The sequence below is a fragment of the Epinephelus lanceolatus genome, chromosome 14 (assembly GCF_041903045.1).
Source record: "Epinephelus lanceolatus isolate andai-2023 chromosome 14, ASM4190304v1, whole genome shotgun sequence".
Taxonomy (NCBI): Eukaryota; Metazoa; Chordata; class Actinopteri; order Perciformes; family Serranidae; genus Epinephelus; species Epinephelus lanceolatus.
The window spans coordinates 36,695,810-36,984,167 of NC_135747.1; the positions used below are offsets into that span (position 1 = coordinate 36,695,810).

Here is a 288,358-nt window from a genome sequence, read left to right on the forward strand (position 1 = left end):
GGGCTTCAGTCCTCTTTCTGTTCACACTAAAGCCTAATATATATTGATCTAGTTTTGTTTTTACTTTGACGTGCCACTGCAGTGCGGTTGTGAAGCTCCTCACTTTCTCTCAGATCACCTTGGGAGGTGTTCAGTTCACTTAGGGGGAGGCTGAGTTCGCTTGGAGTGTTCACATGTGCGCAGAAATTGCTGAGTCACTGCTTTGAGTCTGTTTAGAGGGCTGAAAAGGGGCCAAGTGTAAAACCACTCTCACTCAGGCCCACGCCTCCCACCTCTACAGCTCCACCCTTTTGATCTAATATGGTCACTTCTGGCAAAAAAAACAAACAAAAAAAAAAACAACCCATGGCTTGTTCTGCTGGCTACATCCACTTCTTTTATAGCCTATTATTGAAAAACTAAGCAATTTGTTATGGTTATTCTCTAATTGACGAAGTTTCTAATTTTAGAAGGGCAGAAATATTCTAGTCACCTCCATTATCATGTTAGCAGCCCAAGTTTACAACCTCAAAACCTCTGAAGTCAATCTTTACCGCTTAAAACCACCAGGAGCAGGTAAAACAAATACAGTTTAATTATAATGTGGTGAGCTGGTCCTTTAATGCCCACGTTATTGTGAAAGTAAAACAGCATGGTTGAGGAGTCTGGTTAGAAAATGAACTCATTTATTTAACATGACCGTATCAGCAGATCAGCCCACACACATAGCATCAGACTCAAGTCACAATCACTCACTTTCAGTATATACAGATAGGCACATTCACATTAGGCGTTACAGCCAGCCACAGCATCTACTGTAGGTCCAAACCATGTGGCAGGTTTGGTCTCTGCCTCTGAGTCCAGCAGGGAAATATCAGCCAGGTTAACTAACAACAAGGGTCATCTGATCCAGGGTCAGTTGAGTTAACTTCCATAAGTCGAGTTTAAAGGTCCTGGGGCTGGTGACGCTGGTCTGGGGTCAGAAACTCAGACCAGCGTTCTTCCTCTAAGTCCACAAAACCTTTATTCCTGAAATGTTACACTGCAGTTTAGACTGTTAAATGCACAGAGGAGTGGACAAAATGACAGAAACGCCTGCTGTCTGGATCAAATAAAACCTAGTTCACTAATTTAATCCACCTTCGTCAGGAGGACAGTGGATCAAACGCAACATCTGGGGCCAGATGCATAAACCATGCGAACGCATTTTCCCACAGCATTCTGTTAAATGTCAAAGGTGCGTTTATAAAGTACATTTTAAATGATGAGTCATTTCTATCATTATTTTTATTTATATCTGAGCATCATCTCCTTTTCAGTGATCGTTTAATTTCATCCTAAATTGCAACAACTTTAAATTTTAACATGAGAGCCAAGAATAAATCATTGATCATCCTTCTGACGTTTAATAATACTGCTGATTGAGATTCTACCGTGATGATGGTTTGCAGAAATGTGATGAATCAGTGGTACGGACGCTACATATTTCCACATTGTACGTAATGACAGCTGCTCTGGCATCGTTGGAGAACCTCGCAATTAGGGCTGCTACTAACCGCCAATGTCAATTACTTTCTCAATTAATTTGTAAGTTGTTTATTCAATATTAAAATGTCAGGAAATTGTTAAAAATGTCAATCAGGGTTTCCCAAAGCCCAAGATGACGTCCTTGAATGTCTCATTTTGTCCACAGCACAAAGATATTCAGTTTACTGTCATAAATATTCACATTAAGCCAGCTGGAATCAGTGAAATTGGACTTTTTGATTTAAAAAAAAAATATTCAAATTGATTAATCGATTATCAAATTAGCTGAAGATTAATTTAATGGTTGATGACTAACTGATTAATCGCCACAGCTCTCCTTGCACTCTGGTGTAATGAGAGGTGGAGGGGCACAAGTATCAATATGCACACAGATGTTTTAAGGCCTTTCTACATCCATTTATATCGAATTGTGGTGTGAAAATAAAGCCCATGCACCCAGCTCCACAAAAATAGAGAATTATAAATCACTACCAGGCATACGCGCAACTTTATAAATCTCAGGAAACAATTGCGTAAGCACATTTCTGCTTTTCTAGTCGTGAATCTACAGAGTTTGATGCATCTGGCCCCAGGAGGGTATTCCTTATATTCTAAGCACAAGCTGTGGAAACACACATTTTGTTTGGGTGTAAAATTTTATCTCAGAGTATTCTCCCAATTTAAATCAAAGTTAATATAAGTACAAAAAGAAAAAGAAAATCCTCAAATAACCGTCACTTGATTTTAAATTTGATGACACTTTTTCCAATTTATTGAAACATTCAGAACGAAAATTCAAATAAAACTCAAAAAATGAAAAGTAAAAAAGGGGGACTGTAACCACATAAATAAAATAAAATAAAAATCAAAGAAATAAACAATGGATAATCCAACCAATGTGTTGTTACAATATAAGCTTCTGTCTCGCGGTGCTGGCACTCTTAAACAGCCTGGAAGGAGGAGGAGAGGGCACTCGTGAACAAGCGCTCAGGTTTTAAACTAAACCAAGATTAAGTTTAAAAGGAGACTTAGAGTAACGCCAGGAAAGTCCAAACACAGGGACAAAAGCAGAAAGGAAACAAAGACAGTCTTTTGAGCTGTGAGCAATCCGTGTCCTTCATGTTTAGCAGGTTCCTGCACAAAGACCCTTTTTAAATGGACGAGAGAGAGGCGAGGGACTGCAGCAGGTTTTCAATGAATGAGGGTGGAGACGGAGATGGCACCCATAAAAGTCCTATCCCAACGTAAAGAGGAAACAGTCAAACTAATAAAAAGATAAATAAATAATCAGTCTTTCTAAAAAGGCTTCTCGGGAGGCAGGTGTTTTTCAAGCTGAAGGTTTCAGTGGGTGTTTACGACACAGTGTCCCTCTCTGTGGAGACTCGAACCACCGCCTTGTTTCAGAGATATTTACACTTCAAAGCAACCCAATCTGGGCTTAGTACGCACATAATGCTACATCGCATGAATGAAGGTTCCCCTAATGTCCTATAAAGAAACGCAGCATGTCGGCAGGTCGCCGTTAACCCGCACCACACAGCGAGAGTCAGGTGTGTGTGTGACGAGATATAACACGAGGTTTGTAAAGTCTGTCCTGGGATCAGTCCTGACTCCTCCAGTCCTCTGTGGTGCACATGGGTTTCGCCTGAGAGCAGTACTGACAGAGGAAGAGCAGTGAGCGGGATGATGGCGAGGAATGAAAGCAGCCCAGTTATAATGGAGATGTGTGACACTGGAAACCAGTAGGTCGCCCTGACTGAGAGGAAGAGGCTTTGTGCTGCGTTCAAGACAGGCTGGATAATCAGAAATTCCATCTTTGTGCAGTGAAAATGCAACAGAGACCTGATATAGGAAAACTTGTGCTGATGAAACTGTCACACTGTCAGCACCACATAGCATCACTTATACAGTACTGGCAATCATCAAGATACACTCAAGCCTGATTAATTTCGCAATGTTAAAGGCCCTACACACCCACACAGGTGGTTTCACTGATTTACCTGATTAGATCCCTTTACTGGACTCCTGTAGTCGTGTTTCCAAACAGACGTGGTGCAAATTTCAACCAAATTTTTTAGAAACTCAAAAGAAAAATGTATCTGCTTTTCCATCAATTATGCAAATACTGGGAGTTAGTTTGTCGAAATAAGCAGTAGGTGGTGCTAATGCTCCAGTCAGGTGCCATTAGAAGAAGAGGGCGCAACGAGATGATGTAATTAAGAGTCTGGATCAGAATTCAAACACTGGAAAACAGTGCATGTCTAAGAACAGAGAGCACACTGGACGAAGGGAACACAGCGCTCTGTGGTCTTGGAAGAGTTGCAGTAACGGCCCTGTGTGCAGACGACAAAGTTTACTGTAGCCTATAAAATGGTGGAACGTCATGATTGTACATTTATTAGCTGCTTCCATTTCCATTGCACATAATCTCATTTACTTTGTATTGATTGATCGAAGCGTAAAAACTATTTGCAATACTTTGAGATTTTTTTTAAAAAAGTTTCCACACAGGTTTTATTCATGTCTAAATTCAAATGTGCATAAAAACAGGTGGATGGAAATGCACCTAATGTGTCACCTGTTTAAAGCAGCATGATTTACAGCTTTTTGGTTCTCATTTACAGAAGACAAGAACAGACTTGCTTGCATTTTTTAATGCTGTTATCAAGATCAAGAGTTCATTATTTTGTTAATGATATCACGATAAAAAGGTTGTTTCCTGTTATTACTTCAGAGATCAGGAGCACCATGCCAGCATGCATGAAATCAGGTGTGAAATGATCCAGACGTTCAGTTTTAAGTTCTCCATACTTATCTCATGATCTGGAGAGAACAAGTTGATTTCTTGTGATAATCTCTGGAAATCAGCACTCTGTTTTCTCAAGAATCTACAGAAATCAACCCACTAATACAAGAAAACAAGCCTTGTAATCGTGAGATAACAGCATTAAGCACAGTTGTTTTAGGAGTTTGGTGACCTCATAATAATCCCTGCATAAAATATAAGGTCACATAACATTCCTGTCCTACTCAGCCCTGAAAAGGCAGTGATGTCATGTTTCTGATTAATATTGATTAGAGCAATCATACAATAAATCATGTTTGAGGGCAACACTGCAGTTTGTAGTCTGGTCGTGATGAAACAAATATATGAAATAATAACTAACTTTGACCTGTGAATCCACCAAAAACTGGCCTGGCATTGAAACAGCCTCACTCATACGATTTCCTGTCCTCACCTCATGAATGAACTCCACCAGCCAACATCCAGTCTGACGGCAGCTCAACACCGCTGAATGTTAACCTGAGCCAAAGTATGACAAAGTGACAGTTGTGTGGGTGTGCAGGAGCTTTAAATCCTAAATGTACCGAACAAAATATTTGTCAAAACACAGAATATTACACTGCTGCGTTCGTCCAGCGGTCGAAAATTTAAAATCCTACAAGTGAAGTGGACAAAAGTCCTTTGTTACATCACTGATGGGTCAAACCTGGATCTTTCCACCTGTCAGTCAGTGCAACAATATTTTTCGGCTGTATAATATTTCATGTCTAATAATCCTTTCAAATACAAAGCAGCACTTCCTGTTGCATGACCATCAGCTAAACTGAGCTGTAAATATTGACGCAAACATTTTTTATCTGTCATGTTTCGATTTTACAAGCTGAACCGCATCAAAGATGGAATTTCGATCTTCCAGCCTCCACCTCTGTTGACACTCTAGACTCATCCTACTCTCCTCTTGTTGTTCTGGTTTCACTCAGACCTTTTTATCTGCCTTCGCCTTCACTTATCAATCCGTTATTGAAAACTCTCTTGAAGCCCAAAGCACTCCACTTCCTCTTTTCCATCCACAGAGCGATGACAAAGGAGGACATGAAGTTTAGACAGAAGAAAATAACTTCATCTCCTTGTAGCCTCCTGGTTTGTTAAAGCATGATACTATAAAGTTAAGCTGCCTGTCTGAGCACTATAAGCACGCTACGCACTTCCTGTATCAAAATATGGTGATAACTGTCAATACACTTCTACAGAATTTTGCTTAGTTCGACTTTAATTACAGCTTTGCCTCGTTTCTCATCTGTGCCTCCTCCTGTGGTTTATGACTGAGGGGACAATGAACCTATCCGTCCTCTAGCTTCATCACCACCTCCTCCTCCTCTGTTTGTGAATCTATCTGCAGAAGTAAACGTTTGGGCTGCTCTTCACCTCCACATCCATCATCCTCTATGAGTTCCCAGTTGTGGACGCTCCTCACCAGGAGGAAACAGGAAGTCAGCGAGGAGGGTAAGACAGGAGAGGAGCACACACACTACTAGCTCTATCCTCCTCTTCCTCCTCCTCTGCTGACTGTTCAGGCTCTACTACAAAAAAAAAAAAAAAGTCAAAACAACTGCTACTCTCCCCCGACTACTTCACCCCCATCCTCCTCCTCCTCCTCCTCCTCCTCCTCCTCGTCTTCCTCTAGGTGTTGTTTGTCTGTGTAAACGTCCCTGACCAGGAGGACTCTGGTGAGGAGGCTCTCCAGGATCTGTCGCTCCAGTGGCGTGGAGCTGAACCACAGCGGGTCGTCGGGGCTGCGGGCCAGATCCGGCTGAACGTAGAAGACATCTAGACGCTCCCGCAACAATGCCGGGCTGGAGGGAGGAGAGGAGCAGGGAAGGTAAAGAAAAAAAAAAGGGAAAGAAGTTAAGAAGGGAGGAGGAGAAAATGTGAGAGAAGAGAGGGAAATAAGGTGACAGCACAGAGAGGTGAAAAACATATTGAAGAGAAGGAAAAGAGATAAGAGGAAAGAAGGAGGAGAGCAAGAGGGGAGGTGGGAGAGAAAGAGAAAGATGTGTTAATCTCTCGTTCTGGATTTCTTGTTCAACAATTGCGAAAGTTTTAAGTCCTCATCTTTCAATAGTCAACACTGTGGTTCAGGATGTGAACAGCAAAGAGTTATAATCACAGGACTCAGAAACAGACATCCAACTGGTTCAATGGATTAGGGATGCAAAATGGAGCAAAAGCGTTCCTTTAACTTTCTATAGATACAAACTGATGAAAGATTTAAGGTTTATGCAGTGCAAGAAGTGAAGCTTGACTCCATATAATGTGATCAGGTTTTGTATCTTGTCCACTTTAGTGTTGGGATCGGCTGCAGACTGACTTTAGGCAGAGATGGCTGCCATTTTGTTTTCATGTGGATTAGTGTGTTGTGCTTTTGTTGCCACTAGATGGCAGAAAAATGTGTCCATGAACGAGGACAGATGTAAATTAATCAGAATGAAGTATAAGGTGCAGCAAACCAAGGTCTCAGGAGGATATTGATATTTTCAAAGCTACTGTAGCTTCATATTTCATGGAGACGGACCTTCAGTGGCTGGACCGCCCTTTAACTGCCCCCCGGATCAGCAAAATTTCCTGGGGGAGCTTAAAGTGGGTTGGTAAAACGATAGACGCCTCCTGGAAATGCCTCGAGCATGAGGTTAATGATGGTAACATTGTGTGTATCCGAGTATCTCGAAAGGGGGTTCTTTTCTTTTCCAACTTCTGCACAGTTTTCTCCTCTGGATAAGATCTGTAAAGTAACTAAACTCACCACTTGGATCTGTAGAGGTCGTAGAGGTGACACTCGTGCTTCTTGACCGGGCAGCGTACAGTGGAGCCTCCCGAGTCGTCGTCTGGTTCATAGTCCTGATCGCCGTCCTCCAACGTACGCTTCCTCTTCCTCGACTCTGTTTGCACTGAAGTTACAAAAGATAATAAAACATTTTCAGGATTATGTGTCTGAGATTGTGAGCTAAAGGCTGCAGATAAGAGGAGAAAATGTCAGTTCACTGGATTTAAGTTCTGATAAAAAGAAAAGGGTTGGTTTTTCATTGTTATGTCTCTCAACTCAACTCAACTCTAACATATCACATCTGAAATGAAACAATGACGATTGGGCTATGCATCAAAAACTGTCCCAACATGCACATGTTCCTGAACTCACCGTGGTGATCCTGAGAGATGGAAGGCACGCGGATGCAGACGGTGGTCTCCTTGGTGACAGGATGGATGGTGTCTGGGCCGTAGACGTTGGCGAAGGACAGGCGGAGGTGCTGCTCCACGGTGCGCAGGCCGAAGTATTTGGTGTTTAGGTAAACCAGAGAGCGCAGCAGAGCCGCCGGACTCTGCTGCCCGAGCTGCCGGCTGCTCCACAGACTCTGCTCCTCCACTCGACCCCACAGCGAGCCTGCAGGACATGAAGGTCAATGTTCAGTATCCAACATGGAGATTAAGTGGAGGGTGTAGTTCTGATTATAATGCCTAAAACGTTATTTTTATTTGGTCAGGACATCTTTCTGCAGACTGACATATCTATTTTAAATTATTGTCTTTAGTGTCTTAAAAAATCTCACATTTCCTCCCTCCCCCCTACCCATGATGACTTCAGAGGGTTTTCAATTTAATCTATGCAAGGAAAATATATAAATAAGCATAATGTAAAAAAAATAAAAAAGTAATTAAAAAATAGTAAATAATAATAATAAATACGCATAAATATAGGAATTCGAAATAATTATAGTTACAGAAAAAAATAAACAAAATAAAAAACAAAATAAATTAATAAGGGTTAATATACAAAGATGTAAAAGAATCAGTTAAAGAAAAATATAAAGAATAAACAAAAAATAAATGAGCATAAACAAATTATGTAAAATAATCATTTAAAGAAAAAAGCTAAATAAAAAATTAAATACATAAATTTGCATAAATGAAAAAAATATGTAAAATAATCAGTTAAAAAATAAACAAAAATAATAAGAAAATAAATAAATAGGTGGAAATAAACAAACTACATTAAATAATCACAGTATAAGAAAAAAAATTAAAATAGAAACAAAATAAAAATAAAATAAATAAATGAGAAGCTTTTAGTGGTCTGGAGCAGCACACCATGTTATCTAGGCCACTGACATAAATAGAAACAAGCACAAGATGGAAGTAGAAAAATGTGGACACAGTCATATCTGGGATCTTTCCAGTCAAACACATTTTTGGACCGAAAAAACCTAAATACTCACTGGAACTTTGGATATCTGTTATTAAAAATAAACTGAGTACCGGTACATAAATGTAAATTAATTTTCTATTTTATTTTGCAGCATAACATGAATTATTTACATCTCACAAATGCATTTAATTCCTATTTGTTGTGTACACAAGTGTCCTCATATAACATTAAAGTGCAATCACAACAAATCAGGATGTGAACAGCAGAAGAGTTATAATCACTGGACACCGACACTGGAGATTAACAGCTCTACACCACCAGGTGGTGCTAACGAGCCATACACTCACTGTATTTAACTTCCTCCAGCAGCTATGAAAGCTACTGTTTAAATTGATCTAATTTGACCTGAATTTTATTTAGTTGCTATATATGCATGTATTGCGGGTTTCAGATATTACTAACTGATTATTTGGTGATTTAAAATGCAGTTCTTCACTTCTCCAGTAATAAATCTGACCATATTTCCCTTGAACAGTCATTTGGTGCCGAGCAGATGGTCCCATCAGACTCACCATCAGGAAGCACGCTGGGCTGCCAGTCCTTCAGGACCTTGTTGAGCTCCTCTCCAAACTGCTGGTAGCACGGGTCGCTGAAAAGGTCATCCTTCCGGCCTTTGGCGTGGAGATGCTTCAAACACATGAAAAAAACTCACATTTAAAAAAACAGTCAAACAAATACAAGCTGCAGTCTGTGGAGATGAAAACACGAGTGTCCTCATATTTAAAAATGATCATCACTGTTTTTCAGAATGTGAACAGCAAAGAGTTTTAATCAGTGGACACAAGTCTGGAACAAAAAAGTTATTCACTGGCGTTCTGTTCAATTAATCTGAACGTCAGAAGTCGTCTGCTCTGCAAAAACCCACAGATGAGCTCAGTGAAAGGACATTTTTGAAAGAGATAGAAAAAGAGCAACACATTTAAGCAGGCCCAGAAAAAGTACAAGTCAGTTTTGAGTGTTTCAAACTCATAATTTCCTGATTAAACTTCACATAAAACAATTAAATCTTTAAAACTTTGTTTTCTCAAACAGACAAAACAATCTTACATTTTCCTGTCAGAAAAATCTCCCTCCAGACGACTCTGAATGATCCTGAGCTCCTCTCTGCAGCCATGCTGTGCCGACATGTGAGAACAGGAGGGAAGACTGTGCACCACTTATATCTGTCCTCCAGGAAACACTCCCTCTGACTTTAGTTCCTACCTCTAAAATGACTCCAGATAGAAGTGCAAACAAAATGGATGCTTATTCTCATTTATTTTATTTACTTCATAACACATATATATTGTTTTAATATAATCTAATATTAATAGCTATTTTAATTTAAAATATTTTGTTGTATTTTATAAACAATGATATTTATGGTGGTAGTGGGGAAAACGTCATCAAATTAGCACTACTTTTTTCATGACTGTTTTTAAAAGTTTTTTATGGCATATTTGACTTTACTTTAAACCAACAGTAGTGAGGCAGCAGGAAATGAGAGGAGAAACAAAAGGAGGGAAATGCAACAAAGGTGTGATCACATGGTCAGTGTCTTTAACCCCTTTGTCCAGCAGGACGCCTCATTCTTTTGTTATTTAAGAGACCGAATCACTGTGACGTCGCAGCAACAACAGTCACTTCTGGAGATACGTGAAAATGGCAAACTTGTTTATTTCTGTTGTGATTCTGATGTTTCTGCTGTGCTTTCTTTATGTGCTGTTGCTTTTCTAGTGTCTTTGATCGTCTCGTCAGATGATCAGAGACTTAACATTGGGTAACATCAACATACATATTACCCAGCAATCATCAATGCATATCTGTATATGACAAAAACTACCAAAGAAAATAAGAAATGATCAATTTAATTTCACAATTCCAGTAGTTGATTTATAGAATGGTTGATAGAAGCCTGATTTATGGTCCTGCGTTGACTCAACGACGTTGCTACGTTGTTGCCGTGACGACGTCGTGAACCCTTCGAACTTCTCCGTCACTCCGTTTCGTCGCGGTGCAATTCACCGCCAGAGCGGTAGGAGGCTGCGTTCCTTTCCTGAGTGGTTATCGTCGTTTCTAGTTGATTCTTTGTTTAGCTTCCGGCTTTTCCGGTCACGGAGAAATGAACGCGGAGCACGGACAGACGGCTCCGGCCGTATCCGTATCCGTATTGAATGTTGAGCAAAATGGCATATATATAATGAGCCTTAATACTGCAACATCTACATCACAACAGAAGATGTTTAAAGATGGCGGGGATGGCGCAATCTGGAAATACGGAACCAGAAATGCGTTGCTACCAAGCAAACCAATCACAGCCCTGCCGGTCTGCGCTGGGTCTGCGTCGCCTCGATGTGTAGTTACATTTTTGGGGAGGTGCACGTCAGGCTACGCCGGGGGCTACGGCGAGCCTTCTGTGTAGCCCCGTACCCTACGACGTAGCGACGTCGTTGATTCAACGCAGGACCATAAATCAGACTTTAGAGTTACAGAAGAAGCATATAATTTTGATTCCCCTTTGAAGGATGGAGGACCTCTCTCAAAGACACGAGTGAAGCTGAGGACACGCAAAAGCTTTCCTTCCACTCCTCATGGAAAAAAAGTGTCACACCATCTGCCGGCCTGATCCTGTTTCTGTCAGATCTTATACTGTGAACGCTGAGTGGACCGAACGTAACTGGGCACCGCAGATGCGTTCGTAACATGGTGCAGCGACACTAAGTTTAAGCGTAAAGTAATCATCAGACCAAGCAGTGCTAACAAACATGAGCAAACTGGCAGTCTGCCATTGTTGTTGATGTTTCTGGCTCATATCAGTTTACATAATTATCTGTATACTTGTAGACGTGGCCTCAGACTAAGGTAGACTAACATGGTTATTGACGTGAAAATAATTTGCATTCACCCTCCTGTTTTCATTTCAAGACACAACTTAAAAAATGGCACCAACCTGCTGGATCCCCAGACAGAGGTAGAGGATGCTGTCTGGAGAGTAGCGCTCCCCGCTGGGCCGGCAGACCTCCCTGACAAACCGGGACAGAGCTGCGTTCAGCTCCTTTGAACTCAGCGACAACAGGTTACTTTTAGAGCGGGCTGCGGAGAGAAGAGGAAGAGACACCGACTGCTGTTAGCGAAGGTTGAGGATGAGGTGGTGACTGCAACTCTGATCCTAAAGAGTTCTGATATTTCAGACAAGAACAACTTAAACTCTGCATCTTTTTCATGACCCTTGAATAGAGGAGCAAACTGAGACTCAAGGAGTTTGGTCCTAATCAACTACTGCTGTGCCAGGTCAGTAAGTTTACGATCCAGTTTATCTCACCTGGTTTGGAGTCGCCTTTTTCTTTGGTGTCATCTGATTGGTCAGAAGCAGACAGCGCCCAGCGTTTCCAAGCATTGATACCATATCGAGCTTTGAGAGGCAGCGACCGTCCTTCTGAGCGTCTGCCAGCTGGATTGGAAGACGAAGACGAGACCAGATCTGAGCTCTCCTCCACCGCCTGCCTCTTGTTCCCCTGCAACACAAACACACACAGTTACCACACAGTCAACTTATGATGGTTGGTACAATTTTTCTAACTGTTACATGTTGCGTACTTGTCTCCTGGGCTGCGGTCGAGGCGCTGACTCCTCCAGCTCCTCCTTCTCCTCAGCCAGGACCGGAGGTAGAGAGAAGCCCATGTCCTCGTCCATCCCTTCGAGGACTGGAGCAGGGTCTGAGGCTGGACAGGAAACAACAACTGTTTAATTATGAGCTTAATTGATAAAAATGAAAGTGTAAATCCAGCTCAGGATGGAAAAAAGTGACTCTCCTGCAGATTAAGGGGTTTACGTCAATGATTTCTTGTTACTGATATTCAGTGTCTCCGCATTTAGGAGTTCAGAGCTTCAGGTGACACAGTTGGAACATTAAAATGCACTCAACAGACTCAGTTTGGGACAGACCACGATGATCTGATTTCTTCCCTACCCCCTAACTTTATTTTGGCAGCTTTAGTTTCTTCAAATTGCACAAGAGGCTGAGTCTGTCGTCTTTTGTTCTACAGTGCAATAAGCAGACAGATAAGAAAACAAACACAACAGGAATGTTTAGAAACCAGCTTATTTACAGTTCTAGACAGTCCCTCAAGGATTTTGCCGTTTTTTGGGATTGTTGTGGCCTAAAATTCCAGATTTCACAGCAGATTTTAAAAACATTGCGACGCATATTCAAAGCTTTTAGACCTTTTTTAGCGATGAAACTGCAGGAGTAAATGAAACTTGCAAAAAATGTTGCTTTTTTGGGGGGATAATTCGTTAGGAATCGAAGGCAACTTGTTCCAGTGAGAAGAAAAAACAGCACTGTTGAGTTTGTGTCTTATACTACACTAATGTTACCACCAATCGTCCATATTTAATCTAACTCACCTTAATTATTTCAGCACATGCAACAGCCTCTGTCATGGTGATTTGTCTTGTCTGTTGTTTCATTCTTTGGGTGTGTTTTGTGGTAGAAGAGTGTTTGTCAATTGATGACTTTTACTTGTACTCAACCACAACGTTGCTTTAATGCAGAATATCAGGGAACTACCTTGAATTTTTAGCAGTAATTGGTGAATGTGAGACACTTACATTGCACGTCTGCATCTTTTCAACCAGAATCATCATCTGAAATGATAGGTGAAACTCACAGGAAATTACAATGATTGGTCAAATTTGTAGAAAAGTTCCAGGTTTGCGCAGACTTCTTCAAGGGATAGTGCACCCAAAAATGAAAATTCAGCCATTATCTACTCACCCATATGCCGAGGGAGGCTCAGGTGAAGTTTTAGAGTCCTCACATCCCTTGTGGAGATCCCAGGGGAGAGTGGGTAGTGGCACAACTCCACTTAATGCAGGCTGACGGCGCCCCAGATTCAAACATCCAAAAAACACATAATTGAAACCACAAAATATCTCCATACTGCTCGTCCGTAGTGATCCAAGTGTCCTGAAGCCCCGACATAAAAAGTTGTTTTGTTGAACTCTGTTTTTAGCCTCATTGTAGCTTGCAGCTCTAACTGCCTCTCTGTGCACCGCGCTCACGTGTGCGCTTGCGTGAGACCGTGAGACATGGGCACCGCCTTCATGTGTGTTCACATGCTTTTGCTGGTCTTGCACGCAAGTGCGCACACGTGAGCTCGGTGTACACAGAAACAGTTAGAGCTACAGGCTACAATGAGGCTAAAAACAGAGTTCAGATGACATTTTTCAAAACACCTTCAGGAGACTTGGATCACTACGGATGAGCAGTATGGAGATATTTTGTGGATTCAATTATGTGTTTTTGGACGTATGAATCTGGGGTGCTGTCAGCCTGCATTAGGTGGAGTTGAGGTGGAGTTGTGCTGCTACCCACTCTTCCCTTGGATCTCCGTACAACCAATCAGAGCGACGAACCATGACATGAGCTATGGACAAATATAATCATACGTGCAGAGATGAGCTGTGATGGTGTCTGTGGATGAGTGTTGCTGTTTTTCGCCATCATAATTTAAAGATAATACTTCAAGAGAAAGTTCCACATCAGCTGCAGCCGTCATGGATGTTTTTGAACCCAAAAATTGACATCAGTGTTTTTATATTAAACTCAAAAGCTCCTCATAGGTTAGTCATCGTCTGAAACACACAAACCCATTTAACATAAATGTTTGTGATTGGCTTGATTCATCTGAGGCTGGCTGGAAATCTGTGTGAACGGGAGGGGAACCAGATGTATCTCTAAAACATGAGCTTGTAGATTTATTTGGCTGCAGGTTAATCCTACTGTTCAGCTGCCACAGCGATACTTTTATTATCCGACGTCTCTGTCGTGCTGCAAAAGCACTAGTGAAGAAACGATTACACCTAAACATGGCCTAGAAATCTGGACATTTGCAATAGGAGGATCCTTGTATCTGCTTACATACACTTTAGTGTTATACACCATTCATTACATGTGTTATATTGTTCAGAGATGCTAAATAGGGGTTTGAAATTCAAGTGTTACTGTATGAATTCATAATGTAAAGACTGCTCTTTCTGATGGTATTAATCCAGTTTATTAAACACACAACACAGACATTTACCAAACACATTTAAGGTATTCAGTTACACTCTTTATATATAACCTTATCATTTTTCGACCCTGCATTATTTCTGCTACATACAGCAGGGCAAACATGGAACAAAAATTCAAACCACAGACACAAGATAAAAACAAAAGCACTGAAAGCACAGTGAGAGATTTTAAAATGTGGCTTTCTTAGTTTGAGATGAGGACCACCACCACATTTTGGCTCTGCTTCCAAGAAAGGCCATAATATCATGAGTCAACCTACAGTTTAAGTATGTATGAGTGTGGCTCAGCTGAAGCGTTTTATACCAGGTCAGTGAGAGTAAATAAAGATAAAAATAAAAGCATGTCTTAGTCCTGGCCTGGTTAAGGACTCAGTACAACAACCTTCAACCCTCTGCCCTGACAGTAGAAGTGACAGCAGGTCCAGAAATATCCAGAGGGAGGAATTTTAATCTCAATTACTGTACTGATCCATTAACACCTCAGGGGGGGTCACATGTTGTTACATAAGAGCTGCCTTACGCAACACAATGAATGAATGAATAAAAGGAAACATAAACACAGACTGAGAGACAAACTGCCTGGAATTAAAGGTGCAGTGTGTAGGATTTAGTGACATCTAGTGGTGAGGCTGCACACTGCAACCAACTGAAAACCCCTTCATTCACCCCTCCTAAAATTTTAAATTAACATGATTTAAAAAGTCCTGAAACAAAATGCCTTAACTGATATTGCAACATCATTTATCCTTTAATGTGACACCTTTCAGGAGGGTCATTCTTCTCAAAACTGATGATGTAACAATGTGAAAAAGTATGTTTTTTTTTGTCTTGAATGTGCAGCAGGGATACTCAACTTGCTTTTCCCAGGGGCCATTTTGCAAAAAGATGCGAGGCCAGGTGCTAGTCAATAAATTCATATTTCTAATAATGGTCAAATGTGATGAATAAATTAGGCAAATCCAATCGCAGCACCCCCAAAAATTGTTAATCAACTTATTTTCATTGTGAATGGAAAAAAATGGTCCAAGGGTCACCCAGCACGCTGTTGCAGGTAAAATCTGTCCCACAGGCCATAAGTTGAGTATCACTGATGTGAAGTGTGCAAGTATACAACATTTGTAATTCTTAGTGTCATGATAGCTTTCTGAAAACATGAACATATGAGACTGATTTCACGTTTGTAAATGTGTCACCAGGCTTTATGTAGAACATGAAATCAACAACAGATGGTAAAAATGCATTAGAGACTCCAGAATGTGAATGGTATGCATTTGTAATTTCTCCTGACTATCTGGGATGAGTAGAACCTGATAAGTATAACAAACTAAGCATTGTCTTTGTAAAGGAAGTAGTTTATGAAAAACAAAAGTCGTCCTCATATGTGGACGTTGGGTTTATTTCACTGTATAACACAATATATTCACCTGTGTAGTATTAAGACTAAGACTGTTTATTTCAATGCCTAACCACTGCTGTGCAAAACCAAAATTGCAAATAATGCTGCAAATTTTTCTTGCTCCATACTCCAAACTAGGAGCAGCCTGTCACACCTATGGGTCTATGTGAAATGGTGCAAAACTGTTGCGTTCAGTTTGCAAGCATGGGAACACATTACATGTCAAAGTCACCAGTATAAAACTGTTCAAGAGTAAAACCATTCAAAACTGTTCATGTTATTGACTGAGTATAGCTGTGCAAAAACAAAATTACAAAGTGCAACATAAGGCCTTGTGATTTATTTGTTTTGTCTCTGTATGGTTATTTTCCTCACTCCACACTAGGGCTGCACAGTTTATCAAATATTATCAAAATTGCAACACAGACAAGTGCAATATCTCCGGCTTCACCCGACTCAGAGTTATGTCAGTTGAATCAGATTTGGCTGTTCAATACAAATACTTCACAATTCATTTCTCCCCATGTGGAGTTTTAAAATTTGAACAGGCTCAGTGGGACCTTCAGTTTGACAGCAGCGTTTCTGTAATTTAGTAAACAAGCTAACTGCACTAATGACAGATCGGAAATGTGCAACATTTTTTGCCGACACTAAAATTCAAATAAAAGCCAAAGACTGTATCATTAGTTACGGTAAGCTTTAAATTCACCATTTCTAAGCAAAAGAGAGAACATAATGTCTCAGAGCTTTTCGTCCTCCATGCCACTGCATCATGTCCGCGGCTGTCTGCAGAGAGTAGTGTGAAAGTCAGGAGTGCTCACTCCGCAGCAAAAACTGGGGACCAAAACGTCTGCAGAGGCAATCTCTCTGACTTCAAGGGGCAGCCCTAGCAATATCTAACAGAAGCTACCATTATAAATTACGCATTGTGGTGCTACAGAGATGCTCTGGCCTACAAATCATAATCCAGGCATAAAGGAACATGTTTGTTTGGTACAGACCCTAACAAAAATCACATCATCATCATTTTTATATACTTTTTTCTGTGAAAATAAAATGCAAAAATTACCATTCCCACAGAAACGCCAATCATATTGCGATATCTGATTTTCATGATTTTTAAAAAATAATTTAACATCATTTTTTGGGGCAAATCCTGTGGCTCCACTTGATACTCCAAGCTAGGAATGTCCTTTTTGTTTGCAGCAAGAGTCTGTCACAACTATCGGCCAGTGTGAAATACTGCATAACAGTTGTGTTGAGTTTGCAATCACAGGAACACATTACATGTTAGAGTCACCAGTGTGTTACAAAGTATTAAACTGTTCATCTTCACTGTTGTCCATTGTCACTATTCAGATACAAAACTGTTCAGAACTGTTCGTTTCGATGCCTGAACGTGGCTGTGCAAAACAAAATTGCAAACAATGCAACATAAAGCCTTGTGATTTTTTCGTTGTGAATCTCTGTGTGAATTTTCCTTGCTCCATACTCCAGACTGGGAATGTCCTTTCTGTATCACACATACTGGCTTGTGTGAAACGCTGCAAAACAGTTGCGTTCATGTTGCAAGCACAGAAACACATTACATGTCACACACCGCACACGAGACTTCCCAGAGCAGCCTTTCTCTCTGCAGCGCATCGAGTTCTTCATGTTGACCACCTCTGGGAGATGTGCAGCAGAGGTTGTGCGAACTGAGACGTGAGGTACTGGAGCGACCTGATGTCTTTTGCCTTGTTGTTGGAAAAGGTGTACGTTCTCTTCGAATACATGTTGGACATCAGAGTTACACTTGGTCAGGTATGCCTGAGCCACTGCCATGCGAAACTCAAGGAACTGCATTATTCCCTCTCTTGGCGTGCCACGTTCAGTGTTGTCTCGCCGATACAAGAGCCAGCTGTTGGCTAAAGCGAGATCAGTGAAGTGCATCAGCATCCGAATCGTCCACTTCTTGGTTCGGACGCTCATTTGGTAGTAATTCATCATCCTGTCTACCAAGTTAACCCCAGCCATCTTGGAGTTGTACTCGCACACAATACTTGGTCGTGTGACAGTCACGTGTCGTTTGTCCTTCTTGGACCATTGCTGCCGGGTGTCTCCTGGCTGTTCACCATGAACAGCAGAGAGCATCAACATCGGCTTGTTGTCAAACCACTTCACTACACATACTCTCCCATCTTCCCTGGTAACTGACGCTGAGGTTCCTGTTCCTTGCTGTTTCATGGTTTGGTCACTCGGTAGCTTCTGCAGCGCTTTGGTGATCCGGTTTTTCTTTACCGTACCTGTCAGGTACACATGCCTCTCCAGCATTTGATCCACTACTCTCATGTTTGTGAAGAAGCGATCGCAGTATACCTTTGTACCAGGACGCAGAGTTTTAGCCAAATGTTCAATAACCAGGGCTCCCAAACCCAGACCCCCCGCTTCCTGAACCTGTGAACTTAGTGCGTCTGCACCTTGAAAGACTTCAAAGTCCAGCACAATGCCATCGGACGAAGCCAGCACAAAGTTCTTCATGCCAACTGAATTGGGCTTTTGTGGTACATACTGTCGAAATGGACAGGCTCCTGTAAACGGGATCATCTGCTCATGGACGGACACACATTCTGGTCGAGCCTGAAGCAAGCAGCCTCTGAGAATGCGATCCATAAAAGGCCTTGTCCTCCAAAATCTGTCAGTTTGTCTCATGTCTTCTGATATTTCATCATCAATGACGACTTTTAGATGTTGCCTCAGTTTGAAAAATCTGTCGCGCCTCATTTTGTCGCTAATGGCAGGGATTCGTAAGGCATTGGACCAGAACATCCTCATCTGTGGGTAAGGCACGCATGACATCAAAATGGTTGCTCCAAAAAAATGATATATCTCATCAACTGAGGTGTTGAGGTAGCCACCACTGGTAGACAGTGACATAGCATTTGTACAGATAGCAATGTGTTTCATCAAGTCTGTGTCGATGTACTGCTCCACATAGTCCAGAGGCTGCCAGTCATGTCGCTCATATAGCCTTTCATCATAAAACTCAAACTTAACTAAGTTCGGAGTAAAAGCACCAGACTGCCAGCGCTCTCCATGTCCATCTTCACTAGGTCCTGGCTCGTTATCAATGTCAACACTTATACACGCAGGTCCTCTGGATCTCTGCACATGTTCAGACGGACGGACTTGTGGCTCACAGTCACTATCGTCACTGCTCTGCTGATCAGATTCTGGTGAATAAGGTGGCATACAATCTTCGTAGCTTAGTTGTTCCACACCAGGATCATCACAATCAGACAAGTCCTCCACGTCTGAGTTGTCTCCTACCATTGCATTCAGCAATATTTCTGCTCTTGACAGAGAATTATGTCCTGCAAATGTATCACATGGGGATAAAAAATAAAAATCATTGTAGATTTATTTGTGCAACAAGCAAGAACCAGTGTTTCCCCTAGGAGTTTTCCAGCAGCGGTGCTGAAGTGCACAAGATTTTTTTTCCGCAGCCAGAAGATGTTTAGCGCGTCCGCTGGCATGAGAGGGTCTTTAGACACGTATGTACACAGGTGTGGATGTCGCATTACGTTTTTTAAAATGCTTCCCATACCCCATGTGCTGTTACAGTCGCTCCAACATGTGGGAGCAGATGTGACATTTGCCATCTTGTGTTTTAACCAGTATAGTGACTCTGGCATTGCTTGTAAAAACAACTGATGACTGGTTACAAGCAGAACGCAGAACACAGATACAAGTTACCCACATAAAAATGGTATCTGGACAATTCAAGAGGTTTTTGAGAAATTGTTACAATTGGTTTCCCCTGATCAGCCCTGTGTTTCCAGTCGCAGACACAAAACGACTCAAATCCTGGAGAAATGCCAATGAAAAAGAGCCGGTACACATAAAGATGCCATGTTGGTCGTGTGGGCACATACAGGACAAAACAAAGCTAAATGTAAACACTGACGGAGAGCAGTGGAGTGTATCGCAGCCTCTAAAGAAGCCTTCAGTGTGGTGTGTGTCCAGGTGAGGACGTCAGGTTAGCAGTAAACCATGAATGTAAAAGTCAATGTTCAGTGTGAGCCACAGTTTGTCAGAATGGCGGCACAGCGCCGCTGCTAAATACTTTAGGGGAAACACTGAACAGTTATCAATAATCTTGTAAGCTATTGCTTTCATTCTAAATCTTCACAAGCTATGTTTCCTAACTTTAACACCTTCATTTTGCCCAAACTATAATAAAGTCCTAATGTCCTTGAATGAGTACTTCGTAAATAGCAGCTTCCTAGCTTGTCACCATTGCTAAAAATTTGTCAAATTTGGATGCCATATTTAAGTACAAATGTTATTATGCTTAAAGGAGAACTACAGCCATTTTAAAAATTCATACATGGTATTTCTATGGTCTAGCCCAGTCCAAAAATAGAAGTAAAATAGAAGTAAACATGAACAACTCTCCCAAATTCAAAAACTAGAGTGCTAAAACTCAAATTTGTGATGTCATCAAGTATAAAGTTTGGAGCTACTTCATGGACAATGAGTTGGGAAAGATAAGAGCACCCAGGGGAGTGTTCTGAGTATAAGGGCATGTTTCCTGTTTCAGAAGTGAGAACACACAATAGAATAAAGAACATTTGAGTAAAAAAATGAATTGAATCCACACAATCAGGGTCGTTGTCTATGGAGCAGCTCCAGACTTTATACCCAATGACATCAGAAGTTTGAGACTGACCATCTTTGAGCGAGACAGTAGCTCACGTTAAAAAATATTGATGATACATTTCTAGGCTATGGAAATAACATATTGGAATTCTTAATTTAGGTGGTGTTCCCCTATAAATTTAAAAAAGTTTCAACCATAAAATTTGAAAAAGTCCACTTTAGTGTCGAAATGGGCTGAAGAATAACTTAGTAGAGATGGCCGCCATCTTCTTTTAACACTGATTAGTTTATTGTGCCTTTGCTAGCAGTAGATGACATAAAAACGTGTCCATATACGAGGACAACACGTCAAAGTTAAGAAGAATAAATTTTAACGTGTAGCCAAAATGCAGTGTCAACAAATGAGGACACAAGGTTGCAGGAGGTTGAAATAAAATCCAAATCAATGGTAAATCAACCCGCCCATACCCAAACTGATCCATCACTGTGCAAAGATTGCTGATTAGATTAGAGTGGATTTTAGATTAGAAGGTGCTAATGTTACACAAGTGAGCGCTAAAAGGCAAAACTGTCGATTAAATATTCATAAGAGATTCTTTTTTTTTTACCTGACTCAACACTGATTCTTATTAAATCAAGTGTCTCCTTTGGCTCGCCTAATTTTATGAAATTTCTGCATTCAAAATGGGCTTTAAATCGATATTCAGAAAAAGTTGACATTAATATTTAAGTAAATTTAAAGCAGAAACTTTTGGAGGAGGATCCAATCGTGGATTTTCTAGTTTTAAAGGGGACCCATCTGATCATATAATAAATTCCCAATAATGTAATTAAGTGTTATATTATTGAGTTATCATAAGAATTTCAGTCAGTACATTTTATATATATTATTCAGATTTTTACTTTGTTCAGTTTTATTACATTTTCTATCAAGTTAAGTGAAAATCTTATTACATTTTCTGGAAATTATTCCATTATTGGGTGCGACAGGACCTGCTCCCTATGAAGATATAATTGGCTTATCCGGGGGTAAGGGGAAAAAACAAAAAACTATTTCTAGTTTCAAGTGATTATGGACTAATGAAAACATTACTATGAATTTTATATTCCACGTCTGCCAATACATCATCCTAAATCCTACACACTGCACCTTTAAGAGCACTGACTTGGCATCAAACTTGGGTGGGACCAAATAAAGTGAAAGTGGTTTACTGGCCCAAAATAAAACTGTCCCCCTCACGACTGAAAAGGCTTGCACTACAAATTAATGCTAGGAATGTTTATATCGGTTATTACCTTGAGGGAAGTCTGCCTCCAGGTCCAGGTCGGGCTCGTACACATCTTCGTCCTCCTCCTTCACCTTCACCTCTTCCTCCATCCTCTCCTCCTCCATCTTCTCCTCTTCCTCAGAGCTGCTGCTAGAGGGTTCCTTCCCTCCATGCTCACTCTTCACCATCACTGGCTTCACATCTGAAACACACAGACAAGCAGGTCTTCTCCGTCATCGCTCGCTGCAGCTTTCTTCAAATCAAACTGACCCCTGTGTTAAAACTGAGAAGTCTGTACCCAGAACATCATTTTTTAAGAGAGACATCACTGTAGTGTTTTATGGTTTGTTGATATTCACACACATACTGAATTTAATTAACCTCCTTTGGATCAGGGTGGTGGCAGAAGTCCCAGTCACAGATATCTCAGAACCTCGGCCAATAAAACCAAATGTTATTTGGATGGCTACATAATGAAGTAGGAAAGATATGATTTAAGGAACCTTTCACTTTCCAGGAAAGGGGTGTGAGGCCAGATTTGGCAAAAAAATAACAACTAATAGACTGGACAACATAGTAATTATTTTATTAAGCTGATTAAGCTGGAAAAAAAAATACCCCAGAGCCCACCTGTCCCGGTTTGGGTCGATTTAATTGAACTCAAGTTTGTTTGCCCCCTCAGAGCGGTTGGTTTATGGTGAGAACGTGTTCCGACCTGGATCTGAACCAACTGCAGTCACATGACACATTGTTTGGGTTAAACATGAGCATGTTACAGTCCTGGAGGATTATTAATGTGCACCTCCTCCTGTACTGCCTTAATATGCCGCGCCTCGTTTTCAAACTGTATGGTTTGACTAAAATGAACAATGACAGCAATATAGTCCACGATGAGCAGCGCTAAAATCAACCTGCGTATCAAGATAATCTCACCAATTCCTACCACCATTTTATCACCACATCTCTGATCTCTCATGTTTTACTGCAGACATCCAACCCTGTGATGAGCGTACCTGGCTTCTGGTCCTCTGCGATCATCTCAGCCATGGAGATCAGGTCGGCCTCCAGGGGGTCAGAGGGCACCTTGTTTTTCAGCTCGTTGATGGTCTGGACAATCTGCTCCGCCCCCTGCAGGGTGGTGGGCAGGAACACAGGCACAGGAACCTGGACGGGACAGGATATACAAGCTTTTTGGTTACAGACAGCTTTGACTCGTACATGTCTGTTCATACAAGAACCATTTTAAGTAACATTTATCATGCAGGCTTTTATTGATGTTAACACCTTCACAAGACAAGTTTCCCTTTTAGAATGAATACGCTGTATGAGTTCATCATGTCTTACCGGTACAGGCAGAGAGACTGGCGTGGGAGTGACCTGGGAATACATGTTCATGGGAATGGGGATGAAGACAGGTACAGGTATGGGTACAGGAATATACTCCCTCTTCACGCCATCGTCTACATCTGTGGACACAGGTATGCCAAAACAGAACATTATATGCAAATCTGCATATGTATTAATGGGTCATCAAGTCATGATTTTTAAGGGTGAGCAGCAGTAATCTCCTCCATAAACCTCCATATATATATTGTGAGGTTGGACTGAAGTGAAGACTTATGTGTGTATGTAACTTTCAGAAAAGCCTTGTTGTTATGACAATGTTAGCTGTTAAGTGAACTGCAGTTAGTACCCTGTTGCTTGTGCTCACACATAAAGTTACAAACAGAACCTTTAATCTCAAAAATAAATCAAAAAGTGTCTAAATATGTTTGTAATTTCATGGTATTAAGATAAATGCTGTGTTTACCTGTCTGTAAGAGTTTGCTCTGCATGTGTGGCTTGCAGTATGTCGCCTTCGTCAGTGTGAGCGGCTTACAGAGCACTGCCTTGTTCTTGACATCTCTTATCAAACCTCCACCAGCGTACGCCACAGTACCCTGGTTCACCAGCTGCAACATGGCACAGAAAGGAGGAAAATAATTATAACGTACAGGTGTAATTACAAACATAAATGTGGCTTTTGTTCTTACAAAACAATCATTTATTTACATATAAACTAACAAATCATGGGATTGTTTTTAAAAGGCAGTAAGTGACAAAATGGAAAATATAAATAATTGGTTTCACATTTTCATTTTAGGGTGACGCATGACATTTAAAAACTATCAGGTCTTGACATTATCTGCAGTAAGTGCACCAAAAATACTTCAAAGCAACAACTAATGTTTCATAAAAATATAAACTGTGGGACATCTTTTTCCAAATGTTTACTCACCCCAAGTTTGGCCCCCTGCATTTCATACCCTGTAAAGAGGAAAATAAAATACGTCACTTCTTTGCTTCATTGAGAAATCCGAGTGACACACAGTGACATAAGAAGACATGTGTAGAAAGACCTTAGTTTCTCAAAAGGAAACACACACACACACAGAGTTCGTACCCAGTGTGGTGTTCTCAGGGCCTTTCTGTGTCACCATGATGGGCTCGTTCTGTTGGCAGTAGAACTTCAACAGACACTCCTGGTCACAGAAATGCTTCATCTCTGCTCTCCACATCACAGACTCCGTCAGGTTACCCTGCACCTTACAGCAGTCGCACCTCGCCGCCTGGTGGCCACAACAGGAAAAGGTTCAGAAAATTCACAAACACTTATTCCTGAGTATGTTCATGGTAGTTATTGACGGACACACTGAGTATGAGCGGACCTTGTAGTACCAGTCGTGGAACTTCTTGGCACAGGCCTCGCTACAGAAGTCCCGGGTCATGCCGCCAAGCTGCCGGGTCAAACCTCTCTTGCAGAGCTGGTTGCAGTGGTTACAGCTGACACACTTCAGACCCAGTCGTCTGATGAAATCCTGCTTAAATAACAGCTTACAGCCTGGAAGGAAAAACAGTAATGAAATTGCAAAAGATCAATAAACTGGAAAGCAGTCTCATTTGGAAGCAACAAATCAAAACCATGGATAGCAAACAGATGAAATGCATACAATTATTATATTTAAAAATGGCAAGCAAACAATTGAAGGCACAACTAAAATGAAAGCCACCAGGGGTTACAACTAGACTCTCTGACTAAAGTGTCCTGCAGAGGAGAGGAAGAGGAGGGGATAAGTACCTTCGCTGCAGAAGGGTCTCTTGACTCCTGAGAACTTAACCATCTCATGTAGCGTCTTCTCCTCTTGGCAGTACTCACAGAATGTCACAATGCAGTGGAGCTTCTTGTAGTCCTCGCAGCACGTCTTACTACAGAACTGGTAAACCTTATCCTGAAGACACACAGATACATGACTTGTACCTGTTCTGGCGTTAAAGTCCAGTTCAGACCAAAGATTTGTGACGAGACGAGTTGAAACAAGCAACTACTTGCAATGCGCCGTTCTAAAAACCTGCCGGTTCACACCAATGCAACTACATGAGACGGTGTATCATCTCTACGCAACAACTCTCTGTACTTCTGTTCTGATTTGCAGCTTCTCAAGGTTATTTTGTGGCTGAATATAATTTGTATGAAAGAGGATAGTGATAGTGAGATACTGGCTACAGGTGCATTGTAGTAGTGATGATACAGTGAGCAGCGGCAGCAACCCAGCAGCTGACACTGGCACACCGTAAGGACGGAAAAAGAGGGCTCGGCAGGGACAGAGAACCTGGCGCAGCAAGCGAACACACTGTCTGCAGCCATTTTGACTTGACCAGCAGACTTCACTACAAGCTGATTGGCTGTAGAAACAGGTGACGTGCTTTACGTTCTAAAACCAGCCACTGGTGATTTGACCAGCTGAAGTGCAGGTGACACCATCAGCTGGCTTGAGTCGAGCTCAGACCGGCCAGTTCACACTGCTGCAACCTTTCTCTGCAACATTCTAAAATGGTTTCATATCGTCGCAAATCTATTAGCCACGTCATGCTAACAGTTAGCCATGTCACTGTGTATGAACGGCTGGGCGGACTGTCGGAACTGTCCCCAACATGGAGCTCACGCTCCTGCAGCAGTCGGTGATTAATTCAAGTATGATGTATGTAATAGAGGTGGCAGTTCAGCTCCCTGAGACAGCACCAAAAAGTTTGAGAGTATGGCTCTACTACACACCAGTCACTTCACTGTCTGCCTGTGATGTCTGTATAAACCACTCCTCGGGATGGTCTCACCTCCCACTCCAAGATTTCGGGCTTCAAGCTGAAAGCTCCTCGACAGTAGTTACATTTCAGCTGGACGGTGTTGTTTGTGGTGGAGAGGGGCGTCTGTCCGTTAGTCGCCGTCTGAAGAGTCGCATTCTGTTAAAAAAGACATCACACAACTTTTGATAACGAGCAGCTGGTGCGTAACAACAACTTGTCTGATGTCCCTCCATGAGCATCTTGTACTTGATATATCAAAACACACCACCTGGTTGTACTTACAGAGGTAATTGATGAAGCTAATTAACGCTTTGACTTGCAAATATTTCTACGCCCACAAACTTCTCTGTACATGTGGGTGGTATTATACGAGATGAACTCTGTCACACACACGGATAGTTTCAAGAAAGTCTGTTTTCACATTACCATGCAAATTAATGCTAAAACACTAATCAGGTCATCGACTCCTCTGAGGGAACCTGTGGAGTTTAATGTTTGTGTTTTTGAACCGCTGTTTTCATGAGGATGTGTCAAATTAGTAGACGATATCGGTTAACCCGGGTTTTGTTCTTACTTATCTGTAGGGAAAAAGTCAAGAGACAAATAGAAAGGTTTACAGAATAAATAAATAAATAAATAAATAAATAAAAATAAAATGCTATGGATAAAACACCTTTCATATTTTTATTTTTTTTCTGTTCTATTTTTTTATATTTCTTGACTTCTTAGTGTTTGATCCTGTTTTTTTTCTTACACACATGAAAAAAATAATAAAATAAACAGAATAAAAATAAAAATCCAATGCTGCAAAACAAATACAAAATATAAAAAAAAATATAAAAATGATGGGGAAAAAACAATTAATAAAATAGATATATTATTTATTTACAGTTTGTTTGTTTTTTTAAGATTCTCAATATAAATGCTTTTTATATTTATGTCCCTTGCAGTGCTTGATTTTTATTTTTTTTTATTATAGTTATTTAGCCACAAAAAGATAAAAATCAAGTACTATTAAGTCAAGAAACAAATGTAGAGTGGAAAAAGATATAAAATATGTAAAAATACTATAAAGGAAACAGATATATTGTGCATTATTCACAATATTTTTGTCATATTTCTATTATTATTTTTTCTGTGCTATATTCATGTTTCTTGCAGTATTTTATTTTTATTTTATTTTATATTATTTATTATTATTTTTCCAGGCACGCACAAAATATAAATCAATTACAAGAAACAAATGTAGAATGAAAACAGTTATAATAAATCATATGAAAAAAAGTACACAATGAATAAAACAGATATATTGTCCATTTTTCATGGTATTTTTTGTTAAGTATCTAATTTTTATTTTTTCTCTTGGACAAAAACACTCAGGCAAATTTGCTGTATGTGAAAACCTAGTAGGCAATAAACTCGATTCACACTCGAGCACAGAAGGCGACAGAAACACCAACAATCAGTACGTCTAGTTTGCTCCAATTATCTATTAAGTATACTATCTGTATAATGTATGAGATAAATATGCAGGTATGGTTATTTTCAGAAGCGTCTTGCTTCATTCTCACTGCAGCTGCATGAAACAATATGATGATTTCATTCAACTACATCAAAGAACGATTGTTTCAAATAATCCTTGGCCCCTCAGATGGAAAATATCCACCAGTGTGGCCACTGTTTCCACTGTAAAATGTAGCTTTTATGTGTTTTCTGGTTTTGAAATGACAAACGAGAAAAGAGTCCTCACCTGGAACTTGGTGACACACTGCGAGCTGCAGAAGTTGAGGATGTTTCCCTCTGGCAGGGTGGCCTGGTACTGCGGTAATGAATTCCTCTTACAGAAGTGACATGTGGGCTCTGTGTCTGCACACAAACATAATAAATGAAGATTGAAACTCACACAGAAATGCATTTATTACACATGTTCGTGACTTTGAAGGTCTTTGAACGCAAGCAACCATTTCTCCTACTTGTGTGTTCAATATGCGGGGATGAATAATAACGATCAAACAGGAGCTTTTCCTTCACTTTTCCATCATCACTCTACAGAATTCGATCTGAAGACCCAAACATTTGTCTCGTCTAAAACATTTTCAACATGGTAAAAGGTTTAAAGTGAAAGGTACATTATATCCTTGATGCTGGAAAGATTGTGCTCTGTTTCTGTATTATGTGTTTCTGGTGACTCACTGATGAAGGAGGTCGTCGCCAGCTTGCCCTTGTTCATACAGTTGACGGAGCAGTAGGAGCCCATGGTGCCGCCCGCTCCGAGGCTGTGCAGCACCTCGCCCGTCTTGATCAGCGTTTTGCAGGTCAGGCAGCTCGCAAGTTTACTGTGGGCCTGGGACAGAGAGGAAAAACAAAAGGCAACTTAATGCTCTGTAGTGACAATGAGAGCATATTTAACCCTTTGAAACCTGAACTAATTGGCTTGATTTCTTTCAAGAACATGGAAGAAATGAGCAACGATGCAGCATGGTGGAGGAACATCAAGGTGCACCAAAAAGAACCATATAGATTATTATGATATGTGAGAAGTCTGGATGGATCCTCTTCTTTGGAGGTTTTAATGTGTTTATTAGAAATCCAGAACATTTCCTGAACATTGTTGAGTAAGCCTTGATGACATATGAGCACTAGAGAAGCAAACAGCACAAATCTCTCATGCGTGGTAGCCAATAGTCTCCATGTTTGCTCTCTGAACCCTCAGCTCCGCCACATAAGCACATCGATTACACTCCTTGTCCTGTTATTGATAAAATATATCTCCAATATGTGTGGGAGACCTGGCACCACTTTCACTTTTATCTGTTTATTTCTACAAAGTACAACAAAAAAGGTTGAATGACACCAGAGTGAAGAATAAAGTAATTCTCCTCAGTCTGCACAACTGTCATTACCGAATCGATTTCAGTTCTTCAAAAATTGCTTTAAAACTCAGAGGCGTTACAGAGTTAAGATTTTGTCTCCTGCTGGCACGAGTTATGATTTTTCTATTTAGAGGAACTGGTAGTTTGCCAGTCTTGAGGATTTTTGTACCCTTTCACAGGACAGAGCCAGTCAGATATAGAGAAGACATTTAGAGAAGACCAAATGGGGAAAGGCAAATTTTGTATACAATTGTAAACACCAATTAGCCAACACATTAAAAACACTGACAGATGAAGTGATTAACATTGATCATCTCATTACGATGCAACGTTCTGCTGGGGAACCTTGGGTCCTGACATTCATGTGGAGCCACCTGATGCCTCAGCCCAGCTCCACTGTGGGTTGGGCTTACCAGCACGTCTCACAGATTCTTGATCAGTTGGGATCTGGGGAATTTGGAGGCCAGGTCTACGCCTTGAGTTCTTGGCTCATGTTCCTCGGGTGATTCCTGTGCAGTTTTTGTGGTGTGGCATTGTGCATTGTGCTGCTCGGGGTGCCACTGCCATTGGGGAGTGCCGTTGCAATGACCGGGTGTACTTGCTCTGCAGAGGTGTTTGGGTGTGTGGCATGACATTCACATTAGTGCCGGGACCAAAGGTTTCCCAGCAGAACATTGCAGTGTAATTCATAACAGCGGAATCAGCCTGTCGTTTCAATTTTTACACCTCCGAAATAGACTCCATAGTTTCTTTCTTTCTTTCATGTACTGATGGAATTTCTGATAAGCTGGAGTTGCCAAGCAAAGACTACAACTCCAGCATCTAATCTTTGGTTAATATTGCATAGCAACACACTTTAGTAGTAACATATTTAGTAATTCTGTGATCTGGTTTGTACTGGAGGTCTAAAAGAGATCCAGAGCTGTGCTGGGCACTGATCTGTTCTGTATGCTGCAGTCACACTCTGCATTACAGGTGGGAATTATGTCCCATTAAACCCTGCCAATCATCATTTGGAGATTCCTGGTCACATAACCTGACACGTTAAACTGTGACACAGGCTGGTGACTTTCCATCCATCAGCCTTCATGATCAGGAAAGCACCTTTACTCTAAAATAACAATTATAGTGGATCCCAACATGGAAATAAACTGAATTTCCACCACATGAGAGGAGCAGACAGCTACATATTTTCTTTGTAATTCTCTAATTAAAGGGCCAGTGTGTGAAATGGGTTGAAAACAGTGACATCAGTGGTCAAATTCTAGATTGCAGGGCTCACTTGCTCACTCCTCCCGTCAGGTAAATGACGGTGGCCTCGTAGGGACAAAAAGCCTTGCGCACGAGTTTTTCAGGAGTAGGTCTATCTAGCGACGAGGTGAATGTTTATTTAGAAATCTAAACCATGTTACGATATTGTAATGAATCCCTCACGAGCAGGAGACCAGAGGAGCATTCGGGAAAAAGGCCAGTTTATTTGAGCACTCCAGAAACTCCGGTAACACTCCAGGGGGGTAAAAGACTCCGTCCCAAACTCTGACTCTTCTGGCGTAACACACACACTTCGTAACTTTACACACATACTCGTTTACCATACTAAGTGGGGACTCCCCTCCCCTCTCTGCTCCACCAATCTCCAGCCCGCACACTGACTGACAGCGTAGCCGGTAAACAGAGCTCAGCTGTTTATTTAGCCTAGCAATATCTCCGGACTATAGTAGCTGCAATGGACGACTTTGAACGCGATTTTGAAGAGTTTCTTGTAGCGGACACAGACCCAGAGCCATACCTGTTTGAGCCGGAGCATACAGATGAGGAACTCCATGTGTTTGATGCTGAGCGGGTGAGAAGAGAGGCTGAATGCACAGAATGGGATTCGGTGCTACTGCTGCCATTGTTGGGGAGATATATCATCAGGAGGAAAAGCGCCGCAGAGAGTGCATCACAAGGAGTGAAGTTGCGTCTCCTTTTTCTCGCAGATGGCGGTTCGGGTTCATTCTCTCCTGTTGCGTGGTAAGTGTGGTCCATTCGCAAACTTTATAACTAAAAAAACTTTTCACTACTCTCCATCGACGAACTACTAACACTCTCTGCTGTTTCCTCCTCCTTCTTCCTTCCTTCTGCTGTCTTCGTTGGTTTATTTATACACGTGAAACGCGTTCTCTGGCTGGCTGGATTGTCCGCTCAGTCTGCCGTACATACATGGCGGCGCAAGATGGCGACCTCTCTAAAGCAAGGCCCTTGCTATATACATATATAAAAGCATAATTATAAGGCTACGAAAACCAAACGAATTTTATTTTATAGCGATTATACACTTGTATAAACATATTAATAGGTAGAAGATTCAGATTCAGATTGACAATAAACCATGCCAAATATTACACACTGGCCCTTTAAGTGATGTTCAAATGTTTCTTATGTCTGCATCCTTCTTGTTCCATTCCACTAGGATGCCAGCAGCCTTGGCTGACACTACTGTCTTTAAGAGGCTGTAGCTGGATGATAGTGATGATACTGGTGTCATACAAAACTAGATGACCAACGGAATCATTAGGTTCCATCCATCCATTTTTATCTGCTTATCCGGGCCGGGTCGTGGGGGCAGCAGACTGAGCGAAGCACCCCAGACACCCCTTTCCCCAGCAACACTTTCCAGCTCCTCCTGGGGGACCCCAAGGTGTTCCCAGGCCAGATAAGATATGTAATCCCTCCAGCGTGCCCATTCTTGAGAGGTAGAAAAATGCTTAAATTTAGCACCAAATCTGTGTAACAAATGGTATCAACCCAAAAACTGCTGCAACAACTTATGAGACATAATTGAGCATGGTAATGGTCGTCATATACTTCCATCATTACGCTCTACACCCCTATACGCTCTAAAATGTTAAAGTTTGAATAGTTGCTGGACTAAAACACAGTGTTGATTGTATGTGGCATAGTGGCAGTGGCTGATGGGGGACAGGTTAATCCCTCATGCAGACCACTTTTTTCTTTCTTTAACAGAAGTTATCTGAGCAGCACTATTCTGTGCAGATGTTGTGGACAGACAGAACTTCACTTTCATGTCCATTCAAGGACCAGACTGTGGCTTCAATATTAAATTCCTTTTATTCGCTTGTGTTACTGCAACTGTAATGTTTTAAATATATCTTAATATTTTAGGAGGGTGACTAACAAGGCCATTTTACTGTATTTACATGTCAGTGGCTGTGGGGGCAGGGTCGTGGCTGTGAGGAGGAGGAGGGGTCACCACAGCTACATTACTCTGACAGAGCAGGGGCCTCATTTATAAAAGAGTGCTTAGGATTCATACTAAAAGTTGACATGTGCCCAAAAGCTGAAAATGGCGTGCACCAAAACATAATCTGATTTATAAAACCGTGTGCACGCACACTTGCACGCAATGTTCTCTTTATAAATCACAGACCTCCTGGAGTTGTGTGCACCCAGATCCGCCTCATATGCCGCCCTCTACACGCCCTAGTTCAACCATAAATGGTCATGCAAATCACCTCATGAATGCGATCTGCATATAAATAAGCCGGCATGCGAGTGTTCTCTCGTTGTGCGAGTCACAGCGACAGGTGTGAGAAATGAACCAAAAAAATGGAATTTCTCTGAGACTGAGCTCGAGACCCTTTAACGGGAGGTGGAGAAAGATTTTATTTGGTGGCCACAGCAGCGGGATCACTAATAAAGCAAAAAAAGTGGCAACACATCAGCGCTGCTGATGCTGTCAGCTGTGTCTGTGGGACTGCACGGACAGTGACAGAGAAAAAAAAGTGGTCTGATCTAAAAGTAGACCAAATATTTCTACTCCTTTACCAACATGTAGTTAATGTGTTGCTTTTAAATTTGAAGATGTTTGACATTCATGTGCGACATGAAGAATCACATTTATTAAAGGTGGAGGCAAAAAGGAGTATGTGCCAGTGCCATTTTGCGCAATTACGCGCGAGGGTCACCGCAGTATTTATATGTTTATGGCAATCAGTCTGATCAGACACCCGGCCTGAATTACAGCATGAACCATTGGTATCCCTGTCCCAAAATACAACGTGTAATTTGAAATACAATTCAAAGATGAAAGTGTAATAGGCGAACATGTTTCTTCATGCCGGTTTTGTCATGAACAGCATGTCTAAGTAGGGCTGTTGAAATGAGTGTAACGGTTGTGCTTAATGGCTGTATTTCGAGACATGATAAATGCACTGGAAATATTTAGCTAAATAAATAAATATATTCCATGCAGTCGCGCCGCCCTCTCCCCCCTCCTGCGCTCACAGAGTGGACAATGAGACGTTAGAGGCAGTGCGGATTAAGTACGTATTTAGAAAGAATTTCAATTCAGGATTTGAGTTGGATTTTACAGCGTTTTTATGAAACAATTATCACTCACTCCAAGTGCAAAATAAGGCTGCTGGATTTAATTTCAATGATAACGTGGATCTAAGGTGGATATAGCGTGACATTAAATTTGTGTGAGACATCAATAAAAATCTGACTCCACTTCTCCACCTCGCCGTCTGCGTCGCCACTTCCCAGTGTCTTCCAAAATGTACGCACACATGACTCAGAGTTTGCTTACAGGCGTACGCCACTTTCAAGCCCCGTTTTGTGCGTAAGCAAGCTTTATAAATGAGGCCCCAGAGCTGTAGTTTAAATGGATACGGCTGAGTGAAATAACTGAATCAATCACACAGGCTCCAATCAGGCACGTCACACACCTGCAGCCTGTGGTTGGGCCTACAGTACCTGCTTGTAGTCCCTGATGCAGTTCTGGCAGCAGAAGCGTTTCTGTTGGCCGTCGACCAGCAGGAAGTGGTTTGCTGACGCTCGGCTGGGAAGGTAGTCGCCGCATTGCTCGCAGCAGTTCATGATCAACCCGTTGGCCCTGCGGTAGACGTTGAAACACGTGTCGCTGCAGATCTTGTGGGTCACAGTCTTAAAGCTAACCTCGTGTCGGATCTGTGAAGAGAGAGAGAAATGGAGAAGATGAAGCAAGAGCCTGATTGACTACAACTTCATTTACCTTTCTTTAAAATTTCTCCAGGTAACTGTTCTTTTAGTCCTCTAAATTTATCGGGGCTGAGGAGGCAGGTGTGGCTGGTGAGAGGAGAGCCAGGAACTGCAGAGCATGTTGAACCCTGCAGACCTCCTGCCCTCCTTCAGGTTCTCAAACCCTGGCTCTCTTGACAACCTCTCCAGCCCTCATAAAGCCTCCAGCATGATCTGTTGGGCCTGGCTTGACTCTCAGTTGCCTGGATCTGCCTCACAGGCCCTAAGCAGCCTCCAGCAAGCCCCACTGACCCAGACTGTGCTCTGTTCCTTCGCCAGAGAACCAGAGGGAGGGCCTGAGCCAAGCTTTCCTCAAGTGTCCACATACTCCTGGATGTGGAGATGTGGAACTGTGGAGTCTTTTTTTTCCAGGGGATTTCTCCAAACGTTTGCCCACTATGATTGGACAAAGAACAGGGTTGGAATTTAACTTTTTGTCCACCTGCCACTGTGGCTGGTGGAATTCAAAATCTACCAGGCAGCCAGTAGGTTACAATTGTTTTTTGGCTGGTGGTTGAAGCAAATCTAGCATCCATTTGCATATTTAACCCGCATTTTACAGGTAGCTGGTGCTAATTTCCAACCCTGGCGATTAAAGTTTTGCGCTGCAGCCAATCACAGCACAGTAAGGCGGGACTTAACGCCCTGTAGGACTTGTCCAACTTGCCATTTCAATTCCAAGGACGGCCCATGAACAACTCATGACAAGCTGCAATATGCTGCAATTAGAATAATTAAAAACTAAAGCTACTGGGAAAGACAGGAAAGAAAAATAATGTTTTTAAATTCATTTTTTCATAGGCATTCTGTTCACGTTTTATACTTAACAAATCCTTTTTAGCGTAGTACGACAGGAGCATTGTTGGTGCTTTTACATACAAAAGAAATCAAGAGGAAGAAATAAATAATGCAAATTATTTTAGGATGTCACAAAGCAGATAGTTGTGGTTGCTAGGTGACAGAAGTACTGGTTAGCCAAGGCACACAGCAATGCAAGTAAACAGAATGACCCCACAGACTAATACTGAATATAAGAGACGGCCATGGAGACTGAGCTGAAGGCCTGCTGCAAACAGGCCCTGAGACGCCATGCTGACAAGGATGGAAGGAGAGAAGAGAGAAGCAAAGAAAGGAGAGTGAACGAGAGAACAGTGATGAAGGACGAGGAACAAGAAAGAGATAAATATTGAATGAAAGTGGCCTGAAGAGGAAAACAATAAAGGAGCGACAGAGGCGATGAAACGGTGGTTTGAGATTGTTCATTAAAGCCTCACTCCTGTGTGTTTTGGCATTTTTATCACATTCAACATTTTTCTGAGTCATTTCTTGACAATGTTGTTGAGCCACACTGTTCCTGAAATACTTTTTGGTAAATAACTTAGTTTTGTGCTGAAACAAGAAGATGATGTAAGACTATAGTAGAAGCTGCAGGTCAGAGGTTATCCTCCAAGCTTGTGCAGGTGCACTGTCATACCTCTTTGCATCCAAAAGGGAAAAACTGATGAACATCAATAGTGAGCTAGTCAGTCAACTTATCTTGTATTTTCTCTGAATAGGTTGTTGGCAATCACATGACTATTACGAGCGGCAAAATTCAGTGAAGTGATAAATCTATATACTGCTTGAATTAGACATAGAGGAAACTGACTACATGAAAGAGTTGCATGAGCCTGCAGGCAGCCGGTATGTCACAAAATTGAAACTCATATTGGATGTGATCGAGACAAAACACAGAAGAGTGATCCATCACACCTCCCAGTGTTACTAACGTTACATGGCAAGCAGATGAAAGTGCACAAGAGTCTAGTGGACTTTAACTATTCTTCAACAACTGCCATCTTGCTTTTTCTCAGGTGAGTAAAAGTGCTGAGTATAGCTGTCTTTTATGTTTCAACTCTGTACATGGATGCACCACTGTCAGGCTAATCTTATGAGCTAACGTTAGCTAACTTTAGCTACTGTCTTCTACCTACTAGGTCAACAGTTTCCAGGGGTCTGGAATGCTGTTAAAAATCTGCGTCGTGGCTAAAAACATGGAGAAGCTGTTACAGTACATTGTAATTGCTTTTTACGTTTGACATTAGTTGACTCTGCTCCTCCAGACTGAAGATGGAGGTTTTGGATCAACACCTGTCGCTGTTTCTCAGTTAGCTCTTTGTTGTTGTTTTTTTTACTTCTCCCCTTTACGTCCTACTTTTTTCTGAACTTAAAGTGGCCTTAGTTTTTTCCCCGTTTCATTGACTAGAACAGCCATAAACAGCACAAGTTATAGGCATTTGTGCAATCCATCTGGACAACACACTGACGACACCATATGCAAAGAAGCTACTGAAGACATAACGGATGCAGACCGTTCGCACAGCTAACCCTCCTTTTGATGGCTACACCTGCAGCGCACATTCACTGTAGGATTGTGAGAGTCACAAGCAAAACAAGATGGCGAGCTTTCGTTTTGGAAATGTTTCTTTGGTTTTTGAACAAAGGCAGAGCACTGTGAAACTTAAAACATTTTCGCTGAATTTGTGCAATATGGGTAAGTTAACATCTACAGCCTAATGTAGGCAGTGTAAGGGATTAAGTTACTAAGCAACTACCAGCTGGTACTGGTAACATAATTACAGACAGAGGGATCAAGACCTTTGAGTGGAAGCCCTGTTTGGTATAAAGTAGCTGACATACAGTATGGCTAACTTATTTATAAAAGTTAACTGTTAACTGTAAACTGACAGGAAATATTGATTAAAATTAGGGTATTTCATTAACTTGTTGGTGTTACAGAAACTTTCTGACAAACATGTTGCCCAGTTATTTAGTTACATTAAGCAGTCGTCATCAGAACAAACTGAATTTCAGGAAATATCGATTCAAATTCATTCATATTTCTCTCAGATGATGGAGGTGGAGGAAAATCCTTGACCTCATGACTCATGAGCTATCCATGCTAATATCTATTGCTCTGACACGTACACTGTAAAAGCAATCTGGTTGCCATAGTAATGGATTACATCCGGCTGTTAACCACAACCCCATTCTCCATTTGAGAAAGATCTTTAACTGAAAAACAGGAAGTAACGCTGGCTGGAGTGGATCTTTAATGAATAAGAATCAAAGACAAAAAGGAGAAGAGGTGTGGAAATGTAAATAAAATAAATAAAATGCGACAGGACTTGACTTTTTAAAAAACAAACATCCAAGCCAAGAATGTGAAAAACGAAGAGAAGGTGAAGCTGAACAAGACTAAGAGTCAGCCATGCTCACTGCTTTGAGGCTGTGTGTGTTGGACTAGTACACTGAAGGATGTTTGTGATGTTTCATGCACCCTGAGGGAGTCACATTATTAGACACCCCTCTGGATCGCACTAAGCCTGATCATACTTCAGTAAAGCTGCACACAGACTCGCTTCTATACGTTCTACAGTTTGGTTGTTTCACTCCGCTCGTACTTTTTCACCAACTGCTTCTCAATTATTCATCCCATTGTCAGGACTATAGAGACACGTGTTGCTCTGGTGGAGAACCGAGGACAAGAGAGGAGTGTGTGTTGCTAAGTGTGTCGGACAGACTGACCTCTGTGAGCTTGCCGCAGACAGTACATTTGGTTTTGAGGCCTGATTTGGGCGGGTTTTGCTTGTTCTCGTATGCGCCGAGGCAGCCCGTGCTGCAGAACTCCTGGAAAGACTCGCTGGAGTCGACCTGCGCCACGATGGTACCCTTCATGTTTGTGATGTCCCTGAAAAACACACACACATCACAGAACACAAGTAAATTAACACCTGCAAAAAAATGTGTATCAGTTAGAAAACAGAATATCAGCTGTCCTTCTCTTTTATGTTGGGCCCTATCTTAACTATCTTGTACGAAGTGGCACACAGCTCTGTGCAAGTTTTTATTTTTACGGCCAGCATAGACATTGTGCAAGTAGCAAATGTACTTGCACCCATCTGTGCACCCATGGGCGTGTAGGTTTTAAAATGAGGTGTGGTCAGGTGCATTGTTGGCGTATTGATATCTTGAGGCAGCAGAAAGCGATTGCGCCATTGACCAACAAAAACCTGGTCTAAAGTCAGAATAGTGCAGTATTTTTTGTGCTATTTAAAGGGCTCATAACTCAGATAGGAATATGCATTAACATAGACAGGTTCACAACGCCTGTACACTCTGCTCGCTTGTTACACACACAGGGACGTGTAAATGGGTTATGGGTGGGAAAAATGATACATCATTAATGAGGAAAATATAAATGACACTCTCTAAAATGTGAACATAGCAGAGATCAGAGCAGAGCTGTCGTCTGACTGTAATTTATGATTTTTTCTCCCTTCTCATTTTTTTCTATTTATTTATTTCCCTGAATCTTTATTCATTTATTTTATTTTATTTTTTTTAATTCAATCAATCAATCAATCAATCAAACTTTATTTGTATAGCACTTTTCATACATTAAAAATGTAGCACAAAGTGCTTCACAGAATAAAAACAAACAAAAATAATACATACATATTGAAAACCCGCCCCTCCCACCCCCAAATATAAACACACACACACACACACACACACACACACACACACAGTCAATATATTCAATAACATGGCTGGGCACTGAGGAACCAGTGCCCAGCCCAGCTTCTGGTGTCCTTTTCTTTTTGTGTGTTTGTGGATATGTGTGTGTATGTGTATGTCTTTGTTTACTGTTGTTAAAATCAGTAGATACTGTTGGAAAAAAGGCTGGACATTCATTTTAAAAAAAGAACCACTTATTTTTCCTTAATTTGAACTCGCACTGAACCACAGATTTAGTTTACTGTTACCACCACACTACTTTTGAATGTACTTCATATGCTACCGGCACAATCCTAAATTCAAACCATGATATGTTTCTCATTCAGTGGGTTTCCTGCACCTGCAGGATTGAGACTCACTTTTTGCACATGGTGCAGCTCTTCTTGGGGGCGGGTTTGTGTGAGAAGGCAGAGAGACAGGTGGTGGAGCAGAACAGGTGTGTGGAGCCTTTGCGCTGGTAGGCCGTTTGGCCTTTCTTCAGAGGCTTTTTACAGTTGGCACACGTCACCTGGGATCAACAAACAGAACAATGACTTAGGTGCAGGGCAGGTTTACAGCGGCAATAAGTAATCTATGACTTTACACCTTTAGCTGCCAAATGAAATAGCATCCTGCTGTGCAACCACTGGAGATACATTTTGGTCATGTAAAACTTTGGTTCTAGATATTTTGGACACCTTTCTCCTAGCAACAGCTGGCTTCAATGTAACTGAAATTAAACACAGCAGAAAAGACAAAAATGGGGCATTGACGAATTATAATCCTGAATTTTCTACTGCACAAATGTCACGACGCAGGAAATACTATTAACCAAAGAATAAAAAAGGTACTGAATGCAGAGACTTAGGCGTTAAATTCCATGATATTTCAAATTAAAATATATCAAATAACACAACTCTGAATTAGCTTCAGTGGCATTTTGTTGCAATGTGCTTGAGATAATATTTTAAACGTATGCTATGCAGGAATTGTCGGACACTGCTTGTTATCAGAAAAGTGAGAAGAAACCCCAAATTCACTCTGCCAAATTTGCATTTTTTCCGACACTGTGTCTTTGAGTTTCCTAGCGTCATCTTGGATGCCTGCTGCTTACAGTCTGGTCCATGGTTGCTTCCTTTTTATAAAGTCCGGACCTCACTTTGGTGCAGGAACGTCTTGACACAGCAACAGTAAGAAAATACAGGCAGAGGGCAGAGGCTCTGCAGATAAATACACCGCCACACACTTCTAGTGATGACTGAGAGGGCTAACTTTTGTCTGTACATAGTTTTTTATAAAGAAATCCTGCACAGTATACCTTTAACACACACCTTTTTGAGTCGAGCATATGAAGTTGTTGTGCGCCATGTTACAGTTTTCCTATACATAATGACCTCAATGAACAAAGTGGATCACCTTGACTGTCCTGGGCTGTGGCTGGGAGCCTGAGGAGGAAGTAGATGAGGAAGACTGGCCTGGAGGTTTGGGCAGGGAGGTGGCCGGTGACGGAGAGTCAACCCCTGTCTGTTTTTGGTTGCGGGGGACCGACGCTGACTGAGAGATCCACGAGTCTGAGGGAAAGAGAGAAAGAAAGTTGTCTCCATTAGACATCTTTATTTTTCCTGAGCTAACAACAAAAACAGTGAGTGTAGGTTTATCAGGGAAACACAGAGAATACTGACAATGTGTGTGCATGGCCATGTTTTTTTTAAATTTTCTGTACCATTACTGATTGACGTTTGAATGCCATTACTGTAGAAGCAACTTAGCACTGACTAAGTTATGTAGCTAACGTTAGCTACAGCCTTGAATCACAGTGTTAGAACACAAGTTAGACCCGGCGCTGTCACTGGTCAACAGCCTGCTGTGACACCCCGCACTGAGGGGTTTGCCCTGTGTGAATTCAAACTGCTACAGTCGCCAACAGAAAGTCCATCTCCCAAGCTGCTGACTGCTCTCCTTCTAGGAAAGCAGGCCACAGCGGCGAGGGGCAAGGTGGAGGGATCGTGGGGTGGCTAGCAGCTCATTCTTGTCTCATTTGTGGTCTGATGAACAGAAAGAGCGGCATGAGGAGGGACTGAGTGAGTGAGATGCTGGTACCTGTACAATGAAATAAGATTACATAAATCAGTGTATGGGAAAATTACATAAATCAGTGTATGGGAAACACTGGGTTACTGTATGAAGGGTGTGCATATGCCTGTGGTCGTCTGGTGGGAGGGGCTTAGGACAGAGAGGGGTGTATTTTCAAATTCTTTTCCAGATTTCTGTCTTCCCCTGCTTTAATGATTTAATCAATTATATTAAATGCTGGTCGCACTGTTACAAATATACACGATACGTCAAAAGTATGTGGACAAGCCTGTGCATATACTGCAGCTTTGTGTACTTAAGGTTTGAGGCTGTTGTGCATAGTTTGGCTTTGTCTCTCAGCTTTCCCTGAACTGAAACACCTACTTAGAGTCGGGCCTCATCGCCCAACATGAGAGGCCACTGTGGCTGAATGGCAGCAAATCCCTGCAGCCAGGTGTCAAAATCTTGTGAAAGGCTTCCCAGAGGAGAAGAGGAATTGGTTGTTCAAAAATATGGATGTCAACTATGAGTGTTGACATACTTCTGTTCATATAGTGTGTTTCTAACATGAGTCTCTGCATCTTTTTATATATATATTAATCATGAAACAACCATGTCATTCATTACTTCAGAAGTCTGGAAATGTCTACCTTTGCTGCATTCCTTTCATAATAACAATTTTCAAGATTATTTATTCAGCATTTTTTGGACATTGGCCATTATTGGACATTCGATGGCAGAGAGGCAGACAGGAAACTAAGGGAGAGAGTATGTGGTATGTGTTTAACCCTCTAGAGCGGCCCATACCAGAGCACCTTGACCAATCAGATCATAAAATACTCCATTTTACAGCGTTCTCACAATCCAGCTAACACTGACAAACAGCAAAGAGCATCACACTTGTTAACATCTAACCTACAGCAGCTCAGCTTCACATCTGTTACTTGTTGTGTTGTGGTTGCAGAGCTAGATAAGATGCTGCGCAGCAGGAAGCGGCTGCTCAGAATGTGATTCTGATGTGAGGGCTTAAAACTGCAGACATGAAACTATGATGCATCCAAAAAAAAAAAAAAAAATCCTCCAGTAGCCAGTTCTGGAAAAGAGGCACCTCTGCAGACAACAGCACCATCTGGAGTCTGAGTCGAGCTCCACAGGAACATAAAACTCTCAGGCCCAGTCCTCATATCCCACCTTATCATTTCAAAGACTTAAATGCCAATAAGTCTGTGAGGGCTCAGACTGTCCCACCGTGAAATCACAAAGTGTCTGATGGCCCCCTGGGGAACTATTTAAGCCCCATACGCACAATCTCCGTAGCTCTGCAGCTGTGCTGCAGATTTTGTTTGAGCGAATTACCCACAATTCACAGTGCTCTTATGGTGGAGTCTACTGTGCCTGGTTCTTTTTGTCTTATAAAGCCATGATGTCACAAAGATGCTGTGCTCATCTTCATAATTTATTTAAGTGGTTCACTTAGTGAGTGTCAGGGCGAACACTGGGATTCTTTAACCTCAAGGTTCTGAAACTTTTTCAGGCCTCAGCTGAAAGAGAGATGGAGCAGGGACCCCTAACACATTTATAGTATAAAAGTGCATTACATATTAAACTGGGCAGATGGAGATTTTCAGGCAGAGGGCCAGATCAGCCTCAGGCTGCAGTCTTGACCTGTATTTGCTTTTCAGGTAGGTGAGGGGGGAAACTCCACTTTCACAAAGATAAGTTGGTGCACAAAGCAAAACATCTTGGATTCACGTTAATGTATATTTTCAGACACAGGAGTTCCGACCCCCTGTTGAAGACCCAGGTTCACATGAATAACATTACTTGGTTACTCTACTAACTTTGCATGCCACTTTTCAGTAATCTGATTGTTCTCCTCCTCTCCACCTTCCTTTTTGTTTTTCTCTGGTTGTGAACGTCATCTCTGCTTGGTGCTTTGAGCCCACTGCAGAGTGAGGCTGCAGTGACAGAAAACACCATTTTCCCTACTTTAAGGTGCCCTGTAGCCTGGGAGCCAGACGGATCTGCGAGCTCATGTTTCATTTGCTCTGACAGATGCGTCTGGTCCCCCTTCTGTTCAGACAGATTTCCAGACGGCCTGGGCCGGGCCAATGACAACTGTATCCTAATGTGGGGCAGGTTTGATGCAATGATTGACAGATACGCGTCACCAGTCCAGATTTGGAAGTCACACGTCACACATTTTGCTGCTCTGATTGGTCTCATGCGTTGTGCATCCAGTCCAAATCAAACTGTCAAACTAGCACTAATCAAATATGACTCAAGATTCTATTACTGTTTTGCCTATTTCTTTCCTCTAATGTTTTCAGAAACTCATTTTAGTGTGCTGTTTCACTATAATTTCAGAAAGTTTGAGACCAGGCTGCCATTTTTTCCTGCTTGAAAATGGACCAAACACCACCCCAACTTGCACATGTCGCTGAGGTTGCTTGGTGTAAGATTAGTTGTAAGTCTATCCTGTTGCGCCCAGAGGCAGTTTGGTCTGCGTCAGTTCATTTTTGATTTCCAGGAGGTGTTATCAACCAAGAGGTTGACTAGACTAATTCACATTACTCACAATAATCTGGTGATGCCAGAACATCAACAAAAGTGATGAAGGCACTTTCTTTCTATAAAAATAATTGCAAAGCAGATTTTTCTTTCAAAATATGAAACTGCTTTGTTTACATCCATTCTGACTAGTTTGCCGTCTTCTTCACTTCTGCCTTTTCTGGCATGGCTGAGTGCTTAACTTCAGGTATGAGACAAAACCATCCAGAAAAGCCAGTAGGACTGATAGAACAAAGAGTCTGAGGGCTTATCGACGACAACAAAATAACTGCACAGCATCTTTTAATACTATGAGGATGGATTCTAAAAATGTGGAAAATTATCACACCAGCAATTATTTATCCTTTCTTGATGATTGCAGGGTGAACAGTAGAAATGCAGCGCTCACATTACAAAGTAATCCATCAGGAATGTGTGCTTGTATCATGTTGAAGCAAAAGTAAAACCAGACTGTTTTCAGGATGATCCTCCTTTTGAATGGATGAGACAGCTGTGTTTCTTCTCAAATTTCTGTCTCAACACCTTAAGAGTATATCTGTTAATCCCCCAACCCCAATCAATTAAAGGTGGTTTCAGAGGTGGTTTTGACTGAGGGCTGGTTCACCAAGAAATCAAAAAACATATTTTCCTCTTAGCTGTAGGGCTATTTATCAGTCTAAATTGTTTTTGTGTGAATTGCAGAGTGTTGGAGATATCAGCTGTAGAGATGTCTGCCTTCTTTTCAATATAATGGAACTAGATGGCACTCCGCTTGTGGTGATCAAAGGGTCCAAAAAATACATTTGAAAACTCAACAGCAATGTCTCTGTCTAGAAATCGTGACCCGGTTACTCAAGATAATCCACAGACCTTGTTTGAGCAGTTTCATCTTCTCTCTCCCCAACTACACACGCCAACTGTATCGCCGTGCAGAAGGAAGTGTGCATCTACTCATGGTTGAGAGGCTCGTGCTCAAGACAGCGCAAGATGTAAACAGCAGTGTCCTCCTTGGCTGAGGTATAACGTTAGCTAGCTCAGAGGTGCTTTATGAGCTAGCAGTAGATACTCACCTCCTTCTGCGCAGTGATACAGTCGCTGGGTGTAATGTGGTAGAAAGAAAATAGTTCCTAAATGAAACTGCTCACAACAAGGTCTGTGGATTATCTTGAGTAACTGGGTCATGACATCTGGAAAGAGGCACTGATGTTGAGTTTGTCAAATGTGGTTTTTGGCGCTTTAAGCACCACAAGCTGAGTGCCATCTAGTTCTATTATACTGGAGAGGAGGCAGACATCTCTATGGCTGATATCTCCAACACTTGACAACTCAAACCAAAACAAACAAGGCTGATAAACAGTACTACAGGTCAGAGGAAAAATATGGACGTTTGATCTAGTAATGTATATATATGCACATACTGATTGGCATATTTAATCCAGGGCCATGTGCCACCCTCCATCGGACTTAGCAAGGTTAGCCCCGAACTCCCAATGAGTCATGAATTAAGAGCAGAGCTTCTAACAGCAATTTCACAGAGCAAAGTTCTAAAACAGGACACCACCTGTTTCACATGGACACAATCAGGAGTAGGAGTGAGGGCCAAAGAGCCTAAAACAAAAATATAAATAAAAAAAGTAAACAGAAACGTGTGGCCTGCTACCACTCACATGATATTGTTTACTGGTTTCAGGTGACAGTGTTATGGGGCTCAAGTTTTTTACAAGTTCTGCAACCCTGCAAGCCCTGCAGTGACTGAAGCCAAATGTGTTGCTTCTGTTTGGTCATAACATTTAACCTGTGTGAACATGCCTAAGTTCTTCTCACTGCATGATAAATTCATTACCTGCTCTGTTGTGCGTTCCTGTGTCTCCATTCTGCACCAGCTGGCCCATGGGGCCTGAGCCCCTCCCGGGGTTGAAGGAGGATGTTGGTCGACCAGATGGGGTGTCGGGATTCAGGCTGAATGCACTGCTAATCTGCAGACCATTTTCCTCTGCCTGGCCTTCACCTGCCTAGACAGACAAGGTGCTTAAGGTAAGTGTTTCTCCTTAGTGACAAAGGATCATAAGGAACCCAGAAAAACAAAGGTGCCATATATGCTGTGCAGTCTCTGGAACCTGCAGTGTGTCCAGCCTCATCTAACTAGGGGCTGCCAGTGCAACTTGGATGGATAAATATTGGAGTAAAATATCAGCCTACAGCAGTGTCATTACAAAGATACTTTTCCAGGAATAAACCTGCTCCGCCAAAGAGAACACCTGCTTTCTCTAATGTTTACCAGCAGACAACATCACAAGAACCAGCTTTTCCTGAAACTAATTAGAAGGCAAAAAATATTTAATCAATATCTTAAAAAGAACAGAGAGAACAGAGGTGAATGTGAACTCGACAAAAGCAAGTACAAATATAAAGTTTTGGTGATTCTCACCGCTGTGACAGCCGCTGCCCCACCCTGCAGTGATGTCACTGAGGTTATCATCAGGTTCATGTCTTCCTGTGTGTCCGCTGGATGTGGCGGTGTGTTTACTGCAGAAGCTGTGGCGCTTCCTTTCTGGCTACTGGAGCCCAGTGTGGTGACACTGGCGATCCTGATCTCTGAATCTGGCTCAGTGCTGCTGAGTACACCTGGCGAGTGGGATTCTGAGGAGCCTCCAGGGTGCGCTGGTGAGGAGGAGGAAGTGTCTTTCTGCTCAGAGTCCTCCTCGTCGTCAATGACAATGGGCTCTGCTTCTGTGGCTGGAGGTTTCGGAGGTGCTGCCGCTGCTGTGGATGTGCTGGAAGACGCAGGAGAACTGGGGGTCACGGAGGGCATCTCTGCCGTGGACATGTCTACAGTTGCCACGGCAGCAGCCTGCTCTAGGCAGTCTGTGCTGGGCGTGTCCTGGGAGAGGGCTGTAGCAGAAGGCTGGGGATCCTCCTCCCCTACCAGAACCACATCATCATCATCATTGTCCTCTGTGCTGCCCTCCTTTGTGGCTCCATCTTCTTCTGTTACCATGGAAACTGCCTCCTCGGCCTCCTCCGAGGGGGGTGTGGTCTGTTGCTCTTGGGAGGGAGTGGCATCCATGGGCTCCACCCGCTCCCCTGCCTCTTCTGCTACGGCAGGGTTTGGTTCTGAGTCCCCGTCCATCGCTAAGGCAACCACCTGGCAATGCAAACAAAAGGCAGTTAGACATCATAAAACCAATCACTGGTGCAGGCCTCACCTAATTATCTCCTAACAGCTGCACAGGTAGAGCAGGTGTCCCCAGAGACGAGCTTCCCCCCCACCCCACCACAACCCCCTCATGCCTGGTGCAGACTGACTGCCTTTGTTAGCTACCACCTGCTCTGCTTTTACATCATTTGTTGATTTTAGGTGGTCATATTTAGCAGTCAGCTCACCAAAAATCCTACCTGTAGCTTATATTACCATGCAAATAGTTTGGGTTTTAACTGCCCACAGCTTTAGATATATGTCTCTGAGATATTTGATGCCGCCCTAGTACAATGGAGGGTGAAGGAAATTTTGTTTGCGGAGCTCACAGATTTTAAAAGAAACATTTGGAAAGCTAGATACCACCTACTGCTAGATTATTCTGCAATTTTGTCAAACATCAATCTAATTTTCAACCACACTTCTCCCACACGTACAACTATGACACATTCCCTCCAAGATGGAGCTTAAACTGGACACTCTGCTAACAGCTGGAGCCAAAATGGATGCCGTGGTGATGCTCGGGCAGTGATGTCACCACTCCTGCTGTGTGAGTTCACTCAGGTCATTGAGGTCAATTCTAGTTTTTCCTTTTTTAAAGGGATAGTTAAGATCTTTTGAAGTGGGGTTATATGAGTAACTGTTACATAGCTCTCTTCAAAGCCTGACGCCATTGAGAAAAACAATGATTTAACGTCGCTGAAGACAGGAGGTGCCTGTGTACTGCTGCCTCAGATGGTTTGTTTGCGTTATTCTGTGACTTTGGCATTGAAAAGGATCAACTTGGATTCAACAAAGACACACAATAACACAAACTAACTTACTAATTGAGGCAGCAATAGACCAGCAGCTCCTGTGTTCAGCAAACTTAAATTACTGTTTTTGTCAATGGAGTCTGGTGGCGTCTGTATGGATGAACGGATGGAGAACTGAGGCCGTTAATGGCTTCCCCAGTGGAATGAGCTGTCTGACGGAAAGGTAAAGCAGTGAAAATATTCTCAATATGGCATACACTTAACCTGTTAAAAAAATTTTAGGTGGCTAAAATAAGTTTTGCTGCTTTCTGTCCACAGTGGTACATTGCTTAGCTTTCATGTCGGCACTCCTGCAAGCTTTTCCAATCTGGGGGCGTGCTGACAGACATCTACTGTAGGTAAATACACTGACTATGCAAAAGTAACACCATGTAACCCTACTTCAAAATATCCTAACTATCTCTTTAATGTGACTTAAAATGAGCTACACTGAGAGGCTGTGCACAAAAAACAGAAGGAAGAGAAGGACAGCCACAAGGAACCCTCAATATTTCCCCATCCTTGGGTGAGAACTCCTCAAATGTGACTCACACCGCTGCTGAAAGAGCAGGACATAGTCGTAAATTTCAGACTTCATGATTAGGCTCAAACATTATACTTCTTCTGTCAAGTTAATGAGGACGAATAACAGCAGCGGTTTAGCCCTTTCTGAGACGTAAAACCTGATAACACCCATGACTTCCTTCCACTCTCTCCGTACTCTTACTATTAATCATAATGGTGGAACCTGAAATTGAATTACCGGTACACGTTCGTGCCTTTATATTGCAACCTCTGTACAGAGTCCTCAAAGCTCCTCAAAGAACGTACGTCTCTGCAGAAATCTCGAGTTATTGCATAATGAGCGCAGAAACCTTCTGTCTCATCAAAATACTTTTGCTGAGACAATTTTCTCAAGTGATTCCAATATTGCATCAGACGTGTATTATACACTGATAGGGTTAAAGGATGGTGGAGGGCTTTGTGCTGCAGAGTCAGAGCGTTTCTGGCTGCATTTAACACTGTGAAAGGGGGCAGCTAAAACTCAACAACAGTGGAGGCGATGTCTTCAACGTAGACTCAAAGGAACTGCTACGTGCCTGCCCAGCAACGGAGGCAACTTTGCTCCTCCTCCTCCTCCTCTTCCCCATCATGTCTCTTCTTCCTCTCATCCTCCTTTTTTTCCTCTCTTCCTGCTCTCTGCACCTCCTAACTACCCAGCGCTCCACTCCTCCTCCTCCTCCTCTTCCTCCTCCTCTCACCTGCTGCCTTTCACATCCCTCCCTCCCTCCCTGCTCCCTACCCCTGTGTGTCGCTATACACAGCTTCTCTCTTGTTGCCCCCGGCAACTGGTGAAGCTACACCTTGGTTGCCGTGGTGACGGTAAAGCCCACCACCACCACCGCCACCACCAGCACCAACCACCACAGGGACTTGTTCTCTGTGCTCTACATCAGGGTGCTGTGGAGTTGGCCAGCATGATATTCAATGGTTTCGAGATCAATGTAAAAATGCATCTAACAGCCGAGTGTTACTAAACATGACCCTCAGAAGTATTTCTTTTAAAATATGAAAGAGAAGAAATACAATAAAATATGGTTGTGTAGGCCGGTTTTTGTGCCACACTCGGGATCAGACACTATTTAAAGCACTTTTGGGGATGTGTGCACTCTATGTTGATCTGTTTCTGTCAGAATCTCCCTTTCATGTTACACAGCAGTGAGAGTGGCTCTAAGCCACACATCACATCACCGCTGACAGCTGCAGCACAGGAACACACAAACACAGACACACACACAGAGACACACACACACACTTCTGTGCAGACAATGATCTTTGCAGCTCTATGTTCTTCACCCAACAGTCACCCCGAACAGAGAGCACCTGAACGCAGCCTTTACAGCTACAACAGAGCACAGTCTACCTCACAGAGGAAGACACGTCACTGCCTTGACGTCATTGCAGCGGCCATTTTGGCTCCAGCAGTGCAGGTGAATCCAGTAAATATCACAGTGCTACAGCTAATAGGGATGTAACAATAGTTCAACCTGGTTTGCTATGTTAAATCAATGATTAATGGGGTTACCAATACCAGTACCAACACCAGTGCCCTTAAAGTGACACTGATAACGACAGGGTACTTGGTTTGATACCCATAATGTAAATGGTGTGTAGTATGGCCATACTATCAACTGTTTTTAAGGCAGTTCGGCACTTTGAACTGCCAGCCCTGTCAATAGCTGCTGCTGCAGGAGTGTGATTTCCACTCTGGGGACAGTTCTGAGGGTGTACCTGGTTGCACACGCACAGTGACAGGGCTAACTGTTAGCATCACACAGCTAGCATTACCAAACAGTTAACGGGTTTTTCGTCAGAGTCAAGACATTTGTGGGACAGTGAGAGTTTTTTGGGACAATTAAACTGCTTGGTGTTGCATGCTAGCCACTTTTGTTGAGTTATTTTGTGCTAACAGGGCAAATGTTGAACTAACTGTTCGCCGGAGAGAGCAGCTCCAGAGATGGCAGCAACAGAAAGTTTGCTGATCCAGAGCGGAGTCAGGACTGTCGGGGATCAGACACCCAGCACAAAAAGAATCGAATGCAGTTATCGTTTGACCTAAGAAGTTAAGATTCTATCGAATAATCGATTCTTCGATGGGTCACGATGTGGACTTGGACGATTTGGCATCAATCCATATGTTTATTGATAACATGACGTTGACGGAACGAAAGAGGTGGAACTCAAACACAAGGGCAGTGCAGCATATGGACAGCGTGGACACACTAGATAAATTTGTAATTCATCTTCACAAATCTCAGCAGTCGCAAGCTTGTTTAAATTTAATGTCTAAATAATTACATTTGTGAGTCGAACGTGAATTATATTAAAACTTAATTACATTTCCACAAATTGGCTTCAAGTGTAAAAAGCAGAATTCCTGTGATATCTTTGTTTATTGAGGTCAAACTCCAGCATAAACCTACTGTCAAGATGCATGGAGAAGGTAAAGAAGGTTAAAGGAGTTTAAACACCTGCAGCACTGCTAGTATAAAGAACAACAGATGTGTTTTGGCTTGTAAAGGCCATGAGCCAAAACGCGTTGGTCTTGCAATAAAGTTGCCCTACATACTACAAGTGTTGCTGGTGTTTCAGCCACTTTAGCCTTCTTTCCCTTTTCCATGCATCTTGACAATAGGTGAAGTTGTGCCAGAAGCCCCCACCCTCTTCTACACCTTTATTTACTGCCTACTATCAGAAAACAGGGCGTTGATTTGCCACTGGCCATTGGCATTTTGACTGTAATTAATCTGACACTTATGTCATGACAGCTACTTGGCAAGAAAAATAGAGTGGACAGAATAACAAATACCTCAAATCCAATGCAACAGTCCTGCATTAGGGCTGGGTATAATCTAAAATATTTCAATTGTTGTACAACTTAAATTTAAAGAATTGGCAAACATTATGAATATGACCAGAAGATTTAATGCCAGCTTTAAGTCCATGACAGTTTCCTATACTCAGTGGACCAGGGCCAAATATTTAAAATCCAAATTTAAGATTATTTTACACATATACACGGAAGGATTTAATTACTGAGAATATAACGCTGTATAGACAGTGTTAAAACCAACCCATAGTATACAGTCCGTGTTCTCCTACTGTGACATCATTATTACTAACTATTGGAAAAGTAAGGCTACAACACAACTTCCAAAAAACCTTCTAAACAACAGTTAAAGGGGCACCTTACAAAATTCAGAGCGTTTGAGCTGTCTGGACACAGTTCTCAAAATGGAGGTAGCTGAGGCAGCAGCTAGCAGCTAATGGTGCTAACTCCATAAACAGCGCTAAACAATGGCAACAGTGCTGACAAAGGTAACAGTATCAACCAGGGGGGAACTGGAGGATGGGCGCTACATGTCCGTGACGCCGCTGTCACAAAATCAGGGGTTATCACTGTATAAGCGCATTGCCAAGCGGTGGTGGTGAGCTACGGTGCATTTTCACCAAATCCAGCAATGGAGGGCATCTCAGCACTTTCATTCCGGTGCATTCACCAATCTGTATTTGCATTAAATAGATTAGATTCAACTCTGTGCAAATGAGTCCGTCCAGCGAAATGCGCCTGGCTCACGAAACGTGGACCAAGCTGTCAAGCTAGGCGATTAACTTCTAAAATAAGACAAGATTTTGACAACAGCAATGCAAATTTCTTGCCTCAAATGTTTTCAGAGGTACATTTTCAGTTTATCCGCAGGCGGCCATTTAGTTTCCTGTTTGAAACTATAAGCAGACAACCAGGGGCCGCCCAACTAGCAGCGCGTTTATCCAGTCAAGAGCATTACATGATAGGGCATGCCACTGGGGGGAAGCCCATCAAGTGCCCAGTTGAGTGGAGCAGCCGGTCACCTAGCATTTTCACCGGATATGGTGGAAATGTAGCACAAGCCAGTGGCTATGTTCAGATTACGACACAAAGAGGGTAGCGTGACTTCATTCTCTGTTCAGGACAATAGACTTTAAAAATAATGGACATAGCTAGTGTGACGTCACCCACTGTTTGTGGACTCCAGTTTTGAAGCCTTGAGTTCTGCATTTCGGCCGACGCCATCTTGTTTTTTGGAGCCAGACGGACTATATTTGGGCAAGAGGCTGTCGCTGTGGAGTAGTGAGGGTCGGATCTGACTGAGAAGCTGAAGCCACTATCGACAGACAGCCTGTCAGTCAAAGCTGGCCGCCCTTAATTATGCGTAACTTGAAGCCTTAATAAAATATAAATGGGTGAATTATATAAAACTTCACCCCTTGTGCAGTTGTCATACATGTTGAAGTTAGCTTATAGAGACTAAAACTGTTTTTGTACCAGGCTGTAAACATGTTTGTTTCGGCAGTAATGCTGATCACTTTAACACGAGAGTCTACCGGGATTGACAAGCTAGCTAGCATAAAGCTGTTATTAGAGGAACTATAGTTTTTGTCACTTCCATGTTGGCTTCATTTTTTAGCCCTGGATGTTGCCGCTTGCTCAGGACGCCATTGCCCCACTATATTTTTACATAACTAATAGTGGTTTGCTTCTATAACAATGCTCTGAGTGTCACATATTGAACCTTTAAAAAATATGGGCTACCTACAGTGTGGTTTACTGATAAATACTACAAATACTAGCTTAGACTGGAGTGCAGTTCTACCACTTCCTGTTTTTGTTCCAGCTCTAAAGTATTTGATATTTTAATGCAATTAAGAGCAAAAGATGCTAAAAGAAAAATGTTTGAAAGATGTTAAAAAATGAACATGTTTTGTATATTTGCCTTTTTTCTTTCAAGATAAAAACACGTTTTTCACGAATGCAAGTGATGTTCAGAAATGTCAACTGTTTGTGTGAAAGTTCACCCAAGTTTGAACTTTTAAATAAAAACCCTGCATACATTATCACACAGCTTCATCTAGTATGTCTGATGTGTGTTAAGATCTACTTCACTGTGAGACACTGAAGCTGGAAGAGGAAGCTCATGGTGACCATGTGACAGGAAGCACAAGCCAAAGCAGCATGACATTCAAGATCAATATGGTGTTCTCTAGTGTTCAAAAACAGGATGGAATTCCAAATAGTGACTGTAATTCAACACGACTTCTAGGAGATACAACCCAGTCCTATGTCTGGGAACTGCGTAACCACCTGTCTGTGACCGCGGGGTTAACTGGCGTCAAAATATTGAGAGTGGACCCAAAGGCACCCCCCTCCATGTGCAACACCTTCCCCAAAGCCAAGCTGAGCTGAGCTGCAAAATAAATGCATCACAGCTCTGATATTACACCAACAGAGGGAATCTATGTGCAAAGCAACTCAGTGGTGCTCTGAGGGGGAAAAAATAGCCTGGTCTAGACTCAGTTCAGACTGCAATGCAGAGCTATGAGCCAGCCTGCATTCACGTGGATGAGAGGGAAACGAGGGTCCAGCATTAATGAGCTCTGACATGCAACCTTGCTCCTAACGTCAACACCAGGTGGATGGAGGGAGAGGTGGGCCGGGCTGGGGGACGATGAGACTGCCTCTGTGCAACACATAACACTCAGCAGACGAGCAGTTAAAAATCTGCGCCAGAACAAACCCCCAGCCACATCATCACCTTGCATAGGTGCTCATCTACCTTTCCAGCTTGCGCAAACTGACATCATTTCTCCTGCGGGTTTACAAGGTGGAGACGTGCAGCTGTTTGCGCCAGTTGCACAGGCTAATAACATATTCAAATCAAACGAGTGAGATTATTATATAAGGCTTATGTCACTGAGAAGTGATGCGTAATGCGCAGCCACCACAACATCCCCCAAGCCAGCTGATGGGCTCCAATACAGTCCATTCCGGTTACCTGGCAGCTGAATGCAAAAACTAAACCCTGACTATTCTGAGCTGCACACAGCTGAGGAGCTCTGAACGGAAATGTTAGGAAATCAGCACTGAAGGACGGGTTGTAACAAGCTTCCCGGGCCGGTGAAGTCCCCCTGGCCGTGCCCTTGGTTATTAACACTGGCTAGGAGCCGACGAGGAGCACCAAGCGACCTGGTTCCCTTCTCCTTGTCTCCTTTATTTCACAAACTATGGAGAGCTGGTGCAAAAGTTTAATCAAGAACAAGAAACAGAACTACCTGAGCGGCGCAACTCTTCCATAAATAACCCAGGTAAATGAGGGGGGGAAGGTTGGCTTCCAAGTTGGGATCCAGGAGAAACGTGGTTCAGGCTGTTCCGTTCCGTTCCCACCCCTGCCCTCCCTGGCGCAAACAGCCATTGGATTAGCGGCGGATCGAGGGGAGGAGAGCAGGCACAGACTGCGCCATTGTTGAAACACCACTGAAAATCACTATAACTTCGCATCAAATGCGTTAAAAAAAACAGCGCTAAATGTTGCGCAGGACACGCACAGTGTGACACCAAATCTCTAACGACTGGAAGCGTGTGGTTTCACTACACACACCCCCACCCCCCCTTTCTCCTCCAGTTTATTTTTCCAGTCGTACACATGCTTGTAGCACCAAAGCAAACCGGAAACCCCGAAAAAAGCCCGATTTTTATGATACCTGTGACGGTGGGGTTTTAATTGGAAAGTTACCCTGCACGGAGTCCACCCTGGCGCAATCAGTGGCAAATATACCCGGTCGCCACCAGGGGCGCCCTCGCGTTATATATATCACATGAACTGCCTCATTTGTGTCATGCGGTGGTAAACAACGAAACGCAAAGACACTCCCGCATCGTGTTTACGGGAGTCCCCCGGGAGTTACGGTGCCCCAAAGCCCGGTACAAACCCGATTATACACAACCAGATAGCAGTTAACCCCCCTCCTCCTCCCCCAGCGGAAAACAGCACTGCCGCCGTCCGCCATTAGGGAGCCAACTGAACAATACTGGAGACTAGAGGCGGCAGCAGCCACAGCACACTCTCAGCTCAGGAGTAAAATCTGTTCAATTTAACTGTTTATTGTTCCCTGAATGTGTCTCCGGTCCCCGGTGTGACTCCCGGGGGCAGACCGGGGACACCCGCCGGACCGCCCGGGCCACTTCCCGAAACTTTGACTTAATTAGGCGTAAAGCTGGAATATTTAAAAAAACGTCCGTGAAATTCGCTTACCGGAGTAGAGCTCGAAACGGTGTAGCGCCACTTTTGTGCCTTGACATTAATCCCGGGAGCGCGTGCGCAGAACGTAGAACTTTCCACTTTCCGTGCAAAGATCGTCTATTGGCCAGATGGCTCACTACGTCACGCGTGGCGGTGGCGTCTCACGTGACGTAACACGTTGACTCGGGGACGTTATGAGAGCATTTACCTCTTGATTTGCACAGGATGTGGCTTTTACCTGATAAAATCTGTATCAACTATAAGATTAATGTTTTACACTATATATATCCAACAAATGTATATTTCCCCAAATATTTAGATATAGATAATGATCATAATAACTTTATTTAAATGCACAATTCAGTCATAAAATGCAACACAAAGTGCTGGAAAAAAAACAGTCAAAACATTTGTGATAGAGAAAATAAAAGATGATAAAACATATGATTAAAATGAATAAATAAATAAGACTAAAATGCAAAGTAAAATTCAGTTAAAACTACAGACAAGACAAAACAACCATCAGTTAATAATACATTTCAGGAGAAAGCAATGGTAATGAAATAAAATAAAATTAAATGAATTATAAAATAAAATGCTTAGATAATGAAATAAAATAAAAAATAATAAATAATTTAAAATAATAATAAAAAATATTAAATTAAATTAAATAATAATACTGAAATCAAATGTTTTTGAAATGATTAACCAAAATCTTTAACACATTTATTTTGCCATTTATTAATTGCTGCAACCCTAATTGACACTATCAAATTTATGGAAACTAAAAACAAACAAAACAATTTTTGTACCAAGTTTAGTCTTTCAATCAATTTATTCAATGGATTTTAAAGTAGTTATGGCACTAATTACTTAGGAAAAAAAAAAGAAAGAAAAGAAAACCAAACACTCCAATTCCTATGCTTATGACAAACAAAAAAGTGAACACATTCTGTTATATTTTAAAGAATTTTAAAGTCCCTTATTAAGGTGTACTGACTGTATTAAATTTTATTTACTTAGTATTTCTTCAATACTTTTTTATATTTAACTTAATCTTTTAATTTTTCATGTTTCATTTGATTAATAACTATAATTTCACACACTGAAATCTTTAATTGTACAAAATGTGTCCACAACCCGCTGAATGTCTGACTGTCCACAACTATAAATAAAGAGCATTCACCCTTCAGAATCAGAATCAGCTTTGATAATCCAGTATGTCTACACATACAAGGAATTTGACTCTGTTTTTTCCCACTGATCTCAATGTAGGTTACTTATGCAGAAATAAGCATGACAGCTGAACAGCTACCAGAAAGCTGGACAAATAATGGATAAATAAAACTGTGCTGTCCTATTAATGGTTTTGGAAGATTGGATGTACATATTAGAAAATGGGGAAATACTTACATTTTTTGGAGAGCTCCTGACATGTGTCACTCTCTGTGGGGAGGTGCACTTTTGTGTTATGTGTCTTCATACATGCATCAACAAATATGTATTTGTTTGTACTTGTTTTGCAATGAGTTATTTGTTTACTTCTGTTTTAAATATATGTGCATCCACTGCATATAGCAGAGTGAGTTTATGTTAACAACCAAGGCCAGTTGCATGTGTAGTGATAATGAAGTGGATGGTTTAAGATGTTGGGCTTTGTAGGTTTATTTTGTGATATATTTTGTGATGTATTTTGATGGATTTTTTTTAAATCCAGCAGGAAGTTTGTTATGTAGATGTCTAGACTATTTATTAGGATAAACAGCACACACACATATCTATTAATGCTGTGATGTCTAGATGATACTGAGGGGGAGAGAGATGATTAGAAGGGAAAAACAAATTCTGCTACCCAAAATAAAGCTTATTTTTCAGACTGATCCTTGTTTTTTCTTGTGGACTATTTATTTATCCAGGACTCTAAAAATAGTTCAAACACAGCAAGAAAAACAACTCTGTGGTTGTGCTGGTCACAGCCAGTAAATATAGCCAGTACAACCAGAGATGAGGGGGTGCAAGGAGATAATCATTTGTTTCAAACCAAAAACAGAACAAACAACAACAAAAAACCTACTAGAAGTATGTAGGCGTTATGTATGCAAAATTCCTTCCCAATTATACCTATTTTAACATTTGTTTTTTATTTTTAAATTATTATTCTTTGCATTTCTGTGAACACAGGAGTGCTAATGACCAGTACATTACTACAACTTTTCACCACTGTTAATGCATGGAGCAGCCATATTGGATTTTCAGGTTGGGGTTGGTGAGTTTTTGAGTCTGAACTCTGACTTCTGAGTGTCCTAGTGAAAATTTCTGACTTCCCAGTGCAAATGGAAAGCACCATCAAGCTAGCCGTGCGTGCATGCTAGCACACGGCTGTATCCCACTGGCCTAACCTGTTTTCACTCCAAAGTCATCGAAATTCGGTATGGCATTGTAGTTTAATGGCACTCGGCGGCATCAGGGGGATTCCTGGCAGGACAAGAACTAAAGTTGAGGCAGAGAAAGTCCAAATAGAGCAGGTGCCATGCTAATGTTATTAGCACAAGCCCATGGCATTTTGCGCTGTATAAATTAGCCTTGTGACGAACGTTGATTTCCTCTGCTCATATGAAGCCAGGATAAATCACACACAGGACTTAAAATGCTATTTTTGTGGAGGATTTATTGTCTTCACAATTTATTGTTTCTTATCCGTGAAATTAAAGTAAATAAAAGCTTCGTTTCCACTGAGGGAAATGGTTTCAGCTTACAGAAACAGACAGGAAGTCTGCGTCACTGCTCTATGTCAACACAGAGTCCACGCCGTATGTACAGCATCAGTTCAACACAGATGTATAAATCCTGCATTAGCTGGCTGTGACCTCCATGTTGAGAACGTGTGCAGACAACTCATATGCTCTGAATTTCGCTAAGAGCCCCTTTAAAGTCTGCATAATGTGTACTTTTACTTTTAGTACTTTAATTACATTTTGATGCTAGTACTTTTGTATTTCTATTAAACTAAGGCATACTCCTTCCACTGCTGCAGTAACACACAATTAACCTACAAAAACACTGATATGGCCCTTTAAGCCATATCCTCACGTTCCTTGTAACCGGAAGTTGAGGCAGAGTGAGACCTCTTTCCTTTCCTATCCTCTCTGACGGCATCCATTCGTATTTCTTAAGGTTTTTTTTCGCTGCGCAGACGCAGAAGGAGCAATCAGGGGGGTTGCATGGTTGGCAATTAAATAGCTCCATTAAGCTGATTTAACCTTATCGATACACGTCATGTCTGCCGTGTAAACTGAGCCCAGAGCCGCTGCTACTTGACAGTCTGACTATGAGAGGCTTTTACAACCAGCTGCACTTAAGTGCTCAGCTCGGGTCCAATCAGGAACCAGGATCCGGGTTGAGAGAGTTCATGTGCTCGGTTCTGCCGGTGCAACATCGGGTTCCCTCACGTAATTTCATCCAGACGTGCACGAGAGACCAGAAAACAACCAACAGTCCCCCAAACACTGACACAAAACATCATTACACACCTCCCTACAGGATAAACTGGATGTTAGAGGAGCTGAAACACATTTAACAGCGACACAATCAATGTAAAGTGAGCCCCACGTGCACATTATGAGTCATAATAAAACTATGATGTATTAATGTGGTGATTTGTTGCAGCAGGGAGGCAAAAAGTAGAGCGGAGTGATGGCCACGTTTTTAATATGGCGGATCAGGTGCGTTCAAGGTAGTGACCAACATCACTGCACCGTGCAGATCGGACTCACCTCAGGGGTTATTTACACCTCTACAGCCAAACACACGTCAGTAAACTCACCAGATTATGGATGAGGAGGACAGGACGGACTTGTTTCTCAACCAATCGGATAAAGTGAACAGCTGGGTTGCCAGATCTGCTGCAAAATGTCGGAAATTTCAGTGTTCAGATGTTCAGACACTCAAACTCATCTAAAATATACTCAAAACTGCGACCCTGGATCCAGATTTAAGAAGAAACACAAGCCTGTGTGTGTGTGTGTGTGTGTGTGTGTGTGTGACGTTCACTGGCTTCACTTAATTTCCTTTTTTGGCACTGATGTGTGCAAAACTAAACTGGAACTAAACAAATTGTTTAGTTCCAGTATTACTATGCACTGTGTGGTTTAACTATGCACTGTGTGGTTTGTGCCAGTGGTGTTGCTGTGCCCCAGCAGAACACGACTCACGGGCTGACCTTATTGTGGTAGGCTACATTTGTCAAAAAGCTCACGTAAAGGCTAAGTGATGTGCTGCATGTGTGTTTTATTTAGGCATTAGCAGCTTCTATTTATCCTCCTGAGACCTGAACTTTTGTTTGGTATGCTTTTGTAATTTCTTCTGGCTATTTGGGATCAGCAGGACCTGATAAGTATAAAAACCTAAACATTGTCAATGATAACAAAGTCCTGATGTCTTCAAACGAGTACTTCCTAATTAACAGTGTCTTAGTTTGTTAGTGTCTGAAATTGGTCAAATTTGTTGCCATATCAAACTACAAACATTATTAATCATAAACAAACAAGTTTCAACCATAAAATGTGATCAGGTTTTGGACCTTGTCCACTTTTGTGTCGGGGTCGGCTGCACACTGACTTGGCAGAGATGGCTGCCATCTTGTTTTTACATGGATTATTGTAGTGTGCTCTTACTACCACTAGATGGCACAAACAGTGTCCACGAACGAGGACAACAGGTCTAAGTTAAGTAGAATGAAGTATAAGGTCAAGTAAACCCAAAATGTGATGTCCTCATATGAGGACACAGGGTCTCTGTATATCATTACACATTTGTTACACATTATACTGTATAATTGTACATGCTTGTGATAAATAGCCTGATATAGCAGGCCGTAGTCGAGAATGAGATTTCAAATTTTGAATTTTTTTCTTAGGGGGTGGACCGTCAGATCACCGGTTGGAATTTTTTTACTAGGGATGCACCGAATATTCAGTAACCGAATATATTTGGCCAAATATTGCAAAAAACACACTTTCGGAATTCGGTGGAATAAGTTAAAAGCAAGCCCGAATAATAGCGGCCTGTTTTGATAACACAGTCAAACAGTGTGCGGTGACGGACGGAGTAAAATGTCGGCAGTGTGGCGATATTTTACTCCGTCCATCACTGCACTCGCATTTGCGACTAAAAATAGTTTAGAGCGGGCAAAATAAATCATTCAGCACGCTGTGCGAGTACAGATTTCAACCAGCAGCAGAAATGAAACGGCGAATCCTGTCGGTTGTGGGTTGAACGGGGGTCACAGACACAGACAGGAATGTATTCCTGTCAAACACGGCAGCCATAGGCTTACCGGCGACAGAGAAGTCCAGCTCCAGGTGAATAACTTGTTGTCATGACTGCCCAAAAGTACCTGGACAGCCGAGCCATGGCGGTACACAGTATGTGGCGTATCAGAGGAGAAACAAGCCGTTCACATTTCTCTCTTTGTGGCAGGTAACAGTCCACAAACCTCACCGCACTTTAGGGACTGTTCTTTACTTATGAAGAGACTTGTCAGGGGAGGAGGGTGGCTGGTTGTTTTTTATTTTATTTATTTATTTTATTTTGATCCCCCCTATGTTAATCACTAATTGATGCTGTTTTTGAAGTATGAATAAGTCACTAAGTAATTTATTCCATTGAAATATCAGTGATGTATTATAGAAAAGTGATTTATCTTTTTATAAATGACAAAAGGCACATCTGTCTCATTTTCGCTGTGGTATCGTGATACTACTCAGAACCGTGATACTTTCACTGGTATCATACTGTGGGTCCCAATTTTGGTACCGTGACCAAAGATACTGTATTATAACAAGATGGCCCACCTACAATATACCCCCATTGTATGAAATGGTATACATTTCCGGTCTCCTAACGGCGTTGTCCCCCGTTGCCCAATCAAAGACGAGTATCCCCAACCTCACTTGGTTATCGTAGATTAGCTGGGCTAACCGTTAGTCGTTAGCGGTGTCTGTAATAACTCAGTAACTCAATAAACGGTCCGTGAAAAAAATTTTTTTTCCAGCGGATATCTTAGTTACAACATGATTGAGCTAGCAAAGCAGTTTTGTGTTGCTATGTGTGGTATTTATTCAGTTTTGGGAAATCAGTGGCTGCAGCTGACAGGGACAGCTAACAGCAGCAGCAAAGCTAACATCAGGACGTCATCTGTTAAAAGCCTCCTGTTGTCGGATACGACATGAAACTACTCCAGTTAGCTCAATCATGTTGTAACTAAGACATCCACTGGAAAAAATATTTTTTTAATCCAGTATCTTTGGTGAAACTGCACTGATTTCAGCACCAGAGAGGAGCTATCTGTTGCCCCGGATCTCGCGGGAGTGTGTTGTTGAGACAGAGACAGGTCTTGAACAAAGTAAATTTTCTCCTGATTTGTCCGTCTGGAATTTGCCATTTTGGTGTCGGAATGTTCCGAAGATATGTGGCTTGTGATAAATGAGTCCAATATCTGCTTCCGTGACTATGGGGCGAAAGAATCGGCCATAATCTGTAATCACATTCATTTCTCCCACTGAAGTCAATGGACTCAGGACCTGCTGTTGGTCTCCTAAAGGGGCGTGGTGGTTGTGAACCCCACGTGACACTGATACAGGAAACTGACTCACAGTGGACCGTCTTGGTTTATCCACCGTCTCTGCCGTGACAACACTAATCTGGAGGGGGCTCATCTGCTAAAAATTAATGAAAAACTAAAAACGGCATTTGGTATTCGGTACTCGGTATTCGGCCAAGCGTTTAATATTATTCGACTTCGGCTTCGGCTTCGGCCACAAATTTTCATTTCGGTGCATCCCTATTTTTTACCCCAAACAGTTGGGGGTACCTTGCTCATGAGGCACCTTGGCAGTGTCCAGGAGGCGAACTCGTACCTCTGCAGCTACCAGTCAATGCTGCATACTTGGTCCATATGGGGACTTGAGCCGGCGAGTCTAAGTTTTCATCAGTGTATAGTCAACTGGAAATAAGAATTGGGTGACATACAGAGGGTCCTCCACGAGTCTGCCATGTTGTTCTACAGTAGCCCAGAACAGACACTGGCTCTGCATAAGGCCATTTGCCTTTTTGCGTCAGCCACCATAGTTCTCCTACAATCTGCAACCTCACTGCCAGATGCCACTTGTCACAAAATGGCTCAGAGAATATAACAAGTAAGGAGTCCACACAAAAGACTGAGTTAAAACAAGCATAATTTATTAAACTAAGATCAACGTAAAGAACCAATGGAGTGTGTAGGTCAGCAAAGTCAGCAATGAAAGCCATGCTTGGGTGTGTCAGGTGTGCTGTGGAGGTGTTGAAGGTGCAAATCAAAAAGCAATGATGCCAGGTGGATGTCTGCAGCAGGAAGGGAGAGAGCAGGTGAAAACATGAGGCAGCTTTTACAGCCTGGAAGCCCAGGTGAGATTAATCAAAGTAATGAACTGCCCATGTCAACAGGCTGCCTGATGAGGTTGGCCAGAACATCATCAAAGACAGTGGGAGGGGCGTAACACACTAAATCCTACATTTAAAGGGCATTTATAGGGTATTTCATCATTTTAGTGTTGCACTCCCATACAGTTTGGAAGCTAATTCACAGTACAACATTGCAAACTGGTGTTTTTTTTCTTCTTCAGTAACAAACACATGTGATTAGGTTTAAGACAAAAGAACAGGGTTTGGCTTTATAATCTTACAGGACACAAACACCGCTCTCCTGGGTGAAAGTTGGTGTTTGTTGGACCCATCCACCACCATAAACTACAAGTGTTTATTAACAACTGTCTCAGATACATACTGAGGATTTGGTGGCCCAACAAGATATCAAATGTAGAACTGTGGAGACGCATGAATCAGGAGCAAATCCACAACGAAATCAAATCCAGAAAGTGGGGATGGATTGGCCATACACTTAGGAAGGATCCGAGAAATATAGCAAAACAAGCTCTGGACTATAATCCTCAAGGCAAGAGGAAGCTGGGGAGACCAAAATCCAACTGGAGGCGGTCCACGCTTGATGAACTGACCAAGACGGGGACTTCCTGGCAAGAAGCGAAGACCATCGCACAGAAGAGAGTGAGGTGGAGATCCATGGTGGACGGCCTATGCTCCCAAGGGGGCCAAGAGGATTAAGTCAAGTAAATCATCCCCCACCCATCCCATCTGCCATACTTGGACTTTCGGCACCTAAACTTTCGTTCTTGTCCCGCTGTGTTTCCCCCTGACATCAGTGTCTAACACAACAAGTCACTGCCCAAGTGCTGAAGTGAGATCAAGTTGGGCGAGGAGGTCTGTAGTGGCGGGAAGTGAGGCGGAGGACACACTGTGATTCGAGGCTGTAGCTAACGTAAACGCTACATAAACGTGAACTACATTTTCTCTGCATCTCAAAAAGACTTTGCTGCTGTTGAGCAGTCCATCTTCAGTTTTTTGGTTGCTTTGTACTGTAAGCAGTTGATGCCAATTCTGGAATAGCAACTTTCTCTGCAGGATTCTCCGCCATTGAATTATACTTTCAGCGAAGGGACGTGCACATGCATCAGCACTCGTAGAACAGCCAACAGGAATGCCCTCTGTCTGAGATGATTGGTCAAAGTCTCCTGTCATGGGTTAGACTTTCTAAAGCTTGAACACAGTCGAGAGGAGGACTTCAATTACAATATGTTCAGTTTTAAGTTTAATATGGGATTTTTGCCCAGTGACACAAAATTAAAACTGCCTACCCCAGCTTTATGGAAACCAAACATCGCAATAAAACACATTAAATAAGAACATCAGCCTGAGATAAAACCACCAAGCAAAGACCATTCACCCTGTTAAAAGTATCAAGAATTCAACAGCATACATCTGAAAACACACACACACCTTAGAGAACAGAAATTACACACGATCAATGAAAACCTGCAGTTATCTGAGAGCCTCCTGACCCTTGTGTCCGTCCTCCAGGAGGTGGACATTGATCAGTTTAACTGACCGAGGACGTGATTGGGATTATTCCAAGACTGATCAATACAAAAAACTAAATGGGTCAATATTTAGTAGAGACACGGTCAGCTGATATATCTCAGAGTCTGACGACATCTGGCTGCTGCAGTTGGCACGTCCTGTCTCAGACTGGAAAAAAGAAACAATTACATAGAGAACACAGAGCCTGGATGAGAAACACAGGTCAGGGGAGCTTTAGACATTCACAGGGGCACCCAGAGGATGCCAGTCTATAGTGCCATGTCCCCTGCATACTCGTCTGCTGTGCTATTTGGAAGGTAGTTTAGGAAAGGGGCCCACGTCTTATCGAAAGCTCTCTCTTTCCCCTTTAAAACTGAGCTCAAGCGCTCCATCTGCAAACTGTCTCAGATTCTGGATTGGACCGACGTCTGGACTCTTCAGCTCTGTGAGGTTGTTTGTTTCCTGTGCAGATTTGGCTTTTTGTTCTCTTAAGCTGCGGTTCATTTGCAGACTGCTGCAGGATTTCCTCCAGGATTTCTCCGTTTCACTGAATCTGACCCTCAACCTTCACCATGCTTCATAAGGCCTGCTGCAGAGAAACATCACCACAGTGGGGCTTCATGACGGAGGAACATTTACTCAAGTACTGTACTTAAGTACAAGTTTGAGATACATGGGTATTTTCCTTTTCGGTAACACTTTACTTGAAGGTATCTACATAAGAGTGACATCACACTGTCATAAACATTATGTACATGTCATAAACGTTTATGACTGTTGTCATTAAGTGTCAATTGGTTTTTGTAATGACAAGTTGACATTGTTTGGGTTGTCTTGATTATGACAACTTGACATTAATCAAAGTGACATTACCAGAAGTTGTCTTTGTCATGACAAGTTGACATTAAATTTGTTTGGGATGTCCTTATAATGACAAATTGACATTAAGCAGGATGACATTACCAGTCTTTGTCCTAACAACTTGATATGACAAGAAATGCACCTCTTTTTGTGTTTTTGACAAGTTGACATAATGATTATTATTGTCATGACAAAGACATCTTCTGGTAATGTCGTCCTGCTTAATGTCAACTTGTCATTATAAGGACATCCCAGACAAATGTAATGTCAACTTGTCATGACAAAGACAACTTCTGGTAATGTCACTTTAATTAATGTCAAGTTGTCATAATCAAGACAACCCAAACAATGTCAACTTGTCATTACAAAAACCGAATGACACTTAATGACAGCAGTCAGCAGTCAAGTTTATGACAGTGTCATGTCACTCTTATGTAGATACCTTCAAGTAAAGTGTTTCCTCAATTTTCTGCTAGTTTATTCCATTATATGTTAGAAAAACTATACTGACTATACAGGTCAGGGTGTCTACAGGTCCTTTAAAAGTCCTTAAATGTCTTAAATTTAATTTCACAATAAGGCCTTAAAGGGATAGTGCACCCAAAAATGAAAATTCAGCCATTATCTACTCACCCATATGCCAAGGGAGGCTCAGGTGAAGTTTTAGAGTCCTCACATCACTTGCGGAGATCCAAGGGGAGAGGGGGTAGCAACACAACTCCACCTAATGCAGGCTGACGGCGCCCCAGATTCAAACGTCCAAAAACACATAATTGAAACCACAAAATATCTCCATAGTGCTTGTCCGTAGTGATCCAAGTGTCCTGAAGCCCCGACATTTATTTGAGAGATATTTTGTTTTTAATTTCTTTTAGTGACAGTAAGTGCAGCCTTTCTATGTAAAAGTCACATATCTACTGTTACACATCTTTAAAAAACTATAATACTGTCATTTTACTTCATACTTGCACTTTCCTGTTTGCAAAATGTAGATTGGCTTATCACTCTCTAATAACTATATTCCTACATAACACTTACCTCTGCATAAAACCACATATACACTTACTTGCAATGCTTCAATAAGTTAAACATGATTTGTACAAAACTCTGTCCTACAGTTGGTTAAAGGGCATCTTTACAGGTCTTAAGAAGCATTAAACTTGACATGTCCAAATGGTGATTGCATACGAGTGAGGATATTACATAGAAAGAAAGGAAGCATGTGCTGATTGACGATTGTTATTTTGACTCCCTTTGAGGGTGAGATGAATTAAGACTGGTGTGGACTTGAAAGGACTCTTGCTTGACACTCTGCTGATGTTGTTGTTGTAGACCTGTCCTCCCTCCATTGACGAATGGGAATGTGACCCTCAACTGCTGATAACATATGAACTGTGTTGTGCTGCCTCTGGCGACCTGTCTGTTCAGGAATTTGTCTGTTTTTTTTCCCTCTTCTTTTATAGTTTTGTGTTTTACCAAAACAAAACTATAAAAATAAAGTTAAATTATATGAAGTCATGATCTCCATCTTTACCACTGCAACATTAAAGTAATGAACATATTATTGCATCAATAAATATAATCCAATAACCTGCTTTTGTTGGTACAATCCAGGCTGGAAACGCAGCAGTGACTCGCTTAAAAAACGACTGGTTTTGTTGTTTGTTGGTCAAACAAAAAAAACAGTTGTTAAAATCCAAGTGGACATTTTTTTTTTTTTTTTTTTTTTCACCAAATTTGAGGAAATTCCCTCAAGGCCTTTTTGAGATATCGTGTTCACGAGAATGAGATGGATGCAAGGTCATAGTGTCCTTGACCTTTGACCCCCAAAGTCTAATGAGTCCATTGCTGAGTCCAAGTGGAATTTTGAAAGAATTCCCTCGTGGTGTTCTTGAGCTATCAGGTTAGCCGTAAAATGTAACATGTTATGGATTTTAACAGTGATTAAAAGACACGTGATGAACGAAACAGGCAGAGAGACCAGTGTGGAAATATATGTACACATTTTTATTCAGGACAGAGACACAGCCTCGGGGTGAAGCAGTGACTGGCTGCAGCCGTTTATACAAACAACACTGACATCACTCTTTAGCACACGTACAGAACATGTCGACCTGCAGGAACATTCAGAGCCAAATATCTGTGGAAGTAAAAGGTATACAGGAGATTCTAGAGGCGAGACAGAAGAAGTGTATCTTCAGAGAGACCACGAGGGTTAAAACTATCAGCGATATAAAACAGCCTCTTCACGGTGCTCTTAAAGGGCCATACCACCGTTTTTACGACTTCTAGTTAAACTACGAATCCTACATAGTGTTACAGTTACTACTAATTTTTTTAAACGCATGCTTCAGAGTCTCACATTTCTTAATTGATTTTTCCTTCTGTTTCTGCAGCCATTGACTTCTACTCATTTCCTTGCTCTGTGAAAATCAATTCGCAGTCTTGAGACTTGCTACACACGTCTGACCCATCATGTCAAACATGGCATGTTTAATGTTCACTGTGATTGTGAGCAAGTTTTGAAAGTCTGCTGTTGATTTCTGGTGATAAATGGGAACCGATCACTGCCTGGACAGAAGGAAAAACACATTATCAACTGTGAAACACAGCAGAGTTTTGCAAAACTGGTTAGTTATCATTGTAAATTATGTAATAAATGGGCTTAAACATGCAACATCACTTTGGTTTTTCTGATTATCCACAAACAGACAAGGCTAGTGATCTCTGAACAGCCCTTAGAAGTTGGTTAAACACCACCATCGCTAACATTCCCATCTTTATCAATCACACTGATTCGTTGCGACTTCAAGGGAAACTTAAATATTTTTTAACCTGGACCTTATTTTCCCATGTTTGTGTGTCTAAGTGACAAATGGAGACAAGTTTTGAAACTGGTCCAGTATTGAGTGAGAAACTGCAGCATCTTCCATTTATATCCTCTAAAAATGCTTGTCTTTGGCTTTTGACAGACTCAGATTGTTCTTACGAGGGTCTGACAACACTGTGGACAGAGGAATGATCTGTTTTTCTTTACCTTTCGATGATCTGATCTGTTGACGTGTGTAACTAAGTCTCCCAAAAGAAGAAGCCTCCTTTTAAATCATACAGACTTTTTCACGATGTTGAAATCAGCTAAATATTCAGCTATGACCATGGCTGGATTACGAGACAATGGGCCCCTGGACATTGATATGAAACAGGCCCCACCCCCTCTCCTACAGAGGAGCAACACACATGGACGTGGTGTTGCTTTTGCCTCTTTTTATCGTCGTCATTATGGATATTTGTGTTGTTTTGTGTCTCTTTGAAGTAACTGTGTGTCTTTTTTTGGGAGTTTGGTGTCTCTTGGTAGTTATTTTATGTCTCTTTGCAGTGCCTTTGCATCTCTTTTTGGTCTTTTTGTGTCTCTCCGTGCTAATGTTGGTCTCTTCCTGGTCGGTAATTTGAGTGACGTTTATCAGATGTTGGCCTGGTCCTGTGCCTGGTAGGACCGTTCAGTAATCCATCCATTGTCATTTAAAATGTTTTAGATCAGTGGTTCCCAACTGGTGGGTCATGGTCCAAAAGTGGGTCGCCAGTCCATTCTGAATGGACCACAAAGTACTCACAAATTAAGTTTGTAAAAAAAACACACTTTATTTTGAAGTTTAGTGAATTTCCGGCACAAAGCTTTTATATTGAAATGTCGTTTCCTGCTGTAGAGTGAGAGACTAACAGACAGTTAGTTAACAGAGACTGCAAAATAGCTTGATGACATGGCCAAACACAAGTATGACACTGAATGTATTACACTATGATACAGGGTCCAGAGAAATCTGGACCCCGTGGCTGGACCAAGGGGTCACTGACGTCTCCACTGTTTTCTCTCTGCAACAAGTCACATCATGTGAGATTTCAGAACAAGACTTCTCTTTGATTGAGAGTTGGTCACATTAAAAACCAGACTAAGCAAAAGGTGCGGAAAAATGTTTAATTTCCCTGTGGGGTCCTTTCCTTAATGTTGTCAGACACTTCTAGTCACTATCTGAGCCTGTCAGTGGCAAAACAAGCACTTTATGGGAGTAAACTGACGGAGCACAGTTACCCATACTGATTACACTGCAGCCTGTTCAACGCAGCTCTCTCAGTACTGGACTGGTTTAAACATTGTTGTCTCCAGTCGTCACCAGGACACAGAAACATGGGAAAATAGGGTCCAGGTTGAAAAATACCAGTTTCCCTTTAACATCAGAGCTACCCATATCTTGCTCATCTCCAACAAACAACCTCTTCCACACACTGACTCTTCACTCTGTCACGGGACATGTAGGGTAAAAGATGAAAATGAAAAGTCAGTTGTGATGTTGCTTTGGTTGCATTTTCTTTACAGTTCCCCCATCACTTAACGCAGTAAGTGTCAGCATGATGGAAGATGTTGCATTCGATTTCTTAAGCCTCTTTACGCCTGTTACAACTGAACTGAATCCAAGGGCTGTGACATCAGGTGAGCAAGAGGTGAGCAGCTCCACAGTGAAAATATATCAGCGTGATGCAGTAAGAAAAAGTCAAGTCTTCTTAAAGGGAGAGTCAGATTTTAGCAGCTGGACGAGGCGCTGAATGTGAACATGCTGCTGTTCCTTCAGAGGATATTCTCAATAGGCTTTTGTGAACGTAAACAAAAAGCCTTATTGTATTTATCCGCATGACATTTTTATACAACAACAGTAGTCTGGCTCTTTTTTTAAAGATTTTTTATGTTGTCACTGCAACAAAATCACCAAACAAGGGTCAAGATCTACACGTGTGCCGTCGAGCTGAAGGCTATAAAGTTTCCTTAACAGTCATAATGATGACAGCTGGGTATATTCCTTCTTCACTTTTTAATTTTGACAAGAATGAGATAAAAATTAAGTGAGAACTGGATCAATTTAGAGTTTCTGACAACAACAGCGCTTCATCTTACAATGCAAACAGACAAAAAAGGCAGGAACACTTCAGCAGCATTGTTAAAGACATATTGCTGCCTGAGCTGAGCTGATAGGCGACATCACACAGCTGTAACCAAGGCGAGTTCCCGCAACATTTGGGTTCAAGTCATGACATTAAAGGACTGTCAGAGGACAGTGAAGGGGAGCGATGAGTGAGTTTCGATTGGCAGCTCTGCATCGACAGGCTGTCTGTGTAAAAACTGAATGCTGCAGCGATCAGTAGGCAACAAGAGAAACCCTTCATTTTTAAAAACCCCGAAACTTTACGAGCAGGGTGGTCGATTTTAGCCCTTAAAACATCAGAGCTTTTTACTGTACACACTAAATAACTTAACCCACTCTGACAGTGGCACAAACAAAAAAAAAAGCAACAAAACATCGGCAGTCATCAGATGACACTTTGTAACTGTATATATGTATGTATATATTTATATCTGTGAATATGTACAGACCAGAAAATATAAACAGAAACTCTGTGCATGGAAGGCAAAAGGCAGTTTTTCTTCATTCATTAAAAACGATTGACGTCTTACTTTGCAATCGTCTCATTCTGGTGTATTAGCTCGTGTTAGTAAAGGGGATGACACCCAATTTAAGGACACATAATTTAAATGTTAAATTACTAACTGTTGACAAAAAAAATCTGATTTTGAGAGACAAAAAGATCCAGGTTGGCAAGCAAATGACACAAAACTGAAATCTCTTTTGGATGCAGAAATATACACAAAAAAAAAACAAAAAACAAAACCTTTGTTGTCAATGTCAGTGCCGCCGGATTTGACATCCAAAACAAATCACCCACAAGTTTTGACTGACTTTCACTGTAACAGGGTGAAACACCGATACACAGGCTAAAGGGATAGTTCAAACTTTTTTAAGTGGGGTTGTATGAGGTGCTTATCCATCGTCAGTGTGTTATATACAGTAGATGTCAGCTGGCACACCCCCAGTTTGGAGAAGCAGACAGGAGTACCGCAACAGAAGCTTAGCAATGTACTGCTGTGGTATTTTAGGCCACCAAAAACACTGATATCAGTTTAAATGTACGCTATATTTATAATATTTTCACCACTTTATTTTGCAGCCAGAGAGTGATTTCCAACTGGGGAGCTGAGACCGTTATATCACTCTCCTCTAAGCCAGACTCCATTGAGAAAAACAGTAATTTTACCTCGCTGAACACAGGAGCTGCTCATCTACCACTGCCTCGATTGGTTAGTTTGTTTGTGTTATTGTGCGACTTTGGTGAATCTGAAGGAATCCTTTTAAACGCCAAAGTCACACAGTAACACAGACAAACTAACTGATTGAGGCAGCAGTAGAGGAGCAGCTCCTGTGTTCAGTGAGGTTAAATTAGAGTTTTTCCTCAATGGAGTCTTGCTTACAGGAGAGTAAAGCCCAGTTCAGACCAATGATTCACAACGAGCCAAAACCATTTTAGAATGCTGCAGAGAAAAGTATTGATTCTTTTAAGGTAGCTAAAGCTAACATTTTGCTGCTGCCCCCATCCACAGCAGTACATTGCTTCAACCTTGGTAGCAGTACTCCTTTCTGCTTCTCCAAACTGGGGGCATGCCAACTCGCATCTACTGTCTGTAACACAGTGAGGATGGATAAGCACCTCATACAACACCACTTCAAAAAAATCTAAACTGCCCTACAACACACTGAAATGAGTCCATTATAAAGTAACGTGTTACCAAAAACAACACGAGTGGGAAAGCATCAGCTTGGTCCAAGAAAATAACGTTAAAAACAGAGAGGGAAAAAAAAGTGATGGAAAAGCCCGTTCTCATGTTCTCAAAATGCACCCAAAAAACTTGGGTGTCAATCTACACACACGTACACACAAGCTAGGTTTACCAAAAACACACACATCTATCATATCCACGCTGACAGAAGGTGGGACTCGGGGAGAAAGGCACGACCCAGGAGGGTTTCAGTTTTCAAAGTTACTCCAACGAGAGAGGGAGGAGGGAGTTTCTGACTGCCTCCGTATACCTGGAAGCTGCGAAGGGGCGATGGTTTCACCAATGGATGGACGGGCTGCTCGAAGGTTAGTCGGAGGTTTAATCAACCTCTCAAGATCCTTGGATTTGCACTGCAGGTGTAAACCAGCAGTTTGAGAATCTGCACTGACGTCAGAGGAGGCCAGCGTTTGATTTCACTTCACGGTGACGAGGACCCAACAGGCCTGGCAGAACATTTCAGCTGCTGCTCAGTATATATATGTGTGTGTGTGTGTGTGTGTGTGTGTGTGTGTGTGTGTGTGTGTGTTATTTGTGTGTTTTGCTGTGTGGGCCAGGCTTGGTGTGACCTTTGACGTGATCATTGCAGCTGGACTCTGTACGCACAGATGAGGAGCTTGACCTGAGGAAAGAAGAACATCAGAGATTGAGTTTTTCCACAAGCAGGAAGAAACATGTCGAATAATGGTAGCTTCATCTACTAAAGGTCCAGTGTGTAGGATTTAGGAGGATTCACTGGCAGCATTGGAATATAATATAATAAAATTAGTATGTTTTCTTTAGTGTATAATCACCAGACTATCACAGGGCTGACAAATAGAGACAGACAACCATTCACACTCACATTCACACCTACAGACCAATTAACCTGCATGTCTTTGGACTTTACACAGAAGGGCTTCCCCCACCCCGTGTTCGAACCAGGAGCCCTCCCTGATTTGTAATGTGAAACTGCTTTATTCAGTGTTTTCACTGGTTTAAATCACTGGGTCCATTTGTTTTGGAGAAAAGGAGACCTCTGTGAATAATTCGGATCATGGTTAAAACCGTCCTGAACAATGACCACTGAGGAAATCCTGTGCGGGAGTTCATGACTGGGACAGTCATGAACTCAAGTTTCAGCCAGTTGCAACCTGCAGTCATCACAGTTAGATGTCACTAAATCCTACACACTGCTTCTGTAACATGACATCACAGCCATGCTCACTGAACAGGAGAAAGATGAAACTGGTGTCAAACCTCAGATGCCGCATACAAACTCCCCCTTCAATGACTGATTGACTGATATATTAACTGTATAGATAGGGTGAGAATAAAACCACTGATTTACGATAACCTTATAGTGACGCTCCAGCTAGAATACTAAGGAAATGTTTTGAGTTTGAGACTCAGCCCCTCCAGCTGTGAAAAATTGCAGGGTGCTGTGTTGGTGTTCTGCTACTCGTACAGGTAAAGAAGATAAAATACAATCCAGAGTGTCTTCTTGGTGTAATCCACCATTTATAATACTGTGACACAGGATTTTACACTTCTGTAAAGTTATCACTGTGGATTAAAATGTTTCCTGTCTCACAAACGGCATAAGAACAGTAACAGTACATCAGCTCTTTTCTTACTGCTCTTTTCATTGACCTCTCAAAAGCATTCAATACCGTTTATCATAAAATTCTACTTCATAAATTACAGTCCATAGGCTTAGATATTTCTTCATTTAACTGGTTCCACTCTTACCTCACTGACAGAACTCAGACTGTTGTCTCTGACGGTGCTCAATCAAGTCCACTCACTATCAGAAACGGGGTGCCGCAGGGGTCTATCCTTGGACCATTGCTATTTACATTATACATTAATAACATAACTCTCCCGAATCAATATTTTAACGTCCACTTTTTTGCTGATGATTGTATCACATATGCCCCCGGTTCTACCCCATCCCAAGCCCTGACTCATCTACAGACTGCCTTTGATGCCCTACAGTTATCCCTCCATAACCACAGACTAGTTTTAAATGTAGAAAAAACAAAATACTTGGTTTTCTCCACTTCCACCACTAGTGACTCCAACTATCCTGCCACCAAGACCTTAAATGGCACCCACATTACTCTCACTGACTCATAGAATAGAATAGAATAGAATAGAATAGAATAGAATAGAACAGAATAAATCTTTATTGTTCACCAGGGTGGGAAATTGAAATACTTAAGAATTTGGCTTGACAGCAATTTATCATTCAAGATTCACATTCAACAGTTAACTCAAAAACTAAAAATCAAATTAGGCTTCTTGTACAGAATCAAAGGCTGTCTTTCTGCTATTTCCTTTTATATCTTTGTTTGTTTGTTGTGTTGTGTTGTGTGTTGTTTTGTCTGCTGATTGTGAATGTTCCTTGTTCTCAGGTCTCTCTTGTAAAAGAGATCTGATCTCAATGAGACTGCCTGATAAAATAAAGATTTCATTTTTTCCTTATTTTCAGGTTAAGTTCTTGTTTGTTCGTGTTTTTTCTTTCTTCTGTCTTTTTTGGCTTGTTCATTTTTTTATTTCTTAGTTACTAAACTTACTTCTTATAATGTATGAATATCTGATTTTATTGGGCCATTTCTTACTTCTTCTTCTTTCTTACTTATTTCTCATTGCCTTCTTCCCATGTATTGAAAAAACGGAAACATAAAAACCTCCAAGCCAATCCACTCAGGTTTCAAGGGGTTAAAAGGACAAAAAAGGGAACAGATACCTTTATGTGGAAGTTTAAAACTGTGTCTGTGTTTGTTGTGTTGCTGTTTGTGTGTCACCTTTGCTGTCGGTGCTTCTGCCAGACGGATGAAGAGTCTGTTGATGCCAGGAACCGGACTGAAGGAGTAGATGAAGTGACTATCCTGAGGGTTTGAAGATTAAAAAAAAAAAAAAAAAAGAAGATAAAATATAAGCATATCAGCCACTTCATATATAATATATTGCAAAATAAAATAAATTAACAGCAACGCTCAAGAACATGCATGTACAGTTTCTCGTGAATCTCCTGTGCAGGTGTAATTTGAATGGTGAACTCCTTCAGTAACAATGAAAGCTATAAAGAGAGGTAATTACTGAATGTAAATACATTGAATAGCTACTGCAGGAAAAAAAGACACTCAGAGTACTATCAATAATGAAAATCTTATTGATTGTAATAACTTTTTTTATGTTGCCCACTTGTTTTTGTATGTTTCCAAATTTTTATTTTACCTATTTACCCTAATGTGAATGAAAAAATCGTGAAAGTCATTACAGTCAGAAAATATCTTTAACAATGACTTAGTATCTCAAAATAATAACAAGCTTTCTCAAAATAAAGACTCGGTATCTCTAAGTAATGTCTTATCTCAAGTTGTTATAACTCAAAACGACAATATCTCAAAATTAATGACAAACTTTCTCAAAATATTGAATTGGTATCTTAAAATAATGACAACATATCTCAAGATATTTAGAAGCTAATGACTTATCTTTAAACAATGACTTAATATCTCAAAAACAATAGCTTTCTTGACTCTCATCTCAAAAATAGTAACTAATCTCAAAATAACTAAGTATCTCCGAATAATGACCTAGTATCTAAAAAAAAACAAGTTAGTATCTCAAAATAATGACTTAGTATCTTAAAATAATGACTCAATGTCTTAAAATGACTTAGCATCTCAAAATAATGACTTAATATCTTAAAATAATGACATAGTATCTCAAAATAATGACTTATTATCTCAAAATAATGACATAGAATCTTAAAATAATGACTTAATCTTAAAATAATGACTTAGTATCTCAAAAATAATGACTTAGTATCTTAAATAATGACTTATTATCTCAAAATAATGACGTATGACTTAGTATCTTAAAATGACCTAGTATCTCAAAAAAATGACTTAGTACCTCAAAATAATGACTTACCATCTTAAAATGACTTATTATCTTAAATGACTTTGTATCTTAAAATGACTTAGTATCTCAAAATAATGACATAAGACTTAGTATCTTAAAATAATGACTTAGTATCTCAAAATAATGACACAGAATCTTGAAATAATAACTTAGTATCTCAAAATAATGACAGAATCGTGAAATAATGACTTAGTATCTTACAATAATGACTTAGTATCTTAAAATGACTTAGTATCTTAAATAATGACGTATCTCAAAATACTGACTTAGTATCTCAAAATAATGACTTAGTATTTCAAAAATAATGACTTAGTTTCTCAAAATAATGACTTAGTATCTCAAAATAATGACTTACAATCTTAAAATGACTTTGAATCTCAAAAATAATGACTTAGTATCTTAAAATAATGACTTAATATCTTAAATAACGACTTAGTATCTTAAAATAATGACTTAGTATCTTTAAATGACTTCTCAAAAATAATGTCTCAGTACCTCAAAATAATGACTTTGTATCTTAAAATAATGACTTAGTACCTCAAAATACCCACAAGTAGTATCTTAAAAGATATTTTTTTGGGCATGTTTTGCCTTTAATCGACAGGACAGTGAAGCGTGAAGGGGGGAGAGAGAGAGAGGGAGAGGCGTGCAGCAAAGGGCCACAGGCTGGACTCGAACCAGGGCCGCTGCGGCAACAGCCTTGTACATGGGGTGTCTGCTCTACCACTAAGCCACCGACGCCCCATGACTTAGTATCTTGAAATAATGACTTATTATCTCAAAATGATGAGAAGCTTTCTCTAATAAAGACCTCATTTCTCAAAATAGGCCTTATTCAAAATCCTACCAAAATTACTCATTATTTTCATTTAGAGACTGCATCATGATTAGAAAATAATTCTCATTATAATAAATTAGGGGCCGTGTCCACCAAAGCATTTTGTTCTGAGGCCAGCCTATTTTTTTAATGTTTTGCAATGAGAGCACTCCAGCCGTTCAGTCACAGTGGAGGAAAAACAAACCATCACATCTTACATGTACAAGTGCAGAATAAATACAACAATTGAGACGAAATCTGTTAATATACTGTATATACATATATTATGTTCCCTCTCATAAACCCACACAGACTGGCAGGTCTGCTCTCTCTCTCCCTGCACGCTTCAATCTGCCCCTCATCCAGAGCAAATACTCTACCTTGTGTCGACATGTTTACTTCCGCGTATATTCTGTATCATAGCAACCAGAGGCAACCTAAGCGTCTCAGCTGATAAAAAGCTGGGCCTCCAAAGTGCTTTCAAATGCTCCCAGCTGAGTGTTTCCTGAGGAACGCCTGTTGCTTATAGCTGGGAAAAAAACCCTGCAGTGGACACAGGGCCTTACAAGATGTTTTTTTTTCTATCACACTGGCAGAAATGGGTTTCCATACTCATTTGTATTTTACCAACCTTGTGTATAATTCCTTCTGACAAACAACTTGGTATATTTTGCCTTTAGCTAAGTGCTGTGTAATTGAGCTGCTGTTTTTGTTGAGAACCAACCAGGAAGATGGGCAGCTGGAACTTGTCGTTGAGCACCACGGCGTGAACGCTGCAGGGTCCGCAGAGCCTGGCTGTGATTCCATTCAGGAAATTAGCGTGGAAGATAAAGAGGATGATCCCCGAACCTGGAGTGGGAGGGAAAGAAGAGAGGAAAGGATAGACAGGGCAGAGAGAGCTTAAGATAATTGAGTTGTGTGTTTAGAGATGCAACCAGCTGTTATGGATCTGTGTTTTACCCTCTGGTTGTGGCTGTGACTTGTAGCCAAACTCGAGCGAGAAATCGGGTCCCTCACACAACCTGTGGCAGGCGAGAGGGAAGACTGGCTCCAGCAGCACCAGGCGAGACTCAAAGTATGCTCGGATAGTGTCCTCTGCCACACTGGACAGCCTGAGAGCAAAGACAAAGACAGTCTGAGTGACTTTATAGGTAGAATGCATGAGAATACAGGATGGATTAAAAGTGTATTTTAAACTGTGGCTTAACCAAATGTACCTGGAGCTGATTGGACAGCATTTGTAATATAGTGCTGTGTGACGAGGGTTTCAAATAGGGATGCACCGAAATGAAAATTTGTGGCCGAAGCAAATTAAACTAGTGCTGCACGATTAATCTAATCGCAATCGCAATCGCGATGTCAGGCTGTGCGATTACGTAACCGCATAAAAGGCTGCGATTTGCGATTTAATGTAGGCTAAATAAATGTTAATGCGTGTGCCTGTGAACGTGACTGCTTCTGGTGTGTGCAGCAGTGACCAACACAGACGCTGAAGAAGAGCATGAGCTCGACCATGAACAGGCTGAGTTGGTGGTGAAAAAAACATCTGTTACATGGTGATACTTTGGATTCAGGTATGGTGACGTTGAACAGAAAGACGTGCTGTTTAAGTGTAAAAGTTAAAAGTCGCCACGTCCCGCGGCAACACGCCCAATCTATATCAGCACTTGAGAAGGGACGTGGCGACTTCAATTTTTAAACTTTTACACAGCACGTCTTTCTGTCCAACGTCGCCGTACCTGAAAGACGTGCTGTGTAAAAGTTTAAAAGTTAAAGTCGCCACGGCCCGCGGCAACACGACCAATCTATAACACTTGAGACAGCACAGGGAAAAGTAGGAAGAGTGCATGTGAGAGAAAACCGAGCCGTGTAACGTTAAAGACAAAGAGACAACTGAAAGCCGCCAGAGCCTCATAAAACAACATCCAAGTACTGTTAAGCAAACATTTGTAAGTGTCACAGGGAAATCATGGACTCCATAACAAATGAAAAATTGAGCAATTTTGCTCTGTTTCGGCCCACTTTTACGTGACAACGCCTGAACGCAACACAGGCTCGCTCCGCTGTGTGTACAGTTCCGTGCTGCGCTGCTGTGTGAGCAGCGTGTTTGACTGTGCTCAGTCTGCTGATGGTCATTGACACACTGTCTATCCATAACAATAACTGTCAGGTCAGTGCCCCCCTAATGTAATGTAGGGGAAACACTGAATCAAGCAAAAAGACTCATGATACCATTTATTTATTACATTTTATTGTAATTATATTGTAATCGCAATCGCAAATCGCGATATTGTCCACCATAATTGCAATCGCACATTTTTCCCAAATCGTGCAGCACTAAATTAAACGTTTGGCCGAATACTGAGTACCGAATGCCGCTGTTTAGTTTTTCATTAGTTTTTGCAGATGAACCCCCTCCAGATTAGTGTTGTCACTGTACCAAAACTGGGACCCACTGTACGATACCAGTGAAAGTATCACGGTTCTGAGTAGTATCACGGTACCACAGCGAAAATGAGGCAGATGTGCCTTTTGTCATTTATAAAAAGATAAACCACTTTTCTATAATACATCAATGATATTTCAATGGAATAAATTACTTATTGACTTATTCATACTTCAAAAACAGCATAAATAAGTGATTAACATAGGGGGGACCAAAATAAAATAAATAAATAAAAATCAACCAGCCACCCTCCTCCCCTGACAAGTAAAGAACAGTCCCTTCACAAGTAAAGAACAGTCCCTAAAGTGCGGTGAGGTTTGTGGACCGTTACCTGCCACAAAGAGAGAAATGTGAACGGCTCGTTTCTCCTCTAACACGTCACATACTGTGTGCCGCCACGGCTCGGTTGTCCAGGTACTTTTGGGCAGTCATGACAACAAGAAGAGGACATTATTGGAGCCGGACTTCTCTGTCACCGGTAAGCCTATGGCTGCCGTGTTTGACAGGAATACATTCCTGTCTGTGTCTGTGACCCCTGTTCAACCCACAACTGGCGGGATTCGCCTTTCGTTTCTGCTGCTGGTTGAAATCTGTACTGGCACAGCGTGCTGAATGATTTATTTTGCTCGAACAAAACAATTTTTAGTTGCAAATGCGAGTGCAGTGATGGACGGAGTAAAATGTCGCCACACTGTCAACATTTTACTCCGTCCATCACCGCACGCTGTTTGATTGCGTTATCAAAACACACCGCTATTATTCGGCCTTGCTTTTCACTTATTCCACCGAATACCGAATGTGTGTTTTTTTGCAATATTTGGCCGAATATATTCAGTTACCGAATATTCGGTGCATCCCTAGTTTCAAATTTTAAGAAATTTTCTAAAGAAAGTTAAACTCAGAAATTTGGAGACTTTTGGGGTAACATGTATCATGTTTTGCTTAAAATTACTTGACTGACTCTCAATCATCCCGCTAACAGTTACCTGAGTTATGAATGTGTTTTGTCTATCCCTCAGGTCCTGTTAAAAACAACTAACGTTAATGCTGTTAGGGCCAGACATCACATAAAAGTAAAAATATTTATTAGTTTTTTTTATTTGCTTAATTTTATTTGTTTTCTGATGTGTGATGTGTTATTTCATCAATATATTTATAAATTAACTCTTTCATGACCTGTTTTAATGATGGACCGCTAATAATGTCATAAAAAATGTTGATAAATTGCAATAAATAAAAAATTAAAACAATAGTATAATTTCCTCCTACTATTATTGGAACAGTCATATGTCTGCCTCTGAACAGTGCCCACACTGATTTGTTTGCTTATAGCTTGTTGGAGGATTTTTTTTCCTTTTATATGGGCATGCACCGTAAATTTTAAGTGACATGTCAGCTAAATGGCCTGATCACGTGACTTTCTGTGTAAAGCCAAGCCATCATAGGTCACACATAGCTAGAGCAGATTTCAAAGATCATTATACTTTTTATTTGTCCAAGGGAAAGTGGTATATTTTATATTTTAGATCAGAGTTTTGGGGGAAAAAAAAAAAAAAAAAAAAAGTCAAATCTTGCAGCGGTCTCCCTCCTGCATCTTACCGGGGAAGTGACGCAGCATTCTCGGGGAGCGCTCTGGGAGGATGCGCTGACAGAACCGGGCTGGATCTCCAGGTCTGGAGCTACTGTGACTAGTTCTAGATTTACAGCTGCTGCTTGCAAATGAAGATAATATTTCAACTCCCTTCAAGTCACACATGCAGGGTTTTCCCTGCCTATCTAAGACAAAGGCGGGCAGCCTGGGTGATTTTGGCCGCCGTCTTGGTTAAAGCGTGTGTGTGCGCATGGGGGCGTTCAGATGTAGTGTCTTTTGCGTGCACAAACCCATTAGTTTCAATGTAGATGCGTGTCATGCACGCTCACAACTCAAACGCCGTAGCGGTGCGCATTTGGTGCGACGCGCTTGTTTTTTCATCCGGCGCACAGCTCCACGGACCAGCTCCCGGTTCCCCCTCGGGCTGTGTCTCTCGTACTGTTTCCCACGGAGCTTTGCCCCATTTGAAAGGCGAAGGAAGCCCGTATGTGGAAAGATGTCGCCTCCGAGATGTAGAATGTGTATTATAGAAGAGAAACATACATTTCAGGACCGCTGACTTGTATCATCAGAACAGACATGTCCTGTGATTTTCAGCCGTGTGATTTGGGCCGTATCTAAAAGTACAGCTGTCAAGATGCCCCCCGCCACAGGCCTTTCCCACCTTGGTCACAAAAAACCCCAGGGAAAACCCTGCACATGCATATGTCGCATTCACGTACCTACATATTATAATTTTCAAAAGAACATTCAACTGCAACAATGAACAATACAAAATATGAACAGCGAGCATGAACTATATACAATAAAGAAAAAAATGAACAATAAAACAAACTGGGTTTTTGAACAATAAGCCAAAATGTCCAGAACCTTAGGAACTGCAGTCCTTGCAAACTAAGAAAGAATGATCTTTGCAGACGGGTTTACCACAGCTGCAGCATCTGGTTGCCACCCGTTTCTGCCTTTTGCCAGTGGCCGCTCGAGAGGGACACAAGTTGCACTGCAGGCGGCTGCCCCTCTCTCTCTCTCCCTGGTATGGCTCCATATATGACCCCACTGCTGCTGCTGCTGCTGCTGGTGCTGCCCGCCCCCTGACAGCCTCCACAAAGGCCCTGGCGAAGGGAGCTCGCGGCAACCTAGCTCTCGACTGAATAAACGACGTGACCAGAGCTTTCCCCAGCTCCTCAATGAAGAGGCGGCGCCGATACGAGCATCCCCGTTTCCAATCAGGGTTGATGTGGCTCCACAGGACGAAGGCATTGTAGCAGGAGATGTCCAACAGGTTATAGAAGAGGCAGAGTGGCCAGCGCCGGGTCTTCCGTTTGCAGGAATACAGGGAAACTTGCTGGAGAGAGAGAGAGAGAAAAAAAGGAAAATGAATAAATGATTACACAGACATTGTCGTTACGCCTAAGCTAATAAAAGTAAAAAATATATTTATTCATATTTGAATAATTACCTGGTCCAAATGATCCACTCCTCCTTTCGTCCTGTTGTAGTCCAGGATCATGACTGGTTTGCGGTGGGGGTCATCAGAGACCTCAGCCTGCCTGTGCCGAGTGGAGAGTAGCAGGACCAGCTTCTTCCTCCTGCCCTTGGCCATGTAGCTGACAGCGGTGCATGTGGGGGTGTGAGCGAACACAGAGGAGAGGACCTCCCGCTGACATTCCTCCAGGAGGGCTGGTGGCAATTCCGGCTTGTTTCGTCGAATTGTCCCGAGCATAGCCAGCTTCCTCCGGGCCAGCTCTTCTCCCAGGGCATGGCTTGTGAAAAAACTGTCCATGGTAATGGTGTGGCCAGGGGGAAGTCCCTCTGTCAGCTCATGCACCACCCGCTGTCCGAGGCTGATGTCCTTTTCTCCCCTCAGCCGTGTGGGGCCATCCTTCCCAGTGTAGGGCAGGACTTTGACAGCGTAGCTTGTCCGGGCGTCCGCTAAGACCCAAAGCTGAAAGACAGAAAGAACAAATAAATTATTATTTTAATAAAACTTATTGGTCTGTTTGTGGTATTCATTATATTATTTAAAGAAAATAAAAAAATTACCTTTATTCCATATTTTTGTGGCTTGGACTTCATGTACTGCCTGAACGAACATCTGCCTTTAAATCCCACCATTTGTTCATCCACCGTCACATATTCTGAACAACAGAACAGCATGGGCAGTCTCTCGTTCCACTTCTGCCACAGGTCAGAGATGGGTGCCAGCTTGCCTTGACGGCGGCGGCGGTGGCGTGTTTCCCGGTCATCAAATCTGAGGCAGGCGGACAACTCCTCAAAGCGGTACCGGGACATTGTTGCTGCAAAAATGGGTCGGCTTAGGCCTTCTCCCGACCAGAGGGTCTTTGGGGCCTCACCCCGTGAGTGGTATAGCCCAGACAGCAGCAGCAGCCCAAAAAAAGCCCGCAGCTCGGTCACCTCCAGCACGGACCAGCCGCTGCGGTGGGTCTCCTGCAGGTTGGTGTTCTGCAGCACGATGTCAACTATCTCGTCAGTGAGAAACAAATCAAAGCAGGCAGGAATATCTTTTCCCCTGGAGCAGGCATATCGGGTGGGACCAGCTGTAGGAGTTTTAGGTGGGTTGTATCGGTGAGTCTGGTCGTCTTCCCGAGACCACTGAATCTTGCCCGACTTTGACCACCAGAGCTTGGCAGCAGTAGACGCATCCTCGCTCTCACTGCTGCTGCTGCTGCCACTGCTGCTGCTGCTGGATGACACAGCTAGACTTAGCTTGGAGGCCCAGTTGAAACCTGGTCCAGGCCATTCCTCTGCGGATGAACAGGACCCGGACGAATCCTCGGCGGACCGAGTGGAGTAAGAGCACCCAGAGTGGTTATCCTCAGTGTGGGATTCACTGTCGGAGGTGGCCGCTCTAAGATGGCTGCTGGGCGCAGCAGAGGTGCTGGGTGTGTCGGGGGATGCTGACTTTGACGGGAGCAGCTTGGTTTTCTTCTGACTCATGACGACTGCAGCTTTTTTGCGAAGTTTCCCGCTGTGCAGTTTTATTCACGGAAAGATAAAAGCGGCCTAAACGTCATGTTTTGGAAATGTTGTCAGGGTAATTCTTTGAATCGTGCACCTGTAAAAACACCTATGGGGGTTGATTTGGTTTATCTCTCACTGTCTGTTTGATCACGGAAAGATCAAAATGCATGCACAGAGATACAGAAAAAACATTTATTCATTCATTTTGAGGTCATAAGTTCAGGATGAAACCATCAAAGCCTTTACTTCAATACAATGCGTGAGAAATGTCAGAGGAGGAGAGTTTTGGCCAAAATCACTGGCTGTCTTTTTGCAAAGGTGCTACAATGGTATTCTGTATGATTTTTCAAAAATTGCTCAGAAACCTATATTTTGACTTTCGTTGTTGTCAATTTAGCCATGAAAATAGAGAAATTATCTTTCTGGGAAAAAAAATAATTAACAGGTAAAAATGTGTTTTTCATTTCACAGTGGGTTCCAATGGGGCCAATTTTGGCCATATCAGCAGAAAAAGTCCCAATGCTATATACGGTGCATTTTACGGTGTAGACAGGAGTTCTTCCACGAGCATGATGTACCCTGGAAAAGTGACCTCTGTGCAACCTAGGAATTTTATAGCATGATCACAGCCAAAATGAATCAAATGAAACTCTGCATAAAATGGCCCAACAGGACCTGGGGGGTATACTTTGCTTGTTCTGCTTTGTCATGGTGATTTGACAATGCCTGAAGAAGATCTCTGTCTGAGTGAAAAGTTTCACAATCAAAACTGCTGGGAGCTTTTAATACAGTGTGTGTAGTCTGATTCTTGGTTTGTTTCCATCTGCGTATGACATAGTCAATACAGCCTGAGTAAATTACTCCTATATTTCTATTTTATTCCTTCTCACCTTGAATAGTCCTAGAATTTGTAACCCTGTGCGTGACACATTTCACTGCCCGTCTCTCCTCCAACACTCTCTTAAATCCAGCTGTAGTAACTCTATCCCTTCCCCCAGTAGCAGTAACCAGAAGCTGTGGTTGCACTCACACGCTGATGTGGTCCTTGATGAGGTCGCACACCATCAGGTTGTTGCTGAGCTTTGCGAAGTACATGGCCGTGTTCTTGTGTTTGGACAGGATGTTGCAGTCAGCTCCGTACTCCAGCAGGAGGCGCACTACGTCAGCATTCCCTCTTTTGCAAGCCTGATGTGAAGGACAGGAAATATCAAACTCAACCTGAGTCGCATGAACAGATCCAACCACTGTAAATCACTCAGGACACAAAGTCTTACGGTGAATTACATCTTGTTTTACTGCCTCTCTCTTTACCCTTTTTAACCCCCCCAACATGTCAAACATTTTGAAAAGTGTCAAACTTGAGTTGATATGTGGCATTACCTTCATCAGTGCTGTCTCACCGCCTAACGTCTGAGCGTTGACGTAGGAGCCCGCCTCCAACAGGATGGCAACGGTCGTCAAGAAATTCTGATAGGACAGAAAAAAAAAAAAATGGAGAAAATACATAAATGTGATGACTGAGTGTGATGTAAAGTGTGTTACTAGGACAAAATGTGCGGAAACAACATGAAAATGAAATATACACCATTTTTTTATACTTTAAATCCACATTAAGTGATTTTTGGCCACAACACTGACCTATTACCACCTTCTAAATATTTTATAATTAATATGTGAGCAAACCACCGCCTCTACTATTTGGAGTCATGTTTCTGGCCACCTCATGTAAAGATATCCAATATTTCCTCTCCCCTTGGCCGCTCTTGTCTTCTCCGTTTCCTGAAGGAAATGTCTTGAGACAAAATTCAATTGACCTATGGCTAAGTCCCGCCCTAAAACGCGATGAGCCAATCACAGTGCGTATAGCCATTCCCATACACTCAGACATTCTCTGCTTGGACGTCCATTGAAATGCATTACAGAAAGACAGTTTTGTTCGGTTTTATGACTTTTTTCAGAGATTTGAAGTTTAAAAATGGTCAAACGGTGTGCATGGGGTGCATGCAACTCTGACACAAGGTATCCTGAGAGACTGGGCGACGAGGTGTATTTTTTTACACAGATCTCAACCGAGAAAAGTGTCTCCTTTGGATAAAGTTGTGTGGTAACGTTAGACCACAACATCAACTCAACGTGAATAAGATTAACAATGATGTCTACATCTGTTCTAAGGTAAGTCAACATTGTGTTTGAGGCAACATATTGTCACTTTGCTGGAAAGAAATATAAAGTTATCTTTAACATCTCTAGCTAACGTTAGCTAAAGTTAGCCTAACGTTAGCTCCTAGCTGCGTTGTTCATCATGTCACCTTGTTTGCTGGGAGTTCATTAGCATATTTTGTTCTAGTTTTGTACTTTGGTGATCGTACATCATTGTTAGCTGTTGTCCAAAGGGCTCTAGTTAAGCTAACGTTAACTTCTGGAGCTTAGCTTCATTAACTTATCTGTAATGGCAGAGATAACAAAGGTTGGCAAACGTTATGCTGAATGATTCAGTGTAAATACTGTAGCACCAAACTAACGGAGAGACACTCTTGGTAAAGATGGTAAAAAGGCCGTTATCCTTTCCTCATATTCTGAGCCAAAAACCTTAACTTCAGTGGCACTTTAACTTGTTGTCTTTGATGGCGACGGCAACAAGATGCGGTTCACAAGCATACACTGTGACCTGTAAATTCTGACTTGTAATTTAAGCTTTTCATCGACCTTCTCAACAATAAAATGATGAATATATCCCTCCAGTGAGTACTAGTTTAGGCATCTGATCGTTATGTCCCCCAAAATCACGATTTGCCTCCTGTGAAATGCCGTGTACTGTGACACCTGCCATAGTGCCAGTCACTGAATGTTGATAGTTTGTCCAAGTGAGTGGAGGGGGGGCGTGGCTTAGCCATAGGTCAATTCAAAATGTTCAGAATGCCTGATGAAGATCTCTGTTAGATCAAAAAATTGCGCAATTACAACTACTGATAGCTTTTAACAAAGTGTGCAGATCTTCTGTCTGGTTCTTGCTTTAGTTTTATCTTTCAACCCAGCACCTATAAAAGTTTTTTTGACCGTAAATGTCTTAAGACATCTAATTAAATAAAACTGTGTACAACATTTAAGTAAAATTCTTAATTCGGAGTGAGAGGTGTTACCTTTTCGGCAGCATGCATCAGTGCCGTGGTGCCATTCTTCTGTCGTCCGTTCACCCTCACCCCCTTCTTTATCAGCAACCTGAGGATGTCGTCCTGCCCCCCTGCTGCTGCCAGCATGCTCAGAGACATACCACTGACATCCTGCGGACAGACAGACAGATAGAAAGCTACAACGTCACAGAGGAAGGGGGAAAAATATATGAGCAGCTTCTCATTGAGCCATGGTGGGTAATTAATTTGAAGTTTGTACTGAATTACTGCTGAAGAGGGAGAATCACTAAAACCTGAACTGTACATTTCTCCAAGTGGTTTTCTGAATTCTTGTGATGAGACATTTCTTGTACAATGCTACAATGGCACAATGGACTACAAGCTAATTATTATTTTGTATATATCAAGTAGAGCAGTGTTCGTTATTGGAGAGGCGGATGCCCCTTGGGTTACTTTGGAGTACTGCTGGGGGTACCTGAGATTTTTTTTAAATGTTAATTTAAAAAAAAGCTATGCAAAATAAGTATACTCTAGTAAGTTAGAAAATGTAAAAAATGTTTTGTGCTAATTATCTGAAAGGATATTAGAAAAAATATAACATATTTAAGGTTCATTACAACAAAATATAAACAATATATGTCGTGTCTGTGTAACTGTAGGGATAAAAATGTCAGTCTACTGGTTCCACCACTTTGGTCCAGACGGAAATCTTTCAACAACTACAGGATGGATTGCAATTTAATACATTAATACATACATACATTTAATAAGACATTCATGGTGTCAAGAGGGTTAATCCTACTGACTATGGCGATTCCTTAAGTTTTTCTCCAGTGTCACTATGAGGTTGGCATTTGTGGTTAAGAGTGAAATATCAGTGAAATTTGTGACAGATATTCATGATTGCTTGAGGATAAATTCTAGTATCACCATCAGGTCAAAATATTTGTTTAATCAGTGAAATGTCTCAACAACTACTAGATGGACTGGTACCAAGTTTTTACAGACATTTATACTGCCCATAGGATGAATTCTTGAGACTTTGGTGATTCAGAGTTTTCCTTTGGCACCAACATGAGGTTGAGCTGTTCTTAAAACTATTGGATCCAATTCCATGAAAACAGAGATATTTAAAGGTCCCTTGAAAGTTTGTAATACTAGTGCCATCTACACTTTGGACCAAATACCTGCAAACTGCTGGCATTCCTTTCAGCCCAGCTTTACATTTAGGCTGCTTTCAGACCTAGAGTTGTCTCCTTTGGTCTGAATCAGGGACTAATGTTGTTCCAAAGTTGTGTAATTGCCTAGAGTTGGTTCGTGTTCTCACGGCAGCATTTACAAGAGGACCAGATCAAATGCCTTGTGTGAGAAAGCTGCTCTTGATTGGTCAGAATTTCCATGTGGGAAAAATCCAGGAAGTAAACCAAACATTTGCAAGATACTTGCAAGATAAATGTGACACTTTCTAATGTCACAATGGAGGGACAACTACGCAGGTTGATTTTAGCGCTGCTCATTGTGGACTATATTGCTGTCATTGTTCATTTTAGTCAAACCATACAGTTTGAAAACGAGGCGCGGCTCCAACTAGAAAACAATGTTTTGATGCATTGGATGTGCTGAATGTGCACATTAAGGCAGTACAGGAGGAGGTGCACATTAATAATCCTCCAGGACTGTAACATGCTCATGTTTAACCCAAACAATGTGTCAAGTGACTGCAGTTGGTTCAGATCCAGGTCGGAACTTGTTCTCACCAGAGTTCGTTTGTAACCGGACTGAGACCACCTCTTCAACAAAGTCCGGTTGTTTTGGTGCGCACCTGAATGTGGTGCTGTGTTCCCACCGCCCAAATGAACTGCACTTAGGGGGCAAACAAACTTGAGTTTGATTAAACCGAACCAAACAGGACAGGTGTGAAAGCACCCTTACTGCTTCTGTATTTAGCAAATGCAAACATGCCAGATGATGAACATGGCTCACATTATACCTGTGTAACACTTGCATTTTAGCATGCTGCCACTGGTATTATGATCAAAGAACGAGTGTGCAATGGTACAGCAGAACAAATCTGCTAGCATGACTGTAGACTTTTTAGTCTTGTTCAAAAATCACTACAATTGCAAATTGAAGTTTACAAAGCGCATCTTTTGGCTATTTGTATGACAAAGATAAAAACAATCAAAGAATAAAGGAATCAGATAAAAAGCAAAAAACATTGTCTTTTTCATAACACCAACATCTTCAAATTTTAAGCCAAGAAGCATTTTATTGTACAAGCTGAAGTTATAAGTTCCTTACAGTACTTGATAAGAAGCATTAACTGAAGGCAACATAATTACAAGGATGAAGAGTAACACGCTGTGTGCTTATACAAGAGCAATGAAAGAAAGCTACAGTATCTACTATACAGGGAAAATAAATGTTGCTTTGCAACACAAAACAGTAATGGTAGTGTCTGAACGAACAGAAACCATCATGGACCATGAACAGATTAATTTTCCAAACACTACTGTATCTGGGGTTTCACCCTAACTACTGTATATACTGCAACACAGATATACCTCTTTCACAAGGAAGCAACAACACAGGATTAACCCGTTTTCCATTGGTGTGAATGAGTTAACATGGGTTATCACAGTCAGAGTTTTCTGCAAGTCTGACACTGAATGGCTTTGGTATGAAAGGGTGAACACTGGTTACTCTAAACACATTCACTACAGCTGCTACTAAGGATAACACAAAATATTTTGTCCGTGACAAACAGCAGTAGTGTCATCTGGAACTCTAAACCACAACTTCAGCTCATTTGGATCAGATAGGAAATTGTGAGAACTACTGAAGGCTGAACGTTCTTGGTGAAGACATCGACAGAGCCGACTGACCTGAACAAACAACAGATCTGAACACCTTATTGAACATCCAGGATAGAATAAACACTGCAGTGACCAAGTTCTGAAACTGAAATGTGATGGACCCTGTATGGCAAGACTACAGTCACAAAGCCTGTGACCTATGGAATGTCGTTTTAGTCAATAAAATCAATATGCCTAAGAAATACATATGAGTGTGTGTGTCTATATATATATATATATATATATATATATATATATATATATATATATGGGTATGAAAAATATCCTAAAATGAATGTGCAACAAAATCATAAAGAAATGTAAATATGACTAAATAAAAAGCTTTTAAAATGAATAAATAAAACATTAAAAAGTATCAAACACAGCAGATTTTTCAAACAACCTATTTATTTCTGGGGACTTTTATTTCAAAATGCCAAAGTCAAAATTTCCCAGCTCTTTTTATTTTAATTTCTTATATTCAGATAAAACAGGCGTGGTAACGCACAAATTCAGTCTCATTCAGGTCTGACCTAACAGCTTGGAAAAGAGCAATATGGGGCACTGAATTTGATAGACTTACTTTTCCACAAATGAGGCAAGAATTTACATTTACTTAAATAGTTATTACCTAATTTATTTATTTATTTCAGGATTCATTTCAAAGCCTTATTTCAAAGGCATATCTAATTTATTTAGTATTGCCTAAAACGATATTCCAATGTGACCAGCAGTCTGCTAATGGTAAATGCAGGTTGAAACCATGTTCAGTATCTTGTTTCTAACTTTCAACAAGGTTTGAACATGACAGAAATAAACCAAACAGAGGTTCGGCTTACATTGAAATGAGCATTTTTTTTGTACAATGCAAAAGGAAAGAAACAGATTCTTTCAATGTCTAATGTCTGGTACACTCAAAATTTCACCAATCTATACTACAGACTGTATATAAAGATGAACGAGATGATTGCTCCTCAAAAGTGAAGCTAAAAATCCCATTCGCCCCCTGGTGGCTGGCTCGGTGTAAATAAAAAAAAACCCGCGCCCTCCATGTTACTGGATGGGATGTGGGCCAAGCTAAAAACTTTAAGTGCACGTCAAATAAATTAAATTTTTCCCGAACATTTTTGACATCCTAATATATATTCAAGTGCTTGTTTCGCTAATAAGTTTAGTTGTAATTTGTTATTCAGTGCTATAAAATGAGGATGAGATATCATGGACAGCTGTGCGTGCCCGTGATCAATGTTGTTGCTTGCAATTAGATGGACGGGTGTATGCGCAGGAACTCTATACCATGGAGATCTCTACTTTGCAGACTGGCGCCATCAGCGAAAGATGGTAGCGGCCGCATCCAGAATATTTTAGCTAACTTTTGTACAATAGGAGGAAACCTGACGCCCATCTTTACATACAGTCTAAAAATGTAAAGAAATGTCATCTTCATTTTTGATTATCACTTTTGTGATATTGCTTAAACAAAAAACTGCAGTTGCTATGCTGTGTGTTACATGTAATCAACATGAATAAGGAAAAAATGTGATCAAGCAACATAATAAGGCAATCTGATCTTGGCAACCGGACATCAATGCCACAAACATCCAGATAATACAAGCTTAAAAATAAGGAATACAAATGAGACAAATGTAGTGTATTTACCTCAAATTAGAGTATATCAAATACAATTAAGTCCTAAAATGTTCTACACAGTTGCTGTATAGTGATACAAAAACACAACCAAACCTTTCGGCAGCTTGTTAATACACATGGAAAAAAATAAAAACATATAAATGAAGGATGGACATTTATCGACATGATCCTTGAAGAAAACAAATGTTTTTCATATTTAAGTGAGAGGTATACACATGGAGCTCCTAAGTCTCTAACATCAGCATGGAAGGTATACCATAACTGCTGCAGGCTATCAGGGGCCATCTACAATATAGGCTACTGGCTAAAGCAAGAATACAGTACAACTGGGCCAGGCATTTGGGAATCATGTAAAGCAAGTCTACGCACATTTATCATGTTGGAGGGACTGGATGCAAAGATTTGCTGGTAGGTTTTCTTTTCTTTTTTTTTTAATCATCAAAATTGATAAAAATGCTACCGAAAACAGTACAGGCAGAAAGATAGATGTCTACGCAAGTTTTGAAGTTAAGAAGAGTAGAAATTCCTCTGGAAATGTACAGTCACTGAGGCTAGCAATGCCCTGGTCACGGTGGCTGGGGAGTCCCAAACAATTCAGCCATTGCTTTCAACAGTTTCATGAACATTGTGTGTTTGAAATTGTGAAAGCGTGTTTGGGTGCCACAGTGGCTACTTGCCACAGCCGATGACTGATGGCAGGTTGCAAATCCTGGCAAAATGAGGTTTACATTTACTAAATGATCACACATCTAAATTGGAGCACTTTCTAGAGAAAACCTGTGATGAACTGACAAAGTGACAGTGTTACGTACGTTTATATGCAATCTAACCATATTAAAACATCAATATCAGCCATTTTGTGAGCCAAAGCTACAGTACAAACATCCTCAGTTCCACTCATTTAGTGTTTATTCATGCAACAGTACACCAACAGCTTGGTCCAGTGGACTTGATTCTTAATACTTCAGGAACTTTTCAAAAAGTGTGACAAAAAGAATGGCAGGGCAAGTCTGTACCGCTGTCAAGATCCAAGGTTCACTGACAGTACATTTTACAACAACTCACATCTGCTGAATTCTTAAGCCCCATTTAATTTGAGGTTTAAGGCATAGCCCACGCACACCTCTAATATCGCACTGATCACTTATTGTTTTTTTTGGAAGTCGATTACAAATATTTACAGTGACAAATACACAGGACCATCCCACTCTGTGTTCGGATTATTTTGATTCTCTGGTTCCTGTCCTCCACTGTGTTTGGAGGCGACAACATGCCCTCTTCTTTTCATCGACTGAATTGAGTTGTGTACAAAATATTTGACTTCCCTCCATGTTCTGCTGTTCAAGGCAGGCTCAGCAGCTAAACATGCATCACAATCCTTTTTGCCTGGCACTTTGACCAGTTTGCAGAAGTCTCCAAGCTGACGCCTCACTGCTGCCTGCTCCTCCTCACTCCACAGCCTCTTGACTCTCTTTTGAGGCTTGGCCGCTGGAGTGACTCGTTTCCCTGCAGCCGGCATACTTTCCTGTGCCGCTGGCGTTCTGTCAGGAACATTTGGTCTATGGATTGTGGGGACAACCTGTGCACTTGTCGGAGCCCTAGGGGGCAGGCCTGTGGGGTAAGCTGGTGTACTTGGATGGTTCAGAGGTGTGAATGAAGAAACAATAGGCCTACTTGTGTTGTTTAGTGGTGAGAATGGAGGGACCATTGGTGTACTTGTATTCAATGGTGTAAATGTAGGAACCATTGAGGTGCTCGGAGCAGTAAGGGTGCTAAAGTTGGGAATCATTGGTGAACCAGTAGTGTCCTGGGGTGTATACACAGAAGATGGCGGCATACCAGTGGCATTCTGTGTATAAGATGGAGACAATGGCATAAGTATGTTGTTCTCTGATGTGTATGCAGGAGGCATGAGTGCGTTCGTAGTGTTGTGTGGAGTAAATGTAGGAACCACTTGTGTATCAGTAGCATTCAATGGTGTGAAAGTAGACATCAACGTTTGAGTTGTATGGATCATGTTTGTACTAGTAGAACATAAGGATGCATAAGTTGGAGTTATCTCTTGGGGGAAGTTGGTTGGAGCCATTGTCATGCAACAATTTGAACTTTCTGTCAGGTGATCCGGATGCACTGTCGTCATACTACAGACAGTGCTCGAGTCTTCCAAATCTTTCTTTGCGGTTCGGGCTCCAGCTTTGGAACTCTTTGGACTCTCGTTTACATTCCCTTCAGATTTGTGCTGATTATTTCTCCTCCTTATCGTCTGTAGTGTGTTGTGTACGTAGTTTTTGACATCTGTCCAAGATCTTCCACCGAGATCTGGTTCAGCAGCTATGCAAGCATTGCACTCCTTTTTGCCTGGAACCTTCATCCCTGTGATGAATTCACTCAAGCAGCGCCTCACTGCAGCCTGCTCCATCTCACTCCAAGGTCTTCTCTTTAATGCCGACTTCTGGGCAGCTCCTTCAAAGATAAAAGAGTGTAAAGAATTATGGTTATACAAGAGAAATGAAGAATTCAGTACTTTCCCAATTAAAATGATAAATCAATGTTAAGTCTAGAGCTTGGCAGTTCTTTCCGGATTTTGGAAAAAGAAAGATTAAGAATGTCCGTGGTTAACCATTAATTTGTTAACCACTGAGAATTTCTTTGACTGGTTATGTCAATGGCGTGTCAATCTATAGTTTAATTTAGCTACTCTTTAGTTTAGTAGTAGTGCTAGCACTGTGCTGTATCACAACAAAGCTACTAAGGTATTCATGCCACACTGGATAGCTCACTGCTCTGCTCTGCACACCTGGGTTGGGTGGGAGGTAGGTAGCGTTGCTGCTCATTCCGCGAATTACCGCTGGTAACACTGTCCCTACCTATTGTGGCATTGCTGCGAAAACATTGTGCCCACCCTCCGGTTTCCCCCAAGTTTGCCAAGGTGAATAAGTGGCTTCATTTTGAGTCATAAAACCCCTTTAGCATTGGAAACTATCATTGTTAGCTCTGTTAGCACTATTAGCAGCATCAACATGGCTGTGGTGCTAACATAGTTAACAATGCTGAAGGGGTTTTGCTGCTCAAAATGAAGGTGCTTACTCACTGGGGCTACCTTGGGGGAGATTGGAGGGTGGGCCTGTTTTTGAAGCAGCGTTACCAGTGGGAATCGCCGAAAGGGTTGCACTACTAGCTAGCTCCTGCCCAGCCGGTGCGCAGTCAAGAGCAGCTTGCTAAGCAGTGGAGAGCAGAGTATGGGCAGTAGGCGCAATGGTTCCACATGTTAACGCTGCTCGACAGCTGTCTGTCAGTAAAGCCAACAGAAATCAAAATAAAAAGCAAAACACTTACAATGGAAAACATTAAATTTTCACCACCTTTAAATGGATAGTGCTTCAAAAAGTGGCACAAGAGCTTATTGAGTCAATGGTGTGTGAGACTAAAAGGAAGGTGCCTCTTGTATTTCATGTTAATTTTTTTCTCTTTCTCAAGGTTATCTGACTAGATACCAGTCAATGAGTGTCGGGCTATCAAGATCAAAATGAACTGACACTGACATCCCTAGCAAATACCAAGCCTGATATTGCCAATGGCTCCAGAACAAACAACTGAGTAGACCTTTGATTGAGACTATTTTTTTCAACTGCTGTTTCAAAGGTTAAGAATAAATTGTCATTTCCTGAAAGGTACCAGAAAAATTTGAGGAGTGGGCATCTACTGTTCCATGACAGCTGAGAAAACTACATCTTCTGATGAAGACTCTGTGATACAGTCGAAAGTTTCAGAACAACCAAGTAAGTGAACTTTGAGCGGAGATTGTTTTGTAATCAAAGAACACATGGATGCAGAATGTACTCACCATCTTTTGCAGTGCTGCTGGGTGGACTTGTTGGCAGCGTTCGATCCATCTTGAGAAGCTGTTTGCTCACTTCCTCCAGCTGTGATGCACTTTTTGTGAGCCTGTAACATTCCTGGCTGCTCTTTCCCAGCAGCTTGGCCACTTGTTCCATTTCGTATTCATTGAGGCTCATTAGCTGCCAGCAGCTGGCAATTTGCTCTCTTAACGATGAGGACAGAAGTGCTTCTGGGTTTTTAACGCCACACTCCATTGCTGACCTTCGGAAACAATCCAATCCTCTGATGAAGGAGGGACCTTCAGTCCGTGCAAACAGGTATGGGTTAGTCTTTGACACACCTGCGTGTTCTCGATTTTCAATGAGTAGATTGATTGACAAAACCATCCTGTCTGTTAGCAGAACCAGCATGTTCCTCCCATACTGACCCTCTAGTTCTAACCTGGTGAGACTAGCACCGAGGTCCAGCTCTAGTTTTGTGCATTTCTTTATTTGATCTGCAGAGGGCACAAATGTTCCCATTCTCTTTTTGCAAGTGTAAGTTTGCAAGAGCATCCTACCAATATTTCCCACCCTTCCTCTGTTGAACAGACACACGTCTGCCAGAGTGGCCTCACTGAGCTTTTTCCATGTTGACAGATTAGGACTTTCTTTCAGCTCCCTCCTGGCTTCCTCCTCTTCTCCTGTGATGAACCTATGCAGTTTTATTAAATCTTCTGTCACAGTTGATTTGTCCACTTCGACCTTCTTGACTTCTTGCTTGACAGATAATGCAAGAGCTTTGCGAGAAAAGCAGGCACTCCATTTTGTGTCGAGAAGTTGTATGAACTTCTTCACTTCGCTTTCAGTTTCACTGTCCTCCGTCATGCGACTTTCCCCGAAAGCGATTTCTGCAGCTCGTTTCAATGAATAGCCGATCTTTGACACAAGGGAAACGGTTTTAAACTTACTGGAACTGGGATCAAAACCACTAACTTTTTTGGCCCCCTCAACTGCTAATTCAAATCTGGATGGCTGACATATTTCATGCAAGTACTTCACACTCTTGTCAAGCTCACTTACAGCGAGCACAAATCTGCCCAGTTCCCTCATCTTTTGTGCAATGTAAGCAAACTGAGACTTGTCATGGTCATATTTAGCAGACAACGCATTCCCATATTTACAGATAAGTGGGTCATTTCTGATATGCCTCGAGATGTCATCTTGATGCATGATGTGGATGATTTCCTCACAGCCTCCCGTTAAGAACTCTGACATTGGAAGTAGCCGAGAGGCAGCACTGTGGACTCTGCTTCCTTTTGTCCTTTCGGAGGATTTCTGATCTCCCTTTCTGGCCTTACATGACCGCTCATGTCTCCATAAATCAGTTTTGCGATAAAAGGCAAAGCAATGCTGACAAGGCAGGAAGTCTCGAACAGATATGCTGGGATTTTTCACCTGTTTCTTGGTCACAATTTCCCCCTCGCCACTTTTAAGAACTTGGCAATTATGTTCATAATCTCCTTTATTGCGAATCTGGTCAAGCAAACTCTGTCTGACTTTGGAACCTTTGGGAAAGTGTATTGCATGCGCAACATCTGTTTCCTCCGCATGTTTCCTTTCCAAATGCTTTGCAAGTTGGGTGAAAGCCATTTTGCAATACAAACAAAAGTGTTTTTTGCATGTCTCTTTTTTCTCATCTTCTGCTTTGCTAGGTGTCATCTCAATCACTTTCTTACAGGTCCTTAAACTGGATCGTGTTGGTTGTTTATTCTCCATAGTGTTCCTGCGGCGCCGTGATCGCCGTTTAGGAATCTCCTTTGTGCCTGACTCAGACTGAACTTGATCTGTACCATCTGATTGACCTGCCACCACATCCTCTGCCTCATCACTTGAGTCATTTGCTTCCTCAGGGGACCTTTGTTCTTCATCTAAGCTCTTCTGTTCTGTTTTATCATCGTCCCTTGTCAGTATCTCTTCTGCATTTCTGGATGGATCTGAATGATCAAAGTTCAAACTCAATTCACTTGATAAACCACCATTTGTATCGTCTGACATCTCGTCTTCCTGTGATTGCCTCTGGTCTTCATTTCCTTGACTTTCCTGCTCTGCAGCTGAATCACAAGTAGTGTTTTGGGATTCAGTTATATCCTCATCACGATTTTGGATCTTTTCATGTTCCCTCTCTGTCATTTGATCAGTGTTTATACTGGCAGGGCTGCTTGGCGTTTTTTCGCCATCTTTTGGACCATCCAAATCTTGTGGGATATTTTCGTTTACTCTTGGAGTACCCTCGTCATTTGTGGCACTGTCAAGGTTAGGGGTCAACCTAAGAGCATCGCTTGAACTTCTCTCTTCAATCAAGCTCCTTTCTCCTTCAAATGACCTTGTCTCACCAATAGTACAGGCCTGTAAAAGAACAAGTATATGTAAGACTCATTGCCAAATCAGACCCCATGAATAAATTGAAGAATTAACTTAAAACACAGACCTTTTAAGAAATAAATATGGGGGGAAAACAAAAAAAAAGCTGAATTTTGGTTTGAATATTGGTTGTTAAGTGGTGGTGACAACTCAGGTGACTTTTTTTTGGTACTGCCTTTTCAAAATTCTTAGCACATTTTTGATTGCTGTTTAACGCGTCAGCACCTTGGCAATGCCCCACCAAGATCCAGGCTCATTCAAACAGAAGTCAATGTGATGGCCACACATCATTTTTTAGCCCAACATCGGTTTCAAAAAACCCCTGACACCTCTGAAGTCTCCAGTAGGAAAAACCACATGTGACCCATTCGAGAACAGTTAATGGCTTTATTGGATCAAGCAGCGTTTTGACATCGTAAATGTCTAACCAGGTATATGTAGTCATGGGGTGTTGGATGAAATGCTACATGGAAAGAACAGAATATGCACTGACACTAGACCTACATTTATGGCCTGAAATGTAAACAAATATCGTTGTTCTTGATGTAATATACAAAAGTTTTGGCTTAGCATAGCGGTATTTTTCAAGTAAATTCTCTAAAACTGGTGACTAGGTACAGATTCAAAAGATGGGAATACTTTAATGGTGTTCGGCCATTCACATGTCAACATTACGTTTTTTACCTAGATATCATTTAAGCTTTTAATTTTTTGATGTTAAGACAAAGAAATAAAGATCCTGAATACATGATGGCTACTGGTGCATGCTGTATGCACATTTTATGCTATGGTCATGATGATGATACATGTTCAGAAAGCATATACAGTATCTACCTGCTTCAAAGGGTTCATCTTGTTCCGTTACTGTGTTGTGTTCAGTGTCTTCCTCCAATCGATGTGTTCACTGCAAAGAAAAATAACAACAGTCTCTAATGTGCACACACTATGATGAATATTTAATGAGTAAATAAACAACATTAGGTCCCAGATAACGATGTACAATGACGCATACTTTCAACAGCCATTATAATGCAATAAATTAGCTTAAAATAAATTGCTACTGCTAACAGCCACAAACAATTAGAGCATTTAATGTTTAAGAAGCTCTTCAGTTGCTTTTCACATATTCATGCAATCATTTTCCGATTTTAAGCAAGCAACATGAACTTTTACCTCTCAATACATTTTCTGTATAATTAACTTTAAAACCATCAAATTACCATACAGTTGTTCCTGATTTATAAAATAAAAAAAGTTGCAACCACACTAAATGACTTAAAAAGATATAAACATGCTTAACACAGCAATTTTTTGTTCCATACAAAAATTAAAGTATCTGAGGTCACACTCTTACCTTGATTTGCTGCAAAAGCAAAGGTGCTTTGGAGTTGCGGAAAACATCTTGAGGCGTTGAAATATTAGACTTTACTGCAGACACAACACAGTAAAGTCTGTGGATGTAGATCTCGGAAAGACGAATTTCTTAATGCACAGTTTTGAAAAAGCTTTTTAAAAAATCTAGAAGCGCTGGACAGATTAGTAAGAATCCTTTGAAAGTGAAGGAATCATCTCTAGTCTAGTGCTTCTAGTCAGGCATGTTCCCTGTTCAATGCTTTCCATTCCTGCTAATATTGTATAACTTGCAAATGCGACCCTGTTATGCATCTGTTATGTGTCATACTGAATACCACTTTGAGGAAGAGGACCTAGCCTGGGCAAGCAGGGTTTCAGACTAACTACTTCACTGGTAGCACTGGTGCTACCAACCTTCTCAGTTGGTTGCACCTTTTTTCCATTATTACAAATATTTAAATTTATTTATCCAACTTACTTAAGTCGTAAAAAAAATTAATTGAAAAATGTGTTACTTTGGCTCTGATGCCAACATATCTCTGTCTGCAGTCATCACTCAGTGCCCCACCCACAGAGCTTTCTGACTGGTTACATATCACAAGTAATAGCCTGCCAGCACTGAGGACTGCCCTGCCACAGACCGGCAAATAAACTGGAGCTGCTCTCTGATCAGTGAGTAGTGCTGGGTGTAGAATACAGGACTGAAGTTGCAAAAACACCCAGAATTTGCGGTGTGCTCTGCAGTTAGTAATAATAGCTAGTGCTTAATGGATGTCAACTTCAGTTGGATGAATATGAGAACTGCAAAGACAGGAAGGAATGAGACAACACCTGGAGGCAGTGAGATATGTGACCAAATTATCAAAGTTGGTGAAAATGCAGCACATTAAGGATGCACACTTTTCAAATAACAGACGTAAATAATTATAATAAATGAGCCTGCTGTCACTCTGTTTGCCACTGTTCGTAGAGACTTCTAACCTGAATTGTGCACTTGCATGACTGTGACCACGTGAAATTTTAACTCGCAAATGCAACCATTTCGATTTAAGTCTAGAGCCATGACAAGTATTCAACCTTATGCGCTATATGTGACAGACACAGCACTTTTTCATACGTCATCTGCAAAATTCACTTTTTTTGTTTTTGTAATATCGAACTGCACAATCACTTCCACACATTCATACACTCGGGGCAACCAAGGTGCAATATAAAATTTGTAAAATGTGCTTTTGTTTTGGAATTGAAAGCTCAAGAAGCCTTGAGATGAAATGCAAATCAAGCATAAATGTTTAACAAAAAAAATAAGGGTACAAGGTAGTCTGCAGATACAAATAAGATGGTTTGGGTGAATGAAAGAATGAGTTTATAAAATAATCCACTAAAAAATAATGAAGGGGTTACAACATACCTCTTGGTCCAGATTGTAGTCCTCTTTGGAATTTAGTGCCAGTTTTACAGCCATGTAGTCTCCACTTTTCACAGCATCCCGCAACTCGCCTAACAGAGACAAGGTAGAGTGAAGGTTACAGAAACCATACATTGTAGATCTCACAATCAAACATACTTTGCAACATATTTTTAAAGAACACTTAGCACTTCACTCAAGGTATAGTCTGCCTTTAAAAATTAAAAACTACAAATGAAACAAAATATTTGGAAGTATGGACCTATTGTAGATGAGTCTAGGACCCACAGAAAAGTTAAAAAGTTAATTGTAAACTGGATGGCAGCCTAACAGTGACTGTATGTATTGTTTACTTAACATGACACTGTAGCGCTGATACAGCCGTTAGCACAGTAACATATTAGCAGCAATGGTGCGATTACTATTTGGTGACACCCACAGCAAAATACCAGACAAATCACACATTTTTACATATAAATCATTCTTTTTCTCATTCAGTGTTTTCCAAAGAAGTAGATTATGTGACATGCTGGATCAGCGAACTTTCTGTTGCTGCCTGTACACAGGACAGACTCATTGCTGGCGCTGGCAGAGGGACCTCAAGATGTGCCAATTCTTGTCTCATTTGTGGTCAAATAAACGGTGAACTCATAAAATACAGTGCCCTATACAGCTATTTTCCTAGCTACTGTAGCCCTCATATGTCACAAGACCTCTTTAACTTTTCAGGGGAATGCAGCTATTGTCATCTAAAGTATGATGTGTGGCAGACAGAAGAATGTTTTTATATTTATTTTAGACAGAATAAAGTAAAGAAGTGTAAGCTCAACTGTAAATAATAATTAATAATAAAAGCTTTGTGTTATCAAATAGCAGGATTCTGTTCACAGAAACACAACAGGTCTTTTAATTTGAATCAAGACACAGGAAGGGTTGAGTTAAAAGAAATATATTTTTTCCATGTCTGTGACTGGTACAGATACAGACATTGAAACTATAGTGAAAGGTCTCATGTTGCTGGTATGATGTCAATATGACTATCAACAGATCATTTTCACTGTCTATTTTTACTGAGCATTTGCACGCCACATAGAAATACAGGTTACATCTCTACATGAACCGCAGCCTAGCCACTCTGCTCACGCAGGCTGTGTGGCTGCTCTAACCTTTGAACATAGGCGGCAAAATAAAAAGCATGAGAATCATTATGCATTTCATCGATCTTGTGTCTTGAAAACAATCACATTTTCTAAAGAGCTGTCAATGGCCTGGATGCATATGTAGGCTTGTTTTTATTAAAGAAATGCAGCCAACAATAATTCAGTGATAAACACATTTCACTTCATATAATTCTTCAATACATCACAATAAAAGTCCTCACTTATTTTGTTATTTAAAAACTTTTATTTATGAAGCAGCAAAATAAGGAAGTGTTGAGTTTCATCAGCAGTATCACAATCCCTATACAGGTGAAGGCAAACACGAAAGTAAAATAAAGCAGATTTCTTCAGTTCAAATAGGAGGCAGGACAGAAACTTAACTCTTAACCAAATACATGCAGTTATAAAATTTAAAATTAGTGAGAGCTGAGCACACATAGATTTAAAATCATCTCTCTTTTTGGTCTTTTGCATAGACATCAGTTAAGTCTCACAAATATACACTTGTTTGATGGGGCCGTCAGGGGGTTGGCTGTGGTCAGTGCAGTGTTAATGTCAAAAATATGACAACAAGTACTTCTCATGTCAACAACATTTTTTTCTATGATGAAGATGAAATGATGAGCTAAAAAGATCTTGCTGCCGAATGGATTTTCATGATTTAATGCTGTTGCTGTTTGACTTTCAGGTAGGAGTGTCAGTTATCAGGGTATCAGGGTACAATTCCTAGTTGTCTCAAATTAGTTTTGTGGTGTCAAAGTTGTTGAGACCATAAGAGATTTTGAACTTTTAAAATTGTGATAAGCAAGTGATCCCATAAATCATGCTAAAATTTCAACACCTGATAAAATGTTTTAGCATTATTTCTATATCTAATACCTTTATTAGCCCATTTGAATTAGTTTAAAGACCAAAACACATTTTGTCTAAAAGGGTGCCTGTAATGTGATGTGTTTTCATCAACTGAAACTAGACTAAAACTAAAAGGTGAAAAATGACTAAAATATGTCTGAAACTACTAAGCATTTTGATCTTAAAACAAAGACTAAATCTGAAACAGCTGCCAAAATCAACAGTGAGCCAGCAAGATGTCCCCACTACTTGACTGAAGGCGATCGAGCATGCTTTTGGCCGGGCTTTGGCTTGGCATGTTTAAAGTGATAATGGAAACGAAAATTGGCCCAGCATGGTTTGACATGGCGCGTCATAAAGTGCCACTGGAAAAGCCCTACTGGGTACCATTTGTGCCATTTAAATGTCTCTGGTACCAAACGGTAAAACCCATTTAACTTTAATTAAGGTATCCATTTAATCTAAATTTAACAGTTCGTGGATTTGTTCAGAAAACAAGCAAAACAAACAAAAAAAACCCCCATACAAAGGCAATGATGTTTGACTCAAAATGAGGTAGATTTATATCACATACTGTAGGACACGTTTGAAAAGATGAAATACAATGATGTTACAGATACAAAAATTAATATAAAACATATCAGCACAGCTTAAGATATGGCTGTCGGGTCAGTGGGTGGGGTTTTAGGCGGAAAAAAAAAGAGATCAACAGATATATTAGGGTTTTCATTGTGCCATTCCTTGAAGCAGTTCCTTTCAGCAGTGAGGCACAGAGGGACATCGCACTTCATGCAGTACACAGGTGTCTTCACATGGCATCTTTTGCAGTGCTTTCCGTCGTTGTCTCCAAAGTAGGCAGGCATGCAGACAGTTGGTTTTGGTGGTGGAGGTGGGGGTACTGATACTTCGGCAAACTCCAGCATGTCTACAGTTAGCTTTTCCCTGAAGTAGGTCTTGTTGTACGGCCTTTTCATGGTGGGACTGTTCTTCTCTTTGAGTAGTTCCTTGTGGAGAAGGAAACTGTTGACCACAGCAACGTCTATAAAATGGTAAAAGAAGGTCCTGTACCATTTCTTAGTTTTGTGGTGCACACTGTACTCGTTAATCAAAGTGCCCCAAAGATCCATTGCACCCATGTTGCGATTGTGCGCCACAACAGGATCAGGAACTGTGACGTCCTTCATTTTCCATACACCAGCCTCTCTCGCTCTCCTCTTCACTGTCTGTCCGCTGAATGCTTCATGCACTGTAGAGCAAATGGTTACCTCATGTGTGTCCATCCACTTTACAAAGAGAAGGTTGTTTTTTCGTATCCACCGCATATCCCCCCTTTCTGCCTTTTGAGGTAGGTCATTCTGTACGGTCTTTGGAAAGTCAAATTGGGTTTTTGTTATTGTTCCACATGCCCCAGTTTTTCGTCTGGACAATTCTTCAAAGAGGGCAGGGCTGGAACTGTCGACGAAAAGTGTGTAACCCTGACCGAGGAGAGGGAATTCCATAAGGTTCATTACTGAGGTGTAGCTCAAACGTTGGCCTGGAATGCGTGCGCTCTTCCCCTCATAGACAAAAAAATTCCATGTGTAGGCTGTTAAGGAATCTGCAAGCACAAATATTTTGTACGCCCTCTTTCTGGGCTTTGCCTTCTTGTACCACTTCTTGTTTCTGCAAGCCTGAGATGCCACCATCCTTTCATCTATGGTTATGTTCTGGTAAGGCTGAAAGTGTAGTTTGCAGGCATTCACAATCTCTGTGTAAAGAGGTTTGATCTTGAACAGTCTGTCATACTCTGCAGTTTTCTTCTTACGTTCATTGACTTTATCTTCTTCTGGGTTGCTCATGTGCAGGGACCACATGATGGATTTAAAGCGATCCCGCGTCATTGTATCACCAGGGAATCGGAAGTTGTACGGCCATTCCTCTCTCCAGTAGTCCAGGCTGTCATGCACTTTTACGAGCCCAGAATAGATGATAATGGCCAGAAAAATGTAGAACTCTCTCACTGTCAAAGGTTTCCAAACAAACTTCAATCCAGCCTTCAGTCTCTTGGCAGCATTTGCGTTTGTGTTTGCAACGATGGTGGAGACAACAGAGTGGCTAAAGAACAGCTGGAATAGTGAAAGGGGAGTCCATGCGACGGTGGGGTTGAGGGTGGGGCCAGGTCTCCTGACGGGCTTGAACTCGAGTGGCTCTGGTCTTTTATCTCTCTCCTCTTTGTTATGCCACCCATCTTCTATCCCCTCTTCCTTCTCACTCGAAGGGGCAGTCCTGCTACAAGGGCACTTAATCAGACCCGCTGACTTTTTTGATGGCTCTGGTGTATAATCTTCATCATCATCATCATCATCATCATCATCATCCTCGGCTTCACTTTGGAAACAAGATAGAGGAGAAGAAAGTCAGGAGTGGACCACAAATGCACTCATTCACTGGCAAATAGTTTTGAAAATGTGACTCAAAACATAAGTGATTTTATAGACTACAGTTATGTATAATTAGAGGCAGTAGTGACCAGAACTTGTAAAATATTATGACAGCATGTGTTATTGTCTTAATTTAGTCTATTAACTTTTGTTGTTATACATTAAACTTATATAAGTATAACATAAAGATGACATACCCTTCCATCGGTGAATCTTCACTAAGGCAATCTGCTCTTGCTCCGTCCTTGTCGAGGCCAGGCTCGAGTTCAGTCAGGTCCTCATCGTCTGACTCTGAATCTATGGGAATTTTGGCAGTCCCGTTTGTCAAAGTTAGTATTCCCAGTAGGGGTGCAGTTCAGTATCTGACCAAATGTACTGTCTTCTGTTCCTGAGTTATGGTGTTAAATAATGGCCGGAAAATTGTTTTTGCAGAATATTATGGTGTCACAGTGAAGCTAATCTCTCAAGACAGATTCTGCAATTTACATTGTAGAATCTGTCGACAGCCCTGTGTGAAAGACGACTACGTTTTCAGTGTTTAATTAAGGTGGGAGAGGCGGAGGGTGGCGGGAGGTCGGATGCTTCCAGAGAGGGAGAGAGAGAAATATATCAAAATAAGATAAAAATGGGAAAAACTGTCTTCCTCTTTTATTTTATTTTCAGTGTTTAATCAAGGCGGGATCGGGCGGTGGGAGGTCCGACGCTTCCCAACGAGGGGAGAGGGAGAAATATAACAAATAATATAAAAATATATAAAAAAACATGATTACTTAAAATGTTGAGCTGGCTTGAAGAGCTGACTTCTCGCTTTTGTTTACACCCGCGTTCCAAAGCTGGCGCTGACGCCCCACAATGCAAAGCGGTGTGATGTATTTTCACATTCTCTATTAGTACTGCTAACAGATTAATAATTAAATCAACAAATTTAAACTGGTTTAATTATAGGAAATCAGAGTAATATTTAGCAACCATAACTTTAAGTAACCCATTGTTATCTGCGGCGAACGCAAGCAGGTCTATGGGAGGCAATTCATCATCATGTTGTGTCGAATGGAGAAACCACCGCAGGTCTCCAGGAGAGGACACTGCTGAGTCTTGTTTATTCTATATCTAGCGATTTATACTAAAGAGTAAAGACACTATTTTGTGTAATATTTACAGGCTGTTAAGAGCTAAATAAACCCTAAATAGTTTGCCTACAGCTGTCTCCTGCTTCCTGTCATAGCTACAATTTGCACACTTCTGGTATGCTTTTCATTTATTTGCGTTGGAACTTGACAGAAGCCACTGTGCATTTTAATCTACAAAAATAACCAAGCTCTAACTACAATTTTTTCCATGGTCCCCAATCATTTTAAAAATGCCCCCATTTATATATATATATATATATATATATATATATATATATATATATATATATATATATATGTAGAGGCCCCTGCACTTCAGTTAGTTGAAAAACTACAGGCAGTGCCTCCAGAGGTAAAGGAAGGGAAAAACAACAAAAAACAAAACAAAAAAAAAAAAACAACACGATGGATTTCCAGATTGCAGTAAAGCTGACCGTTGACCTTTTGGATATAAAATGTTATTGCTTCATTTTTCATCCTATTGGTGTGTCAAATTTTGTCATAACTAGCATATGATTCTCGAAAAACATTCAAAAATCTAATCAGTTAGTCTAAGGGACCGTACATGTGCTGCATTTTTTGTGCCCTCAAATCCATTGTTTTCTAACTAGACACAAAACAGATGTGTGCAAATGCCAGAGGGACACCATCACGATGTGCAAGCGTTTCTGAGTGCCTCTTTTTCAGGGCATGAGGCATAGTTAGACATTGATTTTGGTGCAATGTCAGATTAAGAAAAAGTCCTTTAATTTCCTCCTATGACCAAAAAATGTCACACCACCTTTCCCCTGGTAAAATTATGAATATTTGATCAATTCCTGTAGGGTTATTCATTTCATTATTTTTATTCAAATGTTTTTAAGACATTTTTTCACTTTTAATAAGACTGTCCTCTGTCAGGCACTGTCCTCCTCCAACGCATAATGCACAGCATTTCCATGTGTGGTTCTTGCACAGGAATATGCCACACTTGGCACAGACATTGCGAACCCTGCACTGCTTGAGGGTCTTCGGGCACATTTCGCAAGGTTGTCGTCCTTGCCCCTTTGCTTGGGCCTCTTCTACTGGAGGAATAAGTCCTGTGGTGTCCTCATCATCATCCTCATCGCGTGGCTCCTCCTTCACTGCGACTGCCTGGGCTGCTTGGACTAAAGCAGCGGCACTTGGTGTCCGGGGAATCCGCTCACGCTGGAGGATGCAGGGGGTCACCAGCTCCTTTCCTAACTGCTCCAGGAAGATGCGGTGGCGTTTTTTTTTGGTGATTTCCCACTTTGGACGCAGGCATGTCCACAGGACGTAAGAGTTGTAAGCAGAAACATCAAGTAGGTTGTAAAACAGCGCCATCGGCCATCTGGAGGTCTTCCGACGGCAGCTGTAAGTGGTCACATACTGGGGGGCACAGACAATAGAATAAACTATTGCTCATCAAACTCAAATGTATTCCTTATTTAACTGCAACAAATACTGAATAATGAAAGCACTAAATATATAGTTCAGGCATGCCAGCATATAAATTTCAGTAATAATAAAAATAAACACATTAATGTGTAATCTAGCACACACCTTTTCCAGGTTGTCCACGCCACCCTTGCACCTGTTGTAATCGAGAATGATTGTCGGCTTCTGGTGGGCTTCCCGGCTGATGGAGGCATCTCTGTGCTTTGTGGACATCAGCACAACACCTTTGCCTTTCTTGGGTTTGTATGACACCGCAGTGTGGGTCTCTGTGTGAGCGAAGATGCTGGAGGGCTCCTCTCTGCCTGTCATGGTGAGGAGTTGGGGAGGGAGCTCAGATTTTGATCTGCGGACCATGCCGACCATGGCCATTTTCCTTTGCAGTAGCTCTGCGCCAAGCTCATAGCTCGTGAAAACATTATCAGTGGTGACTGTGCGTCCCTTCAGCCCCTGTGTCATCTGCAGCACCACTCTCTCTCTCTGGCCAACCTCTCTTGATGCCCCCTCCTTGCCGCTGTAGATGGCCATGTTCCAGGTGTAGGATGTTGACACGTCCACCAGGGTCCAGACTTTTATGCCATTCCTGGCTGGTTTGCTTGGCATGTATTGTTTGAAGCTGCAGCACCCCTTGAAGGCGACCAGCTGCTCATCTACACAAACATCCACCCCCGGGTTGAAAACAAGAGGAAGCCGCTGAACCCATGGCTCCCATACCGGCAAAATGGCAGCCAGCTTGTTGTCACTGAGCCGGTTTCGCTGGGACAGTTTATCATCAAACCGGAGTTTCATGGCAAGTTCCTCAAATCTTTTGTAGGACATTGTACCACGAAACACCGGGCGGCCCATCTCCTCCCCCCACAAGCTGCGGGTGCTTTCTCCCCGGGAACGATACAGCCCCGCCAGCAGCAGCAGGCCGAAGAAACCCCTCAGCTCCGTCTCGGTGATTTCTTTCCAATGACCTCTGGTTCGCTGTCCTTCCAGGTTGGTCATTCTGAGGATAAGCTGGATCATGTCATTCGTTAGAAATAAATCCAAGCAGGATGTCAGCCGGTCTGTTACGTTTCTCTTGGCATACGCTGTTGGCCCTGGGACTGGTGTTGTGGGAGGCTGCACATAATGATGCATTTGCTCAGCAGAGGGTGACCACTTGATGTTCTTATTCCCGGAGACCCATTTTGTTTCCTCCTTTTCCATCGCGTTATCATCCTCATCCCTCATCTCATTTTCTCCGGGAAAACAGGAATATTCATCCTCAGAGCTCTCTTGTATCTCCGATGGCACCCAGTCCTCACCAGATGAGGAGACTGAATCGGAATCCTCCAGTGGGATAGAGGAGGCTACAGAGCCCGGGCTTGAATTGAGGTGGTCGCTGACTGGAGACATGTGGCGGGCTCTCTCTGGTTGGAGCAGGGGTTCAACGGCGGACGTGGCAGGGCCTGGAGCTGCTGAGTCGGGTCGGTCGCTGGAGGAGGCCGAAGGAGGAGCTGCCGAACCGGATCGGGGAATGCGAAAGTGAACTGATTGGCCTGCATGATTGGTCGCACAGTTAAATGAACAGTTGTGGAGCTGGTTACATTTATAAGTTTACAGCTGCTGCACCTGCAAACACACACTCCTGCTTTAGGCAGCATTATTTAGATTTTTGCACTTTGCAATTCAGTGCACTGAAAATTGTTATGGTAAAGCTAATAATGTTGTTGGGCAAGAGGGCATGAGTTCATGTTGATATCTGAATTTAAATGGAGAACATTGTACTTCTCTTTGATTTGTTTACTTGAAAGACACATGAATCAGAGGGAATTAAAAAATGCTATGAGAATCACAAACTCCCCGTTTCCCCAGCTGTGCATGCACATACATGCATATACGTACATGTATGAATCAGAGCAATGAAAAAGTGCCATGGGAATCACAGGCTCCCTGTTTACTTGGCTTGTGCATACGCTTGCATGAACGTGCACCACTATAACGACATGGGGGATAGAACTGAGAATGACCTACATTCATCTTTGTTTCAATGGAGATAAAAAATGTGGTTTTAATGGAAGTCAACCTTCCAAATTTTAGTTAAAGGGGATTCAACTGTGTTTTTTTTTAAATAACAGTGTACAAAAGGTGTTATAATTACAAGTCATTTGTAATCCAAACTTGAATAAAAACTACCCATCTCTATTTAATATAAAGGCTGAGGAATGATCAACCAAAATGAACGCAGAAAATACAACTCGAGTGAGCAAAAACTGGTCAAAGAGGGCATCCCGTTCACATATTCCTTTACACGTGGAAATTCACCACATTAAATATGCTAAAGATGCTATACCTGCTCTATCATTGGGATTTTAAGAGGAGGGGATAAAGTTGAGTAACAGTGAGGTTGTGTTTTAAAAAACGGTCTTGTTGCTGTGGGGTCACTTTAAAATCCATAATTGGAAGTTAAAAAAAACAACAACATTGTGTTGATTAATGTGTGTCTTTTTAAGCATCCTTAACTACATCAGAAAATCACCAACCAACTCCTTCACAACTTCTAGCCAGTCAGTAGACATGAGTCAGCTAACTGTCTGAGATGTAGATGGAAATACTCACTTGGTGATAACGGTGCACCCGACAGGATCTCATCTTCGCCGTTCAGATGTTTCTGGAAGTCGTCCAGAGTCATCCAGTCCAGGTTGAGGTCCATTCCTAAACTCAGAGTGGCTTGGCCCTTGTCTGTAAAGCACACAACGCACAGAGAGATGCTTCACTAACTGGTAGGTTGAAACCTTGCACACTGCAACTCATATTAACCTCAGAAAATCTTGCTTTAACATGTTTTAAACCTCAGTAAGTGTAGGTTACTAGGTTTAACATATTGTGCCGAGGGAAATGTGAAATCTGAAGTGAAACAACAATCTGATATTTGAAAGCAAAGATCAATATGTGCTCAGTGGCCAGTTAGAAACACACCAGATTTGTCAGCGCACTCTGGAGGGTCCTGGGTGTCCTGATTGTCATCACATGCCATGAAGAGTCTGGGCTCACTGTCCTCTCTCCTTTTCCTCCTTTCCTCTCCCGGGGTCTTCCTCTCCCAGCCGGGCCGCTGCGATTCCTCTGGCCTCTCTTTCCGCTCCCGGGAATCCTCTCCAGGTTTCGGCTTCGCCGCGGGCTCCTCTGCTTCCCTCTCGTCGCTGTCCAGGCTGAAGCCGTAACTCTGGCCAGGTCTGGAGACTAAAGGGAGAGCAGAGAAGGCGTCATATTTCAGTCATAAAGAGCCTGGGTGGCCTTTTATCTTCAATCCCAACTGTCAATCAAACCTACTTAAAATAGCTGTTTTTAAATATTTGGTTTGTTTGACCTGGTGGTAGGTTGCTCTTTTACTGAAGTCAGTTTGGGTTGATGTGACTATACATCTTCTGAAATTATGAAAACTGATTACTCAATGTAATTTTCTGTTTCTGTGCGTCATTCATACCATCTGATTGCTTGGTCTTCTCCGTCTTCTCAGGCTCTGGTTTCTGAGCTGGAGACTCTTTGGTTGTCTTGGGGATCTTCTCAATCTTTCCTAAAAGCTGAGGTTGGGAAAAAAAGGTAAATGTTAACAGCAGGGTCCATGAACACATTAAAAAGGTGGCTGCAGTAAATAAGAAATGAGTTCACCATTTGACATAAGTCTTGCTTATACTGCAAAAATTATGTCATAAATGTGGTTTGTTTATCGAATTCCTACGAAATAATAGTCAGGCTCACAATGTCCTTATTTCAAACTTCGTTCAAAATCTTTTTTTTCTATACATTTTTGTAAACCTTAGAGCCCGACAAACCCCGAAACCAATCTCTGTAACGGCCATCTTATACACATAACCTGTTTTTGCTAAATGCGTCATGATAAATCAAATTGGTTCTGTGTTTAGGAGTTAACTGCATATTTTTTGAGCCAGAAAAACAAATGGGACCATTTCCAAAACATTAAAAATAGAATCTGATGCTGCATCTGCCTATAATGTGTTATGTGTTTTATGCGGTCACAGAGACTTTGACCTTTGGCCCTTCACAACCAAATTCAATTAATTCATATCCAAGTGATTGTTCTCAGTTTATGTGAATATCTGAACAAATAAAATGTATGTTTAGCCACCAGAAGTAAACAGCTGCATAGCTTGGAACCTGACATAAAAAAGAGGTGTTCTCAACATTAGCCATTTTTAAAATCCAAAATGCCCACCATAGACTTTTTTTCCTGCTGGAAACATTGGTTTTCATATTCCTCATGTTCTAACAATTCTAAAAATGTATAGTTTATCAACTCCCCAAGAATTTTGAACGAAAATGCACAAGGAACTGGACTATATGTTAAAATGGGAATAAATGGAAGAAAGGAAACAGATGAAAACCAATTTAAGATGAATACTTGACAACCAAAGGCAGCATGGATTTTGTGGTTACCTAACATTACCGATGACTTAGGCATTTTCTGCACTTTCTGTCAGGAGGTCTGTTCAACTTTGCATTGGCTGAATACCAATTATTCCATGTTTAACACAGCTTGATCAAAGATAAAAGTCTCGGAGGTGAGGACTGATGTCTTATTAGCAACAAACTTTTAGCAGAAAAGCTACATTGTTTAGCAGGTTGGTTTTAGTCTGGGCAAAAACATGGAGTACAGATGAGACTTTTTAAAGTAGCTGATAGCAGTTAGCAGCTAACTCAAAGAAGAACAGCGGCCGAAAATGTCCACAAACTGGGGAGACAATGAGGTCTGGGAGCTCCTCACCTCTGAGCAAAGGACGAGATCAAGCAATATATAACAGGGATGCTAAATGACTGCTATTGCCTTGTTGTGCCATGTTATTATTTAGAAAGCATTGCCAGACATGCATGTTATATGTCACACTAGACACTGACGTTGTGTTATATGTCGCGCCTCTTTTGCTTTCAGAACGCTGGCAATCAATCTAAAATCACACACTGGGGTGGCATGATGCTGCTGTTGTTTGATTCTATATTAAAAAAAGCAAAGCTGGTGTAATGAAGGGTGTTTGTTGCAGCAGCTCAGCACTGTTCGTAAGTTCTGTATCTGCATACAACACCAGTAATCCTGACAACTGTGCTACAGACATTAGACAAGAACATAAAGGTGTCTGTCATTATGAGGTTGTTGCACAGTAATTTTTAATATATATTCTAAACAATGGAAATTAGTGTCATTAACCTAAAAAAAATCTGAACTGAATGTCCACCTATAGTTAAAAAGTGAAAAATGTTAACGCAACACAATAAAAATATAATTAAAGCTCTAATACTGTACCTTTGAAGGTTTGCTGCTGATCTTATCTGCAGGGGGCTGATGCACTGGCTGCCTGCGGGGGGCGCGGTCCTTAGCCTCACAGTTTAACAAGAACTTCTCAAACAAATTAGTGGAGCCCGTGGCGTCCTTCTGTCCTAGCACCTCCTCTTTAGCCACCTCATCCTCCTTCACCTTGGTGCTGCTGGCCGCTGTGACAGAAGACGTGGAGGACGATGAGGACGTGGAGGAAGACGGGACCTTGGGTGGTGCCGACGTGCTGTCCTGCCCTTTGCTCTTAGCCTTCTTATGTAAGATGGAGCTATCGCTGGAGTCTGAGTGTGGGGCGGCATCCTCTTTGACTTTAGTGGTGAGGCTCTTTAGTTTTTGGAGGCTGCTTTCTTTCTGGGTGGCTTCTGGTTTTTTGCTCTTCTTGTCACTGATGAGGTCCTTAATGCCCTGCAGCTTCACCTCCCACTTCCCCTTCTTCTGCTTGGACTTGTCGTCCAATCGTGCTTTTTCGGCTGACTTTGCTGCAGCGTCTGTTGATGCACTATCGTCCATTTGGGACTCTGACGGGCCGTCACTCGGCTCGTCCTCCAGAGGTGCATTGGCCTCGTCTTCAGAGGTTTCAATCTTCCTGTCCCTCTTCCCTTTCTTTTTCTTCCCCTCCTCTCCCTTCTCTCTCTTGTGCTTTCCTCCCTCTTTTCCCTTTTCCTTCTTGTGTTTTTTGGAGGGAACAGGCTCATCGTCGTCCTCCTCAGAGTCGACAAGCCGCTTTTTTGAATCAGTCTTTTTCTCTTTCGGAGGAGAGGGTGGAGTCGGGGCTCTCTCCTCTTCCTCATCTGTCTCTGGTGCCGGCAGAGGCCTGAAATCCTCCTTCCGTTTATCTTTCTTCTTTTTCTTTTTCTCCTTTGGAGGTGGCTCATCTTCTTCCTCTTCCCGGACCTTTGTCTTTTTTTTCTTCTTCTTCTTGACGGGCACCTCTGTCGGACGTTCTTTGTCACTGTCACTTTCAGAGTCTGCATCAAACACATCGCTTTTTGTGGGCAGCAGCTTCTGACGGGAAAGCAAGAGAAACAGTGTCACATTTTAAAATTATATAGTGTCTTGTTTTCTGGCTCAAGGTTCTCTGTGGAGTTTTAGACCTCTAGTAGCCCTGGGGAGTTGTTTATGAGTGGGTCCCAATTTTGTTTATCACCACACACTTGCACATGAGTTACAATATGTCCTACTAATGATGTCACACTATTCCTCTGTTCTAGAGGTGGCAGTAACACACCAAAATATGCAACAAGACTGCAAGCTGAGGCCTGTACTACGAAGCCAGTTCAACTCAACCAGGATATATTTTCTTTATCTGGTTTGATAAACCCTAACATGGGCCGACTGGATAACCGGTACTGCAAAGCTGGTTATCAACTAGTTCAGTCAACTCTGGGTTTTCCTAACCAGCCACGAGTGCGTTAATGTGTACTGAATACAGTACAGTTCCTATTCTGTACGCCCAACTGTCACTGAGACTTACCACAGTCTTCTTGGCTTCAGCCTCTTTCTTGGCCTTGATTTCAGCCATGGACTTCTTAAAGGATAAAAGGACCTCGCGACAGTCCTCCAAATGGGCCTCTGGCTCCCAAGTGTCATCGTCAGAGCAGTAGTTCTTCCAACGGACTCTGTAGAGCACTTCACCCTGAGGACAGACAGAGAGGAGATGTGAAGCTCAGGTGTGACGCTGTGTCTGGTAATGGCCAGGATAACAGCTGACTATTTCACCAGCAAACAGAATCTAATGAAGGCTGCCTGCAGGCAAACATGGCTGACACAATAGATAAAAAGAGTAATTACAGTATTTTGAATGGAGTCTTTTTTTCTTTTCTTCAGTCACTGGTTGTTTTCATGACAGATTACATATTGTACAAGTCAGCAAGAGTTCATTGGACAGGAAAAGCAAAACAATTTATGTTTTTTAAAGCCTTGAAAGCAAAGTTTAGAAGATTTAAACTCAGCCATTAAGAGAACAAAGCAATGCTAAAAATAATGTGAAATAATAGTTTTCATTGTAAAACGACAGAGAAGTCCCGAGTGAGTCACTGGGTGTGACTTCTTGTAAACAAAAATAGTTGGTCTAAACCTATATTTAAAAAAATGTTATGCTTTTTGTTGTCAGGGTGTTATTGTGACACAGGGGAGACGGTTCGCTGAAGAACTGTAAATGATTCCTAAAGCTTAGACTTAGATTAAATGAGCTAAAGAATGTTTTACACTTTCTGCTCACTGTTTTTGACCTGATAATAAAAAGAGTCAGAGTTAATTATTAGTAAGTTTGTTACTTAAAATCAGTTGTGTTTGGGACAAGCAGGACATTGAATATTACTTAAAAGGTGCTATTGATAACACCAACCACTAGATGTCACACTGCTGCTGCTTATTACAAGTGGTTGCAAGGCTCCATAGTTCATGGATGAGTGGACAGACAGACTCTGTCTTGTCAAGTGATGAATTATTTGTGGTGGAGCAATAAATTCATTTTGCAACATGCAGCTAAATGAACTACAGATATGGGTTGCTTTGTGTGGTGGTGTTTCAGGATTCATGTAATGTAATCTGTGGTAATCTTACGATATGGCTAGCTAGTTTGAGGTGACCTCGTATTTTGAACGGAGAAAGGCTGCTGCTTTAAATCACAGGTAAGGAAAGAAAATGCTGTTTTATATCAATAGGCTGCATCTTTTCCCCCCTTTTCTCCCCCGATTTCTGGCAACAGCCTACATGAATGTTATTCTCATGGCTTGCTTCACTCTCGAGCTGTCTGTTTATCATGAGACTACTGCTGCTGTAGCGGCGTGAGCTCCACCCGCCCTGCATACACACAACAACAGGGCTGTTAGTATCAACATGGCAATTGTTACCTGATGGTCATTTAACTGGTTTAATGACAGAGCCGATCCATTTTCAGTGACCCCTCCACTTACTACTTACGACATGATACCAACAGTGTGATACTATTGGCTCACAGGCCTTCTAAAAATGTCAAAATTTTTAAACTTTGGAAAGTGATATGGATGAAAAATTATACTTTTATTAAACACTTTTCTAAAATCTCTGTGGATGTATTTTTTTTTTTTTTAAATTATACCTCAACATTAAAATGTCATGCCCCTGAGAAGGTTACTAGTTGTGGAGTGTAACAAAGTACATTTACTCAAGTACAATTTTACTTTCTACTTGTAATCTACATTTCGGAGGCAAATATTTAACTTTTTCTCCACTACAGTTATGTGAAAACTAATCAACTCCAAAATGATGGAGTACCTTTATATGTGAAGCTACTCAGCGGTTAGTTCAATCTTAACCAGCTGCAAAAATAAAATCAATGCATCATTAATCATGATCCAATAAAATAATATAGACAGGGTTCAACGCTGAGGTTTTTTTTTCACTTGCCCGTTCGGGCAAGTTGGTCAGAGATCTACTTGCCCAAAGTCAGTTTTTACTTGCCCTATAAAAATTGTTTAATTTAAGCGGCTATCAAATAACAAAGACTGCAGTTATTTTTATGTTATGTAATCTTTATTTACACTGTATTTATTAATTAAAACAACATATGTCATGTATTGTAGCTTAATTCCTACACAAAAATGACAGTGTCAGGGCTTAAAGTGAAAAATTTGTTAATCGTTCTCCGTCTATAATTTTGCACCCTACTTGAGCCATGCCCACCTCTATTTATTTTTCACCCCTCTCTCCAGTTCTGCTGTATTAACACCGGGTTTAATATATTTTGCTTCCATCTCTCTGTCCTTGTCTACTCTACTTAGCTCTCTCTCTACTCTACCAGTAGACTACCACATCCACCTGTTGCACAAAACGCACACAGCAGTGTTTCCCCTAGGATGGAGTTGTAGCAGCGGGGGTGAAGCACACACATGAAAAATAATTTTCACATGCGTGAAACTTTTTTGTATGCTTGCAAAGCACAGCCTGCTGGGATGTTTCTATGTATCTACTGGCACCAGAAGGGCTCTTTAGGACTAAGTACATACAGTACATGTGTGCACAGTAATGAGCAGGTAAAATATCTGTCTAGCTTACATATGAGGTGTCTCAAGATTTAGGAACATACAATTTTATTGAAAATACTAAAGTAAAAAGTCACTTGACATGCTGCTGTTTTGTGCTATGACCTATTTAAGTGTTGGAAGTTGTTATTTACGTGACAACGCCTGAACGCAACACAAGCTCAGCATGAGTGCCGTGCTGAGCTGCTGTGCGAGCAGCGTGTTTGTCTGTGCGTAACAGCAGTCTGTTGATGGTTATTTACACAGTGTCCATTTCAATAACTTTGTCAGCTGACAAACTGCACCGGGCTCGGGGTCAGGTTTGGTCAGGAAAATGCGGCCCGAGCCTCTCTAGTGTGCTCACCTGTGTGTGTGGCGGAACTCCGCCGTGCGTGATACAGAGAGCAGAGGAGAATTGTTAATGCGTGACCATGTAGAGACAGAAATGACACGATGGCATAACACCATAAATAGTATATTGTTATGTTATTATATGAAGCGTCCGTCGCGCAAAATAATATCAATGGGGGCTGTGGGCAGGACATTGTTACACAGCTGTGCCTGTGACTTCAGGCAGAGAGACCGCTGCATCAGAGCAGAAGAGCACGTTTTAAAATACATTTATTTTATCAATTAGTTATTAACTTTTACTATTTTTAGCAACTTGCCCAATCGGGCAAGTGAGTTGTTAGTTTACATGCCCGACCTTGAGTTTTACTTGCCCCGGGCAATCGGGCAATCCTTATTGTTGAGCCCTGATAGATTTTCTACTTCTTTTCTTTTTACGTTTGGTACTTTGAGTATATTTTGAAGCCAATACTTTTGTGCTTCCACTTGATAACTTTTACTTGCAAGAGCATTTTTTTTTTGACTGTAGTATTGCTATTTTTTTAAAAGCAAAATATCTGAATACTTCTTCCACCACTGGTTACTGGATTTTAAGAGTGCTGCATTTGAAACACTGACAGACAACAGCACACAAACACATAGGTAAACCTTCATTATCTCACAGTGTAACGTCTCTTTGGAGGAAGGAATATAAACAGGAATAATGACAACAATGACACAACACATATCTACAGAGCAGTCTTCTATGATAGCACATTATTGTGGTCATCATAATGACTACATGCATCTTAGGTTTGATTATAGATATTCTTTTCTGCTTATTATTTTAACAGGCATTTCTATAGGTTGCCTTGTACTTCACAAGCAGATTTCTGCTTCAGTGAACCTTCAGCTTTCCTGCATCCCGACTGGCAGGTCCACTGTGATTACACAGCCTTTTACTCATGTTGTGTCTCAGTGCAACAACATATAAACAGTCTGTCTTAATGGCTGCATCTTCCCACAGGGCTGCCGGCAGGCCAGGCTTACTTCCTAACTGTTTTTGTTTTCACTCTCCTCCGTGCTCCTCTGGCTTCCTACACAGGTGGCGCAAACCCCGGGAGCCTCTCGAGAGACTCCTTATAATCCGAGGCCAGCAGCAAGCCAAGTGTGTTCATAACTCACTGGGGCTCGTATTAGCTCGGCTTCCTCCTTGACCATGTGACCCTCATCTTGCACCTCATCGTGGCCCCTCAAGTCTCTCTACAAAGCACTTGCCTTTTAATCCATTACTGATTTAATTTGCCTAAACTGTGGAGGTGCAAATCATAGCACGCTTAATGAACTTTTAAGTAATCTTTCCGGCACTTTCTAGTTGAGGAGTCCCGCTGGTCCAGAATACAATATTGATTCAACAATTTTGGCATTACACGTATGTGAAATGTGTTACGATCGAAACTATAAGTGATGCTGCTTTAAAAAGGATTTTTCTTTTTTGGACAAACTACACAGTGAGGATAGCTCTGCAGCTGGAGATCTTTTTTTCTGACCACAGTGGATGTGTTTCAGTCTTAAAAATGGCTTAGTGTTCAGCTGTGGGAATTAAATCATTTCACAGTTCTCCTTAACACAGAGAGATCAATGCAATTTTGTTGAGCCGGATGCAATATTTCAAAGCTTTGAGTAGTGATCTCTCCTTTCAGCCTTGTTCGCAAATCCACCAACACTTTGCTTACCCTTGTGTTCATCCTGCAAATGCACACACTTAAAAAAACTCATAAAAAATAATGTTTCTCCAGCTTAAACTCAGCAGTGCTGACTCAATTTATCTTGATCCTTTAATCTCATGAATTAACTTCAGATTTGCAAAGATTCATTCAAAGATGGGGAAAATCTTGTTTAAATGGATGTAAACAAACAGTGAATGTGAAGAATCCTTAAAGTTTGTAGAAACAAAACAAAAGCAACCACCACCCTCCAACCCCCCTCCACTCACACACAAAAGCACCCCCCTCCATAAATACTCGCAGGGAGCGCTGGTTAACATTTGAGTGTGAAAATGTGGCACAGACTTGTGACAAATCCTGACTTTGTAAACACAACATGAAAAGAAGTAAGGGGAGAGATTACTACTGTGAAAAAGATAAACAAACAATTCAATGGAAGTGTAATTATCTGTGTAACCGATCAATGACAGAGCTGAAACATCTCTATGGTCTGACTTCATTCTGATTATTAATAATATTATATTTATATAGTTTCAACTAGACATCTACAATTATTCAATCAGTAACCACCATAACACAAATACTCTAATCCTCGAATAACAGGCTAGGACTATCAAATACCACGCATACTTTTGTTCTGCTGAGCACTGCAACAAGTCACACTAGTGAGCCCTGGTTAAAAATCAAGAGTTAATTATTAGTGAGTTTGTTACTTAACATCTTGTATTTTTTATGGTTTAAAAAAGCAGGAACTAGGAATACTCAGCAAGGTATATATACAGCTACTACATATGTGTTAAATGCATGTTTTAACATACTTTTACTAGCAGTGGTCGAATGTAACAGTACATTTACTCAAGTATTGTATTCAAGTACAATTGTGAGGCACTTGCACTTTAATTTCTACTCTGCAACATTCTGAAGCAAATATTGCACATTTTCAACATTTATTTGTCCACTTACTTTGCAGATTAAAATCATTATTACAAAACCTAATTTAAGAAATTATGGTTTATTAAAAAGGTGAAAATACCCAGCAGTACATAAAGTAGCTGAGATTAGCTCCACCTTTACAAGATGCATACAACATTAAAGTGATGTACACATAATGCATCACAAATTATAATCCAATCAGGGTGTCTACAGGTAACAGATACTTACATTTAATACCTTTTAAGAACTTTAAGATAAATTTTGATTAAATTAAAGACTGATTTTTGGACATATCATTCTTTTCTTTTTTTAAGTATTGTGGGTAAAAGTAAGTAGTATAAATGCAGCTCTGTGCAAAAGTTGGTTTTATAAAGAAATATGGTTAATAGAGTGAGTCACGGCAACCTACATTTAGCCAACAGGTAAGTGCAAGTATTATTTTAAAGAGTCAGCATTACTTTCAGTGGTAGGTTTAAAGATTTGTTACATCAGAAATGTGGACTTTGATGCAGACAAGCTTGACTCATTGACAAAAACAGGGATACGTGAAATCAGATAAAATGTTTGTCACAAATTTGAATATAAGACTCATTCAAAAGCACATGCCCTGTGCACCGCACTGTCAGTCCTTGTAACTTGGTGCAGGTACTGGCAGGAAACATCAGATTGATCAGGGTGTCTACAGATGTAATCATATGAAATTTAACACCAAACCTGCAATGGGAATACACATTATGTGTGTGTGGGACACATGTCTCATTCCAAGTAAACACACTGATGTCAGTTCAAAATGAAAAGTAAGGAAAAAAACTTAATGTAAAAACAAAGTCTCATCACTGTCATTAACCCTATTTATTATTGCAATTCTTGGGGTTGTCCAATTATTGTAAACAGTCACTGGGTCTGTCCGGATGGAGAAACTGTGGCACTGCAACTGAAAATATTTAGACCCATTCAATCTGAATGTAAGACATTTTAAGGACCTGCAGACCCACTGCACACAAGAGGGCTGAGTTGCTTCTTCTTCTAATTTAGTGTTCATAATAAACATTAACATTTAACATTTATAAAATTGGATTTCAGACATTCTTATTCATTTTAAGGACCTGCAGACACCCTGAAATCAATATGCATTTTATAAAATAAGCCATTCTGCACAGAGTACTTTTACTTTTGGTACTTTAAGTATATGTTGATACTAATACTTAACTTATGTACTTAAGTAATATTTTCAATACAGGGGTTGTACTTGTACAAGAGTAGATTTTAACGCTACAGTATTACTACTTCTACTTTAGTAAAAGATCTGAGTACTTGCTCCACTACTGGTTACTGGATGGATTTAGTAATAGTATAATGCCACGTAATGCTCAGGTGAAATGTTCAAGTAACTAAACGTGGTGCATCAAATTACTTTAGCTTACTGTGTACAAAGACACAATGTAGCGTGAGATAAAATGTTTAGCTATACTTGATTAGTATCCATCTCTGTTGATGACACAGGACAGTCGGTCTGTTGTTGCCATTTTAAATACGGCGGCCACGACGGTACCGTAACGTTCGCAGCCGTTGGTAAATACACACTGGGCATTAGCATACGCTAACTGATCTCACTGCTCCATCTGTTTTATGCACAACGAGAAAAACATCGTTTTGTATTTATTTAGCTGTGAAGCCGGGTACGAGCACACATAATGAAAATATCTGCAAGCTTGCAAGGCGTCCGTCCTTGGCCCCAGCAGGGGAGAGGCGAGCGGACATCATGGGGGAAGTTATGCTAAAAAAAAACGATGCTAACGCTCTGTATGGACGAGCGGTCACAAAAAGAGTACGCGCATTAGACTAAGTGACACAAAAGCAATTCAATGCATCAAAACGCACTTGAAATTCACTGCAGATAAACGTTTATGTAACTGAAAGTGTCGGGGCACTGATGTAGGTGGGCTATGCGTCGTGAGAGTGGAGTGAGAGCAATGCCAGCCATGTTTGCCTCGTAGCTAGCTAAGCTAACGTTAGCTTTACCTCTTCCACCCGCATGTCAATGATCCGCTCCACTTCGTACACATCTTCTACTTCCTCCTCTTGTTCGCTGTCCGCGGGCTCCACCTTCTCCGCTTCAGCCGCCATGGCCGCCGGTCTGCTGAAAAATTAGCTATTTTTCGGTCCAGCACTCGAAAGGCCCCGTTAGCTGCTGCGTGCTCAGGGAGGCAGGGCGCTAGCGTACCTGGCCGTTACTGCACGAGCTCTGCGGCTCAGAGGGTTATCCAGCAGCTACCGCCCGCTCTTACGACGCTGCGTTCAAGTACTGCTCCTAAACTCAAATTTTACCAGCTCTTTCCATTACTATTCAATTTTAAACTTGTTTTTGTCCAAGCTTGTTAGCGCAGTTTCTGCTTTATGACAGGCAGCATTAATTAAGTAAAATAATACAGAAATACGCGACATTTAATTCTATTAAGCCTCTACTGTGTCGTTGTTTCAACGGCTGAAGCTCAAAAATCCAATGTTCTCAAAGGCAGCACGGACACAAAACTACCCTCTGAAAAGCAATGAAAACATGGAGGACTGCACAGGGCGAGAGCCCGAGCAAGAGATAAAGGGGTAAATCTCATACAAAACATTAGTAAATATATGCATTATAAAGCAGTATAATGTATGTTAGCACTACCCACCTACTGGTATGTTCAAGCACACAAAACTAACTCAAAATCAGCAGTGTTTGCACAGCTAAGTTACATTAAATTCAAGTATTTGTGGCCAGAACGTATTCTGAATATATTGTATCCACAGGATTATATTGTAGAATTCCATAGTGTTTAAAATATATTTAAAATAAACACAATGTTCATATTCAAATATGAGATAATGCAGATTCTAAAATATATCTTCAAAAGTACAATATGACCAACATATTTTTGGCAGCAGTGAAAAGTTTAGATTGAGTTTAATTTCACCCGGAAATCCAAACAAACCTGAGCAAAATGCAATACATTTTGACTAAATTGATAAATTTAGGATTTAGGATTAAGCGGTCACACTAATGTCTTCATCTGAATTTATTCAAACATCATCAATTCAACACACATACAATACTTTAAAAGGCATGTAAAAAGAGGACAGGAAATAAACTCCATCAGACACAAATATATGGAAATATCTGCTTCACTTAAAATAACTTTGAAATATAACATAATAAAATAATAAGAAACTGGAAAACATACACACATGCATTTAAAAATGTTACTTAATTATTTGCCACACTTACTGCAGCATATGCCATAAACACAAAAAGTGCCATAAAGCATCAATGGACCAAAAGATGAGGAGTTTAAGAGGTCCTAACCTGTGTGTCAGATATGGCATTGGAACTCAGACACAGGCATTGTCGCGTAAACAGAAGTTGCATTATGATTTTAGTGGGCATCAACTTATATTTCAGGCTGAGGTGGACGCAACAGTGTCTGCATTTGTAGCCGCATAAAATGTTGCATAGTATGTTGCATCTGCAGTTTAGTGTAACTCCACAAGAGTGGTGTAGTGGCTGTTGGAGGAAGTAAAGATGCTCAAGATAGAGATGCTCAGATAATGTTATAGAGCTTTAGGATGAATCAAATACCAACTGAAATGATGTTCTTAATTTAGCTAAAAGAGGAAAAAAACCTGTCATGACATGGTGGAATAATAAGCTCTCCAGCATCTTAGATTCATGTCATTTATTACCTCAGTCTATCTGAGTAATTTCAAGATTTTCCAGGCTTAAATACCCTAAGTTTTGAATATACTGTGTGTATGAACAGCTGCCTGGTGTTGCAGCTGTGGGTCTGATGGTCCTCCTCCATCTCAGACACCAAAGATGATCCTGAGATCAGCCAGGGAGAGTTTGGAGACGGTGCTTCCTGTTCCTGACAACACGTTCTGGGCCAGCTCCTTCTTCTTCATCTGCAGTGTTGAGATCTTCTCCTCCACTGTGCCGTCACACACAAACCTGCAAACACACACAAACACAAAACATTTTCCCATGAAGCTGTGGGTTGACGGTTTCACTCCTGCCTACAGGACATTTAATGTGATCTCTGTTTCAGGAAACTTTAAATGCAACACTGCAGTATTATTGGTAAATAATAGCATTCACAACACACACACATTGGACGTCCTGCTGATTGGTTACCTGTGGATGGTGACGTCTTTTCTTTGTCCAACTCTGTAGATTCTGTCACAGGCCTGATCTTCCAAGGCTGGGTTCCTTTCAGAGTATTCAGGAGTCAGAGTGTAACAAACATTAACATCTCACAGCTACACGCCTCCATCAAACAGTCAAGTTGCAGTTTTCATGCTCATAGAAAAAATTTGCCTTTCTGGCAGAACTCCATTTATTTTAACCCAAACTACAATTTTTAGCGAACCGTAACCAAGAAATCTCTTTCTGGCAGAAAATTCCCAAAGCAAAATCTACATCCACCTCTGTCTATATAATATATATAATGAATACTTTGAAGGAATTAAACAAGGAAATAGGAGGGGTGGGAAAATATTTGATACAGCACAGCATCACGATATTTTTTAGTGGCAACGTGGTAAAAAAAAAAAAAAAAAAGTATTATATAAAGTATTAATATTACAAATACAAATTAAACTTAAGGTAGCCTACTAGAACAATATAATTAATTCCTTTCTCAGTCCACTACATATAGCTTGCTGCAAAAAAAAAAAAAAAAAAAAAAAAAGGCTTAAGTGAGATAAAAAGATGCTGACAGTGTTTTCGTTTGGGGACATGATGTATAGTTGAATAAAGTAATAAATCATAGTATAGCATATTGCAACATATTTAAAATCCCAATAATATTGAATCGTGACCTAAGTAGCGTGATAATATTGTATCGTGGATCCTCTGGTGATTCTCACCTCTAGTGTTAAGTGTATTTTAAAATTCTAATTAGAGTTACTCATTGAGGGCTATTATTATATCATTGAGGGTGGCTGTGGCTCAGAGGAACAGTGGGTCGTCTACTAATGGGAAGATCAGCGGTTTGATCCCCGGCTCCTCCAGTCTGCATGTTGAAGTGTCCCTGAGCAAGATACTGAACCCCAAATTGCTCCCAATGGCTATTCCATCTGTGTGTGAGTGTGTTAAAAACTGAGTAGCAGGTGGCACCTTGTATGGTAGCCTCGGCCACCAGTGTGTGAATGTGTGTGTGAATGTGACTCGTAGTGTAAAAGCACTTTGAGTGGTCAGAAGACTAGAAAGGTGCTATACAAGTGCAAGTTCATTTGACATTTACCATACATTCCATCAATTTTTTGGCAAAATGTTGATGTTTGTTAGTGAGGGCTATTTTAGTTCTTAAAGAAGTGTACTTTACAATAATCAATAATAAATAATTAAATAATAAAAACTGTAAAATGTTAACAGTATCTTAAACTGTTAATTCTTTCCTTGTAAAATGTTCTATGGGGATGACTACAACTGAAGCACTGAGAGGGGCTGAAGAGACACATGAAGTGTCAGTTGAAGTGAGAGAACTAAAAGCAGCTAAAAGTCAGCTGATGAGTAATAACTATTTATATCAACTGTTTCAAGTGAAGTTCATTTTAAGGTTAAATAATGAGACAAAAACAGGAGGTAAAGCTACTTTTTGGCATAGACAGAATAAAAACAACCACAATATTCAGACAAAAGACATACTGTATCTACTGGGGATGCACGATAACATCGGCACATCACTGGTATCGGACAATATTGGCTTTAAAATGAAGTATTAGAATCAGCCAATGTGCTTTTTCTTATTTTGCACAATGACTGAATATTACATATGTTAAAAAGTATTGTATTTTGTCTCCATCTGCTGGTGGGCCATCACGATAAGTGTATACGTGCATAATATGATGTTAATTCCACTACAGAAGAGACTTGATGATCACTAAAATCATGTGGAGAAAAAAGTGGATATATTGATATCAGTATCGGCCAAATATGTTGCTATATATTGGCATATCGGATACTGGTAAAAAATCCAATATCATGCACCAGTGGTCGATACAGCTGGCTACATCAAGCAGGAGAAAGTAAACATCACAAATTATCTTTGTGTTTGTGCATGTCAGTGTGTCTCACCAGTGCATGTCAATGAGGAAGAGGTGATTCCCACCGATGAGATTGAGTCCGACCCCTCCAGCACAAAGAGACACCAGCATCACCTTTGACGGAAAACCAAAATATAAACTCATACATTTACTCACAGTATGATACGTGTTACACTGGTCTGAGTCCAGTTGGTGAAGTTTACCTGCGGTCCGTCAGGGTTGTTGTTGAATTCTTCCACCAGGTCCATGCGGCGTTTGGGGTTCACGGACCCGTCGATAACGGCGTATCTCAGGCCCATCCTCTGCAGATGAACTGCTACAATGCTGAGCATGCTGGTCCACTGGGACACGATCACGCTGCACATCATCAGAGGAGAAGACACCATGAGGGTTACGCTTAGTCAACACAGTCAAAAGCTTCAGAACAGACACTGAGTGGATCTTGTGGGGAGATGATTTGACAGCTACTTGTTCTTTATTATTATGTCTTGGTCTGCAAAATCAATGTGTTGAATTTTTGCTTAAAGAGTAAAAAATAATTCAAGGAGAAGCATATTTGAGTTTAAGGCAACAACAAGATGTGAATGTTTTACCTTTTCTGATCGGTGCCCTTCTGTCTGATCGCCTTCAGCTCAGAGATAATAGCAGAAATCTGGAAAGTTGAGGCAGTTGTTGTTAAAATCTGACAAAATAACACCAGTGATACCAGAACATGTTCTTGTTTTGTACTAATAAAATGGCCTGTTTTTCTATAGGCTCAAGACGAAGACATGTTTTAACCATGACTTAGGAAAGTAGCCATCTATGACATGATTAGTTATCATCCTCATCAACAATTACAGCCGAACTCCAGACACCTTCACGTGCTGTCAGCCCTCCCTAACGATTTCTTTCCTGCACTTTTTCTAGACTAATCAAACTGTGTAGTGAGCAGAGATGGACTCAAACTAAAATAACCTGTGACCCTTCCTCTATGGAGGCCATTAATGTCCACAGCCCTGATACAACCATGTCTTCTGCCATGCAAATCACTTGTAAGTACTGGAGATATCAAACGGCCTGCAGGACACATTCTCACATTCAGGAGGTGATTGTAATGTTCGGGTGCTGAGCACAACAACTGCCCACCTTGGTGCTCTCACTGGTGTCCTCAAACAGCTGTGAGGAGAAGCGAGTGCCATTAAGGGCCACGGTGTCTTTGGGGTCTGACGGCGAGGGGCTGGAGGACAGCGACAGAGCATTGAGCTGCTCCTCCAGAGACAAGACGATCCCGTCGCCCTGCAGCTCCGTTGTGTCGAGAGTCTGATCAGAGAGCGGGAGAGAAAAGATATAAGTGCTTGTGTATACTGTGCAGCTGTTTTGTGTGTGTGCTTTTAGATTAGATAAAACCAGTAAGCCTGGTCGGAGCACGTGTGTGTACCTTCTTAAGAAGTGACAGGTGACAGCAGCACTGTCGGAGGCGCAGCAGCAGGGACAGGATGTGGACGGTGCTAGATGCCTGCTGAGGCTGCTGGGAACTCGACAAAGCAGGGTCGGCCTGGGACATACCAAACTCTTGGGCAACTGGGGAGGGAAGACACACACGATTTTATACACACAGCTTTCTTAAAACATCAATCTGAAATAAAAAGTAGTATAGAAGTATATACATTTATGTGCATTAACTTAATTGGCCTTGAGACACAAACATAATTCCACACAGTCACAGTCACACCTCTGTGTAAAAGTAGGACTGTTGAGGACTGAAACAACCAGCTGATATCTCACCTTTGTCAAAAGGGTTGGAGCTGGAAGCGTTTCCCTTTTTCACATCATTTCCTTCGTGTCTCTTCAGGTAGTTCTGCAGAGTAGATCTGGAGGAGAAGAGCAAGTCATGTTGCTTGATAGAAGTCAGAGAGGAGTTTAAAAGCTGAACATTGATCAGTCTGTATTTCATTCCTACTCGCCCTTCATGAGAAACATTATGGAGTCACAGGAAAATTGTGCAGGAAATATATAATGTTGTGAACAGTTTATTGTAAATAAACAAATTGTGTGTTGTCTTGACAATGTTTGTGAAACAAGGAACTGGAGGATGTTCCTATGGTTCCTATGGCATTTTCAGAACCAGACTGACTCACTTTTATCAGTTTGAAACCTTCCTAACAACTAAAAAAAAAGAAGGAATATGGGTTATGTTTTCTCATCAATCTTTTTACAAACTTTGTGTTACCTGGATTGGGCAAAGACCACATCATACACGGCCTGTTCATCCTGGGACAGTTTGAGCTGATGCACCTCGCAGGTCCGATCAGGAAGAGACACCTGAAACATTCAACATTTCACGTCAGCCAGGATCAAGAGTGAGTGTGTGTTGATGCTTGAATCAGTCAACATCTCAGCTGCAGTTAAATCCGAGATCATGGCCTTCATAATGAGCGTTATCAGTGTGATGTTCTCATGAGGACAGGAGTCTATGCTGTGTGTGTCCCTACCAGTGGTTTTCCTGTGGAGTCCAGCTGGTCTTTGGTGCGTCGGAGCAGCAAACACCTGGTCAGGATGTTGAGTCTCTCTCTGCCTCTCTTTGAGCCGTTGTCCACCTGAGCTTTCCACAGTTTGTACTCATCAAATGGAGAGCAACGCAAAAACCTAAAGGACAGATGTGAATGAACAGAAACTCATTCAGATAAACCATCTTCACAACTTCACGTGACTCCAGTGAATTTATAGTTTTGTTATGGCCATAGAAAGCTAATATAAAGCTAGAATGTGTCCGACAATAGCCGATGGGTTCTCCGATTGTATCTCTGCTAATGTGTTTTGCCTCTTTTGCTCTCTAAGTGGACTGCTTACCTGCAGGCAACCAAAGCCTGCACAAAGGGGTTGTCAGTACTACTCGGACGCAAGTATAAATCCCGCTTAAACACACCAGTCTCACTGCAAACAGCACTTCCCAGTGAGAGCCCACAAATGATCACAGAGACAAAACAGAGGATGTATTACCCCTGTAATCAGTGTGTTCTTACTTGAGCAGTGAGTACATGTCCAGCAGGTTGTTCTGGATGGGTGTACCGGTGACAGCCCAGCGGGCCCGAGCCCTCAGCTGACAGACTGCCATGGAGGTCTGCACCTTTGGGTTTTTGATGTTGTGGGCTTCGTCCAGAATCACTCGGGCCCAGGTCACTCGCAGAAGAGGAGCAGAGCGTGGTGGCTGAGGAAAATGACAAAGGCATGAAGTCTACATGTGTCTCAGTTCTTCAGTTTTGGTGCCAAAGATTACTGAACACATTTCACACACAGTTTCAGCTGCCAGCTTCTTTAGTGTAACTTTGTCTGTGTCAGAGAGAGAATCTTCAGTTACAGTATTAAAGCTGATAAATGCTGCTGGAGTCAGAGCTGTTGCTTTAAGTTATACAAATATATTACTCACCACAACATCAGCATCATCTTTGCTGGGTTTCTCAGCGTCCTCCTTCTGGACTGGAATCTCTTTAGAGACCAAACTGTATGTGGTCACCACCACATCATAGTCAGCCAGCCTGAGGGAACGACAGAGAGCAATTAATACAGTCTGACTGTGTGTTTCAACAGTCTTCTCTTGATGTCTAAGAGCTGAAGCCTTTCAGTTAGAAACCATGAAATCAGCTGCTGATTTGTGTTTGACTTTGAGTGAAAACATATTGTGGTTATATGATCAAAAAGAGAAAAAGGGTACGACTGCTCTTTTATAAAGCATTCAGAAAAGAGAAGACGACAGAGGTGTGTAGGTGTGTGTGTGTGTGTGTGTGTGTGTGAATGTGTGCATGGTTCCCTCACACTTTGGCACTTCTCTCACGGTTGGGGCCGTGGTACAGGTACACACTCAGCCTGCTTGTCTTCACATGTCTCTCAATCTCCCTCTTCCAGTGGTGGACCAGGGAGGCAGGACAGATGATCAGAGTGCCTTTAGAAACCACGAGGCTGGAGTCTGGATGATCAACAACAAATGAATCAGAACTTGAATACTGTAAATACTCAAACATTTAACCCTGAGAAGAATTCAGACCAAAAAAAGACATATTATGTAACTTAAAGGAGCTCTATGCAACATTCAGAGTGTAGGAGTTGTCTGGACGTAGTTTTTATCATGGAGGGTGCTGAGCCATCGGCTAGCAGCTAATAATGTTGACTCCCTAAACGGCGCTTAACAATGGCAGCAGTGCTGACAGAGCAACTGTGCGTGTCCACAGGGGTGATTTTTGAAGTGAGGGGTGACGCTGCTTCACAGCATTGGATGCTTGATGGGAGTGCCACTATGCCCACAGGCTGTCTGCTCCCAGATTTAAACTGGAACATCATGGCAGCTTGTTTGGAAACTTTCCTTTATATCACGAAAACAGCTGACTGAAATGTGTTTCTAAAAATATCTGAAGTAAGAATTAAGCCCTTCAGTTGCTGGCTTCGTTTCAGATCAACAACGGTTAGTTTCCAGAGGCAGCTAGTCACACTGGACGCCTCTGATTTGCATAAAGTAGCCCAGATACAACTTTATGCAAATGAAAGTACACAAAGCTCTGCATGACTACAGACAATGAATGGGGAGGCACCTACCATAACAGTGTTAACCAGGGGAAACCCAAGAGTAGGCACGAGGCTTCTGCAAAAACGCCGCCCTGATCTTAGAAGTAACTGCTGTATGATCGCAGTGTTAAAGCGGGGGCAATGTGACGTGCACACACAGAGAGGTTTACCACAACAAACCACAGAGAAACTCAGGTTACACCACACACTGAGGGAGTGTAGGGAAGTGTGTGTGATTACTCCACTACATCTTTACATGACAAATAGTGTGTTGCTGCTGTATTAACCTTCTGAATGTAGCATACAGCTCCTTAAAATGATGTGCAGGGACAGTCATGATTACTTTGCTTTATTCTACCTGAGAAAACTGAGAAAACTGAGAAAGTTAGAAAATATTCTAGTCACCAGTTTTGGAGATCCAGCTCTCTTCCTTCTTCTCTTCCTTCTTCTCAACTTCATCTTTCGCCTTGATCTTCTTGGCCAGTATGAGAGCGATCATGGTCAGGGTTTTCCCCAGACCCATGTCATCCGCTGGATCCCAAAAGAGCGGGAACGACAAGAAGGAGAAATGATGAAGAAAAAAGTTCTCTGCTCACTGGAGGTAACTGGATTGTCACCTTCTCATCACATTATACTTAAAAGTCCTAAAGACAAGTATCTTATTCAGAAACAATTTCCTGAACTCAGAGCTGAGTTTTAAAGTTAAGCTAAATGTTGCTGAGGAGGAAACTGGCATGATGATTTTCACAGGGGGCGTCTCACCTCAAGATACTAAATGAAAAAGGGGTTGTATGGGTGCCCATGAGTGTCCACTTTACGGACATGCCCATGCCATCCTAGTCCCATGCAATTTTGGGCAAAAAACATGCATTTTTTCTCATGCTGTACAAATGGTTTATTTTCACCCATTGTATTTGAATAATTCTGCATACTGGGGTCCCTACACAGTCTTGAAATTGCATGAATCCTTTGAAAACCAAAGAGACATCACTTTTCTTGTGCTGCTTTCAGACGCCTTTCCCAAGTATTTAAACCTTTGAACCCTGAGCAAAGATCTTTCAGAAACATGCAAAAAAAGGCAAAGAGCGAATTGGCAAGAAATGTCCCACAAATTGCAAAAAATAAATAGATTTAGAAAATTAATTAAAAAAAACAACAACAAGAAAAGTAGGGAAAAAGCAAGGTAAAAAAAATCATATTTATATATATTTAAAATTGTGGGACAAAATTATTGTAATTTTTACAGGTTATTTCCTTGTGCGTTTGTTTTTGACTTTCTTTCTTTTTTTAATCAATTTTCTTGCTTTTAATTTTGTCTTTTCTACTAATTTCTTGCAAATTTTTTGAGTCATTTCTTCTTTCGTTGCTCAATGAAATCAAGCCTATTTGCTCAGCTTTCAAAGGGTTAATAGAGTGTACCTGGAAGGCTGAGACTCTTGGAAATTCAATGGGCCCAATTTTATTCATGTGTGATGACGTCAGCCCCCATAGTAGTTATTTCATTGTAGTGAGACCATTATTTGAAACAGACATCACTGTATAAAATGACCTTTAGCGACCTCTAGGATAATCACAGCCTCATGAAACTTCACAAGCACAAACTAGAGACCTCAAGCATTCAGAGGATGTTTGGCTTGGCAGTTTCCAGAACAGAAGTGCTCCCCTTTCAATCAATTTCAGACTTCTCACAGAAGTCTCCAAATGCCAGAAGTTTCTGACACCAAATCACAACATAGATTTTTCTGTGAAGTTCCTCAAGGTCTTGGTGTCTTATGTGGTATTTTAAAAAGGGATTTTTGGCCATTTATACATTTCTCAAGTGGTCAAAAAAGCTTAAATTTAGCACCAAGTCTGTGCAACAAATGGTGTCAAACCAAAAACTACTTCCATCATAATGTGTTTAGCCTGTATACACTCTGAAAGAGGTTGATAAAGATCACATAAGAAATTCTGTGAACATACCCAGGATTCCTCCACAGGGATTCTGGGCTTCTCTCCAGAGCAGCCAGGCCAGAGCTCTCCTCTGATGGGCCAGGAGCGTAACCTGATCAGCCAATCACAAGAGGACACTGTTATTAGAATAATGTAATGGACAGATGAAAAGAGGACATGCAGGCATTCATTTTTATACTTTAAAACATATCAGATTGCAACAGTAAACGCATCAATCCCTTTATCTCATCAGTAGTGTCAGGTATTCTGTGTGAGGGACTGATGAAAAACTCAAGGAGTGTGTCACCTTGATGCCTTTGGGGTCTGGAGCCTCGGCCTCAGCGTCGGGGCAGGACTCCAGGGATTTGTGGAGATGGTCGATGGCCTCGCAGGTGGCATTTTTCACCGCCAGCAGACGGTCCTCAGTCATCCTGCCGCCGTAAAAGGCATGGACCTGTGGGTTTGCTGGAAACATGAAGGACACATAAATAAAAGCAGTAAAAATGGAAATAAATCCAGACATAAATAGTCTGATTTCAGATAAATACAAATACACTTTTATTGCTTCAAATAAATCTGACATGACCTGACAGAACTCCTGGAAAAATCCCACACAGCTACAGAAATGTCTTCATCTGTCTCTTTAACTTACCTCCATACATCTGGGTGTATCCCTGGCTCAGCTGGAGCCCCAGTGAGGTGCCCGAGGCCTGGTGTTGGTAGGGGCCCGTGGCTGGGGGGGCTGGGAGCAGGATGGTGCCACCCTGCCGGCTGAATGGGTTAACCTGCTTGCTACCCAGACTAGCATCACTGCTGTTCTCTCCACTCTGAGACCCTGAGAGGAATTCATACATCATAGTTGCAGTGGTCACTCAGATACCGACAACAACATAAATTCAAATGTTTCACTATATTTATAATAAAACAGAGCTTTTCATTTTCTCTTGCACTTTGTTCTGCTCACATTTGTCATTCTTCATCTCTGCACTGTTAGCTGTTATTTCTAAATTAGGTTCTTTTACCTTCATTGTTGTGTTTCATTGTCGGTACAATAGACGGAGATAGGAGATACCCACACACCAGTGCAACTGGGCTGAACAGCCACAAAAAGGTTCACACATTTTCAGCCTCTGTGAACCTTTTTGTGTCTGCCCAGCCCAGTTGCACTGGTGTGTGGGTATCTCCTCTGCCATCCCTTATGAAAAAAATAAAAACATAAATTTCACAATTTCCTTATCTAGGGAAAAGAATGATTTTTAAAATGTCAACAAAAAATGTTTTAACTGTTTTAAGAGGGCAATGAATTACAGGACAAACAACTAACTGAGACCCAGCTGTGTTTCAAGATGTCAGACCAGTTTCCATTAACATTTAAAAACAGGGCTTGTTGTCTTGGTGTCACGTTGACCCTGTAAGAGCCAATTTTCTATGTGTTTCAGTTTGCTTTTGTTTCCTGTAGTACCACTGGCGAACACTGAGTGACAGTCACCTACAAACAGGGCCTTATTCAGATGGGCAGGGAAATGCAGCCAGGTGTGTGTGGTCATGGCGTCAGGGAGAATGATAGTGAGGCAGCTATCATGTGATTAAGCTACCTAACTCTGTCTCTAGATATCAATTTGTGTGGAGTGTAAGCAATTAAAGCAAAAAAAGTAAGAGAAACGTATGGACTCAATGCATGAACAGAACAGCTTGTGTCAGTTAGAACTCATTGACATGCAACGACACAGTGACTTAGTGGAAAGCCATTTTAGACCAGATTAACTGGGAGCCAAGATTCATTTCTGCAACAGCTGTAACATGTAGTGGCTTCTTTCAAAATGATTTTATATTAACTGTGCTGTGATGTGAGTGAGTTACCAGGCTGAGAAGCAGCAGTGAGACTCAGAGACTCCAGTACGTCCTCCAGCTCTTTCACCTGAGTCCTCAACCTCTCCCCTTTATCTGGCAGAGCTGCCACGTTCACCACAGACAGAGTTGCCTAAACAGGGGGGACAAAAGGGTTAGAGGATCCACAGACAAATAAAAATGGATACATAAAGAAGATACGCAGACCCTTGAAAGAACCTGGGGCACATCTCTGACTTGCACGGCTATCAGAATCTGTCCAAACAGCCAACCATGTCTGTCTCACACTCACCTTCTTCTGTTGGAGTTGAGCAGTGAGCATGGTGCGCAGCCCATCCTGCTGACCTTTGACCTTAGAGGCTGGCTGGAACCCAGCATACGCAGTCAGGGGCTTTTGGACAGCAGACACAGGAGGAGTTTTCTGTGTAGCAGGTTTCACCGACACCACCACTACATCATCATCATCATCATCATCATCATCTTGGTGGATTTTGGTTCCACTGGACTCCGGCTGTGTTGGTTTGGTAGTTGTGGGGTTCTTGGTGTTCTCCGAGTCTCTGCGGCTACTACTGGGTGCAGATTTAGAGACACTCTCTTTCACAGCAGGGTCAGTTTGTTTCACCTGACATGTTTCACCGCTGGTTGGTTGCTGGGTCGATCCCTTGTGAGGTTCTTGTGAGGTTTGATTTACTTTCACAGGATGGACAGCCTTGACAGTGGAGGTAGAGCTAGTTTTTTCTGCTACTCCCTGCTCAGTGTGGTTCTCTTTGGCCTTGTCTTGCACTTTATCTGTAGTCTTATCCACACTGTCAGCTTTGGGACTGCTTCTCTCCTCATCTGAAACTCTCTTCTTTAACTTCATCCCCGGGGGAAGCTGTTTGCCTCTGTAAGAATCTGATGAATCCAGCTTCCCTTTCTCCTTCTCTTCCGCTCTTGCACCTACGCTCGCCACATTTTCTTTCTGACAACCTTCTCTTGCCTCGCTGTCTTTCTCCTCACTTTTCTTGTCACCTCCTCCACGCTGCATCCTGCTCCACTCAGAATCCTTGTCTGTCTTGACAGGGGCTTTAAAAGGGTTTCGGACAGGAGGCAGGCAAGAGGGCTGCAGCTGTGTGTCAGAGAGAGGGTTTCTCTTTTCTTTCTCTGGCTGCAATTATGGAGGAAAACAGACATTTAAAAAGTAGGTACAAGACAGTCAACTGAAAAAGAGATGGGGGGTGACATGTGGCAAAGACTCAAATTGTGGATGTTGTGGTTGTATGGCCAGTGACAGAAACAGTTTGGATTTTTGAAGTGGGGTTGTATGAGGTGTTTATCCATAGTCAGTGGATTACCTACAGTAGATGTTTGTTGGCACGCCCCCAGTTTGGAGAAGTGGCAGGAGTGCCGATAAGGAAGCTAAGCAATGTGCTGCTGTGAATGGGGGCAGCAGCAAAATGTATTTTAGCCACGTAAAAAATGTCCCACCTAAAAAGATCTATAACAGTTAAAGTGTACGTTATATTATGAGTATTTTCACCACTTTGTCTTTCAGTCAGTCACAAACGACTTCAGTTCCCCATCTTTGCTCTCTTCAAAGCCACCAGACTCCATTGACAAAAACAGTAATTTTAGCACGCTGAACACGGGAGCTGCTGGTCTATCACTGCCTCGATTGATTAGTTTGTTTGTGTTATTTGATGAGTGTGGTTAATCTGAAGTAACCCTTTAAGCCCAAAGTCACATATGACACAAACAAAATACCTGATTGAGGCAGTGACAGACCAGCAGCTCCCGTGCTCAGCAGTGTTAGATCACTGTTTTTCTCAGTGGAGTCTGGCTTTGAAAAGAGTGATAGAAGCAGCAAGGTACATATACTGTATGTAATACATTGACTATGGATAGCTCATACAACCCCACTTCAAAAGGTCCAGAATTTCCCTTTAATCCCATAAGGTTAATTTTCTACATGTTAATTCATATCTCTAGCCTTATATCTTAGCATGGCACTAACATATTTGGTCTCTTTGGAAACACTGGGGTCTTGACATGACATGAATTCAGCATGAAGTTCTGAACATGTGTGTAATAATTTGAGGGCTGAAGAGATAAATGTGTTGTCTACTGCTAATGAGTCCCAGATATAATTCTCAGATACAATAAGGGTGTGTATTGTGTGATGTGATGAGTACTGTCTTACTGCAGTCCAAGGCACGCTTCCACACCACCTCTGGCCAGCTTTTTTCCCTGTAATGCACCTGTAGAACAACCTGAAAGAAGGAGAACGCACTTGGATTCAAAAGTACAATCCAATCATCAGTCAACTAAAACCAGGCACCATGTTCAAGTGCCTAATATAATTGTAAAGCTGCAACAGGAGCTACTTTTTATTACTTGTTTTGGACCATAAAACACCTGTACACACACCTGTGGCTCTGCTGTTGTAGACTGTAGGTAAGAGCTTGGAGCTCCACAATCGAATCTTCATGCTGGAGGCAGTGGGATGCTGAGACACTGGAGGAGATCGTAGTAAAATAGAGATCAGAAACAGGAATATAAATCTGTGCACACTCTACAAAACTTGGGAGATCTAATCCAGGATTTGACCAACAATTTAACTATTATGCCATGACCAAATGTCTGCCAGTTATAGTTTGACAAAGGCCATGGTCTTGGCTGAAATGAGAGGAATAAAATACCAGTGTGAATGCATCAGAAACCATATCAGTGTTTGCCTGAAGCAAGCAAAGCAACTGTTAAGCATGACTGATGTTTAGATGAATGGTCTCACGCATCTCTACTTTATGGTACTGGGTTTTTTAACATTTCTGGGTTGCACCAGAGTCTTCCTGAGTCATTTTAAAAGAGGAGGCTGTACAATTTTCCACAATAATGAGCATTTATAAACATGTCACTGCTATGGTGGACACTTGGATCCATCCTTGCCTTCACACATCCACTCTAAATTCGTCTCAGAGTGTCAGACACAGGGGATCAGTGATGTGAATACCTGGCCACATGAGTGAAATCACAGCCTTGCTTGTCAACGCAGACGTAGAAGCTCTTGCCTTTATTTGGTCCATCTTTAACGCCCGTTTTTAACATACACACGTTGCCTGTACGGGGACATAGACAAGGAGTTGTTAGCAAATTCAATAAGCTTTCTATTTACTACAAGTTAGCAACGGAAATGCGTAGAAATCTTTGGTTAGCATATTCAGAAGTGAATGTTACACCGACCACTGACAGAAACTGCCTTGTCACGCACATTAAAACAGTGTAAATATGAATTGTGGACACTAAACACAACACGTACCTTCATATTTTTATAAAAAAACAATTACAAACCGTTAACTTATGGTGACTTACCGTGGACATTACATAAAATTTTCTCCATTGTTCTGACACATAAAGCACAATTTCACCTGCTGGGAAGAGAAGTTCGGTATTTTCGTATCGACCAATCACAGCAGTTAGAAAACACATCCGGTGGGTATTTACCAGTATAAACGTCGAGGTAGAAATTGGTTCATAAAAACACGTAATGTTTGTCATAAAGGTAAAGATTTAACAATGTATATGCAATATAGAGTACACTACGTAAAGATTTAAGCATATAAAGCGAAAAGTCAAAGGAAGGCCAGTTTTTATTTTCTCGATGGCTTTTATTGTGAAATATCTTTGCGAAAAGCCGTTAAACCGGATGCATTTCGAAGCTATTTTTCTTTCCAAAAACGTTACTCGACAAGAATGTAATTCTTAATATTCTAAAAAGTTGTAGTTCATATAGTATGTTCGTATATATATACGAAATAAAACCGCTAACTAACTAAAAAAAAAACGATTTTATTATTAAAACAGCTGAACTACACTACCCATAATGCAACAACTGCTTTGTCGTCGTTTTTTTTACTCTCGCGGGCTTTGTTTTGATATGGCGGCAGGCTTCGAAACTTTCATCTGTTATATTTCTATAACGCAGGTTTCCGCTTCAGTAACACCTCTTTTCGCTTATGTTACAGGTAATTTATATGTTTTAACACTTTTAACAATGTTGCTAACGTATCTATGTCGTTACTACGGTGTAACACCGGTGTTTTAACTTTTTATGTCACGTAAATAGTCTGCTAACAGCCAAGTATCATTGGGGCAGCCTTTTAAATGCTCCGAAAATTGATTGAAACATATTTAAAACACCACCAAACTATTATCTCTGAATTGAGAGATATCATATATCAGGAATGTTGTCACGTTATAAATGTTTCACCCGCTTTGTTGTGCTGTGGTTTACTTCGCCGTTGCTAACCAAACAGTCATTTAAAACCGCTGCTGTCGTGACATGCTAACGTTACAAGATAACGCCACATATCAAAATAGCTCATGCTAAGTTACCTTGAACTGGTTAGTAACACTATTTATACTTTTCTCGGACCTGGGCATCATGAGCGTGTTGTTTATTCAAGGTGTGATTAACACTTAATCTGTCACCATAATCTGTCGGTTAAATCCCGGATTAGCGAGCCCTTCCTGAGACAGCGCGGTCAACATGTCATCGTCAGCCGGGCTCCAGTACTCCCAGACAGACTTCTTGGCCCGGTGGATGCCAAGTAGCTCCAGAGCCGGGGTGATCCTCAGCCCCTGCCCGGACTTGGCTGGCTCCCTGCGGCACGTTCCTGCTATGGGAGCCCCATCCATGAAGCCAGACGACTCTTTTGCCTCCGATTTCGCCCCTCTGCCTGCCTCTGCAGACAGCAGCTGCATAGATGTGGATGGAGGGAAGGCTGGGACTGACAGGCCAGTGAACTGTCTGACTTCTGTGCCTCTGGGAGATTCAGATGGAGAGTTGGACAGTCTGGAGGAGATGGCAAGCACATCGCAGGATCTGCCACTGATGATGAAGCTGGAACAGGTGAGGACATTATATGACACATCAGAATCTGGTGTCTCCTACAGTAAATATTGTTCCTGCATGGACTGGGACAAATATTAATTCCCTGTCACTGTAATAGCATAGTCAGAATGAACAAGCTGGTTGTGAAAAATTAACACTACAAAAATGTTTTTAATTCTAACACAGATTTCTCCCTGAATCAAATCTTAAACATCGGCCCATGCCATCTGAAACTGACAGCTCTTCCCTCTAACACTCAATCTGATGACACAGACATCTGCTTGACAACTTAACTGTTGATTTTCTGTACCAAACAGATCTTGTGATATGTTCTTTTTATACTGAGAGAAGGTTATTTGGTTACAGTGGTCTTCAGTGACATGACTGAGGCTGAATGAACACCTTATCAAGGATTATATAGTTGTAACAGCTCATCATATTAACCAAATGGAAATAGGCCTGCAACAACATTTCGGTTACTGATGGTGTTAATTTCTGGCACTTTGTGTGGACTTAAAATGCTTATTATATCACAGCTTCCTGTTTGGTTAATTACCCCCACATCCATCACACACACTCTTTACCTCTCCCTGCTATAATTAGTGTTTTACCTCAAAGGCTATTTATGTCAGGAAGGACTTAAATAGGGACAGACGTGTGTACATGCAAGTCAGTCAGCACATTTATCATGTTAAAACGATAGGTCACCCCACAATAACCTTATATGTAGTGATATTTATCAGTCTAGATTGTTTTGGTGTGACAACAAAAACATTTGAAAAACTCAACAGCTTTGTCTCTTTCCAGATAATCCACAGACCTTGTTGTGAGCAGTTTCATGTATGATTTTTTTCTTTGTACTTAAATTGGGGGTGAACTGTCCCTTAAACTTACCAGTATGTGCAGTGTAGAGTTGTGGCAGGCATCCACAAAAAACTTCATGTTTGAAAGCACTGAGCTGGAATTAGTGTCAGTTTGAGGTCACAGGTTCAATATACACTATGACCAGAGAGTTAATGTGAAGCCAAGTATCTAGTTGAAATGTCTTTAAGCTGTCTGAAAAATTTAGAGGGACACTGACGATAAGAGTGTTAGCTACATGTAAAGAACATATGATATTGTGTGTTTGTGCAGCTGAGGAAGTGGCAGCAGCACATACAGGAGCAGCTAAAAGCACATCAGCTGGAGGAGCTGCTTCGCCTCCAGGAGGAGCAGCAGAGGCTGCTGGGAATGGTGAATGGATCCCCGCAGTGCACAGAAGGTAAAATGAAGACAAATGAGTGGAAAAACTGCAAATGTGATCATTAGTTTCACTTAAAATATAAAATAAGAAGGTTGCAGAGTGATGTGGAAGTATTTGCCCTGCTTCCGTTCACTTAGTAATAGCTTCTTTATTTGTATATATTTTTCTGTTATGTATCTTACAGATGACACAGAGACAACAGGGCTGCCAGGAGCAGAGTGGGGGGATAACTCTCTCCAGGGAGCCAATCATCACAGAGAGACCATGTACAGCCCCACCTTGAACTGCCTTGGGGTCCCCCAGGGCTCCACCAGTGGCCTTCGCCACGAGCAAGAACTCTCATCAGCAGGGAGACAGGCACGGCTACGAAGAAGTCAAAACTGTGAGGTGGTGGAGAACGAAGACGAGGGTGAGAAAAGTGTACAGCGACGAATGTTGAGAATAAATAACTTCTGCATGAAATTTTAACAATGTGTGTTTCCTTCAGGCTCGTGGAGCTCCAGAGGAGATGATGAGGAACAGAGTGCTGATATGAGCCGTTTTCATAAGCACGATAATAATGTGATACCAAGTAATGGTGTGGCTTTGACTGAGGACTTCAGAGAGGCAGATAAAGTCTTACATGACAGGTAAAAACTGTATTCCAATAAGTGTTGAAAAAATGTTTATTTATTAATATGTAAATATTTTGAATATTTAAAACAGTTTAATCACTCATTTACTGCACTATCGACACACTGGTACCAGCTGCACTTTCTTGTTTTCTCTTATTGTTAATGTTTAGAAAGGTTGTTGTCATGTTACAGTCTCTTTATATTTAAGTTTTGATTGTGACCTTAACGTAAATTTTTCCTTGAGGTATCGAAAATGGTACAGAATACCAATATTTTTCAGGTATTGTATTTAATTTCAATATTGAATTCATTGTTAAAACGAGACTCACAAGAAGAGATATTCAAAGCCAGTAACACAACAGAAATGCGGCAGTGTAGCTCTTATTTTTACTGTTTTGTATGGGTGTATTTCTTCAGGAACCTTTCTTGATTCAATTTTATTTATGCTGCCTAATATCACAAATTGCAATTTGCATCAGAGAGCTTTACAATGTATATATTACCTTGTGTGTCTGTGTGTGTCCTTCTATTTTCAGACCTATCAAGCCGGGTATCGGGGGTCAGAAGAAGACGTTTGAGGAGTTGTTGGAGGAGGAGCTGAGGCTGGAGGAGCAGAGGCTGAAGTCTGCCCGGCAACAGCAGGTCAGAGAATATAACAAGGGTCTCCTTACAAACCCTAAAAAAGAAATCATCAGTCAGTGGGACATACATTTCATCTGACATCTTAGACTTTACAGTTGCTACACGGAGATTATAAAAATGTCCAATAACATTCACATTGTCTCTCCTCACGTTCACAGAGCCAAGATGGAGTTGAAGCTGCCTCACAAGCTCCTCCCAAGAAGCCTTTTCTGAAGCGTGGCGAGGGCCTCTCAAGATTTACCAACAACCACAAAACCTCGCTACCAAAAATTGATGTGAAGAAGGACCCCAAACCACGCCAGGCCAGAGTAATGTCCCGCAGCAACTCTGAGCCCACAGCCATCCAGAGAGGTGGCACAAATGGCGTCCAGCGGCTTCCTGTCCAGCGTAAAACCGCCACTCTCAACCATGAAAACCGAATGAGAGGTCTCAGCTCGCCACCTCAGGACATCAGAGCTGAGAGTAAGGCGGCACGGACGAAGGTTTTGGGTAGTCATCAAAGACAGAACACAGAAGGACCTGAGTCTATTCAGACTGAAACCAAACAACATCAGCTGGGGCAAGTAAAGGAGCAGAATCACAGGAAATTAAGTCTGTCGGCTCAGGTCACGAGGAACCCAGGTCCCAATACGCAGACAAAACCTGTAACCAAACAAGTGGGCATGTTAAGAGGGCCGGAGAGAAATGATGCAGCTAGAGAGAAAAGCTGTGGCTCAAGAGTGGAGTCAACACAAGGTATAACTGAGTCAGGAGGAGGTGGAGACAGAGCTCCACAGGATTCGTTTGAGCTGTCGTTCCAGGAGAAGCTGCAGCGCTGGGATTGTGACCGGCAGCTGGAGAGCATGGAGCTGGGAGAGTTTGAGCTGCTGGAGCAAGCAGCTGAGGAGCTGTCCTTCTCGTCCAACTCCTCCTTTGTCATTAAGGTGCTTTATTCAACTCAAATAGTGATTGCTCTGTTTTATGTCAGGGACGTTTTTTTTCCAGATTATTTATGAGTTCCTTCATTCCAAATGTAGCCTGATGCTTCATTTGACACTTTATCCCTGTTGAATGTCTTAGATGTCTTGTTCAAGTTGTTACAGATGTGATTGTGGATTTATTTTCCTGGTATCATCCCTCTATGTTTGACTTGTTGACTGTACCGCCGTCTGATTTTAGAGACTGTTCTGTGCCTGCAGGTTCTTCAGATGGACCAGCTGGCGGCTGCCAGAGGGCTCCACCTGCGACGGCTCTCCTCCACCCCCATTAAGTCACCACCCAGAGGTGCGCGTCAGAGGTGCAGTAGTAGTAGCAGTAACAGCAGTGGTGGTTTAGCATGTAAAAGCAGTTCTGTGACCTCAGATGCAATCGTGGTGAAGATGAGAGACGATGCGCTCAAGAACAAAGTGAGCGTTGAAGATAAGGACAAGCAGGACAGTGGGACAGAAGACAAGCATGAGAACTACGATGTTTCATCCAGTGGGGGCTCTGAACCTGAAGACCAGGAAGTGGCGGTCAGACCACCTGTGTTTCCCAGCACCCTTTGCTTCCCTGCGCAGTCTAACCCGCCATACGACAAGCGGTCGTATCAGGACGGGGACAGCTGCAGGGATTCGGCCTCAGATGTGACACGAGGCGATGGCGGGGAGAGGGACAGCGTCCTCAGCCACGCTGATGAGTCCACTCTGATAGAAGACAAAGACGGGCAGCAGGGCAGAGTTGTGTTTGACGACGACGACACGTGGAACGACCTGGAGGATGCTGCAGTCAGCGCAGCCAGTGACAGTAGAGGAGTTAGTCCAGTTTCCAAGGCAACAGCCAATGGGATCTCACCACCGGCACGGACTCTGTTGAGGAAGGTGGCAGTGAGCAAAGTTGTGGAGCTGGATAAAGGCACAGATCCTCCTGCTTCTTCTTCTTCTCCTCCTCCTGCCTCCCAGCTCATGACAAGGTTGTTCCCCTCACTGAAGCCAAAGACCCAGAATGCACCTCTCCCTCCTCCTCCTGCGGCTTCTGCTGCACCTGAGTCCAAAAAGCCAGAGGAGGAGACAGGTGAGACAAACAGCTGTGCTCTTTTAAACATCATAACTTGTCGCTGTTCACACATGAATTGAAAACTTTGTCAACATCTGTTTTATCTAATAAGATAAGATTTTGTTGTTTGTTTTGATAAAGTCTGTTCATCTCACTTCAGCTACTTTACCTACAGCAAAATGTATGTCGTCGTCTGAAAAAATAATCGATCTTATCATTCAAGTAGGCCACTATTTGTAATTATAATTTACATTATAAAAAAATCGATACTTTGCACTTTGTGATGACACCCCTATTATGTACTAGACATTCAGTGGGTGTGCAATTGGTTTTATTTTCAGTCTGTGTGTGTTTTGTCGTCTCCAGGCCAGCAGGTCCAGTCTCGGCTGCTGAGGGAGAGACTGGCTGAGCTGGAGATCGAGATCGAGAGATTTAAGAAGGAGAATGCCGCCCTCGCTAAACTCAGACAGGAGAACGAGAAACATCAGGAAAATTTCAGGTGATGCATCACTTAATGTTTACTCTTTGAATTATCTTCTGAGACACAGGCTCCTGCCCACAGATCTTCTGAATTCCTGTTCTATGAAGTTTTAATATTTGTTTTTAATTTACTTTATAGAGTTTTATTATTTCTTTCACCTTGTATGTTTTGGCCTGTTCTTGAAACTTGTTTTAGAGACTCAGTCCCACCCCTTCCTTCTACCGCAGCTGATCATTATCTGATTAATCATCTAGAAATTATTGCTTAAATACTAATTTCACATCAATTCATGTCGAAGATAAGATGTACATCACCTAAATAAATAAGAAAATTGTAAAAAACAAACACAACACTTTTACAGCCCCTAACTGTATAGAATATAGTAATCACAGCAATTAATAAATAGACAGTTACAGTCAGTATTTATGTCTACTCTACATTGTTTTTTGTAGGAAAGAGCGTTTGGAGTTTGAGCAGATGAAAGCAGAGGAGCTGGCCAAGTTTGAGGAGTACAAGAAAGAGGAGAACAGGAAGTTGCAGAAGGAACGCAAACTGTTTGAGAAGCATGCGTCAGCCGCCAGAGCCATGCCCGACAAGAAGGAGCGAGAGGAAATCCAGGTGACACGTCATCAAAACTCAGACAGTATCAGCAATTTACATGTTTATCATTTAAATTTCGCAGGATTGAGTAAGTTGTGTACTTTACAAGCACATTTTGCAGGTTTAAAAAAAGAGATTGGAGAAATCAAATCAGTAATTTAAAAAAAAAAAAGAGCTTACTTGTCACACCAAAATTAAGTTCATATTACAGCATGGTTATCAGGTATCTGCGTGAACCAGAATTTTAATAATGTTTAGTTGCAAGGGATCACATAAAATCATATAAGCTGATCTGAAGAATACGAGCAACTGTTTGTAGATCCAGAAAAAAAGCATGTAGCACATTCACATGCTACTCCACCTTTCCCCCCCCATTCAAAATATATTGTTTGTAAAAGAAACTTACTTTATTCTGTGTGATTTATTTACATGTTTCAATGAATAAAATGGTCGCAGACCTGTTCAGCAGCACAAGACGTGGATATTAAGTGTGGAATAGGTGGAACGTCCCTTTAATCTGTCCTCGTCCTCCCTGCCAGGCATTGAAGCAGCAGCTGAGCTCCCTGCAGGAGGAGCTGAGGGGGAGGGAGAGTCGCTGGGCCTCCACACACAGCCGGCTGCGCCAACAGATCGACTCCCTCAGTCAGGAGAACAGTTCTCTGCGGGATGAGGTAACCACCTGAACTCTGACCCTTTTACTCCATTAACACCTGCCATTAACATACGTATCTGCACCTGAGTAAGGAGAAACATGTTAATAACAGGTTTAAATCATAGACTGTATAAAAGAATGGACGTAACAACTGTAACATCACTCACTGGTTTGTGGACTCCAGTTTGAGTCATGTAGGAGCTTCAGCTGTAGCTGTGCCTACTTGTCTAGTTTGGCATTTTGGCCGTCGCCATCCTGAATTTTTGGAGCCAGAAGCGACCATATTTGGACAAGAGGGTGGAGATAACTCTAACGCTAGCTGCTAGCTTGGTTAGCATGTTGCTTGAAAAACAGGCTTCAAAACCATTTAAAGAAAAAAAATGAACATTTGACTCCTTTCAGTGTCTTTGAGCACAACTAAACACTGAACAAGACTTTTTTCAGGTGACAAAAAACACTGCTGTAAAGTTGGGCATTTGCACCTGGAGCCAGCTTTAAGTGATTGTAAGAGGGATGGCAGTCTTTGGCACTTATGCGTTGGCTTCATTTTTCAGCCCTAGAGGATACCACTTGGTGTAAATGCTGAACACACTGGTATCGGCCAGACCACATCTGGAGGTGGAAAAAGCTACAAGTTGTAGATGTGAAATGTTCTTTAACTCAAATATTTTAGTTGTTGTTGCAGTTTTTTCTTTATTCAAAATGTTTTAAAGCAAACTTTCTCCTTTAATTTAAGATCCGTATGTTGGAAAAACTTCGTCTCAGCGCCTGGAAGAAAAACCCTGTCACTACAGCGTCACTAAAGGACAAAGAAACCAAAGACCCGGGTCCCAGAATATCTGAGACCAATGTGACATCTGTGACCAAAGGAGTCAAATTCGCTGTAAGCATGTTTCTATTGTTTTTGTTATTGGTTATATTCAGTGTTAACATAAGTCTGTCTGTGGTTAGGATCACATTTTTCCATCGTATAAACAATATGATGCTCTGCTCAGAATTTAATTTCTTCATTTACTGAAATTAAATCTTCTGACTCAGTGTGACTTGGATAATGTGGGAGAAATTATGGTTCCATAACACTCTTTAAAGTTTTTTGTTATCTTCATACATACAGTGACAGTTATAGCCACATAAGGTATCTTCATCACTGCTATTATCCCTCTGGCTTTTTTCTCATTTTGGCATGATACTCAAGTCACTGTTTGTTTCCAGAGTCCTCTCGACTCCAGAGGAAGAAGCAACAGCTGCAGCCCTCCACAGAGCAGCACTGCTGCAGCCACCAGAGGGAGCTCCAAGGAGAACTGTCAGGGTGCTGCAGGTACACTAAAACATTTCTATACCTGAAAACAATCGAAAATTTCAGCCACAGCCACACTAATACATCTTTGTTTTAAAACTCATGACCATGGCTACATTTACGCCTTATGTCCAAACTACGCTCGTGTTTTGGAACCTCTAAAACAGAGTCCTGTTTCTGTTTAAAAACTCCCGGGTTGTTTCAGTCTGGACAGGTGGAAACAGAGACTTTTGAAAACAATAATGCAGCCACACACGTTTGCTTCCTGACTGTGCTTATCAGTCACAATGTGTCAAGCCAAAACATTATAGATACGTAGATCTACAAACCTTTTGTGATTGCATCCTTTTTGTATGGGTTCTTCTTTCTCATTGCCATGGCTTCCTTTGGTGATGGATAATGCTCCCGGTACCCCTCTGATGTGTCACCATATTCGCTTTGTAACGACTCCCAGTCGGTTTTCTACCGTCTTAACCATCTTATATACTACTTTCATTAACAGTTTAACCTTGTCGTCAGTCCAAGCAAAGATATCTCTGGTCTTACATTTTGCCATCTCTGTACTATTTTCTGTAACTAAGCTGTTAACGTCAGCACGCACATGCCCACTGTACGTGAATGGTTTAGGAATTCTCAGGCGTGTTGCTACGGACGGAGATAATTTCTGAAATGGTGCTAATGGCACATAGTAATGAACCCACTACGACCTGCTCAGCACCAAACAGCAGAGTGAATAATTATCTGGTTAACAAAGTGGAGCATGTGGCAACTTCAGAGCCAGATACTTCCCTGGAGAATTAAATCAGCCCTCGATGTTTGAGAATAGTCAAGATTAGTTTTTCAGATTTTTTGTTTTGTGTCGATTGTCAGCGGTGATGAAGAGCAGCCTGAGGAGACCAGCAAGGTCAGTCTCCTCCTCCTCCTCACTGCCTGGCAGGAGGACAGAGGAGAGGTCACCACCTGCCAGCACGAGCCAAGACACCCCGCCAAACCAAGAACACTCACACAACTGCTCTCCGGCAAGACAAGACATCAATGCTGCTCTCTCCTCTCTGGTAAAACAGCCTGTTCAGAGACTGCTGACTGTGCTGAATTCAGCCCGTCACAGATCCATCATCTCATCTATTTTTTAAACGTTCTGATGCTATTCAGGGTCGTGGACACGCTGCTGTCCATCAGAACTCAGTCACTGTTTAATGTTTTGTTGTTTGGCGTCTTCTCATTGTAGAGAAGAGATTCTCCACCAAAAGAGCCAGAGTGCAGTGAGACAGAATCAGTTCAGGAGGTCATCACACACCCTGACGGGAAGGTGAGAAAGTTTGTACATCACCAGGATATAAAATCTACAGACTGAAACTGTGACTTGATGGGAGCCACCACAGACAACAAGTTATATGAAAGACTGTGGAAATATCACCTGTTGTTAATATGAACAAGTTGTCCTACTTTAGTTTGTTTGTTGTTATGAGCTGCTGATGGTTTGTGATCTCCAGATAGAGAATGTTTTGGCCAGTGGTGATCGCCTTATCATGTTCCCCAACGGGACCAAAAAGGAGGTTTCAGCAGACGGACTGATGGTCAAAGTCACCTTTTTCAATGGGGACACCAAAGAGGTCACAGCTGACCAGAGAGTGGTGAGACATTAACACTATGTTAATCACATTAAGTGATGTTTTTATCCTCTGAGTTCGAGGAGTCGATTCTTCTTTGTGCAGCTTGAGCGCTCACAGTTGAATGTTACTCATCTGACTTTATCTACTTGGTAACGCTCTGCTTCTTGTGCTCAGATCTACTTCTATGCTGACGCCCAGACGACACACATCACCTACCCTGACGGCATGGAGGTCCTGCACTTCCCCAACAACCAGACTGGTGAGATCACATGACCTGGGGCCTACTGCACAAAACTAGGATAAGGGATTATGCTGGGATATCTTGGTTATTCTGGCTCAACTTATCCGTGATCTGGTTGCACAAAAGCGGGATAGTGGACAGCGGGATATGTTATGACATAAGTTACCATGGAGATTCATTCTGTGGAGCTAGCCTGTTCCAGACCAGGCTAAGTTCCAGGATCTATTTAATCTCATCCCTTTTCTCAGTCAGCAGTCACCACAAACGGAAACCAATAGTTATTCCACTGCCCACTGCACATTGTTATCATATTCAACCAGACCCACTGTCATCATTTAAACATTTGTGATCATTAATTGCAATCATTTTAGATAAATGATGATTTTAGATGATTTTGCAATCATTAGATAATTTACAGTTTTCCATAGACTATATATAACACATCCCATATAAATATAAATACACATCAAAGAGTAACATGATGTTCCTTTATTGAATAAGGATAAATCAAAGCAAGTAACCCATCAGCTCCTTTCAAAACTGAAGTCACACAGTGACTCTACAAGATAGAAAGCACGGAATCAAAGCATATTATACTACACAAGAATAAATACACATTCAAAGGTCTGTGTATGATACACCCCGCATGTCTGCACACTGAAATAAATGCAGGACAAATCCATACACAACAAATGAACAGACAAATGAATGGATGCAGTAGCCTCCCTGCAATCTTGTATACACACAGTATAGAGCACAAACAACATAAGAGGCCAAATCAATTTAAATTGAATAAAAAAAAAACACAAATTCCTAAAGCATGCATGTTAACTAAAATAATTTAACACATAATGGTCCCTGACCAGCCGACCACTGTCGTCATCAGGGAAGATGGCAGGATTGTCCCAGTCCATGTGTGATGGCACTCTGGAGGCCCTCTCCTTCCTCAGGCAGGCCACATTGTGGAGGACAGCACAGGCCACAGTGATGTCACATGCCCTTAAAGGGCTGACCCTTATGTGGTGAAGACAGTGAAAGCGTGCCTTCAGGAGGCCAAAGGTCATTTCGATTGTGGCCCTTGTCCTGGCATGGGCATGATTATAGGCCTGCTGTGCTTCCTGAGGGTCTGTGTATGGTGTGAGGAGAAAAGGCTGGCAGGCATACCCACTGTCCCCCAGCAACACACCAGAGAATTCACCTGTCAATACAAAATCTCATCATCACAACCTCATAAATAGAGTGACATTCTTGACACAGCCATGATGTAAAAAGTGGTTATTAACAGAGGTTGTGTGGCTCACCTTGTGATAGGCACTGATAGATTCCAGAGGTCCGAAAGACTCGGGAGTCATGGACTGAGCCGGGCCACTTTGCCACAACATTGCTGATCAGATAGTCAGCATCGCTGACCATCTGAAATGATAAGATGAAGACTATTAAACCAATCAATGCACATCACAAGCAATGCACAGAGTTCATTAATCGACAATATCAAAACGTAATGTTCACCTGAACATTAATGCTGTGAAAGGATTTTCTATTCACAAAATCCAGTGGTACATATATATATATATATATATATATATATATATATATATATATATATATATATATATATATATATATATATATATATATATATATATATTCTTATGATCAATCAGCATACACATGGAGCATGAGGAGCAAACATAAGATAAGATAAGAGGAACTTTATTTATCCCAAAGGGAAATTCAATTACGTCAGTGAGCTCATCTCTTTATCAAAGAGTTAAACAGTCTGATGGAGTTACATTTACACAATTTCACTCACATCTGCAGTCAATTTCAGTTACAATTTCAACTGATTCATAATCAGAGTACAACTACGTTTTCGGAGATGTTAATTAACTATTTGGATTGTAATTGTGATGGTTTCCGCGGAGTAGTGAGTGTGTATTTGTGCACTACTTACGCATTCAGGCGGTCTGCAACTTTGCAACGCTTTCTCTCGTTGTTTTATAACTGTGACGGTGTTGCCTTTCTTTATGATTTGATCCTTTACCTCTTCGTAAGCCTCCATGAGGATTTCTGCCTCTGACGGGGTAAAGTACGCTGCTCTCGTTGCCATGGTGAATCGGTGAATCTGTGATCGATGGCGGGGTCTATTTGAGGAAGCTGCGTGCGCGCACTGATCCAGGATTGGTTTCACCTGGCTTGATGAATCCGTGTCTGCTCATCCTGGCTTGGTCTTTGTGCAGCCAATTAAGCCTGGACGTTCTTGTTTTGGATTCGTTGAACCCAGCTCAGTCATTTATCCTGGATGTCTGAATTCTACTTTTGTGCAACAGGCCCCAGGCAGTAAAATCTGTTATCAAACAGGCTTGTGCCAGACACACCACTACACAAGTATCAATGCTCACAACTATAACTCAGCCTTTAGGCACTGCTCCTGGTGAAATACAAAGTTTTTAGGGCGTCCCACCATCAATCATAGACAGAAGCTTAGTTATGATCACACTGAAACTGTACATTAATAGATTTTATTTCTGCTCCAGAAAAACATTTCCCAGACGGCCGTAAAGAAATCACCTTCCCAGACCAGACGGTGAAGAACCTGTTCCCTAACGGCAGGGAGGAGAGCGTGCTGACGGACGGGACCATCATACAAGTCAACCCGTAAGTAAAGCCAGCAACTGTTCAACCAAACATCTACGGTGAAAACTGTACATCTGGTGTTGGGTACACATAATCACTACAACACAACACTAACTGCCTCTCTCAGGGACGGCACCAAGGAGATCCATTTCAACACTGGCCAGAAGGAGATCCACACGGCCGACTACAAGAGGAGGGAGTATCCAGACGGCACCGTGAAGACCGTTTACACAGACGGCAGGCAGGAGACCCGCTACCCCACCGGACGGCTCAGAATCAAAGACAAAGATGGCAACGTCATCGTGGACAACAGGGCGTAGACACACTGTCTCCAAGCACATGAGATTTTTTTGGGATCCAGGCTAATTTCAGTACGACTACAAAGTGTGTTGCTAAAATCTGAGGCAATGCTACAGCTGATAGTCCACAGTGAGTGAGTCCAAGAAGTCATAAGCCTTTTAAATACCGTTTTAATTATTACTTTTTTATTTATTTACCTCAAAGACGCACTCAGTCAGTTTTGTAAACAGGAACTCAGTCTGCAGGACACCTTAAATGTTTCAGTGATGTGAAGGACGTTTTGTGTTCTTTAGTCTTGACAAATTTGTTTGTGCCAGGATACTTCTGGCTTATGATCAACCACCAAACTTCATTCACAGTCTTATGAATCCAAATATTTTGGCAATAACACATAATGTTTACATTTGGGGAGAATGAAATGATGTACTGAAACAAGCCGTGTAGCAGTTTGAAGCTGAACGGCTTCAGTGTGTGTGAAGTGTTTTTAAGTGTTTACAATTTTAATTTGTAAAAATGTTAAATACATATTTATTTTCTTAGCTGTATGTTTTGTAAAATAAATTTTATCTTTTTTTGCGTATCTTTAATTGTTGAATTGTAACCCTGCGTGTCCTGACATCTTAACCAGATGAGCTAAAGTATTTATTTACAATGAAAACACTGCAGAGAGGTTAGACAACACTGAAAGACTTTAATCTGCACCTTCATACAGACAAACCCGTCTCACACGAGTCAAACAACCAGAAATCAAAGTGCCAAGTCAACACGGCTCACTTACACAACAGCCAAACTGAAAATAAATCCCTGCTCTACAGTGTCACTGTGAAAGCAAAAACCACTGCAATTTCTCCAGAACATGTAAAAACTAAGAACAGCACGACAAAGTCAAATCAAGATGTTAACAAAACATGACGTCCACCAGTAGACCTGGAGAAAGATGAGACAGGAAATGTATTCAAAAAAATCAAAGGACGTAAAGTATGCAATGTCAAAAGGCCCAAACAGACCAAATCTACATCAAAGAACTAGCAGCGATGAAGGCCGACTGTTACACTGCCTCATATTGCCTGTTTCTTGGCCAAAAGGTTGCACTTGAACACACCACAAAGACTACAGCCGACCGCAAACTAGCACGTACTTTCTGTGCCTGTGTGAGAGGACATAACTCTCCACACCAGCAGGTGGCAGTAGACTGTATTCCTCATTAAAAAAGGAAACCTTAGGATCAGCTAGAAGGGTTTGACACTAGTTAGCACATTGACAACACAACCTGACATTGTTGAACTGATATTTACTGTGCTATCAAACAATAACACAAACAGTCATTGACATTTTCTGATCTAGAGCTCAATGGTTAAAAATAAGGCTTGAAATAAAGCTGAAGACTTGCATGTGGGTTGGGAGTCTGTCTCCACTCTGCTTCACTCGAGCTCAGCCAGTCCACTGATCACCAGAGGCAGATGGACCAGCTCATCGTTCTCGTTGTACAGCAGCACCGTGAGCTCCGGTTCCTGAGCCTGAACAGACAACAAGAAGAGCACATGAAGGGTGTAAGATACTGAAAAGGAGCTCTCCTGCAGGTGGTGATAATACATAAAGAATGTGCAGGCAGTGAAGAAGACCGCAAGCTAGAAAACAGATGTAAACAATACAGGTTTCAAACATATAGGAAAAAAAAAATCAGTTCTGATAATGTCTGATGAGGAAGGATATACAGTAAGCACACTCTGGTGAGTCAAGGCTGATTTATAGGTGTGCGTCGGATCTGCACGGGCACCTTTAAATTACTATCACTCCAGGTTCAGTAACAGACACATGATGACAGCTCTATGTAACAGTCACGCTGCATCTCTTACCACAACAGAGGCCGTGATGTTGCTGTGTAACAGGTCGATCATGTCCACTACAGCCTTCACGCTCCAGCTGGGGCTGTAGGGCAGCACGCTTTCCTGCCTGTTGACACTTGGAGCCTTAAAGCCGGCGACTTTCACCTTGAGGGCCCGCGATGGAAACTGCAACAGCTCAGCTGGCATCTGACGCAGCCTGACAGGAAGTGACAGAATAACACACCTGCTGAATAGCCACATTCAAAGGGTTTTAAAGTATCTGGAGGAAACAAACACGTTCTCAAGCTCTGAGTTTATTTACGGGATACCCAATATCCAGTCTCAACTTTTACATATATATATATACACAAACACAAATTCTCCATCGGTTTTACATGTACTGACCAGTGGAAGATAATAATGCTGATAATAATATCCACAGAGCTGTTAGCAGTAAAATGTTAGTGTTGTTAATTCAGTGTAGTTAAAAAAAGTTTAACTCCAGTCTGTTATCTGAAGTGTGTGTGGAGGTCATACTTGCTGGTGGGCAGAGTGTCGTCAGAGCCAAAGTCGATATGTTGCACCATGATCATCACAGGCTCCGTGCTGGTAAACTTTATCACCTTGGCCCGGTAGTAAAGCCCGTCACTGTACTCTGCCAGACACGGGTTGCCTGCAAACCAAAAGCATAAAGTCAAAGAAGTTACTGGACACTGCAGAGAAATGTCTGTGACTCCAGGGACTGTCTGTTGCTGTCTAGTGACAGTAACAAAAAAAAAAACCCAACAAAACAAATTATGGCAAAAACGTAGTTTCTTCCAACACTAGAATTAAGATAAAAATATTCACAAATGAAAAAACACTAATGGTCGGTGATCAATAGTGTTTAACTTTTGATTGAACACTAAATTAAAACCCTCGGCGCATACTGCAGCACAATCAAACAGATGCGCAACTCAGAGCATCAGAAGTGTCTCTGACACCAGACTCAGAGTGGACTGGTGGAAATGGAAAATGCATATTTTACATCAATAAAATCTATTTTATCATTATTTTGAGTCACATTGTTGAAAGAATTTAGTCGTCTGTGTTCAAGCAGGATAATAGCAGGTCTCCATTGTGCGTCGGGCTTTCTATTTCCTTGTCGGAGATTTTTTCTTTTTAAATTACTACTTAGGTTTTTCAAGTGATTTCCCAAAATTGTTGTTGAGTTGTGATATGCCAATTGCTTTTGGCAAATCTGGCACTCTGCTTTCTGGGGGTTGTCGGGGCATATTAAAGTACAACCACACATCTGATGACCTCTTGGACACGTCTGCCAGCTCTGAGTGCACTCGCTGTCAGTATCGGACTGGTGGGGGTTAGTGTTGCGTTTAAGGCCTCCCCCCAAAAAACGGGAAAAAAAGCGGTGAAGCTTAGAATTTTTTTTTTCACAATCGAATCCCGTGCCATCAAACGAAGCTTCGAATTTTTTGGGTCAGCCCTACACATTAGTACGCGAATGAATCACAGCAGAATCTTCAGAGACTGATCGACCATTTTAACATTTAAAATGAAACGGCATTCAAATTAAAGGCGCTGTATGTAAGAATGTGGCCAAAACGGTTACTGCACTCAAATTCAAAATACTGCCGCGAGTCGTGTCCGCCCCCCCTCCCCTACAGATTCGAGGTTGCTGGACAGCGGCACGCTGGAGACTGATTTGTTTGCCCATGGGCGGCTGCCGTGGCAGGGCCGTGTCGCCGCGTCTTTGATCTTCGGTTTTCCAGCGGACCATTCGAGCAAGTCCGGCTTCTCTGCTGCGAACGCTGCTGCCTGGATACAGCTGAGGAGGAGCCGGCTGCTCATGCTATGTACCGGGACACTGCTAATGCTGCTTGCCATGCTGCTGTAGCTCAGTCGTAACTGTAACTGATGCTGAGACTCTACTGACTGTGTGACTGGTAGACGGCGGTGGGTGGCGCAACAGGCCAAAACACAAATTCAAAACATAAACATGATTTGCGGACCGCAAAAAAAATTTTTTAAATGTGAATATTCTGGCTGTACTATTGTTGTCGGTGAGATCAGTATGTTATATGAACATTATTCCTTAGTCTCTGTGACATATTAGGAGGATTTTATGACTATTTGCTTTATATTTCTTACATATAGCTCCTTTAAATATGTGCATACATTTCAGAAACATTTTAAATTTGTCACCTGCTCATTTTTGTAAATAAATATTATGTTAACCAAGTATAAAAGTATTTCGTAAAGCCCCGTTCATTATCAGAAACACAGGCAGTGAAATGTTACCGTGACGAAAGTTTGTGAGTCGTGGCAGACCGTTGATGTCTTCATTGATTCTGCTCAGAGCCTCATGCAGAGTCTCTCCGTCCACCTCCACATCAGCTGTTCCCTCCAAAGGCCACAGGAAGAGCTGCAGGACAGACAGACGGATACAGATCAATCTCTTCTCAGCAAAACTGTTTTAACATCAGTTCAGCTTCATTCATTAAGAGTTAATGCTTAACCATAGAGAACATCAACAATAGTGAATAACTCAACCAACCAGCCAAGATGTAGTTTACTTTCATGTCTGTGAAAGTCAAGTTAGGCTTCATTGACATGTCCAGTAAATATTTTGCCAAACAGTGACAGTAAAGATCCCTCACTCATTCATTTCAACTAACTCAAAACATCCCTGAGTGCAGTATCGCAGTGTTTCAGGTTGTGTTTATTGTGCAAGTTATTGTACAGCCCTAATCCTTTACTAAACTGACTCAGTTTTCTTCACCTCAAATCATTTGAACAGCATTATATCATCAGTACTTAAGTCACTGGTACAACAGCAAGTACATCAGATTTTTTTTATATATAATATTATCTCTGTGGCTGGCTGTTACCTCGTTGGGGGTCCGCAGGTGTTTCACCCTGACTGGAAACTTCTCTCTCTCCTGTGGCAGCTCTGGGTAGACAAAGGGCCCCAGTATCGGCTCCTCTGGACTCTTCAGATCCTGGAGACACATCAGTTGTGTTCAGATTTACTCCCTCTGCAGTGAGTGGTTCAAGTCAAATGAAAAGACTGTTCTTAAAATCAATATTCCAATCTTCATTTGAACTACAGTACCTCAATGTCCATGTCCCAGTCGTCCAGGAGGAGGGCGGGAGACATCACAGAGTGTCCCTGCAGATAAACACAGAGCGAGTTACAGCAGCACTGATTCCTCCTGGGAACCAGAAAACATCACTAGCGTACACTCAGACCTTCTGTGCCGAGACAGTCGGGTCCATGGAGCCGTGATCGTGGTGACACATAATCCTGCTGAGGCTCATCTCGTCCAGAAAGAGCTCAACTTTGAGGGGTCCCCTCGGGTCAGTCGGCAGCTCCTACCACACAACACACACAAATACACACTAGGGGTCACCAACTACCTCAGTGGTTGAGGAGTGACAGCTAAAACAACTATTTAGGGCTGTGTCCTATGCATATACACACAGCTGACAGTACATTTATTTAGGTGTGATACCATAAAAAGGTACTGAGTGTAAGTGTACCATGACTTGCATGTCCACACAGCGGTTCATCAATAACTCCCTCAGCAAGGCCAACGCATCCCGCTGCCACCTCCCACCAATCTGAAGAGGCAGAGAAGATCATTCAAATAATTATAGATTTAAAAATAGAAATACATTTTTATAAACACTGTGTAAGATCTTTATTTAGAGAAACATTCTTTAGAGCTCCATCTTCATTCACTGAGCAACACCCCTCTGTGAGTGGAGCTTTGAGTTGAGACTACTGTGGTGGGTTTTTGGGGGGAGGTTTTTCTGTGTATTAAATAACTCATGGACGCACCAAAACACACACAAACTCTTACCGGGTTGATGCCGTGCAGCTGGCAGGGCATACAGAGCTGAGGAACATCGTCACACAGCAGCATGGGGTACACATGGACCACTGGGATGTTCTCCACCAGGCCGTAGTCCACATATTGGACCTGGTTACACACAAACACAGAGCATTAGAAAGAACATATCAGAGATGTTTAACTGTATCAGCAGGAGAAGCTTTGAATTTGCCTCATGTGTGTTAAGTTTAGAATATGGTGTGTTTGATAGCATATCTTTGATTTACAAGTGTAATTTATCTGTGTTGTTTATTGGTTGGTGAATCTAAGGTCTTTCTGACCTTAACGTGTCCTCCCAGCACCTCCAGCAGCTGTCCTCGATACCACAACATATCAGGTCCGATGACGGCGCAGCCAAAGACTGACTTCCAGGTGTAGGGCCTCGGTCTGGGCAAAGTCTTTATGCTCTGATGAATCCTCTCCCTCAGCTGCTCCAGCTGACACTCTGACACACATATATAAACAGCAAACATTACTTTAGATCCTGTTTTTCATCTAAAATGTTCCTCTCTGAATTGAAAGTCAGGAAAAACAAAACAAAACATGGTGACACTGATGTTCGAGCAGATACAAGTCGTGATCTATATCTTAAATCTCCCCTAAACTACTACAGACTACTTTACTACTAAATAAACCACTGTTAAGATTAAGTTAAATACAGTGCTGTTACAGTGAAGTTGAATAAAGTATTGATACAATAAAGTTAAATAAAGCACTGTTATAATTAAATAAATCAAAGCGGAACCACAGGTGCTTTTATTTTGAAACACCTGGCTTGACTCGGGCTGGAAGTGTTGATGTTTTTACTGTGAAATTGAAGCTTCCAGTCAACAGGTGCTAGCAGTTACCGTAAAGTTAAACTGTTAAATGTGAGGATATATTCACTGTGAGTAGGAAACAAACTAACAGCTCTCCAGTTCATATATTAATAATATTATTAAGTCACACTGGTGCTCCATGGTTGCAAAATGCAACTGAAAGCTTGCAGTCTGGAGACACAAAAACACACACCATGGCCCAGGAGAGAGTCGTTTGGATTGTTTGTGACATATGTTTGCGAGTATCTTTTTTGTGTCTGAGAGAGAGAGTTATAAGAGAGAGCAAGAGAATTAAAACACCAAAGCAAGTCTCATGCCATTAGCTTAAGAAAATGATGTATGTAGTATTCAAATAAACAAGTTAATGTTAGCTTTATCCCAGTGAGGATGGGCTCTTATGTGCACCTGCGTTCTGTGTTCTGGTGTAAATGAGACCGTCCTCTCCGATGGCAGAAACACATATCTGGATGTGACCAGGGCACGGCAGCTCTGGAGGGCAGTAAGGCGGAGTATTAACCTGCACACACAGGAAAGCCAATGCAATAAAACCTTTTGTCTCTGACCTTTCAACAACAGAGTGATGCAAAGTGCTTGACATGAGACATTAAAGGCATTAGGACGAGATATAAAAGAACATGAAGTGAAATAAAAAGACAAATAGGACTTGAAAAGAGTAAATGTGCAACTGAATGCACCGAACTGTGATGGTTTGGTACAAATGCACTAACTGTTACAGCCCTAATTTGCAGAGAATCCAGAAGGATAGAAATGGTTTCTTGCCCAGAAACAGTTTGTGTGTGTGTGTGTGTGATCACCTTCTCAGCAGACATCACAGTGCGGGGGGCTGGTTTTGGAGGACTGGGCAGGGTGAAGCGAGATGGGGAGGGGAGAGGCAGGAGAGGAGGAGTTGGTGGTTGAGTGTTTTTTGTATCACCATCAGTTGGTGCTTCGCTCACTAGAGACTCTGCTTCAGTTTCTTTGGGTTTTTCAATGGCGGCATCTCTGCAAATAAGACATACACTTAGGATGAAACAGGTACCCACTAACATTAGACAGACACTGGCTTCAGATTAAAAACCGAGTATCAGTCATTTGCTACTGGCACAATGAAATGGCTATCGAGAGTATAGTGAAAAGCTTCTAAAATCCGATGCAAATCAGCACCCTTGTGACTGTACAAGCAGTGAGTAAAACAGTCCAACTGAAGATTATAATAACAGTCAAAAATACATATAACACAAAGAATTTAAGATGTTACTGCATCTGTATTTTTTTTTTATTTTCAAGCTTCTGAAATACCAAAGAGAGAGATGTATGGATAAAAGAAAAGAAAAGCTGCTTGTGGTATTTAAGGGTTATGCATCCTAATAATCACATACAAACACACTTACTTCCATACATCTGTCTCACACACACACGCGGACACAGACACACACACACATACCTTTGCTTCCTTTCCTTGAGGGCGAGGCCCTCTCTGGTCAGAAAGTCTGCAATATTGTCAAACTGTCCCATCCTGTTAGAGCAGAACAGAAAGACGGGCACTGGACGCTCATCTGTCAGCTCCTGGAGAGAGGAGAGGTAGACGAACAATGAAATGAGGTCAAACAGCAACAAAGAATAAAGTTGCATAGTTGAGAAAAAAAAGACTAAAATGAGTTAAAGCATCATTATAAAAGATTTGGTATTTTTGAGATTTGGCGCTGCTACAGTTTCGGTTTGGTACATCGCTGTTGTAAATACAGATCTTTAGTTAGTATTTGTAGCAACTTGAATTCAACTAGCACAAAAGCCAGCGCCAGGGATCTGATTCCAGACCGCCCCAACTCCCCGCTGGATCAGCAAACTTTCTGTTGCTGCCGTTACACAGGTTAGATATAGTGCTGCTGCTGACACCCCCCCCCCCCAATCCCCTGTGCTGGCTGACTTCAAGCTTCTACAGCTGCTAAGTGAAGGTAATCTCTGGAGCTGCAGTCCACTCTCCTCCCAGCAGAGTCGTATACAAGAGGCAGGGAGTTAGGGGGGAATGGCAGGAAGTGCTAGCTACCTAGAGAGTGACACAAAAAGAGCGAGAGCAGGAGAAGGAGGAGATTGGGAAACCCATGGGATGTGCACTCTGGTGTTGGATTGTTGTTTTCCCATTAGCCATGAGACAGATCACTCAGTTTATACCAGGGCAGTATAAAAAATTGCAACCCTGCATCAGTTTGCTCAATTACAAAGTATCATTCATGCCTCGGACAACGGTGCACAAGATTTGGATTTTTACTACAACTGTTCTTCGCCTCTGTCATGATGTCCATACTGACAATTCTTAGCTAGGTTCTTCTAAGCTAGCCTGTGGTGCGTGACGTAGTGACAAAGAGCATTCTACATTTGTCCTTAACTGTTCTCTAAAGTTAGGACAAAGGTGTTTGGGATGTGGAGTGGGAATCAAAAAACCATCTAAATGATTTTGAAGGTGTTATTTTAAGGTAAAAAGTCGCATAACGTTGCTTCAAGTAACTAATAATAATAGTATAAATGGAGCATCTCTGAAGCAACTGATTTGAAGAACTTATTCATCTTAACAATTTACTATGGAGATAAAGGAAGCTTTGCAGCAAATGGAAAAAGAAATGGAGGCATGAGCAGAGGAACACCTTGATGGTCACAACAGCTGAAGCTCCGGTCAGGTAGTAGGAGAACGATTCACACGCTGTCGCAGTCCAGGTGGATCGGCCTCCTGCTGGCCTGAGAGACAGAAAGGAGAGTGAGGAAGAAGTCAAGGTGATGAACAGTGAACAATTAAAGAGGAAGAAAGTGATGGAAACCAGGAAGTACACATTTGTAAAGCATCTATCATAAGAAAGCAGCCATACTTTACAACTAGACAAAAGAGTTGCTGTTCCAGCACCATGTACTGCATTTAAATCACTGTTACGACAGTGTGTTTTAAACATTAGACAGTGATGATGTACTGTTTATCGCACAGTGCTAAAAATGGGTGGTACAACTATTCCAGCCATACGCTGAGGATGTGTGTTTATTTTGGATGGATACATACTGTATACATCTAGGTGCATGACTAAATACAGTGTGTGTAACCTGATGTTGGTGAGAGTGCACTCCAGTGCCAGAGAGCCCCTCAAGGAGGACGGCAAAGGCCGCAGGTTGCTGACTTCGAGCTTCACCGTGTTGCCATGGTCACAGCGCATCACCTGGTACCAGCCAGCAGAGGGAAAGGGAGACACAGTCACTGTTGTCAATTCACACAAGGTTTAAAGAAGTATTTCACTGCTGGAAAAACTGGTGCCACATGACAACAGAAAAAGAGGAAGAGTGCTGTGGCATTTGCTTTTGCTCAAGAGGTAGAAAACCTACAACTACCAGAATGCACTGCACCAAACTGGAACAATAAACGCTCCCATTGGTGGGTATGGTGTTGCGGTAAAATGGCTTTAAAAACAATGCAAGAGAAGACAAACACTACCCTACAGCCGCTCCCTTTTATTTATTTATTTATTCTTTATTTACCTCTGCAATGTTGTTCGATGTGACATCACAGCAGATCTGTCCTCTCTCCCAAACCCCATTAATGAGAGCAGCACAGTACATGTCCGCCTTCCACACCACATCCTGGCGCTCCATGAATGCACACTCCTTCTTCACCAGCTCACATATCCTGGAAAACACAGCAAGCATACTAGCACTGCAAACACTTAGAGACATTTAATTTACAACAATATATAGAAAGAGAGGATAAGCAAATCTTTACATTTTAGAAGCTGGTAACAGCAGATGTTGGCTGAAGAAAAATGACTTTGCTGTACCAATGTTTAGTTTATGTAACGGGTTTTAAATCGGCGTTTTAACTGCTGACCTTTTGAGCTGAGAGTCGTACTGCGTGAGCTGGATGTAGAAGCTGCTTGGCGAGTTGACGTGGCTGACTCTGACTTTCAGATCTTTGAGTTGATCAGGTAACTTCAGCTGAGGCTCAAACTCCAGCTGCTCCTCAGTCTGCTCCGTGAGGGTTTTTTGGTCCGGGTTATCAACATTTTCTGTGGCCAAAACAAGCTCAATTGGAGGGTCCCATATCGCAGAATCGTTGGCAGAGGGCCTGGTGTCCTTGGACTTAAGTCTGCAGGAGGAATTGTAGCAGATAGTGGAGGGGGTGTGACACAACAAAAAGACGTGAAATTGAGAAAATGTGCAACACAGAAGACAAGGGACAGAAAGAATTGGAAGCAAAGAGTGTAAGAGAAAAAAAGAAAGAACGAAGATAACAATGTGATGCAATAAAGAAGTAAACAAAGCACAAGATGAACTACGACAAACCTAAATTAAGGTAGACTTGATACGGTTTTGACACCAATACCCCAACACTGACTGTCTGCAGACAGAGTTACCAGTCAGGAGCGGACTGCACCAACTGGTCTTTACTAAGCCTGGTCCAACTGCTCAGTCGCTCTTTGTTAGAATAGTCTTTAGAATGGACTTTACGTTGGTTGCACCAACCAAATTTAAGCCTATTTTCAACTGGTCCTAGCGATATATGTTCATGTGAATGTCCACGCCACTATCACTATTACTAAGCAGCACATGCATTGCTACGATACACCGGTAACCATTTTCCTCTGTCTTGCTTAAGCCTAGTTCACATTACACGATTTTCACTGCGGTTTTGACGTCGCAGATGATCTTGAGAGCCACCTTGGGTCGGAGGTGAGTCGGCAGATAGTCTGCCACGACGAGTCCTCATGTGTGAACAAGCCTACAAGCAAGTCGCCCCCTCGTCTGTGACTGGGACTGGATATCTGGCATGCTAGGAAACTGGAGAAGTCTGACATGACTGACAAAGAGCAGCCAATGAGAAGCGGGATACGTTCCACGTCAGTACGCAGGAGGACAGAAGAAATGTGAGGAGGACAAGCCCCAGGGTTGCCACTTGCCAGGTCCGCTTATTAGCCGCGACTTTGGCCTTGTTTCTACAGTGGAGTTGCTTATTTGGGCTTGCTCTCTAAACGTCACTTTTCTCTATATATATATATCCGTCTAATAAGTTATTTAAAAATGCATGATAGTATGTCAGACTGCAATCGTTTCTTTTGGGCTTGTTTCTATAGCCCTGGTTGCTTGTTTCTCTCCCAAGGTCTGGCAACACTGACAAGCCGGCCAGCAAAAGGCCGGCAAAAAGGATACTTAAGCAGGAAAGCTAATGTGGCTTTTAGTTCAAAGTTTGTGGCTCTTGTGTATCAGGTTGCAGATATTCTGTATAGAAATGGCAGAGGCATAAGATTTACGGCAAGTCTTTGCGAGAAGAATGCTTAAACCTACATGGTGCTATGTGGTCGGACTTAGAACGCCAAGTTATGACCAACTTAGCTTTGGACCCGGCTTAAGCCCTGTTTGGGCAAACAGCCCCTTGGGTTCATTTTTCCCTCTGTACTAACTACTAACCTTCGTGGTTCGTCACAGCTGACTGAGACAACAGTGTAAAATCTATTCTAGTTTCTTAAATTACATAATTTATGTTGCCTCTTTTCCCACATTAACTCTTGGATATTACTGTGTAAGTCTCACCCCTTTTTGAAGGAAGCCAGTTCCTCTTTCACCAGCAGCTCAGCTATGTTGGCTTGTGGCCCGTTCAGGCCGCTCTCGAACAGCTTGACTGGCAGAGGTTCGCTCCTGGGGACTCTTTCTGGATGGGTACAGGGGAGAAAATACAAATGGTGAAAAAACACAAAGACCACAAAATGGGTTTTGCTGACGAACGAGTTCAATATCAAAAATACAGGCTTAGCATCCAACACCGACACACACTAAGGAATCAGAAACACACAGATACTTCATGTTACTACTTCAATGTCCCAGACACACAGTACCTGTAGCCACAACAGTGACCAGTTTCTGGTCAGCCAGGCTGATGAATCTGTCGGTGCAGGCATCACTCCAGGTCTTTCCATTCACGGGAGTCACATCTGACAAACAGCAATGGATTGCCTGGAGAGAAGAAGAGACACTTCCTGTTGACTTAACCCAGCAGTTTTCAAGTGTGTGTAAAGTACTAAAAATGTAAGTAAATAAAACAAACCTATCATGTATATTGTTTGTGTAATTGAACAAATATAATGTTAAAATGTTTTGAGGAAAACTGAACAGGAAGTAGTCTCCAATTTTAATGTCACTTAATTTCTTTCAGAAATTAAATCAAAGAACAAAATTGAACTAAACAAAAAAAACAAGATTTTCTATATAAGATCTAGAAGGCCAGTTTACCGTCAATGTAGATTATGTTCTCTTATTACAAAAGTAAAGAATAAGTTTCAGTCGACCATTAAAAAGCTCTGCTCTCACCATGGCGGGAAGGGCAAAGAACTCATCCTTAATCTTCCTCAAGTCTCCGACTGACAAGCTTTTACTATTGCCGAAGTCGACATACCGCACCTCCACTTTTCTGCCCCCTGGATGACCTTAAAACACACACACACACACACACACACACATCACAATTATTTAGTGAACTCTACTTCTGGTTAGTTTGTGACATAAGAAATCAGGATTTGTCGCACACGATGTATTGCTGCTCCCGTGCTTTATTCCCTCACCGGGCTAAATTTTCAAAGCCCGTAGTATTGATAAGCTCCGACGTTATCGCTTCTTTTATTGGTACTCTTTAGATTTTGGTTTAATTCATTACCATCAGCTGGCCACCAGAGGATGTAAAACTAACCAGTGCTACCTGCAAACCGCCAAACTACAGGGATAACTTGCACACACACGCCCTCACCTATGACCTGAGCTCTGTACCACTTGTCCTCGAAACGGGCGACACAGGCCTGTTCTAACACAGGGCAGTAGATTTTGAGGCCATCTTCATTATTCCCATTGTAACAATCCTGGAGCTTGGCTGAGAGCAACAAGGCCTCCATGTTATCAACCTGTTGGGGGAGTGGAGAAGAAATGTAGTGGCAGTAAAAAGGGAAAAGTTGTACTTCTATTTAGGACAATGCCAACCTTAATAACTGCTCTATCTTCTCTTTAAAGCTCATGTTTTCTTTCTCATATCATATAAACAATGCATGTGTTTATTTATGTGTATATTTAGTACCAGCTTGATGTAGAAGTCAGCCGGGTCGTTGATGTGCGACACCACAGCAATGAGCTCTTTCTTGATCCTGGGATACTCTGGGGGGTAGTACTGCAGGGGCCTCCTGCCCCACTTCACTGGAGAGTAAAACCTAGGAGCAATTTTGGAAGAGCACAGGCAAAATAACATATATATCACATCAAGTTAATACTAATTTGATAATCAGAATGTTTCCTGGTGACTTGCACATGCGTACCTGGCCACTTCAATGAAAACAAGGTACTCTCTGACAGAGATGGGCACATCACTGAGTTGGTCCACGGGAGCTTTCCTCAGGTCCACCAATAGGGAGTCTCTGTCCTGGCCCAAAATCCGCAACTCCACAGATGCAGAGCCAACCACACTCTGGAATTCAACCTGTGCCTTTGTACTCCAGCCTGTTGCCTGAACACACACACACACACACACACACACAGATGTTGTGTTTTCTGTCTTTGAATACATAACATAAAACAGATATTGCTTTTGTTGATGTGCTCTCTGAAATGTTTGTTGTGTTTGAAACTGGAGAGCCAACCTCAACCTCAACCTCAGTGGTCTTACTAGATTATAGGGGACCAGGTCCTTGAGTGAACATCTGATAGCCAGAGGAGCAAAGCGACTCAGCTCCACCTTCTCCGCCGCACCCACCTTCCTCAGGTGGTTGTTCACTGCCTTCAGTGAAGACTTTGTTGTTCCGTCCTCACTGAGAAAGATGTGAAACAAGAGTAGAGGATGTGCGAGAATAATTACTGAATGATTAAGAAAAACATTCACTATCAAGTCATTCAAAAAAGGTCCCTTTAAAGGGTACTTTGCCGATTGTCAACCAGCTTTAATCAAGTTTTGGTCAAAATGCTCTATATAATTTAAAATTCGGTGCAAGAACTGACATGGAACTGGTTCCATGTTGGTTAAAAAGGGGAACTAGTGTTCTGACTCTGACAGCCCATTTTCAGTCAGTTGGAAACACAGATATGAACTCCTTCTGTCCATTTATGTCTGCGTACCTCTGTATGGTGAGTTTTTTGGTGATGCCATGGTCAATGAGGAAGACTTGGATACTGGCCAGCTGTATGACAGGGCAGGCCTTCACAGACTCCACACATCCACTCTGTATGACTTCATCCACAGTGGCTCGATCCCAGAGTCCCTCCTCTCTCTGAACAAAGATCGTGGAGTCTGGAGAGGAGCAGGCAGACAAAGGCTGAATCACATGAGCACTGTTTCCCTCCACTCCGAGAGGATGAGTGGTGAACTTATAGTGGGAAACTCAAACTTAATGAAAGTGAACACAAAAGAGAGGAATAATGTTATCTGTTAATGAATTATCACAAAGAAGAAACTAAATTATTATTGTGCGTGTTTATGTATAACATAAAGACAGCAGCAATTAGTCAACTTGGGCGTTATCAATCAGTTAAGGCCCTAATCAGTCCTGGGGTGGATTTTTCTAATTGTTTTCAATGAAAGTGAAGCGTTTTGCTCGCTGCCTCTGCATCGTAAAGCACCCTGTATTTTTGCAGGAGTGCCCTAATGGCCTCAAGCTGACAAAGCCTCAACTCAAAGTGGAAAAGAACCTGACATAATCACTGTGTGCTTTTCCCATTGAGGGACGGACCCTCTCTGGTGGCGGTGACAAGTCGCAGCGTACAGCTCATGGCTTGTGTTCCAAATTGTAGCCTCAAGTACTTTAGCCCTATGACTGACAGCAGATTGTTAACTGTCCCAGACAAATCCTTAAATAAGCCTATAACCATTCCTCATCCAGGTGAAGGTCGTGGACCAGCTGGTGTCACTCCTTGTAATTTCTCCTCTTTCTGAGGGTCTCATGTACACAGTTAGATCTTCGTTTCCCTGTGACCAACGTATATGGAAACAGCCTCTTACCCTTAACCAAAGCCAGATCAAGTGCCCTCCGCCTGTCCATTTTTTATGCAGACTTTAAGGCACAGATCAGTGAGTTCGGTGGTTGCCTACCAACAATTAAAAACAGGGTTCCCACACATTTTTACCGGTGAATTTTCAAAACTTTTCCATAGCATTTCACCTAATTTTATGACTTTAAGTAGTTTAAAACATATAGGACTATGTAGTAATACATCCACACATTACTGAACACGCACTTCAGGCATTTGCAAATAAGCACACTGAGCGCTTATGCCACAAACCAGACTGGCACATACAGGTCCTTCGCAAAACTTTAAGGGCGCATCCCTTTTTTTGGGGGATAGATGTCAATGCAATTTGATTTATGTCTGGATTATAATTTTGACAAGTTTGTAAGCATTTATATCTCTTTAAACAACCCATCGTTTCCCACTCAAGCTCTCCATCAGTAGTCACTGTCACCAGCATCATTTAGCAGTTTACTACACTGACATTCAACATTCATGGATCTTATGAGGCTCCGATCTCAGTGTGAAAGTGTCAGTTAACCTGCTACACAACACAACAACAGCATTTTCCTCTTTCTCCCCTGATGTGCATGATTCTTTCCCCCAAAAGGAGGCAAGGTCTTGCCAATGAGATGCTGCCGGTCTGGTCTGTGTATCACAGGATGTCAGTGATGTTTCACCGGTCACTCCGCGCAGCACCAGATTTTAAATTAACAATACAAAGGAACGTGTTTCGTGTAACCTTAGATATGTTTTGGGAATTTTATGAACATATTCTACACGATAGCCAAAACAATGTGAATTCAGAACTTTTCTAAAATATTCTCTTAATTCCAAACCATTTCCAGGCCTGGAAAAGTTTCTAATTTCAGATTTTTCCCATGGATTTCATGGGAGCCCTGGACAAAGCAAGCTCGATACAGCACCTATAAACATTTCGCTTAATTTACTCAGCTGTTCATTTCTCCCCAGTTGTTGTGGACACATGCACATACCGGTCTCCACTGTGTCACTGGAAGTGAAGCAACAATTATCTCCACTGCAGAAGTTGTTGATCATCTCAGACAGGCTCTCACTTTCCTTTTCCTCATTCAAGTAGCGCACGTAGAAGTGACTTGGATTCACAATGTGGGATACCACCACCCACTTGGTGACTAGGAGACGGGAGCAAGGAGAATGAGAAAGGGAGGGAGAGGTGGTCGTTGGGGTACAAGGGGGAACAAGTGAATAGAAAGATGGGAAGAGAAAGAGAGAGAATCTATACATGGACTACACATGGATTTATATACATTTTTTTGCCTACTAATTTAATCACCTTTGTTCTTCTGTTGATTACACAGTTGACTCTCTCTCCCGATTCTGCTACTGCCAGACGGCTGACTTTTCTTTCTCTTGTGGACTCTCCACTTGTCATTGGCCAGCTCAGGGCCGGTGGGTGGTGGAGCTGCAGAAAGATACAAAGCATTTATCAAAATACATTGAAGCTTCTTTTCTGCCTCCATCATAAGTGGTTTTATGTTCTGACTAGAGCTGGATGATACTGCTTAAAAATAATATTGCAATATTTTTAGGCTTTATCGTGATACACAATATACATCGTGACATTTTGAAATCTCCTCTAAAGTACTGTTATAAAAGTTAAATAAAGTATTGTTATAACTAAATAAATCAAAGCGGAACCACTGTGCTTTTATTCTGAAGCACCTGGCTCGTCTCCGTCTGGAAGTGTTGATGTTTTTGCTGTGAACTAATAGTTAGCAGTTAGCACAAAGTTAAACTGCACCGTTAAACACAAGGATTTATTTACTGTGAGCTGGAAACACACCAACAGCTCTTCAGATCATACATTTATAGTATCTGCAGGTCGCACTGGTGCTCCATGCTCACAAAATGTCACTAAGGGTTCATTTAAGCTCAGCATTGAATACAGAGACGGAGACAGACAAGGACAGAGCTTTCTGTCCATACTCTGCATTTATTTCGTCTGTTTCTGTGCACGTTTTCTGAAAGCTTATGGATACGGATGAAATGGAACGGTAACGCCAGAGAGTGTGGAGGCAGTGTAGCGTCGTTCAAGAAAGATATCCTCGTAGGAGATGGTGAAGAAATTTAAATAGCGGTGGAACTGAACGAAACGGTAATATAAAGAAAAGGATTCTCCTTCCACGTCTGGATGTACATAAAGGCTGCACAGACCAACATCATCTACAACACTGCCTCCTTTTAAAGGTAGAGTATGTCGATCTCCTCCACCGTCACCTCTTTAGTTGTTGAGTGACTTTTTTGACTCTGCCCTGTAGTGCCAACTATTGGCCGTATCTATGCCATCACGAAGGACACATGGAAGTGTGTGAGCAGTGGCGCTTATGATTGAAGCGCATGTATCTATTTTCGCAGTCAGGAGCCCTGCAGGTACAAAGACACACGCTTCCTGTCCTCATCTCATTAAATTAAACTGTTACCGTGGCACTGTTGAATGAGATGATTTATTTACTGTAAGCTGGAAACAAATCAACAGCCCTCCAGTTAATATATTGATATCTGTAAGTTGTAGGGGTGCTAACAGTCGCAAAATGTGATTAAATAGTGGTCTGGAGCCCTGCAGAGGAGAACACACCTCACCTGCTCACACACCATAAAGTGGTCTGGATGGGTGGAGGAGTGTGTGAGACTATTTTTGTGTCTGTGAGAGGGAGAGAGCCATGCATTGGAGAGAGCAAGACAACCGAAATGCCAAAGTAAGCAGGTGGCTTAAAAAAATAACGTGCCCATTTAGATGTTCATGATATAGTTTTTCGGAGCAAACTGCAATACATCGAGTAGAATCGATCTATCCCCCACCCTATGCTCTGACTGGATATTTTTTAAAATCAATCTCAAACACACCATTCTCTCGTCCCTCGTCGTAAAGCTCCTCAACAATTACGTCTGGAGTTCCAGGATCTGAGGGCGGGCTTTGGTGGGGACGGCTGAACCTGCGACGAAGTCTGGGGCTCGGAGAGAAGCTTCGTGACGATGGCCTGTTAGCTCTCGGACTCTCCTGGTCCGTTTTTTTGGGGCTGGGCAGCTTTTTTGGACTGGATGAGGTAAAGTTTCTGTTCCTGCCCTCTGCACTTTGCCAGGGAGCCTTTCTGGTGTAGCTGACTGGCTGGCAGCCTTTAGGTTGAGACTCAGACAAGCTGAAAGAGAACAGCAAGATGACGATGCCACACGAGTTAAAAACATGAAACTGGCTGTGTTATGACATTCTAGAATAAGAAATAAAGGCTTTTGCCAACTCAATCTTAAATGACATAATGGAAGGACTCACTGCTTTGGGTCGCCGGCTTCCATCTTCAAAGACAAGGCCAGACCTGTGCTCAGGCTTTCTGGCAGGAAAACACAGCTGGAACACAAACACATATGCACAAATTCAAAAGCAAAGCCTGTCACTTCTGTTTGTCAGGCCTTCTGCATCTACACAGGACTTAAAGTTCTGCAGCACTGTGCTGGAATTCGAGCACAGGGCCGTTTACATTTGGAAATAAATAATGATATGTAAATAATTAAATGTCTGTGGAAAATACTCTTGCTTTGTTTTTTAAACAGTTGCATAGCAAGGATCTGGCTGTATATTATAAAACATATCCTTACTCGCAGTCTTGTGAACTAGTTTGGCAATCGTTTGAAATCAATATTATGCTGAGCTGGCAGGACATACCAGACTACGGTTTCCAAGTGATTACATGTTGAGTAACAATAGAGAACAAGGGATTTTCCACTATTTTGACTTTTCAAGTTTACGGTCTCTGTACGTTAACCTACTGACATTATGTTACTCAGAACTTTGTCACTTTCTGTCCAGCCAACCTGATTCAAAAATAATTAAATATACATATGTATTTTTTGAATTATTAAAATATTATTGTAATATAAATCCTAACATCATACAACTACTGAAATGGAGAAAACACAATGCCAGCACAAAATGAGCATAAGTCTGTTGTCTTAGGTAAGACCCAAATCAATGCACACTCAATGTGCTTTGATTTTGGTGAGGTAAAAAATGATTAAGACATTAGACTTAAAGTGACAAACCTAATTCCAGAGCCCATGGTGATGCACTTCATATCAAAGGACTGGTTATCCACAGGAGCCTGCAACGTCTCCAGAACCTATCACCAACACACAAGCAGCATAATAAAAAGCAGCCACAGTATTTTAGTACTAAATCATAGCATCATTTTGCCTGACTTCATTTCTTAAAAGGGAAAACTGATGGAAAATACAAGTAAAAGCTGAAGCCCAAGTTTACCAGCATTTATTAAGTAGTAGTTTTGTAGCACCTGACTGTGCATTGTGCATATTTAGAAGTACCTGTCAGGAAGTAAAGAAGCATAACATTTCAAACCTTATCCAGGGTGCAGTACTGCTCCAGGAAGGGGACACGGCGTACTTCCCTGGCCATTTGCATGGCTGTCTCCAGGGCCTTCATCCTCTCCTGGACACGGCACAGCTCAATGTGGCTGGTGGAGAACCGTGCCTCCAGTTTGGTCAATTGACTCATCTGCATATCCTTCCTGTTGACGAAGGAATCACAGGCATCAAAATAAACGTCACCTTTTAAGATTTTATTTCTGTTTGATTTTCAAGGAAATTAGAACAATCTGAAGAGAAAAAAAAGACATGTATGTATCCATGCTTCATGTGAATAGATATGACATTTTTCCAGAGGAGAAGAGTTTATACCCATACCACTTTTGAATAGCATGTAAAGCATTGTCTGCAGCTTGCATGATCTCCATCTCCAGCCGAGCTCTCTCTCGCCTCACCTGCTTGGCCAGACCATTCGCCAGCGTCTGCGGAGATCAAACTCAGACATGGAACACTCCAGCAACACTCACTTTTTCCCTTGTGATGTAAAAATAAATAATAGAGCTCTACAAGGTGTGTGCAGTTTTTTGATCTTGTGCAGCTTTCACCTCATGGATGTGTTCCAGAAGGGCAAGATTTTCTGCAGCCCGGGCCAACGCCTCATCCACCGCCCTCTCAATCTTCTCGATATTAGCTGACTGAATAAAACACAGAATTTTAAACATTTTAATGTGAATAATGTATGTTATGTACATTTTAGCCACTACAACCTCCCCTTTCAGTTAGCTATGTTTATGTAGGGCAGATGACAAATTTATGTCACTGAGTCATAATGTGCAGCTGGAACTCTTATCAGACCTTCTGCAACACTACTACACTTCAGTCAAACACAGACTTTATCTATTAAGAGAGTGTAACTCCTCTGGGGAACCCAAGGCATCCCCAGGAGAGCCAGGATGTATAAATCTTGCAGGGTGCACTGGGTCTGCCCCTGGGGTGAATTCACAGCTGAGTAAGTGCACAATCTCTCAAAGGAAAGTCACTCAAGAGACATCTCTATACACATCAGTGGGCTACTTTTAATATTTCATTAGACTTCTCTAAACTGTTAGTTACTACCAGGCACATATTTGCCACATATATATATATATATATACGTAACGTTATTCTTGGTCAGTACTGATATGTGAATGTTAATGTAGCACTTTCTGTGTGACCGATCTGATTGTTAACCATTAACTGTCAGTTGAGCTGGTGTATGACGATGGCAGACTTCTTTTTTGTGTAATAGTGTGGACACTGTTTCAGCATCTGGTGACTAGGCAGACATTGAACTGGCTGCTCTCATATAAGCGTCCACCTCTGCCTCTGGGTCATTAGCTTCTTGATATTCAGTGTATATTTTTAACTGTTTAACAGATGGTATAAATCAGTCAAAATTCTTATTGCTGGTTAATGGTTAATTATTAACATCCCTATACTGAAAGCACATGACAACAAGAGAGGAGTTGGTAAATTAATCACAACAGATCACAGCAAAATTGATGGGTTAAGTCACTGCATTAATTATTCTGTCTATTCTCCCTTCTTATCGGACTGTGATCCTGAAACTTTCACTACGGCAACATCTCGCCCCCAACACACATAGGGCACTTCTTCTATAAGATTTGCAAGAGCTGTTTCTAAATCAGAAAAATCCACATTATAGGGTATTTCCCATTGTTGTGTAATTTGAAATGTGCAAAACATAAAGGGTGTTTTCACATATCTTGGAGCTCAGACTGTTACTGCTTTGGTTTGCTGCTTAATATTGTACTTTATGCAAATTCAAGACATTTTAAAGTGTGAAAGAGAGTTAAGTTTTTTTAGGTAGTTATTTTAACTTTGATGCAGCACTGCTGTGTAGTCCTAATTAAATGTCTCACTGTCAACTGGACTGAAAATTGGAGGAAAACTTTGCTGTGTGTCGTGGACAATCACCGTTTGATGTGTTCTTCGTTCCATATCTATTTTGTCCTTCTTCTTGCTAGCATTACAAGTGAATGTGGCTCCATCTAACTGTTGTTTTTTTGAGCATCCTAGTACAATAGCATGAGATCTGGAGGGCTACAATACAGTGGCAAAGGGAAAGGCAAACCTGGAGCACTCTGTGTTCACAATGCACATGTTAAGCCAACTGCAACGTAGACATGAAGCGAACCATACTGAAACTAGGTGGTCTTAGTACATTTCCACATATACCTAAAAAATGCTAACTAATGGCACTGAGTTTGTTTGGAGGGCTGAAGGAGACCAGAGTGAAAACACCTTAACAGCAGGAGCTGACGTGACAACTTTCATTCCCCACCAGCATCTCTTGTGTTCATCCAAACATACCTGCTCCCACTCCTCGTTCGTGCCTGTGGTTGGTGAACGATTGAACCTTTTGTAATTCCTTGGTCTTTCACACCTTTACGAGATCACAACAACAAAGCAATTATCAAAGTTAAAACCCATTCTCTTTGAAAAACTATTGTAGAATCTGATTATACAAGGAGGCCAAGGTTGTTCAAAAAGAAATGTTGAATTACAAGTGTGTCAGTGGTGTGGTTCAGCTTGACATTCAAAACTGCACTTTACCTTTTCATCTTGTTCATTTTCGAAGTGTAGATGAGGCCAATGATTCTGCTATCATCCTGCAGGCCATACACCCCGCCTTCAGGAAGGGTCGACTCAACCTGCAGAGTTAGCTTAGTTGTTTCATTGTCATCCTACCACCTGACTATCTGCAGCATAGAACTTGATGCAAATCACAAATTCAACAGGCAAAGCAAGATCAAATTAAAGGGAAATTTCGGTTTATTTCAACCTGTCTCCTACCGTCTTAAATTTGTTTCAAGTGACTAGTGACATAAAAATAATACTTAGCATGTTAGCCGTTAGCCTAGATACAGCCGGGGTGCATAGTAGCGTCAGACCTGTTAAAACCTAAGTGACAGGGCACACTTCAAGTTTAAAGTTAGTCCACTAAACAAGCTTTTTTCCCACAAAGGCCGCCTCATATCATTAGGATAAATGTCAGAGAACATATAGAAAACAACATGTAAACGTGTTGTCTTACCTTACCGGTGTGCTGCCATGTTTGTTTACCATCTAGCTCTGCTTTCCAAAGCACGGCCGAAATATATCTCGCGAGCTCTAGATAAAGCCCAGCTGGATACTACTGCAGGTGGAGGTGTCTCGTCCTTGGTCACATCCAGACCTTGAAAATAAGGCTGCAACCGGTCCCATTCCTTGCAACAGAGGCATTCCTCTTCTGTGGGCACTGGGGCACAGCATTCACAGGTACACCACCAATCTCCAGAGCTACGCAGCCTTGCAGCAGCCATTCCTCCTCTCTCATCCTCTACCTGTTGCGCCTCTCTCTCTCCTCCTCCTCCGTCCTTCAATTTCACGAAGCTCTTCGTCAGTGTATTCTGGCTCAAATAAATAAGGGCGGCCATCAAACTCTGCAAAATCAAATTCCTCCTCCACAAAGTCGAAGTCTGGCAAAAAGTCAGCCATTATTCTATAAATCTTTCATAAAATAAATGAATGAACTTTTCAGGCTACTGTCCGGTTCTGCTTTCCAGCTGTTGCTGCTTGTTCTCGTGATATTTCGGCCGCGCTTTGGAAAGCAGAGCTAAATGGTAAACACGGCAGCACACCGGTAAGGTAAGACAACATGTTTACATGTCGTTTTCTATATGTTCTCTGACATTTATCCTAACGATATGAGGCGGCCTTTGTGGAAAAAAAGCTTGTTTAGTGGACTAACTTTGCACTTGAAGGTTGCCCGTTCACTTACGTTTTAACAGGTCTGACGCTACTATGCGCCCCGGCTTTATCTAGGCTAACGGCTAACATGCTAACTATTATTTTTATGTCACTAGTCACTTGAAACAAATTTAGGACGATAGGAGACAGGTTGAAATAAATGGTAGGTTGATTCAGCTCGGGTTGTCTTTTTTTCGGCCCGTTGAGAACTATCTCTTGTGTTTAACATCTGCACTGTGGACAAAGCTGACCACTGGGCCAGGATTAGCTGGACAGTACAAAAGTGCCATTTATTTGCTTCCTCTATTTGACAATTTTTTAAATGTGCATGTATCAAATAATTTATCATCACTAATATCTAGTTACAACAGTCAGATTGTTAGAAGAAGAGGCCAGAATTCACAATATAACTGCTTGTAGTTTGTGTTTCTTTTCACAAATTTTCTTTTCACAAGGAAAGCCCTCAAATAAAGAAATGAGTGGGAATCTATCAAATCTGTTTTGGTCATTATTTGAATTGTGCCTCTTTCTAGTTGCAAGAGTGAGATCAATAGTAATTTTACCTCACACTCTGGACATTTAATGACACCATCAGATTGAATGGACAGCAGGCAGGACGTGCAGTAGATGTGGGCACATAAAAGCACACGAGGGAGGTTACCATCGACGTCATCCTCTGAGAAAGAAAAAATTAAAGACAAGTAGAAATAATGCAATGTCTGTGTAAGAGGATATCATGCACATTCCTGTTATCCAAGTGTAATCACTTTATCACCCCATTTACTTTAAAAGAACAGTGATAACCCACATTATGGATTCCTGCCCAGATAAGGAGACTGACACTGTCACATCAACTGTTAGATGATGTGGAGTTAAGGTTGTCATATAACCAACGGTGATAAACAGATAGTTTGTTCATCATTTAAAACATTAAGCTTACTCATTTTAACTGTGTCAGTGTGTCAAAAAAAGTTGTGTCACCAAAATGCTGGTTTGTTTATTTCCACCAGTACATCCCATGTTTTGTCATTTGTGGTCGCTACAGTAACTCCATGTTAATTTACCTTGTTCACTCGGTTATACGGTTGTAAAAAGTTACTAAACTGGTTCTTAATTCAGGTGTGTGGTCTCTGCTCCCAGATGCATGAAGACCTTTATTATATTCAGTATAAACCATGTGTTGTCAGTCATTTACTGCATTATAGTAGGTAAATTTGTTAAAATCTGATATGTATTTATTCAAACCTGACTCTATACAATTCAGCTGTTCTACTGACTCAATGTGTTTTCACCGAACCAGAGGCACCCATCTACTGTTATCATTCAACCATAGTTACGTGAATTACTAATTTAACATAATGGCATCAACTCAAAATGTTGACATTAACATGCTTCTTCTGTATTCAAACAACATGCATTTATTGGGCTTGAAGACTGGAAATAAACAACATATTTTTTAACAACCTTATTATTTAAAGCAAATTTACAAGTTCATTAAAAACAGTATTGCTGTTAAAAATGCCAGCAGGGATGGGTGGTGGGGTTAACATTGGCGGTTCTCAAATGGTGTGCATCGGCACACTGGTTTGCCATGATGCAAATCTAGGTGGGCTGTGGGATTTTGTGATAACCACACATTATTATTATTGCAATATTCAATTGGGCGTATACTAAAAGGTACAAATGAATTTTTAATTGACTTATCAGTATGTAGTGCACACCTATTTTCTTATAAAGAGGCAAACTCTGCCTTAAATGTCCTTAACAGGGCACCTATTTGTTGCTGATGTGAGAGAATTGTAAGTGTGTGACACATTATGTTATCCTACATGATCTTGCATTATTTCCCATTTAAATTGATGTGTTATTGGTGCTTTGATGTAATTTAAAGAGTTTAAAATGAATTCTTGACTCATTTTGTTACTAAATATTTCATGAGTAACAGCTGGTCCTCAAGTGTGATCTGATATTAGTAAATAAAAACAAACACTTATGTTGTGCAACTGTGCACAGATATAATTACAGGTGTGCCTTGAGATTTTGGCCTGCCCTTACATGTTAATGACCAAGTCTGATGGTTAATTCATTAAACTTTTCATGAATTTTCTCACCCTCTATCTGCTTCAAAATAATCATGGAGTGAGTCAACATATTATAACAACTGTCTATTCCCCCCATTCTTCTGTTGCACTGTATCTTAATGCATTTGAGGGAAAATACCCCAGATAAAAAACGTTTTATTTTTTCATGCAGTTTTGAGATTTGGGGCTATTTTGTCTCCACAACATGTCTTCTTTTACACTAGTGTAAAGAAAATGTCCAAAAGAAAGTTAGATGGTTATTTTTGTTCAGATTTCGGATCGATCTCATTTGCATATTTGACTTTAACCATAACATTTCAGAAAGGTGTACGAAAAAAATAATTGTCTTAATATAAATGATCAACTTAGGACGTTTCTGGTGATACATATTAGCTGAAAGGTGTACCCTGTTCACCTTGAGTGTCTCCTAATTGCAATAGTATTGTAATCAAGTCCGCCATCTTGGCGCGACACTTGAGGTCCTTCCTGCAATGGAAGCTAACTTCGGTTAGCTTATTATAACATACCCCAGAAGAAACAACTTCTAGCCACCATGGGAAATCAGTGAATTATATCATTAGTTGTATTTATCACATATTGAGTCTTGGGTTCAGATAATTATATTACTTTTAAAGAATTTAAAGAACCTGCTAATACACCTGCTTTTTAAATCAGCCACCGTTAGCCGCTGCCACTAGCTTGCTTCATAGCAGACATGACGTCTTTTAGCTAACTAGCTAACTTAGCTAGCTAACTTCATGTCTCATTAAACATAGTATGAAGGAGCGTAACACCGTCATAAAGTGGATACAAACATCTTACCAGGCAGGGTGAATGCCTCTCCGCACAACTTGCAAATAACAGCACTTTGCTTGTCGCCACTATCCATCATTAGTGTCTACATAAAACTGCTTTTGGGTCTCAGACAGAGAGGCTGCGGTCGTGTCTGTGTCACGTGACCGTGTAAGTGCGTTCACAGTCCCAGGTGTTATCTTTGGATAATGAAGAAAAATGTGGTTTAATATAAATTAAATATAATTAATGCAGTGCATCGCTTTTACGTTGCTCTTCTGGCTGTTATTGCTCGGTCTTTGAGTCTGTACACCAGATAATATTCGCTCTGTAGACGAAGCTAAATCCAAATGCTGGTGATGTGTTCATGGGTATGTGCATTTACTGAGTCAATATATGTGAAGGTACAGTAGCTCTGACAACATAAGCCTTCATATAAGGGGTAGAAAATTGCGTTTTAGCCACTAAGCCCTGGTGTGTTTAACATCATTTAAAGCCAAACCTGGACACAATAAAGAGTACAGGACTTCAATCTGCAGCTGACAGGGTGACATGGATGGAAAGACTGTAGTTGTAGTGGTGTTTCATTTCAGTCATCACACATAACACAGTAAGTGAAAACATTACAAACATTTTTTGTATTGAGTAGTGACTGAAAAGGTTCAGGCAGAGGCAAAAGCTTATATGTGCCTCTCCTACATTCTTATCAATTTAAGCTACCTCATAAAAAATCACTCACACTTGTAAAAAAAAAATAAAAAATAAAAAATAAAGTGTTGTAAACCAGTCTTTTGAAAACCCAAAATAATTTTGAATGATTGTCCCACAATTTAACTTAACACAATTTAAGCCTGACAATAGAAATTAATCTCCCTTCAAGCTCTTTTTGAGCGGTACCTCTCATTCATCTCCTTTCCTTAAAAAATAAAAAATAAAATTAATAAAAATACAAAATAATAAAATAAAAAATAAATAAAAAAAAGTTTATACACAGGATGACTTTGTTTTTGCTTTGAACATTAATTGCATTTTTTTTTTTTAAATAATATACCAAATCACTAAATTTCATGCATTGGCAATTTAAAACCCGAATTAATATGATCACAGTAACCAGCCATTTTAATAATAATCCTGGGTCGTTTTTGTAGACTTTTGAATTTGTAGTCATTTAAAAGATTGCCCCCCACAGTTGTGAAGTTGCTCAGAAAAAAAATAATAAAAAATCTTTGAGAGTGGGTTAAAACTAGTTAGAAAGAGAGCAGAAAGTTTAAATTAATAGTTGAAACCTCTGCTACTGTTAAGTGGTTGTAGAACAAATAGAAAATATACAGAAAACTACTGAAAAAGAGACCAAACATAAACATTGTCGATTACTCTGCATTGTGTAAAATGTACATACGTGTTTATATAAGTGATGGTGTAAAATAATATCCAGTTTAAACCCATTAAAAACAACACACTTGGAGCATGACTGGTGGTTTGATGAAGGGTTTCTGTATTTGTATGTCAGACAAAAAGGTTGGAGACTGCTGCAATGACTATATGTATTAATTAATATCTTGTTCCACCAACTTCAGGAACACTCAATAAGCTCAGCTGGAAAGAACCATAACAGAAACTGTCAAATGGTTAATGAACCAAACAAGAATGTATGTTTAAATGTGTAGACATGACTCTCATTTTGCAAGTATTGATGCATGCTGTCCCATAACTTAACATTAAATTAAAACGTAACGCACCCATCACATATTTATTTCATCGTTATAATTATGTGCTGTTTTCTGTGGACACTTGGGGGCGCCAAAGACTGAGGCAGACACACAGATGGTGTGTGAGATGATGGGTTCACAAAGGCCATGTGGAAAATTATACCCTTGAGCTCTTGAAACATGCACATGTGCAGCTTTAATGTTCCTTTATGATGGACATGATGTGAGACAGTCTGAAAAAGGCTTAACATGCATCTTTACTGAACATCTCCGCTTATTGAAAATGATCCAGTTTGACGTCCCTTTGTCTGTGGATCTCTGGGTTACCGATGATGTCATATTGCTACCTTGCAAGATGTGTATGCAAGGACAACTTATTTTTATGACTGTTTTGTATGTGTAAAGTGTAGTTAAAGGTTTGAGCTTGCATTATTTTTATTTTTAACCTGTTGTGTTTGAACTTTTTGTATTGATTTTTACCACTTTATTGTTTTATTCTCTTTCATCTCTTCTATTTATCACAATATTCATTCCTTTGTATGTTGCCTTGTGTGATTTATTCTTTTGTTTCCTGTTGAGCCAATTGCAAGGCTCCACAGCCGATCTAATGGCAGCATGTCGCTCCTCTCTTCCATCTGAGCGCGAAGCAGCCAGCAGCACCGCCGCCTGGGGACAATGGCCAGCCACCCAGCGAAGCAGCAGTAACTCAAAGTGACAGCCAATGGAGAGCAGAGAGGCACAGACATCAGATGGTAAAGGTAAACCATCTAGTATGGAACACAGCCCAAACTTTAACCTTCAGACAGCGTTCGTCGAAATCCCTGGAGGGGAGGCAATGAAAGTGCAGCGCATCAAAGAGGGTCTTTCCATTTGGAGCTGGCAGGATGCAGCCTCAAACAACAACTTGAGATACATGTGTTTTAACAGTACGACTCCCACCTCTGCATAAGTGTCCGAATGAATACGGCTCCTGGTGTTGATCTGAAGTGAAAGTAGACCACCTTTGGGTGAGGTGTCAGAGCGCCTGCAGGTATAAAATACACCTGTCTGCTAATGGGGGGCAGGAAAACATCCAAGCTCAGTTAACACATTGGCCCAAGGATGTTTAACACCTTTAATATATCTGACATACCATCTTCTGTTGTTTTTTATTGAGAAAATAACAGATACACCAACACAGACAATGTTACCAGTAACTCATATAGAAGTGGTGCATGACAAAAAACATACACATACAAAATTTGTTAAGATCCTGTTGTATTTGTTTAATGTATATGAAATCCAGACTCAACAAGACACTGAAACGATGCAATAATTTCTTACTAAAATCTCCAAAAAGAAACATGCAAAGCCAAAAACCCTGCTAAATTTAAGGGTAACAGCGCATTGGTGCAACAGGCTGCAACTGTAACCACTCAGGGCATTTATTCGCTGTCAATTTACATCACCGGAAAGAGCTTGTGTTGCCGCTGACAGGCTCAATCCCTTTTTAAACAGGAATTGTGCAAATTTGCAGGAAAGCCCAATCAGTGTTTTTTCAGCATTGGCAGTATAAAAACAAAATTGGGGAGTGCAGCAAAATGCCGCCTACCTACTTTTGTTTATACAGAATGTGCCTTTTTCGGGGCAATGGGGGGCGTGAGCGAGTAACAAAACGTGTAGCTCAGCGTGTGACGTAAACAGTGACGTGGGAGGGAAGCCGCGGCTGGTCAGTCCTTCGGCGATTCTCTGGTAAGTCGACCCATTTTTCACCGTCCCTGTCATCTGACGGTTAATGGCCTCTTTGTTTGTGAGGACAAGGAGGGCGCGCAATTCTTTGTTTCCCCAGTTGCTCATCTTTACAGTGTCTGTCAGGTTTGCATTTCCCTCTTGCTACTAGCTGCTCGCTAATTCCTGCTATCAGCTGTTTCCTGTTTATCCACCGCCAGTGGCTCACACGTGCGGCGTCATCAACAGCTCCTCCCACAAGTCATCAACAGCCCCTCTCGGTCTTTTTAAACTAAAAAGGTTCCGCCAATATGTCTAACCTACGAGGCAGAAAATTGGGCACCTCGGATAAACTCGCCAATCCGGTGTGTCTAAACACTCGCAGCTTGCCGGCAAAACAGCCCAACATTTGCGGAAAGTCTGGCAGTGTAAAAGGGGGGGTTCAGATTGTTATTGTAAGTGTCTGACATCTTACGGAAAGGATCCCCACAGAGATAGACCCTTTTACTAAAGATTTAAAACCTTTTTGTTTAACCACAAACAGCCCCAAAATTGCCATCGCCAAACATGCCAGACCTCATTTAAAAAAACAGCAACTGTAGCATGTATAGAGGCAGCATATTTTCACATTTAACTGGGTAAATTAAAGGTTTATTTCAATCAAACCAGAGTTGGTGAATGTTGGAGCAGTAGAAAGACAAACCAAGATGGATTTTGTGAGTTTTATTTAGCTTCTGTTGACTTTGAATTTGAGTGTGTTTCATGGTGATAAAGTTACTATTTTTGTAAATGGAGTCTGGTGGGTTTGGCGATGGTGATTTCGGGGCTGTTTCTGGTCAAACAAAAAGGATGTTACTCTTTATTAAAAAGGTCTTTCTCTGTAAGGAGTCCTTTCCATAATGTTGTCAGATACTTAAAATAATAACATAAAACATAAACTGGCGGTGTAAACATGCCCCAAGTGGTTACGTTGCAGCCTATTTTGTCACTGTTGTCTGCCGTCCTCTTGCTCAGTAGTGGATCAGTTCCAAAAATTGTTGTTCTCTTTCACACTTAGACAAAAAAACAAGGTGAAATAGGGTCCAGGTTGAAAAATACCGAAGTTACCCTTTAAGTGCACATCCAAACCGCCATCTTCTTTGGTTGGTTCGGTGTCTGAGAGCTTGCAGACCAAATGTGGAGCTATGTATGTAAGGTTATGCGTTTTTATATCATGGTGTAGGTTATGCAGTGGATTTTGTGGATGGTATTTGCAGTAGTATACCTAAACTGACCAAAGAAAAAGCAAAATGATCTTTTAACCTGTTTTTTTTTTATGTAATTAATGGCAGAAGAATCTAATCAATGAAAAATAATCTGTAAAACTTGATTAAGATTGATAAAGTGCTTCTGTAGATAAGTTTTTCTATGTCTGTGAAAAGGTTTTGGAATCTCTCAGCCAAATAAAAGAGTCATTTCTCCGTCCTTCAGTTTGAATTCCAGCAGATGGAGAGTGTGGAGTTATGAGGGCATTGAAGGAATCTGGCCATTGGTCTTTACCAGGGCAGGATGATCGACATGAAGGGGGGCAGGGTGTGTATGTGTGTGTATGTGTGTGTGTGTGTGTGTGTACCAGGGTGGGGGGTAGTAGACGTGTTTACTATGGGTAATGAACCAATCAGCGGGCCGCCCAGGGGGGGATGTGGGGGTGCCGGTTAGGGGAATAGGGCTTGCCCCCCCATCTTTCCTCTCCCCAAATGTGGGTCACTTCCCATCCTCGGGTGATTTCCCTCGTGTTTCTGTAGGAACAATAACCCTCCTGCACCCCCCAATACCCTTATCAAGTCACTTACTCATTAACGATGCTCTTTAATTAAGCTGTGTGGTCTCGTTAGCTTCCCCCTGATGTCTCACATGGGCCGTGTACAACCATCCGTCCGCTTCATTGTTATTATCCAGCGATTTCCTGAATCACTTATTGTGGGTCATCTCTTGTGACAGGGGATGATGTCTATAGGAAGCCGTCTATTTGTGTGTACCTCAAAGGTCCTATTAAAAAAACAACCTCCCTCCTGGTCCTTTGTTTCCCTCCTACAGATCACTAAGAAGTAGTATAGGGTAGTATTGCAGCATCACATTGCTGAGCTTCCATGGTGGTACTCCTACCTCCTACTTTTAACTAGGGGCATGTGACCGACACGAGTAATTAAATGAGTAAGTGCCTCACACAACCTCACTTTAAAGGAACTACCCCATTTACCAGTACCATCTAAAAGGAGTCCATTGACCTTGATGGTACTTCAGCAAACCTCTAACATACACGTTATCTTCGAAGGAAGCATCATTGATTTGTTTTCCATTCGTGGAACCTTTTATCATCCTTTGACTCACAAAAGCCCCATTGACTCACCAGCTTTGCGAGCATGGTGTGGCGACAACCTCCTCCGTCTTTTCAGGTTAGGTCCTGACCATATGACGAAAAAGAAAAAAGGTCAGGAGACATGCAGGACCCAGGAGACTCATGGATTGGCTTTAAGTGGTTGCCCCAACTCCCCCACCCCCCCGCAGGCCACATGTTCACAGCATGAAGAGAGCAGGGGTGATGGCAAATGACAGTCGCTTTGTACCCCAATCTCTTTGTCTGGTCATAGAAGGATCTGCCATCACACAAAGAAGAATTCAGGAGTGAGAGAATTTCCCTCAGCCCAATCAAATAAAAACTGTGTAGCTAACAGCTAGCTGTGAGGCAGGTCTGATTATTTTAATATGAAACACAGGTTTTTATTTTTTTCTGTTTTACACTGAAGCACTGAAGCCAAATTTTGTTTTTGATTGGCGGATATCTGCCTGACACAGTGGTTATAATTAGATCCAGGTCAGCTGACACAAACAGACACACGGCTGCTCTTTTTTATGTGGAGTGACCACATGAGTACACAAGATGCACAATGATGTTGACATTAGGGGTGGGGGATGTTTCATATTTGTTCACAAAGCGCTCAAAATGGACCCATTATATCCATAGGTTACAGATTTCCAATTGACAGTCTCGAGTAATTTTTAAGGCTTGGGGCCGTTTCAGTAGGAGCCTTTTGGGGTCTTGGTCTCTTTAATGTAGTGTCGCCTGTCACACACACTGCAGATGAAAAAAACGTGCTGCAAATAAAACAAACAAATACATAAACTGCAAACATGCTGCGAATACAGAAAGTCAAAATCACACAAACCTTCTCCAGGCCTGTACGTAAATCTGCTGCTCTGTTATAACACTGTAAAAGACTTGGCCAAAAAATATACGTACCTTTATTTCGCCACTTGACTCCACATTTCTTACTGCTTCAGAAAGGCAGACACAAATGACTTAAGTTAGCAGAGACCTGTACTGGAAGTTAAACTCTCGGCTGACAAAAGTCATGAGTGCGCCTGCTGTATGCACCCAATGTTGCAGAAGATCCGGGTAATTTCACACACAACAACTCTTTTGGGCTTCATGTGCTGCTAAGCAACTTTTATAGGAATGAACGGGGCCCCACATCCAACACTTCATGGTTCATCTAGCTGTTCCACTCAGCACTGCCACAAGAGGTCTGGTTGTTGCAGCACCTTTTGGTCAATGTTTTTGTGTTTTTGGATTGGCAATATTTCTGAGACTGCAGCACTTCTACTCCTAAAGGAAATGGTTTAGGCCATTGTAGAGTGTTTGGGTCCGTGTACTTTGTGGTCATTCGTTTTTCGTTTCGAAATAACAAATTGAAACACGGAAAACCAACCATTATCCGATTTTTGTTTTGAAATGACCAAACGAAAAAGGAATAAAACGATCCCTCTCCCGTTTTTATTTGATAATAAAGAAAAGAAAAACGGAAAACGAATCATTATCCGTTATCCAATTTAATTTGGGAATTTAAAAAAAACCCTGTGGGAAACTGTTTCTTCTCTGTGACCAGTAAGTTGCATTCAGGTGGTGTCAGAATAATCGGAAAAATGACTTTCCGACTGGGAAAATACACATGAACACCTGCTCATGTTGGAAAAACAACTTAGAGATAATTTTGGAACAGGAGTTGATGACTTGACTGAAATTGACGTCACTTTCACAGAAAACTGGCGGACGAAAATGAACGTTTGGTCCAATGGTAATAAAACTTTTTTTTAATTCACGTATTGCATATCATTTTTTGCGGACATGTAATGTGTAATGTGGTATGCCGTTAGTTGCTGTCCATGTAGAGTGACCTAGATTAGTTAGAAAAGACCACATGAATGCAAATTACTGGTCACAGAGTAGTAACGAACAAAAATAGAGAAAGGAGTTTCCCGCAGGATTTTTTTAAATTCCCAAATTAAATCAGATAACGGATAATGGATAATGGATAACGATTCATTTTCCGTTTTTCTTTTCTTTATTATCAAATAAAAAACGGGAGACGGATCATTTTTTTTCCTTTTTTGTTTGGTCATTTCAAAACAAAAAATGGGTAATGGTTGGTTTTCCGTGTTTCAATTTGTTATTTCAAAACGAAAAACGAATGGCCGCGAAGTACACGGACCTGTTTGCCCTTGTCAGCTACCAGACTTCCATGAACCTTGGTGTTGCTAAACCTCATTTTATCTGCGTTAAGCATCACTTGGAGCACCAAGGCTCTCCCCGCAACAAGTACTTAATCCCTAACCAGACAGATACAACACCAGTTTGGAGAAATTGCCACTTGAAGTCAAATCACAGGTCTCTTATGAAGAGGACGAGAACTTTACTCCTGCATCACCAGATGGATGAAATTAAAGGAGAAACCTGTAAACCTGCAGAGCATTTCTCCCCAGTAGCAGAATGATAATGTGTGCTTCTAGACCTTTCTACATCAAAGTCTGTGGTGTTAATCCTGCAACACACCGGTGCCAGTGGCATATATCCCACCTTAAAAGAGGGCACCAGGCCACAGTAGCTCCAACAAGCCCCGATTAAAAACAAACTTGCGATACTGTCTGTGAACCCTGCGTGCCCTCGGTCAACCTCCCTCCCTCCTTCCAGCTGCCTCCCCTGCTTTCTCACATCCACTCATACCTATACATACATTCACATGTGCACACTCATTCACGCATGCACTTGGTCACACTTCCTTGCACCCTCAACTCTTCATCCCTTCAAAGGCATAGTTAGAGGGCGGAGGTGGCCGAGGTGGTGGAGGACGAGGTACCAGTCGTTGGGGGTAACATGAAAAGCCATTGCGTTTCTAAGACCAGCTCTGTGACCTAATACCCATCGAACATCACACGGGTCCACATCAAGGGGAAGGATCTGGAGAGGGCGAGAGATCAGACCAATCAGGCAGCTCGTTAGCCGGCCTCACTAATCGCTCTGTCGCTTAGCATTTCATGACCCGTCCGTCCCAAAAACAATCACCACTGCCACTCGGCCTTTTACACCAGAGACTGCCGCCTTTTTGAAAGCAGGTTGTTTTGCATGTTGTGCGAGTTGAGAAGGGTTGAGTCTGAAGGGGGGGCGGAGCCTGGGTGATTTTGGCGGGTGGGGGTGTGTTTTAATAGTAAGCCGAAAGCAGTCTCTGTTGCAATTATCTCACTTTGCTGCACTTACAGAATGCTTGACCTGCTTCTCAGCATCGATATGGCACATTTCTCAGGGCGAGGCGGGGGTCGGCACAGAGGGTTCAGATCTACGTGGGAGTGTGTGTGTTTGAAAGAGAGACACTTTTGACCGTGTGTGTGAGAAAGAACATGTATAAGTGTGATAGTGTGAGTGTGTTTTTTCTTACCTGTCAGCTGCCCTGTGGTGGGACTGAGGCCGTGAGAGCCTCGGCCTTCCTGGGTGGGCGACAGGAGGGGTGAAGAGGTTGGAAAGAAGGCAAAGTTAGTGTTGGCTGATTTACCTTATCACAAGACCCAAATACCAAAGAACACCCCGTTCTTTTGAAAGTGGGACAAAACACATATTCAAACTGTTCAGAACAAGTACAGGATATTGGTGAACTTTTTTGTTACATGCATATTAAATGGATGCTCAGTATAAGTACTTGAAAAGAAAATACAATTTCCTCAATCATCAGTTTGTCGAGCAGACACTCTTGCTGAGGTGTATGCTTTGAATGGCCACCATATGACCAAAACTTCAGGTAAAGTCAAGACAAACAAAAACATATCATCCCACTTACTTCCAGGGGTAAGTGGTGTTTTTTTGTTCAGATTTTCAGACGTCAGTGCTTCTCAGAGATTTCAATAAAACCCAAACTACCTGCACAGTTAGATACCCTTTAAGTAATAAAGCAACTGAAGCATTTTGTGATTAAAATGATCACTTCAAGGATCCTCTTTACTGCAGTTCAGACAGAGTTCAGCATCCAGATCACAGACTTTATTAAGTAATGGATGCAGCCACTGTGATGTCACCCATGGGTTTGTGGACTCATGTTTTAAAGCCTCAAGTTTAGGATCTTGGATCTTAGTGACCATATTTTGTTTGGTTAGCATGGTGCATTAGCACTTTTCTAATTTTCTTCTCTGTACGCTAAAACGTAGATGCACTATTCCTGCCAGCAATGCAAGTCTTAGGTTAACTACAGCAATTTAGAATATCCTCCTGCTGACTTCTGCTAGCTAATGAGGTTGAGATTTCCAATTTAAACATCATTAAGCGTCGAAGAAAGATGCACATTGGAGAAGATGGATCCCAGCTGCAAATCCGATGAGTAGATGGACAAGCAAGATAATCTCTGCGTCCATATTCATATCAGAGGAGCACTCAGACTGCCAAACTAGCATCCTGCTAGTCATTGTACAGGCATTGGATGATAAACTGAAAGACCTCCGTGCCCATGTCACTTTCCAGCTGGAAACTGTGTTGTCCTTTGCTTTGCCAAAAAAATCCTGGACAGCATTCGGCCAGGTGGCTCTACTCTGTCAGCTGATCTGGCAGGGCCAAGGACTCAGGCGAGGGAGGGGAAGGAGGCATGTGCTCTGTGGTGAACACGTACTGATGTGACAGTGGAAATGTGAGGTCTTGTCTCTTTCCTGCTCGCCCTGTGCCACAAGGGAAGTGGACAGCCTCGATCGCTGCTGGGGCCGCTGCCCACATTTAGGAGGAACGACCATGCGGCAATCTTTTTTTTTTTTTTTTTCTAAAGATGATTTTTCTGGCTTTTTTGCCCCTATTAGATAGGTCAGGATGAGCATAAAGGGGTTGGGAAAGGGGACAACATGCAGCAAAGGGCCAAAGATCGTAACTGAAACCAAGACCACTGCAGCAAAGACATAGCTGTTGTATATGGGGTGCCTGGCCTACCAGGTGAGCTACTGGCCCCACTTTGTCCCCACTGAAGCAAGAGATGGAGCCAGTCAGAGTCTGGAGGATGTTCTGGGATTTTCCTAGGATAGCAAAGGAATGACCTGCCCTACTGTCCCTGTCACTGGCAAATACTTGTTGCCTTCATTGGTTGGATTGGTCAGGTTTAGGCGAGGGGAGTAAGACCAGTTATGGTTAGGGAAAGAATGTCAAGGTAAGCCAACCGGAGGCAGAGTAAGGCAGAGTAATTGCTATCCTAGGAAATGCAAATTTATTGCAGGACATCATCATTGATGTTACTGATGACATCAGTGAATTTCACTGAGTTTGTGGTGGATTTAATCTGTAAATCAACAGAAGCAACTGCACCCAAAACTACAGCTGTATCATTTCATGACCAGAAACCATGGATTACCAGAACCATCCAAAACACTGCAGCCAGTCTGGAAACATGGACAATTATAAAGCAGCCTTCATTGTAAGAAGAGGCAATAAAAGACTAAATTACAATGCAGAAGTTGAAGGAGCTGATGGGTTCACATTTCACTGGAATTGTACCTTGTATGACTTTCTATGACAAATATATGATTAACTGATGGATTTCCAAAAGACAACAAAAAGCTCTAAAAATCTCCTAATGGACGCAGCAGGAATGATTATCTTCACTTCGAGACACAAAAGAAAAACATTTATTCTCTCTTCTCTGTAGAGCAGAAAGTCTATCTGTGCCATCTGACGGAAACGTACCGCTGACAGATCTCTGTTTGTCAAGAAGTGACATCTGTGCGGAGAAGTGATTTGGCTGGAACGCACTCCACCATCAGGTCTCTGGCTTACACTGAGGAGCCGCTCTCCCTCCCACCTTCTTTATCAATGCATGAATCAGATGGAGGAACATATGCTCGGGTGACTCAACTGGAATTTACAACAGAAAAACTTTGGCAGAAGAAAGAGCAAGAGTCAGGTCTTCTTTGCACCGTGTGCTGAAGTATCACTGTGTTGTTTTGCTGAGGCGTGACTTTATTTTATGTACATGATTTATGTTGAAAAACCCTGTGACTCGGGATCTTCATGCTCATGCTCAGCTTTCATATAAATGTTGCCTAATTAAAGGGTATTAAAATGATTCTGTGTTCTGTGTTCTGTGTTGACGCTACGGCGTCAACACAGAACCTACGCGATGGCGATTCAACGCAGAAGTATAAATCCCAATTAAACCTAACCACTGACCCCTTTTGCATCAAGAGAAAACACAAAGGCTGCCCCTGGTATTATTCTAATAAAACCGAGGGCTTCTGCCCATGTGCCAAAATATGACAAGGAGGGATAAGTTCATGTTGGTATTTCCCTTTTCTTCTAATACCAAATAAATATATTTTAAATCCCACAAAGTGTTTTGGATCACAGATGTAATTTATGTATGTACTTGCACTGGAATATAATTAGTGTGCAAATTTTGGCCAGATTTTTAGGCTTAATTCTCAACTGTCCAAATATTGTTCTAATTTTTTTTCAAGATGGTGAAACTAATATTTGTGTTAAGTGACAAGAATGCCAATTATCAGATAAAGAAGTATCTCAACCCTGTCCAGTTTGTGCTGGAGCTGTCGGCCTTTGATCAGTGGATTTCAAAATTGGGCACCAGTGCTTTCACCACCAGGAAATGCTGGCTACAAAAAAAAAAGACACATAAATACTCACTCATTACAGTCCAGAGTCAAGTTCACCTGCTTCTCTTGGGAACTGGGGCACAAGACATACACCTGGGCTTGTTGGCAGGAATCAGCAGGTTCCACTTCTTTCCCTGTGAAGTGGTGAGTTGCTTCAAAGCGCTGCCTGGAAATGTCAGGAGCTTGATGGGTTCTCTGGAGGAGGCTGTTAAAACCACAATTTGTCACTTAAGATCTGCTTTGCTGTGAAATATAAGCACAGATACCCTATTAATCATCAAACATGCTGTTTTGAATAGCCGGGGATTTACAGTAAACACTGACACACACTGTACAGCGACACACACACACACACACACACACACACACACACACACACACACACCTAGTCCAGAGGCAGGAGTGTGACTGCCTCAGCCAGGACTCAGGAGACAAATGAAAGGAAAGTTGGCGACGTGTACGAGCAGCAAGTCCAAAGTATTAAAGCCCTGTCTTCTCTGACTTCTATGCAAACAGTATGAAATTCATGGTGAGCAGTGCGAATTGTGAAAGAGGCTTCTTGATACTGATCCTTTACTGTCATAGATTAATAACTCAGTTTTCCCCCAAATGATATCACAGAGTTTTCTACCGAACTTCATGGTGACAAATACTGTTTGGTTGTGGTTGTTATCCAAAACATTTACCAGCACTGAGTCAATTTCACAAAGTGTTTGTGGCAGACTTGTTATTTTGAGGTAAAAATGGCAGAGAAAATGTTTAAAAGAATAACTGAATGTTGATGTTGGTGTGAGTGCTCTGGAGTCAGCTTCTGGTCAAACAAACACAGGACTTTCACCCTCACTGCTCCTATTCCATGTGAAACCAAAAGTGGACTTATTCTAATGTAATGTTATGTAAGTTATGTATGTACTTCACATAGTCAAGTCATGTGACATATTTACGTCACCTTTCTTTACGCCCAATCCTAATCCCATAACAAACATTTCTATTTGAACCCAAACTGTGATCCTTGTTCTTAACCTAATGAAGTAGTTCTGTTGCTTAAACCAAAATCTGCTGTCACACTACTGCATGGCAACCATCCTGACAACTGACTACCTGCGTGTTCCTCCTGCCGCTATGGTCCGTGGCTGCGATGAAACTCAGGTGCTTTGGTGAACACTGGCAGAAGTGCAAGATAGCTTGTAGCAAGACAACAGAAATCCTTGAAATTACCAAAGATTTCTACACATTTAGACAATTTACCAGTCCTCTGAAGTCTGGTGGAAGTTACATCCCAGGGACAGTTTTTCTTCTGTTTGTCCTTCATAAGTTGGTGGTGCCGTAACTCTGGCTCCTCCTCTGATCAACCAAAGCCAGGGGCAACTGCCAGAAGTTGAACGAGGTGAACTCTGTGCAGCAGAGCAAAATTTCTGCATGTTTACATGGGCCGTAACTGCTTCATACCCATACTGTTGTTTTAGAAAATACTTCATGTCCGCCTCCTCCTGAAATGACTGGAGGCGGTGAGTTACCGTGCGACGATCTGGAAAAGCCTCATAACTGCAAGCATTTCGCAACATTAATCACATGTTACAATGCGTTTCACCCGGGAGACAACTGTGCATCTCATATGGACGTGTCAGACAGCGAGGGGACGTGACAAAGTGTTGGTATTTGACGACCTTGGAATGAGAATGGGTTGGATGTTTCTGTGTAGGACAGGGGTGTAAATATAGACAGTGCAAGTGCACTGGGGCCCCTCAGGGATGGAGGGGCCCGTAGAGAGAGCAGGCCCTTCTGCCCTTGATTCATATTACCGCCTTGGAAATACACCTGTGTTCAAAGATAAGAATATTATTGATTTAAAAATAAATCAAAATTATATACTTTTTCTACATAAGCTATAAAATCTATAAATAAACTATAAAAACTGTTCAATTACATGATTAATTTCTTACTTTCTTTGATATTTTTGTCAGATTATTTCCCAAAAAACAGATTTAACAGAGGTGCACCTAGAGCCCTGAGGGAGAGGACACACACACACACACACACACACACACACACACACAAACACACACACATCTGCTCCGCTACATAAGTGGAATTCTGTTGTTCTTTTGTTTTTCAGCTCTCCTCTTCCTCTCCCTTCTTCTCTTTGGCAGACAGTGAGTCTTTATTATCGCCCTCCTTCCTTCTCCCTCTCTGTTTCTCTGTCTCTCGCTCACTCTGTGCGTCACTGCAGACAGACAATGACAGCAACGCCATCAGCTGCCAAACCAACAGCCATAATTACACCCCAAACAGAGAGCCGTGCCGCCCCCTTGTCGGTCAGAGCCACAATAAACCGTAACAGTGACCGCAGAGAAACACCTGGGTGAATGTCTCGGAAGTGACGAAAGGCTAATGTGGTGGTGAAGTGTGGCGCCGCGCCATGAGTGCACTCACGGCCCTGTAATCTGGGGGTGGCTGGAGGAAGTGGCTGACACAGTGACTTCCTGAGATGTTAGATTTGCAGTGACCCAATTGTAAATAGTGTCGGCTCCTCTCCCGGGGCCGGACGGCAGCTACGGCCTGGGCAGCATGAAAGTGTTCAGAGAGGACTGTGAAGAGTGGTAGCGTTTTTAAGGTGGAATTATTTTAAAAGGCCTTGATTAATAATGCAGCTGTGGCGGGAAATATGCACAATGACTGGATGCAAAATTTATGCATTTGATAAACAACATATTTTTCATATTTTTCATTCATCTTACAACCTCTCACTCATCTCTTCCTCTCAGTGAATGAACTCTTTCCAGTGCACCACAACACAAGACAAGCTGCTCCCAGTAGTTACAGAGGAATGTACAGCATGTAAAGCATCTGTGTGTAGTGTGGCAATGTATAGATGTCACGAGCTTGGATCAGTCAGCAGAGAGTGTGAACGTGACAGCTTGTTTTCCTCTCTTTTTTACTCTTCTTTCCCCCAATTTGTCTTTTTAAAAAAATCATTAAAGTATGACATCATTTTCAGAGAAAACCACAGAGCTAAATCATGGACGTCTGTCTCCTGTGAGTAAGTTTTACAAGACTGACACAAATTATGTCATGAGAAAAGTTAAAGAAAGAAAACACAGAGTCTTGATTCAGAGTTCTGATTCCTGGTCAGGGCGGGGGGACATATATCCAGTCTGGACCCTTAGGCAAGGTCCTTAATAGTGCCAGCGTACCTCAGGATGAGTGAAACCGCAAGCACAAGAGTCATACGGCTCAGATATCGCTGGGTCAACACGGTTCATGTCAGGTGTTGGGGAACCAGGGCAGCCTGATGAGAAATGGACATAGATGGGCCAGAGCAGGGAATATGGCGCTGTCGGGGTGCCACTATATAAGTAACCGCAACGAGAGGGGCTACATGCAACCAATATCAGTGCTGACAAAGAAACAGCTCCTAGCCCAGTGTTCCAGTATTGACTTAAGAGGCAACTGCTATCACAACTAGAGCTCGATGAGGTACAACAAACATGCTACAGTAAGGGTGAGCCAGGACGACAGGTTAAAGTGGGGATGTCATCATCATCCCCACACTCTGAAGTTGGGTACCAATCCCCAACAAGCCTTAGGACACAGCAAGGACAAACGACCTGAGACTGAAAATTATGAGTGAGCTGGAAACCTGGCACCCCCAAAGTTGATTACCATGGCTAAGGGACACAGTACCCTCTGAAAGTCTGCTACATGTTGTGAATGCAGTACTACGTATTATCCCCACTACAGGACCATAACGGAGACCAATCAGCTGATTTACACCACAGCAACAGTGATCCTAGAGATGCTTGGCTACAAGATGAACACCATGAGCTACAAAGAGCGTTACCCTCTATGGAGAAGGAGGCTGGAGGCAAGGATCAAGGATGAGAGAGTGGTAGGTAAGGGTGAGAAAGCAAACAGGCTCAAATTGGAATTGAACCCATGCCACTGCGAAGGACTCAGCCTACATGGGGCATACACTCTACCTGTTGTCCTAAAGTCATCCCATTAGTTTTTATTTTAAGTTCATTTTTAGTTTAGTTTAGTTTCCAGTTCAGTTTAGTTTCAGTTAGTTTCCAGACTGTGTTTGCTTGTTTCAGTTTAGTTTTATTCATTAACAATGTTTAGTTTTGGTTTCTTTTTTTAATTAGTATCAGAATGTTTAGTCTCAGTTTAATTTTTTTTTAAGTTTCAGTATTAGTTTAAGTTTTTTTTTTCTTCAAATTATAACATGGGGGTTATTTGTCAGGGGCATCATTTAAGAGGTTCATAATATTGCAATTCAAACACAGCACTTTGCGAAGGCAGTTGACTCACAGTCATGTAGACATCCCAGTCTCAATAAACATATGTACCAATGCCTCCTCAGGCTTGTGTTGACAAAGGTGAACTAATTGACAAAGACTAAAACTAAAGACATTTACATTTAAAAAAAAAAAAAGTATTTTAGTTAGTTTTGTAAGTACTCAATATATTTTCAGTAAGTTTTCATTTTTCCTCCTTAACCCATTGGCACCTGAGCAAAGTGGCTTGATTTCTTAAAAAATGAAATGGCCCAAAAAAATAGCAAGAAATTTGAGAAAATAGTTGCAAAAAAATTACCTGAAATTGAGCAAAAGAAAAAAAGGTGAAAAAACAAACCTAAAAGTAATGACAAATTTATAACATAATTTTGGATATATATTTATGATAATTGTAAAAACAGCTTTTTGCAAATTTTTCCATATCTTTATAAAAATAATTTACAAAGCTACTAACTTCTTGCAGTTTGCAGAGCATTTCTTGCCAAGTTGCTCATTGCTTTTTCCCCTTGTTTTTGAAAGAAATCAAAATAATTTGCACAGGATTCAAAGGTTTAAATACTTGTGAAGGACGTTTGGCAGTTTCAAAGGGTTAAAGTCTAGTTTTCATTTTTTAATTTCAGTTAATTAAAATGTTTTTCACACCAAGTTTTAGTTTTTAGTTTAAGTTAACTAGAATAACCTTGGTTTTGATTCAGAGTACCATGCATTTCTAGTTTTCATTACAAATGTAAAGTCCCTGACTCACTGCTGCATTCTTTATGATTTGGTGGGTTGGACATCATTGGCCACTTGCAGACAACAGCACTGATATACCATTTGCTTTTCTTTTTCTTTTATTTTATTTTCAGCAAGGTAGTTACCCTCCCAGATTATTTTGGCCACAACAGTGTCATCGTAACTGATGGAACTGATGGCTGAAGCAACAAAAATAAAACTCAGCTACAGTTTCCTTAAAGTCTACTTTACTCAGCAAATCTCACTGAGAAAAACATCTCTTTTGTGTGAGAAAGCTGAGAACAAATTGCATTACGTTTATCAAACTACTGATGAACAGTAGACTTCACACTTTCAGTTGCTCATCCCAGTGTTACCGGCTCACCCTTTTTCCCCTTTAAGGACGGTGGTCTTGTGGGCAACCTGTGACGGTGTGACGTGGAGGGAAGCAGCTTTCTTGGGGTGTCACAGTGAAGACGCGTGCAAGAAATAGTGATGATAGCAGCAGAATTAAGTGTCTAGATAAGCTCAGGGCTCCTGTTCAGCCTCATGACAAGGCCATGTTTATTGTTTTGTGGTGAAGACTGCAATAAAGCTATTGTTGGTGAACAGCACCTGAACGCCTCGCCATCCTTCCTTCTGCAGAGTGGTCCAGACCACTAGAAGCTAGTTAGTTAGAAGCTAGAATTAATTTTAATAAGCCAGTGTGTTCCCAACTACGGTTTGGAGCTGGTCATCTGTCACTGAGAGAGATAACATCAGTCATAAGGTGCACAGTATATCAGGATGTGGTCATCCCCGGTTCAGAGAAGGTACGAGAAACCTATAAAACTAACTCATCAGCTTGGAGGCACAGATCCTAGACGTCCTCTGGTCTTTTCATATATAACTCAAGGTGGTTTAAGTGTGTTGGCAGCAGCTGAACATGTGCAGTATCTCTATTATCAATAGTGTATTCAATAAGGGGATTTCATATACAGTCAGGTCCATAATTAATTGGACAATGATACAGTTGTCATCATTTTGGCTCTGTACACCACCACAATGGGTTTTAAATGAAACAATGAATACGTGCTTAAAGTGCAGACTCTCAGCTTTCATTTAAGGCTTTTTTCAAAAATGTTGTATGAACCGTGTAGGAATTACAACCATTTCTTCACACAGTCCCCCGACTTTAAGGGCTCATAAGTATTTGGACAAACTAACATAATCATCAATTAAACAGTCAGTTTTAATACTTGGTTGCAAATCCTTTACAGTCAATGACTGCCTGAAGTGTTGGACACATAGGCATCATCAGATGCTGGGTTTCTTCCCTGGTGATGCTCTGCCAGCCCTTTACTGCAGCCGTCTGCACTTCCTGCTTGTGTTTTGGGTGTTTTGCCCTCAGTTTTGGCTTCAGCAAGAGAAACGCATGCTCAGTTGGATTCAGGTCAGATGATATGACTTGACCATTGCAGAACATTCCACTTCTTTGCCTTAAAAATGTCTTTGGTTGCTTTTGCAATATGCTTCAGGTCAATGTCCAACTGCACTGTGAAGCATCGTCCAATGAGTTTTGAAGCATTTGGTTGAATCTGAGCAGATAATGGTGCCCCAAACACTTCAGCTTTCATCCTGCTGCTCTTGTCAGCAAGACAAGACTTCACTAGAATAAATACAGAGGGTTTATCACAAGATGCAAACCATTGGTTAGCCTTAAAAATGGAAGGCCAGATTAGAGTTTGTCAAAAATCATCTAAAAAGCCTGTACAGTTGTGGAACAGCATACTATGGACAGATAAAACAAAGATCAACTACCAGAATGATGGGAAGACAAGAGAAGGAAGAAGGGAAGGAACTGCTCATGATCCAAAGCACACCACCTCATCAGTGAAGCATGGTGGAGGTACTGTTATGTCATGGCCATGTATGGCTGCCAGTGGAACTGGTTCTCTTGTATTTATTGATGATGTGACTGCTGAGAAGAGCATCAGGATGAAAGCTGAAGTGTTTGGGGCACCATTATCTGCTCAGATTCAACTAAATGCTTCAAAACTCATTGGACGATGCTTCACAGTGCAGATGGACATTGACCTGAAGCATACTGCAAAAGCAACCAAAGACATTTTTAAGGCAAAGAAGTGGAATGTTCTGCAATGGTCAAGTCATATCATCTGACCTGAATCCAACTGAGCATGCGTTTCTCTTGCTGAAGCCAAAACTGAGGGCAAAACACCCAAAACACAAGCAGGAAGTGCAGACGGCTACAGTAAAGGGCTGGCAGAGCATCACCAGGGAAGAAACCCAGCATCTGATGATGCCTATGTGTCCAACACTTCAGGCAGTCATTGACTGTAAAGGATTTGCAACCAAGTATTAAAACTGACTGTTTAATTGATGATTATGTTAGTTTGTCCAAATACTTATGAGCCCTTAAAGTCGGGGGACTGTGTGAAGAAATGGTTGTAATTCCTACACGGTTCATACTATATTTATGAAAAAAGCCTTAAATGAAAGCTGAGAGTCTGCACTTTAAGCACGTATTCATTGTTTCATTTAAAACCCATTGTGGTGGTGTACAGAGCCAAAATGATGACAACTGTATCATTGTCCAAATAATTATGGACCTGACTGTATGCTTCAATGGCACTTCTTCTCAAGTGTTTTATTCTGTTTCAGCTCACGTTTCTCTGCCCCTCTTCCTCTTCTCTTTTTTCCATCCTTTTCCTTTGCTTCTAATTTCTCCAGGCTCTCAGCTGACCTTGCTGCCCCCTCTGTCTGCCTGTCTGTCTGTCTGTCTGTCTGTCTGTCTCTCCCCTCCCAGAGCTGCTGCTCTCTGCCAGTCACGTTTCATATGTTCCCATAAATGGGCCTTCATCGCCCACCGGCACTGGCGTAATGGCCGACATGGCTAACATAACTCCACTACACGTCCCCTCGTGTTAGTTTCATCATGCAGTTCTTGGGTTGCCAGCTTTGGGCTCTGCACTTGTTTCCTGCTACATTAGTGCTGAAGCACACAGGCGAGGAGGCACATTGCTGTGCTGCGTGACGACAACACGCTCACACGCACACACATGCCTGTGTACTTGTATGTTTGACTCAGAGGGACGGATGTCAGGATAATGAAAAGATCCACACCAGGATAGTGAACGGAGTAAACTGACACTGCTGATAAAATGCTGTCAGCTCACAGTCAATCTAAACTCATTGACGCCTCGCTGACAACGTGTTGCTTTACAGGATGTTGCTACAGGAACACAGGTGCATTCGGACAAAACGTGACCTGTAAAATTGTTTTTTTTTGGGGGGCATTTTTAAGCCTTTAATCAATAGGACGGACAAGCGTGAAAGGGGGAGAGAGAGAGAGAGGGAGTGACATGCAGCAAAGGGCCACAGGCTGGAGTTGAACCCAGGCCGCTGTGGCAACAGCCTTATACATGGGGCGCCTGCTCTACCACTAAGCCCCCACACCCCGTGACCTGTAAAATTAAAGGGACAGTTCACCCCAAAATAAAAAAAAGTATATTTTTTCCCTTATATTCTATTTTTATCAGTCTAGATTATTTTGGTGTGAGTTGCAGAGTGTTGGAGATATTAGCTGCAGAGATGTCTGCCCTCTCTCCAATATAATGGAACTAGAAACCTCTTGTAAATAAATAAAGATTTTATTTTTAGTATCTAATAAAAGCCCTACATGTTAACAAGACATATTCACAGATTGGATTGATTGGATATTGACTCAGGACCAAAGTAACATGCTGTACAAACAGAATACGCAATGCAGTAATAGCAAAACCACAGCAGGAATGAAGGACAATACAAATTGATTGAACAGAGGTAGAACATTAACCCACTTGTGCCCAGAGACAGGGAAGTATGACAAGGAAAAAGTGCCACATTTGTTCTGTTTGCTCTGCTATAGAGTCACGTTTGGCATCTAACAGTACAACTTTGACATTTTTAGATTGCACTACAAATCACATTTTCTATCATGAGTCAAAAAGAAGAAAGAAACATTAAATGTCTTCCATATTTGCATATCTTTTATATTTAACTTGTTATACAACATTCAATTCAACTGTATTAATAAAGCCCAATAACACAAATCACAATTTGCCGCAGAGAACTTTACAGCATACGACATCCCCCTGTCCTTAGGGCCCTCACAGCGGATAAGGAAAAACTCCCCAAAAACCCTTTAACCTCAGGAAGAGCCGTCGTACAGAACAGACCTCATAGATATCAATACTTGATTGTGCTCCTTGTAGTTACTGAGATATTGTCATTATGTTATCATAGTACAGTCACTCTTTGGGTACTTGACTTACCAAACCAACACATTCTCACTCTGACCTCGTCACATATCAACGTTTGGTCATAGATTTCCACGTCCAAATACGACATGCACAGTTGACATTCTGGGACATCCACTTCTTTCAAAATACACTTCCATTTTCACAGGAAATTTACCATTTACACACAGTCTCTTTCAAAATAAAAAAAAGTATTTTGGTACAACACCACAAATTGACTTTTTATTTTACTGCAACAACAAAGTCATGTGGTTGGGTTTAGGCAATGTGACTAGGTTTATCAAAAAAACAAAAAAAACAGGGTTTGGCTTTACAATCTTAGCGGAGGCAAACACCACTCTCCGGGGTGAAAGTTAATATTTGTTGGACCCACCCACCAACAATCCCACCCCTCTGAGACCTTCGTTCTTGTCCTGGCGTGTTTGCCCCTGATGCCGCCGAGCAAAGCTAAACCATAGTGGCAACTGGCCAGGTATCACGCCAACGTTAAAGGATGGCTTTTTTACTCAAGCGCTGGATTTTGACGACTTTGAAGTGAGCCTGCATTGAACAACAACCAAAAAAAAGCAATGGCCCCCTTGCCCATTGACTACAGTTTGACCAATTTTTAAATTTTTATATTCAGATTTCAGTTTTGTGCTTACACAAGCCCAGAGAACACCTCCAAGGAAATCTTAAAAATTAGGGTGAATGGATGAATAATTGTATTGTTATTCATATTTGTGGCAGATATACAGATGAGGAAAGGTTGTGTTAGGGGAGCATATTTATTTGTAACACTGGATGGAGCTTGGACTGTAAATAATCTGGATTCATTATTATTTATTTAATTGGGTGGTAAATAGACTGGGGATGGTTGTAAATAAATTTGGGAATTTGTTGAAATAATATATGAGTTAAAAGAAGAAATGCAAAAAAGGGGTAAGTTCTACTTCTACCTACTCCTTTTCAGACACTGTTATCTTTGTCTTGTCTGTTGTTTTATTATGCTTTTTACATTTTGGTTCAACATAAAGTCATTCATTCATAAAAAAGTGGAATGATTTCTCTTTTTCTTGTCACTCTGATACACCTTTCAAGTTTTTGGCGTCATTCAGACAGTGATCAAAGCCATTTCCGTTCCTTGTGATAATCTGACACTAATGATAAGGCCTAACGATTAAGCAATCAGTCAGCTTCTCTGAAAACCTCTGCTGCAGCTTTCATGATACACAGACCTAATGCTACATATAAACCATATAACCTCATAGAAAGAGGAGGTATTGTTTCGTCATTGAGCGCCATGGTTTGCCTTAAAGTTCAATCAACTGTTTACTTAATAACCACTTGATCCTTGATGAATACAGTTGTTGAATCTGCACACAGCGGGGAGCTTCGATAGCAGCATTGTGTTATTTTTGGATTAATGGAGTCCAGCGTGCAGAATCAGCTGGAATCCTTGCATTAGTTAATCCATTGTGAATTCTCCTTCATTTTCTTCCAGAGCCTTCACCATCTATTAGTCTGAGGATAAGCATGAGCCAGGCAGATCGGGCCCACACCCTCCCTGTTTACACTGACACTAATGACTTGTCCCTCGCTGCAGCGCTGCCGCAGCCATCCACACATGGAACAAATTCTATCTGTGCACAACACCGAGACCGCCTGCCGGATCGCTCCGCCAGCATCATCCTGTAAAACAATCTGTTACTAAGGCAACAGGTGGTGTTGGGGAGACATACATGATTTAACCAGGAGCAGGAGTTGATTATAAGTGGCCAATCACTGAAAGGAGAGCGTGCGGGGCCAAGGACGGCTTTGGAGAAACACACTTAGGATGACATCAGTGTCCGCGCTTGCACGTGATCTCGAAATAGAGTCATTGTGTTTGTCTTGGCCAGCCCGTCTGTAACAGCTATTACTGGGCTTTTGTTAAAAGCTTGTGTCAAAACGTGAGACGTTGCAGATATCACCTTGCACACGCCAGGAAAACTGTTTAGAGAAAGGTTTAATGAGCCCAAGGTATTAATGCGTATTAGGGCTCATTTCTACGTAAACTAACATTGCAATATCACTGGAGCGGCCTGGTGTATTTATACAGCAAAGACGACATGACACAAAAAAGACAGATCAGTCTTGGAAAAACACTGCTTGGTCGCTATCGTAAAATCTCCCCAACACTGTTTGAATCACACTGTAAATATTTGAGCAAAGTGTGGGTTTTTCCCGGTGTGTCTTTACTCTGCTTTACCGTGTGGAACGAGGGGCCATGTGAGAATCCTGCCCGTAAAATGTAAGATTGTTGCACCGTCTCGCTATATCTGGGTCAGGGAATGAGCTGAACCCGTTCCACAGAATGCAAAATTAACACGTTGCCTGAATCCGTGCCTGCGCGGTCACATTCTTCGATGCCTCGCGTTCCTTTAATCCCCCATTTCAACCTCAAGATGACAATAAAACCCCAAACTGTAATTCACCCGTGCATGCACAGCATATTTTACATGCCTTTTAAATAAATGGTACATGACTTCTTCTGTCAGCCTGCATTGTGTGGAGGATCTTTGTACAGTAATGATGCAATCATGACTAGTGCACGCTGCACCGTGAGGAATTTTACACACAAAAGGAGTTGACTTTGGCTTTAAGCTCTGCTGATAACAAACGTCAAGAATTGGGTCTGACTGTTGATAGCATGGGATTACGACACACCTGATCAACAGGAACACAATAGGCATTCCTGCGCTGGCCCTCATGTGCGTTTAATGCTTAACTCTGCTGTAAATAGAGAGATATAGATCGGGTTGAAAGGGGATTCCGCTGAGTCACGGCACCGTGTCCGAGCCCCTGTGATGTTAAGGTGATTCGACGAGTCTAGCAAGCGCCACAGGATGCAAACCTCGAGATGAGGTGGAAATAGATTTCTGACATGGGCGACTCATCCCGGAGGGTCGGTTGGTACGGCTGCCCAGACTTTGTGGGGGAGAAGATGGGGTGTTGTGGGTGGACGAATCAGTGGACCGGCACAGATTGTTTCCGGGCCTTTCTGTGTGCCAGCATCCAGACGGATGATGATTAACCGGAGATGACTGGCGCTGGCTGGAACCAACCTGAGATCACACCAGGTCTTGTCCAAAAAAGAACCGGGCTACTTTTTCCCTTCAAGTCTCTCCTTTTTCCTCCCCTCCCTAGCTCTCTTGGTCTTACCCTCCCTTGAACCCTGCCTTTGCTTTTTACTTTCTTCCTCCTCCTTTAACTTCCTTCACCTCCATTTCTCCCCACCATCCTGTTCATATTCCCCTCTCCCTTTCCTCTTATCTTTTTTCTAACTTTTCTATCTCACTTCTCCCTCTGTCTTCCCCTCTTTGTGTCACCAGAAGAAAATGTTACCATTGTACGTTTTTGGAATCATGGATACGTAATATTTAAACATTTCATAAGTATGACATCATTTTTAAAGTGATGTAATATATGAATCAACTTTGTGATCCAGAGGTGGAGGGGGTGGTTGATGGTGTGGCACCTAGGCAAGACTGCTGCCAAGTTGCAGAAAACTGGTGGAGACCAACAAACAATAACAGCTATTGTTTTATAGCAACCAGTGACTGCTTTTCCAGCTGCTTTTATGCCACTGAATGAGGGTGTTTTTTTTTAACTCTGTTGCTGCTTTTCAGGGGCTATTGTGCCACCAAACATGGATGTTTTTGAGCAACCTGTCACTGCTTTTCCAGCAGCCTTTGTCCTGCTGTATGAGGGTGTTTTTTAGCAACCTGTCACTACTTTTCCAGCAGACTTTGTGATGCTGAATGGGGGTGTTCTTTAGCAACCTGTCATTGTTTACAGCATCTTTTGAGCAGGTGAACAGGGGTGTTTTTTAGTGCCCTGTTGCCGTTTTTTCAGGTGCTATTGTGCTGCCGAATGTGGGTGTTTTTGAGCAACCTGTCACTGCTTTTCCAGCATCTTTTGAGCAGCTGAATGTAGATATTTTTTAAAGACCTGTCACTGCTTTTCCAACAGCTTTTGTATTGCTGAATGAGGGTGTTTTTAGCAACCAACCTGTTGCCACTTTTCCAGCAGCTTTTGTGCTTTTGTGTTGGGTTTTTTAGCAACCCATCACTGCTTTACTAGGGGCATTTCTGCTGCTGAGTGGGGGTGTTTTTTAGCAACCTGTTGCCGCCTCTCTGTTGCTTTTGTGCCTGCAAATGTGGTTTTTTTTTTTAGTTACCCATCATTGCTTTTCCAGTGGCTTTTTGCTACCAAACATAGGACTTTTAAGTTCAAATATAATCTTTTCCTAACTGTAACTAGGTGGATTTAGTGCCTAAACATCACAGCATTGATGAAATAGAAAGTCATGTATCTGCGACATAAGGTATGTATTTTATCCCTGGTTTCCAGAAACGTACAATGCCAACATTTATTCTGGGTTGCTGGGTTTTTAGGTTGTTACTTTCCCCTCTTTTCCCTTTCTGTGTGCACCTTTTCTACCACCCACATGCGGGACAGACCCCATTCTTCCATAAAAACAACCGCTAAGTCACTGCTGCTGTGCATGACTTCCAATTTTAAACCAAACCTGACAATTCCCAGTGTGTCCCTGTTCTGTTACCCTCACGTGGTCCGCACTGACTGCTGGCTGAGTGTGTGAACCCAGCACGCAACAAGGCAAGGCAGGGTGGCTTTATTTGTACAGCACATTTCATGCAGGGTAATTCAAAGTGCGTCACACAAGACCGTCAGACAGTAACAACAGATCCAACAAATGACCTAAAACTGGTAAACGGCAGCCAAAAAAAGGTAAGAGTAGGTAAAAACACATTCCTCCACTCCATCAAAAATAGATTAGACATATATTTTTAGCACAGCAGAGGGGGGAGCAGCTTTTTGGAAGCTTTGGAAACGTGCTGCAGCTCATCTGGTGGAACACAAGAATGGTCTTTAGTGGTAGCGATCAGCTCTGGCGGCCTCGTTGCAGCTGTGAAGTGCTGCAGATGCATAGGGTGGAATTCAGGGGTCAGTCTTGTTTTGTGCAGCTATAGGCAGCATCATCATATTTTTCTTTTAAATGTGGGAACAATGTCCTCAGAGGGACAGTATGGTTAAGTATAATGGTGTATGTGGAAAAAGGACAAACATAAACTTGATTTGTCCTCAGCTCACGTGTTCCTTGCAGAGCAGCAGTGTCGTAAGGAAAGAAATGCAAACTTCCCCTCTGATTATTATCATCGAGGTATAGAGTGAGTGACTACATATGCCGCCAGCACCTTCTGATGACTGATGATGCATACCTGTCTCTGTCATGCTCCTGAGGGGAAAAACTGGGTGCAGGGAGATGCACACGCACAGGACCAAACCTGAGATTCTACGATGTTAGTCAGAAGGAGAAAACAGGCTGCAGGTGCCTCGTGATGTCATTGATTTGACCTTTTGAGAGCACACACGAAAGAGTAATATTATTTTCCCCGCACCACAGCGCTAACAGATGGGTTGCAGAATTCTAAAACGGGGCGGCTGTAGCTAAGGAGGTAGAGTGGGTCGTCCATTAATTTGAAGGTCAGTGATCTGATCCTCTTATCTGCATGTTGAAGTAACCTTGGGCAAGATACTGAACCCCAAATTGCATCTGATGGCTGTGATTGAGTTTGAATGTTTAAAACTGAGTAGCAGGTGGCACCTTGTGTGGTAGCCTAGTGTTTCCACTGCAAACAGTCCTCTTAAATGTGGGCGGGGTTGTTGTCACTCACTGCTCCATCCGGCACACACTGTATTTCCTCATTACCAGTGACACAGATGGATGCAGCTTGTTTATCGTCCACAGAATGAGGCTGCACACTGACATAAAACAGGCTGCAGTGAGAATCTCTCTCCATAGGATATTTAAAAATAGCAGCTTTGTGCATTTAGGCCCAATCCCAATACCCCCCCTTGTCCACTACCCCTTAGCCCTCGAAATCTTTCCCTAGCAACTGGGACACCACTCACTACGTCACTGCGTCGGTTACATTCACACATACATAACTATTGTAAACAGGAAGCTGTGAGACATCTACATTTCCAGCCAGCATCTACAATGGAGTCTCCAGTTGATCCCATCCTACCTATCGCATTTGCTGTATTCGTCATGCTTCGTTTGATGAACGACAGACAACAGGGGACTTAGCTAGCTAGCTAACCAGCTAACATTACGAGGCAGCATAGTTATACTAGCTGGCGTGCTATCGTAATGTGAAAAGTCCGAGAATTTTGCAGAACAGGAAAGATGACAGACGCCAGATAGTGCGAGCTAGCTAGCTAGCTAACAAGCAGCCTGACGATGGTAACGTTAGCTATGTATGAACTTTTTTCCCCGTCTCTTGCTCGGTGGTAGCCATGGCGACATCTCAAGTCAGCATCTGACATCCCTCGCTCCGAAGGGCTAGTTTCATACCCACCACCCCTCGTTATGCCCCCTACCCCTACACGCAAAAAGGAATTGAGACACCACTACCCCTCGCGGGAACGCGCAAATGTAGGGGGAGGGCCAAGGGGTAGGGCTAAGGGGGGGTATTGAGACGGGCCCTTATTCCTTCTCAGGCAAGCTCAGGGGTTTAGTGTTCCTGGAGTCACAGGAACGACGCTCTGTGAAGCAAGAGTGACCATTTTTTGTCACTTTTTGTACATACAAATACATTTTATGTGAAGCCATTTAACTATGATTAGCTTTATTTCTTTAAACTCACATTTTAATGCTTAATCTTTTATTCATATGTAAGTTTTGTTCCATTTTTTTTACCCTTAATGGCTATTTTATTAGTCTTTATTTCAAAAGACAGAAATCAAGTAACATCCACTGTGCATTTGAAGCAAAATCTAGGCCGGAAAGTAAAGGAAAAATTTCTTTTTGAAATTTTCAACCTGGAATCTATTAACAGCTCCTCACGATTCGTACTGAACACAAGGTTAAAATCACAATTTATCCGTACCATGAGAATAATAAGGGAAACCTGCATCATTCACCTATGGCAGAATGACCACGGTACCATGGCAACGTGAGCAGGGAGTGTGGAGGACATCAAGGCTCTGCATCAGAAACTGAAATATCCAGATAATTGGTGTTTGAGGACATCTGGTGAAATGTGAATGATGAATTCAAGGTAATGTTTTTCAGCCTGGATATAAACACAGCTGGATGTTTTGGAGCAAAAGTGATCATTAGGGTTAATTTATAATGATTGAGCTTGAAAGGGTCATGTGGTTACCTTCAAGGAGAGTTGTGTAAAAACACCTGCAGTTAGGTAATGTGAAGAAAACATCCTTTTTAGGGAGAGTCACACGTTTGATAAACACGGTGATGGCCTGTGTGTGCTGTCAACACAAATTCTCATAAATGGTTATCTAACTCCCCAGCACCCAAAGTTACATAATGCAATCTCTATAGAACTGGAACACCAGTTAATTATTTTTGAAAGTAAGAGATAGTCTTCATAAATCTTTGACATCGTAAATATTGTTTCATGTTATTTAGATAGAGATAGTAAATGCAGAATTATAATCAGGCTTATCATCAAGTATGTAGGCTGTCTTGGTTCATGTCAATTACAGGAAAGTTCTACAAAAGTCAGTAGAAAATAGAAAAACTTACAATTTAAAAAAAAAGAAAAATATGTTAAATAAATCTGTTTTTTTCTCTTTATTTTCATTTTAAAAATATATCTGTTTTCAAAATGTAAAGAGTTGCACAGTATGAAACTTAAACACCTCCTCTTCCTCTGCATTACTTCCATTTTTTATTCTATATTTTCCTGAAATAATAAAAGAATAAAAAGACAACTAAATGTCAAAGTAGCCGGTCAGTAAACAGACCACACAGCTACACCCATGGGCGGATTCCTGGTATGGTCAGTTGGCACACAAAGCTGTTTTTCTTAAAAATGTGTTTCCCTTGGCCGAGCTTCTTCTTGACCTCCATTTCACTGGAGGGAGGATGGATTGTTGCAGATTGTTTTCTCATCATAATAAAAAAGATTAAAAAAGAAGAGTAACCCACATCATCCTCACCAGGTGGCCAAAAGCTCGGTGATCAATCTGCATCTTGAAATTCTTTCTATGTGAAATTTGAAATGGAGACAGCAGAATGTTGTGGGAGTGGGATGTAACACGTCAGCCTGGTCCCCAGGAGAACGTTTTGGTGTTGTTCCTGAAAACCACAGGTATGTTACATTCGTACTTTTTATACCATCATATTTCTAAACTGACGTTGTATATGTGATGATGTCATCAGAAGGTTGAGAGGATGGTGTGTCACCTAAGAGAGATGCTTGAGATGCATCGCTGAGTGGCCCCAGGGCTCAGATATATGCAACGGTGTCCCCCACCTCTCCTACACAGGAGCCAGACACACAGACTTTGTGGTGGTTTTGTGTCTCTTTGGGTTAATTTTGAGTCTTATTGGGGTGATTTTGTGTCTTTTTTGGTTGTTTTGTGTCTTCGTGGCAGTGTTGAGCACTAACACGTTACAGTAATACTATTAATACTATTATTAAACAGCATGGACAGTTATAGGCCTATTGCCCTTGCCAGTATCCTGTCTAAGGTGCTGGAAAGAATCATTTTAAATAGGATGGAAATGTATGTACTAACTACTGACAATCAATTTGGGTTCAAGAGAAAACATAGACTTATGCATCTATGCATTAAAGGAGATAGTTGCTAAGTACCAAAGCCAAAACTCCTCTGTTTCTCTGTTTCATTGACACCTCTAAGGAATTTGACAGAATCAATCATGAGAAATCATTTGTCAAAGATGTTCCTAAATATATTGTTAGAGTTCTTATGTATTGGTATGCTCAGCAAACATTCCAGGTCAAGTGGGATAATACTGTCTCTGCTCCTTTTCATGTGGGCAGTGGGGTCCGTCAAGGAGGAATCTTATCTCCTATTCTTTTTAATGTATATATAGATGACCTTTCAAGACAGTTAAATGAATGTAAAACGGGCTGTATTGTGGGAGATCAAGTTGTCCGTCATCTCATGTACACTGATGACCTTGTTGTACTGTGTTACAACAACTGTTAAGGATATGCACACAATATGGCAGAAAATTTGACATTAACTATAATGCTAAAAAAAAATAAGGTCATAGTTGTGAGATCTAGAGAGGACAAGAAATCGGTTTTTCCTGCCTTCCACCTTTCAGATGGATCCTTAGACATGTCGAAGGAATTGAAATATCTTGGACGTGTCTTCTCTGATGATCTTATGGATGACAGTGACATCTGTCGTCAATGCTGTAAAATATATGCACAGGCCAATGCGTTGTTGAGGGAATTTTCTATGTGTTCTGCAGATGTTAAATGTGCTCTGTTCAGGGCTTATGTCACCCCGCTGTATACAGCTCATCTCTGGTCCTCTTACAGAGTGAAAAGTATGCAGAGGCTTAGAGTGGCATGTAATGATGCCATGAGGCTGTTGCTCTGTGTTCCTAGGTGGCACAGTGCCAGCCAGTTATTTGTGTCCTCTAACGTACCAACGTGTCAGGCTCTGTTACGAAAGTTAATGTTTAATTTTATGTGTCGACTGGATTTGTCAGAAAATAGCAGTATTATGGCCTTAACCTGCCCTGTGGTGGGCTATCGGTTCACATCCAGGCTTCGAAAGCATTGGCATGATAGCTTGCACCTCTTTTTGAACAAACAATATGAAAGTATATATTTTTATATTATTATTATTATTTTTTAGATGATGTAATTTAAATGTATGTAATGGTTGTCTGTATGTGTTTGTGGACCATTTGAGTCCATAATAAATTTTATTATTATTGCTTTTTCCAGTAATGAGTAATGTAACTAATTTCTAATAAGATTTCTGAAATAATATTACAGTTACCCCAAAACCAAACACCTCGTTACAGTGTTACTTTTTGTTATCACATCACTGCTGACTTGAAATACACCAATCACATCAGTGAACTAATTTTTGTAATCGTGGTGCTGTGCAGGCACGCCACAAAGCAGCAAGCTGGTTTGGAAGATGGAAACGCTCACCTTAAGAGGCTGTAAATGTTCCCATTACTTTGATGTTGTTGAGAGGAAGGACGACAAGAACACTGTTGTTGCAGGTAGTCGGACTAAAACTCTTTCCACTGCAAAAAACACGTCCTCAAACCATCAGTTTGAAACATCTCTGGTACTACGGCTGACAGCACAACAACAGGGCGCTCCAGGAAATACACCCCACCAAAGGTGAGCCCTCTGCAGCGATGGAGGTTGGCTGTAGCCCCACACTGGCTAAACAACTAAAATTGGATTTACTCATGGACAGCTGCAGCTGCAGAGAAGTGATGAAGCTTGTGGTTGGACATGTGGTGGATGAAATGTTGCTCCATGTGTGACTCTTCATTTTTTAGGCAGAACCTTGGGAAAATACAAGTCACAGGCAACTGAAAACCCCCAGGTTAAACATGGAGACATTCACACAGAGGCACACTTTTGAATTTTAGAAAGATATGCAATGACAAGTTTTATGCAGTGTAATGGAAAAGTAATATAACGAGTAGTGTAACGAATTACTGTTGGCATGGAGTAATAAGTAAAGTTATTGCTTTTAAAAACAGTAAGTTAGAACAGTTTTAGTGTAACGAGCCCAACACTGCTTTGTTTGAGTTACCTTGTGTCTCTTTGCAGTTCCTTTGCATCTCTTTGTGGTCCATTTGAGTCTCTTCCTGCTCTGTGCATGTTTATTTAAGTGACAGGTGGACGCCAGGGAGTCCCTGGACACTTTGCGCCACTGGGCCTATGGGCTCATTTATGCTCAATGTTAAATACGGATCCGGATATGGACGGAGCCTTCTGTCCGTGCTCTGCGTTCATTTCGTCCGTATTTCTGCACGTTTCCATAAAGCTTAGGGATATGGGCCAAAGGGAGCAGTACCACCGGGAACCGTGGGGGCAGTGTTGCTGTCACTACCCGATACGTAGCTCTAGTGAGACACGAAGAAGAAATAACAATTCAATTTCTCTCATCGGCAGTACTAGAGAAAAGAATTCTCCATCCTCCAGTCACGATGTATTTAACGGCCCCACCGACCACCGCCTCCTACAACGCTGCCTCTGTTTCTGTCTTTTATGCAAGAGGTACATTATCAATATCTCCTCCACAGTCGCCATGTTTGTTTATTAGTTTGTTGTTGTCATAAACTTTTGACGCTGGGCTGCCTCCTGGTGGATATATTGGTTAACATCCATGCCAACGTAAAGGACGCATGGAAGTATGTGGGCAGTGACGGTAACATCGTTTGAAACGGACGTATACATTTTCATACGTAAAGGGAGCATAAATGAGCCAATGCCCAATAGGACTGTTCAGTAATTCATCCATGCTGACAAGCTGTAGACCACTGTTTGAGACCAACAAAAATCCCACCAATATTTTTTAGTGAATCATCCGGTTTTCATTTAGCTCTTTAGTCACCTAATGTGGGTGTATTTCGTGACCTGTCGCTGTGTTCCCACTGGGGGTAGTGCTGCAAAAAACAGAGACATTGTTGAGTTTCCAGCCAAGATTGCTCCATCAAAATGTGGTATTTCAAGCCAAAACATGATCTTTTCCTGACCATAACCAAGTGCTTTTTGTGCCTAACCCTAACCACACGTAAACCACAGTGTTGAAATGTAAGAAACATAAAGTTTTAATGTATTCGCGTCATAACAATGTACAAATGTAACATATCCGTGGTTTGCACAAACGCACAATGCCAACATTTATTCTGGCAATTGTTATTTTTGGCACTTAAAGTGTATTTTGATGCTGATATTTATGCAACTTCCAAATGCATTTCTACTTGTAACAGAGTATTTATACACAGTGGTTCTGATACTTATACTTACGTAAAAGCTCTGAGGACTTCTTCCACCTCTGGTGAGGACAAATGTTGGTACCAGTGGGAGTCTCATATCTGATATCTATCTGACCGTGTGAACACAGCCATACAAGAATTCCAGTGCCGGTGATGAATAAGATGTCCCATTAAAATGTATTATGCTTGTGATTTCTCTCCATGACTAACTGTTGCTATGGTTGGCTTCTTCTCACGATTCCTTTTACCAAAAATCCCCGCTCACCACCGGACATCATCGTGGCCAAGACAACCTCACAGGTGCTGAGCGTCTCCCCCTCCCTCCCTTTCAGTAGATGCTCCAACCCTGTTATCCAAGAACAACCTCTCCCTCCTTCCCTCCATCCTCCCAGCCCCTCTGCGGTTACTGAATGAGTTTTGTCTGTGTTTGGATGAGCTCACTGGAAAAGGATGTGCCACAGCTCCACATCGTCTTTCATCTTCCTGCTTGGACGGAGACTTGGACGATGCACCCTGATGCCTTTGAACAAAGCAAGCTGGATGTGCGTCCATGCAGCAGAGTTCTGGTAAAGTTTCGTCCTCAGTCCAGTGAGGTTATTTCTGTAAAAAGTGGGCACAAATATTGCATTCAGTAAGTTGGGAAAGCAGAAAGAAATAACACAATACAAAGCATCTCTACGACAGCTGCTGCAACATCATCTGCATATAAGCTGCACGCAGGTCCCTGGTGGAATACTCTACCCCCAAAATAACCACTTGTATATCAGCCTCTCCCCACGTTATGTTGTCTTTGTAAGGAAACGTTGCTTTTCTTGCATGCCTCTGGTGTAAGAAGGAAAAACAGAGAAAATATTTGACGAATTGAAGCCATGGGTGACTGTGTTTAAAGACTCTCCCACAACTCGTGCAGTATAATATAATTTTCTTCTACCCAGCAGACAGACCTTTCAAACAGGGAACTGAATGAAGTTATTTATGCTCTCCTCAAAGCCAGACTCCACCGACAGTCATTTTACCTCCCTGATTTGTTTTGTAAACTAAGCAAAACTTAAACACAACACTTGCTTCCATTTGTCATAGGTTAATGATAAAGATCCGAGACTTTTTTGATGCACATGAGAATTATTTCTAAAATTTTGGACACAAATTTGATAAATGAAGTTGATACAAGGTGTATCAAGATGCTGATTAAATAGCATCATTACTAAACCGGTATGCCTTGGATTGGTCACCAGGCCTTGCAGCTGATGTCACAACTGTAGTGCACCCATACTGTGACACTCCCTGTGCACGATTTCTGACGACCCGAATTGAGCTGACGGGGAGAACTAGCAACAAAGTTGGCAAATGCAAATGGCAGATACAAGGTCACACTCACCTAGGGAAGTCCAGGCACATTTCTGACGTCTAATGCAACACGTAGGGAGAGGCATCAAGTTATGAGCTTGCTAGCCTTAGAAGATGAAGTTTCACGAGCCAGGTTGAGCATGGCAGCGTAGCAAGGTGTTGACATAGCATGAATAATGCCCGGACTGGGAAAAATTACAAGACCAGCCCTCTGGGAAAGTTCCCAAACCTCCTGAAGCCCAGTCTGCACCTGTATGTGGGTGACTGGGCAACATAAAGTAACTGCATACACTGTATTTAATGGGAACTTGGAGGCTACAAGGCTACATATAGCAAATACACAGGTGTTATGCTGTGTTCACATCTATGGAGATGGTAGACGACAAACTGGATATCATTTTCGTGAACGAGAGCAAGATGTTAAAGCCACACTGTGTAGGAATTTCTCCTATCTAACGTTGAAATCATATATTGCATTCAAACGGATAGCGCACTCTAGCGCCTCACTGTTTCAAATGCGTATTGCAACAACGGTAGCCGCTGTGTACCAAAAAGCTATGATAACATTGATGAAACCACGTCATCCGATACTACATGGAGGATTCATTCAGGCTCCTACACAGACACACGAGTTGACAAACCCCCTCCTCACCATGCCGGTTGTGTTTACAATGTGGGACTGTTGGGGCGGGTGTAAATGGAAACAAACCAATCACGTTTTGTCTTTTGACAACTGACAAGTGGCTCACCCTCACACACCTCATCCCTCTAACAGTGGCGCTGGCCAGTGATTGCATTACCTCTCTCCTTCAGCAGCTCTCTCCACCTGGGAAAGGCTTCCCCGATGTTGACCCTTTTTTGAATTCGCCGGTCACGTTGGCTTTTTGATTCCCTTTTGCGCTTTCTGATGATGCTGCATATGCATGATCCTGCATTATGCTCAAAGAGTGGGACTTTGTTATGCTGCAGTAGTGCCGGGGTAGTAGCAAAGCGCCTCTTGCTCCTCTGCTGTATGTGCTGGCGGATGTATTCTCAAGATGGCAAAACATTATGGAACCCCCCAAATCCGAATTTCTCCTTTTTTGAGAATAAGTCAGATGATTGGTGGAGGTAATAATACACCAATGATGACATATTTATGAATGCAGACATCGATTTTTACCAATAGACAACTGAAAACGCTACACAATGCCCCTTTAAGGGTAGATGGCATTGCTGTTAAAGTCAAAATATTTTAACTTTGTGTCATTCTCCGCGACGGAATTTACAGCCTGATATCACATAGCTCCGTCACACAAGCAGGAAACACGTTCGATTTTGACAGTACTGGACATTACTAATAAAATTCCATAAAATAACAAACAGAAGATTGTTTATTTAATATATTAATTTCTTGTAAACAATACAGCATCGCCATTGACACATATCATCATGCATGTCTTATTTTATTGGACTATTTGTTTCTCCTATGCTGTCCAGAACCTGTTGTCTGTCAGCCATCTACTGATTCCATGTGAATGCAGCATTAGTAGGGGACCTACAGCTCTTGCCGTGGGGACCTCTGACAGGTTAATCCGAGCATGGGCTGCAGCTCGAGACCCCTTGGATTCACACCACTTATAATGGACATAATGGAAACCCAGAGCAACACCATCTTCTGCTTCTATTCCTTCTTGGAAATGTTGCCACATTGCAACAGCCTTCGTCAGAGGCATTTGGTCTCCTACTTGGGTTCACCATCATAAAAACAAGAGAATGTCTGTGACACATATTTACAAAGCTGCTTCGCTGTGGCTTGAGCTTTCTGCTTGGGCTAGTGCAGCTATTCCTGGTTGCCAGTACATGACAGGAGTGTGTTGGAGATGACAGCCAAGCAGCTCTCCTGGCTGAGCAGCCAACACACTGAAGTCCATCTGTTCCTGTAAAGCAACGAGCCACTGGGCTGCCAACTGCCATGCATTTATACACTTTGATGGTAATGTGGAGCCTACAGCGGAGATCCCCAAATGTTTCCTCACCAACATGTCGGTCAGGTAGATCCCCTTAAACCCTCATGTGAAAACATTTAGGTCATGTACAGAATGGTGCTAGTCTCTGTGGAAATGAGACCTCCTTGTAGTTTCTCATATTAATTAGTAGTTAAATTGAAATCATGCTCCTCCATGAAGCGGCCCCCCTGGGAGTCCTCATGCCCAGTTTGGAAACAGTAGTCCAAGAGGTTACAGAGATGGCCCTCTGAGTGCTCCAAATCCCCAGACTGGCTGGGAAAATCTATGCAGAGACAGTGAAGTGGGAACTGTGGCAAACTGCTTGGCATGTCAGAGATGGGATGCTATCCTTTTTTTGTCTTGTAAGATTTTTTGGAGGGCTTTTTGCCTTTATTTGATAAGAAAGATATAGCGTGAAAGGGGAAGAAAGAGGGGGGATGCAATCAAGGGCTGCAGGTTGGAATCTGTACCTGCTGCAGCGAGGACATTCTGTAGCTGTTTGTACACGGGGTGTCTGCCAGTGGCGGCTGCTGGTCTTTCAAACAGGAGAAGCTCACTTTAAGTATACATCATAGAATTTGTCATATTGTAGCAAGGCAGTAACTTATAAAAGGAACATTTAATTGAAGCCGTTGTTCAACCACACTCATGCCATACGATGCTGGTGTGTATTTCCAAAGCGCTGTCAATCACAAAGGGGTTCAGCCTTTTAGACAATTCCTCCAATCATCATGCAGACACTGAGCGTCCTCTTCCGCCTACCGCTCCATTAGGTCCCAGGGAAGCTGAGCCTCCCTGGAAGTGACGATTTTGTCGCATTTATCCAGGGGAAGTTCAGCCTCCCTTGTTGTCTCAGAGCAATCGCCCCTGGTGAACTGTGGGCTGCTATCCTATCACCTGCTAATGTGTGCTCACCTTTTTTCCCTAATAAGTTAAGATCCACATGTTCAGGAGGTTTTTACTGGGAGCTGAATTATCCAAAGTGGTCTCTTCCTCTCCAAAACAAGTAGATTCAGTGACTTAAACCAGTAAAAACACTGAATAAAGCAGTTTCACATGACAAAAAAAGATGCTTTTCTGAAATTCTCCTCATGGAGGGGCCGTCAACTGGTGGCTGATGTGGAAAAGCAAAAACCCAAATGCCCTTATCTAGAGCCAGTGTTTGGTTTTTCTATTCTGGGCTACTGTAACACCATGGCGGTGCAACATGTAGATCTCTGTAGACGAGGATCTGCTCCATGTGTAAATATGAACGTCCATTTTTAAGGAACAGAAACACAACAATTCTTATTATACACTAAAGAAACAAACGTATTATATTATATTCCATTTCCTCCAGTATACCCCCCCTAAATTCTACAGACTGGGCCTTTAAAGTGGTGAGTTCAGATTCACCAAAGTTAAACAATAACACAATCAAACTAACTGATGGAGGCAGTGGTAGACCAACAGCTCCTGTGTTCAGCAAGCTTAAATTACTGTTTTTCTTAATGGAGTCTGGCTTTGATGAGAGCATAGACGGGGAACTGAAGCTGTTAATGGTCCTACACACACATGTAATCTAGGTCAGTGGTTTGCAAACTTTTCGGGGCCAAACCAAACTCTAATGGCACACCTGTATTTATATCTGTGCACAATATAACGTGTGTTATCACTCTCATCACGACATAAATGTTTGTTTTTATTTACTAATATCAAATAGCAATTGACTCCAACCAACTATTACTCATGAAATATTTATTGACAAAATGATTCAAGAATTCAATTTAAACTTTTTTAAATTACAGTAATGTAAGTAATGTAATGTAAGATAATGTGTCACACACTGTAATTCCCACATGCAAATGGCGACAAATAGGTTTCAGTGAAGGTTTTTTAAATTGAATTAAATTACATTTTTTAAGGTAGAGTTTGTCTCTTTATTGGGATATAGGTGTGCACAACATACTGATACAGTCACTTACAATTCAAAGGTTTTAACTATCCCCTTAATCACTGTTTTACGACTGCATCAAGGGAAATTCAAGTCACAATATCTTACTTAAGGATGATTAAATCATATTTTTTCTTATCAAAAATAAATCATCTTGTCAATCATCATTTGGAGAAGCGACGCCGCTGCACTTGTATCAAGAGAAAATAAAGAAAGTCAAACTCACTTCACAGAAAAGTCTGACGCTCTAACCACGAGTCTGAGACACGAGGCAACTGTCAGTCTATCAGGGTCATAATATCATTTTCAATCCTTTTCTCACGTTTCAAGCCTCTGAATATTTCAATCTAGCTTCTCCTTGCCTCTGGGGCTTTACAGTCAAACAGTTGTGGCATTTTCTCTCTTTTCAAATAGTCGTAACTTGTATGCCTGGGAGGCCATCTGAGGACCGCTGAGAGGATATTCTGCTTGTTAAAGCAAATTATGAAATGTATCCCTGTTATTAAGTGCAGTATTTTCGGTTAAACTATGAAATGCACACCTATAATTACCTGCAAAATTTAGGCTAAAACATGAAACGTAGCCTCGCAGTTTACTGTAGAAATTAGGTCAAACTATGAAACATATCCCTGTAATTAACTCTAAATGTGTCAGTTAAGTGAAGGGGCAAAAATGCTTTACTTCCCGCCCTCCCAGCCCTCCTGGAGGTGAGTGCTACAGTGAGCAGAGGCACGTGAAGCTCACTTAAAGGAGCTCTGTTTGCAGACAGATGCATGTAATCACTGGTCTGGTCTGTTATCGTGCTGCCAACGACTGTAAAACCTGTGGAAAGGTGCATAAAGACGTGCACCTGAAGGAGACAGATGACAAAAGGTGGAGAGGGGAAGGATTTAGAGGCATGGAGGGATGAATGAAGGAATGAAGAGTCAGGAGAGCAGAAAGGAAGAGATGTGTGTCTGTTTGTGGCATAACACAGTGATGAAAGAGAAAGAAGGTGCATGCAAGACACAAAGAATGTGTAAGCACAACCTTATCAGCAAAAGGTATAGATAATTGCCATGATACACCAGTGTTAGTGTAGATTCCAGCCCCCGCTCTCCAGTGAGTTTGTCGTCTCCTTATGTACTTGATGTACTTAGATAAAAATAAACTCAAAATGCCAAGAAAGTAAATATTCTTACACCTATTTTCCTCATGAAACAGAAAAGACCCGAAACACCCGAGGACCCGGGTCAACCTACTTATTTTAACCCAAAACATGACATTGTTTTCCTAATCCCTTTGTTTATTAACCACTTTTTTCAACATGTTTCAACTGTGGGTTGAGGACTATGGCAAAGTGTCGGTGTTTAAAGACCTGGGAATGAGAACAGGTGGGCCCACTGTACAACCATGCTGCTCACAATCAAAAAGTAATCTGAGTACAGCTACAAAGTAAGGCGTTATTCCCAACACTGGTGGCTACAGCTTAAAAAAGGGCTGAATCATTCATGTATTTTATTAATCTTACTATATAATGATGAAAACTCTGTCTGTGTGTCTGTTCCATGTTTTTCTCCTCACTGACTTGGTCAATCCATGTGAAATTTGGCACAGTGGTAGAGGGTCATGGGAGGATGCCAATGAAGCAATATTACATCAATTGGCCAAAGGGGGGCGCTATAGCAACCGATTGAAATTGCAAACTTTGAATGGGCATATCTCATGCCCCGTATGTCGTAGAGACATGAAACTTTGCACAGAGATACCTCTCCTCATGAGGAACACATTTGCCTCAAGAACCCATAACTTCTGCGTATATAGATTTTCCACCATTTTGAATTTTTTGAAAAACACTTCAAATGGATCTCTTCCTAGGAAGTTTGAGCGATCTGCATGAAACTCCGTGAACATAATCTAGGGACCAATATCTAAAGTTCCCTCTTGGCAAAAGTTGGAAAACTTACTAAAACTGAGCTTCTATAAGGCAATGAATATTGCGGAGGGCGTGGCTCATCACATAAAGGTGTATAACATCTCAAGGGTTTCACCCATCACCACGCAACTTTGTAGGCATATGACCACACATAATTTGAGGGGACCTCTCCATTATTGACCCCATCAAACAAAATGGGGGCGCTAGAGAGCTCATTTCTTATCTAGGCCTAACCGCCATATGGATTTTTACTAAACTTGGTAGATATGTAGAACAGGACACCTCAAGGTGACTGGAGAAAGTTAACTCTAATTGGCAACTGGGTGGCGCTATAACAACAGAAAAATGCTTCAAAATGGCTAAAATGCGACCGATCACTGTGGCTCCCCCTGTGGACCAATGTTGGTTTTTTTTTTCCTAATTTTTGGTATGACTAAGTCATGGTATGGTATGCTGTACATAATCACGGAAACTGTCAGTGTGTCATTCTGTCAGTTCTGTTTTTCTACTCACTGACGTGGTCAATCTATGTGAAACTGCACATAGGCATTGAGGATTGGCATAGGTAGAAGGTGACAAAGCTACCAATGGGTATGGACTAGTATATATATTTTTAGTTCTTCCACGTGTAATACACTTTGTAAACACAAATTGCTGTATAAATACAGTTTATTTTTATTATTGCTGGCTGGATACAGATTTTTAAAATCCTTAAATCAGTCAGAACACTGGGTAAAGTAATCAATGATTGATTGGAATTAATTAACGACCCGACTCTCCTAAAAAAATACAAAACATAGCTACATAGATAGATGTGCTGACAGCTTGTGAAATAGCTTCAAGGAAGATGTCGTACAGTATGTTGCCACGGTCACCCTACAGTGACTTATGTGTGTCTGAGTATCTGTCTGTGATCTCTGTGTGTGTGTGTGTATGTGTTATCAGCACACATGCAAAGGTTACCGAGTTTAAATGCTGTCAACACACATGTTATCACACAGACACACAATAGGAGCTCCAACCTCACCCTGACCTTCACCAAACACCACGTCTAATTTCTGCAATTTAATGTTAAACCTTGTGAAGACCAACGTCTGTGCTTGTTTTGCTCTGTTGCACATTCTGCACTTCGTGTAGTCCTTTGCACTGTGCTCCTGTCTAATGTCTTTGTTACTGCTGCACCATTAAAGGAACTACAGTACATTTGACCCCACCGTTGCTGTATATGTGACAATAAACATCTACTTGACTTGATTGGACCTGACACACTGCAGCTTCCGAGTGAAGTGAGGATGAAGCTGGGCCCGCCTGTGAAGACTAAAACAAGATTTATGCTCAAGGGGAAAGTCTCAGGTGGTGCAGATGTCGGTTTCTGTGAATGGACGGTTTTTACAAGCCGAACAGACAGAGAGCGAGAGGAGAAAAGGAGGCGAGGGATGCAGAGTAATGATAGAAGAATTCAGAACCCCTATAAGAGTAGAAAGAAAGGTTTATAAATCGAGGTATTTATTTAATTACTTCCCCTCTTCCTGATTTCACAGTTCAAAGCTTTACGAACCAAAGGTGAGCTGTTATGAAATTGATGCTAATTAATCAAACGGCGGTTATACAACAGTCATGGGATCATGGGAGTGCATCGCAGGTGTCTGAGCATCTCATGACCGCTTGTGATGAGAGGGCAGAGGTGTCAGGCGAGCTTGTTTGTTTTGGGACAAGACAAGCTGACCCTCATCTCCTCCTATGTTTACTGAGGGGAAAGCCAAGTTTGTTAAGTAAGGAAACCTGGTCTCGTGGTGAAAAGGAAGGGGGGCGTTTTAGCTCGAGCTTCCTACTGAATCACAAAGACTGCTGAGGGGGTGCCACTGTGTGTGTGTATGTGTTTTATTCCCAAACCAAGTATGGAAAGGTTTTATCTTTACCTGTATGCACAAGCAAATGAAGAACTTCTGTGGGATTTATTAGTGTTTTCTTATCAAGGCCGATTTACACAAAAATAATAAATGAAATATGAGTTCAAAACAACATCCTATCTGCTTTACTAGACACGACACTTAACATCTCTTAAGCTGGGTTTATACTTTAGATAGGCAGAGCAAACACTGTATCCTACAGTACGACATAGCCTAACGTGCACCTCCCCAGAAATGTTCCCACACATTGCATCGATGCAGACCTCCCATTTATTTTTGTAAACTGAAACAATATCCCTCAGTGGAAACAAAGTCTTGTGTTTGATTTATCCTGGATTTAAATGAGTAGAGGAAAAGTCCACTAGCAGCCAGGCTAATTTATGCAATAAGATACGTCATAGGCTTATGCTAATAATGTTAGCATGTTGTATTTTGTGGGAAAATGTGTCGAGTATAAGACAATTGTTTTATTGGTGAAACAACCCCATCGAACTCCAAAGTCATTGAAAACCGGTGCTTGGTCAGTGACCTCTGGACAAAAAATGTCCCTTTACATCAGCATGATACGCGGGTGGTCACTATTAATGTTTGATGGCACCAGATGGCTTCAGGGGGAAACGAGGCGGGATGAAAATGACAGTGAAATGGGAAAGCAGTGGTCCCTTCTCGTGTGATTATTCTTTTTCCTAAACCCAACCACATGCTTTTGTTGCCTAAACCTGACTACAAAACTACAGCCAATCGGTTTGTAGTGAAGTCAAGTCAAAATAGCCGCAGATGGCGTGTTCGCTTGCTACAGCATGTGCTCCATTCCTGCCGAGTCCTCTGTTTCCGTCCTCATGGTGTGCCAGTGTCCGATGGTGGGTCACTTGTTACTGACTGATTAAAGGGAAATTTCGGTTTATTTCAACCTGTCTCCTATCGTCCTAAATTTGTTTCAAGTGACTAGTGACATAAAAATAATACTTAGCATGTTAGCCTTTAGCCTAGATACAGCCGGGGCGCATAGTAGTGTCAGACCTGTTAAAACGTAAGTGAACGGGCAACCTTCAAGTGCAAAGTTAGTCCACTAAACAAGCTTTTTTTCCACAAAGACCGCCTCATATCGTTAGGATAAATGTCAGAGAACATATAGAAAACGACATGTAAACGTGTTGTCTTACCTTACCGGTGTGCTGCCATGTTTGTTTACCATTTAGCTCTGCTTTCCAAAGCGCGGCCGAAATATCGCGAGAACAAGCAGCAACAGCTGGAAGGCAGAACCGGACAGTAGCCTGAAAAGTACATTCATTTATTTTATGAAAGATTTATAGAATAATGGCTGACTTTTTGCCAGACTTCGACTTTGTGGAGGAGGAATTTGATTTTGCAGAGTTTGATGGCCGCCCTTATTTATTTGAGCCAGAATACACTAACGAAGAGCTTCGTGAAACTGAAGAACAGAGGAGGAGAGAGAGAGAGAGGCGCAACAGGTAGAGGACGAGAGAGGAGGAATGGCTGCTGCAAGGCTGCGTAGCTCTGGAGATTGGTGGTGTACCTGTGAATGCTGTGCCCCAGTGCCCACAGAAGAGGAATGCCTCTGTTGCAAGGAATGGGACCGGTTGCAGCCTTATTTTCAAGGTCTGGATGTGACCGAGGACGAGACACCTCCACCTGGAGTGGTATCCAGCTGGGCTTTATCTAGAGCTCGCAAGATATATTTCGGCCACGCTTTGGAAAGCAGAGCTAAATGGTAAACAAACATGGCAGCACACCGGTAAGGTAAGACAACACGTTTACATGTTGTTTTCTATATGTTCTCTGACATTTATCCTAACGATATGAGGCGGTCTTTGTGGAAAAAAAGCTTGTTTAGTGGACTAACTTTGCACTTGAAGGTTGCCCGTTCACTTACGTTTTAACAGGTCTGACGCTACTATGCGCCCCGGCTGTATCTAGGCTAACGGCTAACATGCTAACTATTATTTTTATGTCACTAGTCACTTGAAACAAATTTAGGACGATAGGAGACAGGTTGAAATAAACCGAAATTTCCCTTTAATTGGCGCTGGTAATTTACATTATTATGGCGCATTTATTATGAACACAGTCCATCTGATGCTTGTTTTGTTTGTTGTTCACTGTTTCCTCACTACAAATGCAGCTGTAGACAGTATCTCACTATCACTATCCTCATTCAGATTTTTAGAATCTACAAATTATATTCAGCCACAAAATAAGTCTGAAAAGCTGCACATCAGAACAGAAGTACAGAGAGTTGTTGCATAGAGATGACACACCATCACCTCTGGTTGCATTGGCATGAACCGGCAGGTTTTAAGAACGTTGCAGAACGGTGCATTGCAAGTAGTTGCCTGTTTCAACTCGTCTTGTCATGAATCTTTGGACTGAACTGGGCTTTAGATGCACTCAGTGAGGGACAAATCTAAAAGTCTTTCCAAATCCTGCAGAGAGTTACAGTACCAGGTCAGTAAGTGGTAGTGGTTAGAAGTTAGTATTTAAACAGTTACAAAATGTGTGCAGATGATTTGTGTGTCTGTGAATGCATTCAAATCAATGTTCTCACTCTGTCTACACCTGCTTGTAGCAAATCTGAAGAAGATATACCCTAAATAAAATGTTTAAATAATGATTTTGTCGAAGGTGAACTCCACCAGTTTTCTACATCATCCTTTTTGGCACAAACGTGCGTTACTCTGTGTGTTTATGAGAACACGATTATGTTTATGAGTGTGTGCTGGGATTACTTCAACCCTCTGACCACCGACCAAGTTATGTCCAGTGATTCTCATACGCTGACGTCCTGACTACACCATTGTCATCTAAATCAACCGTAATGAAGTCTCCATGTAAGCAACTGTTTTAAAAGGAGCCACTAAGAAGTTTGAGTCTGCAGCTCTGTCTCTGCTTTATAAATCTCCACTGCAGTTTAATAGTTTATATCCAGTATATTATACAGTTCAGGCTGATATATAACACTTAAATATTATTCTTTTTAAACCTTTTATACGTCTTAATGTGAGTTCCATTTTATTTATGAGAATGTGACTTTAAAAAAATCTTTTTTATGCTATAAAAGGCAAGTGAGCATGTTTGCCCATTGCAACAGTGCATGTGTGTATGTATTAGACAAAGACATTGGAAGGGCACGTTGCTACACGTGTTTCGACCAAAGCAAAGTGCTCCATGTTTGTTTATACAACGACATCCCCTAATTAATTGCAGGATAATTACTGGCTCTCTTTTATTCACTGTTGACTGTTTGGGTACAGTATGTGTCATGCTTTGGATCTGGATGACCGCTCAGCACAAACAGCAACAAAACAACAACGTGTCTGTAGACTGACAGCGTGTGTGTGTGTGTGTGTGTGTGTGTGTGTGTGTGTGTGTAGTGTGTGTGCCGCATTATTTTACAGCACATCAAAGCAACATATATGCGTCAAACTAAAGCATGTGGACACAGAACATGCTGTGTACAGTTTATGGGAACTGGGACAATTAAACTGTTTCTCCATTCACTTTTATTGAAGCAGAACACCACTTGTTGTTGGGTAACTGAAATTATGTAACATACGGCCTGTGGTGGACACGGGATAGGAAGTGGTATGGAGTGTTTAATGTCCTGACTATATATATATACTGTATATGTGTGTATCCATCTTGTTACAATGCAATTATCTCCTGGGAAAGTTGGATCCTGGCATTCTTGTGTATGTCACTTGATTCGCTCCGCCCACCCAAACACTGCCACGTACCAAGTACCGTCCCTCATGGCAACGAAAGTCCCCAGCTAACATATTCCTGTGTCATTTCATTTGTGTCGGGGCTCAAGTTGCAAGGTCATAATTGACAGAGGATTTTATCTTTACCTCTTGATGTCCTACCACCTCCGGTTGTGTGGCAGTTTTCAGCCGTTTTCAACACATCCTTTACTAACTTTTGCGGTGTTTGCGGCGATATTTTTGTGGGTGTGTTACACCAAAACCTGTTTCCCCCCAGCAATATTTTTGCAAGCGCACCGTTGGTGTGGCACCGCCCAGAACGATTGTGATTGGTTGAAAGAAATACAAGCAACCGGGGCATTTTTTTTCTCCAATCTTAAAGTGAGAGTCAGCCCAGCCAGACCTTTCTTTTCTTGAGAAAGGTCTGGTGAGCGAGACTAGTTGCTCAGTGAATGTGACAGGTAGGGAGTCCACACAAAAGATTTGGTTAAAACAAGCGTAATTTATTAAACTAAAATTAACTTAAACTAGTCCATACCCACTGAGTACAGCATACCATACCATGCCTTAGTCATACCAAAAATTAGAAAATCCCCCCAAAAACATTGGTCCACAGGGGGAGCCACAGCGATCGGTCGCATTTTAGCCATTTTTAAGCATTTTTCTGTTGTTATAGCGCCACCCAGTTGCCAGTAAAAAGTTTAGTAAAAATCCATATGGTGGTTAGGCCTAGATAAGAAATGAGCTCTCTAGCGCCCCCATTTTGTTTGATGGGGTCAATAATGGAGGGGTCCCCTCAGATTATGTGTGGTCATATGCCTACGAAGTTGCGTGGTGATGGGTGAAACCCTTGAGATGTTATACACCTTTATGTGATGAGCCACGCCCTCCGCAATATTCATTGCCTTATAGAAGCTCAGTTTTAGTAAGTTTTCCAACTTTTGCCAAGAGGGAACTTTAGATATTGGTCCCTAGATTATGTTCATCCAATTTCATGCAGATCGCTCAAACTTCCTAGGAAGAGATCCATTTGAAGTGTTTTTCAAAAAATTCAAAATGGCGGAAAATCAATATAAGCGGAAGTTACGGGTTCTTGAGGCAAATGTGTTCCTCATGAGGAGAGGCATCTCTGTGCAAAGTTTCATGTCTCTACGACATACGGGGCATGAGATATGCCCATTCAAAGTTTGCAATTTCAATCGGTTGCTATAGCGCCCCCCTTTGGCCAACTGATGTAATATTGCTTCATTGGCATCCTCCCATGACCCTCTACCACTGTGCCAAATTTCACATGGATTGACCAAGTCAGTGAGGAGAAAAACGTGGAACAGAGACACACACAGAGTTTCCGTCATTACATATTAAGATAACCAATGGAGTGTGTAGGTCAGGCGTTGAAGGTGCAAACCAAAAAGCAATGATGCCAAGTGGATGTCTGCTGTCTCCACTGCGTCCTCTCAGCACAGTGAAGTCTGACAACATCGTCTTACTTTGAAACACACATGACCTCTACTTCTGGTTTAAACTGGTAACATGCTGTGGTTTTCAGTGTCTCTGTTAGCGCATTAAAACATCAGTCACAGTTCTGTAAGTGATTCACATTTCTGTGTCATTTCTTCCTCTAATTCTTTAAGTGATAATACTCAACAGACTGATCACTGAATGGGTTTAAATGTTTAACAGATTTCCTCTGATTCTGATTTCTTTGAGCTCAGCCGAGTGGTGGCTGAAGTTTCCCCTCTGTAGGGCATTCAGGAAATGTGAAACATCGCTGACCTAAATAGATGCCACATCCACCATCTGGTTGTAGACCAAACAAACACAAACAGCAAGAAACAGTTACACTAACTCGTCTCTCGGACACACTTTCCATCCCTCTTTCTCTGCTCTCAGTTTGATTTGTGTGTCACTCGGTTCATTTGTGACTGTTACTGTGAACGCAATAGGATTTACACTAGTTTTTATCTGCATTAGATTAAGTTTAACTGCAGTGGATGACATGCTTTTTAACGTCCTCTAATGTGGCTGTGTGTATGTGTGTGTGCAAGGAAGCGTGCATTTCCTTGGTTGAAATATAAACCAAAAAGCAAGTTTATCTCCAGCTCTGGTCCGTTGGCAAATTGTACAACTTTGACACTGGAGACTGACGTTCTTTTTCCATCTCTGTCAATTTTTTTTTTGACCATGATGCAGCAGAAAGACAAAGGTAAAGAAAAGGAAAAGGGAGCATTCAACAGCACTCAGAAGACAACCAGGGAAACAGTTCACTCAAAAAGATACTTTTCTGTCACACCTGTGTTATGACCTGCTCTACCGCCACACTCCATCCCGCAGTCTCCGCCCCTCTGATGCTGACCGCCTGACTCCACCACTCAGGACCAAGCACCGGACCATAGGTGACAGCCCCCTCCCTCTGGAACTCTCTCCCAAAACACATTTTAGACTGCGCCAACCTCTCCCAGTTCAAACCACTCATCAATACTCATCTTTTCAAAATGATGCTATGTGTATTTTATTGTATTTTATCTTACGATCCTTTTAAACTAATGCAACGTACCATGAAAAACGCTCTATAAATAAATTTATTATTATTATTATTAAATGTTTTTGCAAAAAAAAAGTCCTTTAACTAAACTCAGATTTTTAGATAAAAGACACAGGAGATATTTTGACTTGCCAAAGCAGGAAAATGCATATTAAGACATTGATGTGGTGTTGAAATAATCAGAAACACAGAACAGAACACCCCTCAAGTTGGAGCAACAACTTGGAAAGTCTGTGAAAGTACTGGTTCATGTTATTTCTATATTATGACTTAAAGGGATAGTGCACCCAAAAATGACAATTCAGCCATTATCTACTCACCCATATGCCGAGGGAGGCTCAGGTGAAGTTTTAGAGTCCTCACATCACTTGCAGAGATCCAAGGGGAGAGTGGGTTCGCACGCTTGCGCGCACACGTGAGCGCACACGTGAGCGCAGTGTACACAGAGAGGCAGTTAGAGCTACAGGCTACAATGAGGCTAAAAACAGACGTCAAATGACGTTTTTCCAAACAACTTTTTATGTCGGGGCTTCAGGACACTTGGATCACTACGGACAAGCAGTATGGAGATATTTTGTGGTTTCAATTACGTGTTTTTGGACGTTTGAATCTGGGGCGCCGTCAGCCTCCATTAGGTGGAGTTGTGTTGCTACCCACTCTCCCCTTGGATCTCCGCAAGTTCCGCAAACTTCCCCTGAGCCTCCCTCGGCATACGGGTGAGTAGATAATGGCTGAATTTACATTTTTGGGTGCACTATCCCTTTAAGGTGCTCTCACACCTGTAGTTCAGTTCATTTGGTCGCACCAATGGGAAAAAAATGACACTGGTGCATTTCAGTTTTGGTTCGGTTCTGGGTTACACTGACTTTTTGAAAATGAACCAAGAGGAGTAAACATGAAGTTCTACCAACTGACAGGTACCTCCTGATTGGACAGTTTTGGTGTTTGTCATCCTGCATCACCAGAACCCACATCGGTAAATCAACTGACAGACATTTGGTTTGGTTTCACACAGAGCTCATAAAGAAATAACTTATTGTAAACACTATTAATAGGCTATTATTAGACTGCAAATCATATGCATGTTCTGAATAATGACAAACAGAGAGACAGGATGAAAAGAAGGCATCTTGTAAATGATTCAGGGCTTCATACTGTGGGATCACAAGGAAAATACCCTCACTGATGTGCATATGTGTTACCATGGTTACATGTGTGCATGGGTATAAATAGGTTATGGGATATACTTGGCCTTTACCAGGATTAATTAATAGATTGCGGACAGATGGATTGATTATTGGTTTAGCTGTTGCTAAAATCACATGAGTGCTATAATAAAATCCTGTGGTTGGAAACTGGAGATACTGTCTATCTCCAGGTTTGGAGATTATCTTGTCTTCGCATCAGCTGAAGTACAACATGTTCCTGAGTTCTATTAGATGTATCACATCTAAAAATAAAATAGAAACAGAATTAAAGAAGACAAACTGCTAACTAACTCAATAGTTATGATGACCGTCGGCATAGAAACCAATACACATAGCAACCGTGTCTTGACGACTTGTGTAAGTCACAGCCACTATTTAGCGTCTGTCCCATTTGCCCTGAGGTTTATTTTAGTTGCTGCTCTGGCTGTGTATTCACTGTGTTGTCAGGTCAAGTCAAGACAACCTGCAGCGCTCACCTGCACCTGAGGAACGAATGCTAACACACGCTCTCGCACACACCCCGTCATCCAGCCCTGGTGGCTGTGAAGCTTTGTAAACAACTCTTTGTATCTTTCTGTGCACGCCACATGCAGGTTCGTGTGAGAAGTCTGTTTGTGTTGCTTGAGCCTCCTTTTGACCTGAATGACTTAATGGTTATGTGTCTCACCATCCCACTGTTGTAAATAAGCCTCTCTGTCTACGTGAGTTGCTTTTTAACCTCTGGGTCCTTCATGACCAAACATATTAAAGGAAACCATGGATAATGAGTGAAGGAACACCAATGCAGATGCTTTCATACAGGACAGGAGTGGTGACTGAACATGATGAGTATGAAAATGATGTGAATCATCATCATCAGTTTGCTGTGAGCTTCACAGTCACCAGGATTGTGTTGCATCAGCAATCTGTAAATAAATCCATCACTCAGGATGATTTGAGAGCTGGACCTTCTGTGGCGGTCACCAAGTGTTCAGTTGGCAAACAGTGGAGGAGAAACTGGTGGTAGCGGCCGCTGGATACCCAGAGCAGGACCAATGGATTCCCTGTAGTTAGCATTCATTTTTGTTATGCTAAGCCCGACTATTGACCAGTCATTCTAAAATAATAATGCTTTTGCAAGTCATTGCTGCATTTCCAGTGCCTTTATTGCCCCCAAACATGAGTATTAGTTTTACGTCCTGTTGCTGTGTTTCTACAGGAGACAGTGCCACAAAAAGAGATTATATTTGATGAGACATTGCTGCATTTCCTGCTTGGATAACGGCCCGAAAAACCTTGTATTTTAAGCAAAAAGATGACATTTTCCTAACCATAACCACTCCCTCCAGGATGTCGCGGCAAAAAACCTTGAATTTGCGGCCAATTTTGTAAAAAAATTCGATAAAAATTGCAGCATTTTTATGTGATTCTTTTGCAGGAAATTGCGGCAAATGACAAAAATTGCAGCTAATGACAAAAGGAGAAAAAAAAGTGATTGTTTTAAAATTACTACCTCCAAAAAAATAAGTCATGTAATCACTTGCTATAAGAATCACGCTGAATATAAATAGCTGCAAATGTTTTTTTTATTTAGTTCTCTTCTTTAGTTTTAATTAGCAAGTTTCAAAACATGGATTCCAATAATGTTGCAAAAAATCCTGAGTGAATATTGTAGCTCTCAAACCAGACAATGTGACTGTAAAACAACATGTAAGCTACATCTTCTGTAAACATAACATTTTAATACATTCAACACATATTGTATGCATTTAAACAGTGCAAAATCTTATGTCAATACAGAGTGTTTCTCCATACTGCAATGCCAGTAGCGCATTTGATGACGCATCTGATGATGTTTCAAATGACGTTGCATGCGCGGCAACTTGCAGAAAAATGTGCAAAAATCGCTTTCGTTGAATTTGCGTTAATTGTTGCGATTGCGAGATCACGATTTTCTGGAGGGACTGCATAACCAAGTTGTTGTTGTGTGCTAAACCTAACCACATTAACACACAGTGTTGTTGAAATGTAAAGAAACGTAAAGTTTCCAACTATCTGCGACATAATAACTTATAAATGTAACATATCTGTGGTTTGAACGTACAACGCCAACTTTTATTCTGGACTGGGTTGAAAATATCATTCTATGCTTCAGCAATACTGTATTTGCCTTAAGTGCAACTAAGGGGCCGAGTCTATCATCTCACATCTGAGGCAGCCCTTGGAAGGGTCCTGACCCTCAGGTCACTTTACAGAAACCCTGATACATTACATCTCTGTAAAAGCCTCATATCAACATATTTACTCTACAGAAATTGTAGCCTTACTCCAACTGTTCTTTTCCTGTGGTTGCTGTTCACATTCTCTCTTAAACACATAAAAAAGTCCTTAATCTGTATCTCTCCAGAGAGAATAAGTGAAGTTATCAGCAGATCAGTGTCACAGGAATGCTTCCTGTAGGAGGTCTAACACCACTCTGCACCGACTCCCCCTCCACAGGTTTCATAAACTCAAAGAATGCCTTTAGTTTGCCATAAACAAGCCTTTCATAACAACATTACACAACATGACAAACACATAACACATGCCTTTTTGTGGCTGCTTTTATCCAAGGTGCCTTACAGTGCTGTGAATGGATCTTAATTTAATATGGGCGGCCCTGGTGGGAATCAAACTTAACACCAGCAATGTTATTACAACACCCAACCCGACGATCTACACTCAAACACAAACACATTAGAGCTTCTGGGCTGCACCTGAAATCCATGTTTGATCCAGACTGCCTTCTCTGTTGTGAAAACAGGCTCCAACAACAGTCACTTTATCACAACTGATGTAATCATGACTGGAGTTAGTTATGTACCAAGGCATGACGCATAAGCATAAAATAGTGTTTTGGTATGGATTAAGAAAGGAAGGGAGATTTGAAGGTAAAGGCCCAATCAAGACTATGTATGATATGCTTTTACATAAATAATGGATGAGCTATACACTGATCAGTCAAAACATTAAAACCACCGGTGGGTGAAGTGAATAACATTGATCATCTTGTTACAGTGCAATGTTCTGCTGGGAAACCTTTAATGTGGATGCTACTTGACGCGCTCCATCTCCAAAAATAAACCGATGCCTTGAGCATGGCAACAACACTTGTCGATGGCAGTGGCCCCCCAGCAGGACAGTGCACCGTGCCACGCCACAAAAACTGCTCAGGAATGACCTGAGGAACGTGACAGAAAGCTCAAGGCATCGGCCTGGCCTCCAAATACCCCAGATCCCAATCTGATTGAACATTTGAGGGACATGCTGGTACTCCAAAGGTACCCCCGATCTACGATGGGTCCTTCTTGGACTGGAATTGGCTCTGATGTATCAAGGCATGGACGCAGGACCTCTGGATGGTGTCCTTTGGTGCCTGGCATAGGGGTGTTACCACCAGATCTTTTGAGTCCTGTGGGTTGTGAGGTGGGGTAGAAGTATGTCCCATAGATGTTTGATCAGATTGGGATCCAGAAAACATGGAGAACAGGTTGACGCCTTGAGCACTTTGCCATGTTCCTCACATTCATTCCTGAGTAGTTCTTGTGGCGGGGCGTGGCGCATTGTCCTGCTGGGGGGTCACTGCTGCTGAGGAGTGTCGTTGCCATGAAGGGGGGGTACATAGTTTGCACTTGTGTTTAGGTGGGGGGAGTGTGTCAGGTGGCAACCACATGAACGTCAGAACCCAAGGTGATGGAATGCAAGTTTTAGGTACTTGTTTAGGTACTTGTACTTCCTTACCCTATCATCAGCCACCCCACGGAGGAAACTCATTTTGGCCGCTTGTATCCGTGACTTCATTCTTTCGGTCACCACCCAGAGCTCATGACCATAGGTGAGGGTTGGGACGTAGATGGACCATTAAATCAAAAACTTCGCCTTTTGGCTCAGCTCCCTCTTCACCACGATGGTCTGGCACAGCTCCTGCATCACTCCAAATGTCTCACCAAACCGCCAATCCATCTCGTGCTCCATTCTACCCTTACTTGTGTGGAAGACCCCGAGATATGAGAGATTCCCTTGCTTGGGGCAATAACCGCAACCCAGAGGGGGCAATCCACCATTTTCCGACAGAGAACCATGGCCTGAAACTTGGAGGTTTTGACTCTCATCTGGACCACTTCACACTTGGCTACAAACTGCCCCAGTACACGCTGGAGGTCTTGGTGTGATAAAGCCAACACCACTAGTGATATATGTTCATGTTAAACATTAATGTGTATTGTTGCCTACTTATCTAAATCAATATGAAAGTGATTTTAGGTTGTAACCCAGTGGTTAATAAAAGCTACACCAACTAATACAGAAAACATTGGATCTAGGATTACCTGTGGCAGTGATTAAGTTTCAGTTTTAATAAACCTTTATTAAGGTGCAGAAACTTATTAAAAAGCTCCTACAATAACCAGGTGCTCCACATCTCATCTTTCCAGATCCTGCCTCAGTTGTTGGCTGATGTGCAGAGATATGATCAACTTCATGTCCTCACTGAGGAGTTTAATGTTGCAGTTTCTGTTGGCAAATTAGACACATCTCATAAATGCATAATCTGAATCTAATGACATGATGTAATGACACATAATCTTTGGTGCTGAGGGGATGCTATGAGATGTGAGATAGGTGCAGGTTTAAGTGCTCAGCTGACTCCTCTCCCCCCCGGGGGCCGAGCCTCAGCCGCTGAGCCCCGGCCTTCAGATTTCATTTAGTGAAAGAGGGAAGACTATCTTGATATGTCTGAGCCTGGCCGAGAGCTTCTCTCAGCCGGCCCTGCCAAGCTGTGCCGTTGTGTAATGGCAGGATGTACGTCTGAGTGCGATCGCCATTCAGCCAACTATGGTAGGGTTTCTTGGAGGGAATGGGGTTTACGTAAGCGCGGCATGAAGGAGGGCATGGGAGGATACCATACCCTGTCATCTGTGTCTATCTTTGGATGTGGATGCTGAGAATTCTTGCCGAGACAACAACAGACGGACATACAGTGAGATATATGGGGAACATCTGCTGGTCAGCATCCAGCAAGCCTCAGTGGGAAAGAGAAAGCAGGGTGGGCTGCCACTGTTATTTTTTATGTGCTGCTTCTGTGTGGAAACTGTTTACACATGCACAAACATGCTGCACGACAATTTGTGATTCTTCTGTGATGGAATACACAGTTAAACCCAGTTTCATGTATCATTTTTGTAAAGTCAAATTTCTGAAACATAGAAGCTTTGATTGCAGAGTGGTTACCTGTGACAAAAGCCTGGTATACATGATTTGCACAACACAGTCTCACTCTGTCCTCATCACATATCGACATTTGGTCATTGACTTTGCACGATGAGATATGATGTGCAGGGTACCCTGGGTGTGTTGGTTGGTGACGTTCTGGGATGCCGTGGCAACTTCTGCCTGTTACATGCATTGTCTGATTTCAAAATACACTTTGGTTTTCACAGGAAATGTACAGTCTACATATAGTGTCTTTCAAAATAAATGCACTACGTCGGTACAACACCGCAAATTGGCGTCTTTTTCTTTCAACAACAAAAGCACATGGTTGGGTCCAGGAAAAAAGAACAGAGTTTGGCTTTACAATCAGATTGGAAGCGAACACCTGCCTCCCGGTTGAAAGCCGGTGGTTGTTGGATCCATCCACCACCCCTTCCGCACGACTTCCACTGCCTTAACTTTCGTTGCTGTCCCATCATGTTTCCCCCTGGCGCCGTTAAACAATAATGGTGACCGGCCGCGTATCAGGCTGATGTAAAAGGATGGTTTCGTTCGTCTGTGTCTGACGCCGGAAGCCACTGACCAAGCGCCAGTTTTCGATAACACTGAAGAGAGACCAGGTTGGATTTGTAGCAAATGGGCTCAAACATGCCAAAGGCTACACGTCTGCATTAGATAATGGTTGGGGAGACATGGTAAACATGGGATGTCTGTTTTTCACCAAGAACTGGACGTGAGAATTTAACTGTCTGTTGTAATATCTGTCAACAGTAGTATGCTAGCTAACGTTAGCCTCAAGGGCTAGAATGTTTATCATTGCTTGGCTAAACTGTTAGCTGCTCCTTCCTGACATAATCATAACTGTTATCATCCAGATTTCAAAACAAACACGTCTGAAATTATCAGGGCAACTCTGATGAGTGTTCAAGCAGTTTGGAAGGTCTAAGACTGGATCTGATCCTCTCACCTTTCCAGATAATTTGGGTTGAACATCGACACCAACCAAAGTCCCAGACCAGATTTGTCCTCTGATTGCACGTCATAGTAGTCATGTGATTGCAAACAAGCTATTGGTCATCACATACAATACTTCATTTGTTTGTCTATCAGAAAAACTTGCAGTGCTTTTTATTTATATATGATGTTAACTTCTTCATGACAAATCACAGCAGCTCAGCACAAAACATCGGGTGAGACTCTGCATTGTTAGAGACATTATCGGATGAGAAGTATGTTAGACTTAGGAAGACTTGTTTAATTTATTGTGATATTATGACCAAAGTAACAGTGTTAAGACAGAGAGAGAAACGTTTCTACTCTTATGTTTGCAGAACAGGCATGTTCATTGATCCGACGCAAAGTCTTGTTATAGATATCATTTCATACAATCCATTCATCTTCAGTTTCAAGGGACTCTTGTGTGTGAAAAAGCAGAAACTCCTAAATGAATGAAGGTATCAACGTCAGTACAGACTGAAATAGCTGGACGTAAGTGTAGACGTAAACTTGCAGCTTAAATGGAAAGGGAACACTGTTATAGCTCCTGCTGTTGCAATCCATTTCTCTTTGTTGGCTCTACACACACACACACACACACACACACACACACACACACACACGCAAAGCTATAAAGTTGCTGGGAGGAATGCTTGGACGTCACAGCTCTGCTAATGTTATGTTATATTTGTTAAGTACATAGGTGGTAGGAACAGCTGCAGCGCTGTGGAGAAGTGGACAGTTTTTGTAGTGAGTGGCTAAAACAAGACTCAGCCTATTACAAATATTAAAACATTATTACACAATCAACACAAGTGTTGATGGCTCATAATGAGACAGAACGCAGAGTTTTTCTGGCCAGTCCTCTGGAAATTAAAGGCAATGTGGCATTTGTTATGATACACTGCAGAACAGCCTGTCAGAGGAAACAAGCTAATAAATCCTTAAAAAATGTCACACTTACAGATTCCATTGTGTGCTTGTTCTTCTTATTTGTATACTCCCCATTGTTTTCTGATGTTGTTTATAGGAAATTTGATTCTGACTTATTGTTAATATCCAAGACATGGTGTGGTTTGTGTTAACATGAAATACATGACTGTAAATTATTCTTTGGAGAAAAACACATTTAAGAGTAAGATGATTAAGACGAGTTTGCAGCATGAAAAGTTATTTTGTTGTTGTCATTTTTGCACATTATGGGTCACTTCAGGTTACACTTTCAGCTGCCATCATGTCACTGGTTTCTCTGACAAACCAGACAAAACTGGACTGGACTTTAAACGCAGCAGAGAGGAATAGAAACTGAGCAGTATGCAACGCCCGGGGTAGCAGATACTGCAAGGTTTTAGCATATTCCTTTTCTCCAGTGGAAAGCAATGGTTCATGCTGGCACACAGGGATTCTCCTGATGATGTGAAGAGGGCCTCACCTTTTCGATACAACAGCTCCAGTTTATTCAAAGATTTTCTTGCTGGAAAAATAAAGTGAATTGTGACTGATGGAGCTGTGATTTACAGTGCTTGGACACAAGAAGCCAGGATACGGTCATGTTGTTGTCCTTGTCTGATATCTGTCTCGTGCAAATGCTTTTGTATAAACCATGTTCCTGGTCAAGTGTTTGCATGGGCAAGAAATGAGGTGGTAAACTGAGTTGAATTGAATCAATCTCCTTTCCTGCCTCCAGAAAAGCACAACCCAATCGCCAGAAAAAATGTTGGCATTGTACATTTCAGCAAAACATGGATAAGTTACATTTGGACGTAATCATGTAGCACTTATGTTGAAACGTTATGTTTTTTGAGAATGCTGTGGATACTGTGTTTTTGTGTTTAGGCACAAAGATCAGTTGGTTATGGTAAGGAAAAGATTGTGTCTTGGCTTAAATTACACACATTAGGAAGCACTAAAACTGCTGGAAAAGTGGCAACAGGTTGCTAAAAACCACCCACATTTGGCGGCAGAAAAGTCACTGGGAAAGTGGTGATGGGCCATCAGAAAGCACCCATGTTCAACAGCAAAAAAGTTGCTGGAGAACTGGCAATGGGTCGCCAAAGAACACTCAAGTTTGGCGTCACTGAACAGGACAAAGGTCGCTGGGAAAGTGATGACGGGGTGCTCCAGAAAAGTCACTGGGAAAGTTGTGATGGGCCACCAAAAGGCAACTATGCTCAACAACATAAAAATTGCTGGAAAACTGGCAATGGGTCACCAAAAAGCACTGAAGGCTGGCGGCATAGAAGCTGCTGGAAAGATTACAAGGGGTTGCTGTAAAAATCCATGTTAAACAGCACAAAAGTCACTTGGAAAGTGATGATGGGCCACTAAAAAGTACCCATGTTCAACTGTATAAACACTGCTGGAAAAGTGGCAATGGGTCACCAAAACACACTCAAGTCTGGTGGCACAAAAGCAGCTGTGAAGGTGATGATGGGCCACCAAAGGGCAACCAAGAAACACTCAAGATTGGTGGCATAGAAGCGGCTGAAAAGTTGCAAGGCGTTACTGTAAAACAACCATGTTACTGGGAAAGTGATGATGGGCCACTGAAAAGCACCCATGTTCCACTGCACAAAAGCCGCTGTCAAAATGATGACGACCTGGTAGAAATTAACTATGCTCAATGACATAAGGGCTGCTGGAAAACTGGCATTAGACCACCAAAAAAACACCTAGTTTGGTTGCACAAAACGTCACTGGGAGAGTGATGACAGGCTGCTAAAAAGCACACATGTTCAGCTGCATAAAAGCTGCTGGAAAAGTGGCAGTGGGTTGTCAAAACACACTCAATTTTGGTGGCACAAAAGCCACTGGGAAAGTGATGATGGGCTGCCCAAAAGCAACCATGTTCAATGACACAAAAGCTGCTGGAAAACTGGCAATGGGTAGCCAAAACACACTCAGGTTTGGGGCCATTAAAGCTGCAGAAAAAGTGGCAACAGGTTGCTGTAAAAGCATCCATGTTCAACGGCATAAAACCTGCTGGCAAAGTTGCAACAGGCCGCTAAAAAAAAACAGTTTTGGTGACACAAAACTGTTGAAAATGTGAAGACAAAAGCAATTATGCTCAGCATAAAGGTTGCTGGAAAACTGGTAATGGGTTGCCAAAAAAAGCAAAAAACAAAAAGTGGCAACAGGGTACTGTAAAATGCACAAAGGTTGCTGGGAAAGTGATTACAGGCTGCTAAAAAGCACCCACGTTCAACAACATAAAAGCGGCTGGAAAGGCAGCAATGGATCACTAAAAAAAAAATCAAGTTTGGTGGCACAAAACCTGCTGGAAAAGTTGCAACGGCTCAATGAAAAACACCCACACTTGGTGGCACAAAACCAACTGGAAACATGGCCACCAGTTGCTAAAAAACAACCGGTGCTGATATTTGTTGGTCGAGAACAGTAGTCTGCAGTTTGGCAGCTGTTTTGTCTAGGCGTCAGGTCATCCACCATTCACCCATCCTCCCAATGACAAAGTCAGCTCATATACTACATCACTTTAGAAACATTGATATGATTCGAATTAATTGTACAAATGTAATGTATTCATGGTTTGCAGGAACCAACAATGTCTAAGTTTTCTTCTGGTGACTGGGCTGGAAAACAAGGTTCCTTGTAAACATGATGTTCAAGACAGTTACTGTACAGTAGTACAACAGTACCTTGGTTACTTAACTGCATAGACTGAAAGTGTTACTGTTGAGTGGTTAATGATGTTTTTTTGTCTTTATCTGCTGCCTGCTAATGATGAGTATGCTTTAAGCCTATAGCCTGGTAGGCAACACAGCTGAACTCGACCCTGGCCTCATCCGACCCCCTTTCACAAACCTCTTCAATAGTCAGATCCTCTTTTGTTGTGTCTGAATGATGTGGCTGTCGACCACATCTCTGAGACTCCAACACAACAGTGATTCACCAAATGAGTCACACAGTGTCGCTCCTTAAATCACCTTACAGTGTTCCTTCACCCTGTGGTCCCATCTCTGCCACTGACACAGCTCGCTGTGGCACAAGGGTTTGGAGCGAGATGCTTTTAATGTTGCTGTGGAGCATAAACTCCTATACTGGGACTTTACTCCCCTGAGATATATGTCAGCATCATAAAAAACTCAATTGCATGATTCAGATTTTTCTGAGTTTTCTGTCAACTCAAACCAACCTTGTCCTGTTGATTCATGGCAAAATATAATGTTTTAAATGGTTGTAACCTTTCTGACGTTTTCTCTAATTGGGTGTTTTTCAGTCCCGATCTAACCCCATAATGTTACTCAGGAGATGCTGCTGTTCCTCCCTCCAAACTTACCTTCATTCTACCAATCTGAGGGTTATTTTTATGGTCTCTCTCTAAAGCTACCACATGCTGGACTTCCTGGAGGAGTCTGGATTGTGGTTATGTTGATTAGTGGCTTGGAGACGTATGCAGCCATATATATATATATATATATATATATGTGCTTCAGAAACACGCCCAAAATACAGTGCAGCGGTGGGGCGGGGGCGGAGAGGGAGGAAGAGATAGAAAAACAGAGACAGACAGCGAGTGAAGTCCCCAACATGCCACAGATGTTTCTGCAAACCATTTGATCCACAGGGAACTGAAAGAAAAAGTGACTTCATGATGTGCTTGAATGATACCGTATGTGATTTGTTGCTCTGCAGCCAAAGAACTGATCAGCCTCAGAGGGTGAACAGCTTTTATCCTGCAGGGGTGCTGGTGTTCACTTTTTACATTCTGCAGCCAGCTTCAGTTCAGGATGAAGCCTGTAAAGGTACTAACTTAAGAGGACTGAAGACTGGACCTGCCCGCTGCTTCACAAATGAAATGGTTTACAAAGTAGATTATTAAAGGGGGCAAAAAGCGAAATCGTTTCACCACTAGGTTTGCTGTTGTGCACTGCCTGTAGACCAAAACAAAGTGTGTCATGAGCCACACCTCCCTCTACCTCTGCTCTCCAACACCCCCCACCCCCCTCTTTCACTCACTCTCGGTCTCTGCTGTGTTTAGCTATTTTCCTGCTTTCCTGTTAGTGTTACTCGGCTGCCACACTAACGCTCCAACTCCAACTGAGCTGGGAGCCTGTGAGCCTGTCTCACAGAGAAGAGTTGGAACGTTAGCATGGCAGCTGACTAGTGCTAACGTCCCTACGCTTCTCTGCCAGGCTCAGCTCGCCAGAGCCGAGAAACGTGGGGACGTTAGCGTTAGCTAACGGAGCTCGCAGGAGCCGAGAAGCGTGGGGACGTTAGCATTAGCACTAGTCGGCTGCCATGCTAAAGTGCCAACTCTTCTCCGGCTCACGGAGAAGAGAGGAATGTTAGCGTTAGCTCCTGGAGTTAGCTCTAGAGCTACCATGGCTACTGGAGTACGTTAAGTTGCAGCTATGGAGCGCTTCTACCAGCTCTTCTAGTCACTGATCCTCGCCTCCATTTCAGCAAATATATTGCATTTATTACAGGTACCATCATTATTGAAGTAGGCAGGGGAATAGCTAAACACAGCCGCCAGGCTACATTTTACAATGCTAATTGCAAATGTTAGCTGGGCTGCCAGGCTACTCACTTAACACATCCGTAACGCCTGACCCATTGCTGGGACCGAAGCTCCGGACATTAACCCATGCTACGATTGTAACATTAAATTTAATTGAATCAACATAGCGACATGTGCCTAATGTTACTGTAACACTAATTAAAACAGACATTTGACTTTATGTCGGGGGGGGGGGGATTCACATGAACGTACAAGAACGCGCAGCCGGACAAGGGGCTGGAGATCAACACAGAGAGAGGGTGTGTGAGGTCATGCTATACTCTGATGAAATTACACCTCTAGTTCTTCACATAGCAATTTTTTAATTCCTTCAATCTAGAAATGATGAATTTCGCTTATTGCTCCTTTAAGTAAGTCTTTTATTTAGATGACGTTTCGGCCTTTGGGTCTTTTTCAAGACCAACAAGCCGACTGAGACACAGGTACACTGATATGTTATAGGTCACACCTTTGTTACCCACCTGATGATGATGATGATGATGATGAGGTGATCACACTGCACCAGGTTGAGCAAATCACACTCACACAGCTGAGAGTTGTTAGATAATCATGCCACAGCATCAGGCTGAGCAAAGAAACTATTTTGAGGCGCTCAGTAAATCAATACCTTTAATCCAAAACATTGTCAGGAGCTACGGCCAATCACATGTCATCAAGACAAATGACAACAGCCACGACATACATCATACACACGCATCACGTACTGTGGCTCTCTAAAGGTGTGCCAAGATGCCAATCCAAGTGTGCCGTGGGATTTTGTGATAACCACACATTATTATTGCAATATTCGATTGGGTCTGTACAAAAAGTTATGAATGAATTTTTAATAGACTGTATCAGTATGTTGTGTGCACCAATTTCCTAATAAAGAGGCAAACTTTACCTTAAAAAAATATAACTTAATTTAATTTAAAAAAAACTTCATGGGGAACCTATTTGTCCCCATTAGTGTGTGGGAATTATAAGTGTGTGACACATCCAAAGCCCTGGTTGGAAGCCAGTGTGAGGGATGATCACTTTACTGTACAGAGCAAGTTACAACAAAGCACCAGTGAAGACAACGGCAGACAGTATCATGAAAGCTACCTGTCTTTTTTTTCCTTATGTTTATTGTCTTACATTGTGATAAGAGTGATGACACACCTTATGGAAACTACTGTGCACAGATATGAATACAGGTGTGCCTTGAGATTTTGGACCTTTGGTGTGTCTTGGGCACAAAAACTTTGAATACCCCTGGTGTAGGGCATCAAATGCTGGAGGGGGGAGAACTTCAGCTAACGATCGTCAGTCATAATCCTAAAGATGAACTATTTGAATACAAAATAAAACACAACTGCAACTGGCTCCATTAGACTATGACAGATAATATAATGTAGACCTTTGCTCAAATTAATATAATGAATTATACAGCAGGGTCATTAAAAATAAAACAGAAAAAAATATATGTATAGCTGCTGCCATATAAAACAAAAATGAGATGTTCAAGAGTGTATCTTTAAAGGGATAGTGCACCCAAAAATGACAATTTAGCCATTATCTACTCACCCATATGCCGATAGAGGCACTGGTGAAGTTTTAGAGTCCTCACATCCCTTGCGGAGATCGGCGGGGGGAGCGGCTAGCACACCTAATGGCAGACGGCGCCCCAGACTAACGTCCAAGAACACAAAATTGAATCCACAAAGTATCTCCATACTGCTCATCCGTAGTGATCCAAGTGTGCTGCAGCCCCGACATAAAAAGTTGTTTCGAAAAACATTATATGAACTCTGTTTTTAGCCTCACTGTAGCCTGTAGCTCTGACTGCTTCTTTGTGCTCCGCGCTCATGTGTGTGTGCTTGCGCAAGACCAGCGAAAGTATGAGCTTTGCTTACCCGTGTTTACATCACGTGACATGTGCACCGCAGGGAGAGACGACGTAACCGCAGAGCTAAAAGATAATTTGCACTATGGACTTTTAGCAAAGGACAGCCCAACATGTCTGAAGACTTTGAAATTGAGGAGGAACAGCATTTCTTTGTTGAGCCGTATTTGTTTGAGCCCGAGTATACGGACGGAACTCCGGCTACTGGATGAAGCAGCCGCCGCAGCTCATGAGCCTCAGCCAGCCGCAGAATATCGGAGTCCAGCACTGGAAACCTGGTGGTGTAGTTGTTTCAAATGCAAAGCAGTGCCAACAGATGAGGAAAGTCTTTGCTGCTCAGACTGGGAATTGGCGATGCCTGCACTTGAGAATCCGGACATCAGTACTGACGAGACTGCTGCTCTTCAGAGACCATGCATCACCGATCACCCTGAGCACGCACACGTGAGCGCGGAGCACAGAGAAGCAGTCAGAGCTACAGGCTACAGTGAGGCTAAAAACAGAATTCATATGACGTTTTTCCAAACAACTTTTTATGTCGGGGCTTCAGGACACTTGGATCACTACGGATGATCAGTATAGAGATACTCTGTGGATTCAATTTTGTGTTCTTGGACGTTAGTCCGGGGCGCTGTCTGCCATTAGGTGTGCTAGCCGCTCCCCCCGCCGATCTCTGCAAGGGATGTGAGGACTCTAAAACTTCACCAGGGCCTCCATCGGCATATGGGTGAGTAGAAATGGCAGAATTTTCATTTTTGGGTGCACTATCCCTTTAAGATAGTCAAGAACTAGCTTTTGTGCAAAGGATGCCTTTAGACACCTGCCTGAAGTTGGACTGGAAGTTTGATGGCCTTATGCTAAATATTTTCAGCATTCAGAAACCCAGAATGCTTCAAACTTACTAACAATTTGCTTATAAATACCTGTGACCTGACACTCTGCTGAAGGACTTAAGCCTGACTCAAGACTGGTGATAAATAAGTGACAAATACAAGATGTAAAATGTTGTTCATACATTTTTACATGTACAAGTCATTTGACATAATTGAATAAATGAGACATTCTTGTCCGGTAAAATCTACTGCTTTAAAACACGTGTGCATGTCGTCTTTATTAAAATGATTTGTTCACTTGTTGAACTTTAAAACGGGTCAGAGGGAGCAGAACATCATAACTACACATGAAGTGAGGATTATACTGAATAGAACAGCGTAAATAATGTGTGTTCACATGAAGGTGAAAACCAACACCAGGTGAAAGACAGACTGAAACATTTCTCCGAGAGGATCATGAACTGGGTTCGTCATTTCTGTTGTGGGATCAGATCCCCCAAGGGGGTAATTTCCAAGCATATCTGAAATGTGTTAGTCATCTTAGTTGTAATTTTGTTATTATTTTCTCAGAGCTGAATACTTCAACAAAAACCACCCTGAAATAAAAACCACATGGGCGTATTTTTCCATCAGTGTTTGTGAGGATCAACAACTCTCTTGGCGAGTGGAGAGAGGAAGAAAGAGAGAGAGTTGTGGATGGATGTGTGTGTTATTGTCTCTCTGTTTATGTAAAACAAAGGTGAAATCAAATATAAACAGAACATATTATTTCTTCTATTTTGGATCATTTAATTGAGGTTAAGAGATTAAATTACAGCCGAGACGCCTGAAGAAAAAGTTGGCATTCATTTCTCTAAATATATTACATACATCATATAAACATGTGAATGTGAGTGTGAATGGTTGTCTGTCTCTATGTGTCAGCCCTGTGATAGTCTGGTGACCTGTCCAGGGTGTACCCTGCCTCTCACCCAGTGTCAGCTGGGATAGGCTCCAGCCCCCCTGTGACCCCTAACAGGATAAGCGGTTACGGAAAATGAATGAATGAATATGCTGCAAGACGTAACAGTAACACACTTCCTTGCTTTGGTATCCATTTTGGATATTCTATACCATTTTGAGATGACTCTGAGATGACGCTTGACTCTGCTGCAGCTCCACTTTGTGATCGTAGCTTTCTGATGCCTAGTTACCAAGTTGCCAATTTATTAGATACAGCAATCTAAAACAAAGACAGTCTGATGCTGCATTCACATACCCCTGGGATGGTCCCTTTCTTTGAGCTGGGAAGTTCTGACTTGGGTGTTTTCATAGTTCACATTACACAATTTTCACCGCAATTTTGACGTCGCAGATGATCTTGAGAGCCACCTTGGGTCGGAGGTGAGTCGGCAGATAGTCTGCCACGACGAGTCCTCGTGTGAACAAGCCTACGAGCAAGTCGCCCCTCGTCTGTGACTGGGACTGGATATCTGGCATGCTAGAAAACTGGAGAAGTGTGACACGACTGACAAAGAGCATCAGCCAATGAGAGGCGGGATACGTCCCACGTCAGCACGCAGGAGGACGGGTGAAATGTGAGGAGGACAAGATGTAGGGTTGCCAGATCCGCTTTAGCCGCAACTTTGGGCTCGTTTTTTGTAAAGTCGCTCACAAATATTGGTAGTTGTGGGTTGCGTTTTTTTGGGCTTGTTTCTAAAGTGGAGCTGCTTATTTGGGCTTGCTCTCTAAACGTCACCTTCCTCTATATATATTCGTCATTGCTTTTGGGCTTGTTTCCATAGCCCTGGTTGCTTGTTTCTCTCCCAAGATCTAGCAACACTGACAAGCCAGCAAGCAACAACAAAAATGGCAGCATCCACAGGATCACGGGGAGCGCGTTGTGTTTGGATTCAACACTGGGAAAAATATCCCTTTACAGTGTGTCGTCTCCAAGTTAAAAATCGTAGTTTGGTGACGTCACCGCGTTATCTGAGGCTCTGTCGGCGAGGGCTCGGTGGAGAAATCTCAAGGTGTGCACACACAGGTCGAAACGCAGTTGGCGAGACTCACAATGATAGAAACACACGTCGCCAGGTATAAACACTCAAAAGATTACGATTGTCTCTGCGACGCAAAATCAGGGTGAAAATCATGTAATGTGAACTAGGCTAAAGTTGTAATGTGGAGAAAACATGGACGCTCCAAAGAAGACGTGTTGCATTTTATTGTTCTGAGTGGTTAACATCCCAGTGGAGATTCATGTTGCTATCTTAGTTTGAAGCTGAACAGTTTGAAGCTTTATATTACAAAGTAGTTTTGTCCCAGACACGTTGCTGCACCAGTGCATAACTTAAAACTGCTAAAATACTGCTAATAAATAACTCTTCTCACTAATCGAGATCACTCTATGAGGACAGCAACTAACAATGACAACCTAGTATCATATTACAAAGAACACGAGCAATAGATTAACATGCAAGTTTACTACCATCAACTGAACATTTACTTTCATCCACCATGTTTCTGCATATATGACGTCAACTCGGCGGCTCGTGTGCCAACATTTTTGCACAGTTCCCAAGTTGTTTTGACTTTAAGGAGTGTTCACTTGAATTTTCCCAGTTGGGAGCTCATTTCATGGATTATTCTGAAACCACATGAATGCTGGTCAAAGGGCAGTCCTGTAATACATCCCACATGATGACATTAATTTAAGTGTACCTAATAAACTGGCAACTGAGTCTTTATTTAAATGTACATTTGATTTGACTAGTACAGCTTTCATTAACGGTATGTATTGCTGACTCTTCTATCCATCAATGCATCCCCATCCCTCCTCTTCATCCATTCATTCATTCATTCATTCATCGACCCCCCTTTCGCTTCCATGTAGCTGAATTCCATCTGCTCTATTTCACTGTTAAGATCGTCCTGCCCCCCACAGCACTCCTGCCTTTCACATCTGTGACTGTATATCTGCTGTGTTCCTGGAGCTGAGCTCGGATCAGCCACACTGGGTTCACTCAGTGTCTTAAAGCTGGACAGAGAAACTCTGCAGAGCTCCCTCATGATTCATTCATCCTGCATTAACAGTGTGGTAGACTGTGTAATGTTGAAGTGATTTCTGACTTACCGACAAGCGTTGAAAAAACAAAAATCCTCCCTGAGGCTGAGACGCTGTGCAGCATCCCAGATAAAATCAGTGTGACAAGACTGGGATTAATATTCGCACAGGACCTCATGTGATAATGTTTACCTACAGCGGGTTAAGAAAGAGGTCAAAGCTGACGCAGCTGGCTCGCATGTTTCCCCTCTGAGTCACTCGGGGAATAACATTCATATTCTTCTTCTGGGAGCCGCACCTCTGGACGCGTTAACAACCTCTCATGAATGTCATATTAACCTGACGTCTCTTGTAAAGCGCAGCACCTACACGCCTACAAGTGTAAATCAGGTCACGTACAAAATCTGTTTGTTCTTCCTCACTGAGCTACACTGATAATGACTTTATGAATATCTGTGGTATTTCCTGTCAGTTTACGATTCTGTTGCCATCCCAGGACAGAAAACATATTTTGTCTCTCTAGCGTTCCCCTCATTTATCTCTTCGTCAGAGACAGTGCTCATCCTCATACTGTGGTGTTGAAGGTGCACAACGAGCTCTTGCCCAGGGGCCACTTCTGCAACATGACAGGAGGCCAATTGATAATCAAACAGTACTTATCAGTGTACGTAATAAATGAATTACCTGTTTTAAGCATTTTGACGTTTGCTGTCCTCACTCATCTTCACTGAGAGCCAAATCCAGTTGCAGCAGCCTCACATACGTCAGGTGTACGCAGAGGTGTTCAGCACGCTCTATTTTGAAGACCCACCAACAGTCCAACAAATGCAGCACAGAGCAGTGCAGGGTCCTAGTTGTGCACTGTGGCGTCTTAGCCTTGAAGGCGACTGTTGAAAGCACCAGATAATTGAAGCGGTCCATAATGTAGAACAAGGAAAACATAAAGAGGTGGATAGAGTGATCTCCATCCATAGTTGAAGAGGGGACCATGTCAGACAGCCACATCTAAAGTCAGTGGGCTTACAATGCTTGTGAGCCTCGCTCAGTGTTTCCGTTAAATAAAAATAGCACTAAAGGTAATAAGAAAGTCCTAAAAGAGAAACGATAAAGGCCTCTAACATGAGTTAGCCAAGGGCCTTTCAAAAGTCACCCATTAAGGAAGGAAACCAGTGTGACAGTGTCAGTGTTATGATCCTTAGACCTGTCTGGGAACATGTCCTTTTCTGCCAGGTGGCTTATGAAGTCACACTGGACTAATGTGGCTAACAAGCCCCATATTGATGCTATTTTATTCAAACTGACACCTCATTTACATTCAAAGTGCAAAAAAAGTCCCCAGTGTGAATCAGTTTATTTTCATTGTGATATAGAAAATGGTTGATGGGCACCCAGCACCCTGTCACAAGTAGGTATAGCTGCAGCTGAAGCAGCTACATGATCCTCCCACCAGCTACATGACTCACCTGCCATACATCCACGATGAGACCCCTTAATTTGTCCTAAAGAAAATGCTAAGTTAGCATTTAGCTAGCTATTAAGTGTTTGAATTAAAAGAGAGAAGTTAAAGAAGCAACAGACAGCATTTTTGCCTATATATATCATTATGAAAATAATGTGGGTTGCACAGGGTAGTATACACAGTAAAATCAGTAAAATCAGACTGTCAGCGTTTACATAGGTTACTTAGTGGCTTTGCAATCTTTGCAATAAGCTTCTGCCACCGGGGACGAATTTTCGCGGAAAAAATCTGCTTTATGGCAGGAAATGCGTCATGTATAGCCAAACAGGTCGGTCAGCCAATCAGAGCCAGAGCTGGTCCTTATGAGGAGTTGGGCATGAGATAGTTGAGTCACGAGCACAATGGCAGACGGACAAAGTTTGGAGACAAGTGAAAAACGGCCTAGCAAAAGAAAACGAGCTCCTCTGTGTGAGGAGGCAAAGAAGAGCAAAAAGGAGAGTGATAAAAGAAGAGGAAAAACAAGAGTAAACCTCAGTCAGGCGTTCAAGAGATGGAGGGAGCTCCGTGACCAAAGAGGCTTCAAAACCGATGTCCAGCTAGCTTTCTTTCTAATGGATCAGTAAGTAACACGGCTAAATGTTAGCTAGACAAGAGAGGACTGTACTGTACTGGCTGCTAGTTCATTCCTAGCTGGCCAGCATCGCAAATCGCCGCAACCAGGTACCAGGTAGTGAGTGTTGGTCGGCTGACATCCTCGTTGCCATTTTACGGCAGCCCCCGGACAGTGATTACCCCCACTGCCCCCCCCCCCGGTTGCTGGTACTGTGCATTCTGGTATAATTATTTGCATTACTATTTGGTTTTTCTTCAGATAAATCCACACACCTTCTCATTCTACATATACATAGAGGTGGCTTTGCAGCCTACATTTTATTGATTATCTCTGATCCCCACCTTCAATTTGGTCTTTGCGACATTGCGAGCAACACTGCTGATGCTAGGTAGCGCCAAGCTAAAAAACCCCGAATCCTATCTGTTGCCTCTTTAAGGTTTGGGTAAAGGTTACATCTTAAATGGTGAATTACATCTTCATGTTCAATGTAAAGTGGGTTACTGTTATGTTACCTCATTTATTCAAGATAATCAGTGATGTAGAAGAAAGTCTGCTTCTTTCTGTGTCGGCTGTGTTCGGCTGCTTTCAGACCTGGAGTTATCTTGCTTGTATAATTGCCTAGAGTTGGTTCGTGTTCTCACGGCAGCATTTACAAGAGGACCAGATCAAATGCCTTGTGTGAGAACGCTGCTCTTGATTGGTCAGAATTTCCATGTGGGAAAAATCCAGGAAGTAAAGCAAACGTTGAAGAAGAGTACACTTGCAAGATAAATGTGACACTTTCTAATGTCACAATGGAGGGACAACTACGCAGGTTGATTTTAGCGCTGCTCATCGTGGACTATATTGCTGTCATTGTTCATTTTAGTCAAACCATACAGTTTGAAAACGAGGCGCGGCTCCAACTAGAAAACAATGTTTTGATGCATTGGATGTGCTGAATGTGCATATTAAGGCAGTACAGGAGGAGGTGCACATTAATAATCCTCCAGGACTGTAACATGCTCATGTTTAACCCAAACAATGTGTCATGTGACTGCAGTTGCTTCACATCCAGGTCAGAACACCTTCTCACCACAAACCAACTGCACCAGAGTTCGTTTGTAACCGGACTGAGACCACCTCTTCAAGAAGGTCTTGGTCCGGTTGTTTTGGTGCACACCTGAGTGTGATTGCTGTGTTCACACCTGCCTAAATGAACTGAACTCAGGGGGCAAACGAACTTGAGTTCAGTTGAACTGAACCAAACAGGGTAAGTGTCAAAGCATCCTAAATATTCCTGCATTTCTTGACCCAACAACAGTTATTGTGACGACATTGCTGAGTTTGATGTAGTAGGCATTCCTGTATTGTGGGTACGTGTGATTCTGCATTTACATGGTTTGTTTCTCAGCTCAAGTGTTTGGACAAATTTGACATTTCCAAGATGACTGCCCTCTCTGTCAGTTTTCCAAGATACTGTATTCCCTAAATGAAATCTGGGTAGATTTTTTAAATAAGTGGAATGTGATTGTTTATTTAACCCAAATTCTAAGGATCAGTTGTTTGATTGAAAGGCATCCACTAAATTGCAAACACCAACTGATATGACAACCTTTTTTAATAACAAAGAAACTAACTTTGGCTTCGAGTGCAAGTTCATTTTGCTCTGAGCTCTTTGGAGGTCAGTTTGAGGCGCAGCAGAGTGAGCGTGACTGATACCGAAGCATTTTTGTTTTGGGAGTTTCTTTGAAGTGGAGGGGCAGAAAGACTACGGCTCAGTGCCACCGGAGCTTTGTGCCAGTCACAGAGGGATTTCAGCTGTATGCCCAGTGGGATTGTCTGTGGCTCTGCCGCTGCCAGCGAGAGAGCTCTGCCCTTCATTCCTCCAAAACTCCATCCAGATCTCAGTCTTCTGCTTTTCATTGCCTGTGTGTGAGGTTTTGGCCTTTGGATGATACAGTAAAGCAATACCGCCCTAATCTTTGTGGCTCTGTGTGTACGTGTGCAGTTTTGTTCCAAGCATTTCTTTTTTTTGAAGGACCGCATTCTTGCATAGATGTTTATGCACAAATAAATGTGAGAAGGTACAACTTGTGTATATGCTTGTATTTATGACATACAATAGTGACAGGCAAACAGATTCTTGCACTGTCGCCTCATAGCAAGAGGGTTCCTGGTTCGATCCCGGGTGTGGGAGCCCTTCAGTGCAGAGTTTGCATATTCTCCCTGTGTCAGCGTCCAGTGTCCAGGTACTCCGGCTTCCTCCCGCAGTCCAAAGACATGCAGATTGGGGATAGGTTAATTGGTGACTCTAAATAGAGTGTGCCAGTAAACCCGGAACTCTGTTAGCACTTTCAGCACTTCCGGTTCTCTCGTCTAAAAGTCAGTACATTTTTTGAATGGGATTTTGGTAAAATGCCTCAAATAAGGTCTGTGGTTAATAAAAACTTAAACGAGTTTCAGGTTTTGTTCTACGACATAAAACACGTCAGTAAATACCCTGCTTGTGAATTTTGAAGCTTTTATGTGTCGTAAAAAAGGCGGTTGCTAACAAGTTGCTCAATACGACTACAAACCCTGTCGGGGACATTAAACGTCATCACCCCCGAACAGGCGAGAGTGCTGGCAGTCCACCATTACAGCTTCTTATTTAGCTTAAACAGTCCAATTTCTCCATTATACAATGTTTTTAAAATAAAGCGGCCGAAATCAGTTGAAAGCTTAGTGGCGGTGACATCAAGAGTCATGCGACCGTGGAGTAGTCATGTAGTCCGTTAAAGCCTAACGTTAGCTTTTTACTTCTGGCGATCGCATTTAAGCTTCAAATGTGGTATGAAAGGTGTTCATAGGTGAAGATTATCTCACTGAACAAAACCTGTAAGTATCATAAACTTGTGTTAGCCACAGAGCTTAGTTTCTGACATAATCCAAAATGCAATGCAAAAATCACATTCATTTTCTCTTCCGGGAACCAGTGCGATGCTAAACTTCCAGGTTTTGACGTCAGCCCTGGCACACTCTATTGCCCCGCAACCCTCAAGAGTTAGAAAGGGTTAGAAGATGGATGGATGGTTCATTTGAGCTGATGTATCAAACCATTTAAGGGTGCTTTCACACCTCCCCTGTTTGAGTCAAACTCAAGTCGTTTGCTCCCTCAGTGTGGTTCGTTTGGGCAGGTGTGAACACAGCAATCACACTCGGGTGCGCACCAAAACAACCGGACCGAGGCCTTCTTGAAGAGGTGGTCTCAGTCCATTAACAAATGAACTCTGGTGTAGTTCATTTGTGGTGAGAACGTGTTCCGCAATATAGCAATATAGTCCACGATGAGCAGCGCTAAAATCAACCTGCGTAGTTGTCCCTCCATTGTGACATTAGAAAGTGTCACATTTATCTTGCAAGTGTACTCTTCTTCAACGTTTGCTTTACTTCCTGGATTTTTCCCACATGGAAATTCTGACCAATCAAGAGCAGCTTTCTCACACAAGGCATTTGATCTGGTCCGCTTGTAAATGCTGCCGTGAGAACACAAACCAACTCTAGGCAATTATACAACTTTGTGACAACATGAGTCCCTGATTCAGACCAAAGGAGACGACTCTAGGTCTGAAAGCAGCATAAGACACAGAAAGGAGTTGACTTTCTTCTACATCAACTTACAGCCTTACAGAGCAGACATGTATACCTGCAACCATATTACCATATATCACTAAGAAGCAGAGCAGGGATCAAAGCAGTCCAGCTGAGACTCAATAATCCGTACTGTATAAAAGTCTTTCGGGAGTGTTTAAACAAAGAACATATTCTTTATTTCTGCAGGTCGACGGGTACAGAATAGAGATAAATAACGCAGACTCACACATATATGCTGTCAGATGAACAAGGTGATATGTTTATAACCATATTTGGTTTACAACAACTCCCTCTCTTCCTTCGATAAAACAGATCAAGTGTTCTGGCTACAGCTGCATTGTCTTCGTCACTTGTGCGAAGATTTATTAGACAGCTCTCCCACAGAGTTCCTCAGAGGAATGCAGCTTGTTTATCAGTTTTTACACCACATCTTATGATCACTAAAGCACACTAACGTCAGGAATGTGGGACAAACATAAATGTTGTACTTACAGTATCGATCCCTGAGGAGAAATCCACTGCTGCTCCGGGGGGATTCAGAGGTCAGCTACGGAGCAGCAGCAATGGCTCCGTGCCTGGCAGGAATTTAAAGTTTCGCTTAAGGGCACTTCAGCAGGGCGGAGGCAAAGTCCAGAACCTGGAGGCCAGCTGCTGACCCAGACATCTTGTTGACTTTATTCCTTTCTGAGGAAATCAGCAAGAAAACTCCAGCTACGGCTTCGCAATCATCACTTTCAATTATTATTACTTCCTGCGGCATCGTTTCTTTACAGATGCTTTTGGAGGAAAAATGTTGCCTGAGTTCAGTTTATATTACACGCTGATTATAAACTATAACAAATGTTGTTTTGGCTCGGCCCTGTGAGGTCGCTGTGAAGTTTAACATAAAAACATTTCGCCAGTGAGTCAAAAGTCTCGCAAAGTTTTTATCACAACACCAGCATCAATAACCACGCTTAATTAGTTTCATCTCAGCATGTCTGAGTCATGGGATTCCTCCTCTGAACTCAATGTAAATTAATTACAGTCCCAATATATGAAACATCATTGAGGCAACTGTTGGTTTTGGATATAACGTCTGTTTCTGAATGCCATATATCACTAGATATACCACAGAGCTCTCTGAATCATTTCACTTCTGAAGTGGAAAAGTTCACATGTTTCTTGAGCAGGGGTGTACAAAAACTGTTACCTTGGACCTGTTAAATTTCATCCCAGTGCAAGCTCGGGCCTCTCTGCTCACGTGCTGCACACACGACACAGATTCACCTGTTTTGACTGAGATTAAAATCAGTCACCCGACTCAGATAAGATCTCAAGTATCACTTTACCTTGCCTCACGGGGGAATATTTGCTGCAGCCATATTTCAGCTGGTGTGATATACGCTGTGGGCTGTCAGCAAGATTTAAGAGCAATAATTGTTTTCAATTTGTGAGTGCAAGAACACAGTAACCTACATATTAGCGCCAGTCCATACCATAAATTGGTCAGTGATTCAAAAAGATTGATGGTACTGCTCAGATTGGCTTCTGTGAGGATGTTTGCATACTTGTATTGAACGTGAACGCAGCTTTTATATCCTGTTTCGAACCAAAATGATGCATGAAGTGTTGAGATCTGGGAGTTGTCCACTTGGCTCCTCTGCAGACGTCTATGACCTACAGCATCACACCCTTCTCTGGAGTAGATTATCAAAGACATTAGTGATGACAGAACTACATTACGAGCAGTGTCGCCACATCTGATGCAAGTCTATTGATGCTGCTGCCACAGTATGAACACATGATTCAGACAGAAAAATTAGTCATGGTGTAGCAGCAAGGATGTGGTGAATGGAGGTGGGGGCAATGTGCCATCATGATGTTAGAGTTGCGAACAAAAATTGCCTGACTCTAACAGAGGAAAGACTTATCTTGATTCGCAAACGGGAATGAATCCAAAATCCTGATCTGTATGGTGCGCAGTAGTGCATAAGAACCAGGTAACTTCTGAGATCTGCTGCTCTTATACATCGTGACTCATGTTTAGACTGTTAACAGTTCAGCGTGCACCCCCAGAGCCGAAGAACAAGTCGTTCATGAGCACACATCATGGAAGTATAAAGAGAACTGGATCCAGCGCTGCAGGCGGAGTCCCATTCATTCCTATGAAAGTTGCTCAGTGGTGGCATGAAACCTAAAAGTTTGATTCCCAGGTGTAAAATTACTTGGATCCTCTGCACCACAAAGGCCATATCAAGCGCACTAGAGACATCCACTTGCCAAGTGGCTAACTTCCTGTTCAGCCTTTCATATACTTTAATAGATATGAATTTATCAATCATGTGGCTCTTCTAATCTTTTGAAATGTTCTCGGACCAGATGGAACAAATCCCTGTCATTTTGTGGAAGTTTTGACGCTCAGAAACCTTTAGTCACTGATTTACAGATGTCCCTTCCCCAGTGTAAGTCAATGGCAAAAAGTATTTTTGGGCCAGACTGCATCATGTGACAGAGCTGGAGGAAGCGGTGGTAACACAGTGAGTTCTCATTCCCAAGTCGTCAAATACCGCCGCTTTATCAGTGACTTTGGTGTCGGACACTGATGCAAAAAGGCACCTTTTATGGTGGTATGTTATACAACTGGGCAGTGTCAGTTGATAACGCCATCAGCGGTGTATCATACCGCCGCAAAAGGCGCTTCAGTCAACTGACAATGTAATATAAGGAGCTGGAAAGTCCTTATGGGGCAGGCAGGAAGGGAGGTGGATGGGTCCAACAAAGCCCGGACTTTCACCTAGGAGCCCACTGTTTGCTTCCCATGTGGATGCTTAGTCAAAAAATGACAATTGATGACCACATGCTTTTGTTGCACAAGAAAATAAACAATCAGAAATCCAAACAAACACGCTCAACCCTCAGTAGTATGAATGGGTGCTGAATCCTCAAAAAATGTAAAAAATTGTGTACAAAAGGTACAGGACAGCACTCCAATTATAGGGAGGAAGGGTTTCACCCGAAATGTTCGTGTGGCAATAAACACTATAATTGGAGTGCTGTCCTGTACCTTTTGTACACAATTTGTTACAAGAAAATAAGCGTAAATACGAGGTGCTTTACCGACATTGTAAGTTTATTTAAAAAAAAGACTGTATGCATCTCATGAGCAAAAACCGTACATTTCCTGTGAAAACGGAAGTGTATTTTGAAAAGACACACTACATTTAACAAGCATAAATCGACTCAGCGTCTCTGAATTCCAACAACAGATGCAGGAAGATACCTAGCTTGTCGTGTGTAGACGTGACAGTCCACTGACAAAAGCAGTGATATTTGACGAGTTGGGATGTGTTGAGTTACACAATTTGGCCATTATGAAACCTGGCTTTAAAACCTGGTGCACTTCCTGGGAAACTGGCACCCAACCCCTGAGATAAAGAACAAGTCATTCATGAGCAAACAGCCCCTGAGCCGAAGAACGAGCGAGAACCGCTGCTCAGCCACAGGCTCTTCTTCAGCGAGCTAACCGAGTCGCAGAACAATAGCCGTTTCCGTCTGAAATTGCAAAAGGCACATTCATATGGTTTATTAGACTACAAAAGCTGAGGGAGCTTGTGGAACGTAGCGTCATAAGTGCATGTGGACTGAAATTGGATGATGATACAAGCTAGACACACTGTGACATCTTAAACAAAACATTTGTTATAGCTGCTGTTCTAAATCACAGCTTAGGGAAACATTGTAGTGCATTTTTGCAATGTGGAAATCTGCATTTCCTTCCTGTATATCAGGACACCTCGTCATGTGTTATCACGTCAACATGTAATTGTTGCTGTTTTTTTGTACCCTTGTTTACTGACTTTGGGTCATTATTTTGCTTACTTTACCAGACAGCTGTGTTCGTATGAAGCAAACCAATGTCGCAGTTTCCGCGAATAAACCTCAACATTCAACCAGTGATTCACCAAACTAGAATTTTGTTTCTGTCCCCAGCAGCCAGAGTTGTGTATTCAAAGTTGGGATTTAAGTCATAGCTGGACTAACCTGCATCTTGAGACATCAGAACTACACACACACACACACACGCACACACTGTCTCATATGTGTACATTCCTGTGTAGCCAGTGTGCAGCTGAGCGGAGGGATGAGAGAGGCAGAGGGAAGGAGGTACAGAAGAAGAGGATCGTCACTGACAGTAAGAGCGTCATTGACTTCACGCCTCGCTGCAACTGTGTGTGCTGCGGTGTCAGGCTGTTAACACACACATATATGCATCACCACAAATATGTATATATACACACACACACACACAGACCTGCACTTTGTCAGCTGAAGATGAACTCAGATCCAGGTGTGGGAGTGTGAGGTCAGTGCATACATCAGATTCCATCTCCTCTGACTCAGCCTGAGCTCAGCCTTGAATCAAGAGCTTCACTTTCACTGCGTCAGATCAGCTCTCTGCTTCACTGCTGATCATAAAGAGCACAGGCATGTGTAGATGTTAGAGATGCATCAGTGGGATGGACAAGGCCCCCCAGTCACATCACATTCATACGTTTTACATGTATCTAAAGCAGACTCTCAGACAAAAAGCTCAGGGTCTTTAATCAGACTCAGGTCGGTACACGGTGATCAGTAACACAGGCAAAGGGATCCAAATCGACAGGAAAAAAGGTGGGTTTAAAAGCAAAAATGGTAAAAAACACACTAACAAGAAAGACTAGGAAAACTCTGGAAGTCTCACTCAAAGGTAAAGACGATCTGGCAACAAAGGAGGGGACAACACAGACTTAAATAAGGATGACAATGAGACATTCTCATCTGAAGTTGTCACATGTCGCAGCTTTGTCAGTGGCCTTTAACATCTACATATTACGTGCTAGCTATCCTCCTGCATCTGATGTTGACGTTACAGGACACTGCTACCCATGCCGGGATGTCAACAAAAGCACATGGTTCGGTTTGAGCAACAAAAGTTCATGGTTAGGGTTAAAAAACTAACATCATGGTTTGGTTCTAATTTCATACCGGAAGGGAACACCGGCCTCCTGGGTGAAAGTTCAGGGTTTGTTGGACCCATCCACCTTCCCTCCATTTCCAGCTCTCTACATTACATCATTACTGGCAGTGTTTCAACGACAGCGTGTCATACCACCATGACAGGTGCCATCCAACCTAAGCATAACATTTCACCACAAAAGGTGACTTTTGGTGTCAGGTGATGCTGAAATCACTGACAAAGCATCGGTACTCAACGACTTCGGAAAGAGGACCAGCTTATGTATCATATGAACATTTCTTAAGTGACGTACTATATGAGCTGAGTGCTTTGTAGACACCAAACGTGGGTGTTTTTGATGACCCAATGCTGCGATTCTAGCCGGATAGTTTCACATTGGGCAGTTTTTTTTTTTTTTTACCAAGACACTGCTGTGTTTCTTTCTGAAATCATGCTACAAAAAACTTCTTTTTCTTTAGTGAGACACTGCTGCATTTCCAACAGGAACTGTGCCACTACAGCTGCATATCTGAATCCAAAACATGATCTTTTCCTTATCATAACCAAGTGGTCTTTGTGCCTAAACTAACCACATGTTAACCAAAGAGTTCATTCACTCATTTTTCATAACTGCTTATCCTGTTAGGGGTCACGGGGGCTGGAGCCTATCCCAGCTGACACTGGGTGAGAGGCAGGGTTCACCCTGGACAGGTCACCAGACTATCACAGGGCTGACACATAGAGACAGACAACCATTCACACTCACATTCACACCTACGGACAATTTAGAGTCACCAATTAACCTGCATGTGTTTGGACTGTGGGGAAAACCCACACTGACACAGGGAGAACATGCAAACTCCACACAGAGGGGCTCCCCCACCCCAGAGTTCGAACCCCCACACTAGGTTTGAACAGGGAACCCTCTTGCTGTGAGCACCATGCTGCCATATAATCAGTAAAGTTTCAAAGTATCTGCAACATAATAACCTACAAATGCATCATATCTGCGGTTTGCAGAAACGGACAATGCCAATATTTATTTTGGCCGCTGGGTTGAAAGGAAAATGAAAGGCTTCTGTAGAAACTTCTGTAGACACTGCTTACTGAAGTTGAAAGACTAAATGTATATCATGAAATCAGACCAGGAAAACTACTGTGCACAAGCTGTTAGCTGTCTGATTAAGTCTAATTAACCAAATCGCATACACCTGTCTGAGAAAGCCCTCATTCAGACAAAAGAATTTAAAAAAACAAACTATAATGTGCAGAAGGAATAACTGAACATTGTACATATCCAACTTACTGAATATACAAAGTGTTTCAGGTAAGGAAGAATCTTTAAGTTAAAATGTTAGCAGGAGATTTGTGTTTTAGTGGAAATGTAAGATATTTTTCCAGAGCTCCTCTATCAATAATGAGGTCAGAGCTTCAGTGCTCTGACTCTTGTAGGTCCAATTTCTACAACTTAAAAGAGAGAAATGGGAAAATCTGGAATAATTTGATGTACAATATGTGTCAGAACAGTGAAAACTGTGGGACTAAAGTTTAAGCTCTTAAACTCTTAGCTTTTCACATAACATGCTGATCATCGTATTTAGATTTAGATTAAGTTTTATTGTCGTTTGACCTCTGGTGATGTAAAATTGTAACAATAAAACTGGCAGTGAAGATAATACACATTAAAATTAGTAAAAAAGGAGAATAAAGTTCAAGTTCAGAGGAATTATTTTCCAGCACCAGGGTGGAACTGCAACATGGTAACATAAAAAAGGCATTTAACATTGGCCACATTTGTTTTTTCCACATTCAAATTTTCTTTTGTATATTAGGATTTTTATCTTCTGCAGCTACAGAATCTGGTCCCTTCATACTTGAGATAATGACCTCGTTTCACCCAGAATAATGAGAAATGGAGTGAGAGACATTTTCTGACCCATTTGCTTCGACACTTTGCTGGACACAGCTCAATGATAAACCAGCTGTTTATTAATGGCTGATGTGGGCAGATTACTGCAGCACTGCCAAAAACAACTGCGGCTCCTCCCAGCTGCTTAACGGAGCTTTACTCTGAAATTATGTTTGTCATCTTTTACATTCTTTGTGTTTTTTCATTGTTGTGTTTCATTTCAGTCTTGCTTCCAGCCTTCAGCTCAGAGTTAAGGTCCATACTTTCCTAGAAATAACTGATAAAAGCTGCTGATACAGTCTCACCACCCAGCGCTGCCTCGCCGTGCACCTAGCATGACTTGACAAATACTCCTCAACAAGGCCATATTTGCTGAGTAATCTCTTCTCCCTTTTTACAAGTATTCTGCTTTCCATTAATCAGAACGTGACCTAATTTCCAGAACAGTTAAGAGGGCACCATTTTATTAACTTACTCTAAACCAGATACACATTTCTTTGCAGGGCTGCAACTAACAATATTGTTAATCATATATTTCCTGTTATTCAATTACTCGTTTAGTGTCTATAAATGATCAGCAATAATTTTTGAAAAATCCTGTCAGTTTTCCGGAGCCAAATTTGACATTTGAAAAATTGTTTTCAAACCAAAACCGCCTAAAAAGATTCTGTATGTAACATTCAGAACATTAATACAGCAGCCACTACTTCCTGTGTAAAGATGTAGTGGAGTATCTGCATCCTAATCAGAGAATGAAGTCACACTCCCTCTGCGTGTGTTGTAATCCAAGCATTTCTGTGGTTTGCTGTGGCGAGCCGGTCTGGCCACGCGTGCTAGCTCATTAATTGCCACAGCTTTGCACTTTGCTCAAACAGTGGTCTACCACGAATACCGGGATGGCATCATAGCAGAAGTGTAGCGCCTGTTTTCACTCCTAACTCGTCAGATACTGACACATGATCAGTAACAAAGTGTCAGTTTATGCTGGTTACGTGCACTGTGTCCTTTCAAAATAAACTCCTGTTTTCACAGGAAATGTACAGTTTCCATACGTCTTTTCAAAGTAAACTTACAAAGAAGGTAAAAACTTCATTTCTGGGTTTACTTCCTCAGGTTTACGCAACTAAAGTACGTGGTTAGGTTTAGAAAAAACATCATGATTTGGCTTAAAACAAGTACATTTGTTAGTATATAGCATAGCATTCCAACCCTGTCTCACTGTGAAGTCATCAAAGTCTGACGCTTGGCCAGTAACTTGCGGCATCAGACACCAACAAAAAAGCCGTCTTTTAACATTGGCATGATACGTGGCCTTTTTCCGTAATAGTTTACTGGTGCTTGGCGGCATCAGAGGGAAATGTGGCGGGACTAGAAAGAAAGTTAAGGCGGCAGCAGATGCAGGAAGATATCTTGGGCGTCATATGTAGACGTGAAGGGCCACTGATGATGTGTGACATCTTGAGATAAGAACGTGTAAGTCCAAGTAGCGTGGGCAGGAGGGGTGGTGGATGGGTCCAACAAACCCACGACCTTCACCTGGGAGAGCGGTGTTCATGTCCTGTAAGATCATAACCCAGCCATGTGCGTTTGTTGTTGAAGGAAAAAAAAAAGTCAATTTGCAGGGTTGCACCAACGTAGTGCTTTTATTTTGAAAGAGACTGTATGTAAATGTTAAAATTTCCATGACCACAGAAGTGTATTTTGAAAGAAGACAATGCATGTAACAGGCAGAACTTGACACAGTATCCCAGAACGTCAACAACCAATACACCCAGGGTACCTTGGACGTCGTATGTGGACGTGGAAATTCCATGAACAAATGTCGATGTGTGATAAGGTCTACGTGAGTGTTGCTTGCAACATATACTAGAACACTATGTTATATACAGTGATGATTGCTGGGTAATATGTATGTTGATGTCATCCAGTGTGAAGTCTCTGGTCATGTGACGAGGCAATGTGTGCATAATAGTGTGCACTGGGGCCAATCGTAATTACTTTACGCCATTGGCAGGCTCCCAGGTGAAAGTCCGTTTGTTTGACCCATTCACCTCCACTCACACCCACCCTATGCAGACTTGCTTGCATATCCCCACAAATAGTGCCTCATCAGTCGGTATCTGACACTAAGGGCCAGCTGAGACAATGCATACACTCTGAGATTTACACTTTGCTCCTTTAAACGCAACAGAAAAAGCAGGAGATCCTCACATTTGAGAGGCTTGAGTCAGAAAGTGTTTTTCCTTGTGAAATTATTCAAATGAGTAATTTATTACAAAGTGCCACTGAAGTATGTAACACTTCTGATCATTAATATCCTGCACCGTGAAGATGTGCTCACACCTTAATCCATCTTGTCATCTCTACTGAGGCTGAGTTTTAGTTTTTTTTTAACTGATTTTGGATTCAAACTGTCGACGTTTCAGCCCTATCCCCATCTCTCTGATATCTAGACTAAAATTTAGCCGTAAATTCTACATTCTGCCTGAAATCCAAACAAGCCGGCCTCTGCTCCTCATCTCTGGCTGATCGTCAGTAGCTTTGCATCCTGATGTATTCAGCTGTTAGCGCAGTGTTATGAGAGACAATATTTAGCCTGTCTCCAGCGCAGAATAAATGGACCTCATTAGCACTCTGAGCTAACTGTCCTAACCTGGATCGCTAATGCTCCACTGGCAGAGAACCAGAGGGCTAGCTAATGCTCACACAGCCGGAGCCAGAGTTAACTTTCAGGGTGATGATGGCCTCACTAAATTAAATTAATGAGACTCTCGATCATGTGTCAGCTCTGCAGCACCTGGTGTCATAAAGCTATGAATCTGCTGCTCTTAGAATTAGGTCAGGAACACTGTAACACAACACTTCATAGACTGATAATAAAACAGTGTCTGGTTTGAAATCATGTCCATAAAATCCAACACAGCTTTTATATAATGGAAATTGCATCAGCTGTGAGATAGAGATTTTGATGATGTGTAGGCCTGTTGTATAAACAATGAACCTTTTATGACCACTGCTCTAGTTTTCCAACCAGAGGAGAAAGTACAGGGAAATCTGTTCACAAGTAGAGCACCAAGAGGTGGTCGTAAGTTCAGTCTGTTGCTGGTTCAGCCTGTTAGGTTTAATATGGCGTTAAGAAGAAAAATCAAAGCATATGAGTGCAAAGGGACTGTGATGAAGACAGCAAGAAAGGTGAGTAAATGTCAAAACAATCAACAAACAAACAAAAAAAGCTCTGAAAACTCCTGGGCAGCATTAACCAAGTGTCTTGCATCCTCTTGTGGGCTGATGGACGTCCAAACATAACTATTTTTGATAGAATATTGCTAAACAAAGCATTACCCATGGGAGACTTTGTTGTATGTATGCTGGATTAAGGATTTCAGTCATTTGATGCCTGGATCTTACGATATCAGAGAAACAAGCAGAGTCAATGTTAGCAACCTGATCTCACGCTGAAGTCGTCGAAAACCCATGCTTGGTCAGTGACTTCTGGCGTCAGACACCAACAAGAAATGCCATCCTTCAATATGATATGCAGCTGGGCGTGTTAAGCAGTGCTTAAAGGACAGACTGAACCCACAGTGCAGACTTCAAATGTTTATTCCTAAAGAACACAAAAGTCCAACAGGTCTGGGAGATGGATTCTGAGGGAAGTCAGGGAGGCAGGGCAGGTGAGGGAATCCAGGGAGGGAGACCAGAGGCAGACTGACAGAGACGGGCTGGGCGAGGCGGAAATGGAGAGTTGCTGTACTGGAACAAAGGGAGAAAAAAGCAGTTAGCAAAAAGTGAACGAGCACAAAAAAATCACTGTTTTACTAAATGTAACTGATTTAGCGTCCGGGCGTTACCAATGAGGGAAACTGGACGAACTGGCAAAGAGTGGATGCAAAGACCGGGTTTAAATGCAGCAGGAGAAGTGGAGAGGTCATCAGTGGAATCACAGTCAGCTGGGAATGGTAGCAGGTGGAGGTGATGAGGTCGGAAACCCCGCCCAGCCAGGAGACAACACAACACACAGAACAAGAGGGAAGGGGAAACAGAGGAGAGCACAGGGTAGAGACAAATAGCAGTTATTGTTTAGCAACATCAGGGGGAAACATGGCAGGACAACAACAAAAGTTAGACAAAGACAAAGACAAAGACAAAGTAGGGTGACTGGGAGGGGTGGTGGATGGGTTCAACAACCACCAGCTCCCATTGGAATGTAGAGCCAAACCCAGCTCTTTTTTCGTAAACCTAACCACGTGCGTTTTTCTTATTGAAGGAAAAAAACTTCAATTCACAGCGTAGTGCTTTTATTTTGAAAGAGACTGTATGTAAACTGTAAATTTCCTGTGAAAATGGAGGTGTATTTGAAAGTAGAAAATACAGGCAAAAGTTGACATGGTGTCCCAGAACGTCAACAACCAATGCACCCAGGGTACCAATGTGGAAAGTTGATATGTTGATATATGCAACATGGGAGTGAGAACGCATTGCCCATGACCCTCCCAAACGTCCTGTGTCAGCAAACGAGTGTCAGAGACAAAACTGCTTTATTCTTGTTTTTACTTGTTTTTATTATCAGGCGTGTTTGTTTTGAAGAGGAGGAGACCTCTGTGGATAATTCTACTCCCAGTAAAAACCTCATAAATGAACACTGAAGGAATCCTAATGAAAAAACACTGCCTTCCTCGTAAACCTGAAGACGCTTTTCTTCATTTTAGTAGCCAGTTAAGCTGCTGAGAGACTTACTTAAAATGTAGAGACAATGCGATGGTTATTACAATGATCAAAAACACTGTCCAAAAAGTAGCCTAATGTATGATGATTTCAAGGAAAGAAAACACTTATCATAAAGCCAACCACTCCTCACTCCTCCAGAGCTCCACCCTCTTGTCCAAATATGGTCACTTACAGCTCAGTGGAGATGGCGATGGCCTAAATGCCAAACTCAGTGCATCAAAATGGAAGTGAAAAAACCAATGGGTGACTTCTCCGTGGCTACATTATTGGTATAGTGTGTTATTGTGCTAACCTTCACTATTGTCCCTCTGCAGCTGTTAAAACAAATCCAGATGATACTTCCTGTTGATTATAATCAGCTGTTGCCGTTTCATGGTAAACAATGGAACAATGGTCACGTTTCCTCAGAAGAGTCCTCGTTTGAGTTGCAGCATGGAAAGACTGATCACTTTCTCTTTCATTTCCTCTGACTTTCCACCTTGTTGTATTCTGGTTCCCAGACCTCCGCTACAAAGGGCAATAAAGCTTTCAGTTTCAGAGTGAGAAGAAGCGTGCGTTCTCCCCAGCATGCCAAGAAAAGGGTATGGCGTAAATCAAGCATTACAGCCTTGAGCCTTCCTGATGACATTCATCCTGCATCTGTCTTGTATCATCATCCTCACTTAAAGTTGCACAGCATAAAAAACTCAACTTCCTATAAACCAACTTTTTATTGGGGTGTTTCTTTTAAATTCTGACAGCAGAAGGAGGAAGATACAACAGATGCTCCGTGCAATGAAGAGTTCAAGTGCTGTGTTTACAAGTTATTTAAAACTAAACAATTGTTTCCATGGGACAGAGTTCAAGACATGTAATGATTGTCGAAGTTCGTATCTCTCTCTTTCTTTATACTTTATTAATCCCTGAGGGGAAATTAAAAAAAGTTCACTCCATTGTCATATACACACACATGCACAAACAGGACCTACACATACATTAAATGGAGAGAGGTCAAAATGACGGGGCTGCCCATGGACAGGTGCCCCAACAGTTGGGGGCTCGGTGCCTTACTGAAAGGCACCATGGCACCTCTCCAGCTACCAGCTCATGCTCCATATTTGGTCCAGACAGGGACTTGACAATGACCCTACAGTTCCCAGCCCATCTCCCCATGGACTGAGCTATGGATCTCAACTCCCACTGGATTTTAAAAGTTGCTCTTTATTTCTGAGAAATAAGAGTGTCATGGGACTGAAATGCACGTTTTACATCCATCTTCAGAAAGTGGCCTTCTTGTTCAGAAATAAAGAAGCTCTATCCAACTATTACAGTGTGATTAAGAATCACATTGAGTACTTCCTCTGTGATTATCTCCTCAGCTGTAGTTGACAATTACAGAACTTTGGTCTAAATCCAGGCACTATTCGCATGTTTTCCTGTGAAAAGTGATGCACTAGAATTTGCACATATTCATATTAATCAAGAGCTAGTAATTCATGTATAACCCACATATTTGGGAAAGCTGCGATCCCTTGACCAACGCACTGATGGGAGTTAGAGTTCAAATAAACACAACAAATTTGTGCTCTAGAGAAAGGATCAGCGCTCAGTGAATAACCTCCAAAGCCCTATGATGAGCTATCATGGCAAGGCTTAACTATACAAACCAGTGAGCAGTGATAACTAACATGTCTTTGGGGTCATCAGGTGGGAACCTCCTTTCACCAGTGTTTCGTCTAGTTAGTCCCACGACACCTCCAGGAGGCTAGACAGTGATCTCTGGCGTCCCAGAGACACTCCCCTAATGCCAGGTCTTACTGCTCCCCGCACCAACCCAACAACCTCCTTTACCTTACTTACACATGGCTTTCTCAGCCCAAACAGCACTGCCACCTTCAACAAACCCAGGCTCCATACATGCGAGCTCCAGGTAGAGACAGTGCTGATACTATCTTTCCTAGCACATTCACCATACTCTATTTCACATGCTACGTATCATCTCATAGCAACTCCAAGAAAGTAAGCTGAATACCCATCTCCACGACACTTTACCCCAAGAGACATTAAGTAGCCTATGTCACGTTACTCCAGGGGAGTTGATTCGCAGGATATCATACAAGCCGTTGTGTATGCATTTTCACAGGATATTATATGTACCATTATATCATAATAACCAAAATCTTTTTAGATGGAGTTCCCTGAAAGTTTATGACATGGGAGTGTGTGACCTCATGTGTACAAATTTAGGGGTCCTTGATATGAAAAGGGTTGAGAGCCACTCCTGTAAGCAATGGTGGAGGAAGTATTCTGATCCTAAAAATACTCCATGACAAGTAAAAATTCTGCATTGAAAATATTACTCATGTAAAAGTATGCAAGTATAGTGTAGAAAATGTATCAAGTTTTTAAAGCAAAGTAGCCTACTCGGTGCATCATTAGATTATTATTACACATGCTCTAATACGAGAACAACATCACACTCTTATAGCTGGTTGAGGTGGAACTATTTTGAAAAGCACTGCTACCAATGATTGTTTGAACCATTTGAACCATCAATTAATTGTTGGTTTGCCAGAATTCTGTATCTCCAACTGTTGAGAAATCCCATCACAATTACCCCGATACCAAAATTACACCTTCACAGTGGTTGTTTTGTCCAATCAAACCAGTCCAAATCTATAAATTATTAGAAATAGATGAAAAATTATGAAAGGAAAAGCAGCAAATCCTCACATTTGAGAAGCTGGAACCATGAAATCTTTGGCATTTTTAAACGACAAAATGACCTATGACCATTATCGAAGCAGCTGCCACTTAATTTTCTGTCAATGACGTACTTGTATAAACTGTTGGGTGTTTTAATTTGTAATATAATATCATGTTTTATAAGATCTTTATATGTCTTGTAAGTAAAAAAAAACAAAACTTAATTTAGAAAGTAAAAAAAGCCGCCCTGAAATGTAGAAGAGTAAAAGTATAAAGTATCATAAAAAGAAAATACTAAAAAGTACAAATACATAAAATTTTGTGTAGTACTTTGGTTAATGTACGTAATTATCACTGCCTGTTAGTAAGTAGCACAGACAGAGTAAGACATCTTGACTGTATCCGTTCACTGTGCAGCTCACCTGTCCTCATTTGACCAAGGACCAATATTTCATATTTCCCCTCTGACTGCTCACTCTGATTTTAAAGCTCCCCTGAGAAGGAATAAATTCAACTCTTAATCGTAACAATAAATATCCCGGGATTAGAAGTGAGATGGGGGTGAGATATAAGCCTCGGGACGTAGGGGGGGTTTATGTGAATTATTTGATGTGTGGACATGAGTGCTTATAGGTATGTCAACGCCACTATTTTTGGAAAGAAAAGGGAAACCTCTCCTCCTCTGCCTCTTCCTCTCTCCAGTAAAGATGTAAGCGTCAGATTAGCCTCAGCCTCTGAGACAATACTGTACACAGCCAAACCTCACTCATCTCCAAGAACAACACTGACTTTCCAGTTTCCAGAAATCCAATCATGTGTTGATAAGACGTGTGGTATTTCCGAAACACACACCGGATCACTTCTATCTGCTTCAAGCATCACTGTGTCAACACTGTCGCGGGTGGTGTGTCAGTCATGAGGATGAACATGGCATCAAGTGTGCAGCTACGTTTCTGTTTTTTATCTGGACATACTGAGGGGTCATATCCCTGCACGTGGAGCACAATACTGTTTATTTACCCATGTGAAAATGTAAATACTAATTGCATTCCATAAAGAAAAGTTTAAAATAATGGATGTGGCCACTTTGATGCCACCCATTGGTTTGTAGACTCCTAATTAGAAACCTCAGTTATGGAATTTTGTCCATCGTCATCTTGGCTTGTTGAAGCCAGAGGTGACCATATTTGGACGAGAGGGTGGAGTTAAAAAACAGGCTGAAAGTCATTAAATCATGCACTTACTGGAAAGACTGAGTAACTGAGTCCTTAGAGGGTCTTTTAGTCAAACCAAAAGCAGTTTCTAGAGAACCAAAACATTGCAATTAACTTTTACGAGCTAAAAACACATTGAAATAGCAACAGCTACGACTACACCAAAGCTCTGTGAATGTGGGGTTGAGCTATGGTTACCTTAACTAACCAATGTTGTTTTTAAGCCTTATAAAATGTAAATGAGTGAGTTACATAAAAATCCATCCTTTGTACAGTTGTCATGAACGGGGAGGTTAGCTATAGAGACCAAAACTGTTTTTGTACCAGGCTGTAAACGTGTTTATTTCTGCTGTAAAGTTGGACAATTTTGGGGTCTTTTGGGATTGATTCACTTTTGGAGCCAGCCTCAAGTGGCCATTAGAGGAACTGCAGTTTTTGGCACTTCACGTTAGCTTCATTTTTCAGCTCTGGGTGTTGCCACTTGGTTATAAACATGGATATAAAAAGAATCCTGGACAGAGCGCTGGAGGTGGAACCCTGTTCATTCTTATGAAAGTAGCCCAGTGGCACATGAAGCCAAAATGGCTTACCTGCTGTGCACACACTACACCAGTTGAGCTCTGTGTTAACTTGAATGGGGATAAAGTAATTCACTTGTGTTGCTCTAGTAGACATTCCATGGTTAAAATCCCAATAGTGAAATGATGAGGTTGTGAACCTCAAAAAAATGGATCCACTGATTTATAGAAGTCTCCTTCACCATGTAAGTCAACAGGAAAAAGTGTTTTTGGGCCACAGAGAATCATGAGATGGTTTAACTCCTGGGGGTCTGGTCATGATCCATTTACAACTTGATAAAATAAACATTTTAAACGGGTGTTTTTGTATTTCCTGTTGGAATGTTTGGCATGTATGTGAGTGATGTCAACTGAACTACTGGAAGTAGACATGGATCAAAGCTGTTTTCCAGCAATGCAATTCCAGGGAAACTGTCTATAACCAGAGGTGGAATTTAACTAAGTACACTGAATAAAAATAGGCAATAAACACAAAACTTATTGTTGGAAATAAAGGATCTAAGAATTTTCTATATGTACAAAAGGCTTATCCCTTTCAACTTTAGTTCACAAACTTGATAAATACCCCGTTTACACGTAGGAAAAATGCACATATTTTCATGCGGTTTGGCCTCTTGTTTGCACGCAAACAGAGTTTTTTTCGCGGAAAACGATCATTTGTAAAAACTCCGGCCAAAGTGGAGATTTCAGAAAACGCTGTTTATGTGTTGCCATGTAAACTGGATGAAACAGGGTTTTAGGTTCTGAAACGTCACAGCATGCGCCAGCAAATGCTTGACGTCATGTGAGCGACCTATGTTTACAATTCGTTTGGCTACTGATCATGGATGCTGTTAAGGTTGTAATCTAAAGCGACATTTAGGAGTAGCTCCACTTCACTGTCAGTCCACACAAACGAACCTCTCGCCATGTTTACTGTTTTGAAAGGAACAGGAAGTCGCGCGTCTTATTCGTTGTTGTCGATTCTGATTGGCTTGCATGGCTTCATCCTTCTTCCTACACTGCCGCCCATAGGTTTGGCATAGTTATGACGGCGCTCGATGGCGTTTTTATCCGGGTTCATGTCAATGGCAACATTTTTGAAAACGATGTTGTGTGCACGATGTTATTATTGAAAATGGAGGGGGGGAAATATTCGTTTCTCTAAATACCCGGCTATGTGTAAAAGTGACGAGAATCTGTTTTAGTGAGCACGAGTGGCAAGAAAATCCATCCGCCTGACGGGTGTGACACATCAAGATGCTAATTACACAGCATCATCACTGCACAGGTGTGTCTTGGGCTTGTCACAATAAAAGGACACTCTAAAATGTGCTGTTTTATCTTGAAGAAGAAAAAAAAATAGGATTTTGCATGACTCATGCTACAAAAATGCATTTTCTGGTCACAGACACTCCAAAGAGACAGAATCTGGTGTAACCCTCAAAACTTCTGTGGCAGAGAGAGATCTGTGGCATTGTGTTGTGTGATTAATCTGCATTTTAGAGTGGACGTTAACTGTGAGCAGCCCAGGGCACACCTGTGTATCAATCAGGCTGTTTAATCAGTGTCTTGATGTGCCACACCTGCCAGGTGGATGGGAAAGGAGAAGTGCTCAGTGAATTAAACTTGAGAGCAAAAAGTGTTGCGTTCATATTTTGTATAATGTGTGTACATTTACTCAAGCACTGTACATATGCACAATATTGAGGTACTTTACTTGAATATTTCCATTCTGTGTTACGTTATACTTCTACTCCACTGTATTTTAGAAGCGAATAATGTATATTTGACACCACTACATTTAGATAGCTTTAGTTACTTTGCAGATCCAGATTATTAAAAATATTAGTCAACTGATACATTTTGATGTATTATAAAGTAGTTGAAGTTAGCGTCACCTTTACCAGCTGCAACTTTAGTGATAAAACTGTCAGTTCTGCTCAGTGACCAGTATATTTTGATGCTAATACTTGTAACAATATTTCTGTACTATGGTACTGATACTTTTACCTAAGTGAAAGATTGCTTCTTCCACCCCTGACAACAAAGAAAGTAACTTGTATAATATATAGGCTATAACTACATAAAAAATGAGGAAGCACTTTACAGTACAGCACACAAAGATGTGCACATCACAGAGTAAGGGCTCATTTATGCTCCCTTTACGTACGAAAATGTATACGTCCGTTTCAAACGATGTTACCGTCAATGCCTACATACTTCCATGCGTCATTTACGTTGGCATGGATGTTAACCAATATATCCACCAGGAGGCAGCCCAGCGTCAAAAGTTTATGACAACAACAAACTCAAAAACAAACATGGCGACTGTGGAGGAGATATTGATAATGTACCTCTTGCATAAAAGACAAAAACAGAGGCAGCGTTATAGGAGGTGGTGGTCGGTGAAGCCGTTAAAGACATCGCGACTGGAGGACGGAGAATTCTTTTCTCTAGTACTGCCGATGAAAAATTGAATTGTTATTTCTTCTTCGTGTCTCACTAGAGCTACGTATCGGGTAGTGACATGAACACTGCCCCCACGGTTCCCGGTGGTACTGCTCCGTTTGGCCCGTATCCGTAAGCTTTATGGAAACGTGCAGAAATACGGATGAAATGAACGTGGAGCACGGACAGAAGGCTCCGTCCGTATCCGGATCCGTATTTAACGGTGAGCATAAATGGGCCTTAACATGGGAGGAATTGAACTGTGTTCCATTCATAAAGACACCTGTGAGGTATTTTGGATCAAAGCTTCCTTCAGCTGCATCGCTGTGACACTAAACACAGCCTTGGCTGCGGAGCTGCTGGGGTTTGAAGCGTGCTGAACCTTGAGGGGACGGATTAGCTTGTATTTGTTAAGAGATGTGTGATAATGGTGACTGGCAGGAGACACACATTCTTTACACATATCACCTGTGTGTTGACTCATGGCTTTCTTTTGTTATTTCTGTGAAGTACTACAGGAAGCATGTAAGTACCCACTGTGTTTGTTTCACTAAGTGTCTAAGTACATCATTACTTATTAATTATTGTCATATTTAAGCCATCTATTCTAGTTCTTGCTACTTTATTTAACATTTGTTTTTTAGTCTATGTTGATAATTTCATTCAATGAGTTTGATTACAGTTAATTTACTTGACAGTCACCATCTCGAAAACAATACAAATATCTAAAATAAATTTGTTTCCTGCTGTTGAAACATAAATTAGTTTCATTTTATTAATCACAATATAATAGTTTGTATTATTCTTATATTCCTGTCATTATTGTATTTTTGTTTTTTGCTCTTTTCAGTAGCATGTATCTGAGGCTAAATCTAACTACTGTCTAAATTCTTCCTGGACCACGTGTCACTATTTCAGTGCATGCACAAACAGGACCTATACATGCACTAAGTGGAGAGATGTCAAAGTGGGGCTGCCCATGACAGGCGCTCCGAGCGGTTGGGGGGATTCGGTGCCTTGCTCAAGGGCACCTCGGCAGTGCCCAGGAGGTGAACTGGCACCTCTCCAGCTACCAGTCCATGCTTCATATTTTGGTCCGGACGGGGACTTGAGCAGGCGACCCTCCGGTTCCCAACCCAAGTCCCTATGGACTGAGCTACTGCCGCCTCAATTTTCAGTTCATGAAAGTTGTTTGTCACATTTTGGTCGCCTTAAAAAGTCTTGTTTAGTGTTTGGTTGTACTAAAAGACTCTGAGGAGTCAGATGTTCAGCTTTTCTGGTAAATACATTTTGTTTTAATGGTTTTAAGCCTGTTTCTTGTTAGTACAAATTAGCATTAGCATTATCACAGGTAACAATAGCTGCAAATGCAATGTGCTAACCAAACTAGCCGCTAGCGTTAGGATTAGCTTCACCCTCTCTTTTGAATATGGTCACATCTGGCTCCAAAAAACGAAGATGGCGATGGCCAAAATGCCAAAATTGAGGTGTCAGAATGGGAGTCCCCATCCAGTGACTGACATCATGGTGGATAGGTCCATTATTTGATACAGACTATGGTGCATATTAGCAAAAAACAGGAACAGGAAAATAAAAGTCTACGAGTGCATTCACACCAGGATAGTCTGGGGGACTCGGTTCGATTGGGCGGGGAATGACAAAATATTTCACACAACGTCATGCAGTCGTTTGGAGGCAGTATTGCCCGAAACGACCACTGACCAGGAAGAAAAAAAGCATGAGGAAGAAGAAAACCCTCCTCATCGACTGGCCACAAGCAACTGTGATATATAGTCCTCTGACCATATATCAATAAGCACCTGCATCTCCTCACTACTCCACGTCTGCCCACAAGACATTTTCCAACTTTATCTTTTTTTTACCTCTGCTTCTCCCAGTTCGCGCTGTTGGCTGGGTTTTTTTTCTACCCAAAATGCACTGCGCTCTACGTCACTTCCTCTCTTTAGTTCACTTCCTCTCTTTTGTTAGCTGGATAGTCTGTTTGCATTTCCCATTGTAAGCGAACCGCACCAAGTGAACCGAGACCCCCAGTTTTCAAGCTGCCCAGGGTTCACTCGTTTGGTCCACACCAGAGGTTCGAATGAGCGTTCACACCACTCCAAATGAACCGAACTATCTGTGGAAGTGGACCAGGGTGAATGCGTCCTAGACAAAAAAAACTTGTGTGAATGAGAGTGAAAGCAGTGTGCAGTGCAGCTCCTGATCAGCTGAACTCTGTCACGTCTGTAGCTCTGCTTTCACCTACATAAACTTCAGATATGATCAAACTAAGCCCCTTGAGGGAGATATGTCCCTCTGATTGACAGCATGTGCACTTGCCATGATGAATGCCCCTGTGACTCCTGCCGCCCCCTCCCAACACATAAACACCCACACAGCACACACACGTCGGCCCAATCACAGCTCAGGAATGTTTACCTGCTGGGGAGCCTTGATTCTTGCTTGTCTGACCATCTCTGTCCTCCACCCTGAGAATTCAGGGTCAGCCTGGAGTTCACCTCACATCCAAAAGGAGCTTTCACATGGATGTGGCAAAGTAATGGATGAGTCTGCATTCTTGTGGACGTGTCTGTTTCTGGGCCCTGTAGCATGAAGACAAGGTCAGTTATCACCATCAGTCGAGGCCTCACTGTTATGACACGCCCACATTTTATGGATCAAACCTTGGTTTTCATTTCCAGAACAATGTGGCTGATCTCTCCCTCATCCTCCTCCTGATCTAAAGGTGAGGGAGGCTGTACAGACGCTACAGGCATTCTAATTTCTCAAGTTTTACTGGGACTTTAAACGTATTGCGCAGTGATACTCAGCCCCAGTCAGTATCTGTAACTGTATCTGTGCTATGTGCATGCAAAATGTGACTCATTTGTTCAGTCAAAGAAAAGCCACGTCTTTGTCTTCCTGGTAAAACCCTAACCAATATTTGCATGTTTTCAGCCTTTATCTCTGTGTCTGCATGTAATGCCCTCATGCTGCTTTTATACACTGCTCTGCCACCCTCAGCTCTACAGGTCTGGGGCACGGCGAGGTCAGCCAAACAAATCCACGTGAAAAATAAAAGATATTTAGCTATAATCTGCTACCAGCCAGTGCACCTTTGCAGAGAGCACTGCCAGGAGCACGTGAACTGAAGGATGCTGGGAAGGTACTTGAAAGGTACTTGAAGGGTATAATGTGCAATTAAGACCTGTGGAAAGAGACAAGTGCTCTCAGAGTTGTTGATGTTGTATTTCATAAAAGCTTCTCTCGTCTTTTAGCAAGTGAAAACCCATAATAACACTGTATGTGCCTCTAACACTGAATGTCTCACCATTGTAGTCTACTTTTATGGTTCTGCAGTCCCTAGGTAACATAGATTTGCTCCCCATGAAACCAGGACCTACATGAGCCAGACATATAGCTGCAGTGTGTGGTCAGCCTCTGCACATATAAAGGCTACATGCTAACTGTATGAACTCTGACTCCCCCCAAAACAAGCCCTCTTTCTCTCGGTGTGTTTACTCTTGCTCGACTCAGGGTTGAGAGTAATTTCACTTAATAGGCCCTGCAGCTGAGGGGCCAGTGTGCTGCATCACAAGCGCTTGTCGGATGGTCGAACAGCTTCAGTAACCCCCCAAACTTTCCGATGTCAGATTAAGGGGGGTATTTCTGTAACTTTCCAAACTGACAATCCAACACTTACACCCACTTGACGCTGTGATTGGTCGGCTGTGAAGAGGTGAATTTTCACTCTAGATGAAACTGTGTGTCGTTATCCCCATGTTCCAATGATGTAACATCTCCTGTCTCTCAAATGGCCAGCTTTTTACCCCGCCTAAGCACTTTTGTTTTTTGACGAGGTCAGACAACATGTCATTTGAGCGGCTTAATCTCTAGTATAACCTGTCCCTTAGGCTACCTCCAGCTCTGCTCAGGAACTAAATGCAGCCTCTCAATGGAGTTATCATGCTGTAAAAGGATTTATAAAAGTTATTTGTGGTGAAACGTGAAACATTAATCGGCTAAAAAAGGACAGTACATTTATAATCTCTCCTCTGTCTCTGTTCCGCACAGTGAATGTACCATGGTCTGTCGTCAGCGCCATGAAAAGCTGTCTGAATGTCTCCTCTCCCTCTGGCTCATGCACACGCACAATTGATTACCTCTTAGCCGTCTGCATCGCTCTCTGTGTTGCTGTCCGCCCTTATCTGCTGTATGTGACTCACATTTAACCTTTTGTTTTTACTCAACAACCCCCCTCCTTTAACAGTGACACATCTGTTACAGCTCAGCCTTTATCTTCCCACAATCAATGTGCTTCCCAGCACAAAACAATGACCATCAGGTCTCTTCCCTTCACCCACGGATCCAACTGTGCCACTTGTCTTTGACTAAATAATTACGTGTAAAGACGTCAAAGCTAAAATTGGGCTGCAGAGGACGGGGGGCAAACTGACAGCTTAGTTGACGTCCACGTCTTTGGAGCATGTCATCTTAAACAATTGTTGGTGTAGTGTCAGCAGTGATGTAACAGCCTCATCTGTTGCAACCTGTCTCCCATTACCTACATTATGCAAATCAGAATTTTTATGACTTTGCTTGATTGTGAAATTTACATCTAGGTTGAATGTTATCGCTTGATTTAGAAGTGCGTTATCAGTGTTAAACAGTGTCACAGACATGGGTCAGCCCATCAAAGATTGTGTTTATATTTATGCAGTGACAGAGAACCCAAAAAAAAAAGAAGCTTCACTCCAAAATGCGATATTGAGAACATTTTCACTGCTCTACCTTGCTGTCAGACAGTTCTTTCCTTTGGCACTACATTTTCTTAACCAGAGAATTTCAGTAGTCCCACACACCTCTCTTTGTCGGCCTGCTCAGTCTCCTTCTGCAAAGATTCTTCTGTACACTCTGGTTCATGAAGATATCCTCTTGTCTCAACAGTGAACGCCATTTCATTGTTGAAATGAAATGGCATTTTTAAAACTTTCTTGTATTTGTTGTCTCTTGGATAAACCGCTGAAAGTCCAAACTAAACAGCTGATCTGTGGTGTAATACAGTTCGTGGCACAGTTGTGCTTATGTGTAGGAATACAGACGTTCCACAGTTGAGAAAATGTAGCGCTAAAGGAAAGGGCTGTCTAATGACAAGGTGAAGCGGTCAAAATATTTTCAACATAGCATCAACTTAAGGGTATACTATGCAGAATTTTTGGTTACTGTTGTAAACAGGCTTGCTAGTGAAACTGACAGTGAAACCCAAACCCGGTAATGATTTTTTGCCATTTCACCTCGCTATATTTGCATTCTCAGCGCTGTGTCTCTTGGATCCACATTATGGTTGGGCAAATGGTCGCTACCTTTTTAAAAAACCCTGATCTCTCCAAAGTGCTGTGGGGGTACACACCCATAACCTTCCCAAATACAGAAAATAAGAAGACCAAAAAAGGCAGAGGGTAGAGTCTCTGTAGATACCACCACACATTTCTAAATGATGATTGAGAGGGATTACTTCTGTATAAGTCTATGAATTGTTTTTGTAGGAAAACCCTACACAGCATATCTTTAAACTGATGAACTGATGTATTTGGGTGGCTAAAATATGTTTTGCTGCTGCCCACGTCCACAGCAGTACATGACTTCTGTAGCAGTCCTCCTGCTTGCTTCTCCAAACTGGGGGCGTACTGACCGCCATGTGTACTACAGGTAATACACCAACCTACAACCCCACTTTAAAAGATTCCAGACTATCTCTTTGATGCTTACCTCTGATAATAGCCTAAAAGGAATGGGAAAGAAATCTTTAGGTACTTCTGCTTTAAGAATTTTCAGTTTTAAATACTGGTACAATTACTGACTTTTGGCATCGTATCATTGTATCATCAGCTCCCTTTTCACTGCCTGTTCAAGGTGGGAATAATGCCTCATTATGCTGCCTCGCCGTTCTGTATTTAAGACATCACTGCAGAATGGGGGAAAGATTTGTCTTGCCTCTGAGCCGGGAACAAAGGTAGTAACAGCACTGAAACGATATGTATGAATAGGACAGGGATCATAGGCAGCACAGGTGTCACGTTTCAATGTGTTATGTGCACGACCCACAGCCAGGAAATTTAAATCATAGATGGTAGCAGTTAGCGGCTAACGATGTGTATGAAAAGGACAGCATAGGCAGCACAGGTATGACGTTTCGATGTGTGATGTGTGGGACCCACAGCCTGGAGATTTAAATTGTAGATGATAGCAGTTAGTGGCTAACTCAAAGAAGAACAGCAGCTGAAAAAGTCCGCAAATTGGGGAAACAATGAGGTCTGGGAGCTCCTTACCCTGTGAGTAGTGGAAGTGATCAGCGGCCACATAACGCAAGCGGTAAATGATTGTTATTGCCATGTTATGTCATTATGATTGCCGATGTTGTTGTGTTACACCATGCCCGTCACGCCTCTTTTGATTCCGTGATGTTGGGATGCAGTGTATAATCACACATGGGAGCAACATGATGCCGCCGTCATTTGGTTCTGTGTAAAAATGAAAAGGCGGCATGAATCAGAGACTCCATAGTGGCCGCACAGTGCGATCTCTGTGTAGAAAGGGCTATTGTATCATCGCACTAACCACGAAACAACAAACCCAACCCAGAGCGGTCTGCTTTTTTGCAAAAACAACCCGTTTGTCCTTTAATCTGTAAATGTGTGATCTGAGACATTAACCAGAAATCCTTGTCACATTTGGAATGAGATCACATGTTTTTTAAAGTCATGTTTGTTGTAAATGACCCAAATATACCGTATGATTTATAATTCTGATGAAGCAGAGTGACACATACAGCGAACCATCACCAGCTCTTCATCTGGGGGAAAACATTACCACTGATATTTATTCCTTAAAACTGACTTCTTTCAGGGGGTCCCTGTCTGCATGCATATCTGTGGGTGGGGTGCTGTCAGCTCACATATTTCCAGTAATTTAAAATTATTTGGTGGTAAAATTTAATGTGAGGTCAGTGGACCAAAACCATCCCTCCCTGCAGAAATTCAGGGAGAGTTTTATGATTTACACTTCTCATTAGAGTGGACGTAAAATATTGCAGATGGGTAAGTGGAGGAGACAGGGGTGAAAAAAAGAAGACTGGACCCATCCTTCATACAAACCAGACGAGAGAAAGAGTGTAGATGAAGAGGGTGAGAAGATGTGGAGAGGAGGAGCGAGGGAGATGGAGAGGGTGCGAAGAGAGGATGAAAGACGGAGCGAGAGGAGGGATCACAGCCCTTAGGCTTCATGCCAGATGTCCAATCACTCATTTAACTCCTTGGAAGCGCCTGGAGCTCACTAACTAACTTAAAGTGGTGAAAACATGAGCTGTCAGTCAGTGCTGTCCTCTGCACACACACACTTAGGACCAATAAAGATTCATCATCTGGAGATCCTCTCCTTATAAGAACATAGTGGCCTGTTTGATAAGAGGATGAGCCAAGCCGGTAATTTGTCCAAATTTAATAAGAAAAGGTGGTGACGGGAGCGAGGTTGATGAATCTTCTCACATTTTTTTACTGGAAATTTATGCTTGAATTATTTGTGCTAACAGGAGGAGGAACACCACATGGCTGTGATGCATTTGATATGGACAATAATCACAGTTTTAACATCAGCCTGCTCTGAAGAGAACTAAGGATTCACTGTTACTACTGCTGCTACTCTTACTCCTACCACCAGAGGCAGAACTAATACAGAGGAATTTCCAGGGCTGGTACCTGCGGTTATTCCACAGGCTAGTTAATAACATGTCGGGCAGGAAATCCAAAGTGTGGGATCATTTTGAGAAGGTGAAGGACGAACCCAAGGTGATATGTAAACTCATCTTCATTGGTCGACTACAAACATGACGTATCATCTGAAACATGGAGGTAGCTACATGCCCATTAGCCCACAGCGTCATTAACAGGCGGCTCACTCAGTGTGTGACGTGCACTTGTAGATAAAATATAGGCCTATATTAATGAAGGTTCATTAGTACGGTTTTGTATTTCTCTGTAATGTAGCACAGTGTTAACAATGTTACTGATACTATTCTTTCTCACACCTTCAACTCAACCACCAAAATATATCATTTAATCATTACATTAACATTACATTACACTACGTAAACATGCAGGAGACTAGTCAACTAATGGACCTAAATGACGACTATTGGTTGACTAGGAAAATTCTTAGTCACTTTCAGTCAACACTTTTGTTTTTGCTGCCATTTTTCATAACTTTAAGTTAAGGATTTGAGACTTTTATATGCATGCAAAAGACTTGCTTCTCTCAAATTCTGGTCACAAATTTGCCCTCCTTTTCCAAGATAAAACATTCACTTGACAGCATGACTACAACACAGGTGTGCCTTCGGATGGTCACAATAAAAGGCCACTCTAAAATGTGCAGTTTGATCACACGTCACAGTGCCAGACGTGCAAGTTTTGGGGGTGCCATTGGCATGCTGACTGCAGGGCTGTCACCAGAGCTCAATCCCCTGAACTGAATTTTCATTTCACTACCATAGGCCGTCTCTAGTGTCATTTGGCAGTACATCCAACTGGCCACATGTGTAACCACATCAGCTCAGAACCTCCACATCCAGCCATTTGGACAACTGATGCAACAATTGTCTTGCACAACCGAAGAATTTCTTTACACACCGTCAAAAACCCTGCTCGTCATCCTCACCAGGGTCTTGACCTGACAGCAGTTTGTCCTCCTACTACTACTCCTCTGATGACACTTTAGAGAAGTGTTCTCTTCACAGATGAATCCCTATTTACACTGTAACAGGCACATGGCAGATGCCGACCGTCAACATCATCATCTCATACGGTTAGACTGAACCCATGATAGAATGTTGTCTTCTGCTATATGTGAAATACATGCATGCAGTTTGAGTCTTCTACAACACATTCAGTGCATGTATGTATTATTTTCTGTGAATCAGCTGTGCGAGGTTACGTAATTTGGATTCCTCAGGCTGATAATAATGTAAAAGCTAATCTTGTAATAATAATGATGATAATAATAATGTTCAGGTTTACAAAGTGTGATGCTGGTATGATTCAAACAAGATAAAAATATAAAAGAAAATCAAAGAATCTGATCCAATTGCCAGAATACCTTTTCTTACATTGAAACAACACTGTGGTGAACTTGTTGTTAGTTTCAGGCACAAAAATCACTCAGTTGTGGTTTGGAAAAGATCATGTTTTGGCTTAGAATATCTGCTTTTGATGGATGGAAACACAGCGATGTCTTGGTAAAAAACAAATGCTTTTCATGGCACTATCCCAGCTGGAAATGCAGCGATATATCAGTAAAAAACAGCCGCTGTTTGTGACATAATCAAGCCAGGAAATACAGCTATGTTTCGGTTTTCATGGCACTATTTTAGCTGGAAACACAGTGATGTCGCTGTACAAAAAACACATCTGCTTTTCGCTGCAATATCCCACATTGAAACACATCAGTGTTCTCCCATAGAAAAAAACACACCTAAGTTTGGTGGTTAAAAAGCAGCGATGACAAGCTGAAAAAATAACCAGTCTCTATTTGTTGGTCTTGAACAGTAGTCTGCAGCTTGACAGGTGTCTTGCCTAGGTGTTACACCATCCACCATCCCCTTGACCTCCTGATCAGTCAGCTTATATAAATATGAAATGTACAAATGTAACGTATCTGTGGTAAATGTAGAATTCTAACATTTCGTCCCGGCGACAGGGAAAGGATTCTCATGTATTTCATAAGCTGAGTAGGATTCATCCCAGACTGTTTGATTCCCATCACCGATATTATAAAATTCAGTCTTTTCACTTGACTTAAAATATGATATTCGCTCATTGCTGGTATTTGTAAAGGCAAGTGGACCATATCCAAGTTGCCCATTTATCACATGGCTCATATGAAGACGTTTGGTTGCGTGTTGACCATCAAGCACATCAGACGTTAATTAGACATCTTGCATCGCTCTGCCGTCTTTAAACTGGCCCGCTTGTCTCCGTCAGCTGTCTGTTTGGCATTATGAAAGCTTGAGTGAATCATGATCCAATTAGTCAAATCCACACCCAGACCAAAGGTTGGCCAGTCACTCAGCTTATGTAAGATTGTCTCCTTTGTGTTGGGACAGACATTTGGCTGTTTTGATCAGACGAAACAGCTACAGCTCCTGAATCAATGTTTTCATCACAAGGACCGGAAACATTGCATTTCCATAACAGCAGGCCTTCAAATTATTGATAATAAACATAAATATGTATGATGCTGAAGTGTTCCTCTTGTGCTTAATGGGTACACAGTGTACATGTGCATGCATCTCATCAGCCTGATTTGACTTGCATCTGATTGAATTAAACCTCAAGATTTTTAAATAATATTTTCAGTGCATTTTTTTTTTTTTTTTGGCATTTATGGGACGATAGGCAGAATATTTACATTTTACAGTAAATGTCTCTCCAGGTTTTACAGATACGTCGTTCCTTCAGCATGACCACAGCGAGCGTAATCCTTTCATATACATACACATCGCTTTTATAAACTGCTGAAACTGGAGCACGATGCAAACCTAAACACTCAGAGGGAAAGAGTCCAGAGAGGGTATTGGGCCGGAGTATGAGAGTGAGTCCAAACTGCAGTTAAAGTATGTTATCTTATCTTATCTTATCTTAATGCCTGATTCCTGCAGCTCACAGCTTGTCACAACAAGTGGGATGATGTCGGGGGAGTGGGAGGGAGCACGGGGTCAGCACTGGATTAATGGAACGGCAACAAGTATTTTTTATAATATAAAGATCTACTATCATATTTTCAAGGTGATCTTAGTGAGAAATGCCTTTTGCTGTGGAAATAATGAACACCTCGCAGCCTGTGGGCTTCATGCAGTAATTCATCATGTAAATTAGCCTGAAGACAGAGAATTAAAACCCTACCTTGTGTGTCAGAGATCATAATTCTGATGTGTTTATGTCTGCATTTTGACGTTACCCTTCATCATAGGGAGGATGTGAGCCAAAACATGTGTTGAGAAATGCTGTCTGAATATTTAAAGGGAGACCTTAAGTTGTTCAGGAATGATTATGTTTCCTGAATAAAATGGTTTTAGGGTGAGATCATACAAATAAAGAAAACATTCAACCTTTGGAAAACTCTTTTGGAAGACTCTCGACCACAGCAACATGCAGCACATAACAGAGTTAATGTTGCTGCTCTGTCAATATTAACATAATTAAAAAAAGAATATTCATTGGCACAGCAGTACTTTGAGAAAACATTAGTATGCTCACAGTGACTGTTTGCATTCTGATGTTAAGCAGGTGTGATGTTTACTATATTCACAATCTTAGTTTAGCGTGTTAGCATGCTAACATATGATAATAAGCACTAAACACAAAGTGCAGTTGACGGCTGACATACATGGGGCAAGTCAAGTGGTGCAACATGCCCACATGAGAGTGATGATTCCTGCCTGCTTGCCCTCCTGCCTCATTGTCCTCTCATCTGCCTGTAACCCCAATTTTCCTGGATTGATGTATCTTTTCTGAAATTGCCTCCCTAAGTGTCTGCATTGGGGTCCTCCCTGCCTGCGCTGCTTCCCTCAGCTGTAACAGATGATCCGACAACAAGCTGGTGACAGTGGCAGGTGATACACTGAAGAGGATGATGAGGTAACTGGGAACAGGTGTGTGAGTGTGGAGGGCAGCCCAGGTGATTGCAAATGGAAAACAGGTAAGGATATGGGGCTGGGAAAAAAGTCCGGGAGATGGCAGATCTAGGGAAATAAAGGGACAAACACGGTCAGGTAGAATAAGCAGGACTTGGAGAACAGGGGCAGAGGGGAATAGAGCAACAGATCATCACAACTTTTTTGCCTTCATACACCACTGAGAAACTTTTATAGGAATGAATAGGGTCCTGCTTCCAAAGCAGCATCCAGTTTTCTTTATACACCCATGGCACACACCTGCATGGGCATCACACTGCTTATCTCTATTTTTATGCGGCTCGTCTTTTTTTTCTGCGCACACTCTATGGCGCCCACCACCAGGTAAAAATTACATAGACGGTAGAACTGTCTCTAACCCTAAAGGCCCTAACACACCAAGCCAATGGTTGGCTGTCAGTGAGTGTCCGTTGCCCTAGTTGGTGCAGTGTGTTCCATATCATTGCTGAGACTTAGATTTTAGATTTACCTCCTTAGGTTTAATCAACAAAAACATGTGGATATGTTAAGGAAAAACATCATGGCTTGGCTTAAAATAAGAACATCTTTGCAGAGATAACGTAACATCATGAAACATGCATGACATACATCACTAGACTTCTGGTTTCACGCAGGACTTGAACAGCGGTCTCCCGGGTAAAAGTCCAGAGTTTGTTTGACCCACGGCCCGATGTGGATTGTCTCGCACTTCTTACTTTGGCAACTGACCTATGGCTAAGCCCCGCCCTCAAATGCGATGAGCCAATCACAGTGCGTATAGCTATTCCCATACACTCGGACATTCTCTGCCTGGACGTTGAAAAAAATGGTCAAACGGTGTGCATGGGGTACATGCAACTCTGACACAAGGTATCCTGAGAGGCTGGGTGACGAGGTGTATTTTTACATTTTAAACCACATCTCAACCGAGAAAAGTGTCTCCTTTGGATAAAGTTGTGTGGTAACGTTAGACCACAACATCAACTCAACGTGAATAAGATTAACAATGATGTCTACATCTGTTCTAAGGTAAGTCAACATTGTGTTTGAGGCAACATATTGTCACTTTGCTGGAAAGAAATATAAAGTTATCTTTAACATCTCTAGCTAACGTTAGCTAAAGTTAGCCTAACGTTAGCTCCTAGCTGCGTTGTTCATCATGTCACCTTGTTTGCTGGGAGTTCATTAGCCTATTTTGTTCTAGTTTTGTACTTTGGTGATCGTACATCATTGTTAGCTGTTGTCCAAAGGGCTCTAGTTAAGCTAACGTTAACTTCTGGAGCTTAGCTTCATTAACTTATCTGTAATGGCAGAGATAACAAAGGTTGACAAACGTTATGCTGAATGATTCAGTGTAAATACTGTAGCACCAAACTAACGGAGAAACATTCTTGGTAAAGATGGTAAAAAGGCCGTTATCCTTTTCTCATATTCTGAGCCAAAAACCTTAACTTCAGTGGCACTTTAACTTGTTGTCTTTGATGGCAACGGCAACAAGATGCGGTTCACAAGCGTACACTGTGACCTGTAAATTTTGGCTTGTAATTTAAGCTTTTCATCGACCTTCTCAACAATAAAATGATGAATATATCCCTCCAATGCGTAGTTTAGGCCCTTTTGGTTATTTCTCAATGACATCTGATCGTTACGTCCCCAAAAATCATCAAATGCCTCCTGCGAAATGCCGTGGACTGTGACACCTGCCATAGCGTCACTGAATGTTGATAGTTTGTCCGAGTGAGTGGAGGGGGCGTGGCTTAGCCATAGGTCAGTGTCAAAAATACTGCTGCCTGGTGCGTCTCTTACCACAGCTAACGACCTTGGTGTGTTGGTATCTGATGCCAAGGGCCACTGACCCTTGTATTTGATGAGCTGTGAGTGAGACAGAGTTGGACATGCAACCACATGCTACATGGGGTTCCCATGGTCATGGAAAACCTGGAAAAGTCATGAAATTTCATAATCACATTTTCCATGCCTGGAAAAATCATCGAATTAGTAAAAAAATGTCTGCAGCTGACAATGTAACATGGCTCTAAAACGTGTCAGTGTGCGACAATGTTTTGTTTATTTTCACATACGTTTCTCTGTTTCCTCCTCACCCTTCATGTATGCCAGCTGGCTGACATTATGTCTAAATAGAGTTTGAATCTGATATGTTTGAATAATGCTGGGCAAGTGGGGCAAAAAAAAATATTATTATGGGTCCTTCGAAAATCATGTAAAAGTTTTGAAATTTTGTCCATGAAAATGTGTGGGAGCCATGGTTACAGTAGCAGTTGAAAAACTCCACCACACCGTGATGTATCGTGTCCATGCCCCATGGATTTTTGCTGTGAGGCTGATGAGCATGTCACTAGTTTTGCAGGTATTTTGGTTTTTGGAAATTTATATTTTGACCTGATGATGGCACTAGATGGAAAGTCAGGAGATCACGAAAGTTGTTAGGATTCACCCTCTGAGGACCATGAATGTCTGCTCCAAATTTCACAGCAACCCACATCATAAGTCTGTGATTATTAGTGTCACACTGCAGGCTCCATACATTGTCAGATAAAGCTCATAAAATGCATCATCACCATGTCTGGACTTAACCTGCACCATGGCAACACTCTAACTAAACCTGACTACCAGTGTTATGTTACATGTGGATATTGTCAAGTGTTTGATGATGGCTGTTTAGCAGGCTGCTTCAACAGTCACTATTGTCCTGACTTTTCAACCAATCAAATGAGACTTCCTCCTGCAGTGAGCGTCACTTTACCATCATCATGTGTATGTTTGCACCCACCGGAGGTCAGACCTGCGCTGACTCACATTCAGACTTCATAGAATTTTAGCCACTTCCATTTTTGGCTGCGAGGCTCAGCGAGCAAACACCGCTCCAGGCCTGTTGATTGAAGGATGAAAGTCACACAGGAACGAGACTGTAACTGAAGCCTGATAATCCCTCACCTGCTCTGGGTTTTTTCTGCGACTGTTATGGTTTGTCATGTTGTTTATCCCGACTCTCTTTCTCCAGACGTTTTTCTTTCCTCCCTCAGACGTGGCCGAAGCCATTAAAACAATCTCAGACTGGAGGCTATAATCCTTTCAACTGTGTCTTTACCAGCAACAGTATCTCATGTCCTCAGCTCCCAGATGAAGAGGAAAGATCTTCTTCATGTCTGGCCCCTTTGTGTTTTGGTTTCCATGCACCATAACCTCTGCTGTAACCAGGGCTGAATGGAGATGGGGATCCTGCTCTGACATACACAGACTGCTTTGCAAAGACATGATGCGCACTCAAGGGCTTTGACCATCCATGCCAGTCATGCAGTTAATACAATGGACTCACAGACAGATGCGAAGCACCCCCAGAAAACATTTTCTGTTTTAAGCCACATAATAGCACCCTGCTGTCTGAACGCATTTTAACACCAACCCAACCTACACTCCTAAGGCGCCAGTATACTCCAGCAAAAGTGCTCGTCGAATGATGGTACAATGTCTGAGACCCATCCACCTTTGACACTCTGTAACTTTCAGAATCAGACAGTCCTACATCAAGCAGCAATTCCTCAGGTGTGTGATGGTAAGAAAGTATGCACGGTTACAACTTCTCTCTCAAACTCTCTTTTTTCCTTCTCTTAAAACAACTATTTCTGGCACTTCTCATCTGTGAAAGAATCCAAAAGTGTGTGACATTTCCCCTGTGATGGCCCCAGAGTTGGCCTGTCATGTCCTTTCTTCCTGCCCAGAGGAAAGGCAAATTCAAAACAAGATCTCTTCTCTGTCCGGCCTAGACATAACTGACATCAATATGAGATTTAGACCATTTCCTCATACTTCCTAAAGTCAGCTTCTGAGAAATAGACTTCCTCTTGTCTCAGCCTGATCTTAATATAAGATGCTCCTAAGTTTTACCTCTGAATGTGGTCTCCCTGTTTGTCATGCCCATATCCCCTTTCCTAATGGACAAAAACCCCCACTAACATCTGGCTTTTACAATCAGCATTCAATTCCAGGGTCTAATGACTCACAGTAGTCACAGGTATTTATCAGCGCTTTTCGCAGTGCAAAATCGCATCTGTCTGCATTCAAGCAGTGCTTGAAATTCTCTCAAAATTAGTCAGCACCATGTTTTAAGAAAGACTGAAAAAGCAACAGATATAAAAATAAGTTACTGTTGTAATATTTTCCCTGGCCTCCATGCTGCTTTCTATATCACGCTGCAAAAGTGGTAGAAATTAGCACATCCACACAGGTGTCACTGCCCATCTGAGCTGGTCTTTTTATTTTTGTCATATTTCTATCCTTATTTATCACTCAATTCATTTTTTTTCCTTTTTTCTCTTGCTTCTGACTCGTGCTGCTGCAACATGGGGATTTCCCCGATGTGAGATTAAGAAAGTCTTATCTCATCTTATTTTACTGTTTACTCAGCGGAAACTTTAGGACCAACAGGAAAGATTCAAGACACGTTAACTGGTTAACACTTTAACAACAAAACCCGATGTTAACACAAACAATTATGAACCATTTTTACTTAAAGCTCAGTGGCTAAACACAATAATCTTACCTAATATAACAACTTTGTTTTGATCTCACGCCCACTTGACTTTGGTTGTTTGATTTTCTCATCTACGTTTCTCTTCTTGTGCACTGTGCTGCACTGACAACCACAGTGATTTGATATTCTTTGATGCTGCGCCACTGATTCAACAAGCTGAATCTGCCAAAAATTAGCCAACAAGGGCAGACTAGTGCCAGTGGTGTGGGGCACACTGCAAAAAACAAAGTGACATGACATTACGTCTACATGCACAGTTAAGTGCCCCGGAGTCCCCTGGACGCAGACTGGCCAATCATAATGTAGCATCATGCCGGCTCAGACCAGGGTCCGACAATGACACAGCTGTGCTCCGGGTGCTGGCAGCAGCACGGGGGCGAAGCCAAACACTGTTCATCTGCAAACACTGTGATGCCACACAGCTGGTTCAATATCAGCAAAGTTTCCCTTTATATTCATTGTCTTCTGTGGCGATCAGCAGTGATGTGGTGGTTCACTTTTACACTGTGATCTGTAGGATTTAGCTTCAATCTCTATTTTGTTACCTTGATTTCGTTGCTGTGTCAGTCTGACATACTGAATATATCCTTCAGATGCATACTGTAGACCCTTCTGTCTGCTTCTGTCTGAAATCACTTTTTTGTTTTTCCAAAAATTTGAGAGAATTTCTCCAGGGAGTGCAGTTAGCGACAGTGGGAGCGCCATGCCAGTCTAGCTCCGAAACGGAAAGTTTGTCGGATATGCCCCCTTTCAGCTTGTTAGTACTGGACCTTTTTCCTGTTTACCTTTTAAGTCACAGACCAAACAACTGACAAACAAGTTAGTTATGGTTAGCAATCAGCAAACAACTTTACAGCTCTGTACATTTGGTCCATCCAAAACTGCACAGCTCTGGATGTTGATTTCACCATGTTACACATTTAAAGTTCTTGACTTCCGAGTCAAAGCCGGGGGCAGAAACTGTGGAGCATGAGCCAAGCGCTTGACTGTATACATGCAGGAGTAATACGACTCCCAGTCGCACCATCTGGGTGTGTTAGTCCGACGTTGAGAAATTTAATTTTGAATTTCAGTTTGACTAAGATGTTTACACGTATTTTAAAAGTCTGGTTTTAGTCAGACCAACAAAGTAAATCTATTTAGCTTTTTCACTGAAGTCATGTAAATGTACTGATTCACCGACAGCTCACCATTGGTGTGTCAAAACCTCAAACAGCCCACTGCAGAAATAACTACACAAAATGTCTTGAGCTCAGTTTGTCCACAACACAGACTGACTGTATATGCATCTAAAATGAATACCTGTGGTGTCATATTCTAAACACAGAGTGATACAGGAACAGAGAAAAGAAATGAGGGAACACAGTGGATGCATATGTACACACAAACACCCTCACCTCATTTAAACTTTAGTGCGTGTGTTTGTGTGTGTGTCCCTCAACACAATGCTGCCTATTCTCACAACAGCACAGTGCATTTGAATAGCTAAGGCCAGTGGGGCAGCAGAGGGTGGAGGGGGACAACACCACTGTGGTACTGTATCTGTCTGTGTGAGTAGCACGGGGTGACACCGACACACTGACACACGTCCACACACTGATACACACACTCATACACTTATACAGTAATGTTTATTTGTTTGCTGAGTTGTATTTTCTGTGTCTCTCTTGTTTTTGTTTTTTTCCTTTCATCCCAGTTTGACATATTTAAAACCATTAGGGTCCCCCTCTCTCTTGGATCCCCATTGTTCTGTTTAGCCCAGGAAGAGGCTTATGGTGATCCCCTGTTGCTGCTGCCTCTCCCGCCTCTCCTGTTGACCCCTCAACCCTGGCACAGTAGAGACAAGGAGGTGGTGACAATCGAGAGAAAAAAGAAAGACGCCCCTAAAAACTTTAAAATCACCCAACACATGAGAACATTGATCATCTCCCTCCTTTTTCCCGCTTCTGTGACAGTTTAGAGGACGCTGTCAGGCCCCCCTTTTACCCCCCTTCATCCATTTCCCCTATACCTCCTCCTCCTCCTCCTGGCCTCAGCCCCTCCCCCTGTTTGCCCTCTTCCACCTGACTAGCCAATGGGACCAGACGAGCTTGTCCAGGCATGGAATGACTGGGGAGTGGGAGGGGGTGGGGATGACCTACTGGACAGGACCAAACACCTTACTAGGCAGACAGACAGCAGCAGAGAGGCTGAGAGTACATGAGTGGAAACTCTGCCTTTTCTTACTTGTTATTGGACAGTTAGTGACTGAATGGTACCTTCTCTCAATGGATCTACGTTGCTGCAGGTGTGAAGGGGTGAAGAGGGTGTGTGAGCCTGAGACCTGAGAGGAAGACCAGAAGACAAAGAGGAGGACATACACAGAAAGAAGGCGAGGAAGACACTAAGATCAGTAAAGTGGGAGGAGGACGCAAATCAAGAGTATCACGCTGAGCTGATGCCAACTGAGGCTGTCAGCGCTGACATCTGACTGACACACCAACACACAGTCGTGCACGATGCCAGCAGGAGGGCAGAGGTTCTCGGACATGGAGATGTTAGTCGGGATGGAGCACGGGCGAGTGGACACTGCCAGGAGCAGAGCTGGGAGCTGTGTGGAGTTTCATAGCATCAAGGTAAGTTTGCTCTTTTGCTTTTGATCCTCAGCTGAGCTGAGGAAGGTGGATCAGCATCATTTACACTTGTAATCAGATTTCTGGAATGTTTTTTGGAAATGTGACAAGTCTGGGTGACGTGTATTTTGCGGAGGAAGTCAGAGAGTATTTGGGAATTTCACACATCACTTCACAGAAACACAGCAGAGTGTGTTTCCCACTTGTTGCACATACTTGTTGCTGTGTGAGTGGAAAAATGGCTATTTCTGACTCAATCACAGAATTGTTTTTAAGTGTGACATTGTGTATTATTATGAGTGTATTTAAGGCATGCAGTGATAATTGTACAACTTTTTCGTATGTTATTTGTTACAGATTGTGTAGATTATATAAAAGGTTGCAGGATATGACTAAAATAAATATTACATTAATAAGGATATAATGTTTTATCACAATATGGCAAAAACATAAAAATGATTGCGGATAAAAAATCCAATTCATTGCAGTGAACTGTGTGCCTCTGTTATGGTTACACAATCTCCACATTACCCTG

The 288,358-nt window shown here is 41.9% G+C and overlaps 5 protein-coding genes and 1 long non-coding RNA gene across 19 annotated transcripts; 1 reads left to right on the forward strand and 5 right to left on the reverse strand.

The window, feature by feature from the left end:
- Positions 1–643: 643 nt before the first annotated feature.
- Positions 644–54,862, reverse strand: zmym2 (zinc finger, MYM-type 2). 3 transcript variants are annotated; one of them, XM_033613491.2, is made up of 25 exons: positions 54,751–54,861; positions 45,558–46,274; positions 44,973–45,141; positions 39,923–40,077; positions 38,887–39,035; positions 37,535–37,697; positions 33,665–33,877; positions 28,227–28,377; positions 27,784–27,899; positions 26,064–26,189; positions 25,030–25,180; positions 24,620–24,792; positions 24,355–24,520; positions 24,190–24,218; positions 23,722–23,863; positions 23,256–23,377; positions 22,925–23,075; positions 21,940–22,113; positions 12,126–12,250; positions 11,851–12,043; positions 11,479–11,621; positions 9,062–9,176; positions 7,485–7,727; positions 7,092–7,236; positions 644–6,144 (listed from the first exon to the last, which is right to left on the reverse strand). In XM_033613491.2, the coding sequence occupies exons 2-25, from the start codon at positions 46,257–46,259 to the stop codon at positions 5,904–5,906; spliced, it is 4,257 nt and encodes a 1,418-aa protein (XP_033469382.2). In that variant the 5' UTR covers positions 46,260–46,274; positions 54,751–54,861; the 3' UTR covers positions 644–5,903. The 3 variants fall into 3 exon arrangements, with proteins under 3 accessions (XP_033469382.2, XP_033469366.1, XP_033469374.1); XM_033613475.2 differs by lacking the exons at positions 644–6,144; positions 7,092–7,236; positions 7,485–7,727; ... (2 more) ...; positions 11,851–12,043; positions 12,126–12,250 and adding an exon at positions 14,552–19,355 and having other exon boundaries at positions 54,751–54,862; XM_033613483.2 differs by lacking the exons at positions 644–6,144; positions 7,092–7,236; positions 7,485–7,727; ... (3 more) ...; positions 12,126–12,250; positions 54,751–54,861 and adding exons at positions 14,552–19,355; positions 53,771–54,101.
- Positions 54,863–66,555: 11,693 nt separating this feature from the next.
- mphosph8 (M-phase phosphoprotein 8) lies at positions 66,556–121,270 on the reverse strand. Of its 10 annotated transcripts, XM_078174661.1 has the most exons (17): positions 121,022–121,268; positions 113,483–113,644; positions 111,979–113,013; positions 110,146–110,242; positions 109,641–109,901; positions 109,281–109,403; positions 99,681–99,769; positions 86,179–86,319; positions 84,419–84,505; positions 84,069–84,223; positions 82,100–83,045; positions 81,516–82,001; positions 80,984–81,401; positions 76,980–77,131; positions 76,744–76,868; positions 74,077–74,160; positions 66,556–71,909 (listed from the first exon to the last, which is right to left on the reverse strand). In XM_078174661.1, the coding sequence occupies exons 1-15, from the start codon at positions 121,124–121,126 to the stop codon at positions 76,827–76,829; spliced, it is 4,299 nt and encodes a 1,432-aa protein (XP_078030787.1). In that variant the 5' UTR covers positions 121,127–121,268; the 3' UTR covers positions 66,556–71,909; positions 74,077–74,160; positions 76,744–76,826. The 10 variants fall into 10 exon arrangements, with proteins under 10 accessions (XP_078030787.1, XP_033473457.1, XP_033473459.1 ...); XM_033617566.2 differs by lacking the exons at positions 80,984–81,401; positions 81,516–82,001; positions 82,100–83,045 and having other exon boundaries at positions 121,022–121,264; XM_033617568.2 differs by lacking the exons at positions 66,556–71,909; positions 74,077–74,160; positions 76,744–76,868; ... (1 more) ...; positions 80,984–81,401; positions 82,100–83,045 and having other exon boundaries at positions 81,855–82,001; positions 121,022–121,263.
- Positions 121,271–122,043: 773 nt separating this feature from the next.
- Positions 122,044–136,842, reverse strand: ttf2 (transcription termination factor, RNA polymerase II). Its single transcript, XM_033613285.2, has 23 exons — positions 136,748–136,842; positions 136,389–136,494; positions 135,806–135,892; positions 135,579–135,648; positions 133,692–134,546; positions 133,412–133,532; positions 132,204–132,386; positions 131,859–132,016; positions 131,582–131,663; positions 130,025–130,150; positions 128,876–129,026; positions 128,490–128,598; positions 128,086–128,270; positions 127,555–127,708; positions 127,293–127,384; positions 126,848–126,933; positions 126,501–126,643; positions 126,209–126,382; positions 125,674–125,732; positions 125,284–125,437; positions 125,112–125,194; positions 123,168–123,242; positions 122,044–122,984 (listed from the first exon to the last, which is right to left on the reverse strand). Exons 1-23 carry the CDS (start codon positions 136,773–136,775, stop codon positions 122,840–122,842), a joined length of 3,426 nt encoding a protein of 1,141 aa, XP_033469176.2. The 5' UTR covers positions 136,776–136,842; the 3' UTR covers positions 122,044–122,839.
- Positions 136,843–137,277: 435 nt separating this feature from the next.
- Positions 137,278–151,176, forward strand: cpap (centrosome assembly and centriole elongation protein). Of its 2 annotated transcripts, XM_033618276.2 has the most exons (19): positions 137,278–137,400; positions 137,896–138,287; positions 139,404–139,530; positions 139,697–139,921; positions 140,000–140,141; positions 140,663–140,768; positions 140,927–141,691; positions 141,947–142,799; positions 143,148–143,280; positions 143,715–143,880; positions 144,402–144,533; positions 145,251–145,397; positions 145,727–145,832; positions 146,682–146,866; positions 147,040–147,120; positions 147,305–147,445; positions 147,599–147,683; positions 150,203–150,323; positions 150,430–151,176. In XM_033618276.2, exons 2-19 carry the CDS (start codon positions 137,925–137,927, stop codon positions 150,620–150,622), a joined length of 4,071 nt encoding a protein of 1,356 aa, XP_033474167.2. In that variant the 5' UTR covers positions 137,278–137,400; positions 137,896–137,924; the 3' UTR covers positions 150,623–151,176. The 2 variants fall into 2 exon arrangements, with proteins under 2 accessions (XP_033474167.2, XP_078030789.1); XM_078174663.1 differs by having other exon boundaries at positions 137,303–138,287.
- A 104-nt stretch (positions 151,177–151,280) lies between these two features.
- Positions 151,281–177,340, reverse strand: rnf17 (ring finger protein 17). 2 transcript variants are annotated; one of them, XM_033617194.2, is made up of 38 exons: positions 177,197–177,340; positions 174,857–174,969; positions 173,118–173,215; positions 172,875–172,947; positions 171,107–171,196; positions 170,880–170,983; positions 170,536–170,704; positions 170,223–170,299; positions 169,456–169,530; positions 169,032–169,324; positions 167,461–167,589; positions 167,141–167,299; positions 165,258–165,429; positions 164,812–164,953; positions 164,465–164,652; positions 164,230–164,359; positions 163,909–164,059; positions 163,476–163,591; positions 163,004–163,121; positions 162,702–162,819; positions 161,002–161,259; positions 160,656–160,803; positions 160,227–160,339; positions 159,782–159,872; positions 158,584–158,705; positions 157,955–158,141; positions 157,545–157,656; positions 156,603–156,766; positions 156,292–156,411; positions 155,969–156,049; positions 155,678–155,800; positions 155,541–155,597; positions 155,317–155,427; positions 154,727–154,850; positions 152,966–153,101; positions 152,459–152,645; positions 151,993–152,119; positions 151,281–151,529 (listed from the first exon to the last, which is right to left on the reverse strand). In XM_033617194.2, the coding sequence occupies exons 1-37, from the start codon at positions 177,264–177,266 to the stop codon at positions 152,024–152,026; spliced, it is 4,815 nt and encodes a 1,604-aa protein (XP_033473085.2). In that variant the 5' UTR covers positions 177,267–177,340; the 3' UTR covers positions 151,281–151,529; positions 151,993–152,023. The 2 variants fall into 2 exon arrangements, with proteins under 2 accessions (XP_033473085.2, XP_033473084.2); XM_033617193.2 differs by having other exon boundaries at positions 151,281–152,119.
- An 82,483-nt stretch (positions 177,341–259,823) lies between these two features.
- LOC144466810 (uncharacterized) lies at positions 259,824–262,453 on the reverse strand. The gene is made up of 3 exons (XR_013493236.1): positions 262,320–262,453; positions 261,151–261,249; positions 259,824–261,052 (listed from the first exon to the last, which is right to left on the reverse strand). It is a non-coding gene; the product is annotated as an uncharacterized LOC144466810 (long non-coding RNA).
- Between the last annotated feature and the right edge of the window lie 25,905 nt (positions 262,454–288,358).

Excerpts from the sequence above, each read along its gene's own strand:
- zmym2 (XM_033613475.2), bottom strand. The coding sequence starts at position 46,259 with ATGGACGGGGACTCAGAACCAAACCCTGCCGTAGCAGAAGAGGCAGGG. Across the intron at positions 24,219-24,354 it reads CCCTGAGAACACCACACTGG|GGTATGAAATGCAGGGGGCC; the intron begins GTACGAACTCTG and ends TCCTCTTTACAG. Across the intron at positions 19,356-21,939 it reads GGAGGCAGACTTCCCTCAAG|GACATAATTCTCTGTCAAGA; the intron begins GTAATAACCGAT and ends ATACATTTGCAG.
- mphosph8 (XM_033617561.2), bottom strand. The coding sequence starts at position 121,126 with ATGGCGGCTGAAGCGGAGAAGGTGGAGCCCGCGGACAGCGAACAAGAG. Across the intron at positions 109,902-110,145 it reads GAAGACCAAGCAATCAGATG|TCTCCAGACCTGGCCAGAGT; the intron begins GTATGAATGACG and ends CTCTCCCTTTAG. Across the intron at positions 109,404-109,640 it reads AGAGTGCGCTGACAAATCTG|ACAAGGGCCAAGCCACTCTG; the intron begins GTGTGTTTCTAA and ends TGTGCTTTACAG.
- ttf2 (XM_033613285.2), bottom strand. The coding sequence starts at position 136,775 with ATGGAGAAAATTTTATGTAATGTCCACG. Across the intron at positions 132,387-133,411 it reads CACTGCTGCTTCTCAGCCTG|GGTCTCAGAGTGGAGAGAAC; the intron begins GTAACTCACTCA and ends AATTCCTCTCAG. Across the intron at positions 130,151-131,581 it reads TCCCTGTGGAGGAATCCTGG|CGGATGACATGGGTCTGGGG; the intron begins GTATGTTCACAG and ends TTTGGGATCCAG.
- cpap (XM_033618276.2), top strand. The coding sequence starts at position 137,925 with ATGTCATCGTCAGCCGGGCTCCAGTACTCCCAGACAGACTTCTTGGCC. Across the intron at positions 139,922-139,999 it reads GGTGGAGAACGAAGACGAGG|GCTCGTGGAGCTCCAGAGGA; the intron begins GTGAGAAAAGTG and ends TGTTTCCTTCAG. Across the intron at positions 147,684-150,202 it reads CTTCCCCAACAACCAGACTG|AAAAACATTTCCCAGACGGC; the intron begins GTGAGATCACAT and ends TTTCTGCTCCAG.
- rnf17 (XM_033617194.2), bottom strand. The coding sequence starts at position 177,266 with ATGATGGATAGTGGCGACAAGCAAAGTGCTGTTATTTGCAAGTTGTGC. Across the intron at positions 161,260-162,701 it reads CTGGCTTCCTTCAAAAAGGG|ACTTAAGTCCAAGGACACCA; the intron begins GTGAGACTTACA and ends TTCCTCCTGCAG. Across the intron at positions 153,102-154,726 it reads ACTCACAAACTTTCGTCACG|GCAACCCGTGTCTGGCAGAG; the intron begins GTAACATTTCAC and ends TTTGGTTTGCAG.